Raw genomic sequence first — 268,167 nt, forward strand, 5'->3', positions numbered from 1 at the left:
ACTTGCACCAAGCAATTCAAATCAGGTAAGAAGACATTTTCAGGGATCAGCTTCTTCTAGTGGCACAGGCAGTTTGGTCACAAAAAATAATGCACCATGTGTCAATTACATATGTACACAAAAGACAAGACAGGCTGAAGATTGAGGTATTTTCAATCACTTCGCTAAATTGAACCAGAAGTCCATTTAATCCCAATATTAGACATCCCTAAACATTCACTAATAGGGTATAATAGTGACAACCCCCTCTCTCATTTTCTTCCAAGGTCTGGTACTTAAGGTACATTTCATTTTTATGGCTAATAATCACCGTTGGCAATATCCTCCAGGAATTTGTCTCATCTTTTAAAGAAGTAATTGAAGGTAGTAGACATAGGATGACAAAAAAAAATTCACAACAATGATGTGCTGTCCGAAATTCTTTCATCTGCCCTGAATTGACTGTCTTATCATTTCCCTTGAACCGAGTCCCATTATTTCCAGAGAAATAATTAAAGTTCTATCCAGTTTCCTGCACCATGCATCTGCTTGTAAATTCATACACATGCCCTCACATTATTATTTTTTATTCACTAAGCAAAAAAGCCCCAAACACTATCCCTTGTTCACAGGCAAGATGTTCCAAGCCTCTATTTAGATTATCCTTTTCTATTGGTTTCCCCAGTACTATGATACTCTTTTTGAAATGGGGGTGACCAGAATGATGTGCTATATTCCAAATTCAGCTGCACCGTGAATGCACATAAAGGCATGACCATAGCGGTAGCTTTGTTTTTTTTTTTTTTCATCCCTTTCCTAATAATTTCTAATGTATAGTTTACCTTATTTTGTGCACTCATAAATTAAGAGCACCTTAAAGACTTAACAAAATTTGTGGTAGGGTGTGAGCTTTCATGAGTCACTGTTCTTCAGATACTGAAGAAGTGAGCAGTGTAAGTTGTTAAGGTGCTACTTCCATAAATTAAGTAACTTTCAGTGGTCCTCCCCCCACCCCTGGCTCTGATCCCAAGATCTTCCTATGGCAGTGAAAGCCAATTTAGACCTGAGTAAGGGATAATCAGATCTGTATAGCCCAAGGTATTAGGCAACTGACCAACACGTGTGTGAGAGTTACAGATTCATGTATACACATTCCCATTTTTGCAAAGATCTATAGCAGGGGTCCTCAAACTACGGCCCGCGGGCCAGATGCGGCCCGCCGGGTTATGGCAAAATCAGACCGGAAGTGACGTTCGACCTAAACTCGCGTTAGCAACGCACACTTCCGGCACTGGGCTGAGGTGATACCGAGGTGAGGTGAGTTCCCAGGCTGGGGTGTGTGGTGTGGGGAAGGGAGAGAGATGCAGGAGACGGAGAACTGACGGCCCGCGGCCTTGTACAGTAACGGCAGCCCAGCCCTCCAACAGTCTGAGGGACAGTGAACTGGCCCCCTATTTAAAAAGTTTGAGGACCCCTGATCTATAGTTTTAAGCAATCAGAATGGAGGATACTTCCACTTTTAAATGAAACTGGACCAATCAAAGAAATGGCTTTACCTGTTTAAATTCCTTGTTACTTGTGTGTGTTAAATGCTATCAAGTTGCTTCCAGCTTATGGTGACCCTATGAATTAATGACCTCCAAAGCATCCTATCATTAACAGCCTTGCTCAGGTTTTGCAAAACGAGGACTGTGCATTCCCTTTATTGAGTCACTCCATCTCATGTTGGGGTCTTCCTCTTTTCTTACTGCCTTCATCTCTTCCTAGCATCGTTGTCTTTTCCAGTGATCACTCATTACCAACAACTATATAAGCAACACAAAAAGACAGAGACTGTTCTTGTGGGTTTGATTTTTTTTTTCTTTAAAGATTATTTTACAGTTTGAATCACATGAGAAGGCACTTTGATTTGTGATTTCTTACTCTCCTCCATTGTTAAAAGATCAGCTTGTGGTCAACAGATACCTATATGAGAGCATGAACAAACAGGGTGGGGAGCAGCTCCTTCTCCAAACACAACAGCTTGGGGAGACCAGGCAGTAGAAACAAACTGTCCAGCTACAGGAGAGACTTCTTGTGAAAGAGAGAGTATGAAGTGGCACCTTACTCAGCCAGTCCAGAAAACACAAGGAGTGTCTGCAATACACACTAACATGTTTTGTAGGAAAACTTGTGGCTCTTTGTAGCTTTCCGTTGGCACTGAAGAGGAGACGTGATTTTCTTTTCCCAAATAAAGTGCTAAGTTTTCCAATACTGTGTTGGATAAGGAATTTCAACTCGCTATTCCTGATGGCTAGCACTGAATCACTACCCTTGACCCCAAAAGAAGCTATTTGAAATGTCAATTAGATGGAGAAAAGACAGGAAAATTCACTCAAAGGAAAGCTACTCTTAAGGGTACATGCTTGCCAACACATAGGGCGATTTCCCACGCAGCTTACCGAGGAGCGAAGTCCCTCCTCACCGCGCAGCGTCTGCTCGGATTCCCCACCAACTGCTCCGCGGATTCAGGAAGTGCCGCACCTTTTGCGTTGCTAACGTAAACTAGGGTTTTAGCAATTTCCATTTGAGACGCAAAAGGTGCGGCACTTCCTGAATCCGTGGAGCAGTTGGTGGGAAATCCGAGCAGACGCTGCGTGGTGAGGAGGGACTTCGCTCCTCGGTAAGCTGTGTGGGAAATCGACCTTAGTCTTTATCTTCTGGGGTATACAGGTAGCATCCTATGAGAATGTGGAAGGGGGAAAAGGAAGTGACAGAGAAGGGAGCATAGATCCCTACTGGAGGGAAATAGATGGAAGAACTTGTTCATTTCCAGTGATTAGCTTTGGGCAGCCCATTCTGATCTGGGGGGGGGGGGATTAAATGTGGAACAAAGGCTTGAAATAGTCTGTCAACTGTTAACACTGAGGCTACTAAACACTATAAAATATGTATATGTTGGGATCAATGTTGCCTCTAAGCTGCAAAGTCTTGTGAGCAAAAATTCTACTTTGTGAGCTACTGACATTAAAGTGGTGAGCTACTGACGTTAAAGTTGTGAGCTACTGCATAAATTTGTGTGTTTTGGGGTCATCCTTCCTGAGGTAAGACAAAAACGTTTGAGCTGGAGGCTAAAAATCTATGAGCTAGCTCGCACTAACTCAGTTTAGAGGGAACACTGGTTGGGATGCAGTGTGAGGAGAGCGACTGGTATTTGGAGAAGATGAGCATGCTCCCTGAGATAGGTGTCATCTCATGGGCAAAATCACTCCCACCCCATTTTTCTTTTACAAGAGGAAAACTGACAACCAACCACACAAAAATAATTACCATCTCCCGAGAACATTGTTAAAAATACAGCTATAAAAATCCTCTGATGTTTTTTCTCCATGTTTTTTCTCCCCCCCCAAAAAAATATATATACACATTATACATATTTATATAATCTAAAATGTGCCCTGCTAGAATTCTTACCACAACCTTTTTTTTAAAAAAGTCACCTTGAATGGGGGGAAGCTCCCACACAGAAGGTTTGTCCGGATGAACCTTAGAACTGGAGCGGTTTGCCTGCTGGGATTGGTAGGTCATTAGTGGTACATTGGTCCAAAGAAAAGGTATTCATACGTCCAGAATGGAGCAAAATGCTAAAAGTTCTGCCAGAATATTGACAGTTTTTCTTACGCTATAATATGGTGTGTGGGGGTGTGTGAAGTGCATTATATGCCATCTAGTGTTCTGGCATATCTTGACTGATTTTTTATGTCATTGACTTTTTACGGAGTGGTTTGCTATTGCCTTCCCCAGTCATCTACACTCCCCTCCCCCGCCCCCAGCAAGCTGGGTACTCATTTTACCAACCTCAGAAGGATGGAAGGCTGAGTCAACCTTGAGCTGACTACCTGGACCCAGCTTCCACCAGGATCAAACTCAGGTCGTGAGCAGAGCTTGGACTGCAGCACTGCAGCTTTACCGCTCTGCACCACGGGGCTCCCTAGGGTGGAAAAAGAGAGATTTTAATTTAACATGATATGCGTTTGCATTTAAAGACATGGTGATAATACATCCCACCCCCATATAATAGTAGGGGGAAAAAAGTGTTGAGCTTTTATTTCAATAGCATCTTCTCTCTCTCTCACAGTTCAGGTATTCCTGTAATTTGCAAGGGGCGAAGGCCGGAAGAGAGAGATCTGTTAGGACAATGTGGAATTCCATTGCAAAATTGGGTTTTTAAAACCAACAATATTAAAGTAAAAACAAAGGGGCTTCTCTCTCCTCCCCACCCCATTAATAACTTACAGTGCTCTGTGCTGAGGGAAAGCATCAACTTGACTGCACTTACAAGCAAACACATACATTCCTAAAGGATAAATCCAGCAGTAGCTAACAAACAATGTGGGTGCATTCACACTACACTAAATAATGCATTCTGCAAACTGGATCTTTATTGTGTAAGAAGAGCGACAATCCAGTTGCAAAACACATTATTTAGTGTAGTGTGAATGCACCCAATGTCAACACAGTTATGTGGCTGCTGAAATTTCCCATACTCCCCCCCATGCTGAGGATTGGGACAGGCTCGCCTTCACCTTCATTGCCATACTCATTTTAGTAAGATGGTCTAAGTCCAAGTGAGATGGTCTACGTGTAATATGACACAACGGCCATCTGCAAATGATGGTTCAAATGCTCCCTGGTAGTGAGGCTCCACATGACCGTTTGCTCCAAATCAACAGACCACTAAATGAGCTACTCTCCAGAGTCAAGGCCCGCTCCCTCGCTAAAGCATTCCAACCTGATATGGGGCCAAGGGTCTCAAGATTTGTTGCATCAGGACATTTCTTTAACAAACAGCCAAGAACAATCATAAAAAGGCACACCGAATTCTTGAATCCAAAAAAAAGAACATTTTAAGGCAAATTCAAGGTGGCACTGGAGAGAAACTGAGGAGCATCCGTATCTCATCGGGGCAGCTGGCAGAGCGACCAAGACAGCCAGCACAAGGTTCTTTCTTCTTAAATGGGCTTTCAAAGCCCCTCGATGAGCTGGGAAGAAACACAGTTAAACGGGTGGCTGGCTTGACTTAGCTTAACCAGCACCACCCCCACACTTTATGCATTTCATTCCTCTCAGCAATACCAGCAGATCCATCATGTCTAAAAGGCACGATTTCCCCACATGCCCCGCAAACCCAGGAAGGTTCCAGAAAACTGTTGCATCTCAGGGCCTGGATCTGATTCAGTTGGGAGACAGTGGGGATTAAAGGCACTACAGCAAAAGAGACAAAGCCACTGTGGCAGAAGAAAAGACTGCCATCTCTCCCTTTCCAGCCTATGCCCACAGGATGTCTAGTCACAGCTACTAGGAGGGCAGAACATGAAAATGGACCTGGAAGAAGCCAGGGCATGGAGCAGAAAACTCAGGGCGGGCATGGAATATGGAAAAACTATGAGAGGGATACTTAACTTAGGCTGTATCATAACTGGCTACTAGAAGGCAGAGTCACCAACCACACTAATAATCTTAAACTCAATGAGAAACAGGTTGGATTGCTCTAGATAGCAAACTTCCTGTATTGTATACATCAACCAACAGTGCTCATCTTCCCTATAGCACCCTCTTTAAGCCTAACAAGAACTACCCCAGCAGTCACCCCAGATCATCTCAATCCCTCAAAAGCCATTTCTCTCAGATGCCACCAATCACAAAACTAGCTTGGAGCCCCTCACAACAGAGAAGTTTGGCCAGGCTGGGATTGGGCTGTGGCTCTGACTTGGGGCTGTTCATCCTGTTGGACTGGTCATTCCCTCATCTCTAAGGCACTTACAAGCATCAATGCACAAACTGACAGACTTAGCTTACATTGCATCTTAGCTGGGGAAAAAACTTCTCTTCCTACCTACTAGTGAAATTTCTCCAATCTTTTTGTCACTTCTTCAGAAAGAGAATGAAGAGAAGCTTGGCTCCCCACCCTCTCTAAAAGGGAATTAAAAGGGAATATTACATTTTCCCTCAAAAAGGAAATTTTCAGTATAAAGCAAGAAACACATCCAGACTGTAAAGTATGTCCCACAAAATAGTGGAATGCCACTATTTTAGCAAGATGACATTGAGCTGTGTTCTACACTCAGTTAGGGGCTGTGCGTTTCCCTTGGGAAGAGTCCATCCTGCTGGTGGAGCAGCGTTTTGTGTTAGCAGGATGTGGCTTGCTGCCAACAAAACATGCCGTCCTTAGCTGAGCAGAGTGATAGGAGACAGCCCAGTCCTGTGTTGCACGGCACATCCAAATACATGTTCTTGCTTAAGAAAGATGCAGTCCTCAGACATCAGCCCAAAACTCTCAGCTGAAACGTCTCATGACTGAGAAACTCATCTCCCTTTAGAGATGCAGCCAAATTTCTCCACATGTTCTACCTTCTTTATGTATCTGCTCAAATCTTTTCGGTCCCCAGGTCAGCTCTGCCTTCTCTCCTGGGTTTCCCTTTCCCTCTTCAATACCTTCCACGTGGGGCTTCCTTAGCTCTAGTACTGCCAATGTCCACCACCTGAAATATAGCAGTGCCGCCAGTAATTCCCCCACAGAATCTAGAATTCAGCACCTATTAAGAAGGGGAGGAGAACATCAGGCATCAGTGGGATGCAGGGAATTCCTGGGACCAGTCCTTGGGTGACCCTTCCCAACCTGGTGCTAGGGAAATGGGCCATAACTCGTACTTTCCCTTGGTTAGAGGGGATGGGGCCACAGTTTTGGTCCCATGGTATGCGAAAAAGATGGGTTGAGGGCCTGGTCCCCACAGCCATAATACATGGGGGACAAAACCATTATTTAAGCACAACGGCAAGAAAGTTTCCTCTTTGGGGTTCAGGGTTCAAGGTGACATTCAGACACTGGTGTCTGTCCTGGTGCCCCATGGGAACCTGTGGCTCTCTGCTGCCCCTTGCTGGGTTTCCTGTGCACTGCTATGCCAGGGGCTAGGCTGGGAGAGCAGACGGACCTGCTCAGCAGAAGGAAGCAGCTAGATGGGCTTACACCCCTCCTTCCCCTGCCCAAAGCCCCTACAGTCACTAGCTACTAGTCCGATGCTGCTTTAGTACTGTATACACATCATCCACTTTGCTGAGTCTCTCAAAAAACGGTAACAGGTCGAGAAGTTCCGTGTCGGCCATGTTGTCAAACCATGAAGCCACAGGCACCTGCCAAGGAAGAAGGAAAAGGTTAGGTTTCTCCGCTGGCTCAGTACAAAAAGCCCTCCCCTCATACTTATAGCTACCCCAAATGGCAACTCTACCGACTGCTAAGAGGTGGCTAGGAGGCCAGGGAACCTTTGTATATTCAAGTAATTTTGCCGGTAAGATTTGGCTTATCACTAGCATCTGTAATACAGAGGGGTGGATACCTTTCCCCATAGTTGCATCTCAGCACTAAGTGAAAGATCCCTCTATAAACACAGCTCCATTCCAGAGGCAGCTACATCTCAGGGCCAAACTATGCCATGACAGTGGTGGATCCTTGTTTCAAAACACTCATAGAAAGGAGCTGGGAGTTGGATATGTGCTTTTGGCTCTTCATATCAGACCCTCAACCTTCTCATGCAGTTAAGAACACTAAAGCCCTGATGAATCAGTCCAATAGTCCATCTAGTCCAGTATCCTGTCTCACACACTGGCCAATCAGTTCCTCCAGAAGTCCAACAACAGAGCATAGAGGCTGAGACTTTCCCCTGATGTTGCCTCTTGGCACTGGAATTCAGAGGTTTGCGGTGTCTGAACATGGAGATTCCCTTCAGTCACCATGAGTAGTAGCAACTGATTGATCCTCCGTGAATCTGACTAATCCCCTTGTAAAGTGTTCTGTTCCTGTGGCCACCACTACATTGTCTGGTGGCGAATGCCACATTTTAATCACTCTCTCTGTAAAGAAGTATATCTGCTTCTTTCAATTTAAGGCTGGAAGTTAAAACTATTACTACTACAGCTCAAAAAATAATAATGTCATTTTTATAGGCAGCTAGAGATGTAACAGCTACTACTTGGAAAGTAGAAAAGAGTCCCACTATTAACCCCTGGTATAAAAATATCTAGAACATACTGGTTCTCATGCTCAGGTTACCCAGATCAAAGGTTTGCTCAGTTTGTTAATTTTACTATTCTGTAATTGGATCTTAAATTTGTACCATTTTGCATTCTAAACCACTCCCTACAGGTCAGCTATATGTAGCTCTGCTCACTGCACCTGACTCATTGTACCTGATTCCTTGTCTGATGAAGTGTGCTTAGAGCACATGAAAGCTTACATTCTGAATAAAACTCTGTTGGCCTTAAAGGTGATACTTGACTCCTGCTTTGTCCTGGAACATATATGTAATGACGAAACGTAAAGGCAAGATGAAATCAATATCTAACTTAGATGGTCAGCCAGATTTTACAGTAATATGGTTTCTGATACTAGAATATTTAAATAAACTCTCCGAGACTCCAGAAATAATAAATACATTACAACACTTATGGTAAAATTTTCTGTAGTAGTTTAAATCAACGTTTTAAATACAATACATTCCTTGTTTCATTTTTTCTTCTCTGGATAGTCTCAATACGATGTATAATCTTTAATATTATAAAGTGATACGCTGTTATATAAATTTAATTTATAGAAAAGTTAATAAAATATTGAATGAGAAAAGAAATATATCTGCTTCTAGCACCGCATCTTGTGCTAACAGAAGCCTGGTATATTTGTAACACGGTGCACTTTAATGGCTAACAAACATAAATCAAGAAGTCCTTTGTTCAAATCCTGCTTCCATCATGAAGTTGCAAAGCAGCCCCCGGCAAGCTGCAGCAGTGCCAGGCTCTCCCCCCCGCCACCCCGCCACCCCCATGAGGCTAATAATGCTGGCTTATCTTCCAGGGCTGTTGCATACAAGATAATACACCCCAAGCGCTGGATTTCCTGAAAGCATTAAATGCTCATTAACAATACCTGCACTGCATGGGCGTGGAATCTGAAGCTGAACCCAGCGCCTGGCATCCTAAGCAGTTCTACTTTTATTGTGTTTTTATTATTTTTAAAAGCAAACTTCAAGATGCTTTATGAGATTTCCAGTGGTGAGTTCTGCATCACTCTTGCTCATTTCCGTGACAAGCAGAAACAATTACACAAAGCTAACAGCAGCATGCAAACATACTAGTTAATCAGGTGGCAAACTTTTAGCTTTTCCTAGTGAAAAACACTGGTTTGCTTTGCCTCGTATAGTCTTTGAAAGCAAATTTAGTAAGGATGGGGTCTATCAACAGCAACTGGAGAAGACCGCCTCTTGTTGTTGCCCAGGAGCAGATGCTGGGTACCAACCTGTAGATATGGTCACCTTCTCGATGCTTCCAGAAGCTTTGGTCTGGCTGCTGAAAGCAGAAGGCTGGACTAGATAGATCTCCAGGCTGCTCCTAGGTTCTTATGATCCGAGCACTGCGCTATTTAGATAGCTCTGGTATGTGTGCACCCAAGGGAGCATGTCCCCAGCATACAGAGCCATTCTGACTTCAGAAACAGTTGCATCTGAGCCTCACTTAAGGATTTTCAGAGTCTAAAGGATCTTCAGAGCTGGGCAAGAATTTCTGCACAAAGAGCCACACCTACTCAAGGTACAGCTGCAGCACAGAACATCTTTTCAAAGTACAAGAAATGCACCATCCAGCGTGGGTTCCCTGTCTGCCATGTAAAAAGCTGCCCCTCTTCTCTTGCTCCGCAGTACTTTCTTTTTTGGGGCCTTCATTCAACAGGACTGGGGTCCAGCTTGGCAGCACAACCCCAGCCCCAAGATCTGAAAACCTGTTGGCTATCTGGCTACTTACAGCATTATCAGGGTGGAAGACATAGGAAGCAGGAGAATTGTCCACAATGATAATACGTGTCAGGTCACGACCCAGGCGGCTGAGGTCCTTGACATAGTTCCCACGGTGGAAGACACATGACTCACGGAAGAGGCGGGCACGGAAGGCTCCCCATTTATCCAGCAGGTCAGCAACAGGATCTGCATACTGGGAGTGGGAGGAGAAAAAGAGGGTTCATTCCTGCATTCACCAGGTGCACAATGGGAGGGGGGGAGGGATATGACATTGTGTATCTTGGAAAGGTTGGATCATCTTTCTCTCTCCCTGTCAGCGATGTTCCATTTGAGTTTCTCCCATTGCAGCAGGTATGTTTACTTCTTTCCAAGAGTTATCTATTCTTTCCTCAGGTCAAGCAGGAGAATTGAGATCTAGGCTACAAAAGGAAGAAGGCCTGCAAGCCAGAACTCTTCCCCCCCCCCCCCCAGTTTTGGCAGGATAGTAGCTAACAGCAGGGAAAAGGGGATAGAAGCCAGGATTCAGGGGGATGAGGGGAAGAGGAGTGTGCATACTGGGAAAAAAGATGGGTTTTTCCATCATCTTGCTTTTTCTTCCCCATTTCCCCAGATGGACATCACTGAGGGAGTGAGGCTGATGATCACCAAGTAAGGAGGTGGGGTAATGCACAAGGGGAATCTCACCTTTGCCAGGCTAGCAGTGAAGAGCACACACTCAAAGAGCTCACCCATCCGCCGGAGAAACTCGTCCACATGGGGTCTCTTCAGCACATACACCTGGGGAGGGGAAGGGAGATTATGGGGGTGGGGTCACGGGGCACACATCTGCTCTCTAGCAAGTAGATCCTACCTTCTTGGCCAGCAAAAAGCTTGGCTCCATCGTGCTATGCTGTGATGTCTTCTCTTGAGCGCATTTAGGTTGGATATGAGGACTGTACAAATATTTGGGCAGTAGGCAAAAAGTTGTCTGAAGACACTGCAGAATCTCCCTGCCTGGAAGTTTTTCATAAAACTCTAACAAGCACTTGTCTGTAATGGTTGAGCTCTAGGAAATCCTTCCATGGTTTAGAGAACTCTTCACAAAATTTCCATCTGAACAATTCCCTGTGTCATTATCCATCCCCCACCCAGAGCAGTGCTAGGTAAGGTCAGGAGAGACCCGAGTAGAAGAGTGTGAGAGAACATTCTGGAGAAGTCAACTAGAGTCCAAGAGATTGAAAACTGACATCTTTCTAGTTGGAAATGTGAGGGATGAGAATTAGGCAGGATGTTTCACTAGTCATGGATAATTAAGGCACATGTCTAAGAATATACAGCGGATGGGTTCTTCAAGGATATCAAGTAACAAAGGGCTAAAGGAGTTTTTGGTTTGGCACATTCAGAGAAGGTTCTACTGGCACATGAATTAAACACTGAAAAATGGATTTGAAGTCATTACTCAGGTATGGAAACCTGAATATAAAACACACATACATCTTGTCAAGTCTGATGGGAGAAGAGCGCAAATGACATTCAGCACATATACATTTAAAATAATCAAGAGCATGAGCTTTCGTGGTCACCATTTCCAAGTATTTTACTATCTGCTGAATTTTACACATGGAAGCCCTTCAGGAGAATTAGTGAGAGGCAAGTGTGTTTCATACCTGGGTATTTGTAACAGAGTGCAAAATACAAGACGAAAACCAGCCCAGAGTTAGGCTGTCTTTATGGAAGGACAACTGAAGGAACTATCAAGTTCTGATCCCAAGAACTCCAGATTAAGAGGGTATTCTGAAGCAAAGTGCATTATAGATGGTGTGTGTGCGTGTGTGTGTGTTCAGACTTCTCCAAGAACAAGAAACACAGAAACACCCAGAAACTCCAAATCCAGATTTTGATCAAAATAAATCAAGTACATCAGGTGACATTTGTATTCATTCCAACAGTATAACAGCTATGTATTTCATGGTGTGTTTTCTGTTTCAGATGGCCTAGGAGAGAAAAAGGGATTGTGTATGTATGTGAGGAATATGTGTACACGAGCAGATCAGAAAGGACTGGAATAACTGTAAAAAAAAAAAATGGAAATTCTGCCAGTTACCTTTAAGAGAAACTGCTTGCAATTTACAATCTCCTAGAAACTTGCTCTTTTTGTAAGAAGGAATGCAGGCATTCTTGCCTAAATCAACACTAAAAAAGTAGATCCTGTCCTGTGTACACAGCATGACCATAACCATCCTAAATTCTCAGCATCCTGGCTAGGCAGTTGTTCTCCACAGCCACAGTGAGTATTACATAAGAGTTCAAGAAAGAGGATACAGCACAGATGAAATAATTCTTTGAGGACAGAGGAAGCTATCAAGGAGGACTGTGGAACTGCAACAACTGAGACAAGAACGAGGAATATCTGCAAGAAAGAACGGAAGATTCCCTGCCTTAGTGCAGGAGAATGTGCTAAATTGGCTCTAGAAGTCCTTTCCGGCCTTATGAATACAACCGCAGGAGGGATTGCTCAAAGACTAGCAACCTGATTCCACCCACTGCACTATTTATTTGTTATAATTCAATTTATAAACCGCCTTCGCCACCATGTTTGCTGGTTCACAGGCAAAACATCCTTGGAAAGGACCAAAGCAAGAGAATCCTTTCCACCCTCCGACGTGGCTAAACCAGTGACATATCTGAGATGCAGCCTGCTCTGGGATCTGAAGTGCACGAACAGTATGCTTGGTGTTAAGCGCCTCCTTAAAAGCTGGCATATGCACCTGTTCATTCTCTCCAGTTGATGCTGCTGGCTGCCTCCAAGGCCAAGTAATCAAGAATAGGCTGACTGAAGTACCCACAGCCTATCCTGGATTACTTGAATCCGGCAACAGCCTTTAGAAGCAGGGATGATGAGTTTGACGGTTACAGAACGATGCAAAGGATGTAAACGCTCAACCCCATCCTCAAATGCCACCTCCACACCTTTGACGTTACCTTCCACATAAGCCCTGCATCCCGGTATACTGTAAAGCCTCCTTTGGCAATTGGATCACAGGTAAAAAAAAAAAATCTATCCCCCACCCCCAGACACCACTGCCAAGACCATATGCTGGCCAATGATCTCTCATCTCCCATTACGCCTCCATACCTGGTGCATGACCCCATCGATCTCCACTGGGATGATAAAATCTGCATTGTTCACTGGCTGGGAAAGGAGGGGAGAAAGAGAGAGTCTGTAAGATGGACTGCCTCAGTAGAGTTCCTGTATTTCCCTCACAGTCTTTCCCCACACACCATCATGGTTCTCACAGCTATACCTACCCTCTCATCATCTTGGTTACTGTTGTCAACTCCAAACATATACACTGCTCCTGTAAGAATGGCTAATTCACCTCCCCACCACACACACACCCATGTCCCTTCTACAGTGAGGGAATCTAATCTCACACACTTATATTCTGCTTGGGAATTGAGGGGATCAAAGTGGCTAAATTGAAAAATCAGCAAAGAGCCAGGAGGCAGGTTGGGCATTTATTGGGAGATGTATGGGGGCGGGTGGTGGAGCTGACCTTAAAGGAACTGTGCACCAATGTCTCATCCAGGTCAATGACCACACAGATTTTGCTGGCATCTTGAGGCTTGATTTCTGGCAAGAGGTATTTGATAGTAGCCTGCAGATTAACACAAGCATGCAAGAGAAAGAACTGTTAGGTGGTCTTATGACAGAAAGGCTGTGATGGAAACAAGAGGTGAAGAACTTCGCTTCTAACAGCTAACACAAGGCTGTCAAAATATGGGGCTCCGCTTCTGATCTCAATTAGGCATTTGAGATCACTGGCTGTCTTCTGCATGCTTTTTTTCTTTGAATCTATATTGACTGCAGAGCTCTAGACTAGTAGCAGGGCATGCAATAGTTGCCATGAAGACTTTAGTCATGGGTTCTCACAGGAGCCAAATCAGAATGATTGGGTGTGGGTATATATTTTTTTTAATTCCAACCCTAAAACTAATCGGAGGTCACAAGCTCTGCATAAGGCAGGAAGAAATCCTGAAACTAAAGAAATGTGGAAAATGTGGGCATTTGAAGAGGTGAGCTCGTGATGCTAGTATTTTAAATTGTCACTGTTCTGTTTTATTTCACCAGATAGAAAACAGCTGTGCAGTTACACAAGCAGGCACCAGAGGGCAGTAGATGTAAGGCTCAAACCGGTCAGTTTTGGCTGCCAGTAGTTTAGCAGCCCAGGGGGATTAAAGACCTGGGTAGCCACCTACTTAAGTAGCAGCCCTGTCCATTTTTCATGTCTCCTGGGTCTCTGGCTGCACTATGGAATGTACCAAGCACTGCTTATCAAGTATGCTCTCTTAGTCCAGGGCCAGTGGACAACCTGCTAGATGTCCAGAGGAAAAACATGAAGATGGAAGGATCCAGGAAAGGGCCCAACACTTGAGATATGTTGTTTTGGAAAAACACACACCCTTTAACTGAGGATGACACCTGGCCACTGGAGCAGGACATAAACAGAGAAAAAGCTCTTCCTTTTCCAGAGATCATAAGCCACTCTCATCCGCTGTTCCCAGCAGAACTTCAGACGTCCTGGATTACAGATGGATTCCTGTAATCCACCAGACCTCATTCTCCAAGGAAGACCAGGAACTCAAGATAACCTTCTAAGCAAGATCCTCAACCAAAGTCCTGTCAATGGCCATGGAGAAAGCTGGTTCCCGCTGTTCCCAACAGAACTTCAGACATCCTGGATTACAGATGGATTCCTGTAATCCACCAGACCTCATTCTCCAAGGAAGACCAGGAACTCAAGATAACCTTCTAAGCAAGATCCTCAACCAAAGTCCTCTCAATGGCCATGGAGAAAGCTGGTTCCCGCTGTTCCCAGCAGAACTTCAGACATCCTGGATTACAGATGGATTCCTGTAATCCACCAGACCTCATTCTCCAAGGAAGACCAGGAACTCAAGATAACCTTCTAAGCAAGATCCTCAACCAAAGTCCTCTCAATGGCCATGGAGAAAGCTGGTTCCCGCTGTTCCCAACAGAACTTCAGACATCCTGGATTACAGATGGATTCCTGTAATCCACCAGACCTCATTCTCCAAGGAAGACCAGGAACTCAAGATAACCTTCTAAGCAAGATCCTCAACCAAAGTCCTCTCAATGGCCATGGAGAAAGCTGGCCTACCTTAGGCACCGAACCATTTTCCTCAACCAGCAGCGGGGCATTGTTGTTGACAGGAATAGGCTCAGAGTTGTCATGGCAAAGGCAGCAGAAGAGGGATTGGAAGATGCTGCGGTTCCTGGGCTTCTTGGAAGGCGATGGGTTCTGAGCACCTGCAGGGGGACAGAGGCAAGTCTGAAATCAAGTAGGAATCCTGACTTTCCAGACCCTCTTTGCTAGCGCTTGGATGTTTCAACTGCAGAGAAAGTCAACAGTTACAGCTCCACAGCTCTGTCCAACTCATACACTCCACCCACACAAGCATGAGATTAGCACAGCACATAGATGCATATGGAATTCCTTGACACTTCCCTTTTCTTGTCCAATATTCATATCCCTTTCCAAGGCTTAGAAGTGCACCTTTCTGAACAGAGTAGGGAAAGAATGCAACAAGCTACCAGCAAGCAAATATCTCACCATATTAACTGGCCAGTGGCCACTGTGGTATAGAGGTTGCAGTTCTGTTTTACCAAATGGGGACCCTGGCTGGAAACCCCAAAAATCCCCTAACCTAATTTATCTCACAGGATTGCTGCTGTGAAGATAAAATGAAGAAGGTGAGAATGGTGTTGCAAGCTGCTGTGTGTTCCCACTGGAGAGAAAAGCAAGGTGTAAACATCTAACAAAACAAATACATGCTTCGAAGGTATGGGAAAATGTCCTTTCTTCACATGTTGTAGTTGTCAAGCTATACATAAAGCATTTTATCTGTACTTGTAAATGCATGGTTTTACTCACAGCAAAGGTATGATTTCTAATTTATAGTTCTTATTAACAATATAGATATGACAATAAACACAAACAACAATAACAAAAACAACACAAAATAATAAAACAGAACAATATACTGTGGAGAATGACTCCTCCCAATACATTTGCTGTTAATCTATGTTATTCTGTGTTGATAATACAATATATTTATTTTAGTCTATTAATCTTTTTCCAGTTTCTAACTTATTATGAACTTTTTCCTTGTCTCCATCTTTTCCTTATTTTTACATTCCCCCCCTTATTCTCATTTATATCTATAAGTAAACTATCATGATATTTTTAACCAATCGTACAAAGGTTGCCACGTTTCTTTACAAACTTGTACATTTCCTCCTTTCAATCTCACTGAAAGGAAGTCCATTTCTGCTGTTTCAAGCAGCTTTTGTAAAAACTCTTCTTGTCTCCCTTGTACCTAGACTTGACTTGTATCTTAGTCCATCAATCTAGTTGAGTATCCCCTTCGATTTTCAAATTCCCTTGATTATCTAATAATGTTTCATAAGTGCTAATTTCTTCCCATTTGAATAGATTGGGGTGCATTTATGCCTCTACCAGTGATAACCACTTTGGTGTATGTTTGTATATTTGTGGTTTGATCCAGGCCCAGGTTCTGTAATTGCCCTTCTAATTTCGTGTCTAAGAAAAAAGGTATTTTTAAGGGGGGTTGGTACCACATATATGAGTGCCAACCTCTAGGGAGATCAACACCTTCTAGAACCAGCAGTCTCTTTTCAACAGCATCCAGTCTCTTGCCCACATTAGAGTACACGCTTTATAATATGATTGCCAATCCGGCAACGCCAATCCACCTCTTTGTTTGGCAACTTGTAATATTTTGAGTTTGATTCTGGGTCTTTTGTTTTGCCAGATGAATTTGGATACCATTACATTTATCTGCTGAAAAAATGACTGTAGTATTGTAATGGGAATCATTTGGAACAAAAATAATATCCTAGGCAGAACATTCATTTTGATTGTTGCAATTCTTCCTAGTAATGAAATTTGTATATCTTGCCATCTTGTTAAATCCGCTTTAATTTCTTTTTATAATTTGTCAATAGTTGTCAGCTTTCAGCGATCTTGTTCCCACCGTCAAAAAAAATTCCGATATTTCTCTCTTTTCTCATAACCAAATCCTGATTTACTTTCTAATTTCATCAATTTGTTCTGTAGTCATGTTTTCTTGCTAAAAATTTAGTGTTTTTTGAAGTTTACTTTAAAGCCCATTACATCACCAAATTGTTCCAATCTTTCTCTTAGTTAACTGATGTAGTCAGGTCTTCCAGGATAAACGTCAGATCATCTGCGAAAGCCTGCACTTTAAAGCTTTCCCCTTTTGTTTTCATTCCTCTTATTTCCTGATCTTCTCTTATCGGAGCAATCAAGTATTCTAATGTTAAAATGAATATTAATGGTGAAAGTGGGCAGCCTTGTCTTGTGCCTTGTGCAATCTGTATCAAACTCGTCAATTCACCATTAATATTGATTCTGGCCTTCTGATTATTATAAATAGATTGAACCATACCTCCAAAGTACTCTCCGCATCCAATATCATTTAAGCACCTCAGCAAAGGTATGATTTCAGTTGTTTCATTAAAATGGTATACATGCTATGAAAACAAGATTATGATTCCCTCCCACAGAGAAACACAGTAAAAATCTATATACAACTCTTGCTACAAGGAAGAAAGAAGAAAACAAAATGGTATCAACCAGAAGTCCTCAGACGATATTGTGCTCAATCCATCACTGAGAGTATCATAATGCCCCTGTATAAATCGATGGTGCGGTCTTATTTGGAATACTGTGTGCAATTCTGGTCACCGCACCTCAAAAAGGATATTATAGCATTGGAAAAAGTCCAGAAAAGGGCAACTAGAATGATTAAAGCGTTGGAACACTTTCCCTATGAAGAAAGGGAACGCTTGGGGCTCTTTAGCTTGGAGAAATGTCGACTGCGGGGAGACATGATAGAGGTTTACAAGATAATGCATGGGATGGAGAAAGTAGAGAAAGAAGTCCTTTTCTCCCTTTCTCACAATACAAGAACTCGTGGGCATTCGATGAAATTGCTTAGCAGTCAAGTTAAAATGGATAAAAGGAAGTACTTCTTCACCCAAAGGGTGATTAACATGTGGAATTCACTGCCACAAGAGGTGGTGGCAGCTACAAGCATAGACAGCTTTAAGAGGGGGTTAGATAAAAATATGGAGCAGAGGTCCATCAGTAGCTATTAGCCACAGTGTGTGTGTTTGTGTGTATGTGTGTGTGTATATATATATATATAATTTTTTTTCGGCCACTGTGTGACACAGAGTGTTGGACTGGATGGGTCACTGGCCTGATCCAACATGGCTTCTCTTATGTTCTTAGAAGGCCACAGCAGTCAGCTAGACAGGCTTGTATGCCTCCTGGATTGGAAAAGGAAATGGGGAAGGAAACATAATGGCTCAGCCACATTGATGGAGGGGGAAGGGATGTCAGGTAGGTAGAACTCTTGATGAACAGGGGAGATCCCAGGGCTAGATGGGGATGGAGAAGTTCCAGGCAAACTGAGCCTTGTGGAGGTGATATGGGGAAGGAGGAGGAGACAGAGCGGTTAAGTAACCCAGTAGGTCCAATTGGTGCAAGGGGAATGGAGCAGGATAGACAGACAAAGGGTTCAGAATAAGACAGATTTGATGGTGGGGATGGGGAAAGCACTTAGGGGTGGGTAAGTGGAGACCAGGCGATTGTGCTTACATCGTTGCTGGCAAAACACACACACCCCTTAGGAGTCATATTTTAATAACTGTGACATTTTTGGCCTTCTATACAACAGAGACCTTTGTATTTCGTACAATCCCACCTCCTCCTCCTACCTGTACCAGATCTAGCCAGGTGACAGATATACTCCTATCTTCCTTCAGTCTCCCACATACTCCGGGCACAAACAGAAATTAAGCCTGTTTAAATCATGTGCCTTTTTGGGTAAAATTATCGAGAGGGCAGTAGCGCTGCAGTTGCAGAGTTTTCTGGAGGACGCTTCCGTTCTAGAGCCACACCAGTCCGGCTTTCGCCCGAGCCATGGGACGGAGACAGTGCTGGTCGCCTTAGTGGATGATCTCCAGCGACAACTGGATCGAGGCGGGTCAGCGGTACTGTTGTTGTTGGACCTGTCGGCGGCGTTCGACATGGTCGACCACCGGTTGCTGGTTCACCACCTCGTCGACGTGGGGATTCAGGGATTGGCCTTGCAATGGCTTTCCTCTTTTCTCTGTGGTCGAGGCCAAAGGGTGACGATTGGGGGACAATCGTCCCAGAGGCATCCGCTTAATTGTGGGGTGCCTCAGGGGGTGGTGCTTTCCCCGATGCTGTTTAATATCTATATGCGCCCCCTTACCCAGATTTTCCAGAGATTTGGACTGGGTTGCCATCAGTACGCTGATGACACCCAGCTCTATCTGCTGATGGATGGCCGGCCTGCCTCCGCCCCAGAAAATCTGGCCCTGGCGCTACAAGCCGTGGCGGGGTGGCTCAGGTTGAGTTGTCTGAAGCTGAATCCAACTAAGACAGAAGTCCTTTGTCTGAGCCGCGGTGGCCTGGAAAGGGAAATCCCTCTACCAGCCTTTGATGGGGCGCCACTGATATCGGTGCCCAAAGTCAAGAGCTTGGGGGTGCTACTGGAGCCCACATTGTCTATGGAGGCCCAGATAGCAGCCACTGTGAGATCTGCCTTTTTCCACCTTAGGGGGGCACGACAGTTGGTTCCCTTCCTAGAGCTCAGTGACTTAGCAACAGTGATTCGTGCAACGGTCACCTTGAGACTAGACTACTGTAATGCCCTCTACATGGGGCTGCCCATGTAGCAGCCAGGCTGCTATTGGGTCTCCCTATTCAGGACCATATACAGCCGGGGCTGCGGAGACTGCACTGGCTGCCAATAGTATTCCGGATTCGCTACAAGGTGCTGATTATTACCTTTAAAGCCCTGTATGGCCGAGGACCTGCCTACCTTAGGGACCGTCTCTCCCCATACATTCCCCAGAGGGTACTCAGATCTGGATCACAAAACCTATTAGTAATCCCCGGGCCGAGGGAGGCGAGATTGAAGGCTACTAGAGAAAGAGCCTTCTCTATTGCGGCCCCCCACTGGTGGAACCAACTCCCAGACGATGTTAGAACCTTGCGGGACCTTGCTCAGTTCCGCAAGATCTGCAAAACAACATTATTTCGAATGGCCTTCAACCAAAGTACGTAGAGGTCCAACACCACTGAATGTATGGCATGGAATTCAGCACCAAAACTGTTGTTTTTAAAGTTGTATTAATAATTTTAAATTGTAAACTGTTTTAATTTTTTAACTGATTTATTATTGGATTGCTCTTATTGTTTTATTGTTGACATTTACAATGTTGTTAGCCGCCCTGAGCCTGCTTCGGCGGGGAGGGCGGGATATAAATAGGAAAAATAAATAAATAAATCTCCACAGTTCTTAATTCCACTTTCCCTAACTAATCCCATTACTGTTAGTGGCTCCTCTTCTCTGAGCCAGCTCCAGATAATGAGATTTTCACTACTCTTGGTTGGCCTGATGCCTGAATCATGGAAGCCAGGGCACTGGGAGGGAGGCGCAGCAAGCAAGCAGCAAGGAAAGACAGCCAGATAAAGAAGGATGCAGGAATTTGCAGCTTCTTCACCACCACTTCTTTCCGGGAGTCAAACATCCTTTGGCAAACTCCAGCTCTGCTGATCTTTTTGAATTCTGATCCGCAAGTCTTCTACAACTCTGGGTTCACATCCCACTTCTGCACACCTCAGCCAGCAGCCACAGGTCATCCCAACAACATTTCAAGATGGCTGCTTTATTTTGTTTGACATGAGGAACAAGCAAGCAACATTTGCAAAGAACTCTTCTTTAAAAATGAGGGGGCAGAGTTTGGAGGTGGGTAGAATGGACTGCACCACTTCCGACTGCAGAAGGGGGAATCCCAGCAGTGAAAAGTTCCTTCACATGAAAAACTCAGTGCAAACAGAAAACCAGCACAGCAAGGAGGAAGGGGGGGGGGGGTTGCCTCCTCTCCTTCCTCGCTGGGCTGATTTTTTTACTCACCTGGAGTTTTTAAACATAGAGGAGTACGGAAAAAAAGTGACCCTCCACCTGCAGTACTGAGTGACCCTCCACCTGCAGTCCACTCTACCACCTCAGGAACTTGTCATCTCATTCTCCTTGCAGGTCTGATACATTTTTGGCCTTCTATACAACAGAGACCTTTGTCTTTCATACAATCCCGCCTCCTCCACCTACCTGTACCAGATCTAGCCAGATGAGAGAACTAGGTGACATGAACTAGGTGACATGTGTGACATGAGTTGGGTGGGAAGAGGTCACATAAATATCACAGAACTAACATTCCCAAGTGCTGCAAAACTCATTCAGCTTGTCAGTGTAGGGTGATGGGGTGTCAGCCTTCCCTCCTGTGCCATTTCCCCAGGCTGCTATGAGGAACTGCCCTGCTGTGAGACTCACCAGCATGTGGCACCCTGCAGTAAGGCAAATAGGGCCAGCTGTTTCAGTTAGGAAAATGGCATAGAAGGGAAAGGTAAATTCATTTCCTTCTCCCATACCATATTTGAAACCCAAATCTGACCCCACCGCATTTGGAATCTTTAGTTTCTTTATGTTTCTCTGACAGGAGTCAAGAGTTTGTTTCCTACCAAGACTAAAAGCTGTCCAGGATTAGAAATGGTCTGGAAAGGTCGGGTTTCACTGTGCCAAAGGGATTCACAAAAGGAAAACGATGTTATTCTAAGTTATTCCATTGTTTTCCATTCTGCCATTTCTAATCCATTTCTGAAGACTATATATAAAGTATGGAACAGAACCTCCACCTTTCTAGCTCCTCCCACCTCATTATTAACAGAATTTACATATCATCCCGATTTCCCCCCTGCTGTTCACACTCGCTCTTTTCTGGCTTGGATAAATTTGCATTTAACTCTCTTCAAAGACGTGTTAGCCCAGGGGCATATGAAATTGGAATGCAAGTTAGAACACATGCATAATGTTGTCTTGCCTTGGTTCAAATATTTACAAATTCAAAATGTTATAGATTCTCACCCTTTTCAACCCCATCTCAGAGCTAAATTAACTTAATTTGAATGCATGTTAAGTTCTGATGATCCTCAAGTTAAAGGTCTGATTTCACCTATCTACTTACTCCTTCTCAACCATGGCATCGAAGCTCAATCACCATGCAAACTAGCATGGCAGGCTGAATTAGGATGTACATTTTCTGATGGGCAATGGTCTAAAGTTTTGCACTCCCCTCCTCTCCTATCTAAGTCCCTAAATATTATACTTCAAGAATATAAGGTAGCCTTATGATGATATTTAACCCCTGTCAGCCTGTCGCATGTATCTCCAGGAGGCTCCACGGATTGCTGGAAAGGCTGTGGTGCAGTAGGATCTTACTTCCACAGTTGGTGGCTCTACCCAATTATCGCTGCATTCTGAGGATCTGTTCTATCTCGAATAACAAGGCTCACTGGACAGGTCGTACCATTCTCTCCCCAATTAATCCTGTTAAATATTTGGGATGAATACAAAGTCTCTACCTCAGGGGTGGCCAACAGTAGCTTTCCAGATGTTTTTTGCCTACATCTCCCATCAGCCCCAGCCATTGGCCATGCTGGCTGGGGCTGATGGGAGTTGTAGGCAAAAAATATCTGGAGAGCTACTGTTGGCCACCTCTGCTTTACCGCATGGTGGGAACTCCTCTCTCTAATGTTTACGGCTGTGAAATACACTCTTGCACTGAAATGGAAAACAACTGAATCTCCATTCATACAGATTTGGGCATCAAAACGGTGGGAGTATTTCCTCCTAGACAAAGTAGCGGGTTCCTATAGTTCTTCCTTACAACTCGGGAGTAGAAACCGATACTAAGAAAATGGGAGCCCTTGCTGAATTGGAAATTTAGCCCCTCTTGTGCCTCATCCTCATTAACCCATGAAGAATACCTCTCATTGTTAGTCTTATGCTAAGTTGTCTAAGGCTAAAACGTATCTAATGAAACATGGTAAAAAAAAAAAATTGGTTGCTTAAATGGTCTTATCTGCTCAATTAGTTTGATTTGTTATTTATTTTGTGATGCACCCTTTTTATATATGGAGTGGGCATTTATATGGCTGTATTTTTGCTTTAATATGCATTTGATGTAATCCAATTACTACCCAATAAACTGATTTATACCTTTTTAAAAAAAAAAGCTGTACAGGAGGGGCCAGTTTGGGTCAAGGAAACAGGCAGCACAAGGAGAAGAGATTTAAAAGCCCACCCCAAGCACCACAACCCTGCTTTTTGAGATTAAGACCACGTTTGAAAATTAAGTCAAGTGTCTATTTATTCACAATGGGCATAAATGTGGCTTGTTTGTTGTGTTCATGCACTGCCTCCCTCATGTGTGAAGTGCAACTGAATGCTTCTTGGCTTTGGAAGCTTTTAGTCGAATTCCAATTTGCCATGACATCCAGATGCAGGTGCGTGGGCTGGTGGCTCAGCACCCCAGTTTGCTCAGGTTCTTGCATTCAAACATAACGGTGTTTGGTCAGTCTTCCAAAACCAGGAAGCCACACATACCACACAGGAGGGGAAGAGGAAGGAAGTACACAACATGGTAAAAGAAAACTGTGGCAAACAAGAGGTTTGTTGTCACAACTTATTACACTTTAAGTTACACATCAGGATATCCAATCATGGCTTTCTGATGTTGTGTGTAGTTTGGCCCCAAGTCATACAGCAGTAAATAATCTCATTATCCTTGAGATGGAACTCACATGCTCCTCTTCTCTGCCCCACAGGTGGGCAAGAAAATGGCATATTTCAGTTCTGAGAAATCTCATATATTCTACTGTTCAGGTGAATTTCATTGTAATAAAAAAACCTGTACTGTGAGCTACAATGTATTATTTATTTATTTATTTAATTTGTATCCTGCCCTCCCCGCCGAAGGCAGGCTCAGGGCGGCTCACAGACCAAAGGTCGACACAAGCGCACTAGTGTGACCAAGCACATTAGTGTGATGTTTTGATTTCAGGCCACATATGGCTTCCAGTGTGCACGTGTATACACACGCGCACACACACACACACACATATGTGATAAATAGATGATGCACAATAAACGAGAAACACTGGAAATAGAATATTGAGCCAAAACTTCCATTTAGCTTGTCTGCAAAGATGTTATGTCCATGGTATATATCCAACCTGCACTTCCTTTCTGAGCAGCAACAGAAATTCTGAAGTGCCAAAGGAGTGACCTAATCATCAAGAGAAATTCAGCAAAATGTGCAAAACAGCTGATGTAATGATCTTTCCTTCAGTGTCTCCTTTCTGCAGAGAAATCCCCACTGCCATTCCTGTTAGGCCTTACTTAAATGCGTATGTTAACAGTGGTTAAGACTAACTATTTTTTGCCCTGCTAATTTCCTATGCAAACATATCTGCAGTCTCAAGAACGGTTTGCTTATGTAATCCTTGTTACCATTGTGATATTAGATTAAGTACACTATGTTCTTTGATTTTGCAGGTATAAATTGTCAATGTGCAGGGAATGGGTATTGCCTGGGAAATCTCCACCTTCATGTTTAGTCCTGATTACCCTCATTAAAAAAAAGTTTTAATGAACTTTTTACTGACAGGTATAATTGGAAGAAATCTACACAATCTTATCAATCCCATGTAAAAATCTAATAAAAGACAAATGAAAATATGTGAGGTCTACAAATCAGAGACCCAATTAAAGCAGCTTCGGATGATCATCTAAGTAGAATATAAAGAAATAATATTTAGAGTCAAGCTGCCCAGCACAGATACAAGATATGAAGCTGCCTCCACCTTATACTGAATTAGACCTTTGGTCCCTGGTGGTCAGTATTCCCTATTCTGACTGGCAGCAGCTTTCCAGGATTTCAGGCAGAGGTCTTTCACATCATATACTACCTGATCTTTTAAACTAAAGATGCCAAGGATTGAACTGGGACCTTCTGCATGCCAACCAGACACTCTTCCACTGAGCCACAGCCCTACAAGCAAAACACCCTTCTCATAAAGATGGTAACACCCCGTAGGTGCAAAAATGCACCTTTCTCTGTCACTGCAGATTGTCTTACACACAACTCCCCCCCCCCCCAGCTCTTTATATTACACATTCTGAGGGAATAAAATCTTAATTTGAAAAACTTTTCACTAATTCCTAGGGTTGCCAAGTCTAATTCAAGAAATATCTGGGGACTTTGGGGGTGGAGCCAGGAGACATTGTGGGCAGAGCCAGGAGCAAGGGTGTGACAAGCATAATTGAACTCCAAGGGAGTTCTGGCCATCACATTTAAAGGGACAGCACACCTTTTTAAATGCCTTCCTTCCATAGGAAATAATGAAGGATAGGGTCACCTTCTTTTGGGGCTCATAAAATTGGATCCCCTGGTCCAATCATTTTGAAACTTGGGTGGTATTTTGGGGAGAGGCACTAGATGCTATACTGAAAATGTGGTGTCTCTACCTCAAAAAACAGCCCCCCCCCGAGCCCCTGATACCTCCAGATCAATTCCCCATTATACCCTATGAGAATCGATCTCCACATAGGGAATAATGAAGTGCCCAGTGGACATTTCCCTCCCCCCCCCTCTCTGTTTCTGGAAACTCTGAAGTGAGGGATTGGCCTCTCTACTCATGAGTTGCTGCCAACTTCTTCAAAGTAACACAGACACCCCATCCCAGGAGGAAGCCTTTCCAATTGGAGACTGAAGCCTCCGGAGGTGGAAAGTCACATGGTGGCTGTGAAGGCGGGGCTTTCCCCGTCATCCAGCTGACTGGGAGCGGGAAGGAGCCTGGGAAAGCGGAAGAACCCTCGCTGGGACCTGGGGATTGGCAAGCCTACTCATTCCAAAATAGAAAATATCTCAACAGGGTTTTTTTCAGTGTTCCCCCAAATTCCCATTTTTTTTTAAATTGGAAAAACAAAAAAAGTCCTCAAAACGATGCGAGGGGAAATTATTCCAAAATTTTCTGTCCCCTCCTTCCCAAGCCGTTGCACAGGAATTATGCTAAGAGACCAAATAGTAAACAATATACCAAATCTTCACATTCAAAGGAAGTCTTGTAATATTAAATGTAGATTCAGACTGAGGTGATTCTGGCTAATACTCAGCAATAAGAAAAAATACTGTCTGCTACTAAGCCGGACTCAACTGTGCGACTGAACAACAACAAAATTAATATCAACTAAGCCAACCAATTGTTCCTTTTACTGGGAGATCAGTACAGCACTTGGTTCACCCTTTAACGTGTGATAGTGGCATGGAAAAAATTTAAAATGTGTATGAAGTCCAGGGCAGGTCTAAAAACCACCCTGTTATCAACATTTATGGATCTGAAATATTTTTCAAACCCCATGTTAGACGATCATAAACTATAAAACAAGAATAAAATGCACCTGAGGTTTCCTCATTCCCTAGACCAAAGTGCAGTTAATGAACAACAAATACTCCGACTGTTAGACCAGCCACACAACAAGATGCCAGGGAGATCAAATCAAAACAAGCAACAAGGTGAGGCACTACAGATTTCTTCTTGGAACCATTACACTTGTAAATCAGGTCACCACAGCGAAGTACTCACATTTGAGTCTGGCACTCACTGAACCCAGAATGTAGAATAGACGGCAAAGATTCCCGGGCCTAGAACACAAGGGGTGTTGAATTCTAACCAGCACCAGTGGATTCAAAGACAGAAAAATCTTTATAACTTTCAGTATCGCAGGCTTCTCTAATAGCAGCAAACAATCCATTAAGGAGTTCAGTGTCTCCCGTTTTGTTGCCTCCTTGAATCTGCAAACACTGTGAAGTTGTCAAGTATCTTGCTGCCTGTAATCCATGGTATTCAGGCTAGCAGCCAGGCTTGCATTCACAGCAAGAGATCAAGTATCAAGCCTCAATCCAGCACCAAGGTGTGCTTAAAGACAGTGAAATAAGGGAGCTTATTTCATAGCATGTTTCTTAGATGGTAAATCTCACCGAGATCAGTAGGACATACTCCCTATTAAGTGTTTTAGGATTGCAGCCCAAGTCTACCTAGTTGTGTGCTGGATTGTGGTTCAAGGTTTCAATTTATTTTGCTTTCAGTGAGATGTAATTAGTTGGCATTAGAGTCTCTGCTCGCCTGTACCCTATGGAGTGCTGCTATAAATCAATACAAGCAACTGGATGGTCCCCAATTACCTAATTCCTAAAACCAGAACGGATAAAAGGAGGTCCTTCTTCACCCAAAGGGTGATTAACTTGTGGAATTCACTGCCACAGGAGGTGGTGGCGGCTACAGGCATAGCCAGCTTCAAGAGGGGGTTAGATAAAAATATGGAGCAGAGGTCCATCAGTGGCTATTAGCCACAGTGTGTGTGTGTATATATATATATATAAAAATTATTGGCCACTGTGTGATACATTGTGTTGGACTGGATGGGCCGTTGGCCTGATCCAACATGGCTTCTCTTATGTTCTTATGTTCTTAAGTGTGCTTACACATGAAAGCTCATACCTTGAATAAAACTCTGTTGGTAGTGAAGATGCCCCTGAACTCAAACTTTGTTCTACCTAATTCCTAGTAGTTCCAAGTCCTTCCACTTCCAGAACTCAGTTAATGTAAAACATTTAGTTGCTGGTGCAAAATTAACAACAGCTATGCCATTGTGAAATAGCAAGCCCAGACTGGCTGAGCTTGGTAGGATTCAGTACTGCAGCATTGGGAGAAACAATGTCTGCCAATCCTCCTTCCTGACATGTAACAAAGGCAGCCCAAGGTCAAACTGCTACAAAACCATCTTTAACCCCAGAGCAAAGCGTAACCATTTCCCAAACACACCCACACTTTGTAGATTCATCTGAATGTGGGTGTAAGCAGCCCGAACACACCCCATAGTTCATAGTCTGAAGAGCATATGAAACAACATATAGATTCTTGATTATGAGCATCTTATGAACAGCTATATCTCTGGATCTGTGCTTGACGTGCAAATTCATAAAATGCATGACATTAGTTTGTCTTTTCCTAACATGTCTTTACATAGTCCTGAACAGACACGTACCTAAACTGCAATCCAACTTGTAAGATGACACTAATACCCCATCGAGGTGGACTTGCATTATTCTTCCCTCTCAATAAAAAAGAGGGAGGAAATCATACAAACTGGACTTTCACATTCATGTTTAGGCCTATGCATGGCACAAGCATCACATATTACTTAGGTGATGGGCACCACGTCCACTCCACCATGTCAGCTGAATCACTGCTAAGATGTTTTTTGAAAGGTCTAATTCTTTCACAGTAGGCAACACCTTCTTTCAAGACAAAATGACCTCACTGTTTCTTTCTTCCTATAAGTAATGGGGATTTTTTCACTAGGAACTGGCATGTTTTCTTTCCTGGGGGTGGTGAGAAAGGAACTTTGAGGGAAAACTGAAATATATACAATATTTATTTTTCTATCAACCTTAAACCTATTTTGTTGTTTTAACAACATAAATAATGTATAACTGTCGGCATATAAAGTTGTGTTCACTGGCATATTTATGAAGTTTAGAAGTATAAAAGCTGGGGTTTTCTACAAGAAAAATTGCACTTATACTCAATACTAAAACAAGAGATAGCTGCATAATTCCTGCACCTGATACCACCTTAATAAGTAAAGGTTGTCCCCTGTGCAAGCACCAGCCGTTTCCAACTCTGGGGTGACGTTGTTTTCATGGCAGACTTTTTACGGGGTTGTTTGCCATTGCCTTCCCCAGTCATCTGCACTTTACCCCCAGCAAGTTGGGTACTCATTTTACCGACCTCAGAAGTATGGAAGGCTGAGTCAACCTTGAGCTGGCTACCTGAACTCAGCTTCTGCCGGGTTTGAACTCAGGTCATGAGCAGAGCTTGGACTGCAGTACTGCAGCTTACCACTCTGTGCCACGGGGCTCCTAACTACATTTCACTAATTACAAAAGAAAAAAAAATCAAACATTGTTATTACTAGTCCCCAAAATTTCCATTGTGAATTTCCATAAATGTCCATTGGGAGGAAAGGCCTCAGATTTTCATGCTGTATATTTTAATATATTTGGATTAATATATTTAATATATTTGGATTTGACATTCAGAACGAGTGGTGGACCAAGCTTGCAGAGAGAACCCAGCTGTGTGCAGACACTGGTGATTTAAGAGGATTCTACGAAGCCCTGAAGGCAGTATATGGTCCATCATATCAGGCTCAGAGTCCCTTGCATAGTGCAGACGGCCAAGTGCTCCTCACAGACAAGGCATCCATACTGAACCGGTGGTCGGAGTATTTTCAGGTTCTCTTCAGTGCCAACCGCGTAGTTCAAGATTCAGCAATCCACCTCACCCCACTTCAACCGGTGAAAACAGAGTTGGATGAGATCCCCACCCTAGAAGAGACTGTTAAAGCCATCAAGCAACTGAAAAGTGGCAAGGCAGCAGGAGTTGATGGAATTCCACCAGAGATCTGGAAGCATGGGGGCACAGTACTACATAGCTCACTTCACAAAGTACTTGTCACCTGCTGGGAACAAGGCAAATTACCACAGGACTTTCGCGATGCAATCATCATCACCCTATACAAGAACAAAGGGGAAAAGTCAGACTGCTCCAACTACCGGGGGATAACCCTGCTCTCCATCGCAGGCAAAATCCTTGCCAGAATACTCCTGAACAGACTGGTGCCCACCATTGCAGAAGAACTCCTCCCAGAGAGCCAGTGCGGCTTCAGAGCTAACAGGAGCACCACCGACATGGTATTTGTTCTCAGGCAGCTCCAAGAGAAATGCAGGGAACAGAACAAGGGTCTGTATGTGACTTTTGTCGACCTTACCAAAGCTTTCGATACCGTTAGCAGGAAAGGCCTGTGGCAAATCTTGGAACGTTTAGGATGTCCCCCAAGGTTCCTCAGCATGATCATCCAGCTACACGAAGACCAGCGAGGCCAAGTCAGACACTGCAACGACCTCTCGGAGCCCTTCCCAATAGGCACAGGTGTAAAGCAAGGCTGCGTTCTCGCGCCAACTCTCTTTACGATCTTCTTTAGCATGATGCTTCAAAGAGCCGCAGTAGATCTAGATGAGGACGATGGTGTCTACATCCGCTATCGCACCGATGGCAGCCTGTTCAACCTGAGGCGACTAAAGGCACACTCCAAGACAATGGAAAAACTCATCCGAGAGCTACTGTTTGCTGACGATGCTGCACTCGTCTCCCACTCGGTATCAGCTCTGCAGCATATGACGTCCTGCTTTGCAGAGGCTGCCAAGCTATTCGGCCTAGAAGTTAGTCTGAAGAAGACAGAAGTTCTCCACCAGCCTGCACCCCAGGAAGATTATCACCCTCCCTGCATCACTGTGGGTGAATCAGTTCTGAAGACAGTCCAGCAGTTCAGCTACCTGGGGTGCATCATCTCCTCAGATGCCAAGATCGACAAGGAGATTGACAACAGGCTGGCAAAGGCAAACCGTGCATTTGGCCGACTGCACAAAAGAGTGTGGAGCAACAAGCATCTGAAAAAAGGCACAAAGATCAATGTTTACAAAGCGGTTGTGATGACAACCCTCATCTATGGCTCCGAATCGTGGGTTTTATACCGTCATCACCTGCGACTCCTTGAGCGCTTTCATCAGCGCTGCCTTCGCACCATCCTCAACATCCACTGGAGTGACTTTGTGACCAACACTGAAGTCCTCAAGCGGGCAGAGGTTACCAGCATCGAGGCACTGCTGTTGAAGACGCAGCTGCGCTGGGCAGGGCATATTTCTAGGATGGAAAACCACCGCCTTCCCAAGATTGCCCTGTATGGCGAACTCTCCACCGGCCATCGTAATAGAGGGGCACCAAAGAAGAGGTACAAGGACTCCTTGAAGAAATCCCTTAGCACCTGTCACATCAACCATCACCAGTGGTCTGACCTAGCCTCAGATCGCAAAGCATGGAGGCACACCATCCACCAGGCTGTCTCTTCCTTTGAGAACACACGCATAGCTGGTCTTGAGGACAAAAGGAGATTGAGGAAGAATCGCACTGCTACAGGACCAACCCTAAATCAGACTTTTCCCTGCAGCCGCTGTGGCCGGACCTGCCTGTCCCACATTGGTCTTGTCAGCCACCAGCGAGCCTGCAGCAAACGTGGACTATTGCACCCTTCTTAAATCTTCGTTCGCGAAGCCAAGCCGAGAGAGGGGATTAAAAAAAATGACCTTTAAAAGTATTACGTTCATAGGAGTTTTTTCACTGCTACCCAAATTTTTGGAAATTGTTTCTAAAATCAAAAAGCCAATTTCCTTCCAACTTTTTCTGCCTCCCAACTTTTCCTGTCCCCCCCCCCACACACACACACTCTTCACATTTCTAGTGCTCACATGTAAACAGGATGGGGTTGTATGAGATAAGCTGTTCATACAAGTTCTTGGGGAGTGACCCATGTGTTTTATATGATGACATTTCCAGGTTCAATCCCTACCATCTCTAGCTAGATCTCAGATAGCAGGCATTGGGAAAAGATCTGCCTCTGCGTTAAGCCCCCAGAGAACCACTCTAAGTCAAAATATGCAAGGAAGAGGGCAGCTTCATGCAGATCTAGTGTAGGATGGTCAAACTGTGGCTCGGGAGCCACATCTGGCTCCTTCATACATATTGTGCGGCTCTCGAACCCCCCACCACCTGTCAGCCAGCTTGGAGAAGAAGGCATTTCTATCTTTAAATCACTTCTCCAAGCCAAGCCAGCCAGTGGCTTGGATAATGCATTTAAATTGTTTTCTTTCCACCTCTCCCTCCCCATCTATTTTCCTTCCTTCAGTTTGGTGCCAGTTTGGTGTAGTGGTTAAGTGTGTGGACTCTTATCTGGGAAAACCGGGTTTGATTCCCCACTCCTCCACTTGCAGCTGCTGGAATGGCCTTGGGTCAGCCATAGCTCTCATAGGAGTTGTCCTTGAAAGGGCAGCTGCTGTAAAAGCTCTCTCAGCCCCATCTACCTCACAGGGTGTCTGTTGAGAGGGGGGGGGAGGGAAAGGAGATTGTGACTGCTCTGAGACTCTCAGATTCAGAGTATAGGGCAGGATATAAATCCAATATCATCATCATCTTCTCCTCCTCCTCCTCCTCTTTCCCTCCTTCCTTCCTCGTGGCTCTCAAATATCTGACATTCATGATGTCTTGCAGCTCTCAAACATCTGACATTTATTGTGTGGCTCTTATGTTAAACAAGTTTGGCCACCCCTGGTCTGGTGGTATGCAACTGGATTTTGCTTCCATAGGGCTCAAACAGTGGAACTCTGCCTATGTTTGTGTTCTGGATGGGCCACCCATCAGGGTCACTGCGCTTATATTAACCAAGCCTAACTAATCAATAATGTTGATTGTAAGTTGGAAAAGAAGAGTGCAAAAAGAGCACAGAAAGCTTCAAGAGGGGATTGGATAAACATATGGAACAGAGGTCCATCAGTGGCTATTAGCCACAGTATATTGTTGGAACTCTCTGGCTGGGTCAGTGATGCTCTGTATTCTTGGTGCAGCAGGGAGCACAGTGGGAGGGCTTCTAGTGTCCTGGCCCCACTGATGGACCTCCTGATGACACCTGGTTTTTTTGGCCACAGAGTGTTGGACTGGATAGGGCATTGGCCTGATCCAACTTGGCTTCTCTTATGTTTTGAGTGTGTCTGAAACATAATCGTCATGAGAATGAGATTCCATATATGTTTGCTCGGGTACAGTAATGGGGAATTAGTAACTGCTTAAAAGTTCACCTCAAGTAATCCCAGAAGCACCAGCAACAGTTTTGCTCACAACATACTGCTCTGCTCCCTTATGAAGAGGCACAGTCTTTGAAAGGGTCACTTCAAGATCATATTCCCCAGACTATCATGAATCCAAACATGGTAGCGGAGGATAAAGGGACCATAAAGCTTGGTTCATAGAGGTATAGGAATTATGCAGTCTCCTCCCCCCAGTATCCAGGTTTAATATAAGTCCCCAGTGTCCTTCTTTTAGAGACTTTAAAAAAAAAAAACACCTGAAAATACTGAAGCAAAAGGGGGGAAATGGCTTATTATACAAAAATTAAATACCTGTAACTGACTGACTTTACAGCATTATACAAACAAATAAGCATTGTGTATAAGTTAATGGCACAAAAGTATGTGATTTCTTATAAATTAAAAACAGACACATTCCTTACTTTTTATTTGAACAATAGTTACAACTATGCACAGTTTTAAAGACAGAAGTGTCAGGTATCTAAAGCATATCCTTTTGCCAGGAGACATCTAGGAAAACTCTAGAAGTTGGAAATGGAAATTACCAACACTGTGGTAAACAAATAGAAGGTTATTAAATCTGACTTTAGATTGTGTTAGACAAATCTCAACAGCATGCGGAAACAATGGAACATCCAACATTTGTAACTTTCCCACACTGAGCCTCAGAGAAAAATCAGGAGAAAAACATTTCCTCCATTCCACTCCCCTGCTTGTAATTGCACTTAACATGGTCACTACTATGCATATTAACATTTCCTGTGGGTTTGATGAGACAAGCAAATTAATTTCATTGGTTACTCAGTTAAGGGTTCAGACCTCAACATGCCTAGGATAAGGGCTCCTAGAAGGAGAAGTGTGGCTGGCTTTCACTTCAGCTCCAAGCCAAACACAGTCATCCCCTGGCTTCTCAGTGCCTTAGATGCTTCTCATACTTATTCCAGGAATGCTCCTAAGTCACTCCTGCGACTTAAAATAACATTGGCCACAATTAAAGTTGCCAGCCTCCATGTGGGGCCTGGAGATCTCCTGGAACTACAACTGATCTCCATGCTTCAGTCATCTGTTCCCCTGGAGAAAATGGCTACTTTGGAGAGCAGACTTTATGCCATTCTACTTTGCTGGCCTCCTTCTCTTCCCCAAGCTCTGTCATCCCTAGGCTCCACCCCCAAATAACCAGGAATTTCACAGCCATAGTTGACAACCCTAGCCACAATCCAAGCAAAATTAAGCAATATTAAGTTACATCACTTTCAAAATCAATGCAGTTAAAATGTGCTCATCTTTGATGGGAGCATGCCCATTTCATACACTTGTATCAAAAAGGAACAGTTGGAAAGAAAAAACCTGGATGGTCCTGATTTTATGACCAATTTAAGTCACTTTCAGAAACAGACTTCAGCACAACTCCTTTGTAACTTTATTTAGATGCAGAGACTAATTGGATGGGGTTGGAGAAATACAACTGTGATTTAAACATATTGGCTTGGAACTTGATTCTCTTCAGCTTCCTTCAAAGAGAAAGATTTCATCTAAGGGGGAATTTTCTCTCTGTTGGAGGAAGACTTGGCAGAAGGGAGTCGTATGCTCCAACTTCGTGGAAGGCTTCATAGGATCCAGTCTATTAACACAAAGGAAATTGGTGTGGTGTTGCACCTAAGAAAATGAGCTGGTATCTGGGAAGGCACCGATTCAAATCTCATCTCAACTACAAACTACTTTAATGGGTTTCTACAAGCCACCATTTTCTCAGGGCCCTTCTTCTGACCTGCAGAAGGAGGATAATTATGTTGGCCTATTTTACAGGGCTTTTATATGGATTAGTGTGAAGGTCATTGAATACAATAAATAATACAAATGCTATACATAAGACACACACGATCTGTTGCTTATTTTTATTAATTATATTAACTGCATTGCCCTGGCCAGGATAGCCTGATCATGTCAGATCTCGGAAGCCAATCAATGATGTTAGTGTTTGGATGGGTTACCACCAATGTTCCCTCTAAGCTTGTGAGCAAAAATTCTACGTTGTGAGCTACTGGCATTAAGAGTTGTGAGCTACTGCATAAATTATTGTGCCCTGGGGTCATCCTTCCTGAGCTAAGACAAAAATGTGTGAGCTGAAGGCTCAAAAATCTGTGAGCTAACTCAGTTTAGAGGGAACACTGGTTACCACCAAGGAAGGACAGGGCTGCTACATGGAGGAAGACAACAACAAACCACCTTTGATGTCTCTGACTCTATAGAGTGATTCCATTGAGTGAGCTCAGAATAAGGACAAGAAGAATAATTCCTTGGCGTTCAGGACTTGAAACAAAAGAATAAGAAACAAAATAGAACACAAGTTGTGGTGTGACTTGAACATCATTTTTTGGAAGAACAGGGGGGGGGGGGCGGAAACACTGTTGAATGTGGCTTGAATGATACATCAGATAATAAAAGCCTAACCACTGTTGAAAATTTATATGAAATTAAAACGGAGAAAATAAAGCACGTGGGTCTTCGTTTGGAGAACTTGGGCTAAAGATACTTACGTGGGACTTCATTTCCTTTGTATTGTCTATTGACGGGTTTAGAATCATTTCTGAACCACCAAGGAAGGAAAGGGCTGCTACACAGAGACAGACAACAACAAACCACCTTTGGCAGTCTCTTACCATGAAAACACTACAAAGTCACCATAAGTCAGTCAGCTGAGCCATAAGGTGGCAAAAAAGCTAATTCTTTTATTTGTTTCCCTGTCTTGGGAATATTTTTATTGAAAAGTGGGTACAATGATTTTCTTCAAAGTGGATTTTTAAAAGAGGGTGTTTATGAGGAGGAGGTCTTTGAGACTTAACGGGATCTTAAAAGGCCAGAGCAGACGTGAGCATTGTACTTCTCACAGGAAACAGAAGTGGGGAGGGACGGTGGCTCAGTGGTAGAGCATCTGCTTGGGAAGCAGAAGGTCCCAGGTTCAATCCCCGGCATCTCCAAAAAAGGGTCCAGGCAAATAGGTGTGAAAAACCTCAGCTTGACACCCTGGAGAGCAGGGGAGGGATGGTGGCTCAGTGGTAGAGCATCTGCTTGGGAAGCAGAAGGTCCCAGGTTCAATCCCTGGCATCTCCAAAAAGGGTCCAGGCAAAAAGGTGTGAAAATCCTCAGCTTGAGACCCTGGAGAGCCGCTGCCAGTCTGAGTAGACAATACTGACTTTGATGGACCGAGGGTCTGATTCAGTAGAAGGCAACTTCATATGTTCATAAACACATCACCAAGCCTGCATTCCATTTGAAGCAGTTAAATGAGATGGTGGAATTCTGCCATATAGTTGCCAATCTCTATATGGTGACAAGAGTAAATCCTGAGGTTCTGTGATAACCAGCCACTATATCACTTAACACAATTTTTGATCCTTATAAACCTCTTTATATTCTTTGAAACATTCTCACAAAATATTATTCCAAACCATACACTTATAAATAGAACACCCTTAGTGAACAAAAAGGAAGAACGTAGTCCTTGAAAGTTCAAAGTAAACTGTCTCATAAGAATAAAGTTCCGTCCTTCCGTATGTTAAAGGGAATCCTTGGTATGCTTGCTCCTGAGGAGAGCCCACGATGTCTCTTGAAAATACAGCTTGAGATGTACACAGCCCAACACAGCTACGAGGTTGTGCTTTGTTTTCCCCGTTTCACCAAAGGCTTTGATCAGCTTTTTACAATTTCATCAGAGCACAGGCAAGATTCCAACTCTTCTCCTTCAAAACATTCACAAATTTCAAAAAAGATCTTTCAAAATAGGTCTAGGCAAGACCTATTTTGAAAGTTGTGAATGTTTTAAAAGAGAAGAGTTGGAATCTTGCCTGTGCTCTGATGAAATTGTGAAAAGCTGGTCAAAGCCTTTGGTGAAACGGGGAAAACAAAGTACAATCTTGTAGCTGTGTTGGGCTGTGTACATCTCAAGCTGAATTTTCAAGAGACATTGCGGGGTCTCCTCAGGAGCAAGCAGGCCGAGGATTCCCTTTAGCATACAGAAGGACGGAACATTATTCTTATTTGACAGTTTACTTTGAACTTTCAAGGACTATATTCTTCCTTTTTGTTCACTAAGGGTGTTCTATTTATCAGTGTATGGTTTGGAATAATGTTTTGTGAGAAGTTTCAAAGAATATAAAGAGGTTTATAAGGATCGGAAATTGTGTTAAGTGATATAGAGGCTGGTTATCACAGAACCTCAGGGTTTACTCTTGTCACCTTTTGCTGTGATTCTCTGTGTGTTGCTTAATCTCCATATGGTAGCTGAAGATCTCCTGGGATTACAACTGATCTCCAGGCAAGAGAAATCAATTCCACCAGAGAAAACAGCTACTTTGGAAGGTGGCCTCTATGGAATTACTGAAGTCCCTCCCCTCCCCAAACCCTTCCCTCCACAGGCTCCACCTTCAAAATATCTAGGTATTTCCCAACTCCGAGCTGGCAACCCCACCTGTAGTAGTACACACCGAAGGTAAGGAAGCCAAATCCTGACAACTCTCTCACATTTTTTAAAAAGAACTTCCTCTGTGCGGTAAATCAAGGTACCAGTGGGAGTGATTTGACACAGCTATCTTTCCAAGGCGCTAGTTAAGTAAAGTGTACCTTCCACGCAAGGCAATGGCAAACCACCCCCTTAAAAAAGTCTGCCGTGAAAACGTCATGATGTGACGTCACCCAGAGTCGGAAACGACTGGTGCTTGAATAGGGGACTACCTTTACCTTTTTTTTACCTTCCACATTCGCAGCCTGAAATGCTACAGCTGGAGGAATATCAAATCAAAACGTTATTTGTGAGAAGGGTGGCAAACAAAATCCAAGGGCTGGACACTCAGCTGAACTTTGAGATACTGAAGCACCATGACTTGTTCAGCTCACCGCAGAGTTACTGTAGGTTAAGGGAGTGATAAGACCCATCAACCACTTTATGTGGGGAGGAGATACTTTAAGGAGTTCTTCTTGATCAAGAAAGAAAAAGAACAGGAACTTACTACAATCCTACACAAGGCTACTCCTGTCTAAGCCTTATGATTTCAATGGGCTTAGAATGGTTTGTTTGAACGTAGGTTTGCACTGTGCCTGGGAGTTTTAAAGATGGATGCTCCCCTAATTAAATCAACAAAGCACAAACACACATACACAGAGAAACAAATGGCAACTGGCTGACCTGGCAGTCTCTGCTTCTCCCTTAATCTCATTACTCTAGATAGGGTGTAACACTTCTAGAAGTCAGAGCTGTGCCAACAGAACTGAATTTGAAAGCAAGGGATAGGCTTTTCTTCAGCAAGGTAAGTTTCTTAAATTTTATTTTGTTTTGACATTTTGAGTTTGGCCCAATCTTTTAAAATGAGAGAGAGAGACCTTCAATTAAGATCCTCCAAGGATGCAGGAACATACTACCCTCTGTTAGAAGTTTGTACTGCATCTGCATAAGCAGAAAGGCAGACACGGACTTGAGATCTCTCCTGTCTTGGGTGGGGCTATATTTCCTTTCGCAGCTTAGAAGTGCTGCTTGACACTGCAGTCACCTTAAAAATTGGGTGGCTGCAGTGGCTAGAAGTATTTGCCCAGCTTTTGGCTGGCGTATCCATTCTTGGTTCAGTCAGTCCTAGCCACAGTAATCCATGCCTTAGTTACATCTGGAGTGGACTTCTGCAATGTGCTGTGCTTAGGGCTACCTTTGAAGAGTGTTTGGAAGCTGCAACTAGTGCAGAATGATAGTCACATATTGCTGGTTTGGGTCCAGCTACCAGAAGCATGTCACCCCAATCCTACAGCGATTACACTAGCTACTGATTTGCTCCTGAGCCCAATTCAAGGCATTGTTTTTTTCCTTTAAAGTCTTACGTTGCTTGGGATTGGGATACTTGAGGAATCATCTTCTCCCATAATGCATTCCTGCCATGCAATTAAGATCATAGGAGAGGCCTTCCTGATAGTCCCACCGGTCAAAGAAGCTCATCTGGTGGACACACAAAAGAAACCTTTTTCTGTGGCAGTCCCATGGTTATTTTATTTATTCATTCATTCACTCGGTGGGGGGGGGAGGGGTGGGCTCCCTCTTGGGTATCCTGCCCCCCCCAGGGAAAGTGTATGCGCAATACATAGCCTCTCCTTCCTGGTGTAGTGAACGTCGCGTGGTCACTGTCCGGCTATGCCTGGCAGATGGTCACTGCAATGGCCTCTCCTGCATTACTGCATCCGTGGCAACACCTTCCCGCTGGTCCCCCCCGTTTCTCACAGAGTTTGCCACGTCATGGTGCGACCGAATGTCCGGCGGTATAACCGGATGGGCAGGCTGGGCTCACCAACCTCGCCAGCCAAGAGAAGGAAAACTCTAACATCAAACCCGGGCAGATAGAGCTCATTAACGTAACACCTACCACCTGGAGGACTCGCTGCCGGCGTCCCGGCTTACTGGGCCATGGCAGATGACCCCAAGGTGAAAGGGTGGAGCCAGTACTGCGCACACTGTGCTTCACCTAAAAATTCCTCTGCGCAGGCCTGAAGGGCATATCCACATTCATTCGGTTTATATCCCACCATCCCCGCCAAAGCAGGCTCAGGGCAGCTTACATATTCATAAAAAACATCCCATAAAAACCATTAATCAATATACTCCTAATGCATAACCTATAAAAATACAATACTATATAAAAGCATAAAACAGTTCTAGGTGCTATATTGATCTTATAACGATGGTGTATTTAATGATGGCGGGTAGCTGCCTATACATCCTGTGTCAAATTTTGCTGTTCAGCTGTTCCTACTAGATGTTCCATACAGAAAAGCAGATTTTAAGGTCATGATTGTGCTCTGAGGTGGTCCAGATAATTCAATGTCTGTTGTCTTCGATCTTAATTAGCAAATGCTTGGTGGAAGCGCACCGTCTCGCAGGCCTTGCGGAACTGTGGAAGCTCTCACAGGGCCATAACCTCCTTCCCAGGAAGTTTGCCTTGCTCTCTCACTTCTGATCATCAGGAGGCACCTGAAGACAATTTTTATTTGGGACTGTATTGACTAATTTAGTTTTTATTTGAACAAAGTTGGAGTCCAGTAGCACCCTTAAGACCAACCAAGTTTTATTCAGAATGTAAGCTTTTGTGTACATGTACACTTAATCCGGCATATCTGCAGTCCTAATTGGAGATTTTAAATTATGGTCTTTTATTTTAGTTATGCTGTAAGCCACCTTGCGTTCCACAAGGTACAAAGACAGCTAATGAATGGTTTACCTAAATAAATAAATCTGGCTAAAAAGCACAGCTGTGGTACCACCTAGGACACGGTGTCAAATGTCCTGTCCACAGGTTAGAATTGGCCTGCCCAGGGCTTTAATCAGGCCCCGGCCCTCTTTTATCCCCCCTCCTGTCCTCACTGTTTGAAGCTGAGGAAGTGCCCTTCTCTTTCAGTTCCCTGCCTTTTCTGCCTTGTCTTTGCAGGCTGCATCACAGACAAAGCTACAAGGAAAATGCGGGATGGACTCTCCATCAGAGCTGCAGGGAGAAGGTGGAGTGGATTTTCCATTAAGGTCTCTGTGCCCAGATAGATAGGACCCAGGGACCTTGATGGAAGATCCATTCCGTGGTTTCCTTGCAGCTTTGTCTGTGCTGCAAAGTGTTTCAGGTTCCTATACAGACAGCTGAAGTTCAGTTTTCCTGGAGTTGTGTCCTTGCAAATAAAGGATTGATGCTTTGAGCTCTCTGCTCAATGACCCTGACCTAGTAAGTACTCTAACATGGAAACCCACACCCAAAGGGGGATATTATACTGGAGAGCCATCGTCAATCTGAGTAGACACCGGGGGGGGGGGAAGGGGGGAAGCTTGCAATGCCATTTCATTGTCTTTCTAGGTTCAGAGCATTTTATATGTTTAGTTTCTTCTGTGATCCTTGTGCTTTTTCTTGATGTCTTATTTTTAAAACCGCATTTTCAAATCCCACTATTCCCCCCACCTTTCAATTTTAAACAAAATATTGCTTGTTTGTATTTTAATTTTTTTTTATTTTTTTTTAAAAAACATATTTAATTGTGTTTGTCCTTGTCCCTTATAAAGTTTATATCTCTGCTACCTGACATTACATTTTATGACACGCGTGGCCTGGCCCCACAAAAATCCCACTTGTGCCAGATCTGGCCCTCCTAATAAATGAGTTTGACACCCCTGACCTAGAAAGTGGGGAGACCACTTTTATCCAAAAAGACCACAGGTTCAAATGTTCAACTGTGCACCTTGTGACTTACCAAGCTGACCCATCAGCCCCATATAATGGTTCAATAAGCTTCCTGTTCAGGACAGTTCCCCTGTTCAGTCACTGGGGCTGACGCCTATGGCAATAACCCTCTGTCCTCCTAAACTCTGGTTTGTTATCCCAAAGCTCTGTCTAGAGACCCCGCCAGGATTAACATTCAAAGTGGTTCTCTTCCCCCCCCCCCATGACTGTGGCTAAAAGCACCCCAAAGTTCATTGCACCTTAAGATAGATCTATCCATCATGTGGTTTACCAAGCCAATCACATCCCATTAGTCTGACAACCCACGACGCCCCAGTTTTTGGACTTCCAGGCAGTAAACAAAAACAGGATGTTTACTGAGCCCCTAATGGGGCTTAACGTCATTTGTATTCGGCTCAAGAAGTTCCAAGAAAGCGCAAGTCTCTAAATACTGTTCAGGTTGGATGCTTCAGTGTTTTATGAAAAAGGTACTCTAATCTCCCATCAATGTCAAGCTGGACCCTTCAGACAACTCCTTCAATAACAGCCCGGTACAGAGAAATTTAGCAAGTGAAGTTTTTCACACTGCTTATTTTCATGTAAAGAAAAGGCTTTAATGACTTCTGCATGTTAAAAAGCAGGGCCACTTTTTTTTTTTTTTTAAAGCTGGCTCCTGTTAGCCAGCTCCTTCCCCTATAGTGCCAAGATTACCAGGAAGCGCTGTGACAAAATCCTCTGTGAGTTTGCTGACTGAGGAAGAAAAGATATCATCATCTTTTTTGGTTCTTGTAAAAATTCTGCAATGACAACCTTGCAGGCGGGGACCCTAGGAGCAGCTTCTTGTTCATCATTCCTAAACTTGTATAAATGCCTCATCTAGAACTGGAGCGAAAGGGAGATACCAAGGGGCAAACAGATACTAGGAAATCAGAAAAGTGGACAAGGCATGGGAGGAGGAGTCAGGATCCCAGATACAATTATGAGCCTCCAGATATTTAATGGACAAATACTTCCTTCTCCAACACATCTGGAACATTAGATAAAGAGACTTCTGCAGATGTTTACCAGTACTTGGCACAAATGTGCAACACTCAAGATCTCACAGGGCTTTCCCCCATGACCTATAAACACACCAAATTCCCTGCAGCAGCACATATCAAAACCTGTAGTGAAGTCCCACGCAGCCGTACTAAGCCCGTTGGTTTCAATGCACTTACACTAGAGTAACTCTGCAGAGGAGTGCACTGCAAGGCACTTTAACGTAAAGGCACTTTCTGATTCCAGCCTCCCCCCTCCCCAGAAAAGCAATGACTGAACACCACACATCCAACATAAGGTGATGGAATTATACAGTGGCTCCCTCCTATAATAAAACCTGTTGCTGGAATACAATTAGCAGCAGCAGCAGCATGACTACACAGGAGATGGAGACTCTGCCCCGAAACCAGCAAGGAAAGATAGCCATTGCACTTTATAAATGCTGCTTTGAAAAAACCATTTTGTTTTCTTAAAAGAACTAATCTAGTGCCCCAAGACACCAAGCAAACCTGCAGAGAAGCCTCCAGCCTTAAAACTTCTGGGGATTGTGATTTCATTTATATTGTAAGCTGCCTTGGGAAAGGGAAGGTGGCATGGGGAGGGACGGTGGCTCAGTGGTAGAGCATCTGCTTGGGAAGCAGAAGGTCCCAGGTTCAATCCCTGGCGTCTCCAAAAAAGGGTCCAGGCAAATAGGTGTGAAAAAGCCTCAGCTTGAGACCCTGGAGAGCAGGGGAGGGATGGTGGCTCAGTGGTAGAGCATCTGCTTGGGAAGCAGAAGGTCCCAGGTTCAATCCCCGGCGTCTCCAAAAAGGGTCCCGGCAAGTAGGCGTGAAAATCCTCAGCTTGAGACCCTGGAGAGCCGCTGCCAGTCTGAGAAGACAATACTGACTTTGATGGACCCAGGGTCTGATTCAGTAGAAGGCAGCTTCATACGTTCATATATGTTCATGGTACAGCCGGATCTCAGAAGCTAAGCCAGGTGGGTACTTAGACGGGAGACCACCAAGGAAGGTTCTGCAGAGGGAGGCAACGGCAACCATCCCTGCTTCTCACTTGCCTCGGAAGCGCCTTGTCGGGGGCGCCATAAATAAAATAAGAAAGAAAGAAAGAAAGAAAGAAAGAAAGAAAGAAAGAAAGAAAGAAAGAAAGAAAGAAAGAAACAAACGAAACCCATGGGGTGGGGTTGCGACCGGAGGGGGCACAGCCTTCGCAGCCGCAGACACAATCCCACCGAGTTGTTGCAAAGCGACGCCTTACACCTCGGTGCCCGGGAACAGGGCTTGGGCACAGACCAGAAGGCGCGCGCGTCGCCCCAACAGCGGGGCGTTGCGTTCATCCAGCCGTGCAAGCGAACGCTGCTATTAGGGGGGGATGCTGCGGTGGCTGCACGCCGTGATTCCCAGAGGCAGCGCGGCTAGTTGCACGCACAGAATAAACACACGTGTTAGGACATCCAGTCAACCCAATTTTGTTTGGAAGGGGGGGGGGGGGTAGCACAAGCGTCCAAGGCCGGCGCCGCGAATGGTTTGCACCTATGCGGAGTGTATAGGCTCCCTGTGCACGCGCGGACACACACACACACACACACACACCCTATGGACGGGTGCAAATGCTCAAGGTCTGCGGGAGCGGAAGAGTTGCTTTCAGCCTCGAGGAACAACGCAGGGATCCCGTCCCCAGGCCCTTTCGGGGAAACTGTGCCTACGAAGGTGGGGATTGAGAAGCCGCCCTCCCCGCTTCTGGCCGCCGCGCCATCGACGATTCTGCCCTCCCGGAAGGGGGGTTATGCGTGGGTCACCGCCGGCATTACCTTTCTCCCGCAGAGGAGCGTTCACCTCTTCCTTGCTAACCTGGGTGATAATGGACCCGCTGTCCATGAGACCAGCTAGCGCGAGGCTCTCTCTCTCTCTCTTTTTTTTCCTCCTCCAATTGTCTCTCCGCCGCTTTGGGGGAAATTGTTTTTTTTTTTAGGAGTTCCGGGGAATCGATTTCAAAAGAAAAAAAAGAAACCCCAAAAAAACCAACCCAAGGATTTTAAAATAAAAATAAAAACGGGAAAAGGGGGGGGAATGAAGGGTGGGGAGGGGCGGGGGGGGAGAGACGGGAAAGGGGGAGAAACAAAACAAAAAAAAAGGGGGGGGGAGAAAAAAGACAGCGGCGAAGGAAACTTTGTTACAACATGGAGTTCCCTCTTCGCGATTTCTGATACAAACATGGAGCCCAGGCGCGGTTTCAAGCTACCCCTTAAAAGGGCGATGGCTGCAAGCGGCGGAGGAGAAGGGAGTCGCGGAGTCCTGCGCGAGCCGTCGCCGCCACCATCCCCGGGGAAGGAGATTTTTTTTCCCCTCTCCTGCCCATCTCCGCCCCGATCGTTTCGAGAAAATGTTACCGGATGAGGGCGTTCTGGGGAAGAACGGGGGGCCCAGGGGCGCAGACGGAGATTGGATTCGCATCTGCGATTTGCACCCATCGCCGGACCCCAAAAGCTGGGAGGGCTTGATCCGAACGACCCACCGCCAGCTCCGGAATGCGATGTAGTTTATACCTCCCCTTTGTGCCCGTAGCAGTAGCTGAGCTCCCTTTGAGTTTGCCTTACAACGTTTTGCAATGACATAACATTCTTCTGAGGCTGGGTTCAACAGGGTCGTTTGCTGGATCAAATCAATTATTCTTACGAATGCAGCCTCCCCTCCTCCAGTTAACGCTCGGTTCTCATGCATCAGACAGGAAGGAAGGAAATAGGAAATACACCCCTCTACCCTTCGTTCACTCCTAGTCAGATAATACAAGAATATGTTCCCCTCCCGTGCACAAGAATATAAGAATATGTTCCCCTCTCCTGGATTGCATGGAGGGCTATAACGCTGCCTTTGTAAAGACCCTGTTATCGTCTGCAAAGATGGATTCCTGGAAAGTAGCTTATCCTGAAGAGCGTTTTTTATAGCTGCCAGGAAAGGGGCAGTACTGCCAGGTTATCCACCTGGGAGTCTTGGTATCCAAATCCTGATGCTTTCGTGGTGGGTTGGATGATCTGTTACATTTAAAAGACATTGTTTCCTTCTTAGGCTTCTTAAAACCATCCCCTTTTCTTCAAACCCAGTTCAATACCAGAAATTAGCTAGGGAGAAAGTTGCTGGGAGTGACAAGGAATGGTAAGTTTCTTGTTATTATTGTATGGCATTGTGCGTAGTATAGCCAGGAGATCCTAAGGTTGTCTGGCAGCTGGACGTTCTAGCTTTTTTAGAGTCATGCCCCACTAGATGGTGAACTAAACTTGTTTTTAAGGCAAGAGATGGTTCGGAGGTGTCTTGCCTTTGCCTGCCTCTACATTATGACCCTGTTATTCCTTTGAGGTCACGCTCCACATACTAGCCAAGGCTGACTCTGCGTAGCTTCCAAGATCTGATGAGATCAAGGTAGTCTGGGCTAACCAGGTCAAGGCTGGTGAGTAAGGCGCAGTAGGGTCACATACCTACCTGAGTGACGCAAACCTTTGGTTGTAAAAATTAGACATCTCCCCCTCTGCTTTTGATTTTAGGGAACTTCAAAAACAGAATGGAAAGGGAAATTGCTGAATTACAAGTTGTTACAAAACTTGGACCAAACACCTCCCCAGGACTGAACAGGGATATTGGTTTCTTATCCCATTACAGATGCTAAACCCATTCTCGCCAAGTAGAGCTATACAGCCACTATATTCCAATTTTTTTTTTTTGAATTTGTATCAGAATAATGTCTCAGAAAACAGACCAATATCAATGTATCGGAAGACATACCAATTTTCTATGTGCATAAACTGATTTTTCTTGTTTGCATGGAAGAGATTTCCAAATAAGTAAGACTTCTACTTACAGTTGAAAGTGATACAGTCCATGAAGAGCTTTAATGGTGGATTCTGTTAAATATATAAATTGGTCCATTCAGGTTCATTAGTTTACCTGTACACTCCATAGAACAGTCTTTACTCTCTGGTGACAAAGAAGTTAAGGAATTCTTTCCCTAGGGAGTTTGACCTTTCCTCATCCTTGCGGACCTTAAGGTGCCAATTTAAGACATTTTCTTACAGAGTTTCTGAGGACCTAGAAAATCTTTACATCTGCACCATTTGTCTGGGCTTTTAAATGTCTCATTTCCTTTTTATTAGTTGCTTTATTGGACATTTTGTAGAGTCTGGCAGGTTTTGGGTTTTTTTGCCCTTACTGTGATTTCCTTAAAGCTTCCTTAAGAACATCTGGAACACCAACCAACCTTCCTGACAATCCCATCTCCTATACAGTAATGGAAATGTTTACCTGGTTTCACCTGTGTGCATGTTAAATAAACTAATTGCAGCCACCAAGAACAGTTTTAGGGGGGGGGGTTGCTGAGAATTAGAAGAAAAATATTGCTGCAGGATTAATACTGCCCACTCTTGCTCAATACTAGTGCAAATTGTGCATTTAAAAGTAAAGTTTATTGCAGTGAGACCCATTTGCAACACTCTATTTCCTCTAAAGTAAATTAATCACCCAACACAGCTGTAATTACATTTTTTTTTGGGGGGGGGGAATTCTTCCCAAAAGTTTCCTTAGAAGAAGAAGAAGAAGAAGATATTGGATTTATATCCCGCCCTCCACTCCGAAGAGTCTCAGAGCGGCTCACAATCTCCTTTACCTTCCTCCCCCACAACAGACACCCTGTGAGGTGGGTGGGGCTGGAGAGGGCTCTCACAGCAGCTGCCCTTTCAAGGACAACCTCTGCCAGAGCTATGGCTGACCCAAGGCCATGCTAGCAAGTGCAAGTGGAGGAGTGGAGAATCAAACCCGGTTCTCCCAGATAAGAGTCCGCACACTTAACCACTACACCAAACCGGCTCTCCGGTTACCTCAAATCTATATTCTTCTAATACGACCCCTCCATTCCAGTGTTCCCAGATATGGATTTGATTATATTTAAGAGATTTGAGGGAGGAATATACTGAACATGGCAAATTGATGCCTATTACTCATTAAAAGCCATCAACATGAAATTAGTGGTAAAAATATACTTCCAAGTCAAAGATCAAAAGTAAGATTTCAAAACATTGTCTGCATTTTAAATGTACCCAACATATCGCATCAGCTCTACCCCTAAAGAACTTCCTAGTGGGTAGGGAGGGAGGAGTGTGAAATCAACGTAAAGATGCCCTAACTTACCTGTGCCAGAGACTTACTGTGCTTTGGTATACATAGGTCTCCTGTGAACACTAGCAACTAATTCACAAGGTGCATGGAACTTATTCCAAGCAGCAAATGGCTTTGTGATTATCAGGCAAAATGATGGTCCCGTCTTGACTTTCACTACTATAAATCCATTGTAAAGAAAGTAGACAAGACTTCTTTAGTTCCACCATAAACATTCATATTTGTTCCAGGCTCATTTTGTGACCCTCCCATTCATTTCTCCACAGACTGACTATAGGAACACACAAAGCTGCCTTATACTGGGTCAGACCATTGGTCTATCAGGTCTGAACTGTCTACTCTGACTGGCAGCCACTCTTCAAGGTGCCAGGTAGAAATCTTTCAAATCACTAACTTGCAGATCCTTTTAAATTGAGATGGTGTGGCTAGAACGTAGACCCTTCCCAGCATATGAAATTCTGGCTGAGCACACAGTACTCTCCCATGAATGCATATTGTGGAGAAACACCATCTTGTGTGAGAGTTTAACTGTCTGCGGGTTGGATGGGAGGAGACTATCAAACTTTAGGTAGGCCTTGGCCTAATCTCCTGTCTTCAACCAGTAATCTGAGAGCAACTCCCTAGAGAGGACAGGAAATCCATCAGGGTTAGAGGAGATCTGCCCTAGAATGCTGCAGAAAGGAGAGCAAGTTCCTGGGTGGGAATTGCTGTTTATATTATGTAGTTTTGGATAAGGAAGCCAGTCAGTCATAGGTTTGCCACAGATAGAGTCAGGTATAGCCCTGCTCCTGGTCCAGAGATGGTGGCCATTTTGGGTAATATGTTTGACCAGCTTACCCCAGAGTAACAAAGTAAGGTGCCTGCCCTGCATACCACTAGGGTTGCCAAGTCCAATTCAAGAAATATCTGGGGACTTTGGGGGTGGAGCCAGGAGACTTTGGGGGTGGAGCCAGGAGACATTGGGTGTGGAACCAGGAGCAAGGTTGTGACAAGCACAATTGAACTCCAAAGGGAGTTCTGGCCATGACATTTCAAGGGACTGAACACCTTTTAAATGCCTTCCTTCCATAGGATAGGGGCACCTTCTTTTGCGGCTCATAGAATTGGACCCCGTGGTCCGATCTTTTTGAAACTTGGAGGGTATTTTGAGGAGAGGCACCAGATGCTACGCTGCAAATTTGGGGCCTCTATCTCAAAAAACAGCCCCCCCAGAGCCCCAGATACTCGCGGATCCATTCTCCATTATTTCCTATGGGAATAAGTTCCCAGCAGATATTTCCCTCCCCTCCCCCCGCTTTCTGATGACCCTGAAGCGGGGGGAGGGCCTCCAAACCGGGGGATCCCCTGCCCCCTCCTGGGGATTGGCAACCCTACATACCACCAAGATAGGGCATGAGTTTAGAGTAGAGAGAGAGAGATGAAATGTTTTTGTCTTATGTTATTTCTTCTGTTCACTTCTGATATAGTTGTGAGTTTTAAATAAATGCTTGGATTGTTGAAGGGGTGAAGTCCCTTTATATTACACAGTTCCCCCAACCACGTGGAAACATTAGAAGTGGGGCAGGGAATCAATCCCTAGGAGGGAGAAAAGTAGTGAACCAGCCAGTTGCCAACTCTCCAAGAGAGCCCCAAAGATCCTTGGGAAGCCCCAAGGTGGGTTCCTAGTGACACCAGAGGGCGGTTAGGAGGAATTCTCGCCTAACCAGAGCCCAAGGCAGGGACAGTGGTGGCAGCAGTACCCTGAGGCAGTGGAGTGGAATGGTCGCTGGTCCCCTCAGGTCAGAATCCCAGGAGGGGTTAGGCATAGCTGAAACTGCCAGTTGACACAGGCCCAGTTCACCACATGTATGATCCATCTTTAACTCCTGACCCAATTTCAATTCAATTCCATACCTTTATTGGCATAAAGCTCCTGACCCTTAACTGTAGCATTAACACAGCTGACCTGATCAACCCACGACTACAGAATTTATACAGCTATATTAATAAATCCAAAACAGATCATATATGCCAAGACTATCTATCCGGATAATATTTTTATGAAGTATTTCTGTGGTGCTTTCTCAAAGCTTGATGGCATAGAGAGAATAATGAGAAGATGGGAAATGCTAACCCCAGAATTGCTGATTTTGGGAGGGGTGTTAAAAGACCTGAGTCAGACTGAGATGATGAGACAGGAGGTCCCAGGACAGAGACAATTGAAAAACTCACAAATCACCAGGTCCAGATGGCGTACATCCAAGAGTTCTGAAAGAACTCAAAGGTGAACTTGTGGATCTCCTGACAAAAAATATGTAATCTTTCATTAAAATCTGCCTCTATTCCTGAGGACTGGTGTTATACCTCAACTAACCTTTTATTGAGGAATATTAATATTTCTTAGCTCAAACTGGTAGGCCTACAAGAGGTGAGGTGAGCCAGGATCTCTGTCAATGTTTACGGAGATAGACCACTGAAAATCCTTTGGTTAAATAATGGATTTATTATAGGAAATGATTTTCAAATAGTTACATCCTAGTCAAACAATGTTCAAGCATACAAGAGGAAAATACAGATGTTAGCTGAGTAGGCGTGGATGGGGGGGTATATGATACCTAGATCTTGCAGAGTAGGACCAATCAGAGGAAACATGAGGCCTCTGGAGAGAGATTTCTCTTGAGAAAGGGGGGGGGGTGAAGGCAGGAAGGGAGGGAGGGAGGGAAGGATGCCAGGGAGAATAGAAGAATGGGAAAATTCCTGGATGGAGGAGAGGGTGGAAAAATCTAATCCTGACAGGTAGGGTTGCCTGTTTTCTAGGGTCAGTTATGTCACATCAAGAGGTTCAATTGTCCAATAGGATAACAGAGCGTCAGAACCCAAATGCCCAATGAAAAGTTGGGGTGTCATATGCTGAGTACCCAATCAGAGATCATTGTGTCATACACCCATACCCCAAAGAGGAATTCTAATTACACTGGCCAGATGACTTTTTGGCTGTTGTGGCCAATCACTGGTTCCTTTGAAGCTCACCAAAAGTGATAGATTTCTCCCTAAATGCCTACATGGATAGCCATCCATCAAGTGTTCAGGAGACTGCTTAACTTTGATAGCCTTTAGCAGTAATTAAAGAAAAATAGAAATTCTATTAGAAGTCAGATTCCCTGGCAGAAATGTGAGACCAGTTTAAAGGTACACCACACATTCGCAACAAGATGGCTCTTGGCCTTTAGCCTTTGTGTTTTTCTGCTGTTTTTTCCTGAAGAATAACAGAACATATATACAAACCATTTGTTTGGGTTGCAGGGGCTCTGGTAACCTTTATATTGTTTTTCATGTTTTGAGAGCATCATTTGAAAGGTTGCCAAGAGGAGTGAAGGAATTTTTACAGCTCTGCCCACTACGTGTCCCTTTCTGGGCCTGGATCCCTCCGTTCCCAAGATCAGAAAATGGAGGTTCTTTTTAGCCTTTCAGCACAGCCACATGTTTGTCCAGCCTATGAACCAGACTTGAAATCATTCCAGCCTGCCTGGGGCCTAAGATTGAACCGGATTTGCCTCCCTTATGCGCAAGAAAGACCATTCCAATTCAAATGGGCGTTGCTGTGTCATATTAATATTCTAGGATTACACTCCAGGGGTGTATTGTGTGGGTATCAAGCCACGGGTCTCTTTCAGGGTTGCACTGGATTACGCTGGAAGATAGCTAATGTCACCCCCATCTTTAAAAAGGGTTCCAGAGGAGATCCAGGAAATTATAGGCCAGTCAGTCTGATGTCAATACCAGGTAAGTTGGTGGAAACCATTCTGAAAGAGAGAATTAGTAGGCACATTGATGAACAAAAGCTATTGAGGAAGACTCAGCATGGGTATCATAAGGAAAGATCTTGTCTCTTTAACCTGTTCGTGTTCTTTGAGGGGGTGAACAAACATGTGGACAAAGGGAACCAAAATATGTTTATCTTGATTTTATGAACCCTATCGGGCACCCACACACATTCCCAGGCATACTCATGGAGCTTAGAGACATCTGATTTGGGCTGAGTGATTTCAGTAAAAAAAAGCCATGGAGCCATATTACAAAGCCATGATCCTAGCAAATCTGGTCCAGCTATTGCACCATAATCCCTGCCCATGCTAGGTTTATATTGAAGAAGCTCACCTCATGCCATACAAATATTACGAATTTTTTTGGCTCAGAAAAAAATGAAAGACCAAAATGGAAACTTACAAATCCATTTATTAGTGCTATAGTGTTGGTTTGGGACGGAGAATGTGTCAACCTAGCACCAGGCACTTCCTTTCTCACGTCCTTTTTTGGACAGCCTTGGTTCACACTGGTTAAATCTCCGGATTCCTTCCCATTATGGAGAAAAGCTTCATTGGTTTTTCTGTTCAAGGTGATTTCTTCTCAAAAAGGAGATTCTTCCTAAAAATAAATTGGATCAAAAAGCATCTTCTGCCCTTCCGTGGTTCAAATATTTCCAAACTTGCCATTTCCTCAACTCCACCCTGCCAGAAGGGACTAAAAATAGATATCTGACCTTCAAACACATGATAATAGAAAAGAAAAAAAATCCAAAAAAAGGTCTTATCTCCAAGCTCTACCAAATTTTGCTAGCAAGGAAAAGCTCAGATCTCCCCTCATACTCAACACTTTGGCTTAAGGACTGCAACGTAAATATATCCCAGGAGCAATGGGACTCTATCTGGGTATCAGGGGTCCTTCACACTTGGTCACTAAACACATTACAACAAAACTACAAACTGATTTCTCGTTGGTCCCATACCCCTCGGCGCCTATCTAAAATCAACAAACAATTCTCTCCCCTTTGTAGAGGGGCTGTGGAGAGGTCGCTTCCTATTTCCACTGTTGGTGGACCTGTACCCACATTTCTGATTTCTGGAAACACATAATAAATTATATCTCAGACATCATGAACTGTGCAATTCCCCCAAGCCTGGCGATAATACTGCTAAACCTTTGGTCCAACTGCAGAGTCACCTCACCCCAACGGGAAGTAATCACCATACTTCTAACTGTGGCCAAGTCAGTTATAGCCCAAACATGGAAGGACTCAGGCAGCCTCATCATAGAATCCTGGCTCAGTAAGGTCTGGTACCACATCGCAATGGGCAAGATTATAGCTGGCTTAGACCAATCTAACCCCTTTCAAGCCCATCAAAAATACATACGTAACTAAATGGTTCCCTATTCTTGAGAAAATATGCAATGACCCTCTCTACACCCCCTTCTGTGACTAAGCACTTCAAATATAAAGAAATCTTGTTAAGATAGAAGGTTCATCTCTGTGGGTCTTAACCAATGTTCCCTCTAAGCTGTGGAGTCTTGTGAGCAAAAATTCTACTTTGTGAGCTACTAGCATTAAAGCTGTGAGCTACTGGCATTGAAGTTTTGAGCTACTGAATAAAATAGTTTGCTCTGGAACCATTTTTCCTGAGCTGAGACAAAAATGTGTGAACTGGAGGCTAAAAAATTGTGAGCTAGCTCACACTGACTCAGTTTAGAGGGAACACTGGTCTTAACTCCTCTTTCCTTCTCCTATACTCCTTCGGCTTTAGCTCCCTCCCCTGCTCTTCATGTTCCCAAAAGGGTATCACACCAAGTTTTTAATTACTGTATAAGTTTCCTTAGCTACGGACTGTATAAGTCAATCCATGTTTTCCAACTGTATTACCTGGATAAGTTTACATTGTAATGCTATGTTATGTCACGTTGTAACAGAAGTTAATCTTTCCAATAAAATGTTGAAAATGGGGGGGAGCCCTCTTGTGGATCAAAAACTGGCTAATTAATAGGAAACAGGAAGTGAGTATAAATGAACAATTTTCACAATGGGGGGGGGTGGTAAATAGTGGCGTACCGCAGGGATCAGTACTGGGTCTGATGCTTTTTAACTTGTTCATTAATGTTTTGGAGTTGGGAGTAAGCAGTGAAGTGGCTAAGCTTGCAGATGACATTAAATTGTTCAGGGTGGTGAGAACCAGGGAGAATCGTGAAGCGCCAAGGATGGGCAAGTGGGCGTCAACATGGCCAATGAGGTTCAACACAGCCAACTGCAAAGTAATGCACATTGAAGCCAAAAATCCTAACTCTAAATACATGTTGATGGGTTGTGAACTGGTGGAGACTGACCACGAGAGAGATCTTGGAGTCACTGAAAATGTCCAGACAGTGTGCAGCTGCAATAAAAAAGGCCAACGTTATGCTGGGGATTATTAGAAGAGAACTGAAAAGAAATCAGTCTGTACCTAATGCCCCTGTATAAATCGATGGTGCAGCCTCATTTGGAGTACTATGTACAGTTCTGGCCACCACACCTGGAAAAAGTGCAGAAAAGGGCAACTAGGATTATTAAAGTGTTGGAACACTTTCCCTGTGAGGAAAGGTTAAAGTGCTTGGGGCTCTTTAGCTTGGGGAAATGATGACCAAGGGGTGACATGATAGAGGTTTATAAGATTATGCATGGGATAGAGGAGGTAGAGAAAGAAGTACTTTTCTCCCTCTCTCTCAATACAAGAACTCATGGGCACTCCATGAAATCGCTGAGCAGTTGGGTTAGAACAGATAAAAGGAAGGGTGATTAACACATAGAATTCACTGCCACAGGAGGTGGTGACAGCTACAAGCATAGACGGCTTCAAGGGGGGATTGGATAAACATATGGAGCAGAGGTCCATCAGCAGCAATTAGCCACAAGGTATAGATGGAATTCTCTGTCTGGGGCAAGTGATGCTCTGTGTTCTTGGTGCTGTGGGGGGGGGGGGGGGGGTTAACAGTGTGAGAAGTTCTAGTGTCCTGGCCCCACTGGTAGACCTCCTGATGGCACTTGGTTTTTTGGCCATGTGACACAGAGTGTTGGACTGGATGGGCCACTGGCCTGATCCAACATGGCTTCTTTTATGTTCTTATGTCAATATAGCAATGAAAAAAAATGTAGAAAAAGCGACCTAAGAAGCTACACATAAAAATGCAGCATGCTGTCCATCAGCACAGTCCCAAAGATTAGTCTGACTAAAGGGCAAAATTAAAAATATCTGCCTTCCATTACCTCCAAAAGCCAAGTAAGGAGAAGCCAGGAAGATCCAGGGTAAGATCATCCTACAGCCTCAGAAATGCTACTGTGGATGCTCTGTTTATGGCTGTGAAAGTGCTTACCTTGGATAACACAGGAATATGAAGGTGTGCCTGACTCAAGGTATGCATAGGGTTGCCAAGTCCAATTCAAGAAATATCTGGGGGCTTTGGGGGTGGAGCCAGGAGACTTTGGGGGTGGAGCCAGGAGACATTGGGGCGGAGCCAGGAATAAGTGTGTGACAAGCATAATTGAACTCCAAGGGCGTTCTGGCCATCACATTTAAAGGAACCGCACACCTTTTTAAATGTCTTCCTTCCATAGGAAATAATAGATAGGAGCACCTTCTTTTGGGGCTCATAGAATGGGACCCCCTGGTCCAATCGTTTTGAAACTTGGGATATACTTTGGGGAGAGTCACTAGATACTATACTGAAAATTTGGTGCCTCTACCTCAAAACACAGCTCCCCCAGAGCCCCCGAAACCTCCAGATCAATTCCCCATTATACCCTATGAGACTCAATCTCCACATAGAGAATAATGCTCAGCAGATGTGAGAGGATGCAAGGACTACAAGTCCTAGCATGCACCTTGCGAAGGGAGGCCAGACTGGAGCGAATAGCAGGCTGGCGGTGGGCGGCTCTTTGTAACTCGGAGGAAGGGAGAATCCTGAAGCCAGGCAAGGAAAGAGACACGACGCCGTTCCACCCCCCACCCCCGCTATCAGATTTTTAGGGAGCAGGGGATTAGGTTGCTAATCCAGGGGTCCCCCGACAGGGCAGCGGGGGGGGGAGGGTTGGGAAGCCTAGGTATGCAGCTGGTATGGGAGTTGAGAGGAAGAAGGACCTAGGATACTGTGGGGGCAAAGCTGGCCATGAGGTTAGCAGCAGTACATTGGATTGGGCCCAGAAACATATTGGAAGCCATGGCAATTGCTACAGTGTAGGTTTAATGCAGTCACATCCCCCAGTATTCAGAATGATGCAACCGTTCATTGAACAGAGAGTCTTGTGACAAAGGCTAACGCACATATATTGTTCTATTCATTTGTTTTTTTTCCCCTTTCCTTTTCCTCCTTTCACAAGGAGACTCACAAAACAGAATTAAAAAATATGAAAAGGTTGCTTCTATTTGAGAAGAAGAAAAAAAATCAGCACTTCATCTGTAGAAATAGTAAAATCAAATGATGATAACCTCAACGAAGTAGGCAAACATCAGCTGGTAGAAGCCTTCGGGGATGAAAACGAAAGTCTCTATCAGCTCGGCACTTGGAGCAGATTCTATAAACTGGCCTAAGAACGCTACTTGAGGAGAAGGTGCTATTGACCCAAAACAACAGTGCTGGTTTCCCCATCAGTATTGCTCCACGTCCTTGCACATAGAAGATGTAACCCCGCAGAGACAACCCTACTTCTGCTGGCCACAGTCTTGCACAAAGAGTCCTGCTATCCAGTTTGCTCCAAACTTGCTATCCTTATATATGAGCTCTCTGTGTGCAGCACAGACCTTCTACTGTGCATCCTGAAAAGGAAGTTATTAAGGAAAACACAAAACATCAATAACAAAAGCTACTTCTAGCTACATGGCCTCTAGCTGAATTGTAGTATTAAGGACTGTATGTTTACAGGGAAAAGAGCTTTCTACGTTGTTCCTGGTTTTAACGTCTGGTCCTTTCCAAATGGCATCAGATGCAACCTTGCTCCAACTGGAAAGCCAAAGTTCCTCTTCCATTTCTTTGATGATTCCAACACAGAAGGACAATTTTCATTGACACCGGAAATGCCTGGGGGGGGAGGGTCTCTTTGAGGAGATCATGATAGATACAAATGTCTTTAGAAACTTAATTTCCTGCTTCCATAGAGCCTGCTGGGATGACTTTACAGTCCTCTGATCTAGTAAAGCTGACCTTGAAGAAATATTACACCTACAAACAGATTTCAGTCCCGCTATCATGGAGTGTAACCGAGCGCGTGAACTTGAATAGTTCGTAGAAAGCAGCCAGTTTTACTGCCCGAATGCATTTCCTTTCTGCGCGCGCACACGCGCACACACCCAAACTCTTGCAAACTCAGCCTCACCTCTTGCAGGCCCCGGAGAGAACCCGAGCCATCGCCCTTTTAAGAGAGAAGAAATTCTTCGCATAAACAAGCTTTTGGGCCTGGAAGCTGGATGCCCCGTAGCTGGGAGATTCCAGAGAGCAGGCGAGATGGCGAACGAAGGGTCACGGAGCGCTAGCCGTTTGGGAACCGTTTTCTCCCCCCCGTAGCAATGGGAGCCAGCCGTGTACGGGTAGCAAATTCGGGGAGCAGCTCTGGAGAGCCTGTGGAAGTTGCTTTCAAAGGAGTTGGGGGGAGAAAGGGAAGACTTGAAACAGGCAAGGGAGCGTCCTTCAAGAGCGATCCCCAGCCAGAGGCGAAACTATTGTTTTGGGTGGAGAGCAGCGGTCGTGGAGGTAGTGGAAGCGGGGCGACTGAGAACTCGCTCATAAAACAGACAGTCCCTGTGAAGTGAAGGATTTCTACCTGGATGGCGCCAATCCTACACGCCCCCCGGTCTTCTTTCTGTTGGGAAAGAGCCAACGGCTTCTCCCCTACTCCAAAAATCCCCCAAATATGGTGTTATAGGTACAATAAAAAACCGATGGATGTTTTCTGGACTAGAAAGGGGCAAGGACAATTGCACAGAAAGGTAGATGCGACGGGCAAGGGATCGTGATAGCGCCTGGGGATCTTAGCAAAGTTCTTCGGTACGCCTTAGTTGCCGCCGCGCTTGCGAAAGGGGCCACGGGGTCAAGGTCCTACCGGAGCGCTTCTTTTTGCTTTGGTGCCGCACGATTCGCTGGGCTCCGCTTAAGAGCGCTTTCCCCCGCAAGGGACCGAATGCAAGTTCCCCTCCTGCTTCTCGAGCGCACGGCTGCTTCGTTCGAGGTTTTGCTTCCCGCTGCCTACAGGGGGGGATAACTTGGAAAGGCGTGCGGGTCTGCGTGTAGTTTGCCAGCTCCTCCATCCGATCGAAGTTAATGGAGTATTTGAGTTATTAACGGGAACGTTGCTCTCGTTCAGTCATTTAACAGAAGCTGCTGACACGAGGTCTCCAGGGCTTGCCGTTGAGCCGCTTCCTTCTCCCGACATATGAACATATGAAGCTGCCTTATACTGAATCAGACCTTTGGTCCATCAAAGTCAGTATTGTCTTCTCAGACTGGCAGCGGCTCTCCAGGGTCTCAAGTTGAGGTCTTTCACACCTATTTGCCTGGACCCTTTTTGGAGATGCCGGGGATTGAACCTGGGACCTTCTGCTTCCCAAGCAGATGCTCTACCACTGAGCCACCGTCCCTCCCCTACAACAGGTCGCAAGGTGTAACGTCGTAATGATGGCTGTTGCAGATGTCCCCAAGGGCTTTGTCTCCCTAATTGCAAGTATCCTTAACTCCTCTGCTAATTTCCCCAAACCGTTGGCATAACGGTCCACAGGCTTGATTGGGCACATTATTAAATAGGCATTTTCTGTTAGCAGTTGAAGATGCATCGCTTGAAACTGCCCCATAGTTATTCCTGCAGAAAGTTGCAAGGTAGTACAGGGGCTGGCCCTATTCCTTGTTTCAGAGCAAGGTGCCTATGTATCTCTGGCTAAAATGGCACTGAAAGTCAACTGCGTTTTTGTGTGTGTTTAATTCTGAAGGATCTAAAAGCCTTACAGTGAATCTTGCCCCCACCCAGACCTGAAGGAGGGGCTGGTTATTTTTCTTGATCCGAAGGCTGTGACTTCCAGGTTCCCAGCTTCGCAAACTGCAAAAACCCAGTCTCTGGTATTTCACAAATGTTGCATATGCTTGCCAGTGCTATCTCCAAACTGTTCTTTTAACGACCAGCAACATAGTTCTCCATTGGAATTCTCTCACAGGTTTGATCATATTTATTTTATTTTATTTATGGAAAAGATAGGGATCATGTTAAAACCCTGGACGATGTTTCATTGCGCATTTTAGAGGTCCTGCGAGATGTATTACTTATGAGATTTCCAAGGCGTTTGAAAATGTTTGACTTTATCCAAGGGCTACGCTAAATTTCACGGACGTTTGTGGCTTCTTCCCAACTGTTTTTTTCTTCAATGATGAGTGCAGCATGAAGTGACAAGTAACATGTCTGAATCAGCCCTTCCATGTCAAGCACCAAAGACACATAAAGCTGCCTTATATGGAATCAGAACACTGATCTGTCAGGGCTCAATATTGTCTGCTCTGACTGCAAGTGTCTGTTCAGAGTCCCAGGGAGAGGTCTTTCACATCACCTTGGCCTTTAACCTGGAGGGCTGAACCTGGAACTTTGCACACAAAGCAGTTATGTTGCCACTGAGTCAGAGCCCCAGACCTGAAGTCAGCGCTTCCAACCCACACACAAGGAGAATTGTTCTAGGAAGGTAGAAGAAGAAGAAGATATTGGATTTATATCCCACCCTCCACTCCAAAAAGTCTCAGAGCAGCTCACAATCTCCTTTCCCTTCCTTCCCCACAACAAACACCCTGTGAGGTGGGTGGGGCTGGAGAGAGCTCTCACAGCAGCTGCCCTTTTAAGGACAGAGTCTCAGAGCTGCCTACAAGCTCCTTTCCCTTCCTCCCCCACAACAGACACCCTGTGAGGTGGGTGGGGCTGGAGAGGGCTCTCCCAGCAGCTGCCCTTTCAAGGACAGAGGCTCAGAGCGGCCTACAATCTCCTTTCCCTTCCTCCCCCACAACAGACACCCTGTGAGGTGGGTGGGGCTGGAGAGGGCTCTCACTGCAGCTGCCCTTTCAAGGACAGAGGCTCAGAGCGGCCTACAATCTCCTTTCCCTTCCTCCCCCACAACAGACACCCTGTGAGGTGGGTGGGGCTGGAGAGGGCTCTCCCAGCAGCTGCCCTTTCAAGGACAGAGTCTCAGAGCGGCTCACAATCTCCTTTCCCTTCCTCCCCCACAACAGACACCCTGTGAGGTGGGTGGGGCTGAGAGGGCTCTCACAGCAGCTGCCCTTTCAAGGACAGAGGCTCAGAGTGGCCTACAATCTCCTTTACCTTCCTCCCCCACAACAGACACCCTGTGAGGTGGGTGGGGCTGGAGAGGGCTCTCACAGCAGCTGCCCTTTCAAGGACAACCTCTGCCAGAGCTATGGCTGACCCAAGGCCATGCCAGCAGGTGCAAGTGGAGGAGTGGGGAATCAAACCCGGTTCTCCCAGATAAGAGTCCGCACACTTCACCACTACACCAAACTGGCTCTCCGCCAGGTAGTTCAAACATTCAGTGCAAGTGAATAGAAAGTGATCGAGAAATCATGATGTATGAGCATGTGTGAAACCTAGCCCTCCAACACAATCATACATGTAAATAGAACATGCTCCGATTATTTTTGTACAAAATTTGACTCATCCAGAACAAAATCCCCATGTGTTAAAACCTGACCTCCCCCTAGAAGATAAAATGACTCAACGGAGGCTATTGTACTTCGGTCCCATTTTGAGAAGACAAGACTCACTGGGAAAGACAAGAGGGAGGCCCGAGAAGAGATGGGTCACACTATAAAGGAAAGCACGGCACACAATTTGCAAGACCGTGGCAAGGCTGTTAATGACAAAATGTTTTGGAGATCATTAATTCATAGGGTTGCCATAAGTTGGATGCAATTTTATGACACTTAACGCACAGCTTGTCCCATGACGACATCTTAGAAAGCTAAATCTGTAAGATAAAACCTTTTTATTTGAGAGCACTGAATACCTAAGCACGTTAATTTACTATGCTTTACAGATTCTCAACCTAAGCTGCTATTGCAAAGCCTTGCTCATGAAGTCACCTTCTGAATAAGTGAAATCATTCAGTCTCTTTCTTTGCCTGTGGGTTCTAGCTGTCGAGACTGTAGCAAATAGCGAAATGCTGCCGACACATCGGTAGAGCGTGGCCTTACATCTTACGCTATTGAATCGCATTCCATTATTGTTACATCTGTTGTTCATGAGGTCAGCTAGACCATCCTGCACAACTTCCTGCTCTTTTCATGTGCTAACAGTGCTGCTCAAAGTGTTGCAAGCCAGCAGATTTCATCAGCTACCTCTTCCTTCACTTTCCGGGGTCACTAATGAAAGCATTGAACGGAATGCATGTCAGATCTGGCCTTGGAGCAGACTGTTGTGTTCTTCCCTTCAACCAGGGCACGGCTCCTCTTTTATCACCTGCTTTAAAAAAAAAAAAAGTAATGCCGCTAGTGTGGAGCTGATTCTGAAGGCTTTGCAAAACTCCACATTAATTCCTAGTATGTCTGGTAGAATCGGGGTCAGTTTGTCTATTCGATGGAATCAAGCGAACAGTTGTAATGTTCCTCCGTGACGATAGGAACATCTCTGAAGACAGCAGAGTAGTTCCTGTTACTGGAGATGGGCTGGAAGGAAAATACTCCACTGGTTTTTTGTTTTAAAATGGATCCCTGCAGCTGCTCGCCTCTGCTGTCCTTACTCCTGAATAGGGAGATTGCTAAATGATCCCTCTATTTATTGCCGTACGTCATTCTGTGCCCCTGTTTGCCTTCTGGGGTCGCCAGTGGCTTACTTGTGTCTGCTCTGCATGTGAGGATTTTAATGGCCCGTCGCTATCTTCGCTCTATCTGAATTTAGCCTTGGAAGATCCCTTGTGTGAGGAGTGTGGACCCTGAGAATATCATCCTGGATTTGAATGATTCCGGAAGAGGTGCGGGCCCTACGGGATCTTAACCAGTTCCGTAGGGCCTGCAAAACTGCCCTCTTCCAGCTAGCTTTTTAAGACAGAACTCCTGATAAGATCAGTAATACCAAGCCGTCTTATACGCCATTCGACTGTATTTTAATGTCATACTGTTTTATTGGTCTTATTCTTTAAATTATTAACTATATTATCTATTGTTTATCTGTATCATGGTTTTACCATGTCTTGTTAGCCGCCCTGAGCCTGCCTAGGCGGGGAGGGCGGGGTATAAATAAAAGTTTATTATTATTATTCCTTAATCCATAGATAATTGTGGGTTCCTTCTTTTTTGGTAGAAAAAGCCCAGCAGGAGCTCATTTGCATATTAGGCCACACCCCTGACACTAACCCAGCCGGAACTGCGTTCAGGTGTGTTCCTGCTCAAAAAAAGCCCTGATATCAACTATTTCCAGTGTAATATTCCTCCTGGTTGGATTTAGAATCCAGTCCGAGATCCAAACCAATGCAGCTGCTTGGTGGTATATTTAATATTCGGTACCACCGAGCCTCTTTTTTCCCATCCTGTAATATTTTAAATCTTATTCTTGGTTTCTTCCTATTCCACATAAAGATGTTTATTGTTTTCTGCCTTTTTTAAAAAAACCTTTTCATCTATATCAGTTGGGTGACCTTAGGCAAATCACAGCATTCTCAGACTAAAAATCATAACTCGCCACTCCGATGGTGCCAAAAAAGAACTACAGTTTTGGCAGCCAAACTATCCCACTGAAGATCTCCTGGATATTCCACACACAATGGCGTACAGTAATTTCAGTTTACTGGACTGTATACACGTTCAGATAATATGCCTTTGGCACATGATCTGATGTATCTGACACTTATCTAATGTATACAGACACTTGTCAGCTTGTGGAGCACGGGACAAGGAGTTGAGACCTATCACCTGTGCTCCCGACCCTTGCCCTTTCCTGGCTGATTAAAGCTGATAGGGGAGGGCTGGCTAAGTAGGTAAGAAGAGTGGTCAATGATTTCTTGAGGGGTAGGGGTTGTACCACAGAAATAGCCAGGGAGGCCAGGCCCCATGGAGAGTGTTTCCTTAGAGGCCATGGCAGCCCTTTGGGAAGTGTTAGCCAGGGGCTGTTGTTAGGCAATCCCAGGCTGCTTTTGTTAGTAAAGGGAGAGGCCTCAGGTGAATATTATGCCATACAGTCCACCCTCCAAAACAGTGATTAGAGCTGTTTTGGAAAACTTCCAGCTAGCCTCCACTCTTCCATTCTTGGGCAAAGTGCTTAAACAGGTGGTTGCTTCCCAGCTTCAGTGGCTCGTGGAGGAGGTTCATGTTCTGGATCCATTTCAGGCTGGGATTTGGAACAGAGACTGCTTCGGTTCTAACCAGAACCAAACCAGAGGAACGTGAATAAGAACCAATGGGTTCAAACTAAATCAGAAGAGTCTTTACTAAACATTAGGAAGAACGTTAGGGAGACCTTTTAGGAACCTCCTAGGGTATATCACCTTGTGTTCTCTGATGGAAGAAAAGCTGAGTAGAAAGGCGTGATAAATATTGTCCAGCATCAAGGAAGCGGCAGCCCTGCTCTTTGCAAAACCTTAGTGAGGCTGTTAATGACAGGCTTTTTGGGGAGGTAATTCATTCGTAGGGTTGCCATAAATCAGAAGTGACTTGATATCATTTAACACACACACACAGAGCAGACAATAGATGTTGTGCTTGGAGCATAAGACTGAGTCCCTAAGAGAGACTGTATCTGACACTAATTGGGATGGGAGCATCTCCAGGCACTGCTAATTCACTTAGGCTCCCACTGGAGTAGCAAGAGGGACTTGACATAATTCTTACTGGAGCACACTGAAGAATTAGTACCATTCTTGTCAGTAAATGTTCACAAGGTCAAGACGGTGGCTGGAAAGTGGTTTGAGTGGAAACCGCACCTCCATTTTTTTCAAGTGCAGGTTGTGAATGCTTTTCAAGATCAAGTTGGCTCTGCAGTTATCCTCCTTGAGTTGGAGCCTATTGCTTTTTTTTCACGAAGGCTTCTTTCAAAATAGAAAGAATTCCTCCGAGAATGGTGTTTTCTGATGAAGAAAAGTTTCTCTAATGAAATCAACAGTTGCTATAGTACTATCATGTTATACTACTATTGCTCTGTACGATTATTTCCACTTACTGATTTTAATTTTTAATAGAGATGTTGCCAATGTGGAGTGCATGTGGAGAAAAAAACTGCAAACAAAACACACGAAAAGAATGAAGGCAGAAAATGTGCTGAAAATTCCCATGTGTGGAAACTCCCCTTTCATCTCCACATATGCATCTCCAGCCCTCGGATTCAGTGAGCGCTCACAGGAGCACAGCTCCTGAACTTTTTTGAGAGTTTCACCTCCTCCTTCTGAGAGTTCCACCTCCTTGTCCATTGAATAGTAGGTGCAGCTGCATAACAATCCCTGGATGAGCTCCACCACCTATTTTTCTACAAAATGACCCCCGAGCATCTCTATTTATAGTAGCAAAGAGAGTCCTTGGCACATGAAACGAGCTTCAGTGTCTTGTGGATTGAAAGTAAGTATCTTGTGTTTTAGTGTGCTGTGCTTGGGCAGGAGAGATCTGTCTAGATTCAAATCCTTTGGCTGATGCTCATAATGACCCTTGGCAAAATCAACCTCAGTCTCAACTTACCTAGTGAAAAGTAATGTGCTTTTGGTAATGTGCTTTGTATATTGAAAATGTCTATATGAATGTTTAATAAACAAGCGTTTTAATAAAACGTGGCATTTTTTATTTCAGTTATTCTCTGATTGTTTCTGGCAGTCTGATCAGTGCAAAATAAATAATCAATGCATGCCTCCTGGTTCATGAAAAGCATCCCCCCCCCCCTCTGAACAATAAGCTGTTTGTCTGGGTTCTTTATTCTAAGAAACTGGTTTTCCACAAAGTTCAGCATGTATTGAGATCACTGTATTTAATTCCACTAGTTAAACAATCAATTGTAATTGCAGAGTTAAAAATAAGACAGCTAACTGAAACAAGATGCAATCGCTTTGCAGACCCAGAGATAAGCTGGAGGCTGCTGAGAGATTAATTTCCCTGCATCTGAAGCCCTTTAGATCAGCCCTTTGTGAAGAATAGCTGTACTCAGTGTTCCCTCTAAGCTGAGTTAGCATGAGCTAGCTCACAGATTCCCTCTAAACAGTGTTCCCTCTAAGCTGAGTTAGCATGAGCTAGCTCACAGATTCCCTCTAAACAGTGTTCCTTCTAAGCTGAGTTAGCATGAGCTAGCTCACAGATTTTTAGCCTCCACAAACATTATACTTTGTGAACTACTGACATTAAAGTCGCTCACAAGACTCTGCAGATTAGAGGGAACGTTGCTCAGGAGTGTTCTTCACCGAATGGACAGAAGCATTACCATCTCTTGATGTGCAGGAGTCAGTATAAAACCTGGCAACACTAGGGGATGGCAATTCTCCCACAGGGCTCCCGTACCTTTAACAGATGTGTGGACTAAAGCAGAGGGAATTTCAACAGGTGCAATGCTTCTCACCCCTGCAGGAGAAACTGCACTGGCCAAACTTAATTCGTTAAAGGTACAAGCAGCCCACATTGGCTTTAGTTACCATTTTTCCTATCAAATTGCAACCAATTTATGGTGACTCTGCATAGCAACCTAGTATCCTTGGTGGTCTCCCATCCCCAAACTAAGCAGAGCTGACCTTGCTTAGCTTTCAAGATCTAATGTGATCGGACTATCCTGAAGAAGATGAAGATATTGGATTTATATCCCGCCCTCCACTCCGAAGAGTCTCAGAGTGGCTCACAATCTCCTTTACCTTCCTCCTCCACAACAGACACTCTATGAGGTAGATGAAGATATTGGATTTATATCCCGCCCTCCACTCCGAAGAGTCTCAGACGGGCTCACAATCTCCTTTACCTTCCTCCTCCACAACAGACACCCTGTGAGGTAGATGAAGATATTGGATTTATATCCCGCCCTCCACTCCGAAGAGTCTCAGAGCGACTCACAATCTCCTTTCCCTTCCTCCCCCACAACAGACACCCTGTGAGGTGGGTGGGGCTGGAGAGGGCTCTCCCAGCAGCTGCCCTTTCAAGGACAACCTCTGCCAGAGCTATGGCTGACCCAAGGCCATTCCAGCAGGTGCAAGTGGAGGAGTGGGGAATCAAACCCGGTTCTCCCAGATAAGAGTCTGCACACTTAACCACTACACCAAACTGGCTATCCAGATCATGATTTAGTTACTCTACCATCAGTTATGTTTTATTTATTTATTTATTTATTTAATTGGATTTATATCCCGCCCTCCTTGCCAAAGCAAGCTCAGGGCAGCTATGTTAAGAATATAGCTTTCATCCCACACACAGCTGAATTGATTCCCTTCTCCAACATCTGGTACAATTTACCCATGATGTGATATCATATTGTGTTTCTTTGCAAGCAGCTGCCAACAGTGCAAGAGAGGGGAATACACACTGTCATGGTATCAGTTCTTAGGGAAATTATCTTAGGTGCTATAGCCTTTCTTATGGTACCAGCAAATCATTTGTTCAAAGCAGGATCAGATCTTCACTCAGCCAGAAAGCACTCTAGGTGACCTTGAGCCTATCCCTCTTGCAGCCTGTGTACCTAACAGTTGCTGTGAGGATAAAATGGGGAACCCTGAGATCTAATGAGAGAAAATGAGACAAAAATAGAATTTTTTACAAAACATAGTTAATTTCTTTGGTGACAGCCATGTGTTTTATGTAATACAAAGTCATGTCTTTGGTGCGACATTAGAGGGCAAATGCTACTTTCATGACTAATGCCCCTTGTTATACAAATGCTTCCAGGACACTTAAAGGATGCCTGCAAATTCAACCTTGGGCAAAACCAGCACAAGACCAGTTTCTCCAAAGAGTGCCATGTCCTCTGTTCTGCTAGAAATGAGAGACCAAACAGTATGGCAGTGGTTATAATAGAGTGTGCTAGAATCATTTTCCTCCAAAAATGGAGAGAATTTCCAGACCAGACCAGTAGCACACAGGGGTAAAAGAGCAGTAAGCACAGAACTGTGCATACAATGATCTGAATGCATATCCTCTATTCCCAAATACCCTTTGTATATGCTGTGTCCTTCTCCCTGGATGTAATATGGATGAGAAACTAGAAGGCTTTTCTCCCTTTTCAGCAGGGTAAGACATAAGCAGCCATATTATACTGAATCAGAACAATGGCCCATCTAGTCCAGAACCATCTTGGCGAAAGACTACAATTCTTCAGAGAGTGAGGATTCTCTGAATGAAGGTAGCCAGAGATTGTCCTTGAGACTTTATGTTGTAGCTCTGCCATTGAGCTACAGTTACCAATGCCAGTAGCAATCAGTGTTCTGGCACTTCTGCCGCTTTGCTTAGACATGGGTCCAGAAGTGTAGCAGCTTCCCATTCTGGTAGAGAGATCCAGCAGTTTTTGGAAATGTTGCTATCACTGCAGGCCGTAACTGAATCGAGTGTGAGGACCTCGAGCTAGGAAAGTGGCTCCATGTGAGATGAGGCATGTCCAGATCTGGAATGGAGATGCAACAAAATGAGGGTTCTTCATAACCATGCCAAATTGTCTTCAGTTTTTCCCAGCCCTTCCTTACAACACCAGTCCCTTTCAATCATCCTTAATCCTATCTCTTCACCCACTTATGTCATCTCCCAGACTCTCAAAACTGCCATTTGACCTGGCAGTATTCTCCTCCACTGACCTGTATGGGAGACTTTTCTAAAATGATGCCACCCCATCCCATTTTCCTTTGGTTAATGGGGTGTGCCTCCATCTAGAATGACGGCACTGTGGATACTAGCCCTGGCCTCATCCAGCTATGCCTTTGAATATCTGTAGATAAAAGATAAGCAGAAAATGATCCTCAAGGGATAGACTTGGTGCTCATCAGGGCAAACAGACGTTATATTTGGATCCACTGGATCCATTCCAGTCCGGCTTTCAGCCAGGTCATGGGATGGAGATGGTTCTGGTCGCCTTCATGGATGACCTCTTACGACATCTGGATCGGGGCGGCTCAGCAGTGCTGTTATTATTAAATCTGTCAGCCACATTTGATATGGTTGACCATTAGCTACAGTCTAGCCGCATCGCCGACATGGGGATGCAGGGGTCTGCCTTGCAGTGGCTGGCCTCTTTTCTCCAAGGTCGGGGACAAAGGGTGGGGATAGGGGAAGAATCATCCTGGAGGCACCCGCCTATATGTGGTGTGCTACAAGGGGCAGTTCTGTCCCCGATGTTATTTAACGTCTATATCTGCCCCGTTGCCCAGATTGTCAGGAGGTATGGGCTGGGATGCCATCAATATGCAGTTGACACTCAGCTCTGTCTATCGATGGGTGGCCAGTTCGACTGTGCCCCGGACAACCTGGACCTGGCACTACAAGCTGTGGCATCTTGGCTCAGAGTGAGTCGATTGAAGTTGAATCCGACGAAGACGGAGGTTCTCTGTCTAAGTCGGGGTGGCCCAGGAAGGGAGATCCCTTTGCCAGCTCTTGACGGGGTGCCACTGATACCGGTCCCTAAGGTCAAGAGTCTGGGAGTGCTCCTGGAGTCCTCTTTGGCTATGGAGGCCCAGGTAGCAGCCTCTACCAAATCTGCCTTTTTCATCTTCGGTGGGTACGGCAGCTGGCCCCTTTTCTGGAGCGTGACAACATAGCAATGGTGATCCATGCTACGATCATCTCGAGAATCGACCACTGTAATGCTCTGTACATGGGGCTGCCCTTGACCCTGACTCGGAAACTACAGCTAGTGCAGAACACTGCAGCACTGTTGTTAATGGGGCTTCCTTGATGGGAGCACGTTCAACCAGTGCTGAAAGAGCTGCACTGGCTACCTATTGCGTTCCGAGTCCATTTCAAGGTGCTGGTATTGACCTTTAAAACCCTGTATGGTTGAGGGCCAGCCTATCTACAGGACCGTCTTTCTCCATATGTTCCCCAGAGAGCACTGCATTCAGGGACACAAAACGTTATTTATCTCCGGACCAAGGGAGGCCAGATTATGTTCTTCATGGGCTAGGGCCTTCTCAGTGGCAGCACCAACAATGTGGAATGCCCTCCCCGCAGAGGCCATAAGGGTCCTGCAGGATCTCTCCCAATTCCACGAGGCCAGTAAAACTGAATTATTTTGGCAGGCCTTTAATATCTAAATGGGAGAGGACTGCCACCCTACACTGCTGAGAGACACCACTCATGAGGAATTATGATCACCATAGGATCACTGTTAGAAGAAAGGAAGTTATGATCCTGCCTATACTGAAGTTTTGAGTAGCACCATAAAATGTATTTTAATTGTTATTTTATTGTTTTACATTTTAACCTTAAAATTGTTTTTAAAATTGACCGTTAGCCGCCCTGAGTCCACTTGTGGAGAGAGCGGGATAGAAAACTAAAGTAATAAATAAATAAATAAATTCAAACTGGAATAAGACTGATGGGACTGGAGAAACAACCCACAAGGCGTTGGGAGTTTTTAAAAAGAAAAGGCAAAGCATCACACTGAGCCAGACCAATAAGTCATTGACCTAACTTCCAGCTCAGCAGAACAAGAACCTTTTTCGCACACAGCTCACCTCGGAGTCACGTCCCTCTTCACTGCGCAGCGTCTGGTCGGATTTCCCACCATCTGCGCTGGAGCAGCAGGAAGAGTCGCTGCTTCTGCGTCGCAAACGGAAATCGCTAAAACCCAGTTTCTGTTTGCAAGGCAGAAGCCGCGGCTCTTCCCGCTCCTCCGGCGCAGATGGTGGGAAATCCGACCAGACGCTGCGCGGTGAAGAGGGACGTGACTCCGAGGTGAGCTGTGTGCGAAATCGGTTAAGATTAGAGACAGAGGTTGTCCTACTCAATGATGGGCTTCTTACCAAGTAGAACACGAAGACCATATATGCAAGTAGCGCCAATCCTGTGAGAATGTAGAATGCCACATTTTGCAGATCCATTATAGTTGTCACCACGAAGTAAAGGTTGACTGCACAAATCAGTCCAGTGATGAGGATCATCACAATCTTCCCTAGGCTAAGGAGAGAGGAATAAGATTATGGAGAAAAGGGATCCAAGACACAGGGCATGACTACTGAGCCTGCTTCGGCGGGGAGGGCGGAATATAAATCAAATAAATAAATAAATAAAATGGAATAGCCCCTCTCAGAATCCAACAGCTATCACGCTCCAAATTTGTCACATGACATGTGAACACTTGGCACTTAAAGACCACAAAGGGCACATAGATGAAGATTATGGAAACTTCTAATAGATCCTTTGCTTACACTCCTTCCCAAGCATTTTGCTTTCAGCCAGATTTGTTTCCAGTGGCCAAGTTAGAGGAGAAGAAGAAGAAGAAGAAGACTGCAGATTTATACCCCGCCCTTCTCTCTGAATCAGAGACTATGGCTGACCCAAGGCCATGCTAGCAGGTGCAAGTGAAGGAGTGGAGAATCAAACCCAGTTCTCCCAGATAAGAGTCTGCACACTTAACCACTACACCAAACTGGCTCTCGGGGGAAATGGCTGTAGGGAGGTAAGCTTCAGCCAAAGAGATGGTTGAACATCACCCTACTTGCGTGCCCCTTTTGTACTTTCAGCTGGAACATCACCCTACTTGTGTGCCCCTTTTGTACTTTCAACTGGACTCCAAGGCCCTGTTTTATGTGGCATAAGGGCAGATCTGGATTGAAAGCTTCAGATATGCTACCAATAAATCTTGTTTGTATCTGTGGTTTAGATATGTTAACTCTTGGTTATAATGGGAGAACAAAACTCAACTTCCAGCAGTTTCTGTCATTTAGAATGGTACCCAGAAGCAGGTAAGTAACCACAAGTGGCGGATTGTGATGCACTCGAGAGAGAACCGAAGTGCTCAGGGATAGATTTGGAATAGTGCATAGATGGGGATAGTGCGTGGAAGGCAGGAAAGGACATGGGTACAAACAAGAGGCACGACTCTGTTGCATACATCCAGAATTTAACTGTCTGAGAAGCTACACTTTCCATTTTAAGAAAATGGAAGATTCTAGCCTTCATATGTTATAATAGATTAGAAAAACATGAGGAAAGTTATGTGTTAAAGACTCCAAAACAGGTTCTGAATATTGAACAAGGCTTCCAGTAATCAGAAAACAGCACTTCCGTGAATGACACAGTTCCCCACTATGAGAACCAGTCCCTGGGTCTCAGTACGTTCAGGCTCTAGACTCAAGATCTGCAAATTTCCTTTCCCTCCACATGCTGTAATTAGAATGACTCCTGCATATTTGCTTTATTTATTCTAACAGGATTAGCACTTTGTTTTAATAACATTTGGACACAACCAGAATAACTGTTGCTATAGGGGAACATGGGAAATATTTTGATATATAGCAGAATAAGCGAAGATGGATAGGACGAAGCAGAGAGTTTCCTTGATAGGATGATCAGAGAAGGGAAATGGGCTCGGTTGCGGGTTCAGTAACACTGAGGTACCCGCAGTAAAACGCATTACTTGTACCAAGAAGCTTTCAAATTATTAACTGCTGCATTCTTTGTAGACATTTTTGGAAATGCTGTACATCGCGGCATCTCCATGTTGTGCTACTTACATGCCATTGGTGAAGTCCTGCATGAGGGGTTGCATACTGGTGAACGTGAGAACAGGTATGACTGCAAAAGGTAGCTGGAAATAAGGGGGTAAAATGGGTTCAGTATATTTTAAAGGATCTCAAGTTTCCTTACTGCCCCAGAAATTTCCAAAATACTTACTAAGAAATCACTGGCTATTAGGGAATTCTCACTTCTTTGAGACCTGGGCATGCTGACTCATACATTACAGAGTACATAGGCTGGGTGTGGGGTTCAAATCCTGCATTGGCCAGACCCAATGTGCGTACTCCGTAATGTGTGAACCAGCAGATTTGTACCTGAGGACCCCAATCGCCTCTTGTCCACCCCACTGCACCTACTGATGCTTCGCTTGTGGGACAGTATTGGAGTAGTCCCTCTGCAATCCCTGCTCCCAGAATGGCAGATGAGTTTGGTTGATTCAGGTGAGTTTTATTTTTTCCTGAATACATTTAAATAACTGCAAATGAAAAAAAATCCTTGAAATTTAAGTAGCATGGAGACTTTCTCTGACCACGTACTGTAGTTTTCTCCGTTGAGCCTCTTAATTAGGAAGCCGGAGACTTGCACGCTGGACTGTAAGCCAAGCCAGCTGGCGGCTTGGAGAATGCATTTAAAGTTGCTTTCTTTCCACCTCTCCCTTCCTCCCCCCTCCCCTCCCTTCCTTCCTCCCTTCCTGTGGCTCCCAAACATCTGATGTTCAGATTTCATTTCCTCTGGGAGAAGCGGCAGTCAGTCCCACCAGTCTCCTAACCCAGTAGGAGAAAAAGGCAAGCCCAGCCCATTTAGAGCGGAGTGTCAGGAAGGAGGCCGTATGGGGTGGGACCACGTGAGGCTCGTGTGTCCTGGAATCAGTAAAGCTCCTGAACGGGGATATGGGCAGGGACCTTACAAGGATGCTCTGCAGTGCGTTGAGAAAGTCATTCAGGCCCGTCAGGTTTGCTACGCCCTTGAAAGCAGCGACAAAAACAGTGGGAATGATGGCACAGGAGCGAGTGAAGACCACCCGGGTGAAACGGGACCAGCGTAGTTTCAAGAAGCCCTGATAGCAGATAAAAAAAGCTGTTGTTAGAATCACAGAAGTCAAGTGTCCCCTTTATGGAAGCAAGTTATTTATCAATTCTCCTCCTCCCTGTGCCTCACATTCCCCCCACTTCAAGTTTTATGAAGAGCCCATAGAAGGAACAAGACCTTCAAGTACATTCCATCAGGATGGACCACAGATGTCTTGCTAGGGGCTGCCATCTAGTGGTCCTTTAAGCCTCTGCAAAAATGTGAAATCTAGAAATACTAAAGAATGAGAAAGGGACAGCAAAATGGCCAGCCGTTGCATGGCTGGGATGAGAGAACCCATCAGCAGAATTAGAAACAGGTCTACAATAGGAAGGCTTGGCAATAGAGTCAGGAGCAAGGGCAAAGTAATTCCTCTCCCCCTTAAAATCCAGTTCTTCTTCCAGCTATCGATAATATCATGATGGGGCCATTTGCAACGACTCCAGGCCTGTAAAGGTTAAGGTAGTCCCCTGTGTAGGCTTGCCAATCCCCAGATCCCAGCGGGGGTTCTTCCGCTTTCCCAGGCTGCTTCCCGCCCTCAGTCAGCTGGCCGGCGGGAGGAAGCCCCGCCCCCAGAGGACCATGTGCCTTTGGAGGCTTCAGTCTCGGATTGAAAGGCTTCCTCTTGGGATGGTGTGTCTGTGTTGCTGTGAAGAAGTTGGCAGCAACTCGTGAGTAGAGACGCCAATCCGTCGCTTCAGTCGCCAGAAACGGGGTGGTGGGGGGGAGGGAAATGTCTGCTGAGCACTTCATTATTCCCTATGTGGAGATCAATTCTCATAGCGTATAATGGGGAATTGATCTGGAGGTTTCAGTGGCTCTGGGGGAGCTTTTTTTTGAGGTAGAGGCACCAAAATTTCAGTATAGTATCTAGTGCCTCTCCCAAAGTCCCCCCCCCCAAGTTTCAAAACGATTGGACCAGGGGGTCCAATTCTATGAAAAAGAAGGTGCCCCTATCCTTCATTATTTCCTATGGAAGGAAGACATTTAAAAAGGTGTGCTGTCCCTTTAAATGTGATGGCCAGAACTCCCTTGGAGTTCAATTATGCTTGTCACACCCTTGTTCCTGGCTCCACCCCAATGTCTCCTGGTTCCACTCCCAATGTCTCCTGGCTCCACCCCCAAAGTCCCCAGATTCTTGAATTGGACTTGGCAACCCTACCCTTGTGCAAGCACCGAGTTGTTACCAACCCATGGGGTGACATCACCTCATGATGTTTTCTAGGCAGACTTTTTACAGGGTGGTTTGCCATTGCCTTCCCCCGTCATCTACACTTCCCCCCCAGCAAGCTGGGTACTCCAGGCCTGTAGAATCCCCCATCTCCCTTTCCTGAAGTGGAAGATGGCAGTCACTCCAGCACAACTTCCTCTCCTCCACAGACATACTGGAGAAGAAGAGAACTTTACTCCCAGTATGCCTTGAATTTATTTCTACTACTAGCAGGGATTCAATGTTTTAAAAGCAATGGAGTTCCAGTGCAGTTAGCTATAATCCTTTTACGGATTATGCATCCCTGCCCCCCATTTCATTACTGGATCATTATGCCCAGGATGCCACCACTATTTTGTAATGACCAAAAGAGAAAGGAAGAAGAAGAAGAAGAAGAAGAAGAAGAAGAAGAAGAAGAAGAAGAAGAAGAAGAAGAAGAAGAAGAAGAAGAAGAAGAAGAAGAAGAAGAAGAAGAAGAAGAAGAAGAAGAAGAAGAAGAAGAAGAAGAAGAAGAAGAAGAAGAAGAAGAAGAAGAAGAAGAAGAAGAAGAAGAAGATATTGGATTTAGTGGAGAGCCAGTTTGGTGTAGTGGTTAAGTGTGTGGACTCTTATCTGGGAGAACCGAGTTTGATTCCCCACTCCTCCACTTGCACCTGCTGGAATGGCCTTGGGTCAGCCATAGCTCTGGCAGAGGTTGTCCTTGAAAGGGCAGCTGCTGGGAGAGCCCTCTCCAGCCCCACCCACCTCACAGGGTCTCTGTTGTGGGGGAGGAAGGTAAAGGAGATTGTGAGCCGCTCTGAGACTCTTCGGAGTGGAGGGCGGGATATAAATCCAATTTCTTCTTCTTCTATCCTGCCCTCCACTCCGAAGAGTCTCAGAGTGGCTCACAATCTCCTTTACCTTCCTCCCCCACAACAGACACCCTGTGAGGTGGGTGGGGCTGGAGAGGGCTTTCACAGCAGCTGCCCTTTCAAGGACAACCTCTGCCAGAGCTATGGCTGACCCAAGGCCATGCTAGCAGGTGCAAGTGGAGGAGTGGGGAATCAAACCCGGTTCTCCCAGATAAGAGTCCACACACTTCACCACTACACCACACTGGCTTTATGGTGGTTCAGATCATTCATCACAAAGGGAAGCAGGATTCTCGAAGGAAGACTGCATATGAAGACTTCACATGCAGCAAGTATGGGCGTGTAGTTAGGACAGCCGGCTACTGGATGTCAACAGTACAATAGTAGAAAGTGTGTCTGTGCACACACAATGCATAGAAGCTCTTGTACTCAATTGTATTAGTTATGCTGCCTTCTGCCCATATTGTTCCCTATTGTTGATTTTTCTGTCATTATATTTGCCATTTGCTCTTGATCTGTTTCGGTAGGTTGAACTGCTTAAGAATTTTTAGCGGCTTATTCTAATGGTGTTTAGGACATAACAGATCTTATCTTTAAAAAATATTGTTTATTGTTTTATTTATATGGAATCCAGCTTGGGAGCATTCTGCTAGAAGTTCGAGGCGCAAATGTTTTTAATGAATTTAATTCACGATAAAATGCAATGAATACATAAATAAAATTTTAAAACCCAAACTGATCTCCTCTCAGCTGATTATAATGCAAAATGAAAGCTGCAGTTTGTACTGAAACCTTACTGTGCTTTGTAAATAGCAGCAGTAATTTTTTTGAAACAACTGTCAAATGTTAAGGCCTTTTTGAATGGTATGGTAACTGGTAAAAAGCCATAAGTGGTAAATGCCATAAATTATTGGTTGTGGTTCAGAATTTCTCAGCACATGCACTGGTCCTCAGTTTGTAAAAAATAATTGCTTTAGCTAACAGTGTGCACTGATGTAGGCAACAGAAGACGGAGGGTCAATTACTTAGCAGACAGGTTGCAGGATAAAATCCAAGTGAGTCATCTTGGCTCAAGTTAAACCCCTGGATCCACCATTCAAATAGTTCCCTAGTGAAACAAAACTACTGCATTATTTTAGTCGGGTGAGTAGTGGAAGTTTGGGAGATTAACAAAGATACTTTATTAGTTACTTTGAATTTTAGATCTTTATACTCAAATATCCCTCATAATGAGGCCCACGTAGCTACAGAGAAAATCTTCGAGTCCAGAGGACATCACATTCCACCTACTTATTATTAGAACTGATTTTGGAGAAAAATTATTTCAGATTTGGATCTTCCTTTTTTCTTTTTTTTTACCGGATTTGTGGGATTGTGAGGGGCAGTACCATAGCCTCCAGTTTGGCTAATTTATTCATGGATTCTTTTGAACGACAGTTTATTCTTTTGGACTTTAATCCTTTTGTGAAATATATTTTATTTTACGAGCATTATATTGACAATATTTTTGTCTTTCAGAACCTAACATTATTAATGAATTCAAAGCACGGATTAATTCTATACATATTTGAATCAAATGTGATTTGCCCCCTGGCCCACTGATGGACCTCTTGGTGACACCTGGGTTTTTTGGCCACTGTGTGACACAGAGTGTTGGGTTGGATGGGCCATTGGCCTGATTCAACATGGCTTCTCTTATGTTCTTATGCATTTTCACAGGGCTTTTTTTGAGCAGGAACGCACAGGAACACAGTTCCAGCTGGCTTGATGTCAGGGGGTGTGGACTAATATGCAAATGAACTCCTGCTGGGCTTTTTCTAGAAAAAAGCTCTGTGTGGAACAATGGTGATACCAGGGGTGTGTGGCCTAATATGCAAATGAGTTCCTGCAGGGCCTTTGCTGCATAAAAAGCCCTGCATTTTCATGATACATCCATTCATATTTTTTTTTTACACAATAGTCTATAAACATGATGCTGGTCATTTAGCTATCAAATTGTTTCACAAACCTACTGATAAGAATTTGGTTTTACATTTTTCCTTGTATCATCCAAATAATCTCAGGACTAATTTACCCTTGGGCCAATTCATCAGGGCTAAAAGAAATTCCACTATGGACTCAGATTTTACTAGAGAACCCCAAGATTTGGAAACACAATTTATTAACAGGGGATATCATAGGAACATCATCCTTGAGGCAAATGGAAGGTGGAAGGCAAAAACAGGACTCAACTTCTGCAGTATAAAGACCAGGATTAAATTAATAAAATTACTTGTGCCTTCCTATTTTCCAGCTTATCATATGGCATTAATAGAATTAATAGAAAACACTGGCATATTGTTTCCCATCTCCCAGGGTGTCATATTTTACCAAATATTGGGCTTAGAAGAGGTAGAAATCTTAAAAATATTCTGGTTAGAGCAGATACTTGGAGCAATAGAATGGGCATGGAAATAGGAATGAAAGGGAACTGCTGTTGCAGACATTGCAAGGCCTATAAATACATGTTAGAAGGAAATAGGTTTTCAGAAATCTTCAAAAATATTACGATTAATTCTTCCTTCTTTGCTTCATGCTCCACCAAATGTGGTTTACTTAATAGTTTGTCATTGTGAAGTTTTATATGTGGGAATAACTACGTGTTCTATTCGTACGTGTGTATAGATTTTGCAATCAAATTCAAGAAGTCACCACGGTGGAGCATTATTTTAGTGCTGGCCACTCTGCAGAAGATATTGAATTTTGCATTATACATACATATAAGAACGAGCAATACAGAACAGAAAACATCACACAAATTCTTTTGCAGAAGGAGATGGAATTTATTTTTAAATTGAGGACTTTTTCTCTGTATGGATTGAAGCAGTGCCTGGACGTCTCACCTTTTCTATAAAAATAATGATTAATTGTAAAAACAGACTTTGCCTTTTATGACATGTAGCCTGTACCTGTAGATCCTTAGGGCTGTCCACCTTCAATCAGGAATGGGAAAGATTAGTCTTTTGGGAACCCTTCTGTATAGTAAAGAATGAGCAGTCAGCCCTTGTGCTTTTGACAAGATTGACGGGGTAAGAAGTATTTCATGCTGTAAATATGGTTGACTAGACTTTTTTATATCCTCTGCATTGTCTTGTGATATATTTTATTGTTTATAGTTCCAGCAAAAAGCCATTGGTCTTGGCAAGGTAGCATTGAAAAGCGAAGTACACCAGACAAGCATTGTGTTGTATTGGCTTGAATAAACTATCTTTGTCCATGCCCATACCTGAGAAATATAAAACCATTTGGACTTGATAATTATGGACTAACAGATGACTTTTTTACAGAGCTCCTTGGAATTGTGGTTTGGAAAAAGGCATTTTAAATGTCCATTAAGTATAATTTGACAGCTCATGGGGTGTTGCTTAATATGCAAACGAGCTCCTGCTGGGCTTTTTCTACAAATAAGCCCTGCTAAACATAATATTGTGATTTTTGTATTGTTCAAACCACTGATGGCTTTCTCTTGGCTGAGTGTTTATTTTTGGAGGCTTTTGCAATGGGAGCTCCATTATTTCTTCTTTAACATTTAAAACATAGACATGTAGGCTTCCCAACCCCCACCCCCCCACCCCCCACCCCGCTTTGGCGGGAGACTTCTGGGTTCGCAGCTTCATCCCCCGGTCTCCAGAAATCAGGAAGCGGGGGGGTGGAGGGGGGGGGAGAACATACCTGTAGGGTTCATGTTGGTGTAGAGCTCCTGAGCAGTTTGTAAAATGTCTGCCCCTTTAAGGCTGGGCAGGAAGGAGGAAACAGGAAGGGCTTCGGAGAATGGCCCCTCCCTTTCTTTGCTTTCGTTTTCACAGCAGGCAGAGGGAAGAAGACCAAGTAAGTATTTGCGTGTGTAAGAGAGGGAGGGGGCAGGGAGGGGGGATTCCCTGGTATGGAGGCCCTCCCCCCCCTTTAGAAAGCGTGGGGGGGAGGGAAATGTCTACTAGGCACTCTATTATTCCCTATGGAGAACAATTCACATAGGGAATAATAGGGAATTGATCCGTGGGTATTGGGGGCTCTGGGGGGCTATTTTTTGAGGTAGAGGCACCAAATTCTTAGTATAGCATCTAGTGCCTCTCCCCAAAATACCCCCCAAGTTCCAAAACGATTGGACCAGAGGGTCCAATTCTATGAGCCCCAAAAGATGGTGCCCCTATCCTTAATTATTTCCTATGGAAGAAAGGCATTTAAAAAGGTGAGCTGTCCCTTTAAATGTGATGGCCAGAACTCCCTTGGAGTTCAATTATGCTTGTCACATCCTTGTTCCTGGCTCCACCCCCAAAGTCTCCTGGCTCCGCCCCCAAAGCCCCCAGATTTTTCTTTAATTGGACTTGGCAACCCTATAGACATGTCTCAGTGGTTTAATTGTAGGCACCTCAAAGCCAATCTGTTACCATAGGAAAACCAAGATACAAATTATGTAAATAAATAATTTGCACGATATGTTCTTATTGCTTATATTAGACTTCAGAACACCTTCTCAAGGACTGCAGTGGGTTGGTGGGAACGATAATTTTAAAAAATAAGCGTGCTGGGAACAATAATTTTAAAATGGCAGGAGTCTTGTTGGGCAAAAGTGAAAAGAACTAGGGATCATGGGAGGGAGCTGTACATGTAAAATCTTCTTTGGTGCTTATGGCTTTAACAGATAAGTGCCATCAAGTTGCAACCAGTTTATGGGAATCTCTCATGGGGTTTTCAAGGCAAGAGATGCTTTCCTCTGCATAGCAGCCATGGTTTCCCTTGGTTAACCCTGCTTATCTTCTGAGCTCTAACAAGAGCAAGGCTAAACTGTAGATAATTTCTTTATATTTTCCTCTGAAAGTTTAAAGGATATATATATATTTTTTTTGTTTAAAGGGTCTAAAATTTCCAGATATCCAAATTTCATAGCACACCCATATTCCTGCACAATGTATTCCTTTCCCAGGATCCAAATGGATCTTTGCTGAAAAACAGAATAACTAGATGCTTTGCTTTATAATAATAATAATAATAATAATAATAATAAATTTTTATTTGTACCCCGCCCTCCCCTGCCGAAGCAGGCTCAGGGCGGCTAACAATACGATGACCAATGGTGCACCAAACAATAAAACAGTTACATTAGAACCATTAAATTAAACATTAATTAACCTTAAAAACCTGTTAAAACAATTAACTAAAACATATTATGACACTATCCTTGACGCTCTTCTAGTTAGTACTGATGGCGGATTTTCTTCGTTGTCGGTATAATTCAGTTATTCATAAAAGCTAATTTAAAAAGGGTGGTCTTGCAGGCCCTGCGGAACTGATCAAGGTTCCGCAGGGCCCGCACCTCCTCTGGAAGTTGGTTCCAGAGATGTGGGGCTGCGGCCGAAAAGGCCCGGGAGCGAGTATTCTGTAGTTTAATTTGTCTTGGCCCAGGGGTAGTCAGTCTACCTATGTACTAGGTATAAATCGATGGTGTGGTCTCATTTGGAGTACTGTGTGCAGTTCTGGTCGCCGCACCTCAAAAAGGATATTATAGCATTGGAGAAAGTCCAGAAAAGGGCAACTAGAATGGTTAAAGGGCTGGAACGCTTTCCCTATGAAGAAAGGTTGAAACGCTTGGGACTCTAGCTTGGAGAAACGTCGACTATGACATGATAGAGGTTTACAAGATAGAGGGTGACATGATAGAGGTTTACAAGATAATGCATGGTATGGAGAAAGTAGAGAAAGAAGTACTTTTCTCCCTTTCTCACAATACAAGAACTCGTGGGCATTCGATGAAATTGCTGTGCAGACAGGTTAAAACGGATAAAAGGAAGTACTTCTTCACCCAAAGGGTGATTAACATGTGGAATTCACTGCCACAGGAGGTGGTGGCAGCCACAAGCATAGCCAGCTTCAAGAGGGGTTTAGATAAAAATATGGAGCAGAGGTCCATCAGTGGCTATTAGCCACAGTGTGTGTGTATATATAAAAAAATTTTTGCCACTGTGTGACACAGAGTGTTGGACTGGATGGGCCATTGGCCTGATCTAACATGGCTTCTCTTATGTTCTTATTCACCAACCTAAAGTGTCTGAGAAATGATAAATTTAACTTTTAAGAAGTAGCATGAGCTTGGGCATAATATTTATGAAATGAAATCTCTTTTTGAGCATCATGCAGAACCATCATATTTTCAAACTTGCCAGAGAATCAGGGAGATCAGAGGGCGAAAGAAATGTCCCTCAGGCACCTAAAAGATCTTGACAATCCTCCATGTAGTTTCTTACCTCCATAACAAACTGCCCTGCGTAAGTCCCTGTCATGGTAGAACTTTGACCAGCTGCAAGGATCCCGATGGCCCAAATGTAGAGAGCAACAGACCCAAAATAGCACCCCAGAATAACTCCCTGGGCAGGAAAAGAAAGAGATAGAAAGTGTTAAGGGTGTCTAAGAGTGTTTTTACAGTTTGTTGATCTCTATCTCTGCATTGGAAACTCACCTTTTACACTACAGAACTGTCTTGCTCACAACTGTCTTGCATCATTGCTTCCTGAAACATCTACATTTGTTTAGGCGAAATGGGTGCCAACTTAGCGGTTGCCTCGTTCTTCTTGAAACTGGCTTTGATCTGCACATTTCTCAAGAGGCGTATCAAATGAATGCTTGTAAAAGTTTTCCTCTCTGTTTTCAGACCCCACTCCCTGTCCCTTTGAAAGCCACACGGTGCCACCAATTTGCATGAGAATTGACAGCACTTGAAATTTTTACATCTCATTGCTTGCCTCATGCCTCAATTTACATTTGTATGGTGATGATTTCTCAGCAATTGTATACATCCCTGTACTAAGCACTGGTATTCTGGCTGCCCTGATCACAGCTCATACTGTGCCATACTCACTTGGATGTATCTCACAAAGTTTAATTTTTGCTCACAATAATCCACATCATAGAAACTGTGAACATTGGAAAGATCTGCAGAATGCAGCAATCAGGCTTCAGGATAAAATGTGATGTCTCAGAACCACATATCTACAGTTCCTGTAACTCAGGGGTGGCCAATGGTAGCTCTCCAGATCTTTTTTGCCTACAACTCCCATCAGCCCCAGCCATTGGCCATGCTGGCTAGGGCTGATGGGAGTTGCAGGCAAAAAACATCTGGAGAGCTACTGTTGGCCAGCCCTGCTGTAACTGACATCAGCAGTCTGTGCATGAGCTACAATGCAGAAGTTTAGCTCTGCAAAATGAGCACAGCAAATCCATAAATGTAAAAAGGAAATTATTAAAGCGGAACAGTGGCAGGTGATTTGAATACTCAATAACTCTGGCTCAGAACTGAATGTAAAAACACTCTAAGTGAGGATGCTCACAGAGGCTATGTTACATGTAGCACCAAAACAGCGAGTCCTGCTACCTATTCCTGGCTTCTTGGGGAAATAATGCATCATTTTATAGGAGCATCTCAGTACAGAACAATAGTTCATCCTTGCTATTTGCCTCATAATAACAATCTAAACAACCTCACTGTTGTAAAATCTTTTATTTCATGATAAAGGGCATTGAATTAGTAAAGTGAAAAGTGTTGGAGAAGCGACAGTTAATGTAATAATAATAATAATAATAATTTTTAATTTATATCCCGCCCTCCCCGCCGAAGCAGGCTCAGGGCGGCTCACATAACATAATATAACATAAATACAGCATTACAGTAAATACAGCTGAAAGAGTATTTTAATCAACTTGTACCCTAGGGGGAGCTGTGGTGCATTCTCTAGTGTTTAGGGCAGGGGTGGCCAAACCTGCCTCATGTAAGAGCCACATAGACCAGGGGTGTCAAATATGCAGCCCAGGGGCCGAATCAGGCCCCCGAGGAACTGGCTGCCATCTGCTTCCTTCTCCTTCACTCTTGCTTCCTTCTACATAACAGCTTGCTTTGCAAGGCTTGCTCAATCACACAGGAGCTACAGAGCAAAACCTCTATTTTCTCCATCAATCAATCAATCAATCAATCAAAAGCCTTTATTGGCATATATCAGATTATAAACAAACAAACAAACAGCTACAGAAATAATAAAACAGTCATATGAAGCTATACATTGGACAATTGATCCTTGATTACCAGACTCAAGAATAAAGCAAACTTTTCAGTTATTTCAGATGACAAATCAGTCAGAAGACGGCAAACCTTTACAACGTCTGAGCAGCCTGTCATATTGAACGGAATTGGATCTAGAAACCTAAGGCGTATAGTATCATATAGGGGACAACAAAGAAGAATATGGGACAATGAGTCAACTTGTTTTAAATTACATATACATAGTCTTAATGAAAGTGGGATTTTTTTATATCTACCATAGGTAACTGCTGATGGGATTGTATTGCATCTAGCAAGGGTAAATGCTCTACGCAATTTTGGAACATGGAGAATTGATAAATAAGAAGGCAGACGACCAATAGTTGGAGAAATTCCAAAATTCAGAGGGGAACAAGATTTGTTCGCAGCACTCATTAGATTTTTGTAATTCATTATCTAAAATTCTGCGTTTAATTACATAGTATGCATTTGTAAGAGGAAGCATGTAAAGAGAATCCATAGACAAACCTAAGGTGATTATTTTCCTGTCTATGCAGGAAATCCATTTGGACGAGGAGGATTCAGACAGCATTTGATATAAATAACTCCCACAGTTGGCGGAATAGTGCACATGTAGCCAATATTTGATTGATATAAGCCATGCTCTAGTTTCTAATGTATTGAGGCCTGTTTCTAGACAAAGGGTGGCATATGAGACACAGCATGGTAGGCCCATGATTTTCTTAGCAAATTTGGACTGAACTCTTTCGATATCAGACCCAAAGGCACTAATCCAAGTTGGAATGCCATACAATAACTGCGGGATTACTTTGGCCTTATAGATTTTTAAAGCCGCTGAAACAAACTGGTTGCCTCTATTAAAGAGAAACCAGGAAATGGCTGATGCAGTAATGGCTGCTAAGTTAACTGCAGATTTACAGTGAAATGTCCAGGACATATTGTAACTAAAATGGAGACCTAGGTATTTAAAAAAACCTGACCTGTTCTATTTCTTTCTCATCTAATAGCCATTTGTGGATTTTACAAGACTTAGCAAAAGCCAGAATCTTTGATTTTTCGTAATGCAGATGCAGTTTGTTTTCTTGAAAAAAACGGAGACATCTATTCAACAGTCATCTAAGCCCAACCCTCGTACGAGAAAGGAGTACTGTGTCATCCGCGTATAGCAAGTTGGGTACGCGTGTAGAGCCCAATTTTGGGGGGTGGCAGTCTACTTCTGTTAGTACAGGAGCCAAATCATTGAGAAATAAATTGAATAAAAAAGGAGCAAGTATGCACCCTTGTTTAACTCCTTTATTGAAGGGAATTTTAGGTGTCAGTTCCCCAGTAGTTGAAGTTTTGATTTGGCAAGTGGTGGAGAAATGTAGTTATGATTAGTTTGAGAAGTCTCTTATCAATGCCCAGTTGATGGAGTTTAATCCATAGTCGTTGTCTATCTACAGAGTCGAATGCCCCTTTAAGGTCCAAAAAAGCTGCATAAAGTTTGGAATTCCCAGGGGCAGTATATTTGTCAGCCAGGTGTGCTAGAGTGATACAATGATCTACAGTAGATTTACTAAACCCAATTTGTTCAGGGCCTAAGACTCTTTGCTGGGACATCCAAGAAGTTAATTTAGTTAATAGATGCTTGGCGTATAGTTTGCCTATAATGGAAAGAAGGCCGATTGACCTGTAATTAGAAGGAATTGTACAGTCACCTTTCCTATAGATCGGGACTACAATTACATTTCGCCAAGCATCAGGAATAAGGCCCGTTTGATTAATCATGATAAAAAGGGAAGCAAGAGGGACAGATCACCATTCTGGATCTAACTTTTAAGAGCTCTGGAGGGAATCAAATCAGGGCTGGGAGCCATTGGCTGAGACTCCTTCCTTGGGGAGGAAGGGGGGGGAGGGATAGCATGCTTTGCCAGGCTCTCTCAATCACACAGCAGAGCTACTGAACCAAGCCTCTCTTGGTTCAGTATTGTCTGATGCTCCTTCCCCTCCTGGCCCCTGGGGAACGAAGTCAAGAGCCAGAGCTCCCTTTGCCCAGTTCCCTGGATCCCATGGGAGAGATACAAAGAAAGCACCTTTCAGACCAAAGAGTGCTAACATTTTAAGCATGTTTTATTTTAAGCTTTTAAAAATACTTTAATTGTGTTTGCCTGTGTCCTTTATAAAGTTTATATCTCCACTACCTAGCATTACATTTTATGACACACATGGCCCAGCAAGGCCTCATTTATGTCACAGCCAGCCCTCATAACAAATGAGTTTGACACCTCTGGTCATAGACTAAATGTCAGATGCTTGAGAACTACAAGGTGACTTCAGAGGAAGAGGCTTGTTTGGGAGTGGCCTGAAAGAGACATCACAGGAAGGGGTAGAGTTTTGCTGCAGAACGTGATATCATCAGAAGGGGTGGAGCTTAGGAACTGACATCACCTGACCTTTGACCAGTCCACAGCGTGTATTGTGATATCCCACATGCATGTATTTCTTTAAACCCTACAACAATCCTATGAAGTAACAGGCTATGCTGAGAGAGGTAGGTCCATTAGCTAGGATTTCCATGTTCAGAGGCAGTGTTCCTCTGAATACCAGCTTTTGGAAAGCAATACATACAGGCTTGCCTTTCAGCATGAAAACTCTATCTAGCTTTCATGAACATATGAAGCTGCCTTATACTGAATCAGACCCTCGGTCCATCAAAGTCAGTATTGTCTTCTCAGACTGGCAGCGGCTCTCATGGCTAACAGCAGCTGATGGATTTGTCTTATCAGAGAGCCAGAGTGGTCTAATATCCAGGTTTGGATTCACATTCTGCCATGGAAGCTCACTGGGTGACTTTCAGCCATTCCTTATCTCACAAGACTGTTGTGAGGAGGAAGTGGGAGAAGAAAGAGTGACACTGTAAGTGGCCTGGGGCTCTCACTTGAGAGAAAAGCAGGATATAAATATCTAAACATGAATTAAAAATACAAACCCCTGTATAAGTTATGTGTTAGTGCCCCCCAACCCTTGAGACAGGCAGCCAGCTCCACAATCAAGTTATGCCCAGCATTCTCTGACATTTCACCCAACATCTCCCATTCCCTAATTCTGCCCCCCGCACTCTCACCCCACCCCCTTTCCTCTGCAGATCTCTATTTTCTACTATAGAACCAGGGCTTTTTTTGTAGCAGGAACTCCTTTGCATATTAGGCCACACCCCCTGATGTAGCCAATCCTCCAAGAGCTTACAGGGCTTTTCTTATAGGGCCTACTGTAAGTTCTTGGAGGATTGGGTACATCGGGGGGGGGGTGAAGCCTAATATGCAAAGGAGTTCCTGCTACAAAAAATGCCCTCAACTGCCAATTCCAAATTCCTCAATATTTGGGAGGAGAAGCAAGAGAATGGTGGTGCTTGAGGAGGGACCTCAGAAAGGTATAAGGTCATAGACTCCACCTTCCAGAGCAGCCATTTCAGGGCAACTGATCTCTGAAACCTGGAAATCCCACCTGGAAGCTGACAGCCCAAATTCATATAAGGAAGGAAGGAAGGAAGGAAGGAAGGAAGGAAGGAAGGAAGGAAGGAAGGAAGGAAGGAAGGAAGGAAGGAAGGAAGGAAGGAAGGAAGGAGAGAGAGAGAGAAACAAAGAAAGCAAATACATGGGGAAGGGAGAGAGAGGGGAAGAGAGATAGAGCAAATAGGTGGGGGGAGAGGGGGAGAAGGAAGCAACTGAATAAAGGGAGAGGCAAGGGGAGGGGAACAGAAAGGAACAAAGAAAGCAAATAGATAGGGAAGGGAGTGGGGAGGAAGGAAGAGAAAGAGACAGAAAGGAAGCAAGCAAATAGACAGGGAGGGACAGGGAGAAGGCTCCAAGACCCCACTTGGAGGCTTCTCTTGTTAGGCAGTTTAAACTGCCTGGGGAACTGGCCTCAGGATCTGTGTGTAGTGTGGAAGTCTCTCCCTGCTGCACACAGACCCCGCTAGGAGGCTTCTCTTGCTGGGCAGCTTAAGCTGCCTGGGAAGAGAAACTGGCTTCATGCTCTATGTGCAGCGGAGAGGTCTGCTTGGGTGCCAGGCCGTGTTGCTGAGGGGAAGGAGGGTGCCCATAGACTTTCCTCATCCCATTTGCTGGCTCACACACACCGCCTCCCCTGACTGCACTGGCCTGGCATGAAGGGCACATGGCTGTGGGGGAGGAGGGTGCGGGGGAATGCGGTGGGATGGGAGGCCTTCACAAGCCACAAGAGAGGGCTTCAAGAGCTGCATGCAATTCACGAGCCATTGCTTGGACACTCCTGATTTAGGGTTTATTGAATGTTTTCTCTTGCAGTTCAGCCTACCTCTCGATCTTTCTCTTTCTGCAGCGTGTTAGTTCTTGTACTCCGAAGGCCTCTCTATTGTATTAGTGGTCTGTAGTCATTGATTGTCTTTTTGCAAAATCCTGTTGCAGTCAATTCATTGAAAGCAAACTCTGAAAGCATGGATTGGATGATGAGTCTTGACCAGGACTCTGGAGAGGCAGAATATGCATGCCCTACACAAATTACTAATTGTCTGTCTTGACTGCATCCAGTGCCATTTCTGTGTGCTGCAATGCAAGCAGGAAAGTGGCAATACCAGAATGAGTGACACTTTGGGGAGCAGTGCACGCAAGGTGGGAGGGCCAGCTTTATATTAACAACATTGAGGCCAGGGGAGCAGGCATCTTTCTGCTAGAAACTTACTCCTTGGAATATGTCCACAGAGACTGTTCGATTATTCGTAGGAAAGGTGTCCACATAGGGACTGGAGTGGTTTGCGCATACATCATGCTGGAATACAAGGGCAAAAAAAGTATCTGTCAGTGATAGAAACTCTGGGCAAAAGAATAATAACAATATTACATTAATATAGCGTTTTCAGTGTTCAAAGCACTTCGCACATCCTCTTCTTCTTAGAGCAAACCCATAAAGTAGACCTGTGTATTGCAGATGAGGGAAGGGGGACAGGCTGAAAGGTTTTGAGTTCATGACAAAGAGATTTGGACTGGTACTCATTTTCTTAGTAATTATACCACACCATTTCCCCCACCCATGCACATTCTATGGAGAGAGACCTGCTGGGTCTCAGGATACATTTAAACACTCAGCTAACTACTTCATTGTCCTTCCTAGATCTATGCACTTCCCTAGAGCAGAGAGTAACTAAGAAGGATACACTAATTGGCTTGTAGCCCTTCCAACCAGGGCATCTATTAACCTGGTTAATACAACCCAGCTGGCCTGCAACTAGGATTACAAACTTCAAAAAAAGGAATTCTGGTCTATTTTGCGAAGAAATGCAGCATGTCCCTTAAAATAAAAGATGTTCATCAATTTTAGCGTTATCATAAGTTTTGCACAGCTTTCTCCACAAAACGGGGGCTTTGATACTTTTAGACTTTGGGCTTGATTGTCTTATAAAGACCCACCTCAGCACATAATGTGTATTTCAATTGATTTTATTAATTGTAAATTGTTCAAGCAGGACACTGAAGAGACAGTATTAAAATGTCCTAAATAAGATGAATGAATAAATGCAAAGTTACACGTGGTTTGGTGGGGAGGGCATTGATGCTTTGAGTCAGCAATGAGCATCGATTCATAGATGCTTGTAAATGAGACTGGCCAAGCATGCTTTTATGATGTGAGAGGCTCCCTTTGAAAGCCTCCATACAGTGGAGTATGAGTTTTTAATACTTATGCCCTCATTATGTTTTTGTACTACAGGAATGTGAAACATTTTACATTCCACAATTGTTTACATCTAGCAAAAGAACACAGGCTCTACTCTTCATTTCCCTTTTAGTGCTCCATCCCTGTTCCACTGAATTCTAATTTCTGCACACAGTACTTCTAAGTATCAAGGTCACCCCTGCTCTCAGATGCTTAACGAGTGAGGATAAACAGAGAGGAAAGGCAATTTCATTTCCTAATTGGCCAAACTCAGGAAATTTCATCTTTTCTTCCGCCTAAGCCACCCTCCATACCCACATTGAAGGAAAAAAAAGAGAGTGGAGGGCAGAAAAAGGACATTTCCATGGCTGGTGAGGAACTGTGATCTGAAGCCCCAGCTGATGTTAAGTGAGTGAACAATGGGGTTTAAGCATAGCACTCACCACTTGCTGGTTGGTTTGATGGTAGAAGGCTTCTCCGAACACAGACATGACAAACAGGTTGATGAGAAAAGAGATAAAGAGTGCAATGGTGGACTCAATCAGAAAGTACTTGTTGGCCTCGTTCACTGCTCGCCCATCAGCGCGGTCAATTTCTCGGGTCTGTGGAGAAAGGGAAGAATGTTTCACAGCTCCACTAGACACACAGGATATTAGCTAACTCCCAAAATGCAGGAGCTGGAGAACATTCTGGTAGCGGCTGGAAGTGCACTTTCTCCTCTTGGGTTCTAGTTGGAAGATTTACAAAGTGGGTTGTCTTGAAAATGCAAATTTGTATGGATATGTGACTATTTGTGATCATTCAGAACCTATTATACCAGATAATTTTATTTGTGTGTATTTATTTCTGCATTTCTTTCCTCTTGTAGCTATTTGCAACATATACAGGTGATATACCTGTAATTTTAAAAAAACAGGAACAGTAACTGAGATCTTAGGTTTTCAAAGATCTGTGGATATTTGTGAAAAAAAACCACATTTCTGTTATACTGATAGTGTGTAATCATGTTGGGTCCTTTGCGGGGGGTGGTAAAATCTATTAATATGTAAATCAAAAATATCCTAATTCTTTGAATATGTTCCTAATCAGTAATACCGAGCCATCTTATATGCCATTCGATTGTATTTTAATGTCATACTGTTTTATTGGTTTTGTTGTTTAAATTATTAATTATATTATTTATTGTTTACCTGTATCATGGTTTTACCATGTCTTGTTAGCCACCCTGAGCCTGCCTAGGCGGGGAGGGCGGGGTATAAATAAAAGTTTATTATTATTATTATTACTAATTGCTACATCATCCAAAATATGTGGTTTATCGTCCTAACCCATCTTCCATACATCAAGACACTGGTTTAACAAAGTCTGAAGCTTTTCCGCAGCCTAAGAATCCTTCCTTTGATGGAATTAGTTCTTCCAGCAAAAGAGCCACTCCCACTGAAGGAAAGCGTCAACCTTTGTTGAGCATCTTTTACTTTGCAGAGAGAGAAAAAGCTTGGTGAGAGTTTTTTGAGTGGACAGCCTGAATCAAATTCAGAACCACCCTATGACTGCACTTACATTTTAAAAATCTGCCACCTGGTTTGGCCTGGAATGCACGTCAAGCACAATATCTCTGTAGCTAATGCTGCATCCTCATATTGCTGGAGCTGGTGCTCTTGTTGTGCCATAGCAATCGTTCACCTCTTGGACTGTCTGGCCCAGGCAGGGAAATCCCAGCGTGAACGACTGCTGTAGCACAATAATCCACAATATTCAGCAAGGTGTGGATAACGCCCAGTGCCCTACCTGAACAGAAAACAAGAGGCTGCTGTGCAACAAACGTGTGCAAAAAGAAATTGGCAGCACTTTATAACAGATGTCATAGGATTTGTAATCCGTTTTTAGTTAATTGGTTTTCTTGATTAATGTATGCATTTTTACTGTTGTACGTCGCCTAGAGCCCGGCACTGGCTGGGATGAGGCAATTCATCAAATAAATAAATAACTAAATAAATGTATTGCCTGCACAATAAAAGGTTCACATGGAAAAATCCTGAAGCGTCTTTCAAAGAGTCACTGTAAGAAGGCAGGGACTGATCTGTGGGGTTTCTCGGTGCCAGCCACTAAGGTTGACAAGAGAGGAGTGCAGGTAGATGTGCGGTATGATGATGGCTCGAGCAATACCCACAGTTTGCAGAAGCTTCTTCTGCCTACCACTCCAGAAATTATAAAGCATTTTCCAGTACAGACTACAAATTCCTTGTAGATTCCATACACGTCCAGTTAGATGCTATACTGTGATATTCATGAGTAGCCTGCTTTGTGGGAAAACTAGCTCCTCTCCTCTTGTACCTCACCTTCACAGCCTGGATATGTATATATGAACATATGAAGCTGCCTTCTACTGAATCAGACCTTTGGTCCATCAAAGTCAGTATTGTCTTCTCAGACTGGCAGCGGCTCTCCAGGGTCTCAAGCTGAAGCTTTTCACAGCTATTTGCCTGGACCCTTTTTTGGAGATGCCGGGGATTGAACCTGGGACCTTCTGCTTCTCAAGCAGATGCTCTACCACTGAGCCACCATCCCTCCCCTATATTTTCCTTCCTTCCATGAAACCTTCCCTTGCCTTGCAAGTATGTAATCCTGCTGTGCCATAGCTTCTCTTGTAGTTCGGAAAGCAGGTTTGAAGTCCCAGAGGGTAACTGCTAAGACCTGGAAACAAGGGGAGCTGATCTGTAGGGTTTCTTGGTGCCAGCCACTGACCTTGACAAGAGAGGAGTGCAGGTAGATGTTATGGGGCATGATGATGGCTCCAACAATACCCACAGCTTGTAGCAGCTCCTTCTGCCCACAGTCCTTGCAGTAGGGAAAGAATATCCCCTTCACCACCTCCTTCTGGCTGGGCTTCACTACCACATACTGCAGGTGAAACAAAAACGGGGAATGGCTTGACAGACAGCTTGGTTGCAGAACAGAGAAGGAGCAACCTACTCGACCATCCCACTAACAGAGTTAGATTTCCTTCAGCGATTCTTGTGCCTTCGGAATGACAGCCGCTAAAGAAATTGGAGCGGACGCAGCTGCAAGCTGGGGACTATAATGTGAGAATGTGAGTGTAGGAGGTAACTTCAGGGGAAATCAAGTGCAGTCAGGTTGCAGGAAACATATATGAGGTTATAAGGGAACTGGAGGCCACAGAAAATGTGAATGAGGAAATGTAATGGGAAGAATAGTAGGGCACTAAAGAATTTAAAAGGGAGCAGTGTGACTGTACTGGACATGCCAGGGGAGCTGAGATGGTGGCATGGCTGTGCCAGAAATATGGGAGATTGTATGCTACTACTGCCATGGTACCACTGGCATGCATCATAGGTGGCAAAACTATACCTAATAAGTTTTCAGTCTGTGGCAAATTACCTCCATGGTTTGAGCATCTCTTTGATATCTGACAACATGTGGAAAACCTTTCACGTATTTGCTATTTAGGTGCATCATGAGCTCATGAATTTCTCTGCCATAAAATGCAGCAATGGCCATTCTCCTAGATGGCTTTTTAGAAATATTAACCAAACTCATGAGTGATAGGCTTGTCATGGCTAATAACTAGAACATCTTCATACAAAGACAATATCAGAATACCTCTGAATAACTGAGGGAAGGATACTGCTTTCCTGTGGGCTTTCTGAATTGAAGGCATCTGAAGGAACACCACTGGAGACATTTTTTTCTTATGTGCTTACACCAGACGCAAAACCTTATGAAGAAAGATAGGTATGACACATGAAGCTGTGTGATTTTACCTCATAGCCAAATGTCACTGCCATGATTGTTATGAGGAGACCAAAAAAGGCTTCCAGTTTCCTGAGACCTGGGAAAAGACAAGACAGAATGAAGCTCTCTCATTGCAAGAGGGAATCAGGGATGCTTCACATTTTGTTAATTTTTAACTTGCACTCTCATTACTGTCCAATAAATGTGAGAGGATTCTATGAGAAATCACTTTGTACCACAACCTTTGAACCCTTAATTGCCTGTTGGCAATGGTCATGCATAGTCATTGGTTTCTTTCTAAAATACATACCATATTTATCCAAGAACAGGAAGAAGAAAGTGTCCACAATGGTGATCAAGACTCCACCCCACAAAGGAATACTGCAGACAGGAAATCACAGAGGTTACTAAACCATAAACAAATATCCTGGTCTAAAAAGAAGGTTGCATGTCTTGTAAATTTTCAAACTCTGGCCTTTTGTGCCACCTGCTTGATTAATATCATTTTTCTGAGAGGGCACCTTTTCCTGCTAGCATGGAAGAAGCAGAAATTCAGCAGCTGGCCAGCAGTTCAAAATCATGGCGCTCGGCCAGAAACCATGGAGCTCAGTCTTCCAGGGGCCAAGTTTAGAGGGAAATAGTTAGGCACTCTGTAGGTTTTTAAATTTAATTAGAGCAAAACGTTACTGTGTCCCTTTTGGCATTGACCATCCTGAGTGACATGATTGGAAATAACAGAATCCGTCTAAGACGTATGAGACAGGCCTACTGGCATCTTAACTGGACCAACTTCTGACCGGATTTCTCACTATAAATTATCCCTGACTTGAAAGGAGAGAAAAGACAAAAACCATGTCCTGTGTCACCCTAGTCTTAGCCATTACCTCATCATCTTTAAAAAAAAAATCTTACTACCTACACAAGTGCAACATGGGTTTGGTGATACAGCAGTGAAGCAATGACTTTGAGATACATACATCCTTTCTCTCCCATGCATGTCCTATAGAAGAATGGAGATTCATTACCGTCCGGAGGACAGAAGGTTGAAGGCAATTGCTGTTCCAATCACCTCCTGCATATCAGATCCAATGATGGCAATTTCTATCATGATCCAGAGCAGAATACGTGGCACCTGCAGCAAAAGTAACCCTTGCTGTAATAACCTGTTAGACAGAATACTCAGGGCGTTTTCGCACTGACCTTAATCGGGAGTGACGTCCCTCTTCACCGCGCAGTGTCTGCGCGGATTTAGCACTAATTGCTCCGCAGAACTTGGAAGAGCCGCAAAGTCCCACGGCTTTTGCGTCGCAAATGTAAACTGGCCAAAAACCAGTTTACATTTGCGACGCAAAAGCCGTGGGACTTTGTGGCTCTTCCGAGTTCTGCGGAGCAATTAGTGCGAAATCCGCGCAGACGCTGCGTGGTGAAGAGGGACGTCGCTCCCGATTAAGGTCAGTGCGAAAACGCTCTCAGTGTCTTAAAACTTCTCTATGATCCCAATTTTGAGCAGAACATTCCCTCAGTTCAGTGGTGTTCCACACAATAGTTCTGTGGTTCCAAAACATTAAGAAGGATCCACGCAAGTTTCACCACATTTTTTCCACACACAGCGCCTCATAACAGAACATGTCAACTGTTATCACTAATGCCCACACAATATTACAGTTGTTAAGAGATCAACATTAAACTAAAGGTAAAGCCAGAGAAGAGTACAAGATAGCTTACAATTATCTACAACCATAGTGGTGTGGCAGCTACTGGATTGGCCATAGTTATTCCCATTACTAAGAACATAATAAGCAGCAGCTAGTTCAGATAATATCTCCTAACAGTAATGGACAGGCAGATGGTCTATGCTTACTTACCTTGGGATAGTAGAAATGGCATATCTCTCCCAAGTCCTTGCCTGTGACTACCCCAAGCCGGATGGCCAGTCTTTGGCAGAGTAACCCCAGGACTGTAGCCCAAAGAAGAACCCAGAGCAGCTGTGGGGAGAGCCAGAGTACATGGTCCCTCAGGAAGGTCATTTGAAGTTTTATGTGAGACAGCAAGGCACAAGCCAAACCCCAAAGCTTTGGCTTCATCATACCTGGGGATGAACTAGACTTGTATTTGTATTGTTTTTCATGTCAACAAGCAAGGGACCCCCAGCCCACTCTGTACATTGTTGTGAATTTGATGCTTGAATACTGAGAATGGGCCTATCACCACGGACTTGGCTTGCACGTGGTAGTCACTTGTTTGAACTGTACATAGGGAGTTAGGGAGTTAGGGCTAACTTTCCCTAACTATTGGAACAGTAAAAGCATGTTAATATTCTTCACTCTGCCTTCATGGTTAGGAAATGATCCACTTTCAAGTGCCCATCAGAACCTGGAGAACAGGGACCTCTCCCAATGGAGGAGGGAAGATGGGTGTGTGAAGAAACAGCAACTTTGACTTTGGCAAAGACATAAAGTGCCATCCTTAAGCAAAGCTACAGCCATCTAAGTCAATTGAAGTGAATGGGTAGTTGTGAGTTGGTGTGTGTGTGTGTGTGTGTGTGTGCAGGTGTGTAGGATCTCTTTCTGGTAGGGCTGCCAACCTCCAGGTGGGGCCTGGAATTCTCTTGCTTTTACAACTGGCAAAGATCAGGTCTCCTGGAGAAAATGGCAGCTTTGAAAGATGGACTCTATGGCATTGTACCATGCTGAGGCCCCTCCCCTCCCCAAACCTCACCCCCTCCCAGCTCCACCCCCAAAAAATCTCCAGGTATTTTCCAACACAGACCTGGCAACCATACTTTCTGGGGATGATGCTGATGGTGTGATGATCTACTGCCCTGTACCAGTCTGTCTTTGCTTCTCAGATATTTTGTAAATAAAGCAAGTATTACACTAATGCTATAAGACTCCAGCATGCCAGAGGGAACCAATCCTAGTAAGTGCTGATCTTAGAAATTCTTGCCATTGTAAGAAAGGAACACATTGCTGTCTGAGGACATACAATCAGCCTGTGTTGTGCAGGCCATGCTCACCTGAAAGCCAGCAACAGCTCCACATTGTAGGTCTGACTCAATATTCCCTGGATCCAGGTAGGCAATACTCATGAGGAACCCAGGTCCAGTGAAAGCCCAGAGCTTCCTAAAACTGAAACCATGCTGGAGAAGGGGGAAAAAAATTACAGTAAAGACAGGGAAAAGGAGTGGGGAAAGTGAGGGGGCATCTCAACACTGGTTCCCAGTTGGATATCTCCTCCAAGATTTTGGATTGGGGCTGAATTTGTATTTAGTAACACTTGGGCAGCTGCCATCAGCCTCAGACATTTGACTGACAGCCAGAATGCTCACTTACTTAGAATCATAGAGTTGGAAGGGACCTCCAGGGTCATCTGGTCCAGTCCCCTGGACAATGCAGGGAATTCACAAATACTTCTCCCCACACTCACCATGTTTTTTTTTTACTCTCTGGAGAGCACTGGTGAGCACATTCCCCACCTGCTCACAGTTGAAGAAATAAACATTCTTAATGTACTTCAGTTATTTCTAATACCCAAATCTCCTTCAACAGTAACAGGGGATAGTAAGTGGCCTGAATTGTAATAGTTTTTAATCAGATGGTGATGGTACAGCAGTGCCCCATGGTAATAAGAGAGCCAGTTTGGTGTAGCGGTTATGTTTGCAGACTTTTGTCTGGGAGAACTGGGTTTGATTCCCCACTTCTTCACATGCACCGGCTGTTTTGACCTTGAGTCAGTCACAAGTTCTCACAGAGCTGTTCCTCTCAAGAGCCACTTCTGTCAAAACTCTCTCAGCTCCACCTACCTCACAGGCTGTCTGTTGTGAGGGGGGGAAGGGAAAGGAGATTGTAAGCTGCTCTGAGACTCCTTTTGGTAGTAAAGGGTGGGTGTCTTCTAATAGACAGAATCTGGGCACGGGACAGGTACCAAAAGACAGGGGAAGCAGAGATGGTTTAATGCCCATCACCTCACACAAAGGTCTGTCTCTGCAGAACAGTAATAGCTCTTGCAGGGCCCTGAACTCAAGTGAGAGGATGTGCCACCAGGCTGGGGCCAGGGCTTAACGAGCCCTGGCCCTGGTTGAGGCTAATTAGATGTCTCTCAGGTTAAGGATTACCAAGAGATGTTGGTCTCTATGGCGCACAAGGAGAGAGAGTGGTATAGTGGTACTGGATGAGAAATTGGGAGATGCAGGTCCAAACTCCCCTGAATTTCATTGGCCATCTAACTCCTTATGGGATTAAGCTGCAAATCTGCCAATGCTTCTGTGTGAGCATGCTTCATTTACTTTAGAGTAAACATTCATAGGCAATAGCTGATAAAGTCCCAGAAAGTTATGGTACTCTCATTAGTTGCAAAATGACTTCCTTCCTCCAATGCTATTGACCCCAGATCTATTATAAACCTGATGAGGCCAAACAGGTTCCCTATCCTATGGAAGTTTACTTTTATTTTTGAATAAACTTGCTCAGAGAAAGTCATGTTTAAGCAATAATACTGTCACAAGACTCTCAAGACTGGTCACTTCCTTCTTCCCATGCCCTTTAGCCCTGATTTTAAATACACGCGACACCAATGAGGCAAAGGAGCTTTCCACGGGCTCCACTTCTCATTTGAACTGTGCGGCAACCCACATAAAGTAGCTGCCTGCACATGGTTTGCGTATCAGAGATCCGTAGCCTTCGCAGGTATTATGCTGACATGCTACCACAGCATGCAAATCTGCTTTGCACAGGTTGCAGCACCATTTGAAGTGTAGTGCAAGCCCATGCAAAGCCTCTCCGGGAAGCTCTTTCGCCTTGCGAGTCTCGCGTTTAAAATCAGGCCTTATTTCCATGCTGGGAAATATGCTAAAATCAGCTGCAGTTTCCCTTTAGTAATATAAACTTATACTAATGTGCATTCAGTTTGAGAAGCCCTTTTGTAACTATGCAATGGAAGAGAAAAAGACTTGCTGCAGGAGGCTGGATATTTTACTTCCTTTTTAAATTAGGGAAGGCAATATGTGCTGGAGTTTGAAGGCAAGAATGCATTCGTTATGAGGACTGCAACTGACATGAATGAGACCTTGTTGGGCCAGGCCGTATGTCATAAAATGAAATGCCAGGTAGTGGAGATATAAACTTTATAAAAGACAGAAACACAATTAAAGATTTTTTTTTATTAAAAAACCCCCTTAAAATAAAACATGCTTAAAACATTAGCACTTGTTTGTCTTAAAGGTGCTTTCTTTGTATCTCTCCCATAGGATCCAGGGAACTGGGCAAGTGAGCTCTGGCTATTTCCTTCGTTCCCCAGGGGCCAGAAGGGGGAGGAGAGTCAGCCAATAGAAGCAAGAGAGGCTTGCCTCAGTAGCTCTGCTGTGTGACTGAGAGAGACTGGCAAAACAAGCTATTCCTCTCCCTCTTCTTCCCCAAGAGAGGAGCCTCAGCCAATGGAGGAAATAGAGGCTTTGCTCTGTAGCTCCTGTGAATTGAGCAAGTCTTGCAAAGCAAGCTGTTATTCAGAAGGGAGAGAGAGAAGGAAGCAGACGATAGCCAGTTGCTTGGGGGCCTGATAGGAGCCCTCCAGAGGCCTGATTTGGCCCCCGGGCCGCATATTTGACACCCCTGGATTAAATATTTGCAGCAAAGGAGAAATGGCACACACCAGCAATGCCTTTTTGTACCACTGTGCATCAGTAATAGGACTTCTAAAGGTACAAGAGTCCTTTCCAGATTTAGTCCTCTGGAAAGGGCTTGGAGATACTAATGCTTCATAACTTCCAATAAATTCCTCAACTTTGATGACAAAAATGTGTTGTTGCTTTTTCATTCAGGTGGGTAGCCATGTTGGCCTGAAGCAACAGAATAAAGTTTTGAGTCCAGTGGCATCTTTAGGACCACCAAAGTTTAACTCTGGGTATAAGGTACTGGATTCAAACTTTGTTTTTTCATGGCTGCACACATACATAGGCTGCTCCATATTGCGTCGAGGTTAGAGTGGTCAGTTTGATAGTCTGTCTCACAGAATAGCTCAGCAGCGCATCTAACCACCAATAATGTGTTCCTAACCTCCTACCCAAATACTTACTCCAGCAACATCTGGAATGGCAATTTTCTCATCTAGGTAGGTTTGATCTTCCACCTCATGGAGAAGATTTGGTTCTGATGAATTGTTGGTGCCATAACCAGCATTCTTTCTGATTTCACTGTCTATGAAGAGACAAACGAGAGGAGGCAGTCAGCAATATGCATGATAAGGTCACAAAGGCAAGCTCACTTAGTGGCACACCTAGGATAATAATAATATATTTAATAAATGTATATCCCACATTCTCAACCCACATAAGTTTGAGAGATTGCTTCAAAACAGGGTTGCCAAATGGCCCCAAGAAAAAATATTTAGTTCCTTTATAGAAGCTTAATAGGATGTTATAGATCAGGTGATGTTATTTATCTGCATCCCATGGAAAGCTTCAGCAGCCAGTTTCCACACATTAAGCTTTTAAAAAAGGGACAGGACATTTTCCTCCAGACTTATTGGCAATCCTATTTACAATGCCATCAAAACCAAGGAATAATACAAAATAGAAACAATAATAGAATCCGTAACACAGCATCTCACAAAGGCACAGAGACAAATACAGCTACAAAATTTAACACCTGAGTGCAACAATAACAACTACAAAGATCAAACACCCAGTGCAGACACTATTTTAAAAGCCTGCAAAAAGAAAGGAATATTTTCACCTAGTGAAAGGGAGGGAGTTTCATAAATGGGATGTTATCATTGAAAAGGCCCTCTCCCCAGTACTTACTTTACTTTAGGAGGTGGCAATGCACAAAGAAGTCCCTGACATTTTCACTGAATGGGTGGATCCTTTAAAAACTCCTGCTACTCAACCATTTATGACTTCAAAGTTAATAACCAGCCCCCAAACTAGGCTCTGAAGCAACGGGCAGTCATGTAAGTTATTTCAACAATATCATCAACAACAGAAATGGTAGTGTTGTAAAAAAACTGCACCACCGTGTTGAGTTCTTTTCTCTAATCATCTGTCTTCTATAATATAATAAAACCCCTTTTGTCTTGGCAAAACCAAGCAACCTGACAGGCTGGGACTGTGGTAGATCAACCGTTGGCCCATCAAATTGTCAATCAAGAGCACTTGCATGCCACTGGTTGACTCTGCTCCTCTCTCCTGCCCAAGTGGCTGTTGCTAGCCAGCAAAGCTGATTCTGTGAGTAAAAGGCAACCAACCTTAGTTCTGGCAGTTACTGGCTCTCCCTACTCTCCCATTGGCTGAGTCACCTGTCACACTGATTCACAGAGGAGAGAAAGAACGCTTCCCCTTGATTAGCTGAGGGAGGGAGGAGGAGGGAAACAGCCAGAGAAAGGCTTGCTTTGATTGGCTGAGGACTCCTCCCTATCCTCCTCTGGAAAGGGGAAAAATGATATGGAGGGGAAGAGAGATTGAGAGAGACTGAAGTCCTGTGCTTAAGACCAACAATGTTATCAGAGACAGACTGTTTGTCTGAAAGGTATCACTAAAAGCCTCTGAGGCAGAACATATTGGGGCTAGTTCTGACTATGGCTGCCAGTTGCAGGTTGGTGGGAAATTCCTTGAGGAAGGCATAGGAGTTAGAGCTTCAGAGCAGGGTCTGCCAGACACAGGTTCTTGTTGTGGAAGCTGACTGGCTGATTTCAGACCAGTCATAGACACATCTACCTCTGATTCTCTCAGTGCACACAAAGGCTTCTGGCTGGGCCCTCACCCTCCACCATGCCCTCCACAATGCCTCTGCCACCACCAATAGCAACAGCCATCTGACCCACACTCAGGCCCAGTAAACCCACCTACTGCCTACCACTGGTCCCATCGCTCTCCTAACTCCTTCTCACCAATCAAGATGGGCCGCGCCACTCTGACCCACCCTCTCACCATGCCCGCACCCCCCCCCCCCAAACAACAGTCCTTTACTGTGGACTTACTGCTCACAGCCTGCATCACTCCTGTACGTCCTTCCCAGCCTGCACCAATGCACCTCTCAGAGTTTCACCTCAGCACACTGACAGGCTGGGAGCTGACACCTTCACAAGCACCCCTCTCCACACAAGATGAGGCCCTCTTACAAAGCGCTATGGACCCTGCCTGCTCATAGCACTCTGCCACAGCCTCCTGAGGGCCTGGGAGAGACATCCAGTGCCATTTCTGTTGGTGTATGTGCCATGGGACCGATCGCCATCACACCCCCTCACTGATAAGAGAGGCCCTCATGTAAGACGACCCTGTGGGAGAGGGAGTGTGAGGGCTCACCATAGGCCAACTAAGAATGGGAAACATGATGGAACATCATGGCAGTGGTTGAGAGGCAACTAAGGCGGGGGACAAATCCATGCCAAGGCATGGCTGGCAGGATGGACAGGTTTAATACCAATGGTGGGGGTGGGGGAAGGTAGGGAGTAAATGATGCCCAAGGCTTGGAGGGGGCTGAAATACAATGATGGGGACCTATTGCCAACACTTGGGAGGTGAGACGACAGCGAGGGCGGAAATGAATCCCAACAGTTGGGAAGGGGACAAGCAAAGGCAACCCTGTATCTTTCCCTTCAGCTCCCCCACCCAGTCAAGGCAACTTTCCCACAGCCTCTCCATACACACCATGGTCATTCCTAGCACTTCCTGGGGGACAACTTTGTTGGGGGGGGATGGGGATGCCTGACACTTGCCCTGAACTTCTTTCTAGAGCCTGTTGTATTGCTTCCCACAACCGGCCTTCCTCCTAGTATGTAATAAATGTTGTAATAATATTGTATTGAAAGAAACATTGCATTAAAAAAAACCAGGGTTGCCTGGCTGCCGGCGAGGGGATTTCCTTCATGCATGCTTTGCACATGCGGTGTGATGATGTCACCCAGAAGTGACATAATTGCATCAGGTATGTCACACAAGGACACTCTAGTATTTTGGTAAAAAAAACCTCTATGGCACAATAGAGATTTTTAAGCAAAATACTAGACCGTCCCCATGTGACATGCCCACCATGATGATGTCATCTGGGTGACGTCATCGCACCAGGCATGTCAGGCACTGATGGAGCTCTTTGGGGCAAGGCTCCCTCCATGACCAATCCTGTGCTGTTGGGCTGAAGGTCCAGAATCAGGGGAAAACCCACCTCCAGCGGGAGGTTGGAACCTTACAAGAAAGAGATGAAATCTCTGCCCAATGAATATCACCTTGGTTGAACGTTTACCTCTCTTTTTTGCAGGTGACTTAAAGCGTGGGATTGGCCGGAAGAGCGTGAGCTACTGGCCCTTGGCTCTTAGCCTGCACAGTCCTCTGCTGATGGAGTCAGCACCAGCCTGGGTCATCTTCACGTCTCATCACCTGCTTGACTGGGGGCTTATTAGGTTGTTTGTTTTTGCTTAGGTTTCCGCAGTTCATCTATTGTAGTTTGTAAACTACTTTGAGTCCCTAACATGGGAGAAAAGCAAGATAAAAATCTTTAAACAAATAGTGTTTTCCTTGCATCCCTGCCACTGGCCTCCGTTGACATCAGGGGGGAATACAGAGAAGCTCGCAATGGGAATACATCATATTGCAAGCTACAGGGAAGTATCTTATTTATATCTCAACGGCAGAGTGTTGCTTTCTGTAGAACCTGTACTATGCACCTGAGACTGAGTTCATGGTGAGGTGAAATTTGCATCAGGAATTTCCCTGGCTGCCCTCCAAGTCACTATGCTATATTATCATCAGTGAGGGCTAGGGTTGCCAAGTCCAATTTAAGAACTATCTGGGGACTTTGGGGGTGGAGCCAGGAGTCTTTGGGGGTGGAGCCAGGAGACATTAGGGGTGGAGCCAAGATCAAGGCTGTGACAAGCATCATTGAACTCCAAAGGGAGTTCTGGCCATCACATTTAAAGGGACGCCACACCTTTTCAATGCCTTCCTTCCATAGGAAATACTGAAGGATAGGGGCACCTTCTTTGGGGGCTCATAGAATTGGACCCCCTGGTTCAATCTTTTTGAAACTTAGGGAGTATTTTGGGGAGAGGCACTAGATGCTGCGCTGAAAATTTGGTGCCTCTACCTCAAAAAACAGGGCCCCCCCCCAGAGCCCCAGATACCCGCGGATCAATTCTCTATTATTTTCTATGGGAATAAATCTCCATAGGGAATAAGAGTGCCCAGCAGACATTTCCCTCCCCTCCCCTCGCTTTCTGACAACCCTGAAGCGGGGGGAGGGCCTACAAACCAGGGGATCCCCTGCCCCCTCCTGGGGATTGGCAACCCTAGTCTGTGTACAGGAGGCCTCTGGCCATCAAGCCTTCACCAGGGAGAAGGGGAGAAAGAAAAGCTCACTCGGCCTCACTCTCCGGAGGGAGGGTGCAGACTCTGAGCAAAGCATCTTTGCTGGCTTCTTTTACCTCCATGCGAGGAAGTGCAAGCCTGGTTGCACCAGGAAGGGTGCCGCAGCGCCCCCTCTCTTCCTCCCCCCCAAGAGAAATGCACAGCCCTATCTGGAAGAACTCCAATGGAGAGAAGGCCGGTGGCACAATAGCAGCTCAGCCAGAGGACGGAGAAGCCAGAATCGAAGGTAGCCCTTCCTCCATGCAACAGCCCCATGACAGTTGTGCTCTCTCTGCCTACCCACCTGCTTGCAGTAGCGCTCCATCCAGGCAGCCAGAGAGATGCACCTCGGCCTCCTGAGCTGGGCCAAGCAGCCAGGCAGGCAACCACTGCCGGAGAAACATGAATGGTTGCTGATTGGGACCAGAGGAGCCTGAGGTTTTGGGGAGGGGGTGGTGGAACTCTCTCTGCGCTTGGCTGGGCTGTGTGTGCACCTGCCTGTCTGAAGCAGCAGTGCCCCTTGGACTGGAGAGGATGCCTGTGGAGCTGGGTACCAGCTAGGGTTGCCAAGTCCAATTCAAGAAATATCTGGGGACTTTGGGGGTGGAGCCAGGAGACTTTGGGGGTGGAGCCAGGAGACATTGGGGTGGAGCCAGGAGTAAGGGTGTGACAAGCATAACTGAACTCCAAAGGGAGTTTTGGCCATCACATTTCAAGGGACGGCACATCTTTTAAATGCCTTCCTTCCATAGCAAATAATGAAGGATAGGGGCACCTTCTTTGGGGGCTCATAGAACTGGACCCCTTGGTTCAATCTTTTTGAAACTTAGGGAGTATTTGGGGGGAGAGCCACTGGTTACTATACTGAAAATTTGGTGCCTCTACCTCAAAAAACAGGGCCCCCAGTGCCCCAGATACCCGTGGATAAATTCTCCATGATTTTCTATGGGAATAAATCTCCATAGGGAATAATAGAGTTCCCAGCAGACATTTCCCTCCCCTCCCCCCTGCTTTCTGATGACCCTGAAGCAGGGGGAGGGCCTCCAAACGGGGGGATCCCCTGCCCCCACCTGGGGATTGGCAACCCTAATAGCAGCACAGGGAATCATCCCTCCCAGCTCCACTAGAGGAGGTCAGCTGATGACCTGGGCTTGCTCCCGCTCCTCCACTGCTTCTGCATTCCAGGCTCTGAGGAGCCTCCACCAAGGCAAGGCATGGGGGCAGCTTGGCGGCAGGAAGGCCGGGGGCACAATGGCAGTGCAGCCGGAGGAGGGAGAAGCCAGGATCAAAGGAAGACCTCCCTCCCCACTACAGCCCCGTGACAGTCGTGCATGAGTCATCAGGTGGGTGGGTGGGCGGCACTGCTGGACTGGCTGCTCCTTCACGTGCACCCTGGGTGGTGCATGCAGGGAGGTGGAGGGAGCGCTCTAGGCAGTTGCCTACCTGGCCTACTCCATAGCGCCAGTCCTGAAGGTAGGTTGGAGAATGTCTGAGATGGTGAAATGAGTCAGGTAAAGGAGAGAGGATAAGAACATAACATAAGAGAAGCCATGTTGGATCAGGCCAACGGCCCATCAAGTCCAACACTCTGTGTCACACAGTGGCAAAAAAATTTATATACACACATACACTGTGGCTAATAGCCACTGATGGACCTGTGCTCTATGTTTATCTATGGATATCTATGTTTCCTGTGGGAGGGAAAGAGGAAATAGTGTGGGGAGGGAGGATACGGTGGGACACCACCCACAAATCCTTTAGGATTCCTTACAATGCAAGCAGGCTTAGCCCAGTGGCTGGTACAATATGACAGGGCCACAGTTTTCCTAGGAAGAGGCTCTTGAAGGGTAGAGGAACAGCTGAAGACAGAGGGGCAGATAAAGATAGATTGACTGTAGGCTGGGAAGGAGATATGGTTGCCAAACTCAAGGTTAGAGAATTCCTGGAGGGAGCAGAGCCTGGGGAGGGTGAAGTCTGAGGAGGGGAGAGACCTCAGAAAGGCATAATGCCACAGAGTCCACCCTCCAAAGCAGCCGTTTCTTCCAGGAGTACTAGGGTTGCCAACTTCCAGATGTCAGTTGGGGATAACCTGGAATTATATTTGATCAGTTCCCCTGGAGAAAATGGCTTTTTTGGTTGGAGGGTGGACTCTGCGTCTTCATACCCTGCTGAAATCATTCCTCTCTAAATCTTGCCTTCCAAAGGCTCCACACCCAACTTGGACCAACTTGGCATTACACTATTGCAGAGTCTTGTTAAAGTGAGAGGCATACTATCATTTGGGGTTGAACAACTTTGTCAGTAAACTAAAGCCAAGTCCTTTCAGAAGAGATGCATAGAGTTACTTTGAACAAACAGGTAAGCTGTCAATTAAAATACCATGAGAGAAGTATATGTTTTACAGATATATATTAAAAATGAAGCTCAGTCTAAAGCAGAAAAATATATTTATAAATTGCCAGCATCCTAGCACAATCTTACCCATGCCTTGTTTCCTTCTTGCATGAACTCTTCACACCAGGATCCTGCACAGTTCCAGTGCAAAGCTATTCTAACTGCTTAGATCTTCTTATAGAAACTGAGAATTTTTTTTTTTCAAAAAGACTATCAGGCTGGAGAAACCAGTCTGACGACACCTACCCATGTGTTGAAATCTTGTTTGCAAATTCAGCTAGGGAGGAGTTGATGCAAACAGTTTATTGCAAGATCAGTGATGGACTCTTTCTATGGTTTATTTTGAGTACATTATTTGGATACATTTGGGTATCATCCACATGGCAAAGGGATGTGTGCAGTCTCTTATAGATGGACTTTTAACAATGTGTGGGTATTTCTGCCATATAATACTGTGATGGAATTTGACCTCTTTCAGTGTCTAAAAGTTATCGAAGGCTCTACTTTTCTGGCATATAAACTGGAGCTTTTTTTGTCTTACATCTAAAAGATATTTATTAGAATGAGGGACCATGATAGAAATAGTTAAACCAATACAAAAACAGTACCTGTGAGAACTAGATAAAGATATATTTTACTAATTACGCCTCACTTTTTACATTAATTTATATATGCCATATTGTCAATTAACACTCTTGTAAACATGATGCAAATTACATTAATTCAAAAACTATTAAAGCATCCAATGAACAAGCCAGATATTCTCTTTAATAGCAACTGTCCACATGAAGAGTCTTCTAAAGTCCTCTATAAAGCCAAATTCTGACTGGCAGAAAGCCTCTTAAGGTGCTCTATAGAGATTTCATATAATTTTCACTGGAAGTCTTCCACTCTGCAACCAAGCCTTGTTAGACACAGTAGCAACTTTTTCAAAGCATTATTCCTGACTCTACAACATCATATGTTGCATGAAGCAACAGTGTGGGTTACAAGAGGTTCTTACAAGACAGTTCTACATGTAGTAGTAAATTACAGGCTTTGCCTTTGATGCTTAGATTTTGAAATCGAAAGTATTCCAAATCTTTGGCCCTACTGAAATAGAGAAGCTATGGTCACTCGCTGAACTGAATTCAGTCTTGAAGGCTATACATCCATTGGGGTATATCATGCCTGAGGAGTCATTCTGGGACATTCAAAAGACAGTTCACTAGTTTCAGTTGCTCCTAAACTGGGCATTATGCCACTGCTGCCTGACCCTATGTATGTTTACATGGAAGTAGGTACTGTTGCCAACCTGATTCAAAGTACGTTTTGATGCCTTGGAGACCCACAATTGGGTAGAAAGGTGCATAGATTTTTTTTTAAAATAAATAGAATATCAAACAATGTAGAAAAATGAATTACAAAAGTAAACACAATGTACTAAGAGCAGGATAAAACGCACAATAAACACTTAAATATTCTATAATTATGTCACTTTTATAAGGAAGCATCCTCCTAAACCATTCCACTATACTACAGGCCTGTTCCCTTTATAAAAATGCTCTCCTGAAAAATTCTGTTTTACACAAAAAATGTGAGAGCCTTCCTGGCTTCTTTAGGGAGGCAATTCTACAGGTTGGAAGCCACAACAGAGAGTGCACATGTATGGGCAGATGTTAGTCATAAGAACAAAAGAAGAGGGCTGCTACATCAAGCCAATAGTCCATCTAGTGCAGCATCCTATTTCACATAGTGGCCAGACCAATTGCTCTGGAGGACATAGAGCCTGAGGCCTTTTCCTGATGCTGTCCCCTAGCACTGATATTCAGATATTTGCTGTTCTGCATATGGAGGTTCCTTTTACTCACCATGGCTAGTAACCACTGATAGACATATCGTCCATGAATCTGGCTAACACCCTTATCTGACCTTACCCACTTGCATGGTGGCAGCTTCAGAAAGTTTTGCTCAAATGAGTGAAGCTCTCATGACAAAGCATAGCAGGAGAGCAGCCCTGCAAATATATGGGTCCAAGGTCATGAAGGGCTTTGTAGATGATAACCAGTACATTGAATTAATCCCAGTAACTGATATGTAACCAATGGAGTAGTTGAAGAATGGGCGCAACATGCATAGTCTGCCTAGCTCCTGACAGGAACCAAGCTGTGACATTCTGTACCAAGCTGACTTGAACAGCAGACTCATGTAGAGTGCATTCCAGTAATCTAGTCTTGAGGTCACCAGGGCATAGCTACACTGGCTGAGTCAAGGTAGCAAGCCATAAGAACATAAGAGAAGCCAATGGCCCATCCAGTCCAACACTCTGTGTTACACAGTGGCCAAACCCAGCTGCCATCAGGTTATCCACCAGTGGGGCCAGAACTGGGGGCCAGAACAGATCCCAGAACGTTGTGATCCACGCAACGGTCACCTCAAGATTAGACTACTGCAATGCCCTCTACATGGGGCTGCCCTTGTGTCGAACACGGAGACTTCAGGTAGTGCAGAATGCGGCGGCCAGGCTGCTGGTGGGACTACCTAGAACACGTGCGGCCTGTGCTGCGGGATCTGCATTGGCTGCCAGTCGTCTACCGTGTTCGTTATAAGGTGCTGGTTATCACCTTTAAAGCCCTATATGGTCGAGGACCTGCCTACCTCAGGGACCGCCTCTCCCCATATATTCCCCAGAGAGCACTAAGATCCAGCTCCCAAAATCTCCTACAAATCCCTGGGCCAAGAGAGGCCAGACTGAAGATAACCCGGGAGCAAGCCTTTTCACTAATGACCCCTCGTTGGTGGAACCAACTTCCAGAGATGGTGCGAGCCCTGCGGGACCTGAACCAGTTCCGCAGGGCTTGCAAAACCTCTCTTTTTCAGCTCGCATTTAAAACAGGACCAGACCAAACTGATTAATTATTGTTACTTTAGCCACCTTATGTATAATTGAAACTGATGTATGACAATGTGTAATTTATGACTGATAGAGGTATAGCACCTATTTCTATCTATTTTTATATTTTTATATGTTTATACTTTTATTTTTAAACTTAACTAATTTATGTAATTGAACCATTTTAAATTATTGTTATCTGTTTTAACCAAATCATGGCTCGCCATGTCTGTGAGCTGCCCTGAGCCCGCCTTTTGGTGGGGGAGGGCGGGATATAAGAATAAAATTCAATTCAATTCAACTCCAGATGTCCTCCCACTGTTGCCCCCCAAGCACCAAGAATACAGAGCATCACTGGCCCAGATATAATGTTCCATCTGTACAAAAGTGTCAAATTTGCAGCCTGTGGGCCAGAACAGGCCTCTGGAGGGCTCCTATCAGGCCTGTGAGCAAGTCTGCTTCCTTCTTCCTCTCTCTTTGCCAGGATTTCTCAATCACACAGGAGCTACAGAGCAAAGCCTCTATTTTCTCCATTGGCTGAGGCTTAGGGAGGAAGTGGGGGAGGGGGAGCTTGCTTTGATACTGACCATAATATTGCAAAAATGCTAATACTTTAAGTTTGTTTTATTTTCGTTTTTTTAAAAAATGTTCAATTGTGTTTGTCTGTATCCTTTGTAAAGTTTGTATCTTTGCTATCTGGCATTACATTTCATGACACACATGGCCCAGCTCGACAAGGTCTCATTTATGTCAGATCCAGCCTCAAAAATGAGTTTGAGATCCCTGATATATACCTTGCAGTTAATAGCCATATGTTCCATATGTTTTATCTAATCCCCTCTTGCAGCTTTCTATGCTTGTGGCTGCCACCATCTCCTGTGGCAGTGAATTCCATGTGTTAATCACCCTTTGGGTGAAGAAGTACTTCCTTTTATCCATTCTAACCTGACTGCTCAGCAATTTCATCAAATGCCCACGAGTTCTTGTATTGTGAGAAAGGGAGAAAAGGACTTCTTTCTCTACCGTCTCTATCCCATGTATAATCTTGTAAACCTCTATCATGTCACTCCTCAGTCGACATTTCTCCCTTTAATCATTCTAGTTGCCCTTTTCTACACTTCTTCCAATGCTATAATATCTTTTTTGAGGTGTTGTGACCAGAATTTTACACAGTACTCCAAATGAGGCCACACCATTTATTTATACAGGAGCATTATGACACTGGCTGATTTGTTTTCAATTCCCTTCCTAATAATCCCCAGCATAGTGTTGGCCTTTTTTATTGCAGTCACACACTGTCTCAACATTTTCAGTGAGTTATCTACCATGACCCCAAGATTTCTCTCTTGGTTAGTCTCTGCCAATTCACACCCCATCAACTTGTATTTATAGTTAGAATTTTTGGCCCCAATGTGCATTACTTTGCACTCGGCCATGTTGAACCTTATTTGCCTCATTGACGTCCACTCACCCAGCCTCAACAGATCCCTTTGGAGTCCCTCACAATCCTCCCTGGTTCTCACCACCCTGAGCAATTTAGTGTCATCTGCAAACCTGGCCACTTCACTGCTTCCTCCCAACTCCAAATAATTAATGAACAAGTTAAAAAGCACTGACCCAGTACTAAGCCCTGCTGTAACCCACTGCTTACCACCCTCCACTGCGAAAATTGCCCATTTATACTCACTCTCTGTTTCCTATTAATTAGTCAGTTTTTAATCCAAAAAAAGGACTTGTTCTTTTACCCCACAACTCTTGAACTTAGTTAGGAGCCTTTGATGAAGAACTTTATCAAAAGCTTTCTGGAAGTCAAGGTAAACAACATCTATTGGGTCTCCTTTGTCCACATGTTTGTTCACCCCCTCAAAGAACTCTAACAGGTTAGTGAGACAAGATCTTCCATTACAGAACCCATGCTGAGTCTTCCTCAATAACTTTTGTTCATCAATGTGCCTACTAATTCTCTCTTTAATAACAGTTTCCACTAACTTTCCTGGTATTGAAGTCAGACTGACTGGGCTGTAATTTCCTGGATCTCCTCTGGAACCCTTTTAAAAGACGGGGGTGACATTAGCTACCTTCCAGTCCTCAGGAATGGTGACAGATTTTAATGAAAGATTACATATTTTTGTCAGGAGATCCACAAGGTCACCTTTGAGTTCTTTCAGAACTCTTGGACGTGTGTCATCTGGTCTGGTAATTTGTCAGTTTTTAAATTGTCTCTCAGTTGTAGGACCTCCTGTCTCATCACCTCAATTTGACTCAGGTCTTTCAACACCCCTCCCAAAATTGGCAGTTCTGGAGTGGGCAAGCACCTCCCACTTTCCACAGTGAAGACAGAGACAAAAAAAAAAATGCATTCAGCTTCTCTGCCATCCTCTAGACTAAATGTGGAACATGCAGCTAAATCATGAATATGCAGATTCATTAACTTGCTTCCCCAGCAATAAAAGGTAATTAGAACAAAGTTAGCAACAACTGAACCCCATCAAATGTGGGCACACAATGTCCTTCTGGACTTCAGCCTTTTCAACCAGCAATTCCTCCTTCTTTACAAATTAGGAAAGACTAATTCTCTCCCCAAAGCTTCAAGTCAGCTATACTTTATCAAAATTTGGTGCTCAGAGTAAAAGAAATATCTTGAAACCACAATATAGACAGGAATGTTGCACCACTGTGTCTACTCAGGATCCCATCTTGCCCACCCCCCATTGCTCCTTGTCACAGTTCAGTTTCCTCTTGTTCATCCTTAGTCATTTAACCACAGCAGTCAGGCAATTGCTAAAAACCTCTATTGCATCACTATGTGACTTGGATAAAGAAAAATAGAGATGTGTGTAATCTGATATTGATGACGCAGAACTCCAAAACCACAAATGATGATGTTGCCTAAAAGCTTTACATAGAGATTGCTTTCAGAAATTGGTTAGTAGTAGAACTGGTGGTTTGGTTTTTTAAAGTTTTTGTAGTGGTTTTGTTGTTGTTTTTATGTAATTGTTTGATTATTTTTGTTAGCCATCTTGTGCATTTCCACGTAGATTACTTGCCCTGAGTTCAATGCTGTTGGATTTTTTTTTCTGTATCCCTACAGCTGTATCCTTACAGCTCACGACCTGAGTTCGATCCCAGCAAAAGCTGGTTCCAGGTTGACTCAGCCTTCCATCCTTCTGAGGTCGGTAAGATGAGTACCCAGCTTGCTGGGGGGGAAGTGTAGATGACTGGGGAAGGCAATGGCAAACCACCCCGTAAAAAGTCTGCCATGGAAACACTGTGAAAGCAATGTCACCCCAGAGTTGAAAACAACTGGTGCTTGCACAGGGGATTACCTTTACCTTTTTACAGCAATATAGTGCATTCATGCACTTTCCAGAGTTTTTCCAGCTATTCTCCAACTCCCCAAACTTGCTATGTTGTGAAGTTTTGGGGGAAATTGCAATAAACCCTAGGCTTCCCAATCCCCGAGACCCAGCAGGGGAACCCCCACATCCACCATGTGCCTTTAGATCTCCTGCAAGTTTAGAAACCTGCAAACACATCACATTTTAAAATGTGTGTATGTGCCTTTAAATTTGAGCAGAAAACTGCATTGGGAAGGGCCAGCAGCAGAGCCAAGTGTGTGTGAGAGAGAAGAACCGAGTTCCTCTGCTTGCTTTGGTTTCAGATGTCTTTGTATAGGAACCAGAGCCGGTAAGAGAGTGTGTGTGCGTGTGAGAGAGAAAGAGAGAGAGCAGTCTCTGTGCTTGTTTTGGATTCATTTCAAATGTCTTTATATAGAAACCTGTTTATGGGATAGAGGAAAACTCCACCTCTGAATCTTCATTTGCCTGTGCTCATCTGAAGAAGTTGGTTGGAAGTACAGCAGCTCCTGTGCATAAAGCCTCAGTGAAATCACAAAAGTGTGTGCTTACAAACTCTGTTTATTTTGGCTGCTTTGTTAGAGTGTGCTCACTTTCATTTACTGGAATTGCTGGGGTGGGGTGAATAAGGAAATGATGGCTGTATTTTTATTTATTTTAGGGAATGAGAAAATCTCCTGGCTCCACTCCCAAAGTCCCCAGGTATTTTCTGAGTTGGACTTGGCAACCCTAATCAACCCTCAGTGGCTACTGGGTTGGGGGGTAGATTTTCCCAGTCCTGCTCAAATGTTCTGGATTACTCTGGTCAGATCTGATTTAGACACAGGCAGGGCTTTTTTTTGTGTATAGAAAAAGCCCAGCAGGAACTCATTTGCATATGAGGCCAAACCCCTAATGTCAAGCCAGCTGGAACCATGTTCCTGTGCATTCCTGCTCAAAAAAAGCCTTGGATATAGGTATGCACTTAAGAAATCCTAGGCATCTAGTTAGCTTTCCTATACCAGATCATTTCAATGGATCCTAGTCAGGTGAGGTTTCCTGGGCCTTTATGGCCCTTTCTTGGCATAACAGATACATGGCTCCTTCCTGACTCCATCAGCAGGCAGCCAGCCATTCTGCAGAAGGAGGGGGAGGCAGTGAAGCCCTTTTCATAGGTCTGCTTGAAGTAACTTTAACTGTGGTTTTTAATGTTTTGTGTGTATTTTAACTTCGTTTTTGGAATTCTTTTAGTGATGTGTGTTGGAGGGGCTGATTTTTAATTGTTTTAAGATGTGATTTTATCATGTATATTTTAAATTGTTAGCTGCCTCGGTGACCCTTGTATGAGAAGAAAAACAGTATACAAAGTTTGTAAATATACACCTGCATAATTTATACTTCAGATTTTTTTTTTTGTTAGCCACCTTTAATTTTTCATTAAAAAGGTAAGTTATAAATATACCTAATGCTTTTGAATGATTTGTAATGGATAAATGTGTAATTTTTGGTTACTGGGTGGGGGGATTCATAAAGAATTCAGAATAAAACATCCATCAAAATGCTTTTACAGTCCCAATGGAGATTAGAGTTGCAGTTTTCCCAGGAATGTACTCAAGATCACATGCTACAGATTAACCTACTCAAAGTATTTGAAAGCATTATGTTATTTGCACCACCAATGGGGCTAACATGTAGTAAAAGATACATTAAGCACACTCTTTCGGTGCAAGTTTACAGCAGTGATCCTACAGTGCTATGCTTATTTCATTTTATTCACTTTAGATTAATTAACCTGAATTTTTCTCCTAATCTTCAGATATTGGCACTTCCACACAACCTGGCAGTGGTCTGGTGGTATAAAAGCTGGCTGCCATGCAAAATGTAATAGGCACAGATTTCCCTGGCATGGAGACAAAGAGCCAGGGAAAGATGCACTTAAATTTCTGCCTTTCATCAAGTAGCCTGTTTAATCACAGAAAATGTGGTCTCTGAGCTGGTTAATCAACAATTGATCTACTGTAGCTTGACTATAAATATATTAATTGTCTTTCTGAGAAGCTGAAAATCACACTACCCAAATCACACTATTAGTGTCAGAGAAGACTCCTGCTGTAGTATTAATCACAGAGACAAGGAAAGCAGGATCCCTACCTGGTGTCTGTGATCCCATCAGGAAATCCTTTCTACCAAGAGCTCTCTTTAAACCAGCAGCAAAACAGGGCGTCCATACAGATTATGAAAAGTAGAGTGAAGCAGCCCACACGTGCCTGAGGAAAATAGTCACAGAGCAGCCAGAGGAGGGCAAACCTTGAGTACAAGTTCAGCTTGGTCTGCCCTGTATTTTATAAGGAAGCAAAAGAAGGAAGTTCTCCTGACCGTAAAAAAAGAAAAAAAAAACGAAAGTGAGAAATAGCAAGTGACAATATGACTCTCTTTCTCACCTCTCTATACAGCCTTGGGTATATTCGCTAGGGTTGCCAAGTCCAATTCAAGAAATATCTGGGGACTTTGGGGGTGGAGCCAGGAGACATTAGGGGTGGAGCCAAGATCAAGCCTGTGACAAGCATAATTGAACTTCAAAGGGAGTTCTGGCTGTCACATTTAAAGGGAAGGCACACCTCTTCAATTCCTTCCTTCCATAGGAAATAATGACGGATAGGGGCACCTTCTTTTGGGGCTCATAGAATTGGACCCCCTGGTCCGATCCTTTTGAAACTTGGGGGGTATTTGGGGAGAGGCACTAGATGCTATACTGAAAATTTGGTGCCTCTACTCCAAAAAACAGCCCCCCCCCGAGCCCCCGATACCCGCGGATCAATTCTCCATGATTTTCTATGGGGATAAATTTCCAAAGGGAATAACAGAGTTCCCAGCAGACATTTCCCTCCCCTCCCCCCGCTTTCTGACGACCCTGAAGCGGGGGGAGGGCCTCCAAACCAGGGGATCCCCTGCCCCCACCTGGGGATTGGCAACCCTAATATTCGCCTGCCAAGAACGAAGGTGGAGTTTCTATGCCCTTTTAAGATTTGAGGCAAATACAGAAGATCAGGCCTCAGAAGAACTTGGTAATGTTTAAAGACAAAGTATACAAAAAGAGTGCTGCCTCAAAAAAGACTTTCTTAGGTGTTTTTGAAAACAAACAAACAAAACAAACCCTGTTAAATATGCTAATTTAAGATTTAAGCAGACAGGGGTTGGTACCTCCTGTCTTCTCTCCTCCCCCATCTTTTCTCTCGTCTTTAACAGTAGCCTGAGATACAGAAAAGAAGAAGAGGAAACTTTCTTACCAATTGACACCACTCCAGAGAAATCTTTGCTGTTAAATGTAGTGGCCTGCTTTTAAAGACACCGGAACTGAGGTGGTGGGGGAAAAGGTGAAAACCACAAAACAAACACATCCTGAGTTGATGGTGTGTCTGAGAATAGAAGCATGAGAAACTAGATACCCTGAAAATGCTTTGTTATTCTAGAACTATTCATACCATCCTCGATGAACTATTCAAATGTGTGTGTATGTGTTCACTGCATAGATCGAAACACCATATATGAGGTTCCCACGTGTGGTATTAACAACTGCCTTACAGGAAGATGCTCCTTAAATTAAGCTAATGATCTAGCGAAATGCGTTGTGGCATCTCATGCCCTGAATTTGTTGCTGCTTCCTGATTTCTTACAAATGCTCAGTGAACATGAATTTGAATTGCCCCGTATCTGCCAAACAAAAAAAAATATCCCAGTACAGATCCTGGCTTCTATCTGTTGCTGTGCTTTTTGTAATCTGACCTAGCCATGGCTTCCAGAATAACTTCAATGGTGTGATCAGGCAATCTTGCAGTAAATATAATATCCTACATTGGGGAACTGCCAGCATCCCTGGAGATGCAAAGCTGCCTGGGCATGTACTAACTTGCCTGACACCAATGGAAATGCAGAAGGATGCATCATTGCTTTATCTTTGCTCAAATGGCAAGAAATTGAGTCCAGTGTTTATAAAACCAGAGGCAAAGAGATGGATCTCCATTTTAGCATACGTGATAGATTTGTACCCTGCCTTTTCCTCAAGATATTTAGGATGATTTACCTCATTTTTATTCTCATGAAAATCATGTGAGATAAGGTAGAGAGCTGATGGTGCCCACATAGGCTTCCTAATCCCCAGGTCCCAGCGCGGGATCCCCCGTTTTTACAGGCTTCTCCCCACCTCCAGCCAGCTGGCTGGCAGGGGAAGCCCCGCCTCCCACAATCACCGTGCAGTTTTAGAGCTCCTGCAGGTCCGTTTTTAAAATATGTGCCTTTAAGGCTGAGCAGGAAGCAGGAAACAGGAAGGGCTTCGGAGAAGGGCCTCTTCCTTTCTTTTGCTTTCGTTTTCAGATCAAGTAAAGTTCTGCAGGAACAAGACCCGGTAAGTATTTGTGTGTGAGAGAGAGGGAGGGGGCAGGGGATCCCCTGGTTTGGAGGCCCTCTCCCGCTTTAGAAAGCGTGGGGGGAGGGAAATGTCTACTGGGCACTCTATTATTCCCTATGGAGAACGATTCCCATAGGGAATAATGGGGAATTGATCCGCGGGTATTGGGGGCTCTGGAGGGGCTATGTTTTGAGGTAGAGGCACAATTTTTTTGTATAGCATCTAGTGCCTCTCTCCAGAATACCCCTCAAGTTTCAAAACGATTGGACCAGGGGGTCTAATTCTATGAGCCCCAAAAGATAGTGCCCTTTTACTTCATTATTTCCTATGGAAGAAAGGCATTTTAAAAGGTGTGCTGTCCCTTTAAATGTGATGGCCAGAACTCCCTTGGCGTTCCATTATGCTTGTCACACCCTTGTTCCTGGCTCCACCCCCAATGTGTCCTGGCTCCAGCCCCAAAGTCTCCTGGCTCCATCTCCAAAGTCCCCCGATATTTCTTGAATTGGACTTGGCAACCCTATGCCCACATTGTAAGTCCTCTTGCCTCCCGCTTCCCCTCCACAAGGACTTCCAATCAGACATGTGGCTGGAGTTCTGTGCTTGGAAATGAATTCCCAGATGCATTTGGACCAATTCAGATTGAGACTTCAGTACAGAGGAGAGAAAGCTTGTGCCCCCTCCCACAGCTTCTCCTTGTGGTTGTTTCTTGTCATGGAAATGACATGGGGGAAGTTTTAATTTTGATGCTCAAAGGAGAAAAGCCCTTGCTTGTTATATAGGATATGTGTGTTCCAGTGCTCGGTCGTGGAAGCACAGTTGCTCAAAGAAAAGCAAATGTATGAAAAAGAAAAAAAGAAGAAGAAAAAGGTTCTGTAAATAGAAAGTGTTAAATACTGGGTTCAACATGGAGGACTTCAACCAGAAACATGCTTTATTAGCAGCTACACACTAAGACAAAATGGCGGGGCAGTGACCCCGCTTATATACTTGCACGAACAACACCCCCCCGTTTCCCATACCAAATCATGGCGGTCAAGTTTTGTGCCAAGACTGCTCATTGGTTGCTGTTCCAAGTTCAAATCTATCAGTCTCCCTCTGTGATTGTTAGGGCTCAGCCAGAGGACGAGGTGTAGTAGGAGTCAAGCCTGATGTGGCCACAGCCTCACACAGCTGTGATAGGGAAACCAGAGTGCTTGGTGGCAGCCGTGACACAGGAACACCTCCAGGAACTTCAGCGGCCTGGGGCAGAGAGTCCACTTCCCTGTGGGTCTCCAGCACCGGGCTGCATGGTGCTGTTTCACCTCCCATCTGTGGCGATGTTGGCTCCCCCTGGTCACTGTCTTCCTCAGTGGTTCCTGGCCTCTCGGGCTCTTCCAGAAGTAATCTGCAACGCAGCTGATTGATGTGCCGGTGAAGCAGTTGACTCCCTTTGGTTGAGACTTCATAGGAACGGGGGCCAGTGACATGGATCATCCTGGCTGGAATCCATTCCAGTCTGCTAGCAAAGTTCCGGGCATAAACGGGGTTGCCCAGAAAGAACCCCCTGGGCACTTCTTGACTCACCAGGTTCAGGCACTGTTCTGGAGCCCTGTTGGGGTGCTGCCAGTCCAAACATGTTTTGAGGCGCTGCCCCATGAGAAGTTCAGCTGGGCTGTAGCTGGTGGCCATGCTTGGCATTCAGTGGCCAAACAAGAAAGTGGCAAGCCTGTGGTCCCAGTTCCCATAGATGATTCTGCTTAGGGACTCCTTGGTCGTGCGCACCATTCTCTTGGCCTGCCTATTTGTGGCATGGTGGAAAGGAGTGGACCGAATGTGGTGAATTAGGTAGCATCCCAAGAACTCCTGGAACTCCCTGGATGTAAAAACAGTTCCATTGTCTGTTACTACTGTTTCGGGCAGGCCGTGAGTGCTGAAGGCCAATCTAAGGGGCCAGATGGTAGCCTGTGCTGAAATGGAGGCAACGGGTATCACCTTCAACCATTTGGTGTAGGAGTCCACCAAAATGAAAAATATCAGGCCATGAAATGGACCGGCAAAGTCTAAGTGTAACCTCGCCCAGGGGGTCCGTATGGACTCCCACCTGTGTACGGGGGCACTTGGGGGATCTGGTCACCTGGAAGGTCTGGCACCCCTTCACCCATGTATCAATCTCCTTGTCCAGTCCAGGCCACCTAACATAGCTCCTGGTGAGGGCCTTCATGTGCACAATTCCCGGGTGCGTCTTATGTAGACCCTCTACGACTTGCTTTTGCAGTGGTGGGGAAATAACTACGTTGCTTCCCCAGAGTAGGCACCCTTTATGGGCCAATGGTTCCTCCTTCCAGGAAGCAAAAGTGGTAAAGTCCAGGCCCACCCGGCTGGTGGGCCATCCGCTCCCCACCCAGTCCAGAACTTGGGAGAGGACACGGTCCCAAGCCATGTGTTTGCAATGTCCAAAACATACAGGGGCTAATCTCGCAGGGTCTTGATCAGCATGATCTTGTGCACTGGGGTTGGGGCTGGGTCAATGGAGCTCAGCGGAAGGTGGCTGAGGGCGTCTGCATGGCCCATTGACTTCCCAGGGCAGTAGACTAGGGTGTACCGGTAGGCGCCCAGGAAGCTATTCCAGTGGAGGACCCATGATGACAGGATCTGCGAGGTCTGCCGGTCCAGGGCGAGCAGTTCGAGCATCCACTTATGGTTCGTTGTAATGGTGAAGGGGCGCCCATATGAGTAGTCATGGAACTTCCGCACCCCCGCCACGATGGCGAGCACTTCTTTGTCTTTTGGGAGTAGTTCCGCTCTGCAGGAGACACAGCGCGTGAGTAGTAAACCACAGGCACCTCCCGACCATCCGGCAACTGATGGCCCAGGACAACCCTGACGCCATAGGGAGACGCATCGCATGCAAGAACCATGGGCAAGTCCTCATCAAAATGGTGCAGTACTTGATGGCCTGGAATGTGGCTGCTTGTTTCTTTCCCCAGACCCACGGGGCCTTCTTGTCCAGCAAATGATGGAGCAGCACCGAAAGGGTTAAACAGTAAATTCAGTACATAACAGAAAGGCTTTGTAGGGGAGAGTGGGAGCCTTTATTATGTTCGCTTTTTTCTAACAAAGAACTGCACAAACAAACAAATAGGTGGGGTAGTAAGCAATGCTCCATATAAAAAGAATGAAAGGGGAAAACTACAAAATACTGAAAAGCAAAGGCAGTAAATTGTGGCATGGCTAAAATGAAAAATAAAGGTACCATGATAGGGTTTGCCAGCCTCTGGGTGGGATGTGGAGATCTCCCGGTTTTACAGCTCCCCTGGAGAAAATGGCTGCTTTGAAGGGAGGACACTATGGCATTGGACCATGCTGAGGCCCCTCCCCTCCCCAAATTCCACCCTATCCCAGATCCATCCCCAAAGCCTCCAAGTATTTTCCAACACAGACCTGGTAACTCTACCGTGACCATCCCTACCCGAACACATAGTGTTATTTATAAGCCCTGAAGCATTGGAATTGGGATTGGATGGAGACACGTACTGAAGGTATTTTGTTGTACCAAGGAAAGTATACCAAAGGTGAGCATCTACGTGAAATGGCTGAGAATCTGCCAGTGTCAGTGCAGGCCTAGGAAACAATGATGGATAAATGCTACACCCATTGCTTCCTCCCACACCTCCAGTGGCCTGAAGTAAGTCTAGCAGTACTTACTTCCTTTTGTGATGACATGGACTAGGAAGAAGCTGAGCATTTTCATTGTCTTCATGCCACCCCCAGCAGCTGCTTGAGTGACTTGGGCAGATAAACAGTCCTTGATGGAGAGACCTGGAGGACTTAGAGGCCCCGTTAACTAATCACTATCTGGAAAAGAACCATAGTATTGATGATATGAGATTTATTGTCTTGGACAAGCATTCAGATAGGTTGGATGACAATGCTAAGAAAAGTCTGCAACGGGAAGAGACATTCTGGATATTCCGGTTGCAAACACTGGCACCGAAAGGGTTAAACAGTTGTATAGATTGTTCATGTTATTTATGGATGTAGTAATATCATTGTTTTGTGGGGTTCCTGGCCTTTTAAGGTTATTAACAGGTGTGTGTAATCAAGGGATGGTTGTATCTTTAAAACTTGGCGTTTGAGAGAAATGCTTGCGGTAATACGCCATTGGAAGATACTGTGTGTGCTTGTATACGCTTCGGCCTTCATAATCGGTGGTAAGTTAGAAAATTCTGTTCTATTGCATTATTTTTGAGTAATTACTGTATTATTTTTGAGCAATTATTGTATTTTGAGTTGTGTTTTATATTATGAATTGTTGTATTTAGCTGTCTAAAGATATTGGACTTCCCTCTTTGAGAAAGAAGTTGGAAACGGTGCAACAAGCATCCCGCCAGCTCCGGGTTCCGTCAAGGGGACAGCTTCTCAAGAAAAGAGACTTGTGGTGAAATATTGCACCAATATCGGTCTTCCAAGCACCTTTTGCACTAGCACTTTATGTCTGTTTGTATAAAATAATGAAATTGCCATGCTTTGATGTGTTGTTACTGTTATGGCATGGATTGTTATCGCCCTGTAAAATAGTGTGTCTATATACGTGTGCTGAATCACTTAACGAGAAGATATTTGCTATTTAAAATTGTTTCTAAATTTATTTAATTCTTGTTTCGTTAATTCTATCACGGTTTTTGTATAGCTTTTCATCTCTCCGTGGTTCTCCCGGTGTATGTTTCTATCCCCATTTGGGGGCAGAGAATCCCCTGGTTTGGATTCTCTGCCCCCAAATGGAGGGACCCCCTCCCTTCAGGGTTATCAGAAAGTGGTGGATGGGTTTGAATGTCTGCTAGGCACTCTATTATACCCTATGGAGACTGGTCCCCACAGGGTATAATGGAGAATTGATCTGTATGTTTCTGGAGCTTTTGGGGGGGATGTTTTTTGAGGTAGGGGCACCAGATTTTCAGCATAGCATCTAGTGCATCTCCTCAAGCCCCCCCACAAGTTTCAAAAAGATTGGGGATCCAATTCTATGTGCCCCGAAAGTAGGTGCTCCTGTCCTCCATTATTTCCATTGAATGGAAAGCATTTAAAAGGAACACGTCGACTTTTGGAGAAACGTCGACTGCGGGGTGACATGATAGAGGTTTACAAGATAATGCATGGGATGGAGAAAGTAGAGAAAGAAGTACTTTTCTCCCTTTCTCACAATACAAGAACTCGTGGGCATTCGATGAAATTGCTGAGCAGCCAGGTTAAAACGGATAAAAGGAAGTACTTCTTCACCCAAAGGGTGATTGGCATGTGGAATTCACTGCCACAGGAGGTGGTGGTGGCCACAAGCATAGCCACCTTCAAGAGGGGTTTAGATAAAAATATGGAGCAGAGGTCCATCAGTGGCTATTAGCCACAGTTTGTGTGTATATATAAAATTTTGGCCACTGTGTGACACAGAGTGTTGGACTGGATGGGCCATTGGCCTGATCCAACATGGCTTCTCTTATGTTCTTATGGAGCAGAGGTCCATCCGTGGCTATTAGCCACAGTGTGTGTGTGTGTATATACACACACACATATATATTGGCCACTGTGTAACACAGAGTGTTGGACTGGATGGGCCATTGGTCTGATCCAACATGGCTTCTCTTATGTTCTTATGGAGCAGAGGTCCATCAGTGGCTATTAGCCACAGTGTGTGTGTGTGTGTATATATAAATTTTTGGCCACTGTGTGATACAGAGTGTTGGACTGGATGGGCCATTGGCCTGATCCAACAGGGCTTCTCTTATGTTCTTATGTGACACAGAGTGTTGGACTGGATGGGCCGTTGGCCTAATCCAACATGGCTTCTCTTATGTTCTTATGTGACACAGAGTGTTGGACTGGATGGGCCATTGGCCTGATCCAACATGGCTTCTCTTATGATCTTAACACAGTTCCTTTAAATGTGATGGCCAGAAATCCCTTGGAATGCAGTCATGCTTGTTACAGCCTTGCTCCTGGCTCCACCCCCAAAGTTCCCATGTATTTCGAGTCAGACCTGCCAGCTCTAATTTCCACATGAGCTACAAAAAAATACGGCAAGTTAATCTTGAAGTTCATCTAAGTGCAATGGCAGAAAAAGCTTTTCCTGCTGTATTTCTATCTGTCATGCAGGCCCAAGAGTCCTGACAGAAAAAAGTTCCTATCTTAATTCAAAGTCAGGAAAAGTCAGAAAAGCCAGATGGTTAACAGGATGCAATTTGACTACGAAAAGCATGGGAGGGGCTGGAAGAAAAATAATCCTCTCTGCGCCATAATCCTCTCTGCGCCATATTCTCTTGCACCAGACAGTTTACTGAATGTGTTGTGTCACTCTGCAATCAAATCTCTGTTCAGCCCCACCCCACCCTCCAATCTACATTCATTCTTAGCAATGCAACCGATACAGCACAAAGTTCTACATTATTTCCAGGCCTTTTGAGGAAGCATGTCTTCTGCATTTTGTCACTTAGTGGGGTGTGGGAAAAACATCTCTCAGGTTCACTTTACTGTGCCATCATTTTTTTTTTTTTTGCTGGGCTCGGACAGAGCCTTTCTATTTCTTGTGTCTTGTCACTGCTTGTATATTTGGACAGAACAAATGTTATGCTATATACCATTGAGGTAGATACTGAAGTGACCAATTGATACATGATCCAGGCCATATTTTTGTGATGGATCCTTGGGGTTCCCAAACTGTGTAGGTTATGCAGCCATGTGCCTGGAGATAGGTCAGGGTGTTCTGATGACTAGAGCCTGACACTGAAATTCTGGTAATGCCTCATTACAGGCAGGGCCTAGTAGCAGGCCTGGGGTTAGGGGTGTCTGCGTCCCTAGACCGACCTGTGCTTCTCCGCCCCCCATTGTTTTTTTTGCGCACGTCACAATGACATCACTCACATTCACTCAGGTGCACCTTTGCCAAAGCCTCAGCAAAGTTCAGAAGGGCAGCAGCGCACCTAGAGCACACTCGCTGCCCTGCCAGGCTCCCCCACTTTGCCGTGGTCTCCCGAGGCTCGCTGCCCTGCCGCAAAGTTCAGAACGGCAGCGGTGCACCTAGAGCAAAGTTCGGAAGCGGCAGCGGTGCCGCAAAGTTCGGAAGGGCGGCGGTGCATCTAGAGCACGCTCACTGCCCTTCCATGCCCCCCACACTTTGCCGCAGCCTCCCAGATGGCAGCAGAGCGGACAGGCTGCCACAGGGCGTGGGGAGAGGGGGCGCCTCATGATGCCCCTAGGCCAAGTGGCGCCCTAAGCTGCCTCCTACTTGGCTTACTCCTATGCTCCGGCCTTGCCTAGTAGTCACATCTCCCTGATGCTCTCAGATTCATTTGCATCTAACCGGTTCCATTTAACCCTGAAGAAAATACAGGCAATTGGTATACCTCTGAACTCTCTTGTTATGTTAGATGAACTTCAAGTATTTAGATCCCTGAAATAGAGGCTGATTTTACACTGGGCAGAATATTCTCTTTCAGTGCACTTTAAAAAGTGTTAGTTAAAGAAAGCCAGTTTGGTGTAGTGGTTAAGTGTGCAGACTCTTATCTGGGAGAACCAGGTTTGATTCCCCACTCCCCAACTGGCAGCTGCTGGAATTGCCTTGGGTAAGCCATAGCTCTTGTAGAAGTTGTCCTTGAAAGGGCAGCCTCTGGGTGAGCTCTCTCAGCCCCACCCACCTCACAGGGTGCCTGTTGTGGGGAAAGGAGGTAAAGGAGATTGTAGGCCGCTCTGAGATTCTGATTCAGAGAGAAGGGCGGGGTATAAATCTACAGCCTTCTTCACTTGACATATGAAAATTAAAGTTTTCAGAAAGGTCTAACATTTTATGGATGGATCCAGGTGTCCAGTTGTGTTGGTCTGAAGCAATAGAACAAAGTTGGCCAACTGGACTTAATTTTATGGATAGGTTAAATGTTCATAAGCCCCCCCCCCCAAAAAAAAGTTTAAGCATTTTTAGTGCAGTCTTATGCACCATTACTCCATTATTAGACCACTAAAATAAATAAGCATTAAAAATCACATAAATTCAACATTACTCATAAATTCAACAACAATCATATTAAACCAATCATTGAAAATATCTAACCCCCCTAAAAATGACGGTTTTACAACCTTTTATGGAAGAAAGAAGAAGAAGAAGAAGAAGATGATGATGATGATGATGATGATGATGATGATGATGATGATGATGATATTGGATTTATATCCTGCCCTCCACTCCGAAGAGTCTCAGAGCGGCTCACAATCTCCTTTACCTTCCTCCCCCACAACAGACACCCTGTGAGGTGGGTGGGGCTGGAGAGGGCTCTCACAGCAGTTGCCCTTTCAAGGACAACCTCTGCCAGAGCTATGGCTGACCCAAGGCCATGCTAGCAGGTGCAAGTGGAGGAGTGGGGAATCAAACCCGGTTCTCCCAGATAAGAGACTGCACACTTAACCACTACACCAAACTGGGAGGGAGGAAATAATTCCTGAGCTCTAATTATATTATATTATATATAAATATTACTATTAAAATATTAATAATAAGTAAGGGAGGAAATAATTCCTGAGCTCTAACTCAAAGTTTCTCCACAGTCTTGTGGCTACAGCTGCAGAGTAGTAGTAGCTTGTTTGTTTTTCACCTCTAGATGCAGTCTGAAGCACCTGAGCGGAGTTTAGGGTTGCCAAGTCCAATTCCAGAAATATCTGGGGACTTTGGGGGTGGAGCCAGGAGACTTTGGGGGTGGAGCCAGGAGACACTGGGGTGGAGCTAGGAGCAAGGATGTGACAAGCACAATTGAACTCCAAAGGGAGTTCTGTCAATCACAATTAAAGGGACCTCACAACTTTTTAAATGCCTTCCTTCCCTCCACCCTCCCCTTCTCTAATTTCACCTCAGAGGTGGAGCGGGCGATGCCGCTGTGTTGCTGCCGCCTCTTCTCCGCTTCACCGTAGCTGCTCCTCCGAGATGGGCTCAGCCTGAGCCCATCTCGGAGGAGCAGCTACGGTGAGCGGAGAAGAGGCGGCAGCAGCGCAGCGGCATCGCCCGCTCCGAGATGGGGCGGCTCGCCACGCTCCTTGGCGCCGTTTCCCCCCTCCCCCCGCTTCTGTTTTTTTGGGGAGCGGGGGAAGAGGCTGGAAATCCTGGGGTCCCCCACCAGGGCAGGAGGGTTGGGAAGCCTAGTGGAGTTCAGTTGGGGCAGCTAATGAAAGGAGAGACAGTCTAGTATATGATGGTTTTCAGGCCATTTAACCAGGGCAGTTCACAAGGTAAAAGTTGACTGTTCTCTCTTCTCATGACATTTATTAGAAAGCAAGATGCAGCATTTTTCACTAGCTGAAGCTTCTATATCAGCGGTGTCAAACTCATTTGTTATGAGGGCTAGAACAGACATAAATGAGACCTTGTCAGGCTGGGCCATGCCATGTTGGGCCAGGCTATGTGTGTACCTATTTAAGGTTAGGTAGCTGAGATATAAGAAGAAGAAGAAGATATTGGATTTATATCCCGCCCTCCACTCCGAAGAGTCTCAGAGCGGCTCACAATCTCCTTTACCTTCCTCCCCCACAACAGACACCCTGTGAGGTGGGTGGGGCTGGAGAGGGCTCTCACAGCAGTTGCCCTTTCAAGGACAACCTCTGCCAGAGCTATGGCTGACCCAAGGCCATGCTAGCAGGTGCAAGTGGAGGAGTGGGGAATCAAACCCGGTTCTCCCAGATAAGAGACTGCACACTTAACCACTACACCAAACTGGGAGGGAGGAAATAATTCCTGAGCTCTAATTATATTATATTATATATAAATATTACTATTAAAATATTAATAATAAGTAAGGGAGGAAATAATTCCTGAGCTCTAACTCAAAGTTTCTCCACAGTCTTGTGGCTACAGCTGCAGAGTAGTAGTAGCTTGTTTGTTTTTCACCTCTAGATGCAGTCTGAAGCACCTGAGCGGAGTTTAGGGTTGCCAAGTCCAATTCCAGAAATATCTGGGGACTTTGGGGGTGGAGCCAGGAGACTTTGGGGGTGGAGCCAGGAGACACTGGGGTGGAGCTAGGAGCAAGGATGTGACAAGCACAATTGAACTCCAAAGGGAGTTCTGTCAATCACAATTAAAGGGACCTCACAACTTTTTAAATGCCTTCCTTCCCTCCACCCTCCCCTTCTCTAATTTCACCTCAGAGGTGGAGCGGGCGATGCCGCTGTGTTGCTGCCGCCTCTTCTCCGCTTCACCGTAGCTGCTCCTCCGAGATGGGCTCAGCCTGAGCCCATCTCGGAGGAGCAGCTACGGTGAGCGGAGAAGAGGCGGCAGCAGCGCAGCGGCATCGCCCGCTCCGAGATGGGGCGGCTCGCCACGCTCCTTGGCGCCGTTTCCCCCCTCCCCCCGCTTCTGTTTTTTTGGGGAGCGGGGGAAGAGGCTGGAAATCCTGGGGTCCCCCACCAGGGCAGGAGGGTTGGGAAGCCTAGTGGAGTTCAGTTGGGGCAGCTAATGAAAGGAGAGACAGTCTAGTATATGATGGTTTTCAGGCCATTTAACCAGGGCAGTTCACAAGGTAAAAGTTGACTGTTCTCTCTTCTCATGACATTTATTAGAAAGCAAGATGCAGCATTTTTCACTAGCTGAAGCTTCTATATCAGCGGTGTCAAACTCATTTGTTATGAGGGCTAGAACAGACATAAATGAGACCTTGTCAGGCTGGGCCATGCCATGTTGGGCCAGGCTATGTGTGTACCTATTTAAGGTTAGGTAGCTGAGATATAAGAAGAAGAAGAAGATATTGGATTTATATCCCGCCCTCCACTCCGAAGAGTCTCAGAGCGGCTCACAATCTCCTTTACCTTCCTCCCCCACAACAGACACCCTGTGAGGTGGGTGGGGCTGGAGAGGGCTCTCACAGCAGCTGCCTTTTCAAGGACAGAGGCTCAGAGCGGCCTACAATCTCCTTTCCCTTCCTCTCCCACAACAGACACCCTGTGAGGTGGGTGGGGCTGGAGAGGGCTCTCACAGCAGCTGCCCTTTCAAGGACAACCTCTGCCAGAGCTATGGCTGACCCAAGGCCACTCTAGCAAGTGCAAGTGGAGGAGTGGGGAATCAAACCCGGTTCTCCCAGATAAGAGTCCGCACACTTAACCACTACACCAAACTGGCTCTCCTTTAGAAAGGACACAGGCAAACACAATTAAAGATTTTCTTAAAAAATAAACCTTAAAACATGATTAATACATTAGCACTTGTTGGTCTTAATGGTGCTTTCTTTGTATCTCTCTTGTGGGATTGAGGGAAATGGGCAAAGGAAGCTCTGGCTCTTTCCTTCCTTCCCCAGGGGAACAGGAGGGGAAGGAGCCTCAGCCAACAGAAGGAAGAGATGCTTGGCTCAGCAACTTTGCTGTGCAATTGAGAGAGCCTGGCAAAACAAGCTCTCCCACCTCACCCTTCCTTCCCAAGGTTGTGAGCAGAGCTTGGACTACAGTACTGCAGCTTACTACTCTGCACCACAGGGCTCTTGTTAAAAGAATATCCTGGGGCAAAAGAACCAGGATGGCTAGATTGTGCCAAAGTCCTGCCAAGTAGAATTCCTGGCAGTCCTCTGTAAAAAGAGCAGCTTCCTTTTTTGAAAATAAAGGTTTATTGTTCCTATATGAAAACCAGCTGGGTCCTGTCTTTGGTTTCAAACAATTTTTATTAGTAACATATGGTAGTATATTCAAATTCTTACATCATTAATAACTACTTTTTTCCTCTATCCCATATATTACTTTCTGACCACCCCTCCCCCCGTTACTTGACCCCCGCCAGTGTACTATATTTAAAATATTAATATTAAAGGTACCCTTAATTAATAAGAACCAAAATTCATATCCTCCTCCCTCTTATACTTAATCATTATCAAAAATTGTCCAATGTCCTTTTATTTTCCACTCTTTTTCTACGTATCTTCTGAACTTTTTCCACTCCATCTTAAATACTTCTAAATCATAGTCTCTTAAGGTTCTTGTTAACTTGTCCATTTCACTCCATGTCATAACTTTTACAATCCAATCTCGTTTCTCTGGTATTTTTTCTTGCTTCCACAACTGCGCATACAATGTCCTAGCAGCAGAACTTTTTCCATTTCCATTTGCTCTCATCTTATTCCTTTGGTTTTAAGATCACTTTTCACCAAACTCTTTATTTGCTGCATTTGAAACCAATCATACTTATAATTCTGCTCCTCAGCAATTTTCAACTTCCATCTTTATATCTTTAAAAACCAATTTCAGGTCTAATTCTTTTTTAATATAAAAAATTACTCCTCTCTTCTTCTGTTCAGCCAATGTATAAAATTCTAGTCCCAATTGCTTATTCAATAAAAATTTATAATCCTTTTGTCTAATATGCACTTCTTATAAACAAACTATATTACAATTTTGTTTTTCTTATCCAATGAAATGTAGCCCTTCTTTTTTGTGTTGAATTTAGTCCATTTACATTCCAAGATATCAATTTGTAATCCATCATGGTGCAATTTCTTTATTTTCTCCATACAATCGACACAGTTTCTGTGTGTTTGTGATTGTAATCCTTTTCTCTTGAAGTTCAAAGCTCAAAGACTGCCAAACAAGGCCCACGGGGCCAACTATATACAACTCAGGGTTCCCGCGCAAGCATGTTAGGGGAGGGACGGTGGCTCAGTGGTAGAGCATCTGCTTGGGAAGCAGAAGGTCCCAGGTTCAATCCCTGGCATCTCCAAAAAGGGTCCAGGCAAATAGGTGTGAAAAACCTCAGCTTGACTCCCTGGAAAGCTGCTTCCAATCAGGGGAGGGATGGTGGCTCAGTGGCAGAGCATCTGCTTGGGAAGCAGAAGGTCCCAGGTTCAATCCCTGGCATCTCCAAAAAGGGTCCAGGCAAATAGGTGTGAAAAACCTCAGCTTGACTCCCTGGAAAGCTGCTTCCAATCAGGGGAGGGATGGTGGCTCAGTGGCAGAGCATCTGCTTGGGAAGCAGAAGGTCCCAGGTTCAATCCCTGGCATCTCCAAAAAAGGGTCCAGGCAAATAGGTGTGAAAAACCTCAGCTTGAGACCCTGGAGAGCCGCTGCCAGTCTGAGAAGACAATACTTACTTTGATGGACCAAGGGTCTGGTTCAGTATAAGGCAGCTTCATATGTTCATATGTTATTGGATCATTCAAACCAGCAGGGGAGCGTGATTGGAGCAGGGCAGTGGGAATTTGGATCCTGCTGCCCATTGTTCCCAAGTCCCCAAGCTCAGTCCTTATGGCTCCAATGAGCCCTGCTGGAACACCAAATAAGTCTTCACTTAGGTCCGCATACACAACATAAGAAAAATATTTCTAAGTGTGCACAAAATACAGAAGAGACCTCTTTGGCTGTCATGTGAGGCTCTAATTGAGCAGTCACGCAGCAGCCCCGAACAATCAACAACCAGCAGTATTTATACTTTACTTATGCTACAGGCTACATAGGTAGATGTCAAAAGATACAACAACAAAAGGGGATACAATTAATAGGGAGGAGGGGAAGACATAGCAGTGGGTCTAGGTGGAATTCTACTCAAAGGAATGGAAGGAGCCGGAGATATAGGAATGTGGCATCTTCTCAGGTTAGAGATCTAGTGTCGTCCATGGAGGCACTGGGGTTTCCCAATTTATATCGACTCACATGCATCGAGCAGGCCACACACTAGGTTTGATTTTTGCGGCAGGGGTATCTGTGGATCTGGAATCTGTGGTGCCAGCACTATGGTCAGACCACATTGCCCTGAAGGTCTGGCTAAGTGTGCTGAATCCTTCTGTTTAGGTGAGCAGATTTATGCTTGCCCAAAGAGCCAAATGGACCCTGAGTGGCTTCAGAAGGCTCTGCAGGATCCAAAGCCCCCTGGCACCTCATTAGATGAGCTGGTGGGGGACTGGCATAGCCGGTTCTCTGAAGTCATTGATGAGATTGCCCCCCAGTACCCTCTCTGCCCTGGTTCCAAATGAGCTCCATGGTATAACCTGGAGCTCTGTGGAATGAAGCGAGAGCTGAGACAGCTAGAGCGAAAGTGGCAACGTATCTGTGATAAAGCATCAAGAACAACTTACAGGATGCTTATAAAAGCCTATGAGGTGGCAGTAAATGCCAAAATGGATTTTTTTTTAATTTCAAATTTTTGTTGAATTTCAGTATAAAAAGGGGGAAAATAGTGCAGGGATACAGAAACAAGAAAAAAAGGGTAATTCGGGTGATCATAAGACAAAGAAACATTAACCAACAAAGAAAAAGAGAAGCAGTAAATAACTATTAAATTTCTACCTTTCAAACCTCATGTATAATTTTTTTACCTGTAAATTTTAAATTTTAACTCAATACAACCATTACATCCTACAGTCTTATTATTTTGTTATATATTTTAACTGTTCATTACTTATGATATAAATCTAAACTATTCATTTTAATACCAACAGTGAGAAAAGCAAAACAAGTCAGCCACTAAATAAAACCCGCTGTATGTTTTTAATCTCATTAGCAGTAAGTACTAACTTTGTCACCAACAACAGTAATCATAAGCAGGGAAGATGGACGTAGTCTTTTGACCTTAATGCTTCTTTAATTATTTCAAAAATAAGAGAGGAAAGATAAGAAGAACAAAAAGTCAAAAAAACCCTTATAAAATAAAAAAGTTAAAAACCAGTCCCAAGTAATCTACCTTTCTATTTTGCCTCCAGCTCTGTGCTTTTCTCTTACACTCCAGTTGTAATCAATTCAATACAAATCAGATATCAAAAGTATTCCTCTTGAAAATATATCAGACTTTTATTCAGACCGTATTAAGGTAAAATAATGTTCTCATTGTAGCTTATTTAATTGTAAGCCGAATCTATTTGAATTGCTTATTCAGTCCCATTTGCATTCTTAATGGTTCCGAGATTTGTTCACTGTCTTTTGGAAGCCATCCTCAGGGGGAAAAGGGAGGGGGGATCTCTTCCCTTTTCCTTTTTGCACAGTCCCAATTGGCCTTATAACAAAAGATCCATTAGTTGGTCGTAGTAAAGAGAAAGACTTACTTGCAGGATAACATTTCAATGTTTAAGGTAGAAGCATGCTGTAGTAAAAGCTTGTTCGAAAAGAAAAGGCAGTTGGGTATTCTGTAGAGCCCTTTGCTGTCAGAAGACTCCTCCTAAATCTTCCTGGGAACATCACAGCCATGGCATCCCTCCAACCGTCCGGTTCGACAGCGGGGGGTGGGGGGAACGACAAGACCGCCAAAAAGAATTTTTACACAGCCTCCATTGTATCTGCGAACTCATGCCCAGCCCAATTATTTAGGACTATTTGATCATTAACTACCTTGTCACAGAGCCAGAAAAACAGTAAGGAATTGGACATTGGCTGTGAGGCTTTTGCAAGATATTTCACAGATAAAATCATGTCTCTCCTCTGCACGTCCAACAACTTGTGATTTGGACCCGTGCCCCTCTTGGCTGATTAAACCTTGCCTGAGGGAGCTTGGATGCCCTTTACGGGACATCATAAATAGATCCCTCTTGGAGGGGTGCTTTCCAACGCCTCTAAAAGAGGCCCTGGTCCGTCCCCTTCTGAAAAAGATTACAGCAGACCCGGCCGAATTGGCAAATTACCGGCCGGTCTCGAATTTACCGTTTTTAGGTAAAATGATAGAGAGGGCAGTGGCGTTGCAGTTGCAGGGCTTTCTGGATGACGCTTTCATCCTGGACCCTTGCCAATCCGGCTTTCGCCCGGGTCATGGGACGGAGACAGTGCTGGTCGCCTTAGCGGATGACCTCCAGCGGCATCTGGATCGAGGCGGTGTGGCGGTGCTGATGTTGCTAGACCTGTCGGCTGCGTTCGACACGGTCGACCACCGGCTACTGACCCGCCGCCTCGCCGATGTTGGGGTTGAGGGGTTGGCCTTACAATGGCTTTCCTCCTTCCTCGAGGATCGGGGACAAAGGGTGGCAATCGGGGGAGAGCTCTCCCAGAGACGCACACTACATTGTGGGGTGCCTCAGGGAGCAGTTCTATCCCCGATGCTATTTAATATTTATATGCGCCCCCTTGCCCAGATTGCCAGGAGGTATGGGCTTGGGTGTCACCAATATGCAGATGACACCCAGCTCTATTTGCTAATGGACGGCCGGCCTGGATGCGCCCCAGAGAATCTGGACCTGGCACTGCAGGCTGTGGCAACTTGGTTAAGGCTGAGTGGGCTGAAATTGAATCCAGCGAAGACAGAGGTCCTTTGCTTGGGTCAGGGCGTTCTGGGAGGGGAAATATCTCTCCCGGTCTTTGATGGGGCGCCGCTCAAGGCGGCGCCCCGGGTCAAAAGCCTGGGAGTTCTACTGGAGCCTTCATTATCAATGGAGGCCCAGATAGCAGCCACAGCCAAGTCAGCCTTTTTTCATCTGAGGCGAGCAAGGCAGTTGGCTCCCTTCCTAGAGCGTCGGGACCTGGCAACAGTGATCCATGCAACGGTCACCTCGAGATTAGATTACTGTAATGCCCTCTACATGGGGCTGCCTCTGTGCCGAACCCGGAAACTGCAGCTAGTGCAGAACGCAGCCGCTAGATTACTGCTGGGGCTCCCAAAGCGGGAGCACATACGGCCGGGGCTGCGTGAACTGCACTGGCTGCCAGTTATTTACCGGATTCGTTACAAAGTGCTGGTCATTACCTTTAAAGCCCTATATGGCCGAGGACCTGCCTACCTTAGTGACCGTCTCTCCCCACATGAACCCCAGAGAGCACTGAGGTCGGCAGGGAAGAACCTGCTGACTATCCCCGGGCCAAAAGAGGTAAAACTCCAAAGTACCCGTAACCGGGCTTTTTCTGTTATGGCCCCACAGTTATGGAACCAACTTCCAGAAGAAATGCGAGCCCTGCGGGACCTTGAGCAATTCCGCAGGGCCTGCAAGACTACTTTATTTCAAATGGCCTTCACAGACTAGAACTGTTAACTAAGTTCGCCATCTAGATAATAGCACAACTTATTTTTTACTGTTTTAAAATGTTTTAAAATTTTTAATAGTTTTAATTTATTATGGTTAAAATGTTTTGTACTATGTATATTGAATTCTGCTGTTAGCCGCCCTGAGCCTGCTTCGGCGGGGAGGGCGGGATATAAATAAAAGGTATTATTATTATTATTATTACTCCGCCGGGATTTCCTGATCACACTTGATGCAGTAAGAAAACTGGAAGCCACTTGTCCATCTTCTAGTCCTTGTTTGGACCATTTCAGCCAACTCTCGCAGGAGGATGTCGACAGGGTCCTGGCAGCTGTGAGATCTACCACCTCCCTCTTAGAACTGTGCCCATCCTGACTTGTCAAGGTCTGTGGGGATGAAGCCCAGGTCCCCCTGGAAGAGGTTGTCAATTTGTCCCTTGTACAGCCGCTCTTGAAGAAACCATCATTGGACCCATCGGTTCCATCCAACTACTGCCAAGTATCAAACCTACTGTTCCTGGGTAAGGTAGTTGAGAGAGCAGTTGGCAAACAACTCCAGGCCTTCCTGAATGAAGCAGCTGTCCTGGACCCATTCCAGTCCAGTTTCTGACCTGGCCATGGGGTGGAGATGGCGTTGGTCACTCTCATAGATGAGCTCTGGAGACACCTGGATCGAGGCGGATTGGCGTTGCTGTCATTGTTAGATCTGAGAGCAGCGTTCGATACAGTCGATTATGATCTTTTGACCTACTGCTTCGCCTACATAGAAGTGAAAACCTTACAATGGTTTTCCTCCTTCCTCCGGGGTCAGGGATGGAGGATGGCAATTGGTGACACGGTCTCCCGGTGGTACCCATTAAAATGTGGAGTGCCGCAGGAAGCAGTCCTGTCACCACTGCTGTTTAACATCTATATGCGCCCCCTTGCCCAGTTAGTATGGAGGTATGGGTTGGGTTGCCATAAATATGCTGATGACACCCAGCTTTATCTGTTGATGGACGGTCACCCAGACTCTGCCCCGGAAAATCTTGGCTGTGTGCTTGAGGCCATGATGGGTTAGTTGCAACAGAGCCAACTGAAAATAGATCCATCTAAGATGGAGGTCCTGTGTATGGCCCAGGGCAGAATAGGTATGGGAATAAGGCTCCCAACCATTGATGGGGCACTCCTGTTGCTGGCACTGAGGGTTTGGAGTCTTGGGGTGATCCTGGATGCCTCATTGCCTATGGAGGCCCAGGTCACTACAGTAGCCAGGTCTGCCTTTTACTATCTATGGCAGGCGAAACAACTGGCTCCCTCCCTATCTGTCCAGGATCTGTCCACAGTGATCCATGCAACGGTCACTTCCAGACTTGATTACTGCAATTTGCTCTATGCGGGCTTGCCCTTGAATCTGATCCGGAAACTCCAACTGGTGAAGAATGCTGCTGCACCTATATGGGTGTGCATGCAACCAGTGCTCTGCCAGCTGCACTGGTTACCAATTGAGTACCAGATCTGGTTCAAGGTTTTGATTCTGACCTTCAAAGCCCTGAATGGCCTGGGACCAGCATATCTGCAAGACCACCTTTTCCCATATACCCCCCAGAGAGCCTTATGCTCCCTGGATCAACATCTGCTGGTAATCCCGGGCCCAAAAGAAGTCCACTTAGCCTCAACCAGGGCCAGGGCATTCTCTGTTCTGGCCCCTACCTGGTGGAACAAGCTCCCATTGGAGATTAGGGCCCTGCAGGGACCGTTGGCAGTTCCACAGGGCCTGTAAGACAGAGCTATTCCATCAGTCATTCAACTGAGGCCGTGGACATTTTGTTATTCTGTGACCTCCCTGCTGGCAGGGACCCTGATGGAATAACTCTGTTGACCCATTTATCTTATACCAGCTGGGGGATGTATGGAAGAAGTGGAGGCAACTGATACCACTAACTGCAGAATTGGAGTTTGTTTTTAGACTGTTATATTGCTTTTAGATTGTATATTGTTTTATTATATATATCTCTTATATTATTGACTGTTGTAACCCACTCAGAGCCCATTTGGGAAAGGGTGGGCTATAAATTGGAAAGAAAGAAAGAAAGAAAGAAAGAAAGAAAGAAAGAAAGAAAGAAAGAAAGAAAGAAAGAAAGAAAGAAAGAAAGAAAGAAAGAAAGAAAGAAAGAAAAGACCCCCCCCCCACACACACACACACCTTATCAGCATCATCAGTCCCTCTACCTACCTATCAAGGTCAAACAATCCTAACCAGGCTTATTGTAAGGTATAATTGTTGTGTTTTGGGGATGGTACATATTATCACCAAGATGTAAACAAAAGACTGGGACACCGGGCGCACACATACTGGAAACACATCTCTGCATCTAGGCTGCTGGGGATGATGGGAGAGAACCAAACCATATAGCTGTTAGAAGATGCATGAATTTCATGTCTCCTTTCCCAAAATTCTGCCACACTGTGGTACATTCAATCCCATATAGAGCATCTGTACACACCATGGCTTTCCCATTTACTACACTGAAAATTTACTCCTTTTGTGCACATGGACCTGTCCCTTCCATTAAAGTGAATGAAGAAACATGTCTACGGTAACTGAGCTGTGGGCTGTAGCAAGTTAAAGACTGACTGTACCCTACTGCAGTTTTTATAAATGTGCCACTTACTAGTGTTTAAATGAAAAAATGACAATTTGAAGATCAGACCCATTTTCCAAGTCTAATGTTACTTAGTACAAGAGATTTACTCAAAAAGGTTTGACTTCTGAAGGAACTGAAGCCTCAGCTTACAAAATTTTAAAATTCTGACTAAAGCTTTATCTGGAAATATCATTCTAGTACAGTAAAACTTACATTTTTAATGACTTATTTCACTTCTATCTCTTACATTTCAATATCGCTTTGTAATTCCATCATGAAAAGCTATTTTTGGTAACTCAAAAGGAGTCCATATTAGACAATCAGTATATCACACAGTAGTAGTTATTAATGTTCTCTGCTTATTAAATGCTTTGCTTGGAATTTCAGGATGTGATCTTTGCTTCTAAAGTTGGCATTCCTTGATACTTCCTTTCCCTAGTTACGTATTTTCACTTCTTGAGATGAACTTTGCTCTCTGCAGCTCATGACGGGGGAAAAGGGAATTTCCACTATCAATTGTAAATAAAGGTTTATTGTTCTCATTTATTTTTATTATAAAGCTGGGGGGTGGGGGTGGGCATCAGAACTTAGCCTTACCTAGGGTGCCAGACAGTCTAGGGCAGGCCCTCAACTCCCCAAGAAAATGGCTGCTTTGAAGGGTGATCTCTATGGCATTGTAACATGCTGAGGCCCCTCCCCACCCCAAACCCCCACTGTCTGTACGGTTGCCAAGGCCAATTCAAGAAATATCTGGGGAGTTTGGGGGTGGGGCCAGGAGACATGGGGGCGGAGCCAAGATCAAGGCTGTGACAAGCATAATTGAACGCCAAGGGAGTTCTGGCCATCATATTTAAAGGGACAGCACACCTTTTAAAATGTCTTCCTTCCATAGAAAATAATGAAGGATAGGGGCACCTTCTTTTGGGGCTCATAGAATTGGACCCCCTGGTCCAATCCTTTTGAAACTTGGGAGGTATTTTGGGGAGAGGCACTAGATGCTATACTGAAAATTTGGCGCCTCTACCTCAAAAAACAGCCCCCCCCAGAGCCCCCAATACCCGCAGATCAATTCCCCATCATTCCCTATGGGAATCGTTCCTGGAGGTGCATAATGGCTGTGCGGGTGGGGCTTCCCCCGCTGGCCAGCTGGCTGGGGGAGGGGGGAAGCCTGTAAAACCGGGGGATCCCCCGCTGGGACCTGGGGATTGGGAAGCCTAACTGTCTGTGAGATCCAACCCCAAAATCTCCAGGTATTTTCCAACACAGACCTGGCAACCCTATGTACAGCATTCCAAACGTGGACACTGGAGAGTCAGTGTGATAGAGAGGTCAGAGTTCCATTTTTTTAAAAAAAGGTTTATCATATGTATCACCGTATGACTGTGAGAACCAGTGTGTGTCAGACAATGGGATCTCAAATCAACCACTCCTTGAATTGATACAAAGTTAGGCTTTATTTGATAATCCATAGGCATCCAAACGAAGAAATTGGGACTGATACTCTGCAGCAGGTTAGAACATGCTTTAAGGGGAATACATCAAAGGGTGCTACACAAAGCCACAATTTCTAAACGTTGCTAAACGAAGGTGCAAAGATTCACACGGTCTTTCTCCCTTATCTTATTGTTGCTATTTGTCTTCCAGGGATGGCCAAACGGCTGTCCTTGGAGGCGCTTTATCTTCAAAGGGGAATTGCCTTTGTTAGTATCCGGGGGGGGGGGAGGAATGTTCACATCAAATACAAATGTCTGATAGTGTGGTGTAGTGGTTAAGAATGTTGGATTAGCACCTGTGACGCCTGGGTCTGAATCCCCACTCATGCTATGGAAGCTTGCTGAGTGACCTTGTGCCAGTCACACACACAGAGCCTAACAGGGTTGTTGTAAGGATAAAATGGAGGAGAGGAGATTGGTGTAAGCTGCCTTGAGTCCTCATTGGTGGGGGGAAAGTTGGGATGCAAATGAAAGCTGGGGTGCAAATGAGCAGTCCATAGATATGAATTAAGCTATGAACTCTCCATGAAAGAGATCTCAGGGTAGCGATGGGCATCTCTGTGAAAACAACATCAGCTTGGTGTACAGTTTTGGGCTGTCTTAGTAGGAATGCCAGCCTCCAGGTGGGACCTCGGGATGCCCTGGAATTACAACTCTACTCTAGACCACAGAGATCAGTTCCCCTGGAGAAAATGGGTGCTTTGGAGGATGGAATTTGTTGCTTTGTATCCACTGAAGCCCGTGACCTCCTCAGGCCCCATCCTCAAATCTCCAGGAGTTTCCCAACCTGGATCTGGTGACTTTACCCCCCCCCCCTCCGCCCACACTCCTACTGGTGGCAAAGGGAGACCAGGCAACCCTATAAGTGCATCAAATATTAATTTGTATCCTCCCCTGCTTTAAGCAGGGTGTCTGACTTTTAATATTTTTGAAGTGCCATTTGTAAGTGTATTCATTTTCAGGTTGGATTTGTACCTTATTTTAAAAACATTCAAAGAGCTCAATGGGACCCCCCCCCCCCCCCCCCCAGCAAGTCAGCATGTTGTATAATCAACATCTACAGAACAGATTCCCCTCCTCTGCCCAGCTTCCACAATAGAATCACTGCCCAGCATATAAACAGTTAAACACAATTTTCCATTTCCAGAAGTTTTTTAATGTTGCTTTTGGTCATATTTAGTTTAGTGGTACATTAATTTTCCACTTTTTTGTTGCTGAATTTATAAAACAATAAATTCATACATGAAACATTCTGATGAGTGTTGTAAACTTTTATTATCTTAGAGAATGGACATTTTAAAAATATCACATTCCAAAGGATTTTTTAATCAGTTGCTCCTTTCGCATTAGTTCAATAAATCCTCCACAGAAATCCTAACTGGTTCTGCTCATGCAAATACTTCAATATTAAACGAAAGACAATATAAAAGGTTAATTCTCTGCTATCTGTGAAACAGTCATCCTTCCCATTGGGCAAAAAGCCGCCAGGTACCTTGCAAAAATAGTTCCCAGAGTAATCTGCTAGATGTTTATTATTCACTGACTGTTCAGACATAGCTGCGAAAGGGGCTGGGCTTGTCAGATGACTGAAAGGATCGACATGGAGGGTTCTGGGTTGAAAAGGGGGCGAAGTACTCAGCTGCAAAGGTGACCACATCATCTGGCTTGCGAAGAAGCAACAATTGCAAGAAGTCTGCCAGCAAGTTAGTGAGCTCTGGATGGCACCGTACATAGGTGGCATGGCTTGCTTGCAGCTCTTCCTGAAGAAAAGAAACTAATCTGTTAAGCAAGTGGCCCTCAACTGGAACAATAGGATGGGCTAAATTAAGTATGCATTCACCTTTCATCTCCAATTTTCATCTCCAAACCCTTCTGTCCTGAAGAAGCACAGCCACTATGCTTCAGAATGCTCAGCACATAAACATGGCATTCTGTTTTTCTCTTATTAGTGGTTCTGGCATAGCTATTCCACAGTTCCATCCCCATGGCTACTACTACACCTTCAGCTTTGTACTATGCTGTTTCTCACCTAAAGCTATTTCAAATTCTTATGATGGCTAGTGTCCCGTGTGCATATATTCTCTGCGGATCTCTCTGATGTGGTTCTTTCTCTTCTTTCCGCATGGGTTTGTATTGTTCTCATCCTTCCTTTTCTCTGATCAGTTGCAGGCTATTCCCACTCCCTCTTTCAGCAGTCCTTTTACATTTAACTCTTTCCTAGATTCTCATGTTCCCTGATTGTTATAATAGTGGCTCTGTGCTATTGTTTTCCCTTTAAAAACAGGATCTGTTTTTGTTTATTCCACACAAGGTTGGGAGACCATATAGTGGATCTTCTGAATCATATGCTGTTTGACCCTTTGGCATATGTAGCCACCTGCATATTGGAAGGAAAACTTCCATCTGTCAGCTTCTCCTTCATTACCGCATAGCTCACCTTTCTGTCTAAGAACTGGGAGTACAACTCCACATCTTCCTCCCAATCCAGGGGTATTTTCTCAAAGACTGGATGAGGGTCTGGTTCATCTGGAAAGGGGCAGACATTGAGCAAGAAATGTTAGGAATTTAAAGATAGCCATTCAAAACGGATAGGAAATCATGGCCTCTGTTAGCACAACTCTTGTGCAATGAATACCCCAATTTTTTTTTTTAAGTTTTTGTTATTTATCAAAGATTTCAGGTTTTCACGGCTGGCATCATCATTAGGGTTTGTAGAATCTTTCGGGCTCAAGTGCCGTGTTCTACTGGAGAAAGTTTTTCTTCCAGACGTTTTTCTTCCAGACGTTTCGTTCTCAGAAAGGAAGAAGGCATTTCCAATCCACCATTCTTGGTATCCAGCTCTGCAAAACACCCTACAGACTACAAATTGCAGAAGGTCACAGAACAACCAGCACATTCCAGAGAACAATCAGCACAATCAACAACCATCTTCCTTATCTTCACACCCCCTTCCAACCCTCCCAGCAATCAACACAGAACAATGGTCACATTCCACAGCCAGTTTCCTTATCACCACCCTTCCAGGAAGCCCCACCAAACAATGGGTACATTCACAAACCAATTGCCCTCTCACCACACCCCCTCCAGCCTAGAAATAGCAGCTCTCCAGCAGCCCTGGCCTCACTCAATGCACAGCAGCCGAGAAGGTCAGAATGCCTGCTCCGGCTGCAACGCCACTGAGGATGTTCTCCGCAGCTGAGAACGAAACGTCTGGAAGAAAAACTTTCTCCAGTAGAACACGGCACTTGAGCCCGAAAGATTCTACAAACCCTAATTTTTGTTATTTTGCCCAATTTATTTGATCTGTTCCCAAATGATGCCCACAATACAGATCTCATCAACCTCCTCCTGCTGTATTTCCCACTGGAATTACATGCCAAAACCCACATGGGGTATCCCACAGATTTCTCTTTACCTATTTCAATCAGAACGGGCACCTCGAGGATCAACATGATGACTGGGGATCCAACCTGGACACGATGGGACAAATGTCTGGGTAGAGGAGGCAAGACAGAGAATTTGTCAGCAGGAACCTTCAGTATCTATCTGTGTCACTATAAGAGGAAGGCAAGAGCCCTTCGGGACAGCTGCAGCACAGGTCTCCAGAATGCACTCTGAATTGATCTTCATGTGGTACACCGTGTGGCAGAAACACTGTCTGTGCCTTCAAGTAATCTGAAGCACCAAGAAAGGATGCAGTGGCTTTACCTTTCATTGTATTTTCCCACTATTATTTTCATTCTCCTGACCACAGCTGGTGAGAGGAGTCTGTGGAAAGGGGACCAAAGAAGCAGGGTTGACCAAATAAGGGGGTGGTTTGCAGTGGTTGCCCCCTCAGTCCCTCAAAGCATATAAAAGTTCAGGCAATATATCCAAGAAAAGACCTGTCAAGCCTAGCTCTGCTCTGGCACCAGTCAACAGGGGTCATTTTTAAGAAACTCGTTAGCATATGCCCCCCCCCCCCCCAGCCAAAAGCAACCTGATGCAAGAAAGGAGAGCCCTGGGCGGACGAGGCACATTTGGGCTGGCTAGAGATCCAGCCAGCCCAAGCAGGCTTTGCTCGTTTAGGGCTCTCCTTGGCCGCCACCCCCCCCCCAGGCAAAAGGCCAGCAAGCCACATAAGAAGTGGAGAAGGAGCAGGATGGGCTTCTCCAGGGGTTAATGAGGGCTGCTGGGGGCATGGCGAAGCCCCTAGTGGCTGGCTGGCTGCCCGCTCTCCTAATGCAGGGATAGTTATGCAGCTGCACCTAGTATTCAATGGACAAGGGAGGGAGGGAGGGAGGGAGGAAGAGAGGGAACCGTCAGAAAGATTCAGGAGCTGTGCTCCTGTGAGTTCCTGCTGAATCTGAGGCCTGCCAGTCACCATATACATAAGCAGCAATTAAAACATATAGGAAGGAGAGTTAATGACGGACCATGAAACAAAGCAAAAATGCTTCAGAAAACTGATAGAGGGGTCAGATTAATGTGACAATTTTGGTGCTACAACCAAGAACACCCTTTCCCAGGTTGACCAAGAATATGGCATCAAAAAGAAACCAGGGAATTAATTCTGAACCTCTTTTTAAAATTTTTTTTTAAAAAGTACCCAGAAGCATACGAAGGGTCAGGGTCTATTAATTTCCTATTACAAACCAAGACAACTATACTGCATGTATTTTTTTTTAAAGAGGAAGAAGTGCAGTTTCATATAGGGCTGTCTGAATCTGTGGGAGACCTGGATGACTCTATATGGAACTGTGCTCCTTCCTGTTTTTTTAAAAATATATGCAATACAATTGTTTTAAATAGGGCTCTTGGTTTGGAATAGGGACTTAAAGTGGGGATTTAGAACAGGCAACCTGCATGTTGTACAAGGGAAGGGGAGAATAATAATTGTACTGCCTCAACATATTTTCCCCAATAAACAATGTATTCTTATAGGTCATGGATTAAAGGACACCAGGGTGCAGCATTGAGCATCAAGAAACATACAATTGGCAATTTACAGGGTACAAAAAATATCTGTGGATTTATTGGGACAGAAGACATTAATCAGACTGAATGCAGAAAAGAGCAGAGCACAAGAGAATGGACTGGCACAGACTTACCCATCTGACAGGAAGCAGAATTGCCAGCTCAGAGGAATCCCTTCTGTGGAATGCACGGCTCTCTCAATCACAAACACATCCACCTCTTCCTTCTTCACCTTCTGCTTCTGGAAACCCAAGGCTCTCTGGGAAGGGTGTGAAGAATGAGAATAAAGGGGCGGGGGGGATGAAGCTTAAGCACCAATGCCCTGATCCCCATGGGGAGCAAACAGTTAGTGTTAACTAATGCATTATCTAGTTTGGTTCAGAGGACAGGCTATTCATTTTCCATGGGTCCACTAAGGCTGGCTCTAGATAAATGGATACCTAGAATAGAGCCTGATTTCCACCTCTCCCCGCTCCCTACCTACTACCCCACATCTTTGCTTTCCTATCTTGCAGCTGATTTTATCCCACCATCTGTTTTATTTCCCTACCCCTTCCAATTGCAGGGCGAGGAGGACTCAAAGAAGAGGTGTAGGCTGAGATAGTCAGGCAAGTGGTACAAGAAAGACCACAAGGTTAGTGGAGCTCATTCCGGCTAGGACCCTTACTGCTCATTAAGCTTCCTGACACACCACTAAGTTGCTTCCAATTAGTACCCCAATTTCCCCACTGTAACATGTTTCTTACATAGGTGGAGGTACAGATGTGATGGTCACTATCAAATGACAAGAAAATGGCATTCTCTGGTACAGCCTGCCTCCTAGCCATCACCCGCAACACCAGAAGGTTGGCAGACTCCGAGACTAGGCCTTGAATGAGTTCACAGTTATAAGAAGAGCTGTTGATGTGGATCTCTTCCTGAGGCAGAGAAAGAAAGGAGAAGATATCCCTCACAAAATTCCAGCCAACTACCTACTTGGCAGGTTGCACTGCAAAAAGGACAGTGGGGCTTTGAGATGCAATCCAGGCATGGGCTAGATTCATGTGGCAGCTTTAATTCTTAACTAGGAATGAGTGGCAGATATAGGAAATTCCATATTTTACATACCAGTATACAGGTTTCTGACAAAGAAAGGCTTTTGGTATAACTTTGAAATGACAGACTAGTTTTCCATGCGTGATTCATTTTACTCACATCTCTTTCAATAATAGTTTTTGTCACAACAATCTGGCCTTGGTGTTTTACCACATGGGTTCTGGTTTCCACTGGATGGTCTCTGAACTGCAAGAAAAAGAAAGCACAGCAAGGTGACTTACCTGTGCCATGCTCATGTTTTATGTCCAGGCCACAGACTCTATGAAGGAATCAGGCTACAAACTGGGAAAACTGACCAAACAGAATGAACTAGTACATTATACCCTACCCTCCCTCCAAAGAATTCAGAATGATGTACCGTAAATGGTTTTTCTTTTATTTTACTTGGGCAACAAGCCAACAAGGAAATTTAGGCTGAAAAAAATAATGACTTATTCATGGTCGTCTTGTAAGCTTCACGGCAGTGTACGGATTCGAATTCAGGTGTCCTTAGATCCTAATCTAGCAGACCACTACATTAAATTGGCTCTCTCAAAAGGCTGAGACAACTTCCCATTTTCAAATCACCCTGTCTCCACGATCTCATGTGGCCCTGGGAAAGGATGGTGCTGGAAATGTATGCTACAGAAATTGGAGGTGGTATGGTGAATGTACAAAAAGTGTATCTTGTAGTAATGAATGTTATCTGAAGTTTGGAAGATTCCCAGACAGCAAAACAGAACATGCAATTTAGGCCTTAGACAGTTCCTAGTCCCTTTCATCTTCTGCCCATCCCATCTAATAAATGATGGTGGATCTATCTTCCAGGAATGTGTGTGTGTGGCTATTACCCTAGCCCTGATATTAACTCTGTAACAACCCATGGTAACAGATACATAGGCTACTCTAAATAACTGTTTTAGTTTGCTTTAAGCATATTTTTATCACACGTGTATGGGATATACATGCAACCTTTTAGTGAGGCAAATAGCATTCCTCTGGGACTGTTGGGAAAACAGCAACGACTGAAGCTCCTTGTTCCCTACATCAAGGTTCCCATTCAAATGGGGCCCGAGATACTTATGAAATTAGTTTCTAGCAGCATGACATTTGACCGACTTCTTAAAAGTCAGGCCGAGGAACTCCAACACAACACATCAAAAATTGTATCATGACCCTTGCAGGAAAAAACAGAAAACTTGTGCCAGGATTGCAGACATCTGGCTGACTATAGGCTATAGAAAAGACAATAAACAAGATAGTTACCCTCACACTTTCCTTTGTGTGCTGCTCCAGTGTCTCTAAATTAGGCGTTATATAACCTGATAAAATAAGGGTACAAAAGACAACAAGATTAATGTCATCAGTTCACTCCCTCTATCCCTGTAGCATACCTGAGCATGTTCATCTTGGTTCCATACGCAAATGGTTAATGGTTCTAGAACCATAAACACCAGTAAAAATCCACAGACTGTCATAACTGGAAAACACACAGATTTCAGAACAAGAGAGCTTCTCCCCTTTTTGCATCCAGCTGTTTGTATTAATGTCACGAACATCTGTGCCCTGTATTACCTTTGCCATAAGCCTTCCTATATTCGAATGAGGTACCGCTAGGAAAGCTAAAGTGAGAACATGCAGACAGCACCCTTATGTCATGCTCATGTTTATGGTTCCTGTTCACATTTTTTCCTAACCTTCTTCTTCCCCTAGTTTTGTGATGGCTGCACTAAATGGTAATATTTAGGGAACAAAAAGGGGGGGGGGGGTAAAGAAAGAGGAGGTGAAAATTCTGACTGATTCCTCACTAGCAGTTGCTCCACCCCTGGGCTTCTGCTTTCCCCAGCTCAAGTGATCAATTCCAGTTGCCGCACAGGCACATTTTAATCTGTGGCTCCCTCCAGTTTCCAGGCTGGAAGCTTCAAGGGAAATTAAAGGGAGCCACGGATCAAAATGCACCCACGCAGCAACTGGTGGGGAATTGATTGCTTGAACCAAGGAAAGCAGAAACTTGGGGGTGGAGCAACTGGTCTCTTTCTCATGCATGTAAACAGGGGAAATGCAGGAAGTTTGTTTCCTCATTCAGCAGATTCAATTATAGTGGTATCTCAGCAGAGTTGCCAAGTCCAATTCAAGAAATGTCTGGGAACTTTGGGGGTGGAGTCAGGAGATTCTGGGGGTGGACCCAAGAGACATTAGGGGTGGAGCCAGGAGCAAGGGTGTGACATGCATAACTGAACTCCAAAGGGAGTTCTGGCCATCACAATTAAAGGGACCGCACACCTTTTAAATGCCTTCCCTCCATTGGAAATAATGATGGATAGGGGACCTGCTTTTGGGACTCATAGAATAGGACCTCCTGATCCAATCTTTTTTAAACTTGGAGGATGTTCTGAGGAGAGGCACTGGATGCTATGCTGCATATTTAGTGCCTCTTAGGGTTGCCAAGTCCAATTCAAGAAATATCTGGGGACTTTGGGGGTGGAGCCAGGAGACTCTGGGGGTGGAGCCAGGATACATTGGGGGTTGAGCCAGGAACAAGGGTGTGACAAGCATAATTGAACTCCAAGGGAGTTCTGGCCATCACATTTAAAGGGACAGCACACCTTTCTAAATGCCTTCCTTCCATAGGAAATAATGAAGGATAGGGGCACCTTCTTTTGGGGCTCATAAAATTGGACCCCCTGGTTCAATTGTTTCAAACCTGTGGGCTAGTTTGGGGAGAGGCACTAGATGCTATACTGAAAATTTGGTGCATCTACCTCAAAAAACAGCCCCCCCAGAGCCCCCAATACCCATGGATCAATTCCCCATTATTCCCTATGGGAATCGTTCTCCATAGGGAATAATAGAGTGCCCAGGAGACATTTCTCTCCCCCCTCCCCCGCTTTCTAAAGCAGGGGGAGGGCCTTCAAACCAGGGAATCCCCTGCCCCCTCCCTCTCTCTCACACACAAACACTTACGGAGTCTGGTTCCTGCACAGTTTTACTTGCTCTGAAAACAAAAGCAAAACAAAGGGAGGGGCTGTTCTCTGATGAAACTGTTACTGACCCTTTCCTATGAAGCGCTTCCTGCTTCCTGCTCAGCTTTAAAGGCACACATTTTTTTAAAAAGGACCTGTTTGCAGGTTTCTAAACCTGCCGCAGCTCTAAAAGTACATGGTGACTGTGGGGGTGGGGCTTCCCCCGCCGGCCAGCTGGCTGGGGGCGGGGGAAGCCTGTAAAAATGGGGGATCCTCCGCTGGGACTTGGGGATTGGGAAGCCTAGTGCCTCTACCTCAAAAAACGGCCCCCCAAAACCCCAAACACCCACAGATCAATTCTCCATTATACCCTATGGGAATCGGTCTCCATAGGGAATAATGGAGTGCCCAGCAGACATTTCCCTCCCCTCCCCGCTTTCTGATGATCCTGAAGCAGGGGGAGGGCTTCCGAACCAGGGGATCCCCTGCCCCCACACCTGGGGATCGGCAACCCCGTATCTTAGGCCAAGACCCTCTGCAAGGGGAAGTGAGAGAAGCTATAAAATACTCGAGTTTCCCTTCCCATTTCCTTGCTGCTCCCTATGCATCTAACTGCAGCGCCTCCTTTCCTTGTCATCCTGAATTAGACAGATGGAGCACAAACCCTACAGCGCAAAGCTGAGCAGTCTGCACTCCAAACCTGGGTGATTCTTGCATAGAGTGAATAATGGAAAGAGCTTACAAGAAGGGAGTTTTTCATAGAAAATAACATCAGGAAGAAGAATATTCTTGAGATGTCTCTCCCCACCCCCACCCCCATTCACTTGCAACATTTTGGAGGTTAAAAAAATGTATGAATGGGGAGGAGGCAAATTTTTGACGGTACCACCCCCACACCATCATAAGGCTCCTATCAACTTTTCAAAAAAACAGTAATTGCTAGATAATGGTACAATGATCTATTGCCACAACCTCCCCAGTCCTCTGAATCCCCAGCTTTCATTTTTGTTTTTTAAAAAGTCAGTCAGTTGCAGGCATGCACCTTTCTTTCCCTTATTATATCCACAATGAAAAGGGCTAGAGACTGACTTTTTAAATGAAACCTGGGAATGCAGAGGGACAAGCAGTAGATCATGAGCAATTACTCATTAGCAGTAGATCAATAGCAATTACTCGTTGTAATAGCCAGGAAAAAAGCCTTTCAGCAGTACAGCACGGGGAAAATTTCTGCAGAAATGGTGACCGGCAGAATAAAGTGCACACAGACCTTATGTTCTTGTTCTGCTTGTGGAAGGCACGCCCACTTGCAGAAGGCGGGAATGATGGTCTTCGGTACTCACCTCCCCCTGCAGCTCCCCCTGGAGCGCCTCATGATATTCTTGGGATTCTGCTGACCTACAGGGGCATGGAAAACTGCTGCAGGAGGCAAATGGGATAGCTGCTGTCCATAAAGTGCATCTCCACTCACAGTACATAGGATCCAAGCCTGAATATCAAGATCCCATGTCCTCATCCAGATTTTGAAAGCTGTAACTAGGTACAAGAGTTTGCCACATTTCCCCCAGGTTACCTGTAATGGACGTTGTGCAGGGCACACCATCAACAGTCCCTTTGCTTCTTGCATGGACCAGGTAGCAGTCATCTTCATAAGACTCATCTAGCGAGTACTGGGACTTCTTCACTGAGATGGAGAATGTTCCTATTGCCTGGCCATTCTCTGAGGTAGCGACCAGCGACTCTTCAAAAAGGCAGGGCTGGGTCTCACCTCTTCCTGAAAGAGGCAGCCATGGAACTGCATCACTCAAAGGAAACACGAGGGCTACTAGGTTCCCATTCGTAACGTTAAAATATCCTTTCAAAAATGCTATATTTGAGTCCAGTAGCACCTTTGAGACCGATAGTTTTTCGGGGCGTAAGTTTTCAAAAGTCAAAGCTCCCTTTGTCAGATACAAAAATACAAATACAACAATGCATCAGATATTAAAAAAATACTGAACCCGTAAAAGATGGAAGTCCTTTGGCTGGGTTGGGGTTGGGGTGGGGGGCTGAGATTTCAGCTTCCCACTCTGGATGGGGTACGGCTGGTACCAGCTTCCTCTGACTCTTGATGTCTCCCTTACTTTCAAAGCACAAGTCACAAATATAGCCAGGACAGCATTTTCCAACCTTCATCGAGCTTGGCAACTAGTCCCCTACCTGTACCTTGATGACCTAGCTGCAGTTATCCATGCAATAGTCACCTCGAGACAAGACTACTGTAACAGCACTGAGGGTTAAGAGTTTGGGTGTTTTTCTGGACTCCTTGTTAACTATGGAGGCCCAGGTAGCAGCAATTGCCAAATCGACCTTTTATAATCTTCAGCTAATTAGGCAGTTGGTTGGTTCCCTTCCTCAAATGCAGCAACTTAGCAACAGTGATCCATGCCATGGTCACCTCAAGACTGTACTACTGTAATGCCCTCTACATGGGGCTGTCCTTGTCCCAAATCTGGAAGCTTCAACTGGTGCAGAATGCTGCAGCCAGGCTGCTACTGGGTCTCTCCTTGCGAGAACACATTCAGCCTGCACTAAAGCACTGCTCTGGTTACTATTGCATACCGGATTCATTTCAAGGTTCTGGTTCTTACCTTTAAAACTCTATATGGTCTAGGGTTGCCAAGTCCAATTCAAGAAATATCTGGGGACTTTGAGGGTGGAGCCAGGAGACTTTGGGGGTGGAGCCAGGAGATATTAGGGGTGGAGCCAAGATCAAGGCTGTGACAAGCATAATTGAACTCCAAAGGGAATTCTGGCCATCACATTTAAAGGGACGGCACACCTTTTCAATCCTTCCTTCCATAGGAAATAATGAAGGAAAGGGGCACCTTCTTTTGGGGCTCATAGAATTGGACCCCCTGGTCCAATCTTTTTGAAACTTTAGAAGTATTTTGGGAAGAAGCACTAGATACTATACTGAAAATTTGGTGCCTCTACCCCAAAAAACAGCCCCCCCCAGAGATCAATTCTCCATGATTTTCTAAGGGAATAAATCTCTATAGGGAATAACAGAGTTCCCAGCAGACATTTCCCTCCCCTCCCCCTGCTTTCTGACGACCCTGAAGCGGGGGGAGGGCCTCCAAACCGGGGGATCCCCTGCCCCCACCTGGGGATTGGCAACCCTAATACCTACGGGACCACCTTTCCTCACATATTCCACGAAGAGTACTACAGTCAGGGTCTCAACACCTCCTCTCAATCCCTGGCCCTAGAGAGGACAGGCTGGTTATGTCAAGGGCAAGGGTCTTTTCAGTCGCTGCTCCACACTGGTGGAATGAGCTTTCTGGTGGAATGAGCTTTTTACAGTTCCACTGGGCTTGTAGGACAGAGCTCTTCCACCAAGCCTTCAACTGTTAAACCTGAGATCATCGTTTTGAGCAGACTGAATGGAGTCACCACGAAGCTTGGACCTTCTATTTTATCTGGAGGACTGTCAGGGGTGTCAAGCAGGTGGCCCACAGGCCGGATCTGGCCCCTGAAGGGCTCAGGTCTGGCCCGTGAGCAACTGAACCCCCTCCCCCAGGCCTCATTGACTGTCAGAAAGCTGATGGCCAGCTGGGTTTTTCTCTTGCTTCTGCAGCCTCAGAAGCAGGAGGAATATCTCCCCCGGTGTGCCTCTTTGACTGTTGGAGAGGTGGGGGCCAGTTGGGCTTTCCTCGGGTTTCTGCAGCCATGGCTCCAGAAGCAGAAGAAAGATCTCCCTGCCCGCATCTCTCCTGACTGTCTGGGAGGCACAGGGTGGCTGGGCTTTCCCTGTGCTTCTGCAGCCGGGTTGCAGAAGCACAAAGAAGAACTTCTCTCCCCACCCCCCACCCCTACGCTTCCCGGGCTGTCCTGGATGCATGGAGTGGCTGGGCTTCCTATATGCCTCTCAGAGAGCATTATGCTCCACTGGTACCAACTTAACTGGAAATCCTTGGTCCCAAAACAACCCATCTGTCCTTGACCAGGGCTAAGGCCTTTTTGGCCCTGGCTCCAGCCTGGTGGAACTCTCTCCCTTGTAAGATCTGGGCCCTGCGGGACTTGGCTCAGTTTCACAGGGCCTGTAAGTTTGAGATGTTCTGCCGGGCATATGGTTGAGGACAGTAACCGTGAAAGAAATCAGTGGGCTCTTGGGTTCTTCCCCCACTCCTTTATGCTTTATATTTCCCCCACCACCAATGAGGGAATATGGATTGCATTCCAGCCACCCCACCTGCCTTGTTGGATAAACATATGACACCATTTAACTATTTTATATTTTATTACCATGTAGTTATTATGATGATTTTATGTGTATTACGTTGTACACCACCCAGAGTCCTGCTTTCAGGAAATGGAGTGGGATAGAATCATAGAGTTGGAAGGGGCCTCCAGGGTCATCTAGTCCAACCCCCTGCACAATGCAGGAAACTCACAAATATCTCCCCCTAAATTCACAGGATCTTCATTGCTGTCAGATGGCCATGTAGCCTCTGTTTAAAAACCTCCAAGCAAGAAGAGCCCACCACCTCCTGAGGAAGCCTGTTCCACTGAGGAACTGCTCTAACGGTCAGGAAGTTCTTCCTAATGTTGAGCTGGAAACTCTTTTGATTTAATTTCAACCCATTGGTTCTGGTCCTACCTTCCGGGGCCACAGAAAACAATTTTGCACCATCCTCTAGACGACAGCCTTTCAGGTACTTGAAGATGGTGATCATATCACCTCTCAGCCACCTCTTGTCCAGGCTAAACATGCCCAGCTCCTTCGACTTTTCATAGGACAACATTTTCTGTAGTAACTTGATTCTGTTTTCTCTTTTAATGTTTAAATTATTCTTAAAATATAGTTTAAATATAGTTTAAAAGATTTTTTTTGAGATTTTTACAAGGTTATGGAAATTCTAAAAATGAATTTATGCAATAGTCAAACGTAGACTCAATCACAACTTCAACGCTACTAGTTGTTTTTGCTCATGACGTACAATTTTTTGCTCACAACACTTTGGAACTTAGAGGGAACATCTTGTCAAGGCTGATGTCAGTTCAAAGGGCCTATGGTCTCTCTTGCTTACCAGTGATTCTTTAAGAAGGCCACTTGGGGGGGGGGGGGGGCGAGTGAAGTGTGGAACACAGCTTGCCCTATGCCCTACCAATGTGAGCCTCATTTTCTGATACAATGATGTAGCTTACAACTGTCTGGCAACTGAAATCTGAAATCTACCTGGAGGTTACTTATGCAAAGGAAATTCCTAATATAAAAGTGCTATGGACCCACATAAACTTACTTCGGAAAGTGCTCCAAAGCAACTGGAATTGACCATTGTTTGCCCCCCTGAATTTAGTGGGAAAGGAGAAACTGAGCTGCGCACCATGCCCAGAATCTATAGGTCAGGGATGTCAGACATGTGGCCCTAGGGCTAAACCAGGCCCCCAGAGAGCCCCTATCAGGCCCCCGAGCGACTGATTGTCATCTGCTTCCTTCTCCCTCTCCCTTGCTTCCTTCTGCATCTCAGCTTGCTTTGCAAGACTTGCTCAATTGCAAAAGAGCTGCAGAGCAAAACCTCGATTTTTCCGATATCATTTCTTAATATATTTACTCACTTTCTTTCCAGACCCTTGGCCTGTACCCAGATTAGAGATGGGCACAGAATGTGAAAATGGAAGTTTGTTTTGTTTTGTGGTTTGTTGGGTTGCCGGATTCATTGGTTTGTGGTGGGGTTTTAATTTCCCAAACTGATTTGTAGTTTGTTGGTCTGGGAAGGGGTAGGATGGCCCCTGAGTGGGCTAGAGATGCAAAACTTGTGGCAAACTCTTCAGCAGACTCTCTTCTAGCTGCAATCCAAGTTTGGTGAGAATTGGGTTGGGGGGGCTAGTTACAGTTCCCCAAAACAGGTGCCCCTAGGTGGCTTGCTAGTTTGGGAGGTAGAACAGCCCTCCAATGTGCTAGAGACGTCAAACTGGTATCAAACTCTTCAGCGGTCTCTCCTCTACCTGCCAGGCTGTCTGAAAAAATGAACAAAAAATGACCTAAATGAACCATCTAGGAAAACAGCTGGTTCATTTTTCAGCTCAGGCACAACATGATCAAATGAACCAGTTTATAACAAAGCACAAAGTGGCAAATTTTCAGCATGAATTGCGATTCATGGTTTGCTTCGTGCCCATGCCTAATCCAGACCATAAGGTGCCTTAAAAAATGCCTAAAAACCTGTGTTTAATCACAGCCCTTCTTTTCAAAAGGCACAGGAGAATTATGCGCCTTGTGGGAAAAGCAGTGAGGTGGAATATCTACCGGACGTAATAATGGAAGACGAGAACGCATTCTTCATCCCAATTGAAAAGGGCAATTCTAGAGAGGTAGATGACACCAGGCAGTTGGCTGGGAGCCACCTTGTTAAGTCTGATTTTGTTTGAGGATTCACTAAGAAATATGATTTCCCTTAAAAAAAAAAAAAAGGGTAGTTTTCTTGTATTTCCGACCGATATCATATCTTGAAAAATTGTAATTTAGGTAACTAGAAACTGCAAAACGAGTTTTGTATGTTTGTGAAATAAAGATATTCCTGGCTGATTCTTCCCCCACCCCCATTGACACAGAGGACACCTTTGAGGTGAACAGCAGGTGATACTCACCAATTAGTGAAAGAAACTCTATTGCACTCTTGCTCGCATTTGGGGTTTTCTGAATCGGTATCTCTTTTGCTGTCTCCAATGAGTTCGCCACTTGCATGGGAGGGAGCAGACTCCCAGAAGCCATGGAAAAGATATACTTTCTAAAGGCTTGCAATGAGGAATTCTGGAAAGAGGATATGGGTTATGCAAGCAAAACAGCAAACTTGGTCATTAATGCTCATATCCTATTCCTAACAGTGTACGATATACATACTCGGAATTAGGCAGCTTGTGCTGATGTAGCTATCATCACCTCCTGTATACGTTAAACTGGATAAGCTTCCTTGCTATGCTGATCCATAGCTACAATCCCCTTATAAGAAGTTACTAGTGCACTTCAGATATGTAGGGCTGCACTGTGAAGATAGTTTGGTAGTTTCTTTTCTGGATGGCATGAAAGTGAGTTTCATCAGTTCCGGGGGACCAAAAAGTGTACCAAAAATTGTATACACACACGTAGCTTTTTTTGTAGAAAAAGCCCAGCAGGAACTCATTTGCATATTAGGCCACACCCCTGACACCAAGCCAGCTGGAACTGCATTCCTGTGTGTCCTACTCAAAAAAAGCCATATATATATATATATATATATATATAAAAGCCATATATATATATATATATATTTCGGGATTTAGGGATCTGGGACATAGCAGCAATATATATATATATATATATATATTGGTGCTATGTCCCAGATCCCTAAATCCAGAAAAATTCTGCAAATAAATTGTTACTACCAATTGTCCCCCTGCCTCCACTTCTAGTAAGATTTATACTTGGGGAAGAAGCATTTTAATGAACTTATGTGAACTTCTGCCAGAAGCAAAGCAGTCTCTCTCATCTGTTCTGACCACCTTTTATAAGCCCCTTCTATCCCAGTGCACAATAACTGGGTGATGATGCCCTGTCAAAGCATACATTGACAATCAGTAAACAGAACCTATGCACTGCATATTATGCAGTCTCTTGAGCTCAAGTACAGAGTTCAAATGTGGTGTCTCCTTCCTCCCCTGAGGTCTTCAGCAAATCACCCTCAGATTGAACGCCACATCTGTAAAATGGGAACAATAACAGCTCACTGGTTTGGTGCGATGGTACAGTAATTAAAGATGGAAAACCTAGCTCAACCAGGGAGCAGTTTCAAACAGACCAGAATTTATCATTTGGTTATATACCAATTATGGACACAGTGGCATACCAAGGGTGGGGCAGGGGTGAACTCTGCCCTGAGAGCAGCTTGAAGAAGGCCCTTTAAGCCAACATCATGCAGTGTCCAGCCAAATATCTTTCCTTTTATTTTAAAAAATACCATTCTGGCTACAGACACTAGCTGTGCAGAAAAGTCTGAACGCAGCAAAATGCACTCTAGCATCAGCTTGACTTCCCTTTCTTCAAGACTGAAGCAAACTTGCTTAACAGATTGTAACCAAGCCGGCCCCCTGATAGCTGCTACAGTAGTTACCAGCCTGCAGGTTACTTTCTCCAATAGTCTAGCCTCTCTCTTTTCCTTTCCTTGCACCCAGCTCAGCCAGAATTTGCGAAGCAGCAGCTGGATGTTACAGCAAGATAAAAAAAAACCTTTCCCTCTCTTAATTTCTCTTCCTCTTTTCAACATTCATTTCCGTCTCTTGTATCACCTAATTTTCCTATGTCCCCCCACCCCCTGTATTTCCACTTCTTGGTCTCAAGACTTTCTAATCCCTACCCTGCTGAGTAACATAATGTATTTAAGAGTAGTATAGTAGCAAACCTTTGTTAATATTACAAACAGAAGGCAATGAGTCTGCTCGGCGCTGTACACTGCACTGTTTCTGCTGGGTTTCCATCTCCCACCCATGCTTGTGATTCTGGGCTTGACATCAGCTGGCATTGCCACAATGGCACTGGGTTCTGCTGGGCACTCTGTGATTGCACTGGTACTTCTGATTGCACTAGTTTTGCTGGCTTTGTGTAGGAGAATTTTAGGGGTCTAGGCCTCCACCTTGGATCCCCAGACCATTAGGGTTCATTTCTATGGCTGGATGGAGTCTGGCTAGGGAACTCAGGTCTCCAGAAGGAGCAAAACAGAGGAAGAACCATTGCCTTTAACCCAAAGTATTAGTTATAGTAACTATGCACAAGTAACACTCAGCATATATTCAATATCAATACCCAATAGCATATAGAAGATCCCAATACCTGATATAAGGCACACTTCAGAAAGAATGAGGAATATTGCTGGACTGAGGACCAAGACCTCACCCAAGCCTAGGTGCGATGTTGGTCAAACAGCCCCAAACAAAGCCTAAAACCATCTTTTTATACTCTTTTCAGCCTACAGGAATGGAAGGAGGAATCAATTAAAAATGTACCAGACTTGACAAACACCAGTCCATCTTCAGTTGATAAGATGAACTTTTGCCTAGATATATTTTATTAGCTGCGATCTCAAAAAGGCCTAGACAGATATGTTTAGGCTCTGGAGCCTGGCACTTGGATGGCCGGGGAATGTCAGATATGAATTCAGGCAAAGGTACATCTACTGGGCAAGGCTTTTAATTTTTATGCTTAGACTGCCAGCAAAAGAGCAAAGGCTTATGGGACAAATAACCTAACACAGAGGTATAAGCTAATTCAATTTAATATACAAAATAACAGAAGGACAGGAGTGGCCTAGTCTCAATTATAATTCTGCCACACCTTGCAAAAATGCATCCCCTTCAGTTTCTACAGCAGTGATTCTCTGGATTGACTCTAGTCCTTTGGAAACAATGAAGGTTCAGGGCACCTTTTTTGGGGCGGGTAGTGTGTGTTTTTATCATGCAGTCTGATGAAGCTTGTGATCACTATTTTGTGATACTTTGGCTCGTGTTAGTTAGTAAAAGTTAGTACAAAGGCAGACTCCTAACTCTCAAAAATGCCTTGTAGATATTGGGTTTGTAGAATCTTTTGGGCTCAAGTGCCGTGTTCTACTGGAGAAAGTTTTTCTTCCAGAATGTTCTCCAGTAGAACACGGCACTTGAGCCCGAAAGATTCTACAAACCCTAATGATGTTACCAGCCGTGAAAACCTGAAATCTTTGATGGCTTGTAGATATTTGGGAAAACAGAAGCCCTCCCATGTGCCTGCTCATAACAAGAGGGGTGTGATGCTATTTATTTATTTGCTTGTTTTGCCATCAAGTCACAGCTGACTTATGGTGACCCCGTAGGGCTTTGTTTTGAGGTGGTTTTCCATCGCCTGCCTCCATGTTGACCCTGCATGTCTTCTGAGATCTGACAAGACCAGGCTATCCTAGGGGTATCCAGGTCAGGGCTAGGCCGAAAGTAATAGGTCACCTAGCAAGTTTCCACAGCAGGAGTGGGGATTCAAACCTGGATTTTCCAGATTCTAGTCTGATCCTTTAACCACTATGCCACATGGCTCTTGGGATGGAATTGGGTGTTGGAAGTCGAATCTTTTTTTTACTGGCATGATTATATACACAAAGCTGAATAAAAGAACATTTTCGCTGTCTGCATTTCTTTTCCGACAACTGAAACAAAGTTTTGGGCCCAGTGGGACCCTTCAGACCAAACATGTTCTACTGCTTCAGACTACAACGGCTAGCCACCTGAATCTATTTTCTAGCCATTATTATTATTCGTTTTATTTCAGTCATAAATAATAAATAATTTATTTCAATAACAAATAATTTTGTCATATAGTTTAAGTTTTAAGTTTAAGTTTATTTCAATTTATATCCCGCCCTTCCCACCGAAGTGGCTCAGGGCGGCTCACAACATATAAAATCGAACATAGAATTTTAAATTTAAAATACATCAATTACAACAGTTAAAACAGTAAAATACTAAAACATTTAAACAGCGATCTATCAAAATACCAGACTGAACCTTCTATAAAATTTCTAATGCCAGTTAATTATAGGCCAGCCGGAAGAGGGCTGTCTTACAGGCCCTGCGGAACTGGACAAGGTCCCGCAGGGCCCTCACCTCTTCCAGCAGCTGGTTCCACCAGCAAGGAGCCGTTATAGAAAAGGCCCTGTCCCTGGTGGATTTCAGATGGGCCTCCTTTGGCCCGGGGAAAGCAAGCAGATTTTGAGAGCCCGATCTCAGTACTCTCCGGGGAACATGTGGGGAGAGACGGTCCCTAAGGTAGGCAGGTCCTAGGTCATATAGAGGAAGGGCCCTGACTTGGATACCCCCGGACAGCCTGTTCTCATCAGTTCTCAGAAGTGAAGGAGGGCTGACATGGAGTCAGACAATGGCAAACCGCCTCTAAAGGTCTCTTGCCTTGAAAACCCCATGGGTCTCCATAAATTAGCTGTGACTTGACGGCCAAAAAAAAAGAGGAGGGGGATGTTAAAAAATTGCCTTCCCTGGGCACCAAATGTGCTAAGCACGCCACTGCAGAAATCAACACAATACTGACAGTGCAAAGGATCCAATTAGTTATTATACTGAGTCCTAGCACTAACTGGTACAGTGACTAAAATATGTGGTAAGAAACTACAGTTCCCAAGATTCTTTGAGGGAAGCTATGACAGTTAAACTGGTACGTATTTGCCACATGATACCGCTTTCTTTTCCTTGTCTTGCTCAGAGTGTAACAAGTGCCTATCATGTCCCCCCAATAAATCTCTAGTGAACATAATAAGTGTAATTATGATAAACTTCTATAGTGTCCTAGGATTCTTAGAAATGAAAACAACCCTGAGGCATGCACAAAAGCAAACCAATCTCTAACTAAACACAGAATTCTAGCCCACAATAAAGAGAAATGCAACTCACTATTTAAGGACAAACAGAAACATGGGTGGCTGGTGGGTAAAAAGGCATATATGTGAAAGTGAGACAATTGCTGATTCAGGCTTCCACAGAATTTTTTTTTAAAAAGGTAAGAATATCACATCACAAAATTACTAAGAATTGTAACCCCCCCCCCACCATCCTGTTTACATACCACCAAGTAAAAACTGTGCCTAGCAAGACAGGGTTTTTATAAACTTGCAATTAATCAACAAAACATACATTTGAATCTGTGATTTGACAGAGTGGGGCTACGGTGCCAGTCTGCTTCCCTACGCCTGCATCCTAATGGAGCAATGGATCCCCCAGGGATACCCCCAACAGCTCCCAACATTCCAATATTTTACAGCCCGTCTAGAAGTAACTCCAAGAAGAAGAACTTAGAGAAGCAAAGCAAGCCCTGACCCCATGTTAGCACCGAGATGTCTCCCACTCTGCAGACTCACTGTGTTTTCTTTCCTTCCAAGGTGAGGAAACAGTGTATCCACAGGTTGCCACAGCAACAGTTTCCTTTCCCGCCTCTTAAAGAGACACAACTTCAGCAGAGATGATGGTACAGAGTGCAGGTCTCTTAGGCTTCCTAGAAGAAAAGAAAGCAAAAGAGTACTGTCAACTCAAAATTGCAAATAGGTATCTCAGACTACAAAAGGCACATTTAAAAGCAAAAATGTCATAGCATTCTACAGCATACATTACATGCCAATGTGCCAGCTTCAATTATCTTTCCAGATTTTGTTAGCATTTCCCTTCCTAGAGCAGCGAGGACTATTTTTATCCGAGTGAAGGTATCTTTGGTAGCTACTTCTCTTTTATAGAATTGCCTCCCTGAAGACATGAGGAAGGAAACTATGCTTAAAAGTTTTTTATAAATTGCCTAAAACAGTTAAGTATGTTTTTAATTGTTAACTGTGAAATGAGTTGAACTGTTTTAAATAGTCTGTATTTTTGTATTTCACTTTTAATCTCTATGGTTTATTATTGCAAGCTGCTTCAGGTCCCATGGTCAGGAATAAAAGTGGGGTATAAACATTTTACAATAAGAGTATTAATTTTTAATACGCCTTTAAAAATAATTCCCGATGGACAGTCATTTTAAGGTCGTAGCAGCAATATAAAACAAGAGTCCTGTGGCACTTTAAAAACTAACACAATTCATTTTGCTGCAACCCCAAATATCTTCTTTGGTCTTTAAGGTGCTACTGGACCTGAACCGAGCTGTCCTGTTAAAAGGTATGCTTATTTTTCATACTCCTGCACAGCCAAACACAAGGAATCTCCCACATAAGACAATCTCAAAAGTCCTGATCTGGTGATAATGCTGAGATATCCAAACTGTGACTTACCAATGTCATTACCACAGAATAAAATCCTGGCTGCATTTATTCTTAAATATGAGAATGGATAAGCAAATAGACCTGGAGTGTGTGTGTGACTGAAATGAGTAACCGATGAGTTGTCAGAAATTTTAGACAGACAGACAGACAGATGATAGACAGACAGACAGATGATAGACAGACAGACAGATAGATAGATGATAGACAGACAGACAGACAGAAGGATAGATAGATGATAGACAGACAGACAGACGGATAGATAGATAGATGACAGACAGACAGATAGATAGAAGACAGACAGACAGACGGATAGATAGATGACAGACAGACAGACAGACGGATAGATAGATGACAGACAGACAGACGGACGGATAGATAGATGACAGACAGACAGACGGATAGATAGATGACAGACAGATGGACAGACAGACAGATGATAGATGATAGAAAGACAGACAGACGGATAGATAGATAGATGATAGACAGACAGACAGATAGATGACAGACAGACAGACGGATAGATAGATGACAGGCAGACAGACAGACGGATAGATAGATGACAGACAGACAGACGGATAGCTAGATGACAGACGGACGGACAGACGGACGGACGGATGGATGATGGACGGACAGAGAGAGATGGGTTAGCTACTTGTTAAGGCATTGCACTATTGTGATGATAATATTGCAGACAACACTGGGATCCAAAATGTTGTCAGGTGTCATAGAAGCCCTTCATTGTCCTATGCCTTGCAGATGCTTTTAAAATGCTAAACGTCTTTATGACATCAGGGTTGCCATAGCAATAGATGGACTTCGCACAGAAGAAGCAGAGTATTTTTAAAAAACAGAATTGGACAAAATGAGGCTAAAAAGTGGTATATGAGCCAGAAATGTAGGATGTGCTGTGAAGGCTTCTTTCTGACAAAAAAGGATTTTACAAGAGTTTATTGGGAAAATAAGTAAAATAAAGGAGTAATATTGAATGGCTACTATTTTCAGTGCATGCTGTTTGTTTACATTCTGTGCATCATTCCTGAGATACCAGTAAAAAACCATCATGCAGACAAATCCCATCCTTACAGAGAGCTCAGATTTGTGCCCAGAGTTCACTGGGAGCATACCTGCCCAGAGTAGAAATCACAGACACGCTGTTCTGCTTGTGTTGCATGCTTTGCTCCCTCCCAGAACTTTCATGGCATTGTATTATCACACCATCTGGTGGCCTTGGCTAGAAAAACATTCAACAAATGTCCCCAATAGGGTTGCCAAGTCCAATTCAAGAAATATCTGGGGACTTTGGGGGTGGAGCCAGGAGACTTTGGGGGCGGAGTCAGGAACAAGGGTGTGACAAGCATAATTGAACTCCAAGGGAGTTCTGGCCATCACATTTAAAGGGACAGCACACCTTTTTAAATGTCTTCCTTCCATAGGAAATAATGAAGGATAGGGGCACCTTCTTTTGGGGCTCATAGAATTGGACCGCCTGGTCCAATCGTTTTGAAACTTGGGGGGTACTTTGGGGAAAGGCACTAGATACTATACAGAAAATTTGGTGCCTCTACCTCAAAAAACAGCTCCCCCAGAGCCCCCAAAACCTCCAGATCAATTCCCATTATACCCTATGAGAATCGATTTCCACATAGGGAATAATGAAGTGCTCAGCAAATGTTTCCCTCCCCCACCCCTCTTTTGGCAACTCTGTAGTGAGGGATTGGCCTCTCTACTCACGAGTTGCTGCCAACTTCTTTAAAGTAACACAGACACACCATCCCAAGAGGAAGCCTTTCAATCAGAGACTGAAGCCTCCGGAGGTGGAAAGGCACATGGTCCTCTGGGGGCAGGGCTTTCCCCCACTGGCCAGCTGACTGGGGGCGGGAAGGATCCTGGAAAAGCGGAAGAACCCGCGCTGGGACCTGGGGATTGGCAAGCCTAGTCCCCAAGCAGACGCTGCCAAGTGAGAACATTTTCCCTAGTATGTCTGGAAGAATTCCACAATGATACAAATCAACTTTTGAGACTTTCATCAACAAGCAAACAGATGACAGACTAATATAATAAGATTAAGAACATAAGAGAAGCCATGTTAGATCAGGCCAATGGCCCATCCAGTCCAACACTCAGTGTCACACAGTGGCCAAAAAAATTATATATATATATACACATATACACACTGTGGCTAATAGCCACTGATGGACCTCTGCTCCATATTTTTATCTAACCCCTCTTGAAGGTGGCTATGCTTGCGGCCGCCACCACCTCCTGTGGCAGTGAATTCCACATGTTAATCACTCTTTGGGTGAAGAAGTACTTCCTTTTATCCGTTTTAACCTGTCTGCTCAGCAATTTCATCGAATGCCCACGAGTTCTTCTATTGTGAGAAAGGGAGAAAAGTACTTCTTTCTCTGCTTTCTCCATCCCATGCATTATCTTGTAAACCTCTATCATGTCACCCCGCAGTCGACGTTCTCCAAGCTAAAGAGCCCCAAGCGTTTCAACCTTTCTTCATAGGGAAAGTGTTCCAGCCCTTTAATCATTCTAGTTGCCCTTTTCTGGACTTTCGCCAATGCTATAATATCCTTTTTTTAAGGTGCGGTGACCAGAATTGCACACAGTACTCCAAATGAGACCGTGCCATCTATGTATACAGGGGCATTAAGATTCATATTAAAATAACTGAAGGAGTGCAGTGTCTATAAAGCACAGAACAAAAAGGAGTTAGATTTATACTCACTCTCTGCTTCCTATTACTCATACTCGCTCTCTGCTTCCTATTACTCAGTTTTTGATCCACAAGAGGACCTGTCCTTTTATTCCATGACTCTCAAGCTTTCTAAGGAGCCTTTGATGAGGAACTTTATCAAAAGCTTTCTGGAAGTCAAGGTAAACAACATCTATCGGGTCTCCTTTGTCCACATGTTTGTTCACACCCTCAAAGAAATGTAACAGGTTATTGAGGCAAAATTAGCATATTGAACACATGAAGCTACCTTATACTGAATCAGACCCTCGGTCCATCGAAGTCAGTATTGTTTACATGGTGTTGCATGCATTGTTCTGCTGTTGTTTCTTCACGCATTAAAATTGCACAACTGAAAACAAAAAGAACTCAAAAACACCTTTAAAAGTAAATGCATCAACGCACGCCCTACTTTCTTTTCTCTGCGTACCTCTTTCTGTCTTGGAATTCCCTTTTCCCAGGCCTTTTTTTTTTTATCAGGAATGCAGTTCTGGCTGGCTTGGCATCAGGGGATGTGGCATAATATGCAAATGAGTTCCTGTTGAGCTTTTTTTGTAGAAAAAGCCGTGTGAAACAATTTTATTTATTTATTTATTTATTTATTTATTACTTTACATTTATATCCCGCCCTCTCCGCAAGCGGACTCAGGGCGGCTTACAGTATCATAAAAACAATCAATTCCATAAAACATATAAAACCATAAAACATTTATCAAGTTATATCAAGTTTATCAATGGTGATGTCAGGGGTGTGTGGCCTAATATGCAAATGAGATCCTGCTGGTTTTTTCCCTACAAAAAAGCTCCACTTTTCCGCTTAATTGACTCCAGTACCACGGCCCAGTTTACTACCTCAGCGTTTGACTCAGCAAGGACTACTATGTTTTGGAAAGGAGAAGAAGACGTTCTACAACAGTTCACTTTACTGAAGGCAAGTTATCTCATAACTTGCTTTTACCCAAGTTTCAGCTTAAATGATCACCACTTTATGACTACAGAACTGATTTTCACTAAAACCAGTGAAAGCAAGACTTCTGGAATATTTGTGATTTTTTGGGTCAAAATATATACAAAAGAGAAAATGAAGGTATGCTATGAATATGTACAAATTCGTCACATGGTTTTCATACCTTTGTTGTTGTTCAGTTGCACAGTTGAGTCCGACTCTTTGCAATCCCATGGACCACATCACTGCTTTCTATCTTCCACTGTCCTCCTAAATTTGCTCAAATTCATGTTCATTGCATTGATAACACTGTCTAACCATCTCATCCTTTGCTGTCCCCTTCTTCTTTTACCTTCTATTTTCCCCATCATCAGGGTCTTCTCCAGTGAGTGCTCCCTTCTCATTTGGTGGCCAAAGTATTTGAACTTCAGTTTCAGTATCTGACCTTCCAGGGAACAGTCAGGGTTGATTTCCTTTAGGATTGACTGATTTGATCTCCTTGCCCTCCAAGAGACTCTCAAGAGTCTTCTCTAGTATCACAATTTGGAAGCGTCTGTTCTTTGGTGCTTGGCCTTCCTTATGGTCCAACTTTCACAGTCATACATTACTACTGGAAATACCGTTGCTTTGACTATGCAGACTTTTGTCAGCAGTGTGAGGTCTCTACTTTTTATTATGCTGCCTGTCACGAGCTAGGGCCAGGCCAGGTGAAGTCCAGGGGCAGTCCAAGGTCTGTAGCTGGGTAGCAAGGAAGGTCCAAAGCGCCAAAACCGAATCACCGTCCAGGTATCACAGGTCAGAGGTTCAGAAGCCGAAGTCAGGGGGTCCAGAGGTCAATGCCAGAGTCAGGGGGTCCAGAAGCCGGAGTCAGAAGCCGAAGTGGATGCTAGGACGTCAGGTAAGTGACTAGTTGCTTCCACAAAGCCTCCTCCCAAAGCCCACAGCTATATAGTTCTCTGCTGTCTGTTGCCCATTTGGGCTAATTGCTGACTCGAGGGCGGCCAGGATCCTGCTGAGACCCAAGCACCCTCACTCCTAGAAGGGCCAGAATCCTTTCAAAACTCAGGGCTCAGGGAGCGTCTTGCTCGTGAGCGTGCCGCCCTCCTCCGATCCCTGAGGTCCTGACGAAGGCGGTCACGCACACGAGCCACCCGAGAGGGCGAGGCAGGGGGGCTTGGATCTTCTCCAGCAGGAGGCAGGGGCACTGGTGCAGGTGGCAGGGGCACAGTTTCTTCTGCAGGCTCGGCTTCTTCTGCAGGGCCCCCAGCACCCATGACACTGCCTAGGTTTGCTATAGCTTTCCTCCCAAGGAGCAGGCGTCTTTTAATTTCATGGCTGCAGTCACCATCTACAGTGATCTTGGATCCCACGAATATGAAGATGCCGTGATCTTAGTTTTTTTGATGTTGAGTTCCTTTTGAACCATTTTTTTTACTCTCCTCTTTCACCCTCAGCAGGACGCTTTTATGGTCCTCTTCACTTCCTGCCATTAGAGTGGTATTGTCTTCATATCTGAAGTTGTTGATCTTTTTTCCGGCAATCTTAATTCCGGTTTGTGCTTCATCCAGGCTGACGTTTCACATCATGTACTCTGCATATAAATTAAATAAGCAAAATAAGACAACTTGCTAAACTCTAAGACATATTCTAAAAATAATCGTCAACTATTTACATCCATGTTTTTTCTGAATTTTTTTTCCCCAGAAATATAAGAGCCCCGTGGCACAGAGTGTTAAAGCTGCAGTACTGCAGTCCTAAGCTCTGCTCATGACCTGAGTTCGATCCCAGCGAAAGCTGGTACAGGTAGCCTGCTCCAGGTTGACTCAGCCTTCCATCCTTCCAAGGTCGGTAAAATGAGTACCCAGCTTGCTGGAGGGGAAAGTGTAGATGACTGGGGAAGGCAATGGCAAACCACCCCGTAAAAAGTCTGCTGTGAAAACGCTGTGAAAACAATGTCACCCCGGAGTCAGAAACGACTGGTGCTTGCACAGGGGACCTTTCCTTTTTCTGAAATATGGCGATGTTATACTCCCCTCCAGATTAGATTATCTTGGTCAGAGCAATTGACATTATGAACAGAATTTTCAAGCAACATAATGAATGAAGGACGGTGGCTCAGTGGTAGAGCATCTGCTTGGGAAGCTGAAGGTCCCAGGTTCAATCCCCGGCATCTCCAAAAAAGGGTCCGGGCAAATAGGTGGGAAAAACCTCAGCTTGAGACCCTGGAGAGCCGCTGCCAGTCTGAGAAGACAATACTGACTTTGATGGACCAAGGGTCTGATTCAGTATAAGGCAGCTTCATATGTTCAATGAATGTTGAAACCCCAATGTTGATTATACTGCTGCTCTCAGTTGTTAAGACAGCAATATTAAAATAGAGTGTAAGCCCCTCCCCAATTGTACCCAGAATGTAAATAAACTGTAGAGAAAGGTAGAGAAACATAGACATGTGTTGTGTACAGAACAGGAAGGCAGGCAGCAGACTGCATGCCAGATACAAGAATTTAAGACAGGAATGGGGAAGCATAGCAAGAAGCCAGACAACCCAAAACCAGAAAGAGAACCAAAATGTGTACAGAATCAGCAGGAAAAAAAAAAATAGGACTGAGCTATAAATCTGAAAAGAAAAGTACAGATAATAAAATAACATACTCTCTGACTTGGGAAAAGGGAAACTGGTAACATCAGCAATAGATAAAGAACACACATCTAAACAGAATGTCATATTTAGACCGAGAGAACAGAGAGCAACAACAAAGACAGCTGGGACCACTCTGAGAGATGGGGAAATGCAGTTTCCTTCCCACAGGCACGCTAAGCTGGGAGAAACAGCATTGAGATCCCCTACTACTCATTTCGGAAGGACTGCGTAACTTGTTATTCAGTTACGCATAATTACACCCATTGGACTGGCTGGCCACGAGCTCTCCTAACGCAGTTCATTGAAATAAGATTCGCCGGTTTTAATACGAATAGTTCGCTAAGCACCACAGAGACCTTTAAAAAGCATTATGAGACAATTCTATTTTTTTCTCCTCCTCTGTATTCGTGTTATTAATAGTTGCTTTATTAACGCATGCACCACCCCTCGCTGCTGCGTAGGGCGGCGTTGCACTGGCGCCCCTAAGGGGGGCGGCGCACGCCAAGCTCCTTGCGTTGCAAGGGGGCGGGGTCTGCAGGGGGGCGGGGTGGTTCCAAGGCCGGCAGCCGGGTTGGTTGCTTGCTTGCCGCGCTCCCTCTGCAGAGCATGGCTTGGCCGGGCTGCCTGCTGCGTCTCCGGATTCTGACTGCCGCTTTCGTCGCCGGGGGTTACCGAGGCCTGGGAATTGTTTTTTACCCGTTGTCGGCCGTGCGGTGCCGCTTTCACCAGGTGCTCATGGCCTTGACTGGCCCCTTGCTGTTCCGCATCGGGTGAGTGAACCGAGGGTGGGTGGGATGAGCCCTGGGTCTTCTCCAGGAACGTATGAAGCTGCCTTATACCGAATCAGATCTTGGGTCCATCAAAGTCAGTATTGTCTTCTCAGACTGGCAGCGGCTCTCCAGGGTCTCAAGCTGAGGATTTTCACGCCTATTTGCGTGGACCCTTTTTTGGAGATGCTGGGGATTGAACCTGGGACCTTCTGCTTCCCAAGCAGATGCTCTACCACTGAGCCACCGTCCCTCCCCTGTCTCCTCCCCAACGGACTCGTCCTTGAAGAGATCGATGCTCAAATCCAGAGGGCGCTGCGAAGTGGGGAAGTCAGGCTGTGGGGAGGGTGGGGGTTAATTCTAGACATCCAGTAGCTTGTATTGTAGGGGAGGGAGATGTTTCCCTTGCAGGCTGTTTGAGAAATCCTGCATCGATGAGGCGTGTGTAGAGCTGCTTGTGTCCAAGCTTATGTAATAGAGGAAGAGGATCTGGTATGTGGCGAGGAGCTGCAGTTTGAGGTGTAAAACAATCGAGATTTTACAAGAGGAATGTGTACCTGAAAGTTTGGCAGGCATGGTTAATGAGTGATGGGAATTCTTTGTAGGTCTTAGGGTATGGCGGCTTCCATTGGTAAGGAGGGGGTGGTCCTCTGTTTAGATCTGAAGTTTCTGAATGTGCTTGTGCGTTCCTGTGTGCGTTATTGCTGAAGAGTACTGCACAGACTTGGACCAGTTGTCACACTAGAGCTTTCATCCTGGTTTAACTCTGCCCCCAAACTGACTTTCTACACTAGAATCATAGAATCAGAAAAAACAACTTTGTGACTCAACCATGATTCTATGGTTTTAGTGTAGAAAGTCAGTTTGGGGTCGGAGTTAAACCAGAATTTAAGCTCTAGTGCGAAATTGGTCTAGACGTACGGGGATCTAGGAGACTGTCAGTGCAGTCCTAAACGAGTTACGCCCTTCTGTGCCCATTGACTTCAGCGAACTCTGCTTAGGATTGCACTGCGGGTGGTTTGTAGGCTGATTTTAGATTGTAGCTTCTGTTGGGGAGGAGACATCTGAAGCTACTTTGTGGACAGAAGCAATCTATCTCTATTGTGTTTCGATGTACCCAAAGGGGAACTCATCTCATGCTGCTTTGATCTTTAGTCTCTTACAAAGTGCTTAGGAGTTATGAAGTTTTGCTTTTCAAGTCACTATAGTGCTCGGGTCAAGAGGCTGGAGCTTTCCTGCCACTGTTTTCCTCTTCGCTCCCTGGGCATGTGCTAGCTGCTGACATCATTTCACATACAAGTAGGTTTTCCTCTGGAAAGTGCTGGATTTAGGGGAAAGAAAAGGGTGGGGAAGGACCAGCTTTCCAGTCCCATACAAAGCTTGGCAAAAATGCGTTTTCTTTAGAGATCTCCATTCTGTACTGGGATCTCTCTGGCCCTTAGCATCCAAGTCTGTGTCCCTTCCATGTGGTATATGGGTCTATCTAGCTGTCTGTCCTGCTTCTGATTAACTCAAGGCTGTGTGCAGCTTGGAACTGAAGATGGGCAAGGAGCAAGAATTGTAATATGGCTAAATGACATTTGGCAGAAAGTGGAATATGTAGAAAGAGATGGGAAGAAACTTTAACCCGGTGGTTTTGAGTCATATAAAAAGGGAAACCATGAAGACAAAGAAGAAAGCTCTTGCTGAGCTGGACCAGATGGAGAAGTTGGGAAGGCTGTAATGTGGGAGAAAAGGGGTGGGTGCCCGCAAAAGGACATTTCCCACTAATACAAGGTCTTCATGCTTTTTTATGTGCTGGGTGCTAAAAGGTTATTGTATTCAGAGGATGGCAGCAGGCAAATTAGTTGAGTTTGAGAAACACACACGTTTCTTTGACAAACTGAATGAATGTTTTAACTGATAGGGAAAATTATTTGCATGGACTGCCCTAGAGCAAAGTAAATTCTTGTGTTCCAAAAGAGGCTCACTCTGGGATACTTTTACCAAAGACAGGGTGGTTGCACTAGTGGTGGAGATGAGAGATGCTCAGTCCTGTCATAACTGGAAAGAAAGCTTAGGACTGGAACACAGAAGAAAATAAAAAGAGAGGGCAGAATGAGGAGTCTCGGTTACCACACAAGAATCTTCTCTCTGCTGTTAACTCTTTCCCCCCATGTCAATAACTGGAACGGTAGTGCAGTAGTTAAAGGAGCTATGATAACACTTACATAGGAAGCTATGGTAGAGAAGAGAACGTCAACCACTTTGGGTCGCCTTTGGAGAGAAAGGTAGGCTATATAAGAAGCAAATTTAAAAAGGCTCAAAAAGCTGCTCCTCCCAAGCTCTCTTTTTTGTTGTGTGATGTCTGAAACTGGCTGGTGAAATGGTTTGGGGGAGACTTTTGCATCTTAATACTCTTGATACAGTCAGCAAAAAATCCCCTGTGTCTGGAAATATGATGCTTTGCACAGAAATTGGAGTAATCAGTTACCAATATATCTATTTCCTAATCACGCAACATAGGTTGACAGAGCTGCAAAATGGAGCTGGGGACAGCCTGGAAGGGATTTCTCTAAAAAACCGGAAGGCAGTCACAGGGTTGCAGAAAAATCTGAAATATTAAAAAAAAAAATCAGGGAGATTAAAGCACCCCTAAATAACAGAAACAACTCTTGTAGTTTTAAGAAAAGAATGCCTGCTGAACGCTCAGTGGCTTTTGAGGGTTGGTAGGCAACCGTGACAGTATTAGCAAGTCTTGGTTTCTGTGAAGCAAAGGATGTGTGTGTGAGAATGGAAAAGGTCCCAACTCCCCCCTCCCCATCATGTCCCCTGATGGAGGAGAACTTGCCAGGAAGAGGCCCAGCGATGACTGTCGCTGCCTACACATCTCAGTCTGGCTTAGCTGTGGGGCCACTGTGCGGCTCAGCCCAGTCTAGCCCAACGGCAGCCACCGCACAGCCCTGCCAGACTTTTCCTGGGGAAAGGCTGCTAGGGGTAGATAAAGAAGGAAAGCTGAAGACATGAGGGCAGATAAAGGTAGTTTCACCGGTGGGTAGGAAGGGGAGAAGGAAGCAGGCTCAGCAGCAGCCATGGCTCAGCTAGGCAATGGTCACTTATGCCTCTGGGTCCAGCCCGGCGCTGTCAGTGGCCATTATGCAACTGGACCTGACCTCGAGCTGGACTGTGCAGCTTGGTCAGATCACTCAGTTTGGCCACTGTTGCTGGGCCAGACTTTTCCGAGGGAGACACTGCTAAAGATAGAGAAGGGGAGAAAGCTGAAGAGAAGGGGAGGAGATAAAGCTAGGGTGTTCGCCGGGTAAGAAAGCCGGAAGGAAGTAGGAGAAGGCTGTGCAGGCTGCCAGGAAAGGGAAGAAGAAGAGAGGGGGGGAGGGGATAGAGGGGGAAATCAAGTGCTCCCACAAGCCCTTTCAGGGGTCTACTTTAAATTATTATATTAATATACATATATTATTGTTGTTATTTAAATTTATGAATCGCCTCATCCCGGCCGTTGCCGGGCTCTAGGCAACGTACAACAAAAATACACATAAAACCAGTGAATTAAAAGCAATTGCAACCCAATGGACATTCTTTGTAATGTGCTGTGATTCTGCTTTCTCGGCATTGGGAGCAGCCCCCCCTTAAGTGGAGGGTACCAGCATCACTATCCCTTAGTGCCCAAGTATACTTATTTAAAGTGTGTTAGTCTGTTTTGCACATAGAATCAAATATAACTCAGAGGTCCACTGAATAGGATTTGGCCTCACTAAAGCACTGGGCCGAGGATCCCGCTTGCCATTTCCGTCGTATTATTTCCTTCGTGCAGGAGGTTTAGCACACGATAGGATCAAAATATTTCAGCAGCTGTTTGTTGCAAGTCGAAGTCCAATGCATTTGGAAGTTGGCAGATCACATGGGATAAATGCCCTCATGAAAAAAAAATCTAGTTGGGGCATTTTAGGAGAAGTTTAAGATGGATTGGGAGAAATTTCAAATATATGTTGAAAAACATTGGAAAGCAAAGGGACATTTAGTGATGTTTGAAAACTGTTGAATGGTTATAAAGAAAAGAAGAAATGGTTTTTGGTTTTTTTACTGGATTAATAGTATCTTTTTCTTTTGATAAAGGTTAAGAGATTAGAGTATAAGGTTTTTTAAGAGTTATTACCTTGTATTTTTAGCAATTTAATAATACTTTTATTTTATTTAAGTAAACACCGGCGGGAGTCAGAAAAAGGGGGATGGAAGGGGTGAAAAGTAATGTATTGGTATTATTCTTGTATTAGTGCTTTCTTTGATTTTTTTTAATATAAATATTATTACAATACATTGCAATAATAAAAGTGATTTTTACTAGGGAAAAAAAATGTAGTTGGGGCATTTTGCCAAATAAACTCAGGATAAGCAAATAGGAAGAACGGATAGCCATTTACACAAGGTCATTCTTGGTTTCCTGCAACATCTGGCCATAGTAAAATAACAGGTGGCAACTGAACTCAATTTAATTTAATGTAAATATTTTGTATAGTGGGAAAATATGGGCATATACCATGTGTATTAGCTGAATGGGCTCTCAAATTGTCCAGTTAAATACTAGAACTGAAATTAGCACATATATACATAGTGAAACTGAAACATTTACCCCCACATATTGCCTTCCTCATGTAATAGCCACAATATTGAGTTATAAACAACTGTATAATCTGTTTCTAGGCAGATAGAAGCAGTGTTAAATGGGTATTAAATGAGCTGGTTAGGGCAGGGATAGTTAGCTATGTGTCTCTCCCTCACCCCGCGCTCAGTTCCTCTGTGGGGGTGGGTGCTTGAAGTCTAATGAGCTCTGAGAAGCCATAGGAGAGGCAAACCTAGTTATCTTGCAGCCAGATCCACAGGAATGTCTTCTCTCTTTTTTTAGAAATGCCGCATCCTTCTCTGGCTGGGTCTCTCGTGACCCAAGCAAGCCCTCCTCTCTTTTATCCAGTAAGATTTTTTTATTTAAAAGTAGCAGGTTGACCATCCATGGGTGAGGACTGAAAGTTGCAAGGATGTCATACTTCCTGAAATGTTAGGCTACTGGAACATGGCAGTGACTGATATCAGGGACGGCTGTAGTTTATGCAGTGTGCTATATCGCTATGTCGTCAGTGTCGTGTTTGGTATTGGACAGGATATGCTGCCCGTCTGATTCAGCCTGTTTTTACAATGCCTTAATCCCAAGTTAAATTATCACATAAGGCAGTTAAGCTTGAAACTCTACTACCCTCTTGTAATTTGGAGATCTACAGATACGTTTTGGTATTGTAACTCATTCTTTGGGAAAGTAGCTCGATGTACTTTTGCTGCAGGTGATTCACCCAGTTGTCCGTGGCAAGTCAAAGCAGCATTCATGTTAGTAGGCAGGCCAACTTGGAAAACATTGGTTCTTTTTATTTTTATGCAATGTGGGGAACAGATGGGTTGTTGTTTTTTTAAAGTTGAGGCTAGTATTTCTGTGGAGTCATTTGCAAAGCATTTCTGCTTTAGTTGCTGCTGTCTGTTGTTCTTCTAATGCGCCTGCTCTGTAGGAAGCAGTGGGCTAGTTTTGTCCTAAGAAGGCTGAGGTCCTAGGAAGGCTAAGATGAGATGCACTCCAGGGTCTTTGATTAATGGCCATTGGGAATGTGTGATAGACAGTAATAGACTTATGTGGTTAAGTGTGTGGACTCTTATCTGGGAGAACTGGGTTTGATTCCCCACTCCTCCACTTGCACCTGCTGGAATGGCCTTGGGTCAGCCATAGCTCTGGCAGAGGTTGTCCTTGAAAGGGCAGCTGCTGTGAGAGCCCTCTCCAGCCCCACCCACCTCACAGGGTGTCTGTTGTGGGGGGAGAAGATAAAGGAGATTGTAAGCCGCTCTGAGTCTCTGATTCAGAGAGAAGGGCGGGGTATAAATCTGCAATTCTTCTTCTTCTTCAATTCTATTTTGTGCATTGTCACTATTTTTAAACACTTTCTAAATTTCAAATTATTCAGATTATCAGTAAGATGGGACACACTGATGAACCAGTTTTCAAGTTCCAAGAATGGTTTTGGCTAGCAGAGGATGTTCTACTGACTTGTCCAGGCAAGTTATTAGCTCTGGTATCCAATACGACTCTTGCCTATTTTTTAATGGGTGCTTCTGTTGCCCAAACTGCTACTGTTCTGGCTGGCAAAGATTATCTTGTCAGCAGCATTTAATATATATATATAGTATTTTTGTGGAGTCATTTGCAAAGCATTTCTGCTTTAGTTGCTGCTGTCTGTTGTTTTTTCTAATACACCTGCTCTTTAGGAAGCAGTGGGGTAGTTTTGTCCTAAGAAGGCTGAGGTCCATTTAAAAAATGAAAAGCAGGTTCAGGAGGCTTTAATTTTGAGCGGAGAAGTAATAATGACGGAGGAAGTGCTTAGCGCTTTCTCCACTGTGCATTTTTCTGTTCAGAATCCCACCCCCGGCTGTTTCTGCCTCATATATAGCCTTAAAGAGTAAGCAACTTAAGAGTATCCTGATGCTTCAAAGACTAACACATTTACTGTGACATAAGCACTTGTGAGCCAGAGTGTTGGATCAGACCTATCTTGTCTTGCCTGTGACAGTGAGATTCTATCTTACAAAGCTTGCGCCACAGTAGAACATGTTCGTCTTTCAGATGCCACAAGATTGTTGCTTTGACTGTAATAGATTACTATGGCTGCTCCTCTCGTCCTGTACCTAAACTTCCACCAAGTAGTTTGTTAAGCATTTGATACCCATTCATCAAGGGATGTACAGAATTTACAGCCCAATTCCAAACCAGAAAGTAAATCCTACTACAGGACTTACATCTTAGCAGATATATTTAAGGTAGGAACATTGGATTTCTAGCTTTCATAAAGCAAACTTTTGGAGGTTAAGTTTGAAATGTTATAGATGGTCTTGGATAAATTTTTTATTGTTTTTAAAGCAAACTTCTAGCACTTGCGATCTTGATGGAAAGCTTGAAATATACAGATCGCATCTGTGAAAGTACTGGAAAACTTTCTTTACTCTGTAGCCTTCCTGTGAGCCACCTTAAGTCTCAGTGAGAAAGTTGGGTTATAAATAAGCTAAATTGTTATTTTAAAGATAAAAGGAAGTCCCCTGTGGAAGCACCGAGTCATTACCGACCCATGGGTTGACGTCACATCATGACGTTTTCTTGGCAGATTTTTTACGGGGTGGTTTGCCATTGCCTTTCCCAGTCATCTACACTTTACGCCCCCCCCCCCCCCGTCAAAGGAGCTAATAAAAGGATTGACTTTACCCCCAGCAAGCTGAGTACTCATTTCACTGACCTTGAAAGGATGGAAGGCTGAGTCAATCTTGAGCCAGCTTCTGCCAGGATCGAACTCAGATCATGATCAGAGTTTGGACTGCAGTATTGCAGCTTACCACTCTGTGCCACGGGGCTCCATTATTTTTTAAATGGTCCTAAAATATCATCTAGTGGTTCTAATAAGGTTGTATTATGGTTGATGATCTGTGGTCTGTAAATAATGGTCTTTGACTGTAAATAGATTCATTTATTCATTCATTCATAAATTCATCATTCGTTCGTTCGTTCAAAGTACCTTTGCGTTAGGTGCACAGTGCACTTCCCTCTGTACTGAATCACCACAGCCAAAGATAGTGGTTGGAGTGCTGGGGGAAAACCCCTGTTCAGCCATGAAGCCATGATTTGGGGCCAGGCACTCATCTTTACCCTTACTTACTTCACGGAGGTATTGTAAGGCCAAAATGGGGCAGGCGAAGAAGAAGATGAAGATACTGGATTTATATCCCGCCCTCCACTCCGAAGAGTCTCAGAGTGGCTCACAATCTCCTTTACCTTCCTCCCCCACAACAGACACCCTGTGAGGTGGGTGGGGCTGGAGAGGGCTCTCACAGCAGCTGCCCTTTCAAGGACAGAGTCTCAGAGCGGCCTACAATCTCCTCTACCTTCCTCCCCCACAACAGACACCTTGTGAGGTGGGTGGGGCTGGAGAGGGCTCTCACAGCTGCCCTTTCAAGGACAACTTCTGCCAGAGCTATGACTGACCCAAGGCCATTCCAGCAGGTGCAAGTGGAGGAGTGGGGAATCAAACCCGGTTCTCCCAGATAAGAGTCCGCACACTTAACCACTACACCAAACTGGCTCTCAAACTGGGAAGACCATGTTCACTGTCCAAAGCTCCATGGAATGGCAGGCCATTTCTAGTTTATACACTGCCTTAAGACTTATTTAGACAGGTGGTTAATAAATTGTATTTTTATAATAATGTAAATAACTGCTGTTTGAGCCTGAATAATTTTCATTGCAGAAATTATGCATTAAAGAAAGTCTCCTTAAAGCCATCTGTCCTTCTGGCTAAATTCTTCTTTTCTGTGTATCTCATTTTGTTCCTAAAGTACTCAACTCCCTCCCTGTGTATTGCCTGCCAGCCTGTTGGGAGACTTATTAAAAAAGCGTTGGAATTTTTAGTAAGTTTCACACTGCAGGACTTTGCCCTTACAGAGTCATTTTACTCCAAGACAATGAAAAGAGAGGTGAGCCTTTGATTGTAATCTTGTGTGTTTGCATTGCACTGCCAAAATCTTGGAAATCCAGCTAAACCAAGCAAATAATTACACAGCAGAAGGAAGCATTCCAGCCCCATTTCTAGGGCATGGATGTTTTGAGTGGCTCCTCATGTGGAAGAACAACAAGGCTGGTTCAGGCCTTCTGTTGAACTAATGAGAGGCCTGGTATTTCCAAGCCCAGAGGTAAGCAAGCAAAGATTGCAAATAATCAGGGTGTTTTAGCCTGTTTAAATGCTGTCCTATGGCACATTGCTGCAAATAACATAGTGACGACAGGAAGCATTGTGTAATGTCTTGGCCTATTTTTGATAGCTCTAACAGTGGGAGACTGTGGTCTCCCAGCAAGCAATCCTTAATTCTCTCACTAATTGGCAAAGGCTTTGTCCCATCCTCTTGCTTCGTTTTTGGTCCCATCTGCATGCATAGTTGCTTCCACACAGTACTCTTATTGCATTATATACAGCCCTCGTCTGTCACACTGGAAGAAACCTTCCTAGGAATCTGCATCTTTTTAAAAAAATATATATGTTTAAATTATTTGCCCCAGGCAAAGGGACCATTATTCAGGCATTAACAGATTTAAGTAGGTGGGTGAGGGGAGGGATGACAAATTCTAAGCAAGATTTGAAAGCTTATTTTTGAATGTTTATAAAAATGCATGCTTCAAAAACCAAAGTCCCTTTATTTATTTATTTTTTATTTATCTATGATTTGTATCCCGCCCTTCTCACAAGTGGCTCAGGGCGGCTTCCAGAAATTGATCAAACATAAAAATTAAACAATTTTAGATAGATAAACAATTAAACATTTAAAACAATTAAAACCTTAAAAACCATTAAACAATCCAAATACATATAAAACAGACATCTGGCAGCTACATTGAGTTCTCATCTTAGCTAGGTGTAGGCTAGCCGGAAGAGGATCGTCTTACAGGCCCTGCGGAACTGAACAAGGTCCCGCAGGGCCCTCACCTCCTCCGGCAGCTGATTCCACCATGTAGGGTCCATAACGGAGAAAGCCCTTTCTCTGGTGGATTTCAAGCGGGCTTCTTATTTAAAGAATGTTGTAGTGGTTACCTTGTTATTCCACTAGTAGCTGCAGAAATATTATCTAGTTTTAACAATTTATTAATAACATACGGTTACAATGTTTAGTTATATCTTTTCTATCCCTAACCCATGTGATATTTTCAATCCCCCCTCCCTCCATTATTAGACTTACCTCGAAGTTATGTATTAAAATCCAAATATAAAGGTAACCCAAACCCATCAAAATACAATGTCTTTTCTTCTCACTCATATTAAAAAATTGTCCAATGTCTTTTTACGTTCCACTCTAACTCTATATATATTTCTGCAGAAATATTATCTACACAGGTCTAATATTTACAGCCCCATGCACTTTGTCCTGTTCTTTTCAACAGAACATTTGATGCCTTTTTCCCTGACAGATGCATATCTACTACATAAAACCTTCTAATTGCTTTTAATAATAGTGTACAGAATCAAGGGGTTGGCCAGGAATATAGGCATGTTGGAGAAGCAAACATAATGGTGGGGAAACAACTTCAGGTTCCCCCAGCCTGCCTCTTGGAAATGGCACCTGATATGCAATAGTTTTTAAAGGAGAACAAAGGGGACCATGCTTCTCAAGAATCCCAGCTACAAATACAAGTTGATGGGGTGTGAACTGGCAGAGACTGACCAAGAGAGAGATCTTGGGGTCGTGGTAGATAACTCACTGAAAATGTCAAGACAGTGTGCGTTTGCAATAAAAAAGGCCAACGCCATGCTGGGAATTATTAGGAAGGGAATTGAAAACAAATCAGCCAGTATCATAATGCCCCTGTATAAATCGATGGTGCGGTCTCATTTGGAGTACTGTGTGCAGTTCTGGTCGCCGCACCTCAAAAAGGATATTATAGCATTGGAGAAAGTCCAGAGAAGGGCAACTAGAATGATTAAAGGGCTGGAGCACTTTCCCTATGAAGAAAGGTTGAAACGCTTGGGACTCTTTAGCTTGGAGAAACGTCGACTGCGGGGTGACATGATAGAGGTTTACAAGATAATGCATGGGATGGAGAAAGTAGAGAAAGAAGTACTTTTCTCCCTTTCTCACAATACAAGAACTCGTGGGCATTCGATGAAATTGCTGAGCAGACAGGTTAAAACGGATAAAAGGAAGTACTTCTTCACCCAAAGGGTGATTAACATGTGGAATTCACTGCCACAGGAGGTGGTGGCGGCCACAAGTATAGCCACCTTCAAGAAGGGTTTAGATAAAAATATGGAGCACAGGTCCATCAGTGGCTATTAGCCACAGTGTATGTGTGTATATAAAATTTTTTGCCACTGTGTGACAGTTGGACTTGATGGGCCGTTGGCCTGATCCAACATGGCTTCTCTTATGTTCTTATGTTCTTATGCTGCTTTAACAAGATAAAATGTATTCTTTATTTCATAGCATATCTAATTGTACAAGTTGGCATATTTATGAATTTTAAAAGTATAATTGCCTTAGTTTTCTACAAGCAAAATTGCAAATATACCCAATTCTAGAGAGGGAGAAAATGAACTGCAAACTGCTGTATCCTGCGCTTGTCTAATATCATGTGTAGATAGATCCAAGTAGGCAGTTGCTTTGGTCTGAAGTAGTAGAACAAAATAGGAGTCGATTGCGCCTTTAAGACCAACTTAGTTTGATTCAGAATGTAAGCTTTCGTGTGCATGCACACTTCTTCAGACGAGGAATGAGGTACAGTAAGCAGAGCCACATATAGCTGGGGAGTTTGTACCACTTTGCATTCCAAAGCCCACCAGCTATATGTGGCTCTCCTTACTGTACCTCATTCCTCGTCTGAAGAAGCGTGCATGCACACGAAAGCTTACGTTCTGAATCAAACTAAGTTGGTCTTAAAGGCGCAACCGACTCCTATTTTGTTCTAATATCACATGCCTTCGTTTTTGCCATTTGAGATCACTCAGTCATGGATTCAGTTTTAAGCAAGAATGACTGACAATTTTAATATTTATTTATGGATGAATTTTAAATTTTTTGTTAACCACTGGTTGCTATCTTCCCTGGTTTCCAGATAGCTTGCATTCTGCCCCTTTTCTGTCATTTTTACAGACCTAGGTTTAGAACATGACCGTCCATCTGTAGGATCAGGATCAAAAGTTGTGATGAAGCAGTGGCCATTGTTACAAAGACTAGACAGTTGATAAATATTAACTGTGGCAAGACTGGTAATCACTTTTTCTCCAATCATGTCCTCTTTTTCTCCCTTTGGAAAGAATATTTCTGTTCTGATACGTTGCACCAATGCACTTAAACCATCCTTGCTTGTGCTTGTTCTGTTTTCTTTCCCCCTTAACAATGTCAACTATTTGCAGCATGCGTGGGTTTGTTTTGTGTTATCCATAGAATGCATTTTGAGGACAGTGAGTAGCTAAAATAGAGCGTAAATGTTCATATCTGGCTGTCAGCAAGACACTAAGGGGATGATCCATAGTGAGAACTATATATCTGTATGAACGTATGAAATGCTTGTTGTTTTCTTGTTAGCCTGGCCTCTTTACCAATTTGACTTTAATTGCCACTACCTCCTCATGCCCTAAGGGCCCTTCACAACTGAGCCCGTGTAGTAATCCTGAAGCTAAATCCCATTTGTCCAGTGAACTCTCCAATTTAATTACCATCATGCTTTAAGCCCTCTTTCTCTCCACCCCTTCAGTTGTTTATGTGTGTAATAAGAAGGGTCTTGGATATGCTAGGTCAGACCAAGGAGCCCACATGTACAGCATCCTTTCCCACAATATCCAGCTGTGTCATTCTACGGAGCTCACAAGCAGGCCATGGAGGAGATAGCCTCCTCCTTGGCAACTGTAGTTCTGATACACTGCGTCTGAACATGGAGGTTCTGCTTAGCATTCAAAGCTAACCGCTGTGATAAATCTATCCTCCATGAATTCGTCTAACTCACTTTTAAAGTGAATTCTTGTGGTGGATTCTTTTTATGACAGGTACTTTTTTTCCCCTGTCCTGAATGTACTTCCATCCAATCTCACATGATGACTCTTGAGTTCTAGCATTTATGAGAAGGGAAGAAACATTTCTCTATCTACTTTATTCATACTATGCATATTTTTAAAACCTCTTGTCATGTCTCTCTGTGTTACAGTGAAGGCCTAAGCAGACTTACATCCTTCTAAGTCTGTTTATGTCAGTGGCTTTGACAGTGTAACTTGGCATAAGGTTGTGCTGTAAGTTGTCTTTAAAAAAATAAATAAATCAGAAATTCCCCAGATGCTTTAGCTGTTCCTTAAGAGGAACTGGCTGCAACTGTTCAGTAATTCTAGTTGTCCTTTTCTGTTCCATTTTTAGAAGAAGAAGAAGATATTGGATTTATATCCCGCCCTCCACTCCAAAGAGCCTCAGAGCGGCTCACAATCTCCTTTCCCTTCCTCCCCCACAACAGACACCCTGTGAGGTGGGTGGGGCTGGAGAGGGCTCTCACAGGAGCTGCCCTTTCAAGAACAGAGGCTCAGAGCGGCCTACAATCTCCTTTATCTTCTCCCCCCACAACAGACACCCTGTGAGGTGAGTGGGGCTGGAGAGGGCTCTCACAGCAGCTGCCCTTTCAAGGACAGAGGCTCAGAGCGGCCTACAATCTCCTTTCCCTTCCTCCCCCACAACAGACACCCTGTGAGGTGGGTGGGGCTGGAGAGGGCTCTCACAGCAGCTGCCCTTTCAGAGCTATGGCTGACCCAAGGCCATGCCAGCAGGTGCAAGTGGAGGAGTGGGGAATCAAACCCGGTTCTCCCAGATAAGAGTCCGCACACTTCACTACACCAAACTGGATTTTTAGTGCTATGCTTGTCATTGTTGACAATACTGTAGATAGCACCACAAATTCATCTTCACTGCAGGTTTATGTAAAGACATAAGTTTCTAGCACTTTGAAGCCTGCCAGAGTTCTCACTGTCCTGGAGGTTTTTGTGCCCTGCATTAAATAGCACCAGTCCCAATGCAGTTCCTTGGAGGGGCCTTCCCAGCTTTTAATTAGCTGTTCTGCTTCATCTTGTTTGCGTTTTTATTTGCTGCTGTATATTTAAACAATTTGATCATTTGTATACTACCTTGAGAACCTTCGGCTGAATGGTGGCAAAGAAATTACTTACATAAAGTAGTAGAAATATTCCTTCTCTGACAACGACTGCACCAACATATCCTCCGCCTCCCTGTATGTGTTTATATGGAGGAATAGCCGTATCCCGGGGGAATACCCATAGATTCTCAGTTTCCCAAGTTACTGATATGCCTTTTAAAGGTAAAGGTAGTCTCCTGTGCGAGCAGCAGTCGTTTTCGACTCTGGGGTGACGTTGCTTTCACAACGTTTTCACGGCAGACTTTTTACGGGATGGTTTGCCATTGCCTTCCCCAATCATCTACACTTTCCCCTCCCCCCCCCAGCAAGCTGGGTACTCATTTTGCCGACCTCGGAAGGATGGAAGGCTGAGTCAACCTGAGCCGGCTACCTGAACCAGCTTCCACTGGGATCGAACTCAGGTCGTGAGCAGAGGGCTCCGACTGCAGTACTGCAGCATTACCACTCTGCGCCACGGGCCCTGTTATGCCTGTATTTAGTACAAACATTTTCCAATTTCTCCATCTTGATTTTGAGGCTTTTTTGGTACAGTCAGAGCATCAGGTGAGGCTAATAAATACTGTTTGCTCCACCTCTGCATTTCCATGTGCTGTTATCTTTGCAGAAACAAACCATATCTCTGGCCATTTTTATGGACACCTGAGGGCACATGACTTCTCTTGTCAACGGAAGAGGTAAAATGCCAGTTAACAACTCCTTTTAACTTTCAGTCTCCTTTAACTCAGAGTTAGGATTATGGCACTAGCGGGAGGGACAAAGAATAGATTGCAAAATCTCTCAAAAACAGCATCAGCAGTGTTGGTACAAAAAGTTTCTGCAGTACATTCCATGCTGCCCACAAGAGAAGCACATGTCCCTTCCATATGCTTGCAGTTTGCTGGAGAATGCTTCAGGATTAAAGCCAATGACAGCATGTCTGCAACATCTCTGTACACTGTCTCCCTAAGAAACCCTGGGGCCAGAGACCTGTAAGAGAGAATTCTTGGAAACAGACCAGGTCCCCACCTGACAGAACATCTGCTGTGAGCTATGAATGATGTAAAGAAGTTGAAAGTCCAAACACCAAGCAGGGCATTAGCCTTAATCTGAACAAACCTGAAGCCTATTCTTTTTCAGCTTTTGCAATGGCTGAAAAAATAATCATATTTTGGAAGGCATTTGAATGCTTATGCTGTTGCTGCTTGGTCTATATGTTGTTCTCTTGACTGCTTTAATGAATATTTTAACTGTACTTTAATCTGATTTTAGTTGGTTGTTAGCTGCATTTGGGGCCTGCTTCTGAAGTCAAATGGCAGGCTAATACATTTGCCCCCTCCCATATTTAACCTTAGGCTTGGTGTACACATATACAGAATGAGATGACAGCATAGACCAGGGGTCCTCAAACTACGGCCCGTGGGCCAGATGCGGCCCGCTGAGGACGTTTATGCGGCCCGCCGGGTAATGGCAAAATCAGACCGGAAGTGACGTTCGACCTAAACTCGCGTTAGCAACGCACACTTCCGGCACTGGGCTGAGGCGGCGGAGACAGAGTGTGAGGCGATACTGAGGTGAGGTGAGTTCCCAGGCCGGGGTGTGTGGTGTGGGGAAGGGAGAGAGATGCAGAAGACGGAGAACTGACGGCCCGCGGCCTTGTACAGTAACGGCAGTCCGGCCCTCCAACAGTCTGAGGGACAGTGAACTGGCCCCCTATTTAAAAAGTTTGAGGACCCCTGGCATAGACTGTATGAGTAAAGGATGCAAGTGGGGAGAGGAATCACATTTTTGAAGGCTCCTTTATGTATAAAATACCAGATTCCTTTGTGTATAAACGACCATTACCAGTAGAAAACTAGCACATCAGAGACTAGGCTGCTCATCCCTAATATGCTAGTATTCTACTTGTAAGGAGATTTTTTTTTTTTAGTGTGGGAAAGCATTCAGAAATGGCATCCGCAACCTGCAACCTGAAGCACTGCAGCCCTTAGAATTCCTCCACCTCAGTCTGCTGCAGGTATGATCTAGGTCAGAGGCGTCCAAACTTGCTTAATGTAAGAGTCACATAGAATAAATGTCAGATGTTTGAGAGCCACAAGACATGAGCAAATATTACACATGAGTCTTTATTAAAACTCTTAATACTGTCTTTGCACAGAAAGGTAAAATGCATATATATGCACTTTACAACCCAGCCTTGATAGGAGATTTTTGAAAAACCCCCCGCAAAAGCTGAGAATAACAGTCCACATAAGACCGGCATAGGGAAAGATTATGGAATTATTTTTTTGCCCCAGTGGGAGAAGGAAACACATGTGCCATATAAACCACTGACCACTGTTTGCACCATTATGTATCTCTCTTTGCCTTGACACCGAGGGTAGTCACAACAGCTCCTATAAGAGCTGTGAAACTAAGAGGGGACCCTGCACGACCCTCTTTAATTTCATCCCTCCTTCCAGTGGCTCCCTCCGCTCTTGAACTCTCTTTCCCTGCTCTAGGTCTCCTGGTGTCCTCTGTGGTGGAGGAGAAAAGCTTGCAAGCGTGCCTATTTTCACCTCCTTCCTGGCTTCACACACGGCAGAAATAATCACCTACCTATGGGTCAGCGTTCATTGGCTGAACGAGGTCCAGATGCTAAGGGCGCTTACTTGAAGTAACCCTGCATTAAGTTCCTCCTTGATCTCTGGGAGCTGCACAATATGTGTGAGAGAACCACTCCTGAGCTGCAATATGGCCACCCCTGATCTAGGTCCTTGTCTTTGGGATATGCAATGGTGGGCTTTCTTGCAAGGACAACTATACACGAAGAAGGTGGCGTGACTATCATGTGGAGGGAGAAGCCAGCGTGGCAGTGGTTTTTGTCATAACTAGTTAAGTCTCCTCCCCACCTCAGCATATTGTCCTTCCAATAAAATACCAATTGTTGACTTTGAACAGAAGTACTCCAAGATGGGGAAACTCTGTGGAGCAAATGGAAGCTCTGAGAATAGAACAAAGCTTTAGAAGTTGTAACGCTGCCTGTTCTGGACCTGGAAGCAAATTTGCAGCAGTTTGGTCTGCATGGAGGGGTGGAGTTGCCTAAAGCTACCCGTTACATTTTTGGCAGCAGCAACCCTTGAACCAAGGGCTCCAAGCAGTCAGCCTCCCAGGTGCTCTGGCACGATAGCTCTTGCACTGCAAATTTGCAATACCTGTTCCATATTTGCTCTCTATCAGGTTATCAGACATCTTAATCTAATGAACAAGTTTTTCAGGTTCCAGCCCTCCATGGAGTCTCTGTTTATCTGTCTGTCTCTGACTCTCTCTCTCTCTCTTGGCCACTCTGTATGTGATACTGGAGTTGTATGTGATTGAGATTCCAGGTGTGTAATTAGACCCTTTAAATTAAAGCCATGGGAGAATAGGGGCATCTAGATCTAGTGGTTCCTAGCTGAGAAGGTTTAACTCTTTCCCTCACAAAGTTTCCCTGTCTGACAATGTCCCTTTCCCCAGTAGACAAAAAGACTGGTAGTGGCTGTCCCTTCCCCCCGCCCCCAGCAAACCAAGTCTTATATCAGCTTCAGTTGGGTGGAAGGAGGAAATAGACTCCTCTGTTCCTTATTGCTGATGATCCAGTCATAGGATTAGCATCTTGCATAAACTGGCCTTCAGCTTCAGTCCACCAGCTTCAAAATGACAATAGAACATTGATCTGGTGTATAAAATTGTTACAAGGATTACTGAGAGTGCTGTATGGTGCACTAATTGGTGGGAAGTAGGTCTGTTACCACTGATCAATGAAGTGGATTCTTCAAATCTAGAAAGTATATCTTTGAATGTTGGTTGCAGGAGACCATCAGAGGAATGTGAAAACAGAGTTTGAAGACCGGATTGCTAAAATCATCAGGGAAAAAAAAAGGAGGGTTATTCCCTTCATGGACTGCTTGAACATATGAAGCTGCCTTATACTGAATCAGACCCTTGGTCCATCAAAGTCAATATTGTCTTCTCAGACTGGCAGCAACTCTCCAGGGTCTCAAGCTGAGGTTTTTCACACCTATTTGCCTGGACCCTTTTTTGGAGATGCCAGGGATTGAACCTGGGACCTTCTGCTTCCCAAGCAGATGCTCTACCACTGAGCCACCGTCCCTCCCCTGCTCTCCAGGGTCTCAAGCTGAGGTTTTTCACACCTATTTGCCTGGACCCTTTTTTGGAGATGCCAGGGATTGAGCCTGGGACCTTCTGCTTCCCAAGCAGATGCTCTACCGCTGAGCCACCGTCCCTCCCCGAGGGCTTGAGGGCTTCCTAGAGGCATTTGGCTGGTCTCTTTTGGAATTCTGGACCAAGTAGACCCTAATTCAGCACTTTAATGTCCTTTTTCAACTGTTAAGTATTAGGATTGTTTATCAGAGATCACCCCTTTGAGCCACAAGGAAGCTTTTAAAGTGAAGTGTCTTCTTAGTCGCCATGTAGGATCTATAATTAATAGATCCTTGAGGACCTGATTCTTCATGGTTGATTCCATTGTTGTCAGAGTCTAAATGACACTAGTAAATTTAGTTTGTGGCTGATCTGGAGTAAGGCATGTGAGTACACGATCCAGTCAAATCAACAGTGGAAGGTATGTGGAGAGTCAGTATTCTCAGATTTTGATTTGCTGGAGGAAGTCATTGTGGATGCAGAGGGGTTAGTCTGTCTTTCAGAAAACAGCCCAGGAGGAACTGGTGAGATCTCTAGCTGCTTTGAATGTGTAATTCTTCAAGGCTCTATTTCTGAGATAAGCAGTCGGATTACTGTGCCGTGTGTGGGTGTGGGTGACAGTGCGCGCAGTTCTGAATGGCTGCTGGAACACTGCTAGCATGCCAGAGAACCGTGACCCTGCAGTGCATGGTGCTTATCTCTTCTGTATTGGATTCATTGCAGCTCTCAAGGGGCGGGTTTTGTTGTTAAGCTTGGATTCATTCCAGCCATTGGAGCTGGAACATTATTAATTCTGAAGAGAGTCTTTGCTCTCATGCCACAAGAAGCTGTGGCTAGACTAATCCCTATATTTCACAGCACTCCTCTGATCTTGATTCATCGCTTACCTCTGCCAATCCACCATAACAATGCTTTACGGCTGCCTTCCGCTATCCCAACGCTATCCCAACTCTATCCAACAGAAGCTTATGGAAATGCTGGCTCGATCTTGGTTTTGGACAATCCTCTGAACATATGAACATATGAAGCTGCCTTATACTGAATCAGACCTTTGGTCCATCAAAGTCAGTATTGTCTTCTCAGACTGGCAGCAGCTCTCCAGGGTCTCAAGCTAAGGCTTTCCACACCTATTTGCCTGGACCCTTTTTTGGAGATGCCAGGGATTGAACCTGGGACCTTTTGCTTCCCAAGCAGATGCTCTACCACTGAGCCACCATCCCTCCCCTGCTCTCCAGGGTCTCAAGCTGAGGTTTTTCACACCTATTTGCCTGGACCCTTTTTTGGAGATGCAGGGGATTGAACCTGGGACCTTCTGCTTCCCAAGCAGATGCTCTACCACTGAGCCACCGTCCCTCCCCTACCACTGAGCCACCGTCCCTGGCAATTGATGTGCTGATGAGGGACCCAAGGGGGTAAGGGACATTTGACAAAATGGATTGGCCAGGAATCTGTGGTTGGAGGACTATGCCGGGTGAAGAACAGATACACCTTCATTTCTGAGTAGGGGGTGGGAGGGGAGCTGTTTTCTTTTTCTGTCCGAGCACTCCTTTGCTGTTGCACTCGTGGAGCGCCTTCAGTCAAAGCAAGCTTCATCACTTCATGGGCCGTTTTCTCCCTTCCAAATTAATTTCGGAAGTTTGCGCGCTGTCTCTTTCTGCAAGCTTTGTCAGTTTCATTTTTATGGGTTGGGGGAAAGACTCAGTTCACTATGGAATAGATTCAGGCGAGGAGCCCTGCTGATCCTAAGCAATGCAACAAAGTGTGAGCCCATGGGCATCTTTAAGACCAACAAAGTTTAATCCTGGCATAAGCCTTCATGTACACGCACACTTCTTCAGATACCTCATGTCCAGAATTAAACTTTGTTGGTCTTGAAGGGGCCACTGGGCTCAGACTTTCACTGTGGGATGTCAGTTTCACTTTCCTGCTTTTGCCTGTAAGTGAAACCGACAAAGCTTCACAGCAGCTCATCTCCCTCCCTCATCTGTTGTCCATATACTGTTCTCTGATGAGGGTTGGCATAGGTATTGCACAGAGGGAAAACACAAATTGTGCATTACAAGATTGTGTGGATAAGTCAAACGGTCTCATTTGGAGTACTGTGTGCCGTTCTGGTCGCCGCACCTCAAAAAGGATATTATAGCATTGGAGAAAGTTCAGAGAAGGGCAACTAGAATGATTAAAGGGCTGGAGCACTTTCTCTATGAAGAAAGGTTGAAACGCTTGGGGCTCTTTAGCTTGGAGAAACGTCGACTGCGGGGTGACATGATAGAGGTTTACAAGATTATGCATGGGATGGAGAAAGTAGAGAAAGAAGTACTTTTCTCCCTTTCTCACAATACAAGAACTCGTGGGCACACGATGAAATTGCTGAGCATACAGGTTAAAACGGATAAAAGGAAGTACTTCTTCACCCAAAGGGTGATTAACATGTGGAATTCACTGCCACAGGAGGTGGTGGTGGCCACAAGCATAGCCACCTTCAAGAGGGGTTTAGATAAAAATATGGAGCAGAGGTCCATCAGTGGCTATTAGCCACAGTGTGCGCGTATATATAAATTTTTTTGCCACTGTGTGACACAGAGTGTTGGACTGGATGGGCCGTTGGCCTGATCCAACATGGCTTCTCTTATGTTCTTATGTTGTGCCACTGGGAGCTCCAAACTTCACATTACATGTGACCTCCTTGATGACTTGCAGCCATATGACGCCTGTGAGTTCCCCTGTGAGAACAGTAATATTTGATTACGCAAGAAGGAACTTGACAAAATGAGAGAACTAGCTAGAAGAGAATTGAAAGAGAAATATGGGGGAGTCAAATCCCTGGCCTAGAGGATACTTGGAAGCTATTTGAAACTACACTAACCAAAGCCCAGACAGAATGCATTTCTCACACTAGGAAAGGTACTGCCAAGTCTAAAAGGATGCCTTGCATGGTTAATGATCCAAGACAAAGAAGCCACAAAACATTTTTTTTAAAAAAAGTGGAAGGCCTGCCCCTGTGAAGTGAACAGAAGCGACCGCTGAGCCTGGCAAAAGAAGTTTTATTACTTAGGAATGTGAAAACAGAATTTGAAGACCAGATTGCTAAAATCATCAGAACAAACTATTAGCAGGAGAAGTTGAGTTCTGGATTTTATTGGTCACTTTCCATGATATGGATGCTGTACTTAATAGTATTGGGGGGGCTGCCTTTTGCATCAAGTCTTGAGCCCCACTGAGAATCAAGTCCAAGATCACTTCCTCTCAGGTTGGCTCTATGACTCACTGTTCAGTGCATAGTAATTTATGATCCTACTATGAATAGGAATCTCATTTCTGTGGCATTACTCGAGCATGATTACCCAGTTGATGTGAGGGCAGTTGAAGTCGCACAGTTCCCACCGTTGTCTGCCTTATTTCATTTTGAGATCAGCTTCAAGGATCTGATCAGACAGAAAACAGGACATCCCACTTTTAAGAAACCCTTAGGGCCCAGTATTTCCTCCCATATTGCTTCTGTTGGGAGTTCGTTCTCCTAATGCATGATTTGACTCTGTCCTCTCTTTGATATAAAATGCAACACCTCCTCCCAATACATCCCTCCCTGTCTTCCATATAGAGCAGATACCCAGGGATGTCCACATCCCATTGATTTTCATCATTTAATGCTTCGGAAACACAAAGTAGTCATAACCGTTTAGCACCAAACACTCCAGATCCCCCATCTTGGCCCAGAGGTTTACATTTGCCTTTGTTATGGGGATGGACATTGTCTCTCTCTCTCTCTCTCTCTCTCTCTCTCGGTTTGACTTCGCGAACGAAGATTTAAGAAGGGTGCAGTAGTCCACGTCTGCTGCAGGCTCGCTAGTGGCTGACAAGACCAATGCGGGACAGGCAGATCCGGCCACAGTGGCTGCAGGGAAAAGTCTGATTTGGGGTTGGTGCTGTAGCAGTGCGATTCTTCCTCAATCTCCTTTTGTCCTCAAGACCAGCTATGCATGCGTTCTCAAAGGAAGAGACAGCCTGGTGGATGGTGTGCCTCAATGCTTTGCGATCTGAGGCTAGGTCAGACCACTGGTGATGGTTGATGCGACAGGTGCCAAGGGATTTCTTCAAGGAGTCCTTGTACCTCTTCTTTGGTGCCCCTCTATTTCGATGGCCAGTGGAAAGTTCACCATACAGGGCAATCTTGGGGAGGCGGTGGTTTTCCATCCTAGAAATATGCCCTGCCCAGCGCAGCTGCGTCTTCAGCAGCAGTGCCTCGATGCTGATAACCTCCGCCCGCTTGAGGACTTCAGTGTTGGTCACAAAGTCACTCCAGTGGATGTTGAGGATGGTGCGAAGGCAGCGCTGATGAAAGCGCTCAAGGAGTCGCAGGTGATGACGGATGGACATTGTGGTGTTGTGATAAATGGTATAATGCTGCGTTGAATCATGGAGACTCACAGTTACAGATCTCTCTTCAGTTGATTGTTCAGTAGTGCAGGAAGGATCATTAACACTGCATATAGATGTACACATCTTTTTTTGGGGGGGTGAGTATTTGTGTGTGCGTGCATGCATGCCTGGAAGTCATAGTTGACTTCTGGCGACCCCTTGTCATTCAGAGAGGTGGCTTGCTATTGCCTGCCTCTGTGTCCCAGCCCTGGTATGTCTTGGAGGTCTCCCGTCCAAGTACTTGCCAGGGTTGGCCCTGCTTAGCTTCCAAGATCTGATGACATCAGGCTTGCTTAGCCTATTCAGGTCAGGGTATAGATCTTGAGAGGTGAGCCTGCTGTGGATATGCACTCTGTTTTGCTATGTGTGCAGACTTCTATTAAAGCTTTGGAGCAGAGTTTTCCCTGCCTTTTGCCCAAGCCAACTGTGCAAAATGTTTATTGGATGGCCTTTGCGCCAGTCAATGACCAGCCTCTCTCCCTAATCAGAATGCCAACTCCCCTTCCCAAATTTAAGTTGAAAATTAAAACGGAGTGGATTTTTTAAAATGTGCTAAATAAGGGTTTAACTGGACGAGCATTCCAGCTGTCTAGAAAAAAAGGGGGGGGGAGATTAAAACCCCTCAGAGTTATGCCATTAAGGATAAAAGTTCGTGCTATAGGCAAAGCCATATATGGTTGCCTGTAGAAGAACAGAGGGCTGGGGGCGGGGAGTGGAAGCAGATCTAACCGTTCAGTACAAAACCTCACACCCACTCCTGTTGATTGACATTTCTGTATGAACCCTTTTCTGGGAAAAAGAAATCTTAAATCAACAGATTAATTGTGTTATCTGATCATTTATGCGACGTGTGACGAGTACCTAATAAAACTATGAAAGAGAAAGGCAAGTAAGAACCTGAAGCAGTATTGCCTGCGCGATTGGATAGCTAAGAAATAAGTGGGTCTGTTCTGTAATAGATTCCAAGATTTTGATCCTTGCTATAACTGTAAATCTGTCTTAGTGAAACTTTGGCAGTTGTAGTTAATAGCTGTCTCTTGATGAAAACAATGGCACAAACATTTGTATATGAGCAGGTTCAGCTTTATTACCTCATTGTTTGGGGAAGGACTGTGGCTCAGTGGTAGAGCATCTGCTTGGTAAGCAGAAGGTCCCTGGTTCAATCCCCGGCATCTCCAACTAAAAAGGGTCCAGGCAAATAGGTGTGGAAAACCCCAGCTTGAGCCCCTGGAGAGCCGCTGCCAGTCTGAGAAGACAATACTGACTTCGATGGACCCAGGGTCTGATTCACTATAAGGCAGCTTCATATGTTCATATTGTTTGTCTCTCTGTGTCCTGCAGGTATAGTCTGTATGCCCACACCAGGCTGGGCTACCTGTTCTACAAGCGGCAAATGAAGAAAGCACGGGAGCGTTATCCTCAAGGCCATTCTGTCACCCAGCCTCTGGTGTTCAGCGGTAAGTGCCAGGACTCTTCATTGAATTGATGGGGCTTGCGTGTACTTCACTGTCTTAGCTGAAATTTTCCTTTGTTTAAACTTCAAGACAGAAAATGTCTTGTGTGTGTGGTGCAGAATGTGAACTCTGACATGGCAAGTAGAATAAATTACACATACCAACTGAATTGCTTCTGGGCACACACGCCTGCACGCAGTCTTCGGCCAGGCTTTTTCCCTCCATGGTAGCTGCGGCCGACTCTAGCCAGCTGGGGAAGCCACTGGGCAAGCAGGCTGTGCAGGCACAGGGGTTTTTGTGTGCATGCCCATCTCGCTGCTGGAGTCCCAGCAGAGCCTGGTTTGCAGTCAGTTCCAGGTGCTGAGGAGCCCACCAGCTGCAGGATCTCAGGGTCACCAAGAATGGCATGGGCCCAGAGGAGATTCTAGCTAGAGGCAGAGCCCATCGGGGCACAGCAGAAGCAAATGAAGTGAAGCCAAACGAACAGGAAAGTTTGGCAGTCCCACCCTCTTCTCCCTGCACTCGGTGGAAGTGGGGAGAGATAAGAGCCCCAATAACAGGCCAGATTAAAGCCTTGGGTGGGCCAGTTCTGGATTGTGGGCCCTAGGTTTGACACCCCTGCCCTAGTTGGTTCTCACATAGGTGGTACTGGGGTTCTACTGTAAGCTTCAAATTGTTTTAAAAACCTATTGTACTTCCTTTTCAAACTATTTTTACAGGTGATAGATGCTGTAAAATTTTTCAAAAAGAAGTTCCAGGACTCAGTGCTGCTAAGTGTAGGATGACAGCCTGTAGGTGCCCAGTGGTAATACATAGGCATTTTGTCCACAATTTGAGGCTCTTTTATTGTACAAATAATTTCCTATCTGTTCCACCTTCAGTTTCCTTGAGGGAGGTGGAATAGAAATGTTGTAAAATAAATAATGTTCCCTTAAAGGGGGGTGGGCTGGGCACAGATGAGGTGAGAGCGGGGTAAAGAAGGATATGAAGTGTGACTAAAAGTGATTGTTGTGGATTTTCCGGGCTGTGTAGCCATGGTCTTGGCATTGTGAGACCTGACGCTTCACCAGCAACTGTGACTGGCATCCTCAAAGGTGTAACCCAGTAAACATAGGCATTTTGTCCACAATTTGAGGCTCTTTTTATTGTACAAATAATTTCCTATCTGTTCCACCTTCAGTTTCCTTGTTCTTTCTGGGTCAAATTGAGAAGAAGTTGGTAGGCAGGCAATTTATATCCACTCAGGCAGGTGAGGTAGGCTGAGTCATTATCTTGTGGGAGCTTTCTGGGCTGTGAATGGAGGAGCTTACCTGAGGGAGTTCACAGCTTGGAAAATCTGCAACAACCAATGGACTCTGGCCATGAAAGCCTTTGACAACATATTGTGACTAAGAGATTCACCAAACCAGTACTTAGAAAATACCTTTTTCTGTTCCCATCCCTCTGATGATTCCTACATCTCTAGAGCAGTTCTTGTAAAACTCCCATGTTCTCCAGTTGTATTGCAGGGCTGAGACATGGATTCCATCACTTGTGGTATCATCTTCTAGGGTTTGTTTTTCTGACTTTCTTGCTTTCTTGCTTGCATTCTCACCCCAGGAGTGAAGATACTGCCAGTCCCCATCTTGTCCAATAACTACAGCTACCTTGTTATTGACACTGGCTCGAACTGTGCTGTGGCTGTGGACCCTTCTGACCCTTTGGCTGTGCAGGTGAGGGGGATAAAATGGGATACCCAAACCACAAAACAGATGGGAACTTTATCCCTTCCTCTCAAGTGAGCCTAGAATTTCTTTTCTCGTTCAATATGCCTGTAAATTAAAATGTCTGTCAGGGAAATGGAAAGGGAATTGTCCCCCTCCTATCGGTGTATCCAGTGCATACAACTCTAAAGGCATAGAAGGGAGCATTGTCTGAGTTAGCATTGTCTGAGTCACCTCGAGACTGGGCTACTGTAACGCCCTCTACATGGGGATGCCCTTGTGCCGAACTCGGCGGCTGCAGCTGGTGCAGAACGCGGCGGCTAGGCTGCTGTTGGGACTCCCAAGATGGGAGTACATACAGCCGGGGCTGCGCGGACTGCTCTGGCTGCCAGTGGTGTACCGAGTCCATTACAAAGTGCTGGTTATCACCTTTAAAGCCCTATATGGCCGAGGACCTGCCTACTTGAGGGACCGTCTCTCCCCATATGAGCCCTAGAGAGCGCTGAGGTCAGCTGGAAAGAACCAGCTGAATATCCCTGGGCCAAGGGAGGCCAGATTGAAGACCACCCAGGACTGGGCCTTCTCCATTGCAGCTCCACTGTGGAATCAACTCCCGGAGGAGGTACGGGCCCTGCGATATTTAGACCAATTCCGCAGGGCCTGTAAGACCTACCTCTTCAAAATAGCCTTCACCTAATATCGAGCCAAGAAAGTTTCGCTGGACATGTTTTAGCCACTGAATTTTATTAAAGACCTAAGTTATAGCACCACAATGTTAATTTTTAATACAAGTTGTTAATGATTTAATGATGATTTTATAATTGTAATTACTATGTATGGTTTTATTGTATATTAAATTCGTATGTTGTGAGCCGCCCTGAGCCTGCCCTGGCGGGGAGGGCGGGATACAAATAAAAAGTATTATTATTATTATTATTATTATATACTGAGGCAACAACTCATGGCTATCCAAACAGGCTTGTCAGCCTAGCCCACATGATAGAAAAATTAATGTTCATGGAGGTTGCAAAATGGCATGAACAGAGAAAAGGAGCAAACAAAATGAATGATTGGCTTTGCTGAAGTGGACCAAATTGTGCCTTGCGCTACAGGAAGAAATTGGTATTACCCCACAACCAGGCACTGTTCTGGGGTGCGGGGGCGGGGGGGTAAAGTGGAGTGAGCTGGATTTGTTTGTTGCGCATATGGACCTTTAACTCATGGTGGAACTGTTATGATCCAAAAGCTTTATGTGGCCATCTCTGGGCATAGACAGGATGGAATTGTTTGTAGCACAGGCATCCTTTCGTTAGGCAGAGTGAGGGAGTCCATTTCAGGCAGCAGATGTTGGGTTACCATTGAGGGTAGCAAACCTGTTAAAAAAAAAAGATATTGTCATTATGACAGATGACATATTTTTTGACTGAGACACCAAGTACCCTTTCTCTCTAGGCATAACTGGTTTAAGAGCTGTTTATTCCCATGTTCTGTGTGTGGAGTAGTGATTCAGAGAGTTCTTGATGCCTTCATCAGACTACCAATCCTAGGATTCATTGGAGGAAAGTTGTGTCCATTAATTCAGCTCAATTCCCTTAGCATTGATCTATCGAGACTCTCCTGCTCCTTTATTCTTGTCTTAACTTTTTGGAACAAGGTTACCACTACACCAGTTTGGTGTAGTGGTTAACTGTATGGACTCTTACCTGGGAGAACCGGGTTTGATTTCCCACTCCTCCACTTGCACCTGCTGGAATGGCCTTGGGTCAGCCGTAGCCTTGGCAGAGGTTGTCCTTGAAAGGGCAGCTGCTGTGAGAGCCCTCTCCAGCCCCACCCACCTCACAGGGTGTCTGTTGTGGGGGAGGAAGGGAAAGGAGATTGTAGGCCGCTCTGAGCCTCTGTCCTTGAAAGGGCAGCTGCTGTGAGAGCCCTCTCCAGCCCCACCCACCTCACAGGGTGTCTGTTGTGGGGGAAGAAGGGAAAGGAGATTGTAGGCCACTCTGAGCCTCTGTCCTTGAAAGGGCAGCTGCTGTGAGAGCCCTCTCCAGCCCCACCCACCTCTCAGGGTGTCTGTTGTGGGGGAGGAAGGGAAAGGAGATTGTAGGCCGCTCTGAGACTCTGTCCTTGAAAGGGCAGCTGCTGTAAGAGCTCTCTTAGCCCCACCCACCTCACAGGGTGTCTGTTGTGGGGGAGAAAGGGAAAGGAGATTGTGAGCCGCTCTGAAACTCTTCGGAGTGGAGGGCGGGATATAAATCCAATATCTTCTTCTTCTTCTTCATCTTAAGCTGCCTCATCTCTGATGCTTCACTTCTAGTAGAATGGATGTCAATAGAGGCGCTAAATGAAAACTGATAATACAGTTCCTTTTGCATGTTTGCAGTTGATTTGGTACGCAGAATACTATTTGCTTTCCTTTTTAGCCTGATTCATTGTCCCGTCTCCTCACCATAATAATAATAATAATAATAAGTTTTTATTTATATCCCGCCCTCCCCGCCGGGGCAGGCTCAGGGCAGCTTACAAAACATGATATGGTATCATGATATAACAATACAGGTAAAATCAATTCGCAATATAAATACAAATACAAATATAAATTAATGTTAAAAAGCTAAAAAAACCAATACGGTGGTGCTACAGTCTCTATTTATCCAGGCAGCGTAATATTCAGTCTGGTCACGTCTGCCGGAGGAGGTGCAGGGCCCGCACCTCCTCCGGCAGCTGATTCCACCATTGGGGCGCTTTTATAGAGAAGGCCAGCTCCCTAGTTGTTTTAAGTTTGGCCTCTTTAGGCCCAGGGATTTCCAAAAGATTTTGTGAACTGGAACGCAGTGCTCTCTGGGGAACATATGGAGAGAGGCGGTCCCTGAGGTAGGCAGGTCCTTGGCCATATAGGGCTTTATAGGTGATAACCAGCACCTTGTAACGAACCCGGTATACAATTGGCAGCCAGTGCAGTTCCCGCAGCCTAGGCCACACGTGTTCCCACCGGGGTAGTCCCACTAGCAGCCTGGCTGCTGTGTTCTGCACTAGCTGTAGTTTCCGCGTTCGGTACAGGGGCAGCCCCATGTAGAGGGCATATTGTGCTCCTCACTTCCACTACCAACTGAAGACATAGGCTGCCTCTCTGTAGATAGGCTAGGAAAGCAATCAACTGTGTAGGAGTTGGTCGCAGCTCAGGTCATTCTAAGGTTAGAGACACCCCACATGATGAGCACCATTCCCACTGCTTGGGGGCTTGTTCTGATTCCTTTTCAGAGGCTCCCGTCCAGCTGGCTTATCCTGTTATACTCAAGAAGCAGCTGTGTGCTTTGTTCAGCTGCAGACTGTGGAGACACGTAGGGCTGATGGATGAGGCAGCCAGACCTGGGACCCAAAGGAAAATTGTTTAATATCGAGACTTAGAATGAAAGAGCGAGGGCAGCTATAAACAATAACTGTATCCCCCTGTGAGCCACAGAATTTCAAGGGTTTTGCCTGGGTGCCTCCTGGTTTAGAGTGCTGCCATGTGAAACCCAATGAAAGCAACAGTTTTGGCTGTAATACAGGCTAAAATAAAAATACCCACACTTAAAAGACAGCGCTACAGATGCAAACAAGGGTTTCATTGATATTGCTGCAAAAGAGACAGCTTGACTCAGTGTCCTGTTAGAGGCAAATAGAGTAGTTCTTGCTTAGCTGGGCTTCCTCTGCCAGAAGAAAATGGAGAGGGGGGTGATATTGCCAGATCCCTCTTCCTCATTGCATGCCGTTTTGCCCATGCGTGTCTGCTGATCCCCAGCACTAGCAGTTCAGGGGTCATAGGGGATGCGAAGGGAAGGCAGGAAAGAGCTGCCTCTGCACGCTTTTTGCTCTTTTGCTTATAGGATTCAGTTCATTGGAATCCGCCTCAACTTCAATTCAGATCCTTAGAACAATTTGTTTTATTTATTCATTCGCTTTTACCATAGGCCAACTTTCTTCTTTGAGAGTCAGTTTGGTGTACTGGTTAAGTGCACAGACTCTAATCTGGGAGAACTGGGTTTGATTCCTTACTCCTCCACATGCAGCTGCTGGTATGACCTTGGGTCAGTCATAACTCTTTCAGAACTGTTCCTCTCAAGAGCAGTTCTTGGAGAATTCTCTCAGCCCCACCTACCTCACAGGGTGCCTTTTGCAGGGAGGGGAAGGGAAAAGAGATTGTAAGCTGCTCTGTGTGAAGGGTGGGATATAAATTCAGTCTCTTCTCTCCTTTAATGAGGTGAAAGGCTGACTACACATCGTAAGATAACACAGACGGCCAACAAACAATGCAGTAGGATTAGGATCACACACACACAAAAAGATGACAATGCAAACAACAACAACTGAACACTAGTCTGATATTTCGTAAGCAATGCAAAAAAAGAATGGAATCAACAAAACTAAAAAGGAGTGCAGGAAGATCAAAATAATACATACCATAAACAGTAGAATATTCAGCTTTTAAAAGTGCCCTCCTGAACAGTTTTGTTGAACTAAAAGATTTTTGTTTCCCCGCAAAATAAATATCAGTCTATGAGACAGGGAGCTGATTTTCCAGGTAGAGAAGGGAAGCACACATCGGTCCTAGTGGCAGAGGCATGATCAAAATCCTTTCCTGCCACAGTTCAGAACTAGGAATGTTCAATGTCTGTTCAGGATAAAAACCTGTCTTCCCATGCTCTCTACCCAGTACCAAATGGCAGAGTAAAAGCTTGGCTAGAAGGAGTCTAATCATCCATCTTTTGCTCCAGTTGGAATAAAAAAAGAGGGGGGGGGGGGGTTGGCCTAAGAAGCTAGGTTTTCACCACCTTGTGTGCTTTGATTGAGTGGAAAGGCAGCATAGAAAGGCTTTAAAATAATAAATGTGATACTTCTCTCCTCACGTGTTGGGGAATAACTCAAGCCTAGGCAAGGAGAGACTTGTGTTTCTGCTCTTCAAAGCAATTAGTGATGCTTTCTGGTTTTGCCCTTTTTTTTTTGGCCCAAAGTCTCCCTGATAAATTATATTTGAACTGCTGTCTGTCAAACCAGTTCTGGCTTGCCTTTTCACATCTGGGCTGTGACTCTAGTTACTAAACGTTCTGAAGCCCTCTGCTTTCGTCATGGGACACTTGTCCACAATGACACAGAGGAGGGAAACCAGGAAGTGTTCCTGCCACTGAAACTGAGGCTGATGTTTTTTGGCCTAGAATTCTGAACTGCCTTTGTGGGCTGCAGGGCAGCAGCTGCTCTCGTAAGCATTTTTCTTTCTTACTCTCTAGTCAGTCATTGAGGAAGAGGGGGTGACTCTGGAGGCCATCCTGTGCACTCACAAGCATTGGTAAGACATTCCTTGTTTCCACTTTCCCATGGTGAGTTGAAGATTTGACGTCTGAAAATACATGCACGCTGCTCAGCAGCCCCTTTGCAGCCCTCTTGATGCAAGCAGCATTGGGAGGCAAGGGGACTGGGGAGGAATTGCCTCCTCGTGTCTTAATTAGAAATAAACCTTTTTCTGGGCACTAACGTATCAGGAAAGAGAGAGGAGGATTGGTTGTTTTGTTCCTTAACGAGCATCATTCTGCAGGGATCACAGCGGGGGGAATGCAGCGCTACGACGGCGGCACAGTTCCTGCAGGGTATATGGCAGCAGCTGCGATGACATCCCCGAACTGACAGAGTGAGTGACTTCTGATTCCCCGCACAGATAAAATATTTCCCTGCCAAGCCTGGAACGGAAAGGCAGCTTCCTACATTAACCCTTCCCTGGTTGGGGGCTATAATAAAGACACTGTAGTTCTCCCATCAGTGTGAAAAGAGAGTTGCTATGCTATTCATTTGTCCGCAGGAAGGTTAGCCAAGCAGGGAAAGCCCCCTACCTCTAATATCCTGAATGCTCAGCCCCTGCAGATTTTTCCAGGCTGGCTTTAGGCAACTCCTTCATCCTTGTGACCCATTGTTGTGTTCTAGTCCCCTCTCAGACAAGGAGACAATCATGATAGGACGGTTGCACTTCAAAGCCCTCTTCACTCCAGGGCACACAGTGGGGCACATGGTCTATGTGCTGGATGGGAAACCTTTTGAAGGGCCAGCCTCTCTGTTTTCGGGAGACCTCCTCTTCCTCTCTGGCTGTGGTAAGTTAGCAATTGAATGGGATATGGGATGGGGTGAGGAAGAGAAGGCCCGCTGCTCCTAACTCTGTTTCTAAGGAAGCTCTTGATTCTCACCAGAGAAAAATAAATTGGCATTTGCACCCTCCAGTTACTAGTAAGCACAGAGGCATCTAATCTGTGAGAAATATGCACCGGCCTTCCTTGTGGATGGGGAGGGGGGAGGGGCGACATTAAGGCATTGAAAGGCACCTGTGAACAACAGGAATAGTTTTATATTGAGATAGGGACAACTGATTAGTTGTTCCTTGCCAAATTAACTGCTTATTTCTTATTCCTGTAGGCCGTATATTTGAAGGGACTCCAGAAACAATGCTGGCATCACTAGATGCAGCAGCTGACCTTGCAGAAGATACACTTCTGTGGCCAGGTGAATGCTTTGATAGCTGTTTTATAGCTTCTTTTTATTCCATGCTTATATGTCAGACACGGGAGTTGTTGCATCACATGGCATGGGTGGAGAGGGAGAAGAATATTCACTAGTGACTCTGCTAATGGACTGTTCAGAGGGCTTGTGGATGACTGGTGGAATAGCTGAACAGATGTATCTTTATGTGCCCGATTCCCCTCCCATTTTGGAACATTACTATTGGACATGTCTCTGTATGATTGAGACTGTGGACCGGGTGTGGAAATGCAGTCTAGATTTCTCTGTGTAAAATTGTTAGATGCCACTGTCTACAGAACATGGCTGGGACCTTGCAGACCTTTGTGTATGCAGAACCACAATTCAGGGATTGTGTCATAATAGGTGATTTTAACAACCCGCAGATTGATTGGGTCGATATGTGTTCAGGTCGAGAGAAAGAGATTGAGTTTCTTGATGTTCTCAGTGACTGTGCTATGGAGCAGATGGTCACAGAACCTACCAGGGGTGGGGTGATCCTGGATTTGGTCCTAAGTAATGCCCAAGATGGTAAAAGATGTAAAACTGATTGCACCGCTTGGGAGCAGTGACCATAATGTTATTGATTTCACCATTTGTATAAATAGGGAGTTGCCCCAAAAGACCAGCACAACCACATTTAACTTTAAAAGGGGTAAATTCTCTGAGATGAGGAGGCATGTGAAGAGGAAACTGAAAGGAAAGGTAAATACAGTCAAAACCCTTGGGGAAGCTTGGAGGCTTTTTAAAACTACAATCCTAGAAGCTCAGATAAAATATATACCACATGTTAGGAAAGGCACAAACAGGTATAAGAGAAGGCCTACATGGTTAACAAACAAAGTAATAGAAGCTGTAAAAGGTAAGGAGGACTCCTTTAAGTGGTGGAAAGCTAGTCCAATTGAGATTAATAAAAGGGAACACAGGCTGTGGGAAATCAAATGCAAGACTGTGATCAGGCAGGCAAAAAGGGACTATGAGGAGCATATCGCAAAAAACATAAAGACTAACAATAAAAAATTCTATATATTAGAAAATATATTAGAAACAGGAAACCAGCCAGGGGGGCAGTGGGGCCCTTTAATGACCAAGGTGTAAAAGGATTACTGAAGAAGGATAGGGAAATGGCTGAGAAGCTGAATGCATTTTTTGCCTCCGTCTTCACTGTGGAAGATGAAAAGTGTTTGCCCGCTCCAGAACCACTAATTTTGGAAGGGGTGTTGAAAGACTTGAGTCAGGGTGAGGTGACAAGAGAGGAGGTCCTACAACTGATTGACAAATTAAAAACTAATAAGTCACCAGGTCCGGATGGCATACATCCAACAGTTCTGAAAGAACTCAAAGATGAATTTGTGGATCTCCTGTCAAAAATATTTAATCTTTCATTGAAATCTGCCTCCATTCCTGAGGACTGGAAGGTAGCAAATGTCACCCCCATCTTTAAAAAGGGTTCCAGAGGAGATCCGGGAAACTACAGGCCAGTCAGTCTGACTTCAATATCGGGAAAGTTGGTAGAAACCATTATCAAGGACAGAATGAGTAGGCACATTGATGAACACAAGTTATTGAGGAATACTCAGCATGGGTTCTGTAAGGGAAGATCTTGCCTCACTAACCTGTTACAGTTCTTTGAGGGGGTGAACAAGCATGTGGACAAAGGGGACCCAATAGATGTTGTTTACCTTGACTTCCAGAAAGCTTTTGATAAAGTTCCTCATCAAAGGCTCCTTAGTAAGCTCGAGAGTCATGGAGTAAAAGGACAGGTCCTCTTGTGGATCAAAAACTGGCTAATTAATAGGAAGCAGAGAATGAGTATAAATGGGCAGTCTTCGCCGTGGAAGATGGTAAGCAGTGGGGTGCCACAGGGCTCGGTACTGGGTCCCATGCTCTTTAACTTGTTCATTAATGATCTGGAGTTGGGAGTAAACAGTGAAGTGGCCAAGTTTGCAGATGACACTAAAATGTTCAGGGTGGTGAGAACCAGAGAGGATTGTGAGGCACTCCAAAGGGATCTGCTGAGGCTGGGTGAGTGGGCGTCAACGTGGCAGATGAGGTTCAGTGTGGCCAAGTGCAAAGTAATGCACATTGGGACCAAGAATCCCAGCTACAAATACAAGTTGTGAACTGGCAGAGACACTGACCAAGAGAGAGATCTTGGGGTCATGGTAGATAACTCACTGAAAATGTCGAGACAATGTGCGATTGCAATAAAAAAGGCCTATGCCATGCTGGGAATTATTAGGAAGGAAATTGAAAACAAATCAGCCAGTATCATAATGCCCCTGTATAAATCAATGGTGCGGTTTCATTTGGAGTACTGTGTGCAATTCTGGTCACCGCACCTCAAAAAGAATATAGCATTGGAAAAAGTGCAGAAAAGGGCAACTAGAATGATTAAAGGTTTGGAACACTTTCCCTATGAAGAAAGCTTAAAACGCTTAGGGCTCTTTAGCTTGGAGAAACGTCGACTGCGGGGTGACATGATAGAGGTTTACAAGATTATGCATGGGATGGAGAAAGTAGAGAAAGAAGTCCTTTTCTCCCTTTCTCACAAAACAAGAACTCGTGGGCATTCAATGAAATTGCTGAGCAGTCAGGTTAAAACGGATAAAAGGAGGTACTTCTTCACCCAAAGGGTGATTAACATGTGGAATTCACTGCCACAGGAGGTGGCGGCGGCCACAAGCATAGCCAGCTTCAAGAGGGGATTGGATAAAAATATGGAGCAGAGGTCCATCAGTGGCTATTAGCCACAGTGTTTGTGTGTGTGTGTGTGTGTGTGTGTGTGTGTATTTTGGCCATTGTGTGATACAGAGTGTTGTGTTGGATGGGTCATTGGCCTGATCCAACATGGCGTCTTATGTTCTTATGATTTTGCAGTCCCCAGTAATTACCATATGATATCGCTTACAGCTTACTTCAGTAGTTTTGAGATTGTCCAGAGGCAAACATGCATTTCTCCTTTCACATAAGCTGAATGACCTAATAACTACTACCCATTGGCCAACATTCTGGGGCGAAGTGCTTTAGTGGGTGGTGACTGTGGAGCCTCAAGGGATCTTGGAAGAAACTAACCCAGATTCAAGCCTAGGTTTGGATTGGAAATGACCTTGGTCTCGTGGATAGATTATCTTTACCGGAAGTGATTCCTGCATTATCCTGGACCTCTCTCAACAGTTTTTGATACTGTTGACCATGGTGTCCTACTGGAAAGACTGGCTGAGCTCCATGCAACGGTCACCTCGAGGTTGGAGTACTGTAATGCCCTCTACATGGGGCTGCCCCTGTACCGAACTCAGAAACTGCAGCTAGTGCAGAATGTGGCGGCCAGGCTGTTGGTGGGACTACCTCGGTGGGAGCACGTGCAGCCTAGGTTGCGGGAGCTGCACTGGCTGCCAATTGTGTTCCGAGTTCGTTACAAGGTGCTGGTTTTTACCTTTAAAGCCCTATATGGCGGAGGACCTGTCTACCTTAGGGACCGCCTCTCTCCATATATCCCCCAGAGAGCACTGAGATCTAGCTCCCAAAATCTCTTAAAAATCCCTGGACCAAGGGAGGCCAAACTGAAAACAACTCGAGAGCAGGCCTTCTCAATAACGGCTCCCCATTGGTGGAATCAATTACCAGAGGAGGTTCGAGCCCTGCGGGACTATAATCAGTTCCGCAGGGCCTGCAAAACTGTCCTTTTTCAAATGGCCTACAAGATTGAATCCTGAAGTGACACCTAGCCGTCTGATATATACTGTCTTGTATTATAGCACCTTAACTGTTGTGGTTTTAATTAAATTATTTAAATGTATTTCATCGTATTTATTGTATAATGTATTTATTGTAATCACGGCACTTTCCATGTCTGTAAGCCGCCCTGAGCCTGCCTTGGCGGGGAGGGTGGGATATAAATAAAAAATTATTATTATTATGAGCTGGTGGAGGGGGGACCGTGCTCTGGTGGTTCCATTCTTATTTGAGTGATCAATTCCAGAAGGTGATGCTGGGGGTCTGCTGGTCATTTCTGTAGCATTTATGCTGTAGGGTCCAACAGAGATGTATCTTGTTCCTGTGTAAGATCTATGTGAAACTACTGGGAGAGATCATCCATGGATATGCGGTGCAATGCCACCAAAATATGGATGATTCCCAGCTCTACTCTTGATTATTAACTGACCTGAATGAGTCTGTGGAATTCCCATAGAAGGTAATAGGATGAATCAAGACCAATAAACTGAGGTTCAGTCCAGACGTGATTGAGGTGCTGCTGCTCAGTAACGAAGCTGCTTGAATACTGAGGAGTCAGCGTATCGTAGAGAGAGGTGTACTGCCAGTTTGCTTCAAGACCTTGACCTGTGGTTGCAGGTTCAGGTCTCCTTGGTGGAACTTAATGCCTTTTACCAGCTTCAGTCAATACACCAGCTACAGCCCTTCATTGAAAGCTATGATCTGGTCACAGTGATCTATGCTCTGACTGCATCCAGGTTAGATTACTGTAATATGCTGTTTGTGTGGCTGCCTTTGAAAACTGTTTGGAAATTTCAGTTGGCTCAAAATGTGGCTGCCACATTATTGTCAGAGGATGGTTACAGACAGGGCTTTTTTTGAGTGGGAACACACAGGAACGTAGTTCTGGCTGGCTTGGCATCGTGGCGTGGCCTAATTTTTGTCTACAAAAAAGCCCAGTGTGAAACAATGGTGACCTCAGGAGGTATGGGATAATATGCAAATGAGTTCCTGCTGAGTTTTTTTTCTACAAAAAAGAGTCCCAGATACAGAGATCTTGTAAGCCCTGTGCTGAAAAATCTCTACTGGCTACCTGTTTCCTGATACAGTTCAAAGTAGTGCTTCTCACCTTATAAGGTTGTAAGCAGCTTGGGCCATACTATAGCTACCCATATTATCTGACCCACCAGATAAAATTATCTTCCAAAATCTTGTCTTCTGAAATCTTGTTCTTTCTGCCTCTGCCTCCAGAGGCGAGGCGTGTAGGAACCAGAGACAGATTTTTTTTCCAGTGGCATCTTCTTGCCTATGGAATGCCCATCTCCTTGAGGCTTGCCTGGTGTCCACTTTTAGGCACCTGGCAAAAACATCCCTTTGTGCCCCTGACTTGTTTTTAATGGCTGTACTTTAATGGTTTTGCTTTAGTTGTAAGCCACCTCAAACGGGTCTTTGGAGATGTGGCAGATATATATTTCCAAAGTAACAAATAAACCATCATAGGACTCCAAGGGTGGTAACTGTAGGGAAGCACTTTGAGCTTTGGTGGGCTCAGACGGGTTGAAAGAGAGCAACTGTTTGTTGGGCTTCAAAGGGAATTGACCCCACTGACGTCCTTTTCTCTCTTTAGGACACGAGTATGCCTTAGAGTGTCTAATGTTTGCTAGTCTTTTGGAGGCAGAGAACCCTTTTCTGGAGCAGAAGCTGCAGTGGGTGAATCAACAACGGGCTGAGAGGAAGAGCACGGTAAGGAAGTGTGTGTGTGTGTATTTGGGAAACAGCGAGAGAGACAGAGAGATGGTTTTTGTAGATCAAAAGCTGCCACTTCACACTTGGAACTGGGATGGAGAATAGATGAGGTCATTTAGAATGATTTTTGGGTTCAAGATTTAATGGTCTCTCCCTCGCTGTTTCCCAATAGTGCACATTCATGTGTGCCCCCCCCCCAAACCTCTTTGTTCTAAACTCTCTATCCACTGTAGGTGTTGTGGAATTCACCCATGGGCAGCTTCCTGGCTCTTCCTTCCCACTGGAAACACCTGTCTAGGGATTTTCCTGTGTTTGTCTCAGTTGGGCCATTTGGGGTTTTTGTTTGTTTTAATATTTGACTGAATCTGGCATATAGAAGGGAGTGGGAAACAAAAAAGGAAAGAAGGGAAGAAGTAGAAAAAAGCCAAAAAAGTGCGAAACAGGTTATACAGTTAGAATGTTTCTATGACAGAAAAAAAATTATTATTACAAGGATGATTAAAAAAAAATAAAATAACATGCTGTTTGCTTTCGTTGGTCTTCAAATGTGTGCAGCACTTTTCCAGAAGCTGCAATATCGTTGGATTGGAGGGATCCAATCCATGGGATGATTTCTGACTGGGATCTGCTTGCGTGAGAGATTTTTGGGCTCATACACTGTAGCGCATGCTGGGACATAGTGCTTCCATGTCTCAGTTGCTTGCTTTGTACTTTCTAGTTTGTTCTGCAGTGCATTACTAGCTTCCGTGACAAGTATTGCTGGTGATACTAGGCATTATAAAATTGGAGGCCCATTTTAAACTGGGCTGGTGGCCCATACTCATTCATACAGAAATGAATGTGCAGAAATATCCTCTCCATCTGCACTACTATATCTCCCCCTTCACTGACCCCCCCTCCTGCCCTAATCCCTTCCACTGTCTACACCCATAATAGCCTTGAATCTGCAACTCTCCTAGGGTTGCCAAATCCAATTCAAGAAATATCTGGGGACTTTGGGGGTGGAGCCAGGAGACATTAGGGGTGGAGCCAAGATCAAGGTTTTGACAAGCATAATTGAACTCCAAAGGGAGTTCTGGCCCTCACATTTAAAGGGACGGCACACCTTTTCAATGCCTTCCTTCCATAGGAAATAATGAAGGATAGGGGCACCTTCTTTTGAGGCTCGTAGAATTGGATCCTCTGGTCCAATCTTTTTGAAACTTGGGAGGTATTTTGGGGAGAGGCACTAGATGCTATACTGAAAATTTGGTGCCTCTACCCCCAAAAATAGTCCCCCCAGATACCCGTGGATCAATTCTCCATGATTTTCTATGGGAATAAATCTCCATAGGGAATAACAGAGTTCCCAGCAGACATTTCCCTCCCCTCCCCCCGCTTTCTGACGACCCTGAAGCGGGGGGAGGGCCTCCAAACCGGGGGATCCCCTGCCCCCACCTGGCAATTGGCAACCCTAAACTCTCCTTATCCTGTAACTGCTGCAAAGTCCTGTCCCACTTGTAAGGGAGAGCGGGGCTTTGGGTGAATGGGAGGAGGCTTATGGGATGGAAGCCGTTCCAGCTGAATATTGAAGGGCAGGGTATTTTTATTTGGGGGAGAACAGTATTCCATTCATTAAGAGAGAATGCCAAACTTGGCCAACACATATCAATAATATAATCGCTAAATGGACAGTATTCACTGCCACAGGAGGTGGTGGCATCCACAAGCATAGCCAGCTTCAAGAGGGGATTGGATAAGCATATGGAGCACAGGTCCATCAGTGGCTCTTAGCTACAGGGTATAGATGGAACTCTCTGTCTGGGGCAGTGATGCTCTGTATTCTTGGTGCTTGGGGGAGGCAACAGTGGGAGGGCTTCTAGTGTCCTGGCCCCACTGATGGACCTCCTGATGGTGCCTGGGTGTTTTGGCCACTGTGTGGCACAGAATATTGGACTGGATGGGCCATTGGCCAGATCCAACATGGCTTCTCTTATGTTCTTATGTCTGGGGCAGTGATGCTCTGTATTCTTGGTGCTTGGGGGGCAACAGTGAGAGGACTTCTAGTGTCCTGACCCCACTGGTGGACCTCCTGATGGCACCTGGGGGGGGGGGTTGGCCACTGGGTAACACAGAGTGTTGCACTGGATGGGCCATTGGCCCGATCCAACATGGCTTCTCTTATGTTCTTATGTCTGGGTCAGTGATGCTCTGTATTCTTGGCTCTTGGGGGGGCAACAGTGGGAGGACTTCTAGTGTCCTTGCCCCACTGATGGACCTCTTGATGGTGCCTGGGTTTTTTGGCTACTGTGTGACACAGAGTGTTGGACTGGATGGGCCATTGGCCTGATCCAACATGGCCTCGCTTCTGTTCTTCTGTTCTGTTCTTTTCCTGATTGTCAATGCCACCCACTTTTCTGGTCACCATCACTGTCTTGTTCGGTTACTATAGGCCACAAGTTAAATTTCTCTGCAAAATGGTGGGCTCACAGTGCCTTAACATAAAATGAAATTAATTTTGATCTGTAATAGCAGCAGTTGCTTGTGCATGGAAAAATAAAAGTTTGTAGCCTGTGTATGAATATTCACTCATTCATGCCATGCAGGTGACCTCCCCATAGCAGCTGAGGTTAGATTCATAATGTGGTCTAGGTAGGTGGAAGGAGTCTGATTACCCTAGGTTCAAACCCCCATTTTGCCGGAGGAGCTTGCTTGGGTGACTTTGGGAAAGTAACATTCTCTCAACCTAACCTACCTAACAGCTGTTGTGAGGATAAAACAGAAGAGAGGAGAATGATGTAAGCTGCTTTGGGGAGACCCAAATAATCAGTAAAGCTATATACTAAATAAAGCCGAAGACTGGAGTCAGGGGATAGATAAAAGAAAAGTTAGTTCATAAGTGGAAAGGAGAGAAGCAAGCCAGGATAGTGGAAAGGATATGGAAGCTGCCTGGAGGAGAGAGAGGGACAGTCATGAGGAGAGGGGGATGCTGGGAAAAATGAAGTGATCCCAAGTCTGTTTGGGTTACCTTCTTGTAAATGTATAATGTACAACAGTGCCCTAATGTAGTGATGTGAGCAAGAGGTAAAATACGTACACCTTCAAATGATTCCATTTGTGTATATTTTTGTGTTTTAAAATTAAGGCATTTACCTTCTCACTTGGGCTCCTATAAACATGGATATTGTGAATTATTGTAAAGGGTGTGTCGCTGCCAGTCTGAGTGGACAATACTGACTTTGATGGACCGAGGGTCTGATTCAGTATAAGGCAGCTTCATATGTTCACCTGTTGCCTCCACTCATTTAAATGCATCATTCCCATTCTGTTCCTCTCACAGTGTCCTTCCACCGTTAGTGAGGAGAAACAATACAATCCTTTCCTGCGGACTCACTGTCGGGAGGTGCAGGAAGCTGTGGGCCTTCAGCGCCAAAGGGATGAGGACTGGGACATCTTCCGGGCTCGGGTGCTAAAGGAAGTGCGACGGCGAAAGGATGCGTACAAAGCAAACTAGCAAGCAATGTGGCAGCAGTCTGGAGAAAAGTGTACCCAGAAGCAGTGGCACAGCAGTAGCCTCTGTAAGGAGGAGTCTGGTCACAAAGTGGGCTCTACCCTACTGAGGAAGGATCTACATGTATGTTGATCTCTCCCACAATGTGAAGTGAATGGAATGGAAACACTTGACGTTCAGGCTGTTTTCCTGAGTTTTGGTTGCCAGCGTTGCTTACAAACGTGACATAAAGAATGAGACCTGCAGCCTGTCAGTAAAACTGTTGTCTCCTGGAGGACTGGATGGTTTTTTTTGTGAAATCCAATGTGATATGGCACCTCCCTATACCCTGTTGCTTCCCACCTAACCTGCTCTTGGTGGATGAAGCGGTGTAGGATTAATGCTTGGGGGGGTGGGGGGAACCCTGAAAGTTGTGACAGTTTTTAAATTTTATATGTTTGAGTGTGCCTGCCTATTGCTAGCTCTGGGGAGCTTTTGCTAGCTCTCTTGGGTCTTGTCGCAAGCACAATTTCAACACTTTGTCCACTTCTTCGGAGAGATGAGCGCACACACGTGAAACTGAAGTGCTTATTGATCTTTTAACTCCTGTCTAGCACATAAAAAGGAACCTTCTCCTTCCTCTTTCTTGTTTTCTTGGGCAGCTAAGCATCTTCTAAGGCCACCTAAATTCAGGAGGAGAGGATTGTGTTATGCATCTTCAGTTTGCTCCTCCTTTTCTTGTTTTTTGTTAACATTTTTTTTTTTTTTGCAAAATAACACTTTTTTTGCAGTCAAGCATTTTGGCTTTTCCTGAACAAAAAGAAAAGCTCAGGTTTGTGGCTCAGATTCTTGAAAGACAGATATCCAGGCCTGTGCAATGTTCCATCACTTCTCCAATTGCCCCACGAAGCACAAGCACACCTAGAGTTCAGACCAGCAATTGAACAAGGGAGGCATCGTTTCTCCTGTCTGTGACAGTATGTGCCGGTCCCAGAAGCAGAGCATGGTATGGCTACATGACTCCTTTCTATACACTTTATGTGCAAGTGTGTTGACAGGAGAGGTGTAGATGAACATTATAGGAGTGGGGACATTTTTCTGAAATGTGAACTGCATTCACACAAAGATTCTCCATTTCCTTGTCAGTATAGCTGCACATATGCTGGCAATGAAGTATCCTCAAAGATAGTTTGTGTTCCCTTTCCTCCATTAGCTGCTCTTTTCACTGCATTTCTCCACCACCAATTCCACTCCACTGTTAAGGCTTTTGTTCTGGCTTTTTAATAAAATCAATAGAACTTTATAGCATAATGATTGATTGCTGATCGCTCCTCTGAATTCCCAGGAGAAATGTTTGAAAAGGCCTTTTAAACCAAACCTAGGAGGAATTCAGAGGAGTTAGAACAGGGGTCCTCAACCTTTTTAAATAGGGGGCCAGTTCACTGTCCCTCAGACTGTTGGAGGGCCGGACTGCCGTTACTGTACAAGGCCGCGGGCCGTCAGTTCTCCGTCTTCTGCATCTCTCTCCCTTCCCCACACCACACACCCTGGCCTGGGAACTCAACTCACCTCGGTATCACCTCACACTCTGTCTCCGCCGCCTCAGCCCAGTGCCGGAAGTGTGCGTTGCTAACGCAAGTTTAGGTCGAACGTCACTTCCGGTCTGATTTTGCCATAACCCGGCGGGCCGCATAAACGTCCTCAGCGGGCCGCATCTGGCCCACGGGCCGTAGGTTGAGGACCCCTGAGTTAGAAGGTGTGGCAATAAAATCGTGTGTGAGTATAATCTAGCAATTACCATGTTAAAAGAACCTAAAAAAAAAAGAAACCATGCCTGGAATGGTGGTGATGTGTGTATGGAGGGTGAGAAAAATGATGTTAGCATGGGCAGCAGCTTCAGAAATGCAACCCTTCCTGTCCATGTGCAAAGGTCTTTCTGATCGTTCCAAAAAGATCATTTGGGAAAGATTACAGAGCAAAGCAAGGAGAACCCAGAAAGTGAACAATTAGGGGATGATATTTTGTGAATGTTCAGGGTGGGGAGAAATGCACTCCCAATTTGAATGCCAAACTGGAGCAAAACCTCCTTGTGGAAGCCACCTTGACCATCAGCAGTGTGGCCTTATGGTTGCAGGTATATGAGTTAGGCTTCTATAAACACGTTTCTCTGTTAATAACAGAGTTATTAAGAAGGGCTGACAATTTGTTAATTTATTAAACATTATGCAAGTTATTTGCATTTTTTAACACACACTACTTTTCATCGTATCCTATCTTTGGGTTCCACAAATACTTGATTCTGTTTTGCAAAGATTTAGAGAATCTTTTTTTTTTTAAATTTTTGTTGTTGTGAAGTTTAATGAGCTGCTATTAAGATTTCTGTCTTCAGGTGCTGAGGTCCTAGAGTGTAAACAACAACAACAACAAAACTCTGAATGTCTGAGAATAAAAGTTTACATTCTGTACATCATTTATTGTCAAATCATTGGAAAATATATTCATTACAGTCCAACCTATTCAGGTTTGATTCAGCAGGAAGGGATTTCTTCATGAAGAAGAAGAAGATGATATTGGATTTATATCCCGCCCTCCACTCCGAAGAGTCTCAGAGCGGCTCACAATCTCCTTTCCCTTCCTCCCCCACAACAGACACCCTGTGAGGTGGGTGGGGCTGAGAGGGCTCTCACAGAAGCTGCCCTTTCAAGGACAGAGGCTCAGAGCGGCCTACAATCTCCTTTCCCTTCCTCCCCCACAACAGACCCCCTGTGAGGTGGGTGGGGCTGAGAGGGCTCTCACAGAAGCTGCCCTTTCAAGGACAGAGGCTCAGAGCGGCCTACAATCTCCTTTCCCTTCCTCCCCCACAACAGACACCCTGTGAGGTGGGTGGGGCTGAGAGGGCTCTCACAGAAGCTGCCCTTTCAAGGACAGAGGCTCAGAGCGGTTCACAATCTCCTTTATCTTCTCCCCCCACAACAGACACCCTATGAGGTGGGTGGGCTGAGAGGGCTCTCACAGGAGCTGCCCTTTCAAGAACAGGCTCAGAGTGGCCTACAATCTCCTTTATCTTCTCCCCTTACAACAGACACCCCGTGAGATGGGTGGGGTTGAGAGGGCTCTCACAGCAGCTGCCCTTTCAAGGACAGAGGCTCAGAGCGGCCTACAATCTCCTTTATCTCCCTCCCCCACAACAGACACCCTGTGAGGTGGGTGGGGCTGAGAGGGCTCTCACAGCAGCTGCCCTTTCAAGGACAGAGGCTCAGAGCGGCTCACAATCTCCTTTATCTTCTCCCCCCACAACAGACACCCTGTGAGGTGGGTGGGGCTGAGAGGGCTCTCACAGCAGCTGCCCTTTCAAGGACAGAGGCTCAGAGCGGTCTACAATCTCCTTTCCCTTCCTCCCCCACAACAGACACCCTGTGAGGTGGGTGGGGCTGGAGAAGGCTCTCCCAGCAGCTGCCCTTTCAAGGACAACCTCTGCCAGAGCTATGGCTGACCCAAGGCCATCTCAGCAGGTGCAAGTGGAGGAGTGGGGAATCAAACCCGGTTCTCCCAGATAAGAGTCCGCACACTTCACCACTACACCAAACTGGCATGAAAAGTGTAGGCTGGGCTGTGCAATTGCACATCTGACACCAAAACTTCAAAGTTGGTGGCAGAAAGTTCAGCCCATAAGAGAAGTTCAGCCTGGTAGGTAGGAATAGAGAGACTACAGTATCTCTTTTCACTGTGCAATCTATGGAGGCATAGGTCACGCCACTGCAAGGGCTACCTTTTTCCATCTGAGGCGGGCCTGACAGTTGGCCCCCTACCTCACCTCCTGTGATCTAGCCACAGTGATTCATGCAACAGTCACCTCCAGATTAAAACTATTGTAACTACATGGGGCTTCCCTTGACCCTGCTCCAGAAACTCCAGCGGGTACACATCGCAGCAGCCCAGTTGTTGGCATCAAGGTCTATGAGTGGCGCAGATGCATCCGGTGCTGCGTGAGCTGCACTGGCTACCTCTTGAGTACTGGATCCGGTTCAAGGTGTTGTTCCTTACCTTTAAGGCCCTTTATGGCCAGGGGCCTGCATATCTTTGGGACCGCTTATTTCCATATGAACCCACCACCCCCCCCAACCCACCCCGGGCTCTGAGGTCTGCTGCTCAACATCTTCTCATAGTCCCTCGTCCTAAAGATGCCCGGCTGGCTTCAACGAGGGCCAGGGCCTTTTCAGTCCTGGCCCCTACCTGGTGGACTCCCACTTTCCACCAGGCTTTTAATTAATCCAGCGGGCGTCCTTCAAAAGTCATCGCTTCCCCCCGGCATTTCACCATTATGGTGTTATCATGTTATGCTGTTAGCCGTCAGCCGCATGCTGTTTCCCGCCTATGTCTGTAAGATTGTTTACTGTGCTGCTCCTGTTTTGTAATGTGTGTGTTTTGATGCTATTATTTTAACTCTGTTGTTTTATTGTTGTAAGCCGCCCTGAGCCCACTTGCGGGATAGGGCAGGATACCAGTCTGAAAATTACATTGAATTAAATCAAGATCTGAGACTGGATCTAACGCAGAACTTCTGATTGGTTTAGCCTCTTGAACAAGCAGAAATACAAGAAAAAACTGCAGTAGCTGCTTTTGCTGAGTCAGTCATATTGTATCCCCACTCATACAAGGCGCAACCTATTTCTGGGTCCTAAAGGGTCTAGGAGGAAAATGCTAGCGTTTACACAAGATCTTGCACAGGTGGAACTATGCTAAGTCTACTTATGTTTCTGTTTGTTCCTCCAAACCCAGGCCTGTGGATCCCAGTCACAGCCTGTTGTCTGTTTTACTGGAATGCCCCATCTTGAAGGGTTGGGAGACAACCAGCATAGAATACAGCCCAGTCCTCTGCAGGCTTATTCAGGACCTAATTACACTATGCTTTCCCAGGTATGTCCTGCATTGTGTTGACAGTTGTGGTCTGGGTACCCCCATCAGTGCATGTTACATTCCCCCAGCAAATTAAATAGCAACTGCCTTGATCAGGAAACTGCCACTGTGGGGGGAAAGGTCTAAGCGTCCTCTACCTGTGTGCTGTGATCCCAGTCCCAATTCAGCCCTTGCATGCCTGGGAAGTACAGAACTCGCAGACCATGTCTGTCACCCTGACCAGGGGATGTACCTGGGAACAGTGCGTGATGTGCCTTTGGAAACAAGTCTCAGGCCTTTGGAAACAAGTCCTAGTGAGCTTAAGGGGACCTTCTTCCATATAAGTGCACATAGGACTGCAGCCTTAAATTTGTCCTAGAGCTGAATTTGGAGACAGAAGATGCTAATGAGCAGCACAAAGCCTTTGTTTTACCTCATTAGAAGAGGAGAAACCAAAGGATTGCGCCCCCTTCCAGCTTTTTTGCAGCTGCTAAAGCCTGTTTCATATTTACAGGAGGATGTGCTGGCAGAGCCCTGAGCTGGCTAAATGGACACAACTGCAGATGGTGGATTACAGCTTTGTGCTAAAAAGACACAACCCCAAACCTCCCTGAAAAGAGAACTAGCACAGCTGGGAGAGACATTCTGCCCCTTCTTTGTTTTGCTGTACTGATTTTCTTTTAGAAGGCATTGCAGTTTTTAACTGGAGAGCATTCTAAAATGGAATTGTCTACCTACAGTCTGAGGTGCTGCAGCCCATTCTAGTTACCTTATTTTCCTTCATATGTGAACCAAGCCTAACTGATCCATCCCGTTGCAGGATGAGGTGCTAAAAAGTGTGAGCGAATCTTCCTGTAAAGTACTGGGGTCGGCGCAGTAAGAGACCAGAGTCGGAGAGTGATTTCAGCAAGCTTTACTTCAGGAACACCAACACAGACTGACCTCTATTCAAACCTCCTGCTCCTTTTATACAATTCTTGCCCCCTTCTGATTGGATCTTAACTATGTACATGGATTGGCTATTTACAGAGGCCTAAGGGCCTATCAGGGTACAGTATGAGCCTAGATGTTGATTGGCTACTTATGTTTCAATCCTTCCCCTGATTGGGCACGCTTAGGCCTTCTCTGGAACCCTGGTGTGGAGTACAAGCTTGGCTTGTTCAGCTTCCCTCCAAAAGTAACAGTTCCCTCCAAAAGTAACAGTTCTCCATTTGAACCTAGGACACAACACTTCCAGTGTCATCAGTTTTGCTTCTTGGGTAGCTTGTATGTGCTCCTTGTCTTGTTCCCTTTCTGAGGCCAGCCAAAACCTGTTGCTTTCCCTACAGTTGGGAAGACTATTTGGGGGATTCATCATTTTAATGCACAATTCTCTGGAGTTTTACAAAGATTTGTAGTGGAGCTGAGAAGAGGCAAGGAAAATGATGCCAACTTCCAACATGCGTTGACTGTGATCTTTCCAAAAAAATATTTCCAGCCAGGTTTGGGAAATATCAAATTAATGCAGGTGAAAATCTGGAAAGTGGATAATTACAGGATGACATTGAGTGAATGTTCCAAAAGCGTTGCTCTACTTTGGATGCCAAAACAAAATAAAACCTCCCTGTGCAAGCACAAGAATATTTTGCCAATTTCAATGCACTGAATGCACATTCCCTGTTCTGGTAGTAGAAGTGGGGATAAATATGACCCCAACGCTATCAGTGTATGCAGTGTAATTTTCAAAAAGAATTACAGGATAGTGGGTTATATCCTACCGGGCAACTGATCTAATTGAGTCCAAGTAATACATGAAGTATGAAATGGTAAAATATTGAAAACAAAGTTTGATCAATCCCCTCCACACATACTTTTCGGGATCACTTTGATTTCTCCTTTTCTGTTAAGCCTCAAAATGTGACAGGGAGGTGCTGGAGAAGCAGGTACAAACGTTGTTACTAAAAATGATCCAGGAAATGTTGAGGTTATTGCAATAAGGCAGGAAGGGAGTAACTAGAGAAATGTCACTATGATTGAATGGTACAGTGGGAATGACTCAGCTACTGTAGATGGAGTCTTTTAAAATGAAAAGTTAGTGAAGGGGGTTATGAGTTGCATGTGACTGATGTTTTCATGCACACTGGCCAACAGATGTCTGTGACACTTGCATGTCAAGAAATCATACAACATTATCCATTGCAAAGGAAGAGTTCGCTCAGCAGAGATAGCCAGAAACAACAAATAACTTTCTTTGTTTATAAAAGTGGTCACTCAAGGGACAAAAGTCTGAATTTCCCACGACAAGTGAGTAGCAGCTTGAGGAAGGACATTCAACTCTTTTGCAACACAGCATATTTCACATGCTCAAAACCATAACACAAAAGCTCCCAGTTTTCTAAGCAAATCTTCCAGCTCTTTTTTCATTCTCATGCTGTGAGGTAACAAGCCCTTTGCCGGAGAAACTTTACTTGCTGAATTCCCTCTGATTATGCAGCTATTAAAGACACTGGAGCATTGTTAGAATGAAAGTTAGTAATTCTGAAAGTAGGTCACTAGTATGTATAAATTAAGAACAAAGGCTAGAAGATAATACTTGGTCAAAAAGGTCCTGTGGAAACATTTGCACAGAGGGACATACAGGACCATTCTAAATGGAGTTCCTCCTTTTTAAGCACACTGATTTCAATGGATTTAGAAGGGTATAACTTTGCATAGGATGGCACTGCTAGCCACTCCCTCTCATTCCTCCTCCTCCAAAACGGGAATGGATACAAAGGGCCCCAAGGAAGCCTGTGTGCCTGTTACTGCTACATGGAATGAAAATTCTGTCAAATGTTATTTCGTCCATCATCCTAAACGTGGTAGGAAAAGTTACCCCTCATAGAAATTATAGGTTCAAGCAGTGGCATAGCCAGGAATTTTAAGGCTGGGGGGCTTTTTAAAAATTCAAGGGGCACTTAAATTTTTAAACACACCCCTGACCTTAAAAGGCAGGGCTGGCAAGCCTGGTATAACAGCTTCTTGCAGCCAAAAGGCTGCCAGAAGCACAGAGACCTCTGCCTCTCACTTTCCCTTCACATTCAGCGAGCAGGAGGGCAGAGAGAGGTGGGGGCAGCAGACCCAGTGTTTCTGCTTCTCACAGCTGGCAAGAGAACTCTCCAGCCGGCTGTAATAAGCAGAGACTACTGAATAATTAATGAATACCCCTGTAATAATAAATGAAAATATGTTTTTGCCTTCAAAAAGAGAATGTCTGATGCAATGTTTGAAGCAACTGTCCATTAGAGTCCAGATAGTCTCAGTGGGTGCGGATTCAAGGTTGTAAAGTAGATAACAAAGAGGCCTCAGAGAAGCTTCATGCAAGAGCTGATAACGCATGAAGGTAGAAGGAGAGCAAGGAAGGTAGAGAATGTTGAGTTAGATAAGCTTGGGCGGCCTGCCTGCTTGTTTTGGGGTGTGAATAAAAACGGTCTGAATGAGAATAACTTTAACTTAGTCAGTTTGGAGGCTTATGGCCAGCTAAGTTCTGCTTTGGTACCAAAGTAAACTCGTTTTCAACACAACAATGTGTGGATGTCGTTATTTCTCTGCTTCACTACCTCTGCTTCTCGCTCTCTCCCATCCTGCTTGCTGAGCAGGAGGGGAAAGAGAGAGAGGTGGGCCCGGCAGGCCTAGTCTTCCTGCTTCTTGCAGCCAGACAGAGAACTCTCCAGTCAGCTGCAAGAAGCAGAGACAACTCTACCCAACTGTAGGCTTAGTAGTCCCCAAGGCTCCTCTCCACCAACAACTAGCTGGCTAGTGGGGAAGCCCTGCCCCAACAGCCTCCATGTGCCTTTAAATCTTGGCAGGGTTAGGAGACCCAACTGTTTGTGTTTCCAAATGTGTATGTGCCTTTAAATCTCAGCCAAACAAAGTTGCAGGGGGGGAGGGTCAAGTGTGCAGACCCAGTGTGTGAAAAACAGAGAAACCAGCACAGTCCCTCTGTTTTGCATTCACTTCAGAAGTTCTTTCTATTGTGAAATGGATAGTAAAGAGTTAGCTAGAACCTGATTATGGGAGGGAGGAAAACTCCACCCACTAGTCTGATCTCTGTTTGTGTTCCTGTGTTTGAAGAAGCTGGCTGAAAAACCACAGATGGTTTCCAGCAGCTCCAGTGAGTAAATCACCCCAGTGCAGGGGTGGCCTGATTTGCTTAGTGTAAGAGCCACATAGAATAAACATCAGATGCTTGAGAGCCACAAGGAAGGAAGGTAGGTAGGTGGAGGGAGGTAGAGGTGGAAAGAAAGCAGCTTTTGAAACATCTGGACCACCTCTAGCATGACCCTAAGAGCTGTTTTATATACAACATTCAGCCTGAACAGCAGAATAGTTAAACTTAATACAAAATAGAACAGGCAGCCATCCATTTTATTAAACAGATTACCATCTAAAGATCAATAGCACCTCAAATGTTTTTAATATTTTGATGTTTTTATGTTTTAATTGTATTTTGTGTTTCATGTCCATACATGAATATGTAAGCCGCCCTGAGCCTGCTTTGGCAGGGAGGGTGGGATAGAAATACAAATAAATAAATAAATAATAAACTTTTAGCTTTAAACACATTCTTCAAGCCGCCGGATGGCTTGGCTTGTAGATGTGATTTAAAGATATAAATGCCTTCTCCAAGTTAGCTGGTTTTATTTATTTATTTTATTACATTTGGATCCTGCCCTCCCCTGACAGGCTCAGGGTGGCTAACAACAGTTAAAACAACATAGTGTTAAAAATAGAATCACAATAAAATCATTAAAAAATGTCCCATGCTTGGAAATGCTTCCAAAGCCTGACACAGGGACTAGTGGAGAGGTATGACAAATTTCACTTTCATTTAGTGGAAGTGCAACTGCCTGGGTAGTCAAAAAAAAGAGGACGAGGAAATTAAGACTATATTCACGGGAACTGCACTGCTGTATATTTATTTATGCAGGGAATGGGAAAGTCTCCTGGCTCCACCCCCAAAGTCCCCAGATGTTTCCTGAGTTTAACCTGGCAACTCTACCCAACTGCCTCAGCTTGAGGACACCCCCTCCCTCCTCCACAATTCAAATCACGTGGGAGGGGTGGCAGGATAGCTGCTGGCCTCCCCGTGTGATTTAAAGGACCCGTTCATCAGCTGGTTGGCAGGCACTTTAAATGGCGCAGGGAGCCCGTGGGGGAAGGAGGAGGCCAATGGCAGGGGCCATGGTGGTGGTGGGGAGTCGGGCCCCCCACCCAGAAGCTGGGGGCAGAGCCCCCATAGACCCTCCACCCATGGCTATGGGTCTGAGCTCAAGTGAGGTGTAGTATCAGACTAGGATCTGGGAGACCCAGGTTCCAATCCCTGCTGTGCCCTGAAGCTGCTGCATCACCTTTGGCCAGTCACTTTCTGTCAGTTTAATGTGCCTCACTGGGCTGTTGTGAGGATAAAATGAAGGAGCAGGGATGGTATGCATCACCTCAAGCTCTTTGAAGGAATAGCAGGATAAAAATGGATTAAGGAAATAATTGGAGGTGGTGGGGTTTACAGCTCTAACAACCTTAGGGATTGGGGGTCAAACTATGGCTATGTCCACAAATCTTTGGATATTTCACAATTATTGTACCATAAACCATCATTCACCTGCTGGATTGTCATGTCCAGATAAGCAATTCCAGTCATGAATTATTGTTACAGTGCAACAATAGTGCAATATCCAATGATGTGTAGGTGCAGCCAATGAATTCCTCCATTGACCTGGCAGTGGGTGGCTTTTGTTTGAAGCCCATCACAAAAGCAAAATGAAACCTCTCTTTATATTCTGGTTGAATGCTTATAGCTTCTTATTGGATCCGTTTGTTTGTCCTGAAATAAATTGAACTCTTAAAAGGTATTGTTGCAGAGAGGCTGCCACCCATTGGAGGTTTTTAGTCTCTACACTCAAAGGTGGAATGAATCTGCATAGGTTTGGTGAAGTGTGTGTGGGTTGGGGAGTATGGGGTAAGACATATTTTGTAATCATTCTTGAAGCTCCTTTTGAAACCTTCCACTGTACCTGAACTTCTGAAGATTTAATTTAGAGCTTTCCCTACATGTCTTGATTATGCTTCTCTCATAACCAAATAGTTCTCATCCTTAGATCTATGTAGGGTTGCCAGGTGTCCAGTTTTGAGCTGGCAGTCCATTATTTTCCCTTTCTATTAAATTAATTGGGAAAATATTGGACATATAAATGTCCAGTATTATCTGATTAAGCAATGCTACAACAACTGCAGCCAAGCAAAGTATAAGTGCTCTTTCTTTCCACACCTTTACCTGCTTTTTCTACACCACAGCCAGCAAGGTTTCAAAATATCTACCACTCAGTGGCAGCTTAGAAGCTCCCAGAAAAATCCTATTGGCTCAACTGAAGAAAGAGGGACGGAGAGCAACTTTCTCAGCCAACGAATTGACTTCTTGTGTTGGTTCCAGCTGACTGTGTGGGTAGATGGTGGCAGGATTGAATCTTCTAAAGAAAATTGAAAGGGGGACAAGGGGATCATGGCAGGGGAAAAGGCTGGAGAGTTCAGGGGTGCCTCAGAGGGTGGTCTGTGGACAGGGGATCTGCTTTGCATTTTTATCTTTTGGTGACTTGCAGGCTCTTTACTGCTATTAAGTACTTCAAGGTTGCAAGACTAGGGACATTTACCCATAAGTAAGAACCATTGAGCTCATTGGGGTTACTTCTGAGTAAACATGATTAGCATTCTATAGCAATTCTATAGAGCCATTTTGGTGTGGAAAGCCAGTTTTGTGTAGTGGTTAAGTGTGCGGATCTGGGAGAACCGGGTTTGATTCCCCACTCCTCCACTTGCACCTGCTGGAATGGCCTTGGGTCAGCCATAGCTCTCTGGCAGAGGTTGTCCTTGAAAGGGCAGCTGCTGTGAGAGCCGTCTCCAGCCCCACCCACCTCACAGGGTTTCTGTTGTGGGGGAGGGAGATAAAGGAGATTGTGAGCTGCTCTGAGACTCCAGCCTTGAAAGGGCAGCTGCTGTGAGAGCCCTCTCCAGCCCCACCCACCTCACAGGGTGTTTGTTGTGTGGGAGGGGAAGGGAAAGGAGATTGTGAGCCGCTCTGAGACTCTTCGGAGTGGAGGGCGGGATATAAATCCAATATCATCTTCTTCATCATCTTCACTTCTCCCAGTGGTTTCAGTGGAAGAGATAAGCATATGTTGTTTTCCTTGCAAGACAATGAGGATTTAAAAATGGCTAGATTGTCTCTCATTTTATGCCCCCTTTATATTGTATAAAATTTAATTTGCTAGACTATCTGTGCAATTCTGTGTAATTCTATGTAATTCTGTGTAATTCATTTCTAATTTAACATGATTTCAGTGACTTGGACTGGAAGTACCTGCATAGGATTGCACTGTATGTTATGTTAAATATAATCATGATCCCATATTCTTAATGAATTTTCCAGGAAGGGATTTACTGGTATGGAATGTGATCTCATCTGACATTTAGACCAAAAAGTTCCTCTCAAAGAGAAGGGGAGAACATACTCTTGTTCAATACTAATCCAAGCTTCTACCAGATTTGTCCTAATCATTTTAACTGTTTGGGCAAGATGAGCTGCATAATAGTAGATTCTTAAATTGGGTATTGAACACCTCTCCCCCTTCTTGATGGGTCTACACATTGTTGAAAATTTTATCCTAGGCCTAGCATTATCCCAAATAAAATGATTTAAAATTTGTTGCCATTTATTCAATGGTTTTTCTGATATTTCTATTGGTATAGCCTGGAAAAAATATAAAAATTTAGGAAGAATCACATTTAATACTCATGATTCTTTCATGCCAAGAAAGGTTGTTTTTGTTTAACTAATAATGCTTGAAATTCCTTTAGCAACTCATCATAGTTGAATATCATTAAAGCCTTAATTTCCTTTGGAATATTTATCCCTAAATGTAACCACTTCTTATCCACCCATGAATAAGGGACTAGATTTCTTAGCCTTGCTTCAGTTTCAACTGATTAATTGGATGCAAAATTGTTTAATCCAGGTTGATTTTTTAACTCAGACACAAGACTAAATTGTCGTAAAATCTGATTGATAGCCTGTACCGACTTTATTGGGGAAGAGGTATATAATACAACATCAGCAGCAAAGAGCGCTATTTTATGGGTTATATAGCCTATTGATATCTTGATTTCTTCAGATACATTATGCCAGGGGTTCCATAGAAATAGCAAAAATTAATGGCAAAAGGGAACACCCTTGGCATGTACCTTTTTTAAGTTGACAGGATTGAGAGTAATAATCATTAATTGATTTGAGCAGAGGGATTGTTGTACAAAGCACAGAGACCATTTTAAAAGTTCTTATTCTCAAAGACAGTCATAAAAAAAATATTCTCAAAGACAGACATAAAAAAATATTTCTCCACAGAATCAAAAGCTTTAACCATATCGATTGAGATTAAGATTGCTTCCCGCTTGGTTACCATACAATAATTCAAAATGTCCAAAGTTCTTCTAATATTCTCTGAAATATCCCTCCCAGGGATAAAACCAGTCTGGTCATGATGAATCAAATTATTGACAATCTGTTTCAGTTTTGTAGCTAACACAGTGGTAAAAAATCTGATAATCACAGTTAAGAAAGGCAATAGGTCTATAATTCCTTGGAGCTGAAACATCTTTCATTTCTTTAAGAACTGGGACAATCACTGCTGATTCCCACGAGGGAGGCAATAAGCCTTTCATAAAGATATTATTACACACTTGAGTTAAAGGTTTAACTAAGATAGATCTGAATCTTCAGCAGGAAAGCTGCCTAAACCAGGGGCAGTGTTATTTGTAAGAGATCCATTCGCATCATCAATCTTTTGTTCTGAAATTAAACCATCCAATAAATCCCTATCTGAAGGCTTTAATTTTGGGGCCAAATTGTGAAGAAATTTTCTTATCTCTTTAGGGTCCGGATTCATAGTAGCATATAATGTGGAGTAAAATTCTGAAAAAGTACCCACCATTTGTTCCGAGGAGAAAAGCATGTGACCCAGTTTATCCTTAATATGCTTAATTCTTCTCGAATTTTTTTTTCTCACTGGTGTTCCAGGACAATAACTTAAGAGATTCTGCGATTTCTGCCAATATTGCTGTTTAGTATAAATCAAATTCTTCTGAATTTGCTTTGATTCTAACACATCTAAGAGAAGACGTTCAACCAGCAGCTTGCTATATAACTTTTTAGTTCCTGTCTGCTTATGTTGTCTTTCTAAATTTTTATTTTTTTCCATAACTGAATCTCTTGTCTTATTTTTCTGTTTCCTCAAATGGCTAGATAAGCTAATTAACTCCCCCCTAATTACTGCTTTCCAAGCATCCCACTGACTGAAGAGGTCAATCAATGAAGAAGTCTCTGGAGTGCTGTTTTCCTTAAAATAAAATGTCAAGGCCTTTTCTGTTTTCATTGCAATTTCTCGGTTCCTACAAAACTCCTTAGAACAGGACCACCTTTTAGAGGTTAAGGAATGATTGAAACCCTTTAATATGCCATGAATCCATGACGTTTAGGAGCTAAATGAATGGAGATTAAATTATTCAGTAAAGATCTCGAAACCAATAAATAGTCAATTCTAGTATGTTGGTTATGGGGCATAGAAAAGAATGAATAGTCCCTGGTCTTGGAATACAAATAATGCCAGCTATCAAAAAGATCAAACTTCTCTAACAGATGTGCTAAGCCAGTAGGGCTTCTCTCTTTCTTATTCTTTGCACTAAGTCTAATAGTAGATTTATCCCTGGAAAATTTATTAAGAATATGGGATAAGCTAAGGAAGTGGATTATGCCAGGTATTTCTCTAGTAGGTAGTTTTTTCAACCAAGATTGGTTTCCACAATTCATTAAGGCTAACTCCAGCCATCAGTGGAGGATTAAGGGGTTGGATAGAATTGGTGAGTGGATTCAGAGACGGGGCGGCTCGCCGTTTCCCCCCCTCCCCCCTAGCTCCACCCCAGTGTCTCCTGGATCCACCCCCAAAGTCTCCTGGCTCCACCCCCAAAGTCCCCAGATATTTTTGTGGTTGGACTTGGGAACCCTAGTTCCCAGCCACCTGCCAGGGGTGAGGTTTCCTCTGGTTTCAGGGCCTCCAACCTGCCACCATCAAATTGGCTCCAGTGCGCCATGACATGCCCAGCATGATGTCACCTGGAAGTGATATTATAAGTTAAGTTTAAGTTTATTAGATTTATATCCCACCCTCTCCACCGGAGCAGGCTCAGGGTGGCTCACAACCAGTAAAATCAGAACCATTCACATATATTGCATTATAAATTAAACTCAACAATTGAAACAGTTAAAACAGTCTGGTGCTAATATCAGTTGACAATATTACATTTCAGATGGCGCTCAGTATATAAGATGTCATTCCTTACTCCCATATCAGTCATTTCCAGACTAAAGGCCAGCTGGAACGGTGTCATCTTACAGGCCTTGCGGAACTGGGCGGGGTCCCGCAAGGCCCTAACTTCTTCCGGCAACCGATTCCACCGATAGGGCACATCACAGAGGGGGGATGCCCTAGCCTTTGGGGGAAACTCTATGACACAACTTTCCCCCCCAAATGCTAGAGCATCCCCCCTGCAATGTGCCTGGCATGATAACATCACTTCTGGGTGACATCATTGCACCATGTGTGCATAGTGCGCGCAATGAAAATCCCCCTGCCGAGAGCCAGGTAAGACCTAGCATCCCTAACCACACAATTGGATCATAGGTTTTCCCAGAGCTATTTTTGCAGAAGAAGCCCAGCAGGAACTCATTCACATATTAGGCCACCCTGACATCACTGTTGTTTCACACAGGGCTTTCTTGTAGAAAAAGCCCAGTGGGAACTCATTTGCATATTAGGCCACCCCCCCCCCCCCGACACCAAGCCATCTGGAACTGTGTTCCTGCTCAAAAAAAGCCCTGAGTTTTCCCAGGTAGAGGCTGCCAGGGTGGAGCAGGTGGAAAAACTGAAGATGCGGTGGGGGGGGGGAAGGGGGGTAGATAAAGGTAGGTTGGTTGGTGAGCTGAAAGGAGAGAAGGAAGCAGGAAAAGGACAGAGGTTATGGGGACTTACTCCAGGGGAACTGATCTTGGTCATCTGGAGAACAATTGTAATAATGAGAGGTGACCAGGTGCCAGTTGAGAGAAAAAGGAGGCGGTCTCCAGAACACAGAATGATAATGGGCAGCAGGCAGGAGATGACAGAATTTTGCTTCCCACATCCTTGTGTTCCATTTTTGTTTAAACATTTACCTTAGATACACGCTTATACACAAAGATCTCCTTTTGCAATACTGTTTGCCTACTACCTTCTTTCTTGTGTGGGTGAATAATTGCTTCTGGCTTTATAAGACAGTGAAAATTTTTATTGCTGATAAAGAAGAAACACTTTCTGGGCCTGAAATTTGGCCGTGAGGATCCCTTGAATAAGAGGTGCAATCTCTTAGAATTTTATCCTGAATAGATGGGTATGGAAGTTACAGCTGGAGATGTGTTTTCCTCAGGAAACAAAGAATAAATATATGTGTTATAATGGTCATAAGGGAATAATTAGAATGATAAACCCTTTTTAAAAAAAATCAGTTTTGGTGCACATCTCTAGTTTTAACCGAACTAGGGATGAAAAGCACTTAAATAGACCTGAGAGTCAGACCTTCTGAATGTACTTAAAAGCACAACTTTCTTCAGAACTTAAAGGAAAAAGTAGGGTGAGGGGGGTAGGCATGATAAACACAAAATTATAAGTGGCAGAAAGAATGGGAGGAAAGAAGTGAGAGGCCTTTCATTAACCCGAAATGCATAAAATAGGCAAGTTGAACTGGCAAGATGGCCTGTGCTGGAGATAACAGGTCCTAAACAGGATATGACTGACCACTCCTGCAGAGAAAAGAGGGGCAACAATCTTTTGCAATGATTACAAGTGTTTCAAAACCCCAAACACAGCAGCTCCAAAACAAATGTTATCAATAAACCCCACAATTTATTGTAATTTTGGATTTTTTTACCCCACCCTATCCCACAAGTGGGACCAGGGTGGCTCACATCAACTCATATAACAATTGATTAATTAAAACATTACAACATAAAATAACTTTAACCAGATTAAAATTACCTTCCAGGGAACAGTCAGGGTTGATTTCCTTCTTGCAGTCCAAGGGACTCTCAAGAGTCTTCTCCAGCACCACAACTTGAAAGCATCTATTCTTCTGTGCTCAGCCTTCCTTATGGTCCAACTCACACAGTCATACACTACTACTGGGAATACCATCGCTTTGACTAAAGAAAATGTTGTTGGCAGGGTGATATCTCCACTTTTTATTATCGTGCCTAAGTTGGCCATAGCTGTCCTCCCATGGAGCAAACATCTTTTGATTTCATGGCTACAGTCACCATCTGCAGTGATCTTGGATCCCAGGAATGTGAAGTCTGTCACTACTTCCAGGTCTTTCCCTTCTATTTGCTACGGAGTGATGGGGCTGGATGCCATGATCCTAGCTTTTTGATGTTGAGTTTCAAGCCTACTTTTGTGCTCTCCTCTTTCACCTTCAACAAGAAGTTTTTTGGGTCCTCTTCACTTTCTGCCATTAGAGTGGTGTCATCTGCATATCTGAGGTTGTTGGATGTTTTCCCCAGCAATCTTAATTCCAGTTTGTGATTCATCCAGGCTGGCATTCCGCACCATGCTGGTTCCTGTGATTGAATAGTGTGTTGGAATTTGATTTTTTTTCTGGGATGGCTATATATACGTGGCTATATATTTCTGGATTTTTTCCAATGCTAGAATATCTTTTTTGAGGTGTGGTGACCAGATTTGTACACAGCACAATTACCACACCTCAAAAAAAGATATTATAGCACTTTTGGTGATGTCAGCGGTGTGGCCTAGTATGCAAATCATGGTGATGCCAGAGGTGTGGCCTAGTATGCAAATGAGGGTGATGTCAGAGGTGTGGCCTAGTATGCAAATGAGGGTGATGTCAGAGGTGTGGCCTCACATATTAATGAGTTCCCGCTGGGCTTTTTCAACAAAAAAAAAGCCCTGATGTTAGTTCTAAAAGGTGTTGTAGATCTTCACCCAACTGGTATTAGAAATACCTTGACTTGGTGGAAAGGGGTTATGGAAGTGTTTTGGCTAATAAATACATACAAATGGAAAGATCTCCGAACAAAAGCAATAAATCACATCATACAACAGTCCTGAGAGGATGAGTTTAGAAATCCCCTTTTCCCCCAGTTATTTTTCTTGAATGTTGATTTCACTATCCAGTTGTGGGACTACTAGTTAACATATACACTTCAGTTAACATATACAGAAAAAGATCTTCATTAGTAGCATCTGACAAATGGAGCCTGGAATGAGGCAAATAGCTGCTCTGATGAGCTGTTTCGGTAGGGTTGCCAGCCTCCAGGTGAGGCCTGGAGACCTCCCGCGTTTACAACTGATCTCCAGCTGGCAGAGATCAGATCCCCTGGAGAAAATTGCCTTGAAGGATGGATTCTATGGCATTGTACCATGCTGAGGCCCCTCCCCACAAACCCCACCCTCTCCCAGACAAAGTCTCCAGGTATTTTTTCAACACAGACCTGGCAACCATAGTTTTTGGTCAGGAAGACGAAGCAGGGGGGGGCTTAAAGCTGATCTCCACGCAGGCCACGTGCCAGAACCGAGCTGGGTTTGCGTGATCCTGACCGAACCAGGACACTAGGTGAGGACCGCGTGACGTGCGGTTCAACCTGTGCGATGCCTCATAAACACTCGGGGACATATATGGACATATGAAGCTGCCTTCTACTGAATCAGACCCTTGGTCTATCAAAGTCAGTATTGTCTTCTCAGACTGGCAGCGGCTCTCCAGGGTCTCAAGCTGAGGTTTTTTTTTTCACACCTATTTGCCTGGACCCTTTTTTGGAGCTGCCAGGGATTGAACCTGGGACCTTCTGTTTACCAAGCAGACGCTCTACCACTGAGCCACCATCCCTCCCCACATCAAAAAGCTAAGATCATGGAAGTGGAAATGGAGAGCAGAGCTTCCAAAAAAACACTTTCTGTGTAAGCGGTCTGACCTCCTAACCTCACGCTAGAAGTAGCAACATGTACAAGATGCAACATGTTTCCATTAGGGTTGCCAATCCCAGGTGGGGGCAGGGGATCCCCTGGTTTGGAGACCCTCTTCCCGCTTCAGGGTCATCAGAAAGCGGGGGGAGGGGAGGGAAATGTCTCCTGGGAACTCTGTTATTCCCTATGGAGATTTATTCCCATAGAAAATCATGGAGAATTGATCCGCGGGTATCTGGGGCTCTGGGGGGGGGGCTGTTTTTTGAGGTAGAGGCACCAAAATTTCAGTACAGCATCTAGTGCCTCTCCCCAAAATATCCCCTAAGTTTCAGAAAGATTGGACCAGGGGGTCCAAATCTATGAGCCCCAAAAGAAGGTGCCCCTATCCTTCATTATTTCCTACGGAAGCAAGGCATTGAAAAGGCGTGCCGTCCCTTGAAATGTGATGGCCAGAACTCCCTTTGGAGTTCAATGACGCTTGTCACAGCCTTGATCTTGGCCCCACCCCTAATGTCTCCTGGCTCCACCCCCCAAGTCTCCTGGCTCCACCCCCAAAGTCCCCAGCTAGTTCTTAAATTGGACTTGGCAGCCCTAGTTTCCATATCTTCTCCAGTGCAACTTTCGTTTCCAAAGCAGAGCCGCAACAGTTTCGGATGTCCCCTCCCCCACCAGACAAGGGGCAATCCGTTTTCAACTCGGAGTACTAGATCCTGCCTCCCGGGGGCGCGTCGTTGCTCAGCGGAGACGGGCGCGCCGTGCGCGAGCTCTCTCCTCCCTTTCGTCGCCCCAGCCCTCAATTCGGAAGGTGGGAAGCAACAGGAGCGTTAACTTCTTTGGCGGAGTCGTGGCGTGTGCATCAGCCGGGCAAGCGTTACATTGGCTGGGAAGCTCGCGGGGAGAGGAGCCGAGCCGAAGAAAGCCTCGAGGGGGAGAAAAAAAAGGGGGGCTGCTTTTTCGCAGCCAGGAGTAGGGGACGCGAAGCCTTCCCGTGTTCTTCCGACGTGGGTCCTCCTTAGCGCGCCCCGGTTGGTTCTGCCGCGCAGGGTAAGCGATCGTCCTGATTTGGATATTTCACCCTTCCGAAAGTTTGGGCTTCGCGACGCTGGATCCTTGTAACAAATGTAACAGCTCCTTGGCCCTGTTTTGGGTTGGTTACTGTAGCCGAGCGAATGTCTTCGAGGGCTTAAGTTAGTCGCGTCTTCACTTGCATGGCCCAGCCCTGGGCCTGTGGCGTCAGATCTCAGAAGCGAAACTGGGTCGCCCGCCCCTAGTTAGTACTCGGGGGGGAGGCCGTCAAGCACTAAGGGTAGCTAGGCGAGCTGTGACTTGTTGGCATTTCCAGCGCCGCCGCTGCTTAATGTCTAGTACAGAGATCCCGGAGCCTGGGACTTCCTGAAATGCGTGCCGCTTGCCCTGCCTTTTTTTCCTCCCCCTCCTGTGCTCAACGCTGGAGTACGCATTTACTCTGCAAGAGAAGAGCACTTTGCTTATGTTCAAGGGCGCTCTTATTATCTAGGCCAGGTATTAACAGTAAGTTCTGGAGCTAAGCCATGTGCCATTGAAACCTTGGCGGTGTTCCCTTGTGAGTTCTAGCCTGCTCCTTACATATTTGTCTTTCTCTAGGGAAAGCTGATGTGGTACTGGTGTGGTTTGGCCGCTCCTGCGTGTCCCAGGGCTTAGATACACGGAGGTCCGTGCTAACAGTTAGCCTGTTTTGCTTCCAATGGGTGCGGTTGAGAGAGGGAGTTACTTCAGTAGTGCTGGCCTATTGCAGCTTGAAAATGACGCTGAAGTTTCCTCCGGCTCTTGGGAAATATTGTGTGTGCGTGCCTTAGGGACAAGAAATAAGCTGGCAGAAAATTGTGTAGCTCAAAAGGGAACCTGAGGCAACAGCCAGAGTTTGAGAGTCACTGTTTCTTTATTTTTAAATGACAAATGTATTGACTTTTTTTATTTTAACACCTCTCCCCTCCTTTCCCCTGGTATTTCCACAACAGACTCTCTGCCTGAAACCCTAGAGAGCCACTGCCAGCCTGAGTAGACAGTGCGGATCTTTATAGACTAATGAGCAGACTCAGTGTAAGGTCACTTGACTTGTTCAAAACTTTTCAGTGCATGAATAATTACCACCTGGTTATGTCAGCATATAAAACTGCTGTTTAGAGACACAGGAAAGGAAAGGTCCCCTGTGCAAGCACCAGTCGTTTCCAACTCTGGGGTGACGCTGCTTTCACAACGTTTTCACGGCAGACTTTTTATGGAGTAGTTTTGCCATTGCTTTCCCCAGTCTTGCTTTCCCCAAGCAAGCTGGGCACTCATTTAACCGACCTCGGAAGGATGGAAGGCTGAGTCAACCTCGGGCCAGCTACCTGAATCCAGCTTCCGCCGAAATCGAACTCAGGTCGCGAGCAGAGAGTTCAGACCTCAGTACTGCTGCTTTACCACTCTGCGCCACGGGGCCACTTATTAAAGACACAGAGTAAGGAACAAATTGGCAATATTAGCTACAAAAGGGGGAGGGAAGGCATGGTTTCCATAACTTGGAGGATGTGTTTTGTTTTCTTCCCTGCTTATTTAATTTCTTTCCAGCAGTAACTGCTTAAGAATGAGATGGGTCACCCTGACCTGGATAGCGCAGGCAAGCCTGATCTTATCAGATCTCAGAAGCTAAGCAGGGTTGACTCTGGGCAAGTACTTGGATGGGAGACCTCCTTGGAATGCCAGCATTTGGGAGGACCGGCAGGCTTTATTCAGCCACCTCTCTGAATATCCTCCAGGCCCCTAGTCGGGGCCAGTCACCGGAAGTCACCATGATGTGCAGGTGCACACATGCGGAAACAATTTTTAAAAAGGATGAGATGGGTCAAGTAGATTCAAAAGACCACCTGGGTGCTGAGAAACTTTTTTGAGATTGGGAAACCCTTCCTCAGATTCCCGCCCCCCCCAGACTGTTTTAACTTCTTATCTCCCAGGGTGTAGAGGATGACTAATTCTGCACAGCAGCCACACAATAAGGAATCTGATCTCTCCCTCTCTATCAGATAGATAGATCCCCCCCCTTAAATACCCTAAAATAGTCTTGCTTTCTAACATAAGTTCCTGTTGCCCTGGGAGCGTTGTTTGTGACTTCAAAGATTGTTTAACTCATTTGCTAAAAGCCCCAGCAGAAAACCAAGTGCAATGGTGAAGTCCTAAGCAGTTGTGTCTCTATAAGTCCGTAGGCTTTAATGGACCAAGGAAGGTATAATTTCTGCACTGTAAAGCTACTTTCAGATGTTCATGAGAAGAATAAAGCTGGTTCATTCTTCACCTAGATTTTCCTCTCCCTTGCCCCATGCAGAGGAATCTTTGATCAAACCACAATTTATTGTCATGTCTGAATTTGAAGTGCCTTAATAGTGTAGGTTTTGTTTCTTTTTCACTTCTGGGTTCTACATCTCTTCCAGCTGAAAGCCACCGAAAAGATAATGTGATTTTTTTTTTTAAAGAAGCAGAATTTCCACTACTAGTGTGAAGCAAGAGAAACAAAGTTAGAGTTCAGTGACACCTTTAAGACCAACAAAGTTTTATTCAGGGTGTCACGACTCAGGGGGGGGGGGGGGTCTTACCAATTGCTGCCGCCACTCTGGTTAAGGGTCTCCCTTGAGAAGGCCCAGAGTACCCTCCCAAGCCCTTCCAGGCCTCCCTTAGCTTAGGCCAAATAATGGACATGAGGACCAGGCGCAGAGTGAACAACAGAAAAAAAAGTTTATTTTAAAAGGTCAGTGCAATATAACAAAGAAGGTGTATAAAACAGTAAAAGGGGTGAAGGGAAAAATAAATAAATGCCCTAACGCATCTGAACTTATTGTCCCTACTGTCTCAGTCATAGCCTACTCACCCTCCCTCTAAGGGCAAGGGTCTCTTCCTGGCAGCAGCTCCCCCTCAGCTCTGCCTCCTAGGAAAAGAACACCGCCTTCCTGGGCTTGGCCCTCTTATCTTTTCCTCCCAGGCCCCACCCCTCTCTGGGCCAGTTTCCCTTCAAAACCCTTGCCACCCAGTCAGAGGGATAGAGGGGATCCTGGGAAACGTAAGCTCTTCCCTGTACTCCTAATCAGGCTTCCCTGGGGCCTGCAGGCCTCGCTAGGCCCAGGATCGTGGGTGTGAGCTTTTTTGTGCATGCACACATCCTCAGACAGAATGGAATGGAAACAGATAATCTTACATATAGAAGATGGGGAGTAAATTAGCACCCAAAATAATGAAGATGCTTTTAACAGATTAAAAGAATGATAAGCTTAGTCATATGTAGGGTTGCCAAGTCCAATTAAAGAAATATCTGGGGACTTTGGGGGTGGAGCCAGGAACAAGGGTGTGACAAGCATAATTGAACTCCAAGAGAGTTCTGGCCATCACATTTAAAGGGACAGCACACCTTTTTAAATGTCTTCCTTCTATAGGAAATAATGAAGGATAGGGGCACCTTCTTTTGGGGCTCATAGAATTGGACCCCCTGGTCCAATTGTTTTGAAACTTGGGGAGTACTTTGAGGAGAGGCACTAGATACTATACTGAAAATTTGGTGCTTCTACCTCAAAAAACAGCTCCCCCAGAGCCCCTGAAACCTCCAGATCAATTCCCCATTATACCCTATGAGAATTGATCTCCACATAGGGAATAATGAAGTGCTCAGCAGACGTTTCCCTCCCCCCCCCCCCGTTTCTGGTGACTGAAGGGAGATTGGCCTCTCTACTCAAGAGTTGCTGCCAACTTCTTCAAAGTAACACAGACACACCATCCCAAGAGGAAACCTTTCAGTCAGAGACTGAAGCTTCCAAAGCCACATGGTCCTCTGGGGGCAGGGCTTCCCCCCGCCGGCCAGCTGACTGGGGGTGGGAAGGAGCCTGGGAAAGCGGAAGAACTCCCACTGGGACCTGGGGATTGGCAAGCTTAGTCAAATGGCTAGGCTTACCAATCCCCAGGTCCCAGCGGGGGATCCCTCGGTTTTACAGGCTTCCCCCTGCCCCCAGCCACCTGGCTGGTGGGGGGAGCCTCGCCCTCACAGCCACCATGCAGCTCCAATCCCAGAAACCTCCAATCAGGTCCGTTTCAAAATGTGTGTGTGTGTGCCTTTAAAGTTGAGCAGGAAGTACTTCATGGGAAGGGTCAGCAAAACAGTCCCTCAGTTTGTTTTGCTTTCATTTCAGAGCAACTAAGTGTGTGGGGGTGTGTGTGAGAAAGAGAGCAGCGTAGCCCCTGGTTTTTTCAGATGTCCTTGTGGAGAAACCAGACCCAGTGTGTGTGTGTGTGTGTGTGTGAGAGAGAGAGAGGCTTGTCAATCCCCAGGTTTGGAGGCCCTCCCCCCCTGCTTTAGGGTCATCAGAAAGCGGGGGGGGGGGCGGGAGGGAGGGAAATGTCTACTGGGCAATTATTTCCTATGGAGAACGATTCCCATAGGGAATAATGAGGCATTGATCTGCGGGTATCGGGGGCTCTGGGGGGGGGATGTTTTTTGAGGTAGAGGCACCAAATTTTCAGTATAGCATCTAGTGCCTCTCCACAAAATTCCCCCCAAGTTTCAAAATGATTGGACCAGGAGGTCCAATTCTATGAGCCTTCCCCTGTCTTTCATTATTTCCTGTGTAAGGAAGGCATTTTAAAAGGTGTGCTGTCCCTTTAAATGTGATGGCCAGAACTCCCTTGGAGTTCAATTATGCTTGTCACACCTTTGTTCCTGACTCCACCCCCAAAGTCCCCAGATATTTCTTGAATTGGACTTGGCAGCCCTACGTATGGCTGTCACCTTCTTGGGTTCAAGGGGGGGGGATAACATCACAAGGGCATAACTATGTCAGAATTGGAGACTGATGTGTCCTTGATGGTGTGAGGCTGCCATTAGATTTCTTAACCGTAAAGATTAATAAATTTAGAGTCTGTTCTCATGCTCCATTGGTCTCCTTTCAGGCATGGGTTAAACAACATATTTTTCTTAGAGATGTTCTGTTTTGTCACAGGAATCTACTCTTAATATGTTGCATAGTGTTACAAACATTATTTCAATGTATTAATACAAAAAAGAAATACATTCGAACGCAGCTGATGTATAGCTCTGTTTGGTGAGAATGGGTTTAGAATATATTGTTGAGTCCTGGGGAGGTGTTTGTTCCAAGTGTAATAATTTGTTGTTCAGCAATTTCCCTTTCAATTCTGTTCTTGAACATATGAACATATGAAGCTGCCTTATACTGAATCAGACCCCCCTGGGTCCATCAAAGTCAGTATTGTCTTCTCAGACTGGCAGTGGCTCTCCAGGGTCTCAAGCTGAGGTTTTTCACACCTATTTGCCTGGACCCTTTTTTGGAGATGCCGGGGATTGAACCTGGGACCTTCTGCTTCCCAAGCAGATGCTCTACCACTGAGCCACCGTCCCTCTTGAAGTTCCCTTGCAATTAAATAGCTACTTGGAGGTCACTGATTTCAATGTTCTGGAAGGGTGAAGTGGTCCCCTACAAGTTTCTCGGTTTTGTGATTCCTGATGTCAGATTTGTTCCCATTTATCCTTTGGCATAGGGTATGACTTGTTTGTCCTATGCAGAGAACCAAAGGGCATTATTGGCACTTAATGGCACAGACAATGTAGAAGATTAGCAAGTGAATGAACCTGAGATGGTGTAGGTGATTGTGTTACCTGGATGTATGTGTCAGCAAACTTGGCATTTGAGATCATTGCAAGCTCTAGTACCAATACCCATGTTCAAAATAGATGTTACATTATTGTGGGTAAGGAGTTTTTTGAGATTGGAGGGTTGTCTATGCATAAGAAAAGATTTGCCCCCAGTACTTGTGAAAGAGAGCTTTCATTGTCCAATAGAGGTTGTAAGTAATTGATGATGCGTTGAACTGTTTTGAATTGAGAGTTGTGTGTGACCACTAGTGGTGTTCTGTTATTGTCTTTTTTGCGCCTGTCTTGCAACAGATTTTCTCTGGGTACCATTCTGGCTTTATTGATCTGTTTCCTGACTTCATCAGGTGGGTACTTTAGTTCCAAAAAGAGTTGTTGTAGATCCCTCAGGTGAGAATCTCTGTTTGTAGGATTAGAGCAAATGCAGCTATAGTGTAGAGTCAGTATACAGAAGAGCCTGACTGTATACAATAGATGATTTGGTATGTTTGGGATGGTAGCTGGAGCCATGCAGCTATGTATGTTTGTCGGTCAGTAGGTTTCCAGTATAAAGTGATGTCTATGTGTCCATTATGTCTTTTTACAGTAGTGTCCAGAGAACGTATTTCTTGCATAGATTGTGTCATTGTTAGGCTGTGACAATAAGGATGGTGAAGCAAGGTTATGGGAAGGGAAGAAGCAAATTAACCAGACATGCATAGCAGCCCAAACTTCCCAAATTGTTTCTAAAGTTTAGGGAGATTTCTGTGCTACAAAATCACTGGACAGCATGTGATCAGTTGCTTCCCTGTCATTTGTTCCTTTTTGTAACATACAACTGCTCAAGTAACCAAATAAAGGAGCAAAGAAAGCAAGACTGAGAAAACAGCATGACCTTTTGTTGTTGATGTGTCTTTACCTGCCTGTGTGTTGAAGATTCCTTTCCTCTATTGAGTAGAGGCCCTGACAGTAATACCTTGGTGCTGATGCTGCCCCCTCCCACTCTATGGAGAGCCAGTTTGGTGTAGTGGTTAAGTGTGCGGACTCTTATCTGGGAAAACCGGGTTTGATTCCCCACTCCTCCACTTGCACCTGCTGGCATGGCCTTGGGTCAGCCATAGCTCTGGCAGAGGTTGTCCTTGAAAGGGCAGCTGCTGTGAGAGCCCTCTCCAGCCCCACCCACCTCACAGGGTGTCTGTTGTGGGGGAGGAAGGTAAAGGAGATTGTAGGCCGCTCTGAGCCTCTGTCCTTGAAAGGGCAGCTGCTGTGAGAGCCCTCTCAGCCCCACCCACCTCACAGGGTGTCTGTTGCGGGGGAGGAAGGTAAAGGAGATTGTGAGCCGCTCTGAGACTCTTCGGAGTGGAGGGCGGGATATAAATCCAATATCATCATCTTCTTCTATGAATCTTCAAAAAGGAACAATGAAGAGTAGTGGCCACCTACTCACTAAGCATGGCCTTATTGCTTCCCAGATTTCTTTTTGTATCCTCTGGGAGTCTTGTCTCCCAAACAGGAGGGACCCTACAGTTGTATACACCCATTTCTACCTAAATGAATGGCTATGTGTGAGAAGGGTAGGAATCCCGTGGTGCAGAGTGGTAAAGCTGCAGTACTGCAGTCTGAGCTCTCTGCTCACAACCTGAGTTCAATCCTGGCAGAAGTTGGGTTCAGGTAGCCTGCTCAAGGGTCACTCAGGCTTCCATCCTTTCGAGGTCGGTAAAATGACTACCCAGCTTGCTGCGGGGAGAGTGTAAATGACCGGAGAAGGCAATGGCAAACCACCCCGTAAAAAGTCTGCCATGAAAACATCATGTTGCGATTGCACCTTTAAGACCAACTTAGTTTTATTCAGAACGTAAGCTTTTGTGTGCACCCGAAAGCTTACGTTCTGAATAAAACTAAGCTGGTCTTAAAGGTGCAATTGACTCCTATTTTGTTCTACTACTTCAGACCAACACGGCTGCCTATTTAGATCTATCATGATGCAATGTCACCCCAGAGTGGGAAACAACTGGTGCTTGCACAGGGGGACTACCTTTACATTTTTATGTGTGAGAAAGAGAACATGTGCCAATGGTGAGGAAATGAAACCTGTAATAGCACTGCATAATGCATGTGAGTTCCCAGCTGCAGTAGGGATGAGTTTCATGTAGCTGAATTTGCAAAAGGAACCCAGGGAGGGTGCATCAGCATGAAGCTAGAGGTCTGAAAAAAATTAAAATGGGGAGCATGTTTGATTCTTGTAACTACCAGGGTTTCTTTTTCAAGTGTGTAAGAGTATGAACAAACTATTCTCAGTCCATTCCCAGTGTTCCCACACGAATCACTGAGCTGCGCATGACCCCTAATTAGGAGGAGGCCAACCCTGAACCATGCCTCCAAGAGTGGGCAGTTCTATTGTGGTCTGTATCGAGGGTAATTGATGAAACGTGCCAGTTGTTGCATATGCAGAGATCAAATTGTCCTCCCTTGGCAGAGGCTGATCTAGTTCCCAAAACCTTTTAAAAATCCCTGGACCAAGAGAAGCTAGATTAAAAACAACGAGGGAGCAAGCCTTCTCAGCAATGGCCCCCCCCCCCGATGGTGGAATCAACTTCCAGAGGTGGTGCGAGCCCTGCAGGACCTGAATCAGTTCCGCAGGGCTTGCAAAACCACCCTCTTTCAGCTCGCTTTCAAGATAGAACCCGGCTAAATTGACTTCTAGCCATCTTATATATGGCTGTGAATTGTAGCACCTTAATTATTAACACATAACAGCTGTTTTATTTAATTTTAACCTAATTTATAACTGTAATTTAATTGTATTTTAATTTGTCTTGTTGTATTGATTGTATTTTATTGGAATCATGGTTGTTCCATGTCTGTGAGCCGCCCTGAGCCTGCCTTTGGCGGGGGAGGGCGGGATACAAAAATAAATTTATTATTATTATTATTATGATCAAAAGGAAGCAAAGCCAGATCAGTGAATCGGTTATGCAGAGATGCAGTTGGCAGCCTCCTCTCTAGGTGGGTAATTGTGCTCCCAGGAACCGTCACACCATTTTGTTATTTCACAGCACAAAATATATTTCAGATAAGGATAGGCAGAAGCGTGGAGGAGGAGGAGGAAGATGGGATTATATACGTAGGTTTCTTTCTACTCACAGAGTTTAAGCCGTTAATGTATGGCAGAGCACCATCTGCTTCTTTCTTATTGATTGATGCTGGTGGGTGTACATGCATTTTGATAATCTTTTAGGTATATCGTCTTTAAACGAATAACTGGACTACAGGCTCCTATAAATTTTAATAAGCAGCAGCAGCAGCTTTGGCTGGACTCTAGTGACACAAACGGACTCATTAAAAGTGTGCGTTTGTCAATCATTCCTTGTGCATAAGATTTAAAGGAATGATATCTTGTTCCTCTACATGAGCTAGTGAGATCAACTCTTTATGGAAATGCATAAAGATAAAAGTGACGTTTGTGCTCTGCAAAGCAAAGATCTCAACCCTCATATAATATTATATAATATGCTCCACTGTTGGACTGACAATAAAGGACTAGTCATTCCTTTGAGGAAAATAATAAAAGCTGCATATCCACTGGGTGACTTTGGGTCACTCCCTCCCAACCTAGGCCAGTCACTCCTTCGCGGCTTAACCTGTCAAGCAATGTTAATCTTCCCCCTGAATGTATGATGCTAATCAGATATATCTGCAATGTTTCATAAATGTTACTAACCATAAAGTAAGCTGGGCACATCAAAGTAGAATATTGCTGGTGCCTTTTTTGCGCCTCTCTCGCTTTTACTAACAAACGCAAGAATGCACTCTTTGAAGATAAGCGCCTCCAGGGATGAGTTCTCAGACCTGGTCCCAGGGAAGGAAACCACAGGGAAGATAAGGGAAGTTACTGTGCGAATATTCACATGTGAATGCAGCCTTGTTTAGAAATTGTAGCTTTGTTTAGAAAACCTTTGATGTGCCATCTTTAAGTATGCTCTGCAATGTTACTTAGTATCAGTTCCAAGCCCTCCTTACTGCATATGGATTTACAATAAACCTTACTTTGTTTCAGCTCAAGGACTGGTTACTTTGAAATCTAATTGCTTGACACAACCTACCTCACAGGGTATATGTTCTGAGGAAACAATGGGAGAAGAAGATGAAGATATTGGATTTATATCCCGCCCTCCACTCCGAAGAGTCTCAGAGTGGCTCACAATCTCCTTTACCTTCCTCCCCCACAACAGACACCCTGTGAGGTGGGTGGGGCTGGAGAGGGCTCTCACAGCAGCTGCCCTTTCAAGGACAACCTCTGCCAGAGCTATGGCTGATCCAAGGCCATGCTAACAGGTGCAAGTGGAGGAATGGGGAATCAAACCCGGTTCTCCCAGATAAGAGTCCGCACACTTAACCACTACACCAAACTGGCTCTAAACTGCTATAGGTCATCTTTGGGAAGAAAAGCATGGTGTACCTATCTAAATAACAAATAACACCAACGGAATTCAGCTGAAGATTTCCCACCCCCCATAATCTTGCCCAATACTAAAAACAGAGGGGAAAATAAGATTAGTAATTAAGCTTGAAAAGTACCAGGTGGTTTGCCATTGCCTGCTTTTGTGCTGCAACCCTGGACTTCCTGGTTGTCTCCCATCCAAGTACTAATTAGCTATGATCTTGCTTAGCTTCCAGGATCTGATGAGATTGGGGTAACCTAGCACTTAGAAGACAGGGGTCTTCCCCCTCAGAGAATGTGGTATCTTTGTGCTCGCTTCGGCAGCACATATACTGAGAATGTGGTATCTTTGAAAGAAAATGTAAAAGCCTAACATAAAATTACATTATTTGTGGTTGGCTGCCTCAGGACTAATGAAAAGGATTTCTTTTCTAACAATGTCTGTGGTCGTTGTCTCCAGTGCGACGAGTCGTTAATGCAGGGCTATTCATTCTGAGGCTTGCAAAAAAGTTACATTCCCATAAATCAAAAGAGTCAGTGTATTTCACCACCCCAAACACACATGGCTAATAATATATAACTAATATATATCCTTGTAAATTGCCAGAGCATCTCTGAACATATAGGACTCTCTTTCCCCGCTGCTCCAAGTTTTGTAGTATGGAATAACCTTCATTAGAGGTATGTCCATTCCACCACCTCATTCAGCTGCACGTATTGACTCAGCGTTGAATCCCTGCATCTGTACAACTTTGATATAATCATTATGGGCAAGCTGTGTTGCATTTTAAAAATAAAATACTGTGTTGCATTTAAAAAAAAAATACTTCAGGATAGGGGAACACTAGAAACTGGTGTTGCAGAATGCAACAGCAACAGTACTGGGTGTGTACCTGGAAGTGACATTATGGCATCATGTGATGCTCTAAGAATTTTCCAAAGCTCTTAGCATTTTTACCTTTCCAGACGGGAAGTTTCTAGAGCATTGCGTGGTGTGTGTGATATCACTTCTGGGTACACACTGAGTACATACGGGAAACTGAGGTTGCGGGATGTCGCCACCACCCATTTTGCTTGTGCTGTTCCGCTAAATAGCAGCAAGGGCTGGGAGCAGGAGGTTGCCAACCATAGCAACCATAGAGAGCCAACCATAGAGAGCCAGTTTGGTGTAATGGTTAAGTGTGCGGACTCTTATCTGGGAGAACCGGGTTTGATTCCCACTCCTCCACTTGCACCTGCTGGGATGGCCTTGGGTCAGCCATAGATCTGGCAGAGGTTGTCCTTGAAAGGGCAGCTGCTGGGAGAGCCCTCTCCAGCCCCACCCACCTCACAGGGTGTCTGTTGTGGGGGAGGAAGGGAAAGGAGATTGTGAGCCGCTCTGAGACTCTTCGGAGTGGAGGGCGGGATATAAATCCAATATCATCATCATCTTCTTCTTATAGCAGGCACTCCGGTCCCCCTATTTTGGACCCATAGTAATGATGGAAATAGTTCATTTTTTAAGAAGTATTTCCATCATACATGAAGCTGCACCTGTTGAGTTTTTTCTAGTCTTGCAGCTCTTTAAATCTAAAGGCGCTTCTTTTATCATTTGGGGTCCCCCCCCCTTTTAAAATATTTTGTATTTTTCTGAAAACCTCTTCAGATTTACAGAAAGATTTGGCTGGCCCATTCTCTGCTTCAGTCACCAAATATAAGCATCCTCAGATCTGGCTGAGTTAAAAAGGTAAAGGTAGTCCCCGGTGGTAGTCCTATGGTACAGAGTGGTAAAGCTGCAGTACTGCAGTCTGAAGCTCTGCTCACGACCTGAGTTCGATCCCGGCAGTAGCTGGGTTCAGGTAGCCAGCTCCAGGTTGACTCAGCATAAAAAAAAATAAAAAAGTAAAGGGACTACCTTTACTTTTACCTAGTTCCCTGTGCAAGCACCAGTCATTTCCAACTCTGGGGTGACGTCGCATCACAACGTTTTCATGGCAGACTTTTTATGGGGTGGTTCGCATTGTCTTCCCCAGTCATATACACTTCCCCCCCCCCCCCAGCACGCTGGGTCCTCATTTTACCGACCTTGGAAGGCTGAGCCGGCAACCTGAACCCAGCTTCCGCCGGGATTGAACCCAGGTCGTGAGCAGAGCTTGGACATTTCACATTTCAGAGAGTTCTGAGAGAGAGCAGATAAGAAGTGCTATAAGGGTGAGGTTTGGCTTTCTAAACAGCTGGGGGAGTTGTTGAGAATTTCTGAGTTTGTGTGACTGTGTGATTGCTGAAAATTCTGAGTTTGTGGTTGCTGGGGAACTGCTGTTTGTTTGGTTTGAGTGGGCTGAAGGTGATTGTTGCTGATTGATTAGGAGTGGCTATGTTCCTGGGGCAGACTGAGACCCCACGCTCTTTGCATTATTAAGCTGCGTCTTGCCAAAGGGCGAGAGTTAAAGGGCTCTTGGCCTGGGGGCTGTGTAAGGACCAGGAACCCAGATCCCTATTTTCCTTGTGTTCCCAATAAGGTAAGTAGACCCTCCAGAAGGAGAGCCACATAAACAAACAGTATTTAAAAGGGGACTGTATATTTTAAAAATGCTATCATGAAGGTAGAATGCCAGCAGGGCGGGTGGGGGCTTTCCAGTGTTTTGCACTGAGTGTCACATGTATGACTATCTGCCCACAGGACAGAAGTCTTGGGTGTGTGCTCGATGCAAGGAGCTCCTGGTACTCAGGGAACGAGTTCATATTCTTGAGGCTGAGGTGACTGACTTGGAGAAGCAGAGACAGTCAGTTAGGCACTCGGAGAAGACTCTCAGGGACGTATTAGATAAGCCCCAGTCTGAACGTGGCAGCTCCGTTGCTGCCAGGGAGCATGAGGGTCGAGAGGGAACAGGGCACCAGGCTGAGGACAAGGGGAATGCGCCCTCAGAAGGGACCTCTTCTTCGGTTGGTGAGCGGGTATCCTTTCGTGCCAAGGAACCATCCCTGGGAAGGGAGGGAGCGGGGGGGCTTGGCAGTTGGTGATTCGATCCTTAGGCAAGTAGACAGCTGGTTGGCAAAACCGCGTACTGACCGTACGGTGACTTGCCTGCCTGGTGCGAAGGTAGCAGACATTACGCGTGTTGTAGATAGACTGATAGACAGTGCTGGGGAGGAGCCAGTGGTCATGGTGCATGTTGGCACCAACGATGTGGGGAAATGCAGTCGTGAGGTCCTGGAGAAAAAATTTAGGCTGCTAGGCAGGAGACTTAAGGCCAGGACCTCCAAGGCAGCCTTCTCAGAAGTGCTACCCATTCCACGTGCAGGGCTGGAGAGACAGGCACAAATTAGAAGTCTCAATGTGTGGATGAGACGATGGTGTAGGGAGGAAGGGTTTAAGTTTGTTAGGCACTGGGATGCTTTCTGCAACAAGCGGGAACTGTACAAAAGAGACGGTCTCCACTTGTCCCCAGATGGAACCAAGCTGCTGGTGCTTAAAATAAAAAAGGTGGCAGAGCAGTTTTTAAACTAAATCTTGGGGGAAAGCCGACAGGAGATGAAATGTCTCTGGTTCAGGAGGACTCATCTCAAAGAGATGAAGGATTAGCTGTTACTTTTCTGCTGGGTAATGGATCACTGAGATGGTGACAAACCACTGAGATGGTGACAAACAGTATGGAGTGTCTGCCAAAGTCTCGAGGCAGGAGGAAGGTTGCGGGCCTAACTTGCCTGGGAAATTATAGATGTTTGCATACAAATGCTAGAAGTGCTTGAAGTAAAATTGGTGAGTTGGAATGTTTAGTGTTGGGGGAAAACATAGACATTGTGGGAATTTCAGAAACTTGGTGGAATGAGGAGAATCAGTGGGACACGGTGATTCCTGGATATAAGTTATATCGGAAGGATAGGGAGGGAAGGGTTGGAGGTGGGGTGGCTCTGTATTTCAGAGAGGGTACACAGTCCAGTAAGACTGAGGTCAAAGAATTAGATTCCCTTCTAGAAATGCTTTGGGTTGAAATAGAGGGCCCAAAAGGAAACTTAACTATGGGAGTTTGTAATCGCCCACCAAATCAAAAGATAGAGGATGACTATAATATGATGGAAGGGTTAAAGATAGCGGCTAAACATAAAAACTGTGTCGTAATAGGTGATTTTAACTACCCGCAGATTGATTGGGTCAATATGTTTTCAGGTCGAGAGAAAGAGATTGAGTTTCTAGATGCTCTCAGTGACTGTGCTATGGAGCAGATGGTCACAGAACCTACCAGGGGTGGGGCGATCCTGGATTTGGTCCTAAGTAATGCCCAAGACTTGGTGAGAGATGTAAAAGTGATTGCACCACTTGGGAGCAGTGACCATAACGTTATTGATTTCACCATTTGTATAAATAGGGAGTTGCCCCAAAAGACCAGCACAACCATGTTTAACTTTAAAAGGGGTAAATTCTCTGAGATAAGGAGGCATGTGAAGAGAAAACTGAAAGAAAAGGTAAATACAGTCAAAACGCTTGGGGAAGCTTGGAGGCTATTTAAAACTATAATCCTAGAAGCTCAGATAAAATATATACCACAAGTTAGGAAAGGCACAAACAGGTATAAGAAAAGGCCTGCATGGTTAACAAACAAAGTAATGGAAGCTGTAAAAGGTTAGAAGGACTCCTTTAAGTGGTGGAAAGCTAGTCCAAGTGAGATTAATAAAAGGGAACACAGGCTGTGGCAAATCAAATGCAAGACTGTGATCAGGCAGGCAAAAAGGGACTATGAGGAGTATATTGCAAAAAACATAAAGACCAACAATAAAAATGTCTTCAAATATATTGGAAGCAGGAAACCAGCCAGGGAGGCAGTGGAGCCCTTGGATGACCAAGGGGTAAAAGGATTACTGAAGGAGGATAGGGAAATGACTGAGAAGCTGAATGCCTTATTTGCCTCAGTCTTCACTGTGGAAGATGAGAAGTGTTTGCCTGCTCCAGAACTACTAATTTTGGAAGGGGTGTTGAAAGACCTGAGTCAGATTGAGGTGACAAGAGAGGAGGTCCTACAACTGATTGACAAATTAAAAACTAATAAGTCACCAGTTTCAGATGGTATACATCCAAGAGTTCTCAAAGAACTTAAAGTTGAACTTGTTGACAAAAATATGTAATCTTTCGTTGAAATCTGCCTCCGTTCCTGAGGCCTGGAAGGTAGCAAATGTCACCCCCATCTTTAAAAAGGGTTCCAGGGAAGATCCGGGAAATTACAGGCCAGTCAGTGACTGCAATACTGGGGAAGTTGGTAGAAAGCATTATCAAGGACAGAATGAGTAGGCACATTAATGAACACAAGTTACTGAGGAATACTCAGCATGGATTCTGTAAGGGAAGATCTTGCCTCACTAACCTGTTACAGTTCTTTGAGGGGGTGAACAAACATGTGGACAAACGGGACACCATAGATGTTGTTTACCTTGACTTCCAGAAAGCTTTTGATAAAGTTCCTCATCAAAGGCTCCTTAGTAAGCTTGAGAGTCATGGAGTAAAAGGACAGGTCCTCTTGTGGATCAAGAATTGGCTAATTAATAGGAAGCAGAGAGTGAGTATAAATGGACAGTCTTCACAGTGGAGGACGGTAAGCAGTGGGGTGCCGGAGGGCTCAGTACTGGGTCCCATACTCTTTAACTTGTTCATAAATGATTTGGAATTGGGAGTAAGTAGTGAAGTGGCCAAGTTTGCAGATGACACTAAATTGTTCAGGGTGGTGAGAACCAGAGAGGATTGTGAGGCACTCCAAAGGGATCTGTTGAGGCTGGGTGAGTGGGTGTCAACGTGGCAAATGAGGTTCAATGTGGTCAAGTGCAAAGTAATGCACATTGGGGCCAAGAATCCCAGCTACAAATACAAGCTGATGGGTTGTGAACTGGCAGAGACTGACCAAGAGAGAGATCTTGGGGTCGTAGTAGATAACTCACTGAAAATGTCAAGACAGTGTGCAATTGCAATAAAAAAGTCCAACGCCATGCAGGGAATTATTAGGAAGGGAATTGATAACAAATCAGCCAGTATCATAATGCCCCTGAGGGAAGTCGACAAGGTCCTCTGTTCTGTGCGTCCGACTACTTGTTATCTGGACCCATGTGTGTCCTGACTGGTAAGGGCTTTCCGGACGGAGTTATTGGTGCCACTTCAAGGGATCATTAATAGGTCCTTGACAGAAGGGACCTTCCCTACGCCCCTCAAGGAAACAGTACTTCGTCCTCTTCCTAAAAAAACATTTTTATAGGTTTACAAGATTATGCATGGGATGGAGAAAGTAGAGAAAGACATACTTTTCTCCCTTTCTCACAATATAAGAACTTGTGGGCATTCAATGAAATTGCTGAGCGGTTGGGTTAAAACAGATAAAAGGAAGTACTTCTTCACCCAAAGGGTGATTAACATGTGGAATTCACTGCTACAGGAGGTGGTGGTGGCTACAAGCATAGCCAGCTTTAAGAGGGGATTGGATAACAATATGGAGCAGAGGTCCACCAGTGGCTATTAGCCACAGTATGTGTATATATGTATATGTGTGTGTGTGTGCGTGCGTGTGTGTGTATATGTATGTATGTGTATGTGTGTGTTTATGTATATATATATAAATATACACACACATATATTGGCCACTATGTGACACAGAGTGTTGGACTGGATGGGCCATTGGCCTGATCCAACATGGCATCTCTTATGTTCTTATGGACTGCAGTACTGCAGCTTACCACTCTGTGCCATGGGACTGAGTTAGCTATTAATAGATAGACAAGTCAGGGCCTGTGATATTCACTGATGGATTCCGCCCCCTGCCCCACAGTCAGTGCCAGCCAAGACAGGGAAGGGGTCTCACCACAAATATCAAAGTTCTTCTCCCCCCCCCCCCACTGTTGCAGCTGTTGTCACAGAGCTACCATCCTCCCCCCCCCCCCATCAGTGCCATTAAGCACAGCATGGCTCCAGCCTCCACTGCCAGATCCCTGCATTTCCCAAAGCCCTCCACCTTCAAAGCTTTTGCCACTGGGCAGCTGTGCTCCCAACACCCCCACTCTGACATTAGTGCTGGGAGCTTCCTCCCCCAGTCCCATTGCAGCTCCCAAAGCCCCTCCCCATTACATGGATGCCTGTGAGCCCAGGTTGATTCCCCCTCCCCCCACTGCTACCTCTGACAGAGGTAGGTGCATTATCTGCACATGCACAGACTTTCATGTGTGTGTGTGGGGGGGTTTAGCCCCCTTCCATGTATTTTTTTTTACACTTTTCACATTTTTTTTGCAAACTTGGGGAGTCTTAGCGTGGGCTCAATCCACAGATTTAGGTATCGGCAGATCTGCCCACACTTAATCTCTCCCCCACCTGGCCCCATATATAGCGAGATACCATATCTTTATGGTATATTACATATTGTACAATTTTGACTGCTTAATGACACAGTTTAGTATTTTTGTGTGATATATTATTCAAGATTTTTGATCGAGATCTTTGTAGTTTATTATGCTTTAGTACATGACACCTATATGTGCTGCTTCGAGGTCACAAATGAGACTTTTACATATGAACATATGAAGCTGCCTTCTACTGAATCAGACCATTGGTCCATCAAAGTCAGTATTGTCTTCTCAGACTGGCAGCAGCTCTCCAGGGTCTCAAGCTGAGGTTTTTCACGCCTATTTGCCTGGACCCTTTTTTTGGAGATGCCAGGGATTGAACCTGGGACCTTCTGCTTCCCAAGCAGATGCTCTACCACTGAGCCACCGTCCCTCCCGTGCTCTCCAGGGTCTGAAGCTGAGGTTTTTCACACCTATTTGCCTGGACCCTTTTTTGGAGATGCCAGGGATTGAACCTGGGACCTTCTGCTTCCCAAGCAGATGCTCTACCACTGAGCCACCGTCCCTCCCGTGCTCTCCAGGGTCTGAAGCTGAGGTTTTTCACGCCTATTTGCCTGGACCCTTTTTTGGAGATGCCAGGGATTGAACCTGGGACCTTCTACTTCCCAAGCAGATGCTCTACCACTGAGCCACCGTCCCTTCCAAATAATGGTGGTGGTCTGTCTGTTGATGCTTACAGACATTTCAGCTAATTCATTGGTTTATTTCCTCAAGCTTTTGGGTTACCTAATCTATTTTCTTTGGTTGCACCCCCCCCTCCCCGCTCCTTTTCTTCTTTGTTTAGGGGTTTACTGGCCAAACCAGTAAAACATGGGTAATGAAACTACCTTTTTTCCCTCTTATCTCTCATCTCATCCCCTCTATTCCACTTGAAAGGCTCTTTTCAAAATCCACCAGTACCAGTGGCAGGCTGGTAATCATACAGTCAGCACAAAGAGTTTCAGCTTGGTGCATAGGCATCCTGAAAAATCAGGTTTTCATACAGCGTATGGTGGTATGCAAAATCTGCATGTTGTCCCTTTTAGACAGCCTGGCAACTGCACATATCTGGGGGATGGTGGGTAGTGCGTGTTCCTGATACATGTGTTTGGCAGGCTCTTGGTATTCTTTGTCATAATGTCTTAAAAGGGCTAATCAAACTCATGTAAGTGATTAGTCTATGCTACATGGCACTATTGTCTGAAAGCTGTAACACTGAATCCAGATGTTGATCATAGATTCAAACACTTGAGTGTTACGAAGAACTCCATGGAATGAATATAGTCAGAAGAGCATTTGCACCTTAAAGGGTGTCATTGGGTCCCTTGGAGGATGTTTTATGTGAGGGCATCTTGGGGAGAGTTCATGTCTGAGTAAGAGCATCTGAATACCAAATAAGGTAGCAAGCAGGCATTCAGTGGCTTTTCATCCAGTGTGCCCACTTTCTTGCTACTCTGGGGAGCTTTGAGCACTGTGGTTTAAATGATTTTTCTGCAGGTAGAGTTTTGAAGATGATAAAAAAAAAAGCCAAGGGATTTTTGCAAATCCAGATAGCATGTAAGTCACACTGAGCCCTCTGTGAGTGCCATTGCTTAAATGTTTGAAAGGACAATATTTTCATTATTAGGTAAGATTTTTTTTTTACTGGGACATTTCTATCCTGCCTTTCTGCCATAAAGGGAAATAAAAAAGTATTATTATTATGTTTAAAAGGGCTTTTTGTAAAAATAAAAACAAATCTGGGCACAGCCCCCCAACAATATATAAAAACAATAAAAAGTAATATATGTCTATACCAAAGTCCCAAAGATTCTTGTCACAGCCGCAGTAAAAAGAGAAGTTGGATCTCTCTCAGATGCCCCCCTCTCCATAAATCTGCTTTGTAAAGTTTCCCAAACATTGCCAAGGTCAATGCCCACCTATCTTACTTCTTTAGGAAGGTCACTAAAAGAACAGGACCACTATTCAAAGGGACTGTGATCTCATTGAGACAGATATGATAGCCTTGGGTGTGGACACAGAGAGGGAAACTGGGAGGAATGAAACTGGCTAACAGATTCATACCGGTGGTGGTAGAAAGAAGCACGAGTCCGGTAGCATCTTAAAGACTGACAAAATTTGTCACAGGGTATGAGCTATTGTAAGTCACTGCTCACTTCTTCAGATACAGCTAGAAGTGGGAGTCATGGTCCTTTAAGGATTTCGGTCTAAGGTTTTGAGGGATTACAAAAATAAAAACCAACACATTGAACTGAACATGGAAGTAAATAAGAAGCTAATAAGGATGCTTCAAAAGAGATGTAACATAGTCACACCTGTGCATTGCAGTCAAAGCCCATATTGTACACTAATGAATGCTTCTGGATTGTCTTCAAGGTTGGTTCCATGTAGTATGCATTATTATTTATTTGGTTAGTTATTGTCCACCTTTCTCACTGAGACTCAAAGCAGACAAGTACAATCAACAGGATGGGACATCCTGTGAACGATACGATACGGTAGGATTTGGGGTATAGAAATCTGAACAAACAACAAACAGTATTGCAGAAATCTAGCCTCTAGAAACATAGATCAATCTGGCCAGACTAACTTAGTCTGAATAGTTTATGTATAAAATGTAACTAAAGATAAGCATTTATTTCAGCTGTGTTTTATTTTGTAAGGCAAACCTGAGTGGGTCGGGGGGGGTCAACAAGGAAGGAGTGCCAGTGTTCCAAAATAAATTGCCTTTATTTACAATGTTGTAGCGATTGTACTGACCATGTCTGAATGCAGGCCTTTTTCTTGAAAGCCCTGTAAACCTGGAAAAAAGGTATCCGTGTCCTAATCTAATTTCTCATTTAATTCCGTATCTGGTGCCAGAATTGAATGCAGTTATCTGGTGCTAGAGTGAACGTTTTTGGCAACTATACTTAATGTGGAAGACTTTGTTGCCCTCTAATATTGAGATGAGTTATGCTGTGCTTGAGTTTAGTTCCAGATTGAGAATGGCGTATGTCTTTTGAAGCTAGTTTGACTTTGAGAAAGATGGTTATTGAAATGAGCAGATACCTAGGTGCTTATTAGTCTAAACTTCTATTGTTTGCTTATATCTATAAAATTGCTCATTTTGAGCTATCTACACATTCCTCTTGAGGGTTTTTTTTGTGTATTTATTCAGTTGGAATTACTAATTTTGTTATATCTTGATTTTGTCCTCCTTGTGATGTGGGGAGGGACGGTGGCTCAGTGGTAGAGCATCTGCTTGGGAAGCAGAAGGTCCCAGGTTCAATCCCCGGCATCTCCAAAAAAGGGTCCAGGCAAATAGGTGTGAAAAACCTCAGCTGGAGACCCTGGAGAGCAGGGGCTCAGTGGTAGAGCATCTGCTTGGGAAGCAGAAGGTCCCAGGTTCAATCCCCGGCATCTCCAAAAAAGGGTCCAGGCAAATAGGTGTGAAAAACCTCAGCTGGAGACCCTGGAGAGCAGGGGCTCAGTGGTAGAGCATCTGCTTGGGAAGCAGAAGGTCCCAGGTTCAATCCCTGGCATCTCCAAAAAAGGGTCCAGGCAAATAGGTGTGAAAAACCTCAGCTTGAGACCTTGGAGAGCCGCTGCCAGTCTGAGAAGACAATACTGACTTTGATGGACCAAGTGTCTGATTCAGTATAAGGCAGCTTCATATGTTCATATGTTCATTAGCAAGACTTTATTTCCTCCGCGTTGTGATGTATGACTACACCTTGTCCACATTGTGGTACTGATTGCAAATGAATATTAGTGGCTATGATGTCAATATTACAATCTGTGTATTTTTAGCATTAGTCTTTTTCATCTAAAAATAGAATTTCGAGATACAACATACAAGACTTAGAAAGAATTGTGTTTAGATGTATTTATTCATAGTTAGCTATTATCATGGTGTTGTATATTTGGTTTATAATACACTATGATCCTGTAGTTTTTTTCAGAATTCCTGGAGCAGCATATCAGCTGCTGATTATTTCTCACAACTGAAGGCAGTATAGGGCTGAAGCAGAGAGTGGTTCAAGAATATTTTCCCATCTCTGTCTAGTGAGGGGAAACTAAAGTATCTTCCACATGGAGATAATTCTCTGTGTAGCTTTCACTGCTGCTGCAAGTGAAGAGCTTACGGAGGCAACAGAGCAGCCATACAAGGGTTTCCCCTTTCTTGTCTCATCCTCCCATGCGTGCCATTTTTTCCCTTTCTTCCCAAAACAGCACTGCTGTAAGCAGGGGTCATTTTGTAGAAAAAAAGATGCAGGAGCTCAGTAGCACATATCGTTTGCATATGCCCTGGGATCTGTGTAATGGGGAGAAACTCCTCACTGCATGTAGACCTTGGCTGGAGATTCAGGAGCTGCACTCCCGTGAGCTCCTGCTGAATTCAAGCCCTGGCTGTAAGGAAGCCAAGGTGGAGCAAAAAATTTCAGTGAAAACAGCCTGGGTTTTAGAACTTCATTAGTGTATACTGCCTGGAGCAAAATACTGTTGACAGTGCTGGATTCATCTCTCGAAGAAGCCTTGCTTTTTTCCTGGAGGACAGTTGCAGTTTTGGGGGGGAGGGATGAACAGGGCGGTTTATACTGGCCAAATTTGGAAATTTCAGCACAGCAGTACTTTTTGAGTAGATGACAGTGCAGAAGGTGGTAATGTTTGCCAGACTGAAGGTAGGTGGCTATAGAGATTGCTTGGTTAAAAATCTGGACATTTTAAAATTATCTTCTGGTGTTACCCTTTGGTATGGAAGCCTCCGTGGTATGAAGTAATAAGCTGCAAGTCGTGTGGGAGGTGCCCACAATGTGGCACCTTTTCATGCCCGTCTCCCTAGTTTTCAGGAGGGACAATTCTAGTGTGAATTCTTTCCATACAGCCAGGGACTTTTTGTGTTGCCTGTACGGTGAAGCAGGGAGCTATTTTCACACTAGACCTTTAATCCTGGTCTAGCCCTGTCCCCAAGCTGACTTTCTACACTAAAATAATAGAATCACAGAGTTGGTTTCTCTGATTCTATTATTCTAATGCAGAATGTCAGTTTGGGGACAGAGTTAAACTAGGATTAAAGGTCTAGCGCGAAATCGGTCACATAGCGTTCTTCTATCAAAAAGAATCAGATGATTATCAGAATGACATTTTTACCAAATACAAAAGCCACTTTCAGTCCACATCCACTACATCATGTCAAAGAGGCAATGTTAATTAGTTTTTGGAACCTGAAGTAGCTGAGATACTGCAATTCATAGTTCTGCTTGGTATGGATCAACAGAATAGATGCCGATTCAGTGTATTAACTTTGATATTTCTCTTGGCCACCACTACAGGGTATCTGTGGCTGTTGTGCTGTACTAGAGCTAAAAGTTTAGGTTTTCAAACATACCTTCAGAATGCTTATCGGATGCTGTTCATGTCAGGCTTTTTGATCATTATTCTGATGTTCCTTGACCGTTCCTTGATCATTATTCTGATGTTCCTTGACCGTTCCTTGATCATTATTCAGTGTTCCTTGACCGTTTAAGCTATAGCGGGGCCCCAAAGGATTAAACCTCTCTGTTTTCCTTTTTCCTTGTCTTCAACTTGAATCAAATCTACACATTAAGTCTGTAATTTTAAATGAGTCTGGAATGCATTTAATTGGTTAAATATCATCTGACTCTTGAGATTGCCTAGATAGGAGAGGTTTTTTTTTCTCATAAAGCTGGTGTGTTACCACCTCAACTTCTTTGGTCGACCATGGTGAGGCCTATTCTGAGTGGAACCTAGCCTGTTAAACCGCTGTATGGTCTTGGCCACCGTGCTGCAGCTCAGTTTCAGGGTCTTGGCAATCTTCTTATAGCCTAGGTCATCTTTATGTAGAGCAGCAATTTGTTTTTTTCAGATCCTCAGAGAGTTCATTGCCACGAGGTGCCATGTGGAACTTCCAGTAACCAGTATGAGGGAGTGAGAGCGATAACCTGCTCCCCGTTTACACCTGATACCTTGTATCACTAACGAGTCACATGACACCAGGGAGGGAAAACAGCTACCTGAGCCCCATTTGGACATTATCACTTAGGGGTGTACTCACTTTGGTTGCCAGCAGTTTAGACATTAATGGCTGTGTGTTGCGTAATTATGAGGGGACAGCACATTTACGCTGTTGTACAAGCTGTAGACTCACTACTTTACATTGTCTCTCTCTCGGCTTGACTTCGCGAACGAAGATTTAAGAAGGGTGCAGTAGTCCACGTCTGCTGCAGGCTCACTGGTGGCTGACAAGACCAATGTGGGACAGGCAGATCCGGCCACAGTGGCTGCAGGGAAAAGTCTGATTTGGGGTTGGTGCTGTAGCAGTGCGATTCTTCCTCAGTCTCCTTTTGTCCTCAAGACCAGCTATGGCGTGCGTTCTCAAAGGAAGAGACAGCCTGGTGGATGGTGTGCCTCCATGCTTTGCGATCTGAGGCTACGTCAGACCACTGGTGATGGTTGATGCGACAGGTGCCAAGGGATTTCTTCAAGGAGTCCTTGTACCTCTTCTTTGGTGCCCCTCTATTTCGATGGCCGGTGGAAAGTTTGCCATACAGAGCAATCTTGGGAAGGCGGTGGTTTTCCATCCTAGAAATATGCCCTGCCCAGCGCAGCTGCGTCTTCAACAGCAGTGCCTCGATGCTTGTAACCTCCGCCCTCTTGAGGACTTCAGTGTTGGTCACAAAGTCACTCCAGTGGATGTTGAGGATGGTGCGAAGGCAGTGCTGATGAAAGCGCTCAAGGAGTCGCAGGTGATGACGGTATAAAACCCACGATTCGGAGCCGTAGATGAGGGTTGTCATCACAACCGCTTTGTAAACATTGATCTTCGTGCCTTTTTTCAGCTGCTTGTTGTACATTGTACATTGTAGCCAAGTGTCATTTCTTCAGTGTTGTCACATGAATAGATATACTTAAATATTTACAAAATGTGAGGGGGTGTACTCACTTCTGCGACATAGTATAAAACCCAATTCTTCTTTTTTTTTTTTTTTTTGTCGTCTTTGATTTCCTGCCCTGGAGAGATTCTTGTTATCTTCTATGCATTCAGAGCCCACACATGATGTGTTAATTGTGTGGCAGAATCATGTTCTGTTCCTATCCATCACAGCCTAATGGAGGGATGTCAAACTCAGTTGTTTTGGGGGTTGGATCTGACATCAGTGAGACCTTGCCAGGTTGGGCCATGTGTGCCAAAAAACATAATGCCAGGTAGCAGAGTAAAGGACACAGACAAACACAAAGATATTTTAAAAACTTAAAACATTAGCACTTTTTGGTTTTAAAGGTCTGTGTATCTCTCCCCGTGCAATCCAGCTCTCTTAATTGCACAGCACAGCTACTGAGCCAAACCTCTTTTTCTTCTGTTGGCTGAGACTTCTCCCCCTCCTGGTCCCCTGGGGAAGGAAGGAAAGAGTAAGGGCTTCCTTTGAAGATAGCTATCTCTCTTCCTCCTTCCTCCCCAAGGAAGGAGCCTCAGCAAATGGAGAAAATAGAGGCTTTGCTCTGTAACTTTGCTATGCGATTGAGTGAGCCTGGCAAAGCAAGCTGTGATGCAGAAGGAAGCAAGAGAGAGGGAGAAGGAAGCAGATGACAGCCAGTTGCTGGGTGGAGCTGATAGGAGCCCTCAAGGGGCCTGATTCGGCCCCCGGGCTGTATGTTTGATGCCCCTGGCCTAATCTTTTAGGCAACAGCTTTTTGAGGCACACCCTGAAATCATCAGAGAAAACAGAAGTAATTTAAAAAAGAGAGTCCCACAGCTGCCCAGTAATAATGTCATCCTCCCAGAGTCAGAAACGACTGGTGCTTGCACAGGGGATCTTTGCTTTCCCCCATGTTTTGAACTGAAATGACAGTATACAGTTACAGCATATCTATTTTGTGTATTTATATATGTACTTGTTAATGGAAAGGGAGCATGTACAGAACATTTCTATATAATACACACATACACACACACTGGCAAACTAAATACAGGCTCAGTCATCATTCTGTGGTCTTTGACAGCATATATGTATAAAGGTAAAGGTAGTCCCTGTACAAGCACCAGTTGTTTTCAACGCTGGTGTGATGTAGCTTTCACAACGTTTTCACATCAGACTTTTTATGGGGTGGTTTGCCATTGCTTTCCCCAGTCATCTACACTTTCCCCCCAGCAAGCACATATATACACACATGTAGCTATTCTCATGGATTTTTTCTAGTCCAGCTTTTGTCCTGGCCATAGAATCAAGTCTTCACTGGTCACCCTTACAGACAACCTCTGGAGTCACTTGGATTGAGGCAGGTTGGTGCTGCTGTTGCTTCTTGATGTAGCAGCAGCATTTGACACAGTTGACCATAATCTTTTTACCCGCCTTGCTGATGTGGGGATCCAAGGAACTGCCCTGCAGTGGCTCTTCTTCTTTCTCCAGGGTTCAGGGCAGAGGGTGACACTTGGGGAGAGGATTTCACTGTGATTCCCACGGGATTGTGGCATCCTCTCCCCATTATTATTTAACTTCTATATGCACCCCCTTATCCAGCTAATCCATAGGTTTGGGCTAGCTATATCTGTTAATGGACAGCTGGCCAGACTCATCTCCAATTGTTTTGGACAGGGCTTTGAGGGCTGTGGCTGGTTGGTTGCAGCAGAGCTGGCTGAAGTTAAGTCCATCAAAGCTAGAGGTCCTGTACCTGAGCTGCAGGGGACTGGATATAAAAATTTGGTTCCCACCTCTGGGTGGGGCACCACAGACACCAGTGCTGAGAGTAAGGAGTTTAGGAGTGATACTGGATGCTTCATTATCAATGAAGACCCAGGTCTCTGCAGCTGCCAAATCAGCATTTCCCCATCTTCAGTGGCTTTGGCAACTAGCTCCCTACCTTTCCTCCCACAACTTAGCTATGGTGATCCACACAACGGTCACTTCCAGGTTTAGACTGTTGTAACTCACTCTATGCCAGGCTAGCACCTGACTTGGAAGTTGCAGCTAGTGCAAAATGTAGCGGCACACTCGCTAAGTGTGATGTCTCTGCACTTGTGGGAAGGGCAAGATAGAAATTCAGCCAGTGCTACACCAATTGCACTGGCCACTGATAGAGTTCTGGATCTGCTTCAGGGTGTTGGTGTTAACCTTTAAGGCCCTATGTGGGCAGGGACCAACATACCTGTGGGATTACTTCTCCCCATATGTGACCCAAAGAGCCTTGTGCTCAGTAGATCAACATCGACTAGTAATCCCTGGCCCCAAAGACATCTGTTTTGCTTTGACCAGGGCCAGGGTGTTTTCAACTCTAGCCCCAACCTGGTGAAACAAGTTCCCAATGGAGATTAGGGCCTTGTGTGAATCTATTACAGTCTCACAGGGCCTGTAAAATGGAACTGTTCTGCCAGGCCTTTGGTTGGGGCAGTGAATGTCCAACCAATCTGGCCCCTTCTTCTCAAGCTGCCCTTGATCTTGATGGCAGTGAATTTACCATTCTGAGAACTCATATCGATTAGGTTCCATATTCACTTTGATGGAAACAGGCCCAGGACATCACAAGATTTTGGAATGTCATCCTTATTAGGGAATTTGGAATGGTTGTTTTGAGTTTTTAAAGCTGATCTTTCTTTGTGTCTGTATGTTGTGACCTACACTGAGCTCACTTGTGGGGAGTGCAGGATAGAAATCAAGTAAGTAAATAAGTATTCCCTAACGAAGACTCAAAATGTTTCCCTTCAAGTAACTTTTTGAGTCCTCCTTTGCGTAAATTCTGCACAGCAGCAACCTGAGGAGTTTTGTGTCTTGAATCCAAGTGACTGTAGAGCCAATTGTGGTGTTGTTGTTCAGTCACACAGTCGAGTCCACCTCTTTGCGACTCCATGGACCAAGTCATACCAGGCCCTCTTGTCTTCCACCATCCTCCCAAGTCCACTTAAATTCATGTTAGTTACATCAGTAATGCTGTCCAGCCATTTCATCTTTTGCTGTCCCCTTCTCTTGCCTTCTGTCTTTCCTAGCATCAGAGTCTTCTCCAGTGAGTGCTCCCTTCTCATTTGGAGGCCAAAGTATTTGAGCTTCAGCTTCAGCATCTGACCTTGCAGGGAACAGTCAGGGTTGGTTTCCCTTAGGACTGACTAATTTGATCTTCTTGCAGCCCAAGAGACTCTCAAGAGTCTTCTCCAGCCGCACAATTAGAAAACATCTATTCTTCTGCGCTTGGCCTTCCTTATGGTCTAACTCTCACAGCCATACATTATTACTGGGAATACCATCACTTTGACTATACAGACTTTTGTTGGCGGGGTGATGTCTCCACTTTTTATTATAACTGCCTAGCTGTCCTTCCATGGAGCAAACATCTTTTAATTTGATGGCTACAGTCACCATCTGCAATCATCTTGGATCCTAGGAATGTGAAGTTTGTCACTACTTCCAGGTCTTCCCCTTCTATTTGCCAAGGTGTGATGGGGCCAGAAGCCATGATCTTAGATTTTTTGATGATGAGTTTCAAGCCTACTTTTGTGCTCTCCTCTTTCACCCTCAGCAAGAGGTTCTTTAGGTCCTCCTCAGTTTCTGCTATTAGAGTGGTGTCATCTGCATTTCTGAGGTTGGTGTTTTTCCCGGCAATCTTAATTCCGGTTTGTGATTCATCCAGGCCGGCATTCCGCATGATGTACTCTGCATATAAATTAAATAAGCAGGGTGACAATATACATCCTTGTCAAACTCCTTTTCCTATTCTAAACCAACCAGTTGTTCCATATCCTGTTCTGATAGTTGCTTCTTGTCCCTTATGCGGGTTTCTCAGAAGACATGTGAGGTGGTCTGGTACTCCCATCTCTTTAAGGACATGCCACAGTTTGTTGTGATCCACACAATCAAATGTTTTGGTGTAGTCAATGAAGCAAAAATAGATGTTTTTTCTGGTACTCCTATGCTTTCTCCATAATCCAGCAAATTTGATCTCTAGTTCCTCCACCTCTCCGAAACCCAGCTTGTACTTCTAGTAGTTCCTGATCCATGTACTGCTGAAGGCAGGATCTTTAACATGATCTGTAGGATCTTTAACATGATTTTGCCGGCATGTGAAATGTTTGCAATGGTGAGATACTCTGAACATTCCTTGGCATTACCCTCTTTGGGATTGGAATATAAACTGACCTTTTCCAATCCTGTGGCCACTGTTGCATTTTCCAAATTTGCTGACATAATGAGCGCATGACTTTAACAGCATCATCTGTTAGGACTTTGAATAGCTCAGCTGGGATTGTTCAATTGTAAGCCATCCATAAATTTCCACTGAGACTGCATGGATACCTGGATTCATTAGTAGCTGTTTCCCATGCTATTTAACAATTACATGAAGCTACTGGGAGAAGTTATCCAGGGACATAGAGCTAAGTGTTATCCTTGTGTGGTTTTATGATATATTTTATTATGCTATTTCATTTGGTAGCCTCCCTGTTGACCCTGATTGGGCAGAAAGGCAGGATACAAATGTTTTGAATAAATAAAACTCTCAGCAGGCTGCAATAAGGCAGCAGATGCACCAAAGAGATGCATGATGATAGTAATAGGCTGTCAATAAACTGAAACTAAACTTAAACTGAAATTAAACTGCACCTTGCCAGAGGCTAAGCACATTTCAGAGAGCTATGAGAGAGAGCAGATAAGAAGGCTATAAGGGTGAGGATTGGCTTTCTAAACAGCTGGGGAAATTGCTGAAAATTTCTGGTTGAAAGTTCTGGGGAAATTGCTGAAAGTTTATGGTTGCTGGGGAACAGCTGTTTGTTTGGTTTGAATAGGCTGGAGGTGATTGTTGCTGATTGACTGGGAGTGGCTGTGTTCCTGGGGCAGACTGAGAGAAATAGATTGAGTTTCTAGATGCTCTCAATGACTGTGCTATGGAGCAGATAATCACAGAACCTACCAGGGGTGGGGCGATCCTGGATTTGGTCCTAAGTAATGCCCAAGACTTGGTGAGAGATGTAAAAGTGATTGCACCGCTTGGGAGCAGTGACCATAACGTTATTGATTTCGCCATTTGTATAAATAGGGAGTTGCCCCAAAAGACCAGCACAACCACGTTTAACTTTAAAAGGGGTAAATTCTCTGAGATGAGGAGGCATGTGAAGCAGAAACTGAAAGGAAAGGTAAATGCAGTCAAACCCTTGGCGAAGCTTGGTGGCTATTTAAAACTATAATCCTAGAAGCTCAGGTAAAATATATACCACAAGTTAGGAAAGGCATAAACAGGTATAAGGAAAGGCCTGCATGGTTAACAAACAAAGTAATGGAAGCTGTAAAAGGTAAGAAAGATTTCTTTAAGCGGTGGAAAGCTAGTCCAAGTGAGATTAATAAAAGGGAACACAGGCTGTGGCAAATCCAATGCAAGACTGTGATCAGGCAGGCAAAAAGGGACCATGAGGAGCATATTGCAAAAAAACATAAAGACCAACAATAAAAATTTCTTCAAATATATTAGAAGCAGGAAACCAGCCAGGGAGGCAGTGGGGTCCTTGGATGACCAAGGATAAAAGGATTACTGAAGGAGGATAGGGAAATGGCTGAGAAACTGAATTCATTTTTTTGCCTCAGTTTTCACTGTGGAAGATGAGAAATGTTTGCCCCCTCCAGAACCGCTAATTTTGGAAGGGGTGTTGAAACACCTGAGGGGACAAGAGAGGAGGTCCTACAACTGATAGACAAATTAAAAACTAATAAGTCACCAATTCTGGATGGCATACATCCAAGAGTTCTGAAAGAACTCAAAGATGAATTTGTGGATCTCCTGACAAAAATATTTAATCTTTCATTGAAATCTGCCTCTGTTCCTGAGGCCTGGAAGGTAGCAAATGTCACTCCCATCTTTAAAAAGGGTTCCAGGGGAGATCCGGGAAATTACAGGCCAGTCAATCTGACTTCAGTACCAGGGAAGTTGGTAGAAAGCATTATCAAGGACAGAATGAGTAGGCACATTGATGAACACAAGTTATTGAGGAAGACTCAGCATGGGTTCTGTAAGGGAAGATCTTGCCTCACTAACCTGTTACAGTTCTTTGAGGGGGTGAACAAACGTGTGGACAAAGGGGACCCAATAGATGTTGTTTACCTTGATTTCCAGAAAGTTTTTGATAAAGTTCCTCATCAAAGGCTTCTTAGTAAGCTCGAGAGTCATGGAGTAAAAGGACAAGTCTTCTTGTGGATCAAAAATTGGCTAATTAATAGGAAACAGAGAGTGAGTATAAATGGGCAATCTTTTCAGTGGAAGACGTTAAGCAGTGGGGTGCCGCAGGGGTCAGTACTGGATCCCATGCTCTTTAACTTATTCATAAATGATTTGGAGTTGGGAGTAAGCAGTGAAGTGGATAAATTTGCAGATGACACTAAATTGTTCAGGGTGGTAAGATTCAGAGAGGATTGTGAGGCACTCCAATGGGATCTGTTGAGGCTGGGTGAGTGGGTGTCAACGTGGCAGATGAGGTTCAATGTGGCCAAGTGCAAAGTAATGCACATTGGGGTCAAAAATCCCAGTTACAAATACAAGTTGATGGGGTGTGAACTGGCAGAGACTGACCAAGAGAGAGATCTTGAGGTCGTTGTAGATAACTCACTGAAAATGTCAAGACAGTGTGCGATTGCAATAAAAAAGGCCAACGCCATGCTGGGAATTGTTAGGAAGGGAATTGATAACAAATCAGCCAGTATCATAATGCCCCTCAGGGAAGTCGACAAGGTCCTCTGTTCTGTGCGTCCGACTACTTGTTATCTGGACCCATGTCCGTCCTGGCTGGTAAGGGCGCACCAGACGGAGCTATTGGTGCCACTTCAACAGATCGTTAATAGCTCCTTGACAGAAGGGTTAGGGTTCTGTGCTTCATCCACTTCCTAAAAAACCATTTTTATACTCGGTTGAAATGGCCAACTATCGACCGGTGTCGAACTTTCCCTTTTTGGGCAAAGTCATTGAGAGGGCAGTGGCAGCACAGCTACAGGGGTTTTTGAATGACACTTCCGCATTAGACCCATTTCAGTCCGGTTTTCGCCCGGGACATGGGATGGAGACGGTACTGGTTGCTCTTTTGGATGAACTTCTAAGACATCTGGATTAAGGTGGATTGGCAGTGCTGTTGTTATTAGATCTGTTGGCTGCTTTTGATACAGTCAACTACCAGCTGCTGTTGCACCGCCTTGCCGACACGGGGATTCAGGAGTCTGCCCTCCAATGGCTTACCTCTTTTCTCCAAGGTCAGGGCCAGAGGGTGGCAGTGGGAGAGAAGTCGTCATGGAGACACCCACTAGTATGTGGGGTGCCTCGGGGTGGTTCGCTTCCCAACACAATTTACCATCTACATGCCCCCCCTCGCCCAGATTGTCCGGAGCTATGGGCTGGGATGTTACCAATATGCAGATGACACCCAGCTCTACCTCCTGATGGGCGGCCAGGTTGACTGCATCCCAGAAACTCTAGATCGGGCATTACAAGCTGCTGTGAAATGGCTCAGACAAAGTAGACTGAAATTGAATCCAGCAAAGACAGAGGTTCTGTACCTAAGCCGAGGCGACCTGGGAAGAGAGATCCCTTTACCGACCTTCGATGGGGCACCTTCAGTGCCAGCTTTGAGGGTCAAAAGTTTAGGGGTTCTTCTGGAGCCTTCATTAACTATGGAGGCCCAGGTGGCAGCCACTGCCAGATCTGCATTCTGTCATCTTAGGCAGATGAGACAGTTGGCTCCATACCTGGAATGCAGCAACTTGGCTACAGTAATTCATGCAACAGTCACCTCGAGAATAGATTACTGTAATGCCCTCTACATGGGGCTGCCTTTGACTCGGACCCGGAAGCTGCAACTGGTGCAGAATGCTGTGACCAGGTTGGTATTGGAGCTGCCTTTACGGGTGCACATCCAACCTGCACTGGAGACGCTGCACTGGTTGCCTGTAGTGTTCCGAGCCTGGTTCATAGTGCGGTCTCATTTGGAATACTGTGTACAATTCTGGTCACCGCACCTCAAAAAGGATATTATAGCATTGGAAAAAGTCCAGAAAAGGGCAACTAGAATGATTAAAGGATTGGAACACTTTCCCTATGAAGAAAGGTTAAAATGTTTGGGGCTCTTTAGCTTGGAGAAACGTCGACTGCGGGGTGACATGATAGAGGTTTACAAGATTATGCATGGGATGGAGAAAGTAGAGAAAGAAGTACTTTTCTCCCTTTCTCACAATACAAGAACTTGTGGGCACTCAATGAAATTTCTGAGCAGTAGGGTTAGAACGGATAAAAGGAAGTACTTCTTCACCCAAAGGGTGATTAACATGTGGAATTCACTGCCACAGAATGTGCTGGTGGCTACAAGCCTAGCCAGCTTCAAGAGGGGTTTGGATAAAAATATGGAGCAGAGGTCCATCAGTGACTATAAGCTACAGCATATTATTGGAACTGTCTGGGGCAGTGATGCTCTGTATTCTTGGTGCTTGGGGGGGTGCAAAGTGGAAGGGCTTCTAGCCCCACTTGTGAACCTCCTTTTTTTGGGGGGGGGGCACTGTGAGACAGAGTGTTGGACTGGATGGGCCATTGGCCTGATCCAACATGGCTTCTCTTATGTTGTTATGAAACTCAAACCAGATAAGGCTGCAGTGCTGCTGCTTAATACAGCGGAAGGAGGAAGAGAAGTAGGCAGTCTTGGATGAGCCTTCATTCTCCTGTAGTGTCAGGATTGGGGCCTGGAGCCGGGACCGGATCTACAAGTTTTTTGAGGGGGGGGAATTAAAAAATGGCACCCCCTTATGGGCTATTCTATCTTATGGTCCCATAGAGTACAATGGACTTCATATCCCATTTGGCACCCCCCCTCTGTCAGCGCCTGGGGCAAGTACCCCCCTCTGCCCCTGCCCCTGGATCCGGCCCTGCCTGGAGCATATTTAGACATTCATCCCTTCAGATGGATTCTTAGGTCTCATCAGTAGTATGTAATGCTTGTGATCAACTTTAGTTGGTTTAGTAGTTACCTTGCTTCTGAGAAAAGTGAGATTTGTATTGGGGTCATGTTCAGAATAGGTTAATATAATACTGGCTGTGTAATACTGCCTTTGGAGGCTGTTTAGGAAGCTTATCTGTAACAGAATGCAGCTTTAGAGACTAACTGGTATCAGTTTATAGGATATTCTTAGATCCAGTATAAGAAAATGTCACTGTCAAATCCGTTTTCAAGCACAATTAGAAAATGCTGAATCAGAGTGACATAGAACTCATGTTGACCTGTCTAACATTAAGGTCACCACCAGATCTCCTTGCTCCGTGTATACCCATCTTCTGTGAAATGTGTGCCTGCTAGAGACAGGGCCTTTTCAGTAATAGTGTCTCGCTTGTGGAACTTTGCCGTACACAACTTTAGACATCATCTGAAGGTTTCTCTGTTTCAACAGTAGCTTGTATTTGTTGATTTATGCTGATTTGTACTGGCTATTATTACTTGGCCATCAAGCCTTATTTTAGCGTTTTAGTAACTTGTATTTTTTACCATTAGTTGCTGCTTTCAAATACTGGTATATTTAACTGATTTACTGGAGCTTTTTTGCCTAGGGTTGCCAAGTTCGACTCAGAAAATATCTGGGGACTTTGGGGGTGGAGCCAGTAGCAAGGGTGTGACAAGCATGACTGAACTCTGAAGAGAATTCTGGCAGTCACATATAAAGGGAACACACATCTTTTAAATGCCTTCCCTCCATTTGAAAATAATGGATAGGGGCACCTTCTTCTGAGGCTCTTAGAATTGGACCCCTTGGTTCAATGTTTTTGAAATTTGGGGGGAGGCACTGGATGTTATGCTGAAAATTTGGTGCCCCTAACTAAAAAACCCCCCAACCCCCCTAGAGCTTCAAATACTCATGGATCAATTCTCCATTATACCCTATGGGCATCTATCTCCATGGCTTATAATGGAGTGCCCTGAGGACATTTTCCTCCTCCCCACCCACCGTCTGATAATCCTGAAGCAGGGGGAGGGCCTCCAAACCAGGGGATCCCCTGTCCCCACCTGGGGATTGAAACCAAGCAAAAGCTATGAAATAGTTAATGAAAAAAACTCAGTACAAAGCTTCTATAACAAATTTATAAAGGCAAAAACTTTATAACTAAATAACAAGTGCTTGAAGAAATACAATACAAAAATTCACAACATTCTAATTACATACACATAGCAATCATAACTCATCTACAAATTTCAACATTTCATTCATTTATTCTAGTCCTTTTAATAGCGTCAATTTCTGACTTGTAAAAACTCACAACGATTCACCCGTTCCAGCGGGCTGAATTAAAGTGCTGGTGCTCCGATAATTTAACAGGAATAGTTTCTATATCTTTTCAACATGCTATATTTTTTTCAACAAATCTCCGTGTCAGATGATTGAATTTATACAGCGGGATATGCCCCTCTGAGGAAGATTTTTTTTCCAGAAACAGAAGTTAAGGTGCGTTCCTGTTAAGAGGCTTGTGACATGCCCACTTCAACTTCACGATTGGAAAGTTCTTGCATGAATTTTGGAAGCCAGAAATTTGGCATAACTGAAAAAGCATGCTGGAAAAATATAGAAACTTTTCCTGTTGAATTATTGGAGCACCAGCATTTTAATTCAGCCCGTTGGAACGGGTGAATTGTTGTGAGTTTTTACAAGTCAGAAATTGACGCTATTAAAAGGACTGGAATAAATGAATTAATGAAATATTGAAATTTGTAGATTTATGATTGCTATGTGTATGTAATTAGGATGTCACGAATTTTTGTATTGTATTTCTTCAAGGACTCGTTATTAGTTACTAAGTTTTTGCCTTTATAAATTTATCATAGAAGCTTTGTATTGAGCGTCTTTCCGTTAAGTATTTCACAGTTTTTGCTTGGTTTCAGTCTCCTACTGTGATACTCTAGGCGTCCCAACCCACCTGGGGATTGGCAACCCAATGCTGCTTTATCCTTGAATAATTATTTTCTGGTTTTGTATTGGTTTGCTTAATTGTGAACCACTTGGAGATTCTCTGGCTGAAAGGCAGTTGAGAAATATATATATATTTTTTAAAAAAATAGAGACAGCTTGTGGTATTCTGCTGCAGATGTAATCGGCGTTTCTCCTATATGAAGTATTAGCCACAGAGGGCTTTCAAGCACAGCTAGTCACAACAGAACGTGTTGCTTCTTGGTATGGGCCTGTTTCATAGCTGCTTTCTCATGAGTGCTGTCTTTGAGCTCAGCATGTTGGCAGGGAGAATTCACTGCCACTCCCTATTTTTCAGGCATCCGAATTCTTGAGGCCTGACTCAGAGGGGCGGGAAGCTGCATTGAAGAGCTAAGAATAGAACTCACTCCACAAGAACAGGCAACAGTATTGCACTGGCCACCAGCATACGCAGCAATTGTACCTGCTTAATAGTTAAAGGACCTGATTTCCTTGTTTGCTGGACTAAAGGCTGCTGTGTATTGAATTTGTGCCTAATTGTAGACTCTATCCTTCAGATGCACTCATTTGATTAGTAGAATATTACATTTCTTGTCCTGGTCCTGCATTGGATAATCATGCTGTCGTATGATAACAGTCATAAGGTTGGAAACTGCCAATCATGAGAGGCAAGGAATTAGCAAAGGTGGGTCTTTCCCACTTTCTGCTTCACCTCGTGATTCGTGAAAGGGTCAAAAGACCCGCATTAATCATATGACAGAGCGACTGGTGTAAGCAGGGTTGAATTCCTCCTTGTGCTAGTGAATAGCCAGACTTCTTCCCTTCAGCAAGGGAGGATTTCACCTTCTATCACTTAATAGCTGCCCACTCATGTCCTGTGGCATTTTTGCCCTGGAATGTTCCTTGGTCTTAGGCACTAGTTCTTTGAGTACCCTAAGGAACAGTCTGGAGATTCCCCCTACCCAAAATCCTTCTGGTTCATGGAATCATAGAATCACAGAGTTGAAAGGAGCCATGCAGGCCATCTTGTCCAATTCTAATTATTCCCATGTAGGAGAAAATTAACCAGCCTTCCCATGGAAGAACATATCTAGGTGAAAACTTTTGACATTAAACCACTGATGTTCTTAAAGTAGAGTTTATACATTCTTATGCATCAACATCTGATTTTTTAGAAGCTGAAATAACCAGGCACTTGGGATTTTTTCCTTGTCATCTTCCACTGTATAGTTAACTAATCTACTTTACAACTTGAGAATGGCAAACCAGTCAGCCAAAAATGCCTAAATGTTTACAGACTGCTAACGTAAAGATGCAGGCAACAGAAGAAGAAGAATTGAAGATTTATACCCCACCCTTCTCTCTGAATCAGAGACTCAGAGCATTCTACAATCTCCTTTATCTTCTCCCCCCACAACAAACACCCTGTGAGGTGAGTGGGGCTGAGAGGGCTCTCACAGCAGCTGCCCTTTCAAGGACAACCTCTGCCAGAGCTATGGCTAACCCAAGGCCATTGCAGCAGGTGCAAGTGGAAGAGTGGGGAATCAAACTTGGTTCTCCAGATAAGAGTCCGCACACTTTACCGCTACACCAAACTGGCTCTCATCCAAACAGGATTTAGAGCCAAGCATAATCTTAACATCAAAGCTAAAATTAATGGTTGACATTGTAAGTTTCTACCAGAACAAGTTTGTTCAATTTAAGTATCCTAATATTTAAGAACCTGTCTACCTGAAGGTAGTTATTTGCTTTCAACAGTGCTACATGGTTTTAAAAGTGCCTTATGCTTGATTAATTTAAGACTATTCATATTTCACAAACTCCTGTGAAAGAGCCCATTACTCTTAAACTACAGGATCAGATGGCAAACACGCTCCATGAGATTTTTTCCAACATTTATTACAAGCAAAAAAATCAGTCAACAACAATTTAACAGCATAGTTTACCTACAAATATAAATAAATGTTGAATATTAGGTCAGCAGGGAAGAACCTGCTGACTATCCCCGGGCCAAAAGAGGTAAGATTCCAGAGTACCCGTACTCGGGCTTTCTCTGCTATGGCTCCACAGCTGTAGAATCAGCTCCCAGAAGAAATGCGGGCCCTGCGGGACTTTGAACAGTTCCGCAGGGCCTGGAAGCCCATCTTGTTCCGAACAGCCTTCACCAGCTGAAACTGCTAAGCTACTAAGTAAACTTGCCAGCGATTATAGCACCAAATATACTAATGTTTTTAGAATTTGTATAGATTTTAATCAATTGTAGTTAAATATTATTTATTGTACAATGTATGTACTAAGTTCTTGTTGTTAGCCGCCCCGAGCCGCTTTGGTGGGGAGGGCCGGATACAAATAAAATGTGACTGACTGACTGATTATACCAAAGTTAGAATGTAGCCATCTTCATTGCCCTAAGTGATAGAGGATCTTCAGAAATGAGACTGGGTCCAAATGAAAGTGTGAGCGAATCAGTTCAGTTCTTTTAAAACATTCTCATACTTGATGCCAATCCTATGGGAAACTTTTGCAGTATGATCCCATGAAAGCAAGTAGAGGATGTAGCATTACTTAACATCAAATTAAGGCAAGTTACAGGACTGTAGCGTTGGGGTTCTCCTATGCATGCACCAGAAATTAATTCAGTCTGCTCTCATATAACTAGTATTACTGGAATTTCATACTAGTAGAGTAACTCCACATCAACCACTTTGCTTCTCATATACATACTAAGGAGAACAACTTGGTTTTGCTACATACATAAGAGAGAGTGTGACAAAAGTTTGTGAGAGAGTGGATAAAAGTTATAATTGAAGTTATGCACGTGCCTTTTTCAAGCACCAGCTTGTTTTTGGGAATGCCATGTTTCAGTAGAGTTCATCTATTTCTGTCTAAAAGGGCTTTTCTTGAGCAGGAATGCAGTTCCAACTGGCTTGGTCTCAGGGGTGTGGCCTAATATGCAAATAAGTTCCTGCTGTGCAAAACAAATGGTAACATCAAGGTGTGTGGCCTAGTTTGCAAATCAATCTCTGCTGGGCTTTTTCTACAAAAAAAAAAGCCCTGCTGAAAGTAATTTTTATTTTGTTCCTCCACTGAAATTCAATTTACAATTGGTCTAGTTACTTGTTATTGTCATGTCACTAAGAACAAGCTGGTCTATGATCTGGGTGAGTGTTTTTTTTTTTAAGAAACGACAGAGAAACACACATTCATAGTAAGAGTTCAGTCAGTATCCAACTTGTTATTTGAAGAAGAAGAAGAAGATATTGGATTTATATCCCGCCCTCCACTCCGAAGAGTCTCAGAGCGGCTGACAATCTCCTTTCCCTTCCTCCCCCACAACAGACACCCTGTGAGGTGGGTGGGGCTGGAGAGGGCTCTCACAGCAGCTGCCCTTTCAAGGACAGAGGCTCAGAGCGGCCTACAATCTCCTTTCCCTTCCTCCCCCACAACAGACACCCTGTGAGGTGGGTGGGGCTGGAGAGGGCTCTCACAGCAGCTGCCCTTTCAAGGACAGAGGCTCAGAGCGGCCTACAATCTCCTTTCCCTTCCTCCCCCACAACAGACACCCTGTGAGGTGGGTGGGGCTGGAGAGGGCTCTCACAGCAGCTGCCCTTTCAAGGACAGAGGCTCAGAGCGGCCTACAATCTCCTTTCCCTTCCTCCCCCACAACAGACACCCTGTGAGGTGGGTGGGGCTGGAGAGGGCTCTCACAGCAGCTGCCCTTTCAAGGACAGAGGCTCAGAGCAGCCTACAATCTCCTTTCCCTTCCTCCCCCACAACAGACACCCTGTGAGGTGGGTGGGGCTGAGAGGGCTCTCACAGCAGCTGCCCTTTCAAGGACAACCTCTGCCAGGGCTATGGCTAACCCAAGGCCATTCCAGCAGGTGCAAGTGGAGGAGTGGGGAATCAAACCCGGTTCTCCCAGATAAGAGTCCGCACACTTAACCACTACACCAAACTGGCTCTACACCAAACTTGGTTGGAATGATCCAGCTTACTGTGTTGATGCTAGATTCTGTGCATGGAAAATATGGAGAATCCGGTATTTTAAAAGTTTCATTCTAAAAAGAAGAAAGTCTGTGTGTCTACATGCATGTTTAATGAGATGCAAAACCTATGGAAACAGTTTGTTCATATCATTTGATTAGAGTCCCAGTCTGGATTGGCAATGTGTAAATTCAATAAAAAAAACAAATGCATCTATTTTGAAAACAATATTTGCCACCTGATGATCAGGCAAGACAGGATGTTTTAGAGTTCTCTAAAACTTGGCACATGAACTCATGTAAATACGAAGGATCGCTTCCTCATAAATATTTCAGGAGGAAGAGTCGATAGAACACCCGTTAATACTGTGGATGCTCAAATGTTGAGAAAGAGGGAAAACAACAACAAAATATCTAAATAAAATCAGATGTCTTTAATAAATCTGATCAAATACAACAAATATCTCAAGATCCAATAATCACCTCCTCGTACAATTCATAATGGATATCAATAGGTCTTCAAGGTTATCTAAATCAGACAGATCCAGCAGCATTACAAGGCCAGTACTCTTGTGTTAGTTATCAGTGCAGGCTTCCATATACTGTATAATTTTTGACTCTCTTGTGATCCATGTTTATATATGATTAGCTGAATCAGATCTTCATAGCATTTTGTGTAATTTGTTTGTATTTGACACCTGTACGCTGTGCTTATAAGGCACACTCTAGACTTTTTTTAGATGTAGGGAGTGCTAACTTTGATTTATTAAAGACATCTGTATTTTATTTAGATATTTTGTTGTTGTTTTCTCATTTTGGGGGGGGGTTACATGATTATTATGTCTTTTCTGGTTGGATTTTTATCTCTCCCCACCCCCCATTTCTGGGTTATTATCCCAGAGCTGGAGTTCTGTACTCTGTGCATGACCTCGGGGACCTGAGGTGAGCAGGACAAATAACCTGGGACTGGGATGTAACGTTAATAAACCAGGGGCTTTTATGTATATTGCAGCATCTCAACAATGCTATAATGGTCCTTGTAATTATAATGCTTGATAATTGGAAACAGAGACAATAATTGCACAGTTTTTTACTCAGTCCTTTTTAACCTGGAGAAATACCTTTCTAGGCACTTCATGTTTCTACAGCTGGATAATGGAACAGGAAATAATTGCTCCTCCATTCCAGCCTATGTACTGTGTCCTCTCTCCCTCCCATGCTTTCATCAGTCTGATACCAAGTCCATGGACTTTGCTCCCATTCTGCAATTCAGCAGTAGCTATACCTGACCTCCAGGAGAAGATGGGGATTTCCAGTCCTTTAGTTTCTTGTTTAACAGATCATTTCTTCTTGTACCTTGCTTGCCTTTTGCTGTTATGCCATGGCACTAATCATGACCTCTGAAGATGAACTCTTTGTCTGGTGCAAGCAGCTTGTATACTGTTACTGAGAAAAGACAAGGATGTCTGGTTATGTGTCCTTGCTTTTGTTGAGATTTTTTAATGGCTCTGGTACATTTTTTAACAGTTATTTTCTTCATTTATAGTCTGCCTTTTTACTAAGGCTCAAGGTAGATTGCAAAATTAGAAAACGATGTGGTGGAAACAAACCCATTTAATAAAGTGGGCTATTGAATTAGAGAACAATGCAATTAAAAACAGTATAATACAAAAGTGAACAATGCAATAAAACTGCCTAGGATTTTTCACAAACCTTAAAGCTACAACCCTGTTCCCTTTATTAAAAAGTTACCTATAACAACTTTGTTTTGCACATTCTGCAGAATTATAAAAGTAGGGTGGGGTGGGGACTAACTGACCTTGTTAAATTTCTTGCCCTTTGAAATTTCTTGCCCTTTCTTGCCCTTTGCCTGAAAGCATACTGTTCTGCCTTAAGCATTGAGAAATGTGTTGTTAGCAAACAGCAGATGAGTATGACTTCTCATAAGCAGCTTGCTAAATGTGTTTATTTTATTTGAAAGCCACATTCTCTAATATTACTTCCATACAGCATAATAGTTCCCTGGTTTTAAAATATTCATAATTAAGAGTACCTTGTGATACAGACAAATATGACTGGATTTCCTGTAACCTTTTTCACCCTAAAGCAGAATGATGAAAACTTTCCTTCCTGCCCTGTTCTCCCCAAGTCTCAGCCCTCATTTCCCCCGATATCCCTAGTCTCCCAAAGCATTACCAAGGTGACAAAATACAGTATATGCCCAACCCTGCTACTTATATCTATATATTTTCTCCTGTATGTCCAGTAGTACATTAGGGGCCAGAGGTTAGTTCAGGGAGATAAAAGTTCAGTCTTCACTTTCTTAGTGCTGCTGCTTTGCCTCAAAACCATATCCCTAGCAGCCCTGTAGCTAAAAATCACAGGGTGAGGGGGGCCACAGGGGGGGCTTAGGAGGGGGGGTGAAAGCTGAAGAGTCTGGGGGCCACCCCTCTCCCCCCCCCCCCTCCAGTGTGATTTAAATTGCATGTAAACTCCATTCCCCTTCTAGCTTTCCTGGAGCTCAGCCTGCAGCAATCAGCTTCCAGTTCCGAAGTTCAAAAGAAGGCTGATTTGTGTGGTCTGCGTTTCCTCCCCATTTCCCTGCTTTCCGGTACCCTTTCCAACCAGGAGCATTAGGAAACGCGTGTGGCTTGTACACGCTGGCTGGGGGGAGATATGTCCTGGCTGCCCTCCTCCCTCCCTCCTATTCTAAAAGGACTCTATGTCATGGGTGCTGGGGACCCTGCAGAAGAAGCCAAGCCTGCAGAGCCTGCAGAAGGAACTGTGCCCCTGCCACCTGCACCAGTGCCCCTGCCTCCTGCTGAAGAAGATCCAAGCCCCCCTGCCTCGCCCTCTCGGGTGGCTCGTGTGCGTGACCGCCTTCGTCGGGACCTCAGGGATCGGAGGAGGGCGGCACGCTCACAAGTAAGACGCGCCCTGAGTGTTGAAAGGATTCTGGCCCTTCTAAGTGTGAGGATGCTTAAGTTTCGGCAGGATCCCTGGCTGCTGCTCTGAGACAGCAATTAGCCCAAATGAGCAACAGGCAGCAGAGGGCTATATAGCTGTGGGCTTTGGGAGGAGGCTTTGTGGAAGCAACTAGTCACATACCTGACATCCTAGCATCCACTCCGGCTCTTGACTTTGGCTTTGGATTCCTGACTTTGGCTTGGACCTCTGGACCCCCTGACTTCGGCTTCGGAACCTCTGACCTGTGATACCTGGATTACGATTCTGTTTTGGCGCCCTTGGACCCACCTTGCTCACCAGTTGCAGACCCTGGACCGCCCTGGACTTTGCCTGACTCAGCCCCAGCTCGTGACACTCTAGCTGCCCTGTGCAATCTAGGGGGTTCTCTCCTCTCCACCCACCCAAGAACTTACCATTCAGGCTCACGGCGGTGGAAAATAAGGCAGCACATGGAATCCCCAGCTGCTCATGGCTGGACTAAGGGCTGCTGGGAGCAGGGGGTGGGGCTGGTTGCCCACCTACCCACCCAGCGTTTGGAATCTGCCCACCCACCCAACTCTGCCTCAGAGTGCTTCAGGGGAGAGCTTGGCAATGCTGCTACCTGCTTCATGTGCTGAGGCGATTGGGGGAGGGGGTCCCA

General features: G+C 44.8%; 5 protein-coding genes across 8 annotated transcripts in view; 2 read left to right on the forward strand and 3 right to left on the reverse strand.

The window, feature by feature from the left end:
• Positions 1-6,393: 6,393 nt before the first annotated feature.
• On the reverse strand, positions 6,394-44,087 carry CTDSP1 (CTD small phosphatase 1). 2 transcript variants are annotated; one of them, XM_060261450.1, is made up of 7 exons: positions 43,681-44,087; positions 14,960-15,108; positions 13,334-13,435; positions 12,913-12,969; positions 10,482-10,574; positions 9,805-9,990; positions 6,394-7,149 (listed from the first exon to the last, which is right to left on the reverse strand). In XM_060261450.1, exons 1-7 carry the CDS (start codon positions 43,745-43,747, stop codon positions 7,021-7,023), a joined length of 783 nt encoding a protein of 260 aa, XP_060117433.1. In that variant the 5' UTR covers positions 43,748-44,087; the 3' UTR covers positions 6,394-7,020. The 2 variants fall into 2 exon arrangements, with proteins under 2 accessions (XP_060117433.1, XP_060117434.1); XM_060261451.1 differs by lacking the exon at positions 10,482-10,574.
• Positions 44,088-65,939: 21,852 nt separating this feature from the next.
• SLC11A1 (solute carrier family 11 member 1) lies at positions 65,940-112,341 on the reverse strand. Its single transcript, XM_060261448.1, has 15 exons — positions 112,177-112,341; positions 97,161-97,282; positions 94,108-94,230; positions 92,957-93,076; positions 92,117-92,223; positions 91,402-91,472; positions 91,121-91,188; positions 90,084-90,239; positions 87,782-87,940; positions 86,370-86,456; positions 79,867-79,986; positions 71,364-71,513; positions 70,453-70,526; positions 68,740-68,893; positions 65,940-66,389 (listed from the first exon to the last, which is right to left on the reverse strand). The coding sequence occupies exons 1-15, from the start codon at positions 112,193-112,195 to the stop codon at positions 66,309-66,311; spliced, it is 1,611 nt and encodes a 536-aa protein (XP_060117431.1). The 5' UTR covers positions 112,196-112,341; the 3' UTR covers positions 65,940-66,308.
• Positions 112,342-136,722: 24,381 nt separating this feature from the next.
• Positions 136,723-156,676, reverse strand: CATIP (ciliogenesis associated TTC17 interacting protein). The gene is made up of 11 exons (XM_060261978.1): positions 156,601-156,676; positions 156,356-156,489; positions 151,086-151,248; positions 146,026-146,226; positions 142,759-142,814; positions 141,613-141,699; positions 141,165-141,335; positions 140,553-140,677; positions 138,878-138,954; positions 137,900-137,988; positions 136,723-137,222 (listed from the first exon to the last, which is right to left on the reverse strand). The coding sequence occupies exons 3-11, from the start codon at positions 151,207-151,209 to the stop codon at positions 137,010-137,012; spliced, it is 1,143 nt and encodes a 380-aa protein (XP_060117961.1). The 5' UTR covers positions 151,210-151,248; positions 156,356-156,489; positions 156,601-156,676; the 3' UTR covers positions 136,723-137,009.
• A 7,456-nt stretch (positions 156,677-164,132) lies between these two features.
• Positions 164,133-205,545, forward strand: LOC132588960 (probable hydrolase PNKD). The gene is made up of 9 exons (XM_060261449.1): positions 164,133-164,340; positions 188,000-188,115; positions 189,712-189,824; positions 195,077-195,135; positions 195,382-195,474; positions 195,765-195,928; positions 196,248-196,334; positions 201,691-201,806; positions 205,129-205,545. The coding sequence occupies exons 1-9, from the start codon at positions 164,177-164,179 to the stop codon at positions 205,300-205,302; spliced, it is 1,086 nt and encodes a 361-aa protein (XP_060117432.1). The 5' UTR covers positions 164,133-164,176; the 3' UTR covers positions 205,303-205,545.
• A 19,298-nt stretch (positions 205,546-224,843) lies between these two features.
• TMBIM1 (transmembrane BAX inhibitor motif containing 1) overlaps positions 224,844-268,167 on the forward strand; it is a 131,182-nt gene continuing 87,858 nt past the window's right edge. The window contains exon 1 of one of the 3 annotated variants that reach the window (XM_060263307.1): positions 224,844-225,293. The gene's annotated coding sequence lies outside the window, so the exon portion shown is untranslated. Of the gene's footprint in view, positions 225,294-225,522; positions 225,780-268,167 lie in introns of those variants that run through there. The other 2 variants (XM_060263305.1, XM_060263309.1) reach the window with 2 other exon arrangements.

This window comes from Heteronotia binoei, chromosome 21 (assembly GCF_032191835.1).
Source record: "Heteronotia binoei isolate CCM8104 ecotype False Entrance Well chromosome 21, APGP_CSIRO_Hbin_v1, whole genome shotgun sequence".
NCBI classification, from domain to species: Eukaryota; Metazoa; Chordata; class Lepidosauria; order Squamata; family Gekkonidae; genus Heteronotia; species Heteronotia binoei.

Bases quoted from the DNA above. Each gene is read 5' to 3' on its own strand.
- CTDSP1 (XM_060261450.1), bottom strand. From the start codon at position 43,747: ATGGACAGCGGGTCCATTATCACCCAGGTTAGCAAGGAAGAGGTGAAC. The intron at 13,436-14,959 runs GTAGGCCAGCTT...GTTAATCTGCAG, and splicing joins AAAATGGTTCGGTGCCTAAG to GCTACTATCAAATACCTCTT. The intron at 10,575-12,912 runs GTATGGAGGCGT...TCCCCTCCCCAG, and splicing joins TCGATGGGGTCATGCACCAG to GTGTATGTGCTGAAGAGACC.
- SLC11A1 (XM_060261448.1), bottom strand. The intron at 93,077-94,107 runs GTGAGCATGGCC...CTCTCCCCACAG, and splicing joins GAGCTGTTGCTGGCTTTCAG to CTGCTCTGGGTTCTTCTTTG. The intron at 91,189-91,401 runs GTATGTATTTTA...GTCTTTTCCCAG, and splicing joins CCTGTTCTTGGATAAATATG to GTCTCAGGAAACTGGAAGCC.
- CATIP (XM_060261978.1), bottom strand. From the start codon at position 151,209: ATGGCTTCTGGGAGTCTGCTCCCTCCCATGCAAGTGGCGAACTCATTG. The intron at 142,815-146,025 runs GTAACCTGGGGG...TTATTTTATCAG, and splicing joins CTGCACAACGTCCATTACAG to GTTATATAACGCCTAATTTA. The intron at 140,678-141,164 runs GTAAGAAACATG...CACCCTTCCCAG, and splicing joins ACATCTGTACCTCCACCTAT to AGAGCCTTGGGTTTCCAGAA.
- LOC132588960 (XM_060261449.1), top strand. From the start codon at position 164,177: ATGGCTTGGCCGGGCTGCCTGCTGCGTCTCCGGATTCTGACTGCCGCT. The intron at 188,116-189,711 runs GTAAGTGCCAGG...TTCTCACCCCAG, and splicing joins CCAGCCTCTGGTGTTCAGCG to GAGTGAAGATACTGCCAGTC. The intron at 195,136-195,381 runs GTAAGACATTCC...ATCATTCTGCAG, and splicing joins CTGTGCACTCACAAGCATTG to GGATCACAGCGGGGGGAATG.